Source organism: Canis lupus, chromosome 10 (genome assembly GCF_048164855.1).
Source record: "Canis lupus baileyi chromosome 10, mCanLup2.hap1, whole genome shotgun sequence".
NCBI lineage: Eukaryota > Metazoa > Chordata > Mammalia > Carnivora > Canidae > Canis > Canis lupus.
Window position 1 is genome coordinate 67,546,679 of NC_132847.1, and position 288,358 is coordinate 67,835,036.

At 39.5% G+C, this 288,358-nt stretch overlaps 1 protein-coding gene and 6 long non-coding RNA genes across 14 annotated transcripts; 4 read left to right on the top strand and 3 right to left on the bottom strand.

Moving 5' to 3' along the window:
* Positions 1 to 1,706: 1,706 nt before the first annotated feature.
* LPAR1 (lysophosphatidic acid receptor 1) lies at positions 1,707 to 134,355 on the bottom strand. 4 transcript variants are annotated; one of them, XM_072842321.1, is made up of 4 exons: positions 133,974 to 134,355; positions 79,001 to 79,160; positions 57,528 to 58,275; positions 1,707 to 4,175 (listed from the first exon to the last, which is right to left on the bottom strand). In XM_072842321.1, exons 2-4 carry the CDS (start codon positions 79,043 to 79,045, stop codon positions 3,874 to 3,876), a joined length of 1,095 nt encoding a protein of 364 aa, XP_072698422.1. In that variant the 5' UTR covers positions 79,046 to 79,160; positions 133,974 to 134,355; the 3' UTR covers positions 1,707 to 3,873. The 4 variants fall into 4 exon arrangements, with proteins under 4 accessions (XP_072698422.1, XP_072698423.1, XP_072698421.1 ...); XM_072842322.1 differs by lacking the exon at positions 133,974 to 134,355 and adding an exon at positions 133,181 to 133,323; XM_072842320.1 differs by lacking the exon at positions 133,974 to 134,355 and adding an exon at positions 133,117 to 133,288.
* Positions 29,735 to 33,522, top strand: LOC140641863 (uncharacterized). Of its 2 annotated transcripts, none has more exons than XR_012038476.1 (3): positions 29,735 to 29,894; positions 31,777 to 32,720; positions 33,192 to 33,522. It is a non-coding gene; the product is annotated as an uncharacterized lncRNA (long non-coding RNA). The 2 variants fall into 2 exon arrangements; XR_012038477.1 differs by lacking the exon at positions 33,192 to 33,522 and adding an exon at positions 31,217 to 31,274 and having other exon boundaries at positions 31,777 to 33,185.
* Positions 133,733 to 135,682, top strand: LOC140641865 (uncharacterized). Its single transcript, XR_012038478.1, has 2 exons — positions 133,733 to 134,299; positions 134,982 to 135,682. It is a non-coding gene; the product is annotated as an uncharacterized lncRNA (long non-coding RNA).
* A 2,103-nt stretch (positions 135,683 to 137,785) lies between these two features.
* LOC140641866 (uncharacterized) lies at positions 137,786 to 142,087 on the bottom strand. The gene is made up of 2 exons (XR_012038479.1): positions 139,677 to 142,087; positions 137,786 to 139,178 (listed from the first exon to the last, which is right to left on the bottom strand). It is a non-coding gene; the product is annotated as an uncharacterized lncRNA (long non-coding RNA).
* Positions 142,088 to 155,181: 13,094 nt separating this feature from the next.
* LOC140641000 (uncharacterized) lies at positions 155,182 to 204,810 on the bottom strand. Of its 3 annotated transcripts, XR_012037573.1 has the most exons (7): positions 204,672 to 204,810; positions 183,415 to 183,491; positions 182,486 to 182,756; positions 181,361 to 181,529; positions 165,346 to 165,400; positions 158,371 to 158,496; positions 155,182 to 156,383 (listed from the first exon to the last, which is right to left on the bottom strand). It is a non-coding gene; the product is annotated as an uncharacterized lncRNA (long non-coding RNA). The 3 variants fall into 3 exon arrangements; XR_012037572.1 differs by lacking the exons at positions 183,415 to 183,491; positions 204,672 to 204,810 and adding an exon at positions 186,916 to 187,041; XR_012037574.1 differs by lacking the exons at positions 165,346 to 165,400; positions 183,415 to 183,491; positions 204,672 to 204,810 and adding an exon at positions 186,916 to 187,041.
* On the top strand, positions 187,158 to 192,777 carry LOC140640999 (uncharacterized). 2 transcript variants are annotated; one of them, XR_012037571.1, is made up of 4 exons: positions 187,158 to 187,506; positions 187,731 to 187,784; positions 189,900 to 190,242; positions 191,181 to 192,777. It is a non-coding gene; the product is annotated as an uncharacterized lncRNA (long non-coding RNA). The 2 variants fall into 2 exon arrangements; XR_012037570.1 differs by having other exon boundaries at positions 190,108 to 190,242.
* Positions 204,811 to 241,803: 36,993 nt separating the features above from the next.
* Positions 241,804 to 268,194, top strand: LOC140641002 (uncharacterized). Its single transcript, XR_012037575.1, has 3 exons — positions 241,804 to 241,925; positions 258,326 to 258,463; positions 267,885 to 268,194. It is a non-coding gene; the product is annotated as an uncharacterized lncRNA (long non-coding RNA).
* Positions 268,195 to 288,358: the final 20,164 nt, after the last annotated feature.

The window sequence follows — 288,358 nt, forward strand, 5'->3', positions numbered from 1 at the left end:
GCCAGAAACGATATACTGACGAGGGTGGCTGTATTCCAATATAACTATTTGACACTGAAGTTTGAATTTCACATAATCTCCATGTGTTACAAGATAGTCCTCCCCTGTTCCCCAATCATTTAAGAATGTAAAGCTCATCCTTAGTTCATACAAAAACTGGTAGTCTGGTCAATGGGTCTTAGTTTGCCAATCTCTGCTTTAGATTTTAAGATGGCCTTTAGATGTCACACCATTAAACAGATTCGTAAATAGTCTGTAAGTATTTACAAGAAGAACTAGAGAATTTTATGGGGGAGACTATCAAGGTACAGGTGAATGAATGTTACAGAATGAACACACCATGTTGGAAGATCGCTGACCCATTTTGGCTCTTAGTTATACACATTTCTTCTCTCAGGTGATGCCTACATCCAAGCCCGCCCCAACACACATACAAACCCCCATCCTTTGGAGGGTTTGGGGTCAGGTGAAGCTCACTTGATGTTAAAAGTAAGTAATTTGTTTCAAAAGTCTTGCCATAAAAATGTTCTTACCTTGGTGTAATGGAGGAACCTGATACAGATGTGCTTCTACAGTTTTAATCTAGCAAGAATCACCAGTTGGGTTTTTAAAAGAGGGCTAGAGGAGCTCAGTTAGTTAAGCATGTCCTTTTGGTTCAGATCATGGTCTCGGGGTCCTGGAATCAAGTTCTGCATCAGGCTCTCTGCTCAGCAGGGCGTCTGCTTCTCTCTCTCCCTCTACTCCTGGCTCATGCTCTATCTCAAATAAATAAAATCTTTAAAAGAAAAAGGGCTAGAAACAATATCACAATATTACATTTCAAAAGTTTAGGGACTAGTAGAATAAATTAGGAGGAAGACAGAGTGGAACCTAATAGTTAATTGGAAAAGAAAATGAAAAAACAAGTAAGACTCATTAATTATATATCAGCTGAGGTTCTGAGTCTAGAAAATGATGGCTTTGCTAATTTAAAAAAGGCAATATGTGAGGGGTGGTTAATTCGTGAAGAAGAGTTCTAAGATACCTGATTTCTAACAATCTTAAAACCACCTAAATTTAAAGATTCAGAACTCTTCCAAATACTCATTGGGACATTTGAATAAATGTTTTATCTTCTCCAACATCTTAGCAATATATTTCAAAGAATATAATTGGCATATAATTGGAAAATACCTATGACTTTTGTTAGTAATTAAAATCAACAAGCATGAAGGGGTGCCTGGGTGGCTCAGTCAGTTAAGTGTCCGACTCTTGGTTTCGGCTCAGGTCATGATCTCATGGGTCGTGAGGTCATGCCCCGCATGGGACTCTCCACTCAGCCAGGAGTCTGCTTGAGATTGTCTCCCTTCTGCCCCTCCCCACCTCTCTAAAATAAATAAATACATCTTAAAAAAAAAAAAGAAAAAATCAATAAGCATGAAGATCACTGTGACTTTATAAACTCCTAGTGAGCGTTTTTCATGAAGTCACCATAAGGTTTTCATAAAAATCACTTTTTCCAAAAGAAACTCACACAAAGAATGAGACTTATTACTGACATTGGAAAGCAGCAGTTCTGAGGTGGGGAAGGACATGGTGGCTTCCCCTCAAGAGTTCAGAAGCCCTGGTGGCAGGGAAATAAAGTCGTTCACAGAAGAAAGGCACCATGCAACACAAACTGGAAGACTTTTTGAGCAAGAGAAACACCACTGACCACAACCACGCACTGCCAAACTCTGAAAATGAATTTATTAAGGTCCAATTAGTAAGTTTTTAATTTCAAAAAGTCCAGAATATACTCACATGAAAGTCCAAGTTCACTTCATTCACTTCCCACATAAAATGCTTTGTATTTTGTAAAAAGAATGTGCAAACACCTTTCTAACTGGCTCCCCATGTTCTTTTCACTGTGGGCACCTTACAAGTCTGCCCTCTGCTCAAATGCTGACTGAACGCACTTCTTCCTTCCTAGACAAAACAATTCTACTGGACATCTTTCTCTTAAACATACTCCCAACGTTCCCATACCTGCTTCATGACTGGGACTTTACTGGTTACTTATTATAACAAATTGGTGCAATAACTAGTTCATCTGGACAATCCATTGAACAGATATCACCTACGATGGTGGCAGTCTATTGGAGGTGATTCCGAAGGAATACACAGTATCCAGTCACATACCAACACACTCAACCCATTTGCTACAGGAGGGTCTTGAGCCATTTAAATGAAGATCCTTTATTCACTTGGTATGTTTCATTTCTTTGCATTGTCTTCACCTCTACATTACAGTTGTGGCTACCAAGAGCTGGAAATTGGCTCCTTGGACGAAATTTGGGATTGCTAGACATATTAATTAGGGCGTCCTGGTTATTTGTGACAACTGTTTCCAGTCCATCTGTGATATAAAAAGAAGTCACTCTCAACTCAAGTGACCACTGCATTTCCTATGTAAAACGGCAACTTAAGTAGCTTTCCTCTCAACTGCCACTCGTGTGGTGCAAAGCAGGAAATCCCTTTTTAGAAAAGGTAAGAGCATAAAAAGACATTTCACATTTAAAAAAGAAAATCCTTCATGGGAATATGTCCTAAGTAAATAATCAATTACATGGACAAAGTTTTATGTACACAGAATTTCTGCAACGTTATTTATAACAGCGAAAATTAGAAATGACCTAAGTAGCCAACAATGTGGGAACGGTTAAATAAACGGAGTTGCATCCATTAAGTGGAATATTGTATAGCCATTAAAATTATGTTTTTATAAAATTTTTAATGCCATAGGAAATTGTGACAACTCTGCAGTGGAAGAAAAACACTGGTTATAAAATTGTTTACGTATGATGCCAATTACATAAAAAGGTATATAATATACATAGAGGCATACACAAGGGGAAAAGCTGTTAACGGTGGTTACTTCTGGGTTGTGATATTACCAGTAATTATTTTTTTCTCTTTTATACATTTCTGTATTTTTCAAGTTTTCTACAATGACTATGTATTATTTTATAATACAGAAAAACACAGGCTATTAAAACATTCCTCTGATGTACTGATAATTAGAATGCACTTGGAGATTATAAATATGTGGGAACAATAGTACTGCATTTCATCTCCAGTAACTTTTTTTTAGAGTACATATTCTTTTGGTAATAAATTTACATTCCCGGTTTTAGATGTGTTATAACACTTTGATAAAAAGGTAATATTAGAGCACTGTTTCATAGCCTAAACAAATACTGGCTTTGACATCTAGGTTCTTCTATGTCCTAGAAGATTTAAAATTTTTAATACCCTTTTTATCTTTTTAAGTAAGGCATACTGCATACATACATTACATGCATGCTTTCTAAAAAATAATTCTAATTTACAGTTTCCCTACATAAGGAAAAAAAATGGAGTTAATGATAGTTTAAAAACAGCCTATAGTCTTATCCATCACAAGCATGCTGACAGGCATAAACATGTTTATTAAATGAAATGTATCGTTTAGAAATAAAAAAAAAAGGGAAGCCTGTATGTAGAAGAAGTTGTGGATTCAATTAGTCAGAATTTATTCTGACTTGCACCAAACCACACAAAATCTTTTGAAGTCTAGTTAGTGTAGTCTAAATGGACACTCCAGAGTCTGTTTATGAATTCCATTGCAAGATCTTCACTTTCTACTTTCAAAAGGAAGGGGGATCAGGATGAGGGTGGTCACATAAGCTAATTTGCAACATCTCTCAAGTCTTGTTGGGTCTAGGAACAAATACTGCCATTGGTTAGTGTTTAAGTACACGAGTTTATTTTTCCTCTCTCTCTCACACCCCACACCTTGCCCTGGCATCTGGGTAGGGGGAGGCTGTTCATCCCTCAATCAAGGATGGCTGGCTTCTCATCTTAGTTGCCTTTCTAAACCACAGAGTGGTCATTGCTGTGAACTCCGGCCAAGATGGTGTGGTTGAGGGAGGAAGCTGAGCGGTCAGAGCCTTCCGTGGGGCCGCTGGTGCTGTCACTGCGCTGGCAGCAGAGGATCTGTCTGAAGGTGGCGCTCATCTCCTTGTCGCGGTAGGAGTAGATGATGGGGTTCATGGCAGAGTTGAACTCAGCGAGCAGAAGGAAAAACTTCTCGTAGGCCAGGACATCACACTGAGGACAGCACACATCGAGAAGTAACAGGACCAACCCAGGAGTCCAGCAGATGATAAAGGCACCTACAAAGACAGGGATCAAGAAGATTTTCAAAAAGAAGAACAGAAAAAAATACATAATTATGAAGCAAGCAACCGTAATGTGAAATGACTTCAGTTCAATGTAAAAATGCTGAGATTCAAAGCCACCGGATCATCATCTGAAATGAAATGCTAATTTTCGGAGTGGGGGGGGGGAAGAACAGAAGAAAGTTTTAATGTTAAAATAATTTATAGAATCTCACTGATTCAGACCCTACTAAAATTTGAGTATTTACAAGACAATGATGATCATTACTTTGAGCAAAGCTTAGCAACTGAGATATGAATGACTGCATTGGGTATACACACCTCAACACCTACAAGGGGGGGGGGGGTTTCAGCAGTATAATGTTGTTTTAGGGCAAAAAGTAAGTCTGTGACAAATGCCCCTTAATGTTTAATTAAGGAATATTTTCTGAATTCAGGTTGAATGGACCCAAATCCTTGCTTTGTTATTTAAAAAACTGGGTGATGGGGCACCTGGGTGGCTCAGTGGTTGAGCGTCTGCCTTTGGCTCAGGTCATGATCCTGGGTCCTGGGATCCAGTCCCGCATTAGGCTCCCTAGAGGGAGCCTGCTTCTCCCTCTGCCTATGTCTCTGCCTCTCTATGTCTCTCATGAATAAATAAAATCTTTAAAAAAAAATAAAAATAAAAATAAAAAAATAACTGGGTGAATTTAGGCAATTATTTTCTTCCGTTTTCTGACGTGGAAAAAGAGAACTTATATTTAGCTCATCAGGTTTGGTGTAAGGAGTAAATGAGTGCTAAGAAAATAATTGTTAAGTATGTATTTTAGCAATGACAACAATAATACTGTTTTTATCTGCTCAGCATCATATTTCCAGCGATATGACGGATGTTTACTTTTTATTCAACCATCCCTGAAAAGATGCTGTTCTGTATGCTTTAAAAAATACTAACTCACTGAATCTGCACAACACCATATGAGAGAGAAACCATTATCCCTTCAAATGAAGGGACTGAGAAAACACTATGTTGTATTTCTGCTCCCTGGACTTCATAAAACCTTATTTATTTATTTATTTATTTTTAATAATAAATTTATTTTTTATTGGTGTTCAATTTGCCAACATACAGAATAAGACCCAGTGCTCATCCCATCAAGTGCCCCCCTCAGTGCCCGTCACCCATTGACCCCCACCCCCCACCCTCCTCCCCTTCCACCACCCCTAGTTCCTTTCCCAGAGTTAGGAGTCTTTATGTTCTGTCTCCCTTTCTGATATTTCCTACCAATTTCTTCTCCCTTCCCTTCTATTCCTTTTCACTATTATTTATATTCCCCAAATGAATGAGAACATATAATGTTTGTCCTTCTCCGATTGACTCATTTCAAACCTAAATAATTTAAACCAAATTTTATGCTTTAGCTGTTTCATTACTTTAGATCAACTTTTCCTTTCCTCCGAACCATACTGAATTATTAAGATCTTACTAGAACTGTCCAAAAGCATGGAAATACAGACTATATTCTTAATTTCAGTTGACTTTGTTCCTAAAATCACTCATTTGGCTCCCAGGGAAAATGGAAATTGTGAAACAGCACTAAAATCTACCTTGTTATTCCAGGATCTGCTGTCGGCCAAGAGGACACGGGTCAGCAGAACCGGTGGGCACCATCACCTCCCCTTACAGCTTCACCCCATATATATAACCAGGCTCCACGGGAAACACACGGTGAACACGGATGACCACTGAAGTGCAACTGCATCTTCAGACTGCAATGGCATTGGCCTCAGTAGATTCAGGCTTGGACTGGGGTCGTGGATTTGGACTAGCCTCAAGGAGTGAGTTTTGTAAAATGTAAACACATGAGATTTAGTCTCCAAAAACAGCCCCGTTTTAAATGCGAGCTTTCTTCCTTGAACCTATTCTGCAGGGAAATGAAAATAAAGGAGGAAAGTACCCTCCTCAAGCTCTTTGTTCGAAAACACAAATGTGTATTGGTTTTCAACTGCTGTTCACTTTGAAGACTGTCCAAGGTACTTCATTTTCTATTAAATACAATACCTTAGACTTGCCTTAGATAGAAAGAAAAAAATATTTCAAATATCAGGAGATAATAGCCAAGGACCTATTTGAACTTCAAGTAAAAATGTTAATAAAGCATTCATTCCAAGTCCTTGAATTTCCTTGCTTGAAAATCACTCAGAAAGCTAAACATAAAGGGAAGTCAAAGGAATGCCTCTTGGGTTTCAGAAATAATGCATTATTCATTGAGAAGCCAGGAAGGGAATGATTCTCAGGGTGGAAAATGCTTGGATGGAAAATGCATGGTCCCATTATTCCATTTACTTGGAAACTAAAAACACGCAGGCCCTTCATGAATGGGAGAGCATTCTTGCAAGTTTCCTTTCCCTTTCTTTTATCAAAGCTCTAATTGAACTCAAAATCAGAGCTTGATTAGATACCAGCAACATGCATCTCAACAGATTTATTTTAAATAAAATGATCTTTTTCTCCTCCCGGGCAGCAGAAGGGAACATCCTTATTCTCATAGACTTTAAGTGACTGCATTCAGCTATGGGTCATTTGTTGTTTAAGAATTTCTTCCATTTTTTAAATTAAAAAAGAGCAAGATCTTTTCAATAAAAGCCAGAGTCTCAGAAACTAACCCTTGGGTCTTACTTTTAGACCAAAAAAAAAAAAGGAGGCAAGAAGATTTGTTTGATCAGAGACAGGAAGTGGGAAACACCAGGCTGATACAGGAGCTAATACATGCGGACACTTCATTGAGGAACTTGGAATCATCTCCCTTCTTCACTGAAAGCAACTGTTTTTAGTACTGTGATCAAGCCCAACCCACAGTCCCAATACTCTGGTTCTTCAAGACTCGATTGAGTCATTTGAGGCTACTCACAGTACAGGCCTCAAAAATCAACATCTAAAACCAATCACACAGTTTTCCAGTATTTTCTCTTCCCTTCTCTTTCACGGAGGTGCCAACGACCAAACTGACCAAAAATGAAGATGGACTACGGATATGGAACAAAGGTGCTGAGGCTTCTAAACAACAGTGAGTGGGGGTGCCTAGCTGGCTCGGTCAGTAGAGCGTGCAACTCTTGATCTTGGGATTGTAAATTTGGGCCCCACGTTGGATGCAGAGATTATTTAAAAATAAAATCTTTTAAAAAAATAGACAGTGAGTGTGAATGTTACGAAATCAAGTTTGCTCAAAGTATGGGTTTACCCCCAGGCTTCTAAAACCAAAAACTACATAAACCCAGGCCCCTATAAGTAATAAGTAGCCAACCATAATTCAATTGGGTGATAGGACTTGAGACATGGATTATGGACCCTATCAACTTAATCTGTAGAGACTCAAGTGCATACCTGTAGCAGGTTAGTAAGAGTAAAAAGGATTTCCATCTCCCTGTCAGTAAAGTAGAAAAGTGACAGCACCCTGTCTACTCCACAGGGTGTGGTGAGAATCACATTAAGGCAAGACATGTAAAAGCTCTCTATACACTGTGCATCTACTTGACTCTACTACCTATAGCCATTGTGGGTAGCACGAGAGAAGGCTGATGGAGAGCACACTACCAGAGCAGATTTCCTCTAAGGGCAGAATGTGGAAACACATTTTGGACTGTAGAAAACCTGGCATTTCAAAAAGTTCTAATGACACCACCTCGACTCTAAGAGATTCCAAGGACTTGCTGTTGAGTATAAGGAGGATAAGAAGAAGAAAAAGAGAGGGAATGCAGAGAAGCATGGGAGCCCTAAATCACCTTGGAGGTTCTCATGTGTCAACTCAATGCCTATACCAAGATGGCAAATGAAATGATGTGATGCTCAGTGGGGACACTGCTTTCCAGAACATTTCTGATGGACATAGTCCCATAGACCAAGGCCTAAAACCAAGGTATCATATGCAACAGTAGGAAAGTAAGAGGAAGTATAAGTAGTTTATAGTTATTGTAACATCTGTCATGAAGGCCTGTGTATCTGGCTAAGACATTTGAAATTTCTCCAGGGTGGCACACTAGTTCTCAGGCCCGGCCACATTTTGCAACAACCCATGGGAGATTATAAGAACCATCTCACCTACTTCCCCCATAAGATTTTAATGTCATTGGCCTCACTGCAGAACACAATAATAGAATGGAAGAAGAAAATAAACTGGATTAGAATCAAGACAGAAACACTGGATGTTTCCAAATTCGAGAAGGGAAATGATGAAAGTCTGAATCATGGCAATGGCAACGTGGATGAATAGGAAAGGATCAGTAGAGTATTTAGGAGATGGAGTGCATGAAATGGGTAAGGTACAAAGAGTCCCAATTTCCAGGGGGGTGAAGGAAAAACAATGCTATCTTTCACTGAAGGAGGAACCACAGGAAAAAGGGCTGATCGGGGTTTCTGGGGGAAGATGAGGAGACTAGGGATGATGAGTGCGAGTTTCCCCATCTGTGGTCTTGAGGCACCTGCCAGACTTCAGATGCAGATGTCTTAAGGGCATGGTAGGCTCATGGCAAGTAGAGTCCTGGAAAACTGTCTCCCAGAATGCTGAACAAGAGTGGTTACCTTCTGCACTATTTGTCCATGTTACAAGTAACTCAGGTAGCTGGATACTGAAAAAATATCCCTGGGTTAGAATAAAATAGCTGAAGTTACTCTCCTCTTAGAACAAGCTTCATTCCTTTCTTACGCATCTGTCAAATCAATCTGTGAGGGCTCCGATGCCCACAAAGATGGAAGAAGAGGTGCTGGAATGTAGACGTGAAAGTCAGGGGGGAAGGAGGCTGTTTTGGAACAACAGGTCACAGCTGCAGAACCAGATCACATTACCACACCTTCCCTCAAATCTACACAACCTCACCGGCTGAATAATGCTTACCATCTGGTCCCACAATTAGAGTCTTTTTTTCCTAGAGTGACTTTTCCCTAACGAGCTGAACTTTGCTTACATATGGAACATAAGAATCAACGTAAAAGAGAGAAAACCTTTGACAGAGAAGGCGGCTAGGGAAAGAGCCCAAGTTTTTGACAAAGGAAAACCAGAAAACATTTCCAGTCTGGCTGGCAAATTTTGTGTTTTTACCCCAAAACCAGACAGCCCACAGATCTAAAACAAGTCAAGGTTAACCCAGTTCCATACCAGGGTTGTGTTCAAGTCAACCTCTTCGTCGGCCTCTCTCTTCTTGTTTCTCCAAGGATCTAAGAAACAGTCTAATCTCAGAGGCTTGTGGTAGAGGCTGAAGGGGAAAATAAATGTTCAAATACATGCACTCCTTCCATTGCCACTAAATTGTGCATGGGTATCTTGGGATCCCCAAATTCCGTCCAATTTCTGTAGTTATATTATGATTTCTGCTATTAAGGAACACATAAACAATATGGCTAAGAAATCCTTCTAAACTATGTATCATCTTAAAAGAGGCTGTTAGATAACAGACCACAGATAAAAAAGCTTTTTCTTAGGTCTAGCAGTCGAGGGGTCACTGCAATTGAGATGTAAACGACTTTGTGAAATTAAAGTTTTTTTCTGAAAGAATAAACTCGACCCTTTATAAAATCCATTTCCTAGAACACCGAGAAGATAAAATTAATACACTTCTGCTTCTTCATGGTCAAAGCAAATGCTTCATACATTGAAAGTTGCATGATTTCATTCATCGTGTGAGGTACTCCAATGTTTCCTTCACTCCCGAGAGCAACATTTATCCTTTAAGGAAGGATATGAGCAATATACAGATCTTGGGGTGCCTGGCTGGCTCAGTGCGTGGAGCTTGCAACTCTTGATCTCTGGGTTATGAGTTCGAGCCCCACTCTGGGTGTAGAGGTTACACAAAAATAAAATCTTAAAAATAACAACAGCAACATATAGACCTCAGAGCAGAATGTATTATTCATTACGTTTTCTTTTGAATAAAAGTTTTAGCTAAACTGTCTTTAGCAACACAACAACTGGCTCTCCCACACACAGAGAATGCCAACACTGCTTCGCTTGGAGTATTTTACACTCTTCTTCACGCTAAACTACTGAGTACATACACATACCTACGCCCCCCCATCCTACAACAGACTGTCAATCTCATCCTGCAACTGGACATGGGAAAGCATATGCTGCAGCAGCTTGCATGCCAGTGTCACCTCTTACAGAAGAACATCTGTGCTTGACAACAGTGAGTAGAAACCACTTCTCCACGGCTACAACCCTAGCCAAGTAAGCAATACCTTTCATCTGCCTATTGCAACAGGCTCCTAACCAATTCCTCTTCCTCCATGCCTCTTCCCTAAAGCTTGCACAGAAGAGCCAAAATGATCTTTCATAAGTGTAAGTCAATTCATATTACATCACTTTCCTGCTTAAAATCCTACGAAAGCTTTCTTCTTGAACCCCTTACCGTGATCCGTAATGCCCCATAGGACTGGCCGCTCATCCCTCATTGCCTAGATTCTAATCACACATGCCAAGCTCATTCTGGTCTCAGGGCCTCTGCGTTGACGCCTTCTTTACCTAGGAACACTCCTTCTGTAGATCCTCACGTCTACTTACTTACTATTAAATATTGCTTCCTCAAAAGCTACCCCTGGTTATTCTAATGCTGCACACCTTCCCCACTACACTTTTTCCTATCTTGTCATCTCTGTACTGCTTATCTATAGACCCAAAAATCTCTTATTGATTTAACATGTTTATTTTCTATCTTCCTTCAATGAGAATGTCAGCCTTGTAAAGGAAGTAAATGTCGTCTCCGTCACGTCTGGATCTCTTGCACCTAGAACAGTAGCTGCCTACGGTGGACAATCAATGTGTCTGTCACACAAAAGTCACATGTAACTGCCCAATATACCTATCCAAAACAAGGAAAATTAATTAGCAATAAGGTCACTGAGTAAGGTTTGGAAAATAAACACTGATGCCAACAGGATGCAAGGTCTTTCTCTGATTGGGTTCTACAGTGCATTCAAGAGGGAATGAGGTGGACCCTGGAGGCAAAAGTCTTACCACATATGCATTTGTTACTGTAGCATAAAACTAGTCTACTGCTAACAATCCTGATGGATACCAGATTATCTATGGAATCTTCTGAGTTCTGGAGAAACATGTTGGGTTTATGCATTGGGTTAATGCAATACCCATGTTGCTGCCCTGGATCCTGCAGGAGCTACCTAGAAAAAATCACTAATCAACCTGGCCCAGCTTTGTGTTAATCCCTCAGGATTCAAAGTTCCATGTAGGGGCATAAGAGAGGCCATGATTAAGTCTCATACCCACACCCTAGCTATCAGGGAATAGGGAGAGAGAATATATTCTATCCCTTGGCATATAATTTCTTACTATCCTTCTTATACTTCTAATCACTTATCATCATAATCAGCATTCATGCATAATACTCAATGTGAATATTCACAACACTTTTCCAAGTGTCATACCTGTATTGGTGTGTTGTTTTCATATGTTTGTGTCCTGATAATTTATAACAGGCTGCTTACCTCAAAGAAGATCCATAATTTATGAGAGGATAAGGATAATTCTCATTAACCTAATTTTTCTTCCCAGCGTAGTATATCAGCTGCTTTCCTTTCAGCGATTGATGTCTAAAGAATGGTCTGAAGCTAAGTCCTTGAATTATTACATCTTTTTTTCCCTTTATGGAAAGTTTGAAAAAATGTAGAAAAATATAAATAGGAAATTTTAAAAATTACTTAGGAGTCCTGCAGTCTAGAGATACTTTAGTATGTGATCTTGTACTTTTATTAAAGTGTTGCTTCTTTTAAATTCTAAATGTGTGCCTTCTTTTCTGATTGCATAGGAAATTAACATGGAATGACTGTTTATTAGTGATGGGGAAGCGAATTAGATCTTTTATCTTTAGGAACATTATTTTGTTATCTGATTGGTGTTTATATATAGGGATGTGCCCTAATTTGGTCAATACAATGTCCTCTTGAATCTGTGAGAACATTAACTATAATTTATTTGAAGCTGCTTTTTGTTTCCTGGAATACATCTGTTTCAGTGTAAGATACTGCAATAAATGCAAAATCCACTGCAGGGACACCACACTTCAGGGAATGTGTATTTATGATGCAGAAGACTTTCCTGAATAGGGGACTCCCTTGGGAAGTAAACTGCCATCAAAGCCAGCTTTGTCCTAACCCTAAAATACCCAGTGATGCCATCTAATGGGTAGGCTAAATACGTGTTAAACAATCACATGGGGAGAAGCGTGCTTCTCTGAATGTTCTTATCTATGAACAGTGAATACGAGGTTGCAATAATGTTTAAATAAAACAGAAATAGCATGGCCATCTCGTTAGCTCCAAATTCAAAGAAATCAAGAGACAGCTAGCAAACTAAAAATGCACTGAGTTATATGTCCTTACACATCCAAGGCCATAGCCATAGCCATACCCCACTTCCAGCTATAGCTAATACTCTCTGAGAGTAGTATACGACCCATCAGCACACAAAACAGGAAATGGTTAAATTTACTTTTAATAAAACCAATACATATTAAACTATGTTAAAATGGATCACCATCTCTCCCTTTCCTCCCTAAACATGTTTTCTGATTTCTACCCAGCTCTTTTCTGGAGTGAACAAGCCGAGGATAAGACTGGCTCACCAGAGCATTACCATAAACAGTGCTCCTCCAAACGCCTACCAAAGCATTTTCTTGTGAGTGCTTACTATTCTCAAATGACAGATTTTAAGCTTATACAAATATAATTTATAAATATGCACACATGTATACTATGAATGCATACATAACACATGTGTGTATATACGTGTGTGTGTGTGTGTGTGTGTGTATATATATATATATATATATATATATATATATATATATATTCATACCCACACCCAGAACAGTCATTGCATTTTAGTGTCTTTAAAAAAAGAGAGATTTATTTTCTTTTACACACAGTAAACTTGAGACCCAAACAAAGAAGGATGCCACTTAACATATTCTTTACATTGAAAATAATTCACCATTCTCAGAACAGTGAAATCTGTTTTGCCTTCTGAACCTAATGGTTGCAAATTTTTTTAAAAAGCAAACTTCACCCCTTATTTTAAAAATAATAAATCTTAAATCTCACTGAAAATCAATGTTGTCAACTCCAGACCAACATCAACTAACTCAGAAAGTGATACTAAACATATCGCATGACTGTGGTCCAGCTGTTTCCAAGGTAATTTGAATAATATTTATTCCTTTAAAAAGATAAATAAAATCCACCCCCCAGAATCTTTCCCTAGCAAAAGTTCAACATAAACAAGGAATTTATAATTGGTTTTACAACATAAACAGGGATTTATAATTGGTTTTGCAACGTATTTAATTTTTAGCTATGAGTTAAGATTCTCCCAAAATGACGCAAGTCTGAAAAATGAGTACTAAAATCTGGTTGAAAATATTCACAGAATGTAGTTGATGATAGTATCCTATGGATTTCATTTCTTTACAGTTCATGAACTACTGGCACGGACCAGCAAGATATGTATTACTCAAGAGACAAACTCTGAGGACAAAGAAATGTGATAACAATTTCATTTATAACTCACTTCCTTACAAACAAAATGGGGGAAAATATTTAACCTAAAAGCAAATTCAGAAAATTTTGTGAAATATTCTTGCAACCCAAAATGTTTCAAAGTTATACGTATATATGGACAGCCCGGGTGGCTCAGCAGTTTAGCACCACCTTCGGCCCAGGGCGTGACCCTGGGGTCCCAGGATCGAGTCCCACGTCAGGCTCCCTGTATGGGGCCTGCTTCTCCCTCTGCCTGTGTCTCTGCCTCTCTCTGTCTCTCATGAATAAATAGATAAAATCTTTTAAAAAAATTATACATGTATAAATATATATTGTATATATACTTTTTTTTTAAAAAAGTCAAACAACATGAAAAGAAGAACAGCAGAGACAGTAAATATAATTGTTCTTTTTAATATTGGCTAGCCCTCCTACAGTGGCTGAATGTTCTGGATTGATATTTACGAAGCACAGATTCTTGGCAGAAGAGGAGGGAGACACAGTCTGTTCTGCTAGAATATGATAGCTGTGTGCCTATGATACCTCTCATTATCAAAAACTTTTAAGTCTGAAAAACAAGCTGTAAAAGCAATCACTCAATTGGGAAGCGGGTATTTAGGTTAAAGAGCTCCAGATTTAAAATCATAAGCATATTTTCCTACATGAATTTCAATTATTTTAACTACAAATTCAGAGCAAAACATTGGTTGCTTGAAACTAACAAAACTAAGATTAAATATCACAAAGCAAATTCTAAGACATAAATCCCAAACAAAAGTCTATCAGTTCTAAAGCATTCAAAATAAACTACAACAGGGATCCCTGGGTGGCGCAGCGGTTTGGCGCCTGCCTTTGGCCCAGGGCGCGATCCTGGAGACCCGGGATCGAATCCCACGTCGGGCTCCCGGTGCATGGAGCCTGCTTCTCCTTCTGCCTATGTCTCTGCCTCTCTCTCTCTCTCTCTCTCTCTCTCTCTGTGTGTGTGTGTGACTATTATAAATAAATAAAAATTTAAAAAAAAAGAAAATTTAAAAAATTCAAAATAAACTACAATAATATCACTTCTGGGAATTTGTCGCACAGACTTACACACAATTGCGCATGTGCAAGGAATTATTTGGAGCATTATTTTTCAGTTTAATTCCAGTATAGTTTGATTCCAATATAACATACAGTGTTATATTAGTTTCAGGTGTACATTATAGTGATTAAAAAATTCTATACATGACCCAGTGCTCATCGTGGTAAGTGTCCTCTTAATTCCCATCATCTATTTCATCCATCCACACCCCTACACCCCCTCTGGTAATCATCAGTTTGTTCCCTGTAATTAAGACTATTTCTTGGTTTGTCTTTTTTTTTTTATTCGTTCGTTTTTTAATTTCACCTACAGATAAAATCATATGGTATTTGTCTTTCTCTGACTGACTTCACTTAGCATTATACCCTCCACCTCCATCCATGTTGTTACAAATGGCAAGATTTCATTCTCTTTCATGGCTGAGTAATAGTCTATTGTATATATACACACCACATCTTCTTCATCCATCAATAAACCGATGGTCATTTGGGCTGCTTCCAAAATTTGGCTACTGTAAATAATGTTACAATAAACATAAGGGGGCATTCTCTTTTCAAATTAGTGTTTTCATATTCTTTGGGTTAATACCCAGTAGTGGAATTACTGGATTATGTGGTATTTTTAGTTTTTTGAGGAACCTCCATACTGTTTTCTGCAGTGGCCATATCAGTTTGCATTCCCACCAACAGTGCATGGGGGTTTCTTTTTCCCCAAATCATCACCAACACTTGTTGTTTTTCAGTGTTGTTTATTTTTAAAAATAAGAAATAGTCTAGGTCATCACAAGTAGAAAAGTAAATTATATTGTATTCATAAAGTGGAATCCTTTTCAACTTTTTAAAGTTATTAAGATATTCTATCCTGACTGATACCAAATGATCTCCAAGATATGTTGTCAAGTAAAAAAAAAAAAAAGATAAAGAAAAATACGTATAATATGCCATCAATTGTGCTTTAACAGCAACCAAAAAAGCATGTGCAAGCTCAAACACAGATACCCTATAATAAGACCCAATTAAAGCTACCAATAAATTTAAAAAGCATTTAGAACATGAAATTATAAAAATGATGCTTAAATGTTTTATTTGAACTCAAAATACCAATATGTATTCATTTGCCAATCCTTTAATATAGAGCCAAGACTTTATATGTGAATTTGGGTCTGCTAATTGGAGCTCTGTAACATCTTCCACACAAAGCCACACCAATAAAAGCATCACACATTACTTCCAAATTGGCTCCTTCAAAGTGGAGTCAGAACTTTAAAATTCTTGTAAAGCAGTTTGAGTACAAAAATCTTGCAGATTTTTTATGGTTTCTCCAAACTTCGAGTTGTTCTCATCAGCAAATCTAAAGCAATTTCTTTTTGCAACTTGCTGTCATTAAATATTAACAAAATATCCACCTCAGTTTTCCCAGAAACATCTTGTTGTATTCATTTTTATTCAATACTGTAATACTTAATTAGTTACACTATTATTAGAATTACTTGGCATAAACAGCATCAGGAGCAAAAATGAATTGGAGCTGAATTACTTGGTTTTGAGGCTACAGTCTACTGGCTTTTTTATTCATCTAAGTATATGTGTGCGTACTATATGCCAGGTACCATCCTTGGTACTGGGGATGCCACAGTGAATCCGGAAGAAAGAAATCTCTCCTCTCATTGAGCTTAGGTTCTAGAAAGGATGTGAAAGACAACAAAATTCACAAAATCGCTTACAGAGGGGGATGGCATTTGTAGACTGGGGGAGCAGGTGTGGAAGCAAGGAGTGCAGCTGGAGGCTCATATAGAAATCTAGACAAGAGACAATGATGGCTTTGAACATGGGAAGGTGATCACGGATGTACGCTGATGGTAACACTTATCTATGTTGCTAAGAGAATGGATGCTGGAGAGAGAGAGAGAGAGAGAGAGAGAGAGAGAGAGGAGTCAGGAAGCCTGCAAGCAACTGAAATAAAGGACTGAGTGCCAAGGAGGTCACTGATAATAGGTCAGTGGGTCTTGAGAATGGAAGACCGACTGGAGAAGATTTGAGAGCAAACAGGAGAAATTGGATATGGCAGGCTTAGACAATACTTTTACACAGTTTTGTTGTGAATAGGAGAAAAGGGACTGTTGGCATTAATATGTTTTAGAAAGTTTTTGTTAACTATCATGTTGGTTAAGATGGAGTTACTGGGTCTATACTGTGTGTGTATATACATATGTGCATACCCACCCATACATATACATATATATACTCATATATATAAGCTCATATATGTACAGAGTATTTTTAGAATGCTACATCAAGCATTGATTACTATCAATTATATATAAAGAGTATGTGCTTTAAATACGTGCAGTTTGTTATATGCTAATTAGACTTCAGTAAGGGTAGAAAAATGGCTGGGAAGGAGGAGGAAAAGTGATTGAGATTGAGAAAGAGATTGACCAAGACTAGTACTGACCATCTTTAGTTTCTTTTTCCCATCCACTGGCGGGAAGCCTATGTCTGGCCTGCTCAAGACCATGCAGTTACCTTCGTGGCACAGGCTTCATCCCAGGGTGGCCCCTGGTGATCCAGCACTGCCTGTGGCTCGGTGGGTGAGCTTTCTGATCCAGAAATGAAATGTTAGCAAGCCCTTCTGACTTCAGAATGAAAGCACATCAGTGTTAAATATGATGTTCTTATCTTAAAAAGAGTAGCTAGCAGACTGGGGGAAGATTTAAAACCCTATTAAAGACAGGATGAGTAATAAATAAATGGGCACACCCATGCACTGTTGACAGGAAAGTCACTTGACAATCTTTTTGAAGGGCAATTTGGCAATGCCTAAATTTAAAATGTCCTCTTCTCTCTAACAAGTCCAAACTGTATCAACCAGAAATACTTGAAGCAGCAAATAAAACTGTGAATATTTGTGATGGTATAAAACCAGCAATTTCGACCTCCATCAATAGTATACATAAGTGGAGTAGTAAACAGCCATCACACAGGCATTGCTGCGTGTAGGTATTTATCCACATAGGAAGACAGGCCAACTATACACCCATGAAGTTCTAGAACACTCTGTTCCATTTAGCATAAAGTTCCAAGGGGTACTTATGTGCATTCATACTCTACACACATTACAAAAGGTCTAGAAAGACACACGTCAAATTGTTAACAGCGGTTCCCTCGAAGGCTCAGGGTGGTGGTAGTACAGATTTTAAATTTTAACGGAAATATTTTTGCAATTTTCAGGTTTTTTATAAGGAGCATATTTAATAATTTTTTTAAAAGATCTTATTTATTGATTCATGAGAGACACAGAGAAAGAGGCAGAGACACAGAGGGAGAAGCAGGCTCCCTGCAGGGAGCCCAACGTGGGACTTGATCCCGAGACCCCAGGATCATGACCTGAGCGGAAGGCAGACACTCAACTGCTGAGCCACGCACGCATCCTGCATATTTAATAATTAAGGGAAGAGGCGCCAATATTCAGGCTTATTCCCCTGGCACTCAAGAAGTTAGCTCTTGGGCAGGAACACAGATTGAACTTTCTTTGGGATAAAACTTTTTTCAACCTCCCAGGCTGTGTGACTTGGAGGACCTGAAGGGTAGACAGGTCCATATTTCAGTGGACAAAAGAGATAGGCCTGAGGTCGCACAGGGTTTCTTTCCCTGACTAGTGGTGTGATGTTGGGACAGCTTCTCCAATTTTGCAGAGTCTTAATTTCCTTCTGTGTCAAATGGGGAAAACTACTTTCAGGAGAACTGTGAGATCTGAAGGAGTCTGCCCGCCTCCCCACTCTTCCTCCCTCCTGTAGGGAAAACCCAAGAAATAAATCTACAAGAAATAGAGATATTTGCAGTGAACTATTATTGGTTCTCCAGGCCTGAAGTAGCAAAGTGGGGAGCTGCATCCCCTGTTACGTCTTCGCTGTAGCCAGAGAATGACCACCAGACCAGAAGACTGTCACCCCCGTCCTCCTCCTCCTGTTTGAGAAATTTCTGAAGGCACCACACCAGCATTTTTTTTAAATATTCTATTTATTTATAAAATAAATAAATAGTGTTCTCTCTCCCAAGAGCACAATTTCTTGAGAGAACACAAGCAGGGAGAGCAGCAGCAGACGGAAAGGGAGAAGCAGGCTCCCCATTGAGCAAGGAACCCAACTTGGGGCTCGATCCCAGGACCCTGAGATCATGACCTGAGCTGAAGCCGCCGACTGAGCTACCCAGGTTCCCCCCACCAGCATTTCTTGATAGGCTCTCACATTTTAGGGCCAGTCCTCCTTCTACTTTAGGTTGAAAGTATTTTCTTTTAGTTTCTTACTTTTAGACCCTATCTCATTTGAAAAAGAATCTGAGCTAAGAGACAAATGACTACAAATTAAAGGATTTTTGCTTTTACTGGGCTTCAGACAGAGAACAATGGCCATACAGTAAAAACAAAAAACAAAACAAAACAAAAAATCACCTCAGCCTGCTATGCTGTTCTAGGGTTCTGGAAAAAAGATGAAATCCTGGCTCTGGAAAGCCTGAGAAGACAGTTAAAAAAAGTGCTGTTCTGCTCCGAGCATGCTCAGAGCTCTGGTGCAGGGGCAACTGCCTACAGCCCAGCCAGTGGAGCTTCTGAGCAGCTTGCTCCAAGTTTCTCTGGGGCAGACACTGGGGCCAGGTTACTTGACAGTGTGGGCCCACAGTCAAGACAAGCTGGACTGAGATGACCCCCTTTGTCACCCCCTCCACCCCCCACCCGCCCAGTCAAAGCCTAAGACAGAGGCCAGATTCCTAGCTGGGAAACTGGAGGAGACTGTTTTTTAATGACAGGGTCTGACCCAGCTGAGCGGTTTGAGGAAAACAGATAAGGCAGGGAGAGAACTTCTTTAGGGAGTGGACATAGGCCTCACATTTCTGTTTTCTCTCAGGTTACAGTTTGGGAGGGCATGGTGGGGACTTATTAGGCAGTATAAGCCAGGAGTGTGCTGCTTGGTGTAGGAGGTGCTCCAGCCTCCTCTGTGGGCTTGAACCCCACCCTCCTGAAACAGTTGGGGCGGCTGGCAGCGGGTGAGTGCCGAGGGAATTCTAGCCCAGGCTAGTTTTGGCTAAGGGGGGGAGGGAACAGATAAAAAATAATTTTCCTAAGAGAGCAGCAGCAGCATCCAACCAAATGAGGCTGAGAGGGGGTTCATGTTCACTTTGTTGGGAATGGAAGGGAACCTTTGAACCACCCTGGTGGACCCTCCTCTTGCTCTTCCCACATTTACCCACCTACTTCATAGACATTTCTCAAAGATCCTAATCAGATAGTCACAGAGAGAATAATGCCATCAGAGAAGATACAAGCTGTGTCGATTCATTTGCCTACCTATAGCTCCAAAGAGTTATTAGTCATATGTCTGCTCCAGTTTACCCTGGAGAGAGCAATGGGCTTTTCCAATTTAATTCAGGGACAGGATGCTAATGAGGAGCCTCAAGTCCAATTTGTAATTCGTCTTGTTACCACTTAAGATTTAAAACTCTGCAGATACCTTCTAGGGCTCTCCTTTTTCATAAATATTACCAATCGCTTCCTGTTAATAAACCTTTATTTTTCAGACACCTGCTATATTTTCCGGTCTTTTGTGGTCTTCTGAACTTAACTACATAAAATGTTTGAGGTGCAATTATACCTTTTAAATGTATTTTTACACCGGATCTTTTATAATGCCTGATTGAACTTATAAGGAGCAACCCATGCATGGAACATTATAAAGGTATCTCAGAATGTGAAATTAAGTATTTGATTTTTTTTTAATTCCCCATCGTGTACCATGGTACAATGTGGAAAGTAACTACATTTAGGCAGGGAAGAAAAACAAAGCAAAGTATCTGCAAGAATTGCACAGTAAGAAGGAATACAAGACTAGAAAGTTCCAAATAGATGAAACTATAATAGTAAAACAAGAGTGAGGTTGGCAGATTGAAGGCTTCTAGAGTCTACATGAATATTTAACAAAGACATAATATTTAAACATGGCTTAGAAGTTGGGGGTTGGGTTCAGTAACTTGTATATCAACATGCAACTTTTTAATCAGGAAGAAACATTTTTCCCTACATCCCACCTTCCCATCCTATAACACTCTTAGCATGTTTACAAAGCACCGATGGATCAGAATTGCAAACAGGTCACAGAGGGAGAAAACTCTGCATTAGTGCCATCTGTTTGAGAACGGAAGGTCATTTAGTTCTCTCTTCCATGTTATGGGCACCTGTGTTCTTCAATGGAGAGCATTTCCATCACACTTTGAGAATCAGAAGACATAGGTAGAAGCAAAAAGACAACTAGAGAATTAATTCTAGCAAGACAGAGACATTGAGGATACCTAGAAAGAAAAAGAACTTGGTATTCACTAAAATCAGCTTTTTTTCTTCTTCTTCTTTAAGCAGATACCCACACTACGCTCACCAATGAGGCAATTTCTTTTTTTTTTTTTTAAGATTTTATTTATTTATTCATGAGAGACACAGGGGGGAGGGCAGAGACACAGGCAGAGGGAGAAACAGGTTCCATGCAGGAAGCCCAATGTGGGACTCGATCCTGGGTCTCCAGGATCATGCCCTAGGATGAAGGTGGTGCTAAACCGCTGAGCCACCCAGACTGCCCAGTGATGCAATTTCTATACCACAATTGTTGAATTTGACAACTTTAGAATTTTTTCATAAAGATAATATAGAATCTTCAATCACAAATTTTTTGAAGGGTGATTTAATGGGAAGAAACAAGAGATTCAAGAAATCCTAATCAGACTTGTAGTCTGAGACAAGCCGTATCTCCCTGGCCTCACACATACATTTCAGAAGCTGAAATAACTGATAACTGATAACTCTTAATCACTTCTGTGACATCAACTCCTCAAGAGTCCAGTCAAAGCCATGGCCCCTATCCTCAGCAGGAATAATGTCCTAAAACAACATTTTGCTTATAAGTCTAGGCAATCCATACAAAAATCTCTGGATCAAATTATTTTTCCCAGTGCTAGTTACACTTTCAGGGATTAAAAAAAGTTCAGTTTTGTCTAGTAGCTGTCAATTGCAGAACTATGACATCGAAGAATTAATATAATTTGGCCCCTGTATTCATCTACATGGAAAGTAAAAATTCTTTAAGTTGATATGTGCAAAGAGACATTAACTTAAATCTAACTTCAATACTAGTATTGTAGTAAGGGCTTCCACCTCTCCACCTATTTACTCCTTGCTTCCCTCATCCCACCCCGCCACAGACAGAAAGAGTCCACAAGAGAGGCAGTATAAAGCTATAAAAAGAATATTACATTTAAAATGAAAATAGCTGGATTTAAGAGGTTTTAAGAGTTATGAGGCACTCAAGGATCACCGCACACTTATGAGATAAAGATAATGAAGTCTCCAAGAGAGGTCTTCAGTGTTGCCCTTTCCATAAAATACAAGCCAAAGCCCCTCCTTCGTCTTACTCTTAACTTCTCTGAGTCTCCGTTTCCTTATTTGCAAAAGGAAGATCACTTACAGCCTGAATAGTCTAAGGCTAATTAAACTCAAAGTTTAATTTTCTCCTTTTCTATAGAATTCTTATTTATGCTATAAGCTACAATACTCAAAATATCAGGTCTTCCATGTGGTGTATGTGACCTTAACTCCAAAACAACCTACGAATGTTTTCATCGCATTAGTGCAAAGAAAGAACAATTCCTTGTAGTCTCAACTGTCATAGAAAGTAACAGATTTTGATTTATACCAAAAAACCTGATAACCCTCAGGTGACTCAGACAAACATTAGGCAATTTTTTTTAATGCAACACAAATTATTCCATCACAACAAATGATGATTCTGGAGATGTTTGCAATTAATATTAAGAATGGAGAAGGCTGGGGGGGTACCTGGGCAGCTCAGTTCGTTGGGCATCTGGCTCTTGATTTTGACCTAGGTGATGATCTCAGAGTGTTGAGATCAAGCCCTGTGTCTGGCTTTGCACTGAGTGTGGTGCCTGCTTGAGATTCTCTCTCCCTCTTCTCTTTCTTCCCAACCCCTTCATGCACACTCTCTCTTAAAACGAAAAAAAAAAAAAAAAAAAAAAGGAAAACCAGACACCTGAGTAGCTCAGTGGCTGAGCATTTGCCTTTGGCTCAGGGCATGATCCCAGGGTCCAGGATCAAGTCCCACATCAGATCAGGCTCCCTGCGAGAAGCCTGCTTCTCCCTCTGCCTGTGTCTCTCATGAATAAATAACATCTTAAAAAAAAAAGAGGAAAAAAAGAATGAAAAGGTTTGCTACATTTCATTACAGAGAAAAATCTGAATATGGGATACATACATACATATGCATTCTCTTCTTCACATCATGAAATCACTAGCAACCTTCAATTCACTATGAAATTTTCAGTGGTTTGAAAAGGCTATATTTTTTCATAGTTGAAACTCTAGGAAATGCCCAAATTAAATTATAAAGTAAAAGATGAAAATAGCCATTCTTCGGGTTGAAAGGAAAACAACCTACACTATTTGGAAATTAGTTCAACAAAATTCAAGCCAGAAACAATAATACCAAGCAGCTATTTTGTGCAGGACGATGTGTTAAGTGTCTTTGCAGTTGGAATGCAGAGATGAAATAAGACATAGTTCTGGCTTAAAGAGCTTAAAGAGCTTAGAAACAGAGGTTGGAAAGAAGTCTCAAAAGAGAAGCAGCAGAGGGAGGAACATAGAAGGAGAAGAGAGATGAAACAAGGAAGCAAGAGAAAGTCATGTAGCAGGGCACTTTTCAAACTTACACATGCATATGAAATCACCTGAGAATCTTATTAAAATACAGATTCTAATTATAGGTCTGGGAGTCTGCATTTCTAACACCTCCCAGATATTGTTAATTTTATTTGTCCACATATAATTCCTTGGGTAGCAAGGGTCTAGAAGACCCTGGCACCCAACAGAACTTTCTGTGATAGATAAGTTCTACATCAGAGCTATCCAATATGGCAGCCACGAGGCAGTGTGACTAGTGAGCGCTTGAAATATGACAAATATGACAGAGAAGCTATTTAAAATTTTATTTCAATGAATTTAAATAATCACATGCCTTAACAGACACCCTATTGGACAGTGCAGGTCTAGACTTGGCAGTTAATTTAGAGCAAACTGCATGGTGCAGCCTGCTTTGAGTAGGTAAATCAACCTAATTCAGGATTTCTCAACCTGAGCTAATGATATTTTGGATGGATAATGCTTTCCTGGGCAGGGGGGCAGGGGAGTGTGGAGGTGGTCTTTCCATTGTAAGATGTTTAGCAGCATCTCTGGACTCTACCCACTAGGTGCCAGTAGCATTCCCCAGTCATGAAAATAAAAAATCTTCAGACACTGTCAAATGTCCTCAGGGGGACAAAATCAGCGGTCTAGATAATGCTTTTATACAGAAATTTATAGAAGATGAACAGCAACATCCTTAAAAGTAACCCAGTATTTCTAATAATTTTTCTATTGCTGCCATGACAAATTACTGCAAACTCAGCGGTGCAAAATAACACAAATTTATTATATTATAGGTCTAGAGGTCAGAAGTCTGAGATGGGCTAAAATCAAATGGTTGGCAGGGCTGGCTATCTTTCTGGGGCTCTAGGGGAGAAACGGTTTCCTTGACTCTTCCACCTTTCAGAGGCCGCCTGTGTTCCTTGGCTCATAGACCCTTTCTCCATATCCAAACCAACAAACAATCTAGCATGATTGCTTCCTTTTAAGGTCCTTAACTTAATCACAACTGCAAAATCCCTTTTGCCATGCAAGGGGGACATGTTTACAGATTCTGTGAAGAAGGGTATGGATATCCTTGGTGGGACACTTTTCTTACTACTATAGAACTAAAATGAAAGCTGAGAACAGTAAAAAAATCTCATACCTAAAATAATTTAAGATAAAGTCTTCCTCTAATGTCCTACAAAACTGTGACTGTATTCTGTGCTGAAAACACTTTCCTATCTAGAAATAGCATTTTCTATTTACATAAAGATTTGTCGAAGTATCAAAATTTTCCAATTTTGATGTTACAGTTCTCACATACTGTTTCATGCCTCCCTGACCCTGTTGAGATCATTAGTATAAAATTACATTTTTAATAACCAAATAAGTATCATTCACTTCTAAATCTTTGCATTATGTCTAGAACTTGAGAATTCTATTTGTGTATGTATATAGTTAGGTCTTAGTCCATTTGTGCTACTGTGACAAAATACCACAAGCTAGGTAGGTTATAAACAACAAAAAATTATTTCTCATGGTTTTGGAGGCTGCAAATTTAAGATCAGGGTGCCAGCATGATTAAGTTTTGGTGAGAACCTTTTTCCAGGATGCAGATTGCCAACTTCTCAATTGTATTCTCATATGGTAAGAGAGACTAGAGAGCTCAGTGGGGTCTCTTTTATAAGGGCACTAATCTCACCCATGGATGGAAGCTCCATCCTTATGGCCCAAGCACCTCCCAAAGACCCCACACCTCCTAATACCATCACCTTGAGGTGGGGTGGATTTCAACACATCACTTTGAGAAGGGCACATTCAAATTATAGCAGTTATATTTCCTACCTTTTTAAATACCCCTAAACTTGTCATTTCTCTTAAAAGTAAAAGGAATATTTGGTTATGTGAACCCTTATCCAAAATGTCCATCAGCAACTTTTTTTTGTATGTTTTAGACTTTTGCTTATATGTGCCAAGGGCTGGGGCATCTTCACTTATAGAACAACTAGTGACTAAGGTAATTAGTTATCATTCATAAAAATTGTTAAACAAATCCTTTCTTCAATCTGTTCTTACAAATTGCTCTTCAGAGGAAAAGCCTACATCCGCTCAACTGTTTCTGAATTAGAGGAGTGGTGAGGAATAAACAAAGCCAGATGGCATTTACACTTAAAGTTTCTTTCCCTTCTTGAGTTTGATGTACAAGATTCAAGGAATTGTCTTTAAAAGCCCATTTTCCCAGGCTTGAGAAGTTAAGCGTGGTGAGGTCAACAAGAGGCGATTAGGAGGAAGGTAGAGGAAGAAGTGGTGGCCTAAGGATAGAGCATCTGCTGACTCACTTTCCCACCACAAAGAGTGGCCAAATGAAACTGAGGCTTCGATTTAACTGTTCTTCCACACTCTCAAAAGTATGAGAACTTCCATTCACAGAAGCCTATGATGGCAGCATGATTACAGAAGTGGAGGGGGGTGGGGGGAGGATAGATTGTGTTGTTTCATTTACAGGGAACCACGAGAGGCAGAAATGTAAAGAAATAAAGTACTTTGGCAGAAATGAAGCCACTGACCAAATTCATTTTTTTCTATTACAAGTAGTCTTAAGGGGTTCCTCCCAACCCCACAATGTCCCCTAGTAAGACTTCTGGTCCAGACAAGGTGGCATACACAATTTTCTCCCTGTGGTTTCCAGCTAAGTATAAACACAAACCCTGGGAGGAAAACCCTAAGAGGCAATAGTTAAAAAAAAAAAAAAAAAACTAACAACAACAACAATAAAAAAACACCTCTGAAATGCAGGAAAAGGAAAGTGAACTGGTTAGAGACCCTAAGATTGAATGGTCTTGCAACCTCCCACCTAACAGGAGAAAGCCAACCAAGTCCAGGTTTTCCACAGTCCCAACCTAGCAACAGAAGGCAGCCCAGCAAGGATTGAACAGTCCCAAGGCCACCAAGCTAACCAGTGGCCCTGGCGAGGGGATGAATCAGAAGCTCCATGGACAATATGGCCAAAATGTCCATATACAATGAAAAAAAAATCACACATCATACCAAAAACTAGGAAAATCACTACATGATTGAGAAAAGAATCAATGGATACCAACAGAGATGAATCAGATGTTAGAATTATTGGCATCCTTGTCAAAGGATTTGGCATTTGATGTCAAAGTCATCAAAAAATGCTTCGATATACAGCTACAAATTCTTTAGAACAACTCTAAAAATAGAAACATCACAGCAAAGAACTAGAAGTTATAAGAAAGGACTGAATTGAAATTATAAATATGTGATAACAAGAATAAACTTAGTGGGTTCAATGGTAGAGATGACAGAGAACAGATATCAATGAGCCTGATAATCAATAGACTCTGCTGAATTTGAACAACAGAGAGAAAATAGACTAAACCAAATAAAACCAATGGCAGGAACTGGGACAATAAGACGCAACATTCTTCTATATCATGAGTCCCAGAAGGACAGAACAAAGAGAGTTTAAAAGACTATTAGAGGGATCCCTGGGTGGCGCAGCAGTTTGGCGCCTGCCTTTGGCCCAGGGCGCAATCCTGGATACCTGGGATCGAATCCCACATCGGGCTCCCGGTGCATGGAGCCTGCTTCTCCCTCTGCCTGTGTCTCTGCCTCTCTCTCTCTCTCTCTCTCTCTCTCTCTCTCTGTGACTATCCTAAATAAATAAAAATTAAAAATAAATAAATAAATAAAAGACTATTAGAAGAATCAATGAGGATGCCTGGGTGGCTCAGTGGTTGAGCACCTGCCCCTGGCTCAGGGCGTGATCCACAGTCTCAGGATTGAGTCCCACGTCAGACTCCCTGCCTGGAGCCTGCTTCTCACTCTGCCTTTCTCTCTCTTGTGTCTTTCATGAATAAATAAAATCTTAAAAAAAAAAGAAGAAGAAGAAGAACCAATGGTTTAAACTTTCCAAACTGCATGAAACTAAGAGAGAATAAACCCAAAGAAATACACCAAGACATTTCATCACTAAATTTTGAGAACTGAAAAAACAAAACAAAACAAAAAATTGTTGACAATATCCGGAGATAAGTGACATATTATCAATAAGGCAACACCAATTCACATTACAGTAAATTTCCCATCTAAAACTATGGAGGCCAGGAAAAGCCACACATTTTCCAACTCCTAGAAAAAAAAATCATCTTCAAATTCCGTATCCAGCAGAACTATCCTCTGGAATGAAGAGAAAATAGAGACATCTTCAGATGCAGGAAAAGGAAAAGAATTTGTTGCTAGCAGACCTACCCTTAAAGAATGGCTGAACAACAATTTTCAAACAGAATGGAAATGGCAAAAGAAGGAATCTTGGAACAGAAGAAGGAAGAAAAACAAAAGGAAGAGAAATACGGTCTCATAAAGTAGAAATCCTCCTCCTGAGTTTTATGAAGCATATTAGGTATTTGGAACATCAGCACACCATGTTAAGTCACACATGTATACTGTAATAGCCAGACCAACCATTAAAAAACAACAACAAAAACCCAAAAAACAGACACATTCGAAAACACAAATAAATCAAGATGCAATCCTAAAGGCCCCGAATTTCTACTTGGGATTCTTTCTGCACATCAGATAAGTACATGTATATCAAAGTATAGAGTCATTCAGGGAAAAGTCCTGGGATAGATGGATCTATATCTGAATCTAACTGAGAATGTAGATCACCGGAACTTACTGGGCCTCATTTTCCACACCCCTGAAAGGGAAGTGTCTGGAGAGGTACGTCTATTAAGACACATTGGGCCATTTCCACTGATAAAATTTGATTACTCTATAAATTATGAATTCCCATTCTTCTCATTTACTCTGTGTTATTCCTTATGATTCAGATGTCTCTAAAAGTGCTCTGAAAACCAAAACAAACAAAAGGTATTTGTGTGGAAAATATTCTTAAAACATGAGAGGAAAAAATGGGAAAACCCCATTAGTCTGTTATTGGTTATTTCCCAAAAACAAATAAGCAAGGGGCCACTGATGGGAGACTGAATTATTCAGAATAGAAAAAAAAGTTTAGCCTTTACCCACTGTAGTATAACTGTCTTAAAAGTCCATTTTAGCTTTTCCCTGAAATCAGAAAAGTGGTGTGTGTGTGTGTGTAAGGATAAGCCTTTCCCTTTTTTGATATGAAAATTTTAGAACAATTAAAGAGATGCATGTAAATCAGAAATCTCAAATATTCTTTGAAGAGCAAGTCATTCTTCTATTCTCTGTATGAGTCCTGTTCTGCTTTAATCTCTGAATTATTATAATGTTGATTCCCTCCATTGTAAAGGAAATATATAATCAGCACCAATAACACAAATAATGCAGCTATTTGGCGTGGATGGCCCAGGAGCCTGTGGTGGTCTGGGGTGAACACTTCCCTTCTCTCCTCTCCAGAGTCAGCCTTCTGGAGGTAGTCAGCATCTGCTCTCTGGGGTGATTAAGGGTTTAATCACTGCTTAGGATTCTCTCCCTCTCTCTAAAAAACAAAAAAAAAATCATCTCCATAATTTTAGCCTGTAGTAGAGATGCAAGCTTATCTTCTCTTTTTCTAATACCAACCTTGTACACACTAAAATGGTCACCTCAAAAATATTATCTAATAAAAGCACAAATTCCAATCATTCTGTGGTAAAATTTTTTTTTCATATTTAAATATTTTTCTTGGATTTGACTTTTATAGCCTTTAGAGTTGTTAACCTATTATCAAGTACTTTAAAAAGTTTTCTTCTAAAAAAAAGTTTTCTTCTAGGACAACAGTTTTCAAATTATAATGCTTTTCTATGTATAATGTATAAATATATTCAGCAAATAAAAAACATAACAGATATGATATATCAATTATATAAGTAAGATCAAAGTTTCTGTAGTGGTATTGGAATCACTTTAAGGCCAACTCAAGAATAAAGGGAGTTTCTAAAAATCATGATATGACGAAATCTTTCACTGATGCAAAATAGATTTAGATTTTTATAATTTTTTTAATTCAAGAAAAGTAGTAAAACTTCTATAAATATCTATACAGTGTCTGTTACTACAATACAGGTACCTAGTCACAACAGCTAATATGTGTTTGAAAATATTAAAAATGCACTGAACATATCCCTTTCACAAAGGAGAGAAAAGGAGAATACTAATCTAATAACTCTTATAATCTAAGAGATTATGATATCATTTAAGAATTTGGTGGCAATGATGTCACAGACAACAAATGTTCTTGATAATACACTATCCAGGGAGTAACATCACAGAACTATCCAGGGAGGGGTATAGAGAAACTAAGAGTAACAGACATGGGTGGAGAACCACCCAGAATGATTCACTGGAGACCTGGCAGGCATCAAGGCACTGACGGTTCTAACTCCCTTCACACTGAAAAAAGGTGAGGGGTGAAGGTCCAGGCTTCCAATGGAAAAGGCTCTCAGTTGGAAGAGAGTACAGAGAAAGGAGCATAAAGATAAAGAAAGACTCACACAACCACTAAGGCCAACAAAATAAATAGATTATCCATAAAGGGAGAATAATCCGGTTGACCTTAGACTCTTCTAAATCAGGGTTCTTGTAAGGTAACATCTGTAAGCATTTGCAGGAAATATCTTGATCTCTTCTTTATTCTCTCCTGTCATTCACATGCCAGGACAACAAAGTCCTTCTCAGATAGAGAACATGATTGTCTGCATGATGGGACTGTAGATGACTATTTTATTTCTTTTTCAGTATTTCCGAATTTATCTTACAATGTTATAATAATTCAGAGATTAGAGCAGAACAGGACCTACAGAAAACAGAATGGCTTGCTATTCAAAGAATATCTGAGATTTCCTATTTCTGTGTATCTGTGTAATTGTTTTAAAATTTTCATACGAGAAAAAAAAGAATCATCCTTAAAATACACACACACACACCACTTTTCTGATTTCAGGAAAAGCTAAAACGGATTTTTAAGGAAGTTATATTACAGTAGATAAAGACTAAACTCTTTTCTATTTGAGTAATTCAGCCTCCCATCAATAGTCCCTGATTTCTTTTTAGGGAAATAACAGATCTGTGTTTTTTTTTTTTTTCCCATTTTTTCCTCCCTAAGCGTATTTTAAGAACATTTCCCATTTAAACTAGGAATTAAAGTACTACTTATTTAAAATATCTACCATTTAAATATTTAAGAAATACTTATTAAGCTATTTTTAAATCTTTTTATTATTATTTTAAAATATTTTAAGGCATTAAATAATTTCAGAGCGAAAGCTATTTTTACTATTACACTTTACTATTAAAATCCTTTAATAGATTAATTTAAATTATTAAAGCTTTGAGTTAGAATCCTCCTAGATAAATTAATGCTTTGTTACATAATATCTTTGAAATAAACCCAGAGGGAACTATAAAGCAGAATAATAAATAACCTAAGTGGATAAATACGTTTTAAGCAACTGCATTGAATAGAACATTCTAGTCTGTCACAGAGAGACTCATTGGGTAGTCAGGTTAACCAGACACTCTATCAGTCTAAGGAAAACCTCGAAGGCCTAAGAAAGCCCAGAGTGGGAGATGTAGATGGACGGATGAAAAGCAACAGGGTCCCTGTGGACTATGGAAGGAAGAGAGGAAAGCACAGAAGCAAGGCAGAAATGAAATTGTTAAGTCACGGGTTTTAAATACTTAAAAGACGGTGGAAGGAAAAACTCAACTTCTTTCCAAACACAGCCTGCTCTTGGCCACCCACAAGGCTGGGCTGCTCCCCTGTGCTCCTCTCCTCCTGAAGGTGAGTACAAGTCCCCATCCCAGAACCAGCAGCTTGGAAGCTGGGACATTGCCAAGAAGCTCCCTCCTTCCAAGGCGATTCTTGACTTCCTCACAGATGCAAATGTCTGATCCTAACCCCAGAGAAAGAATATAAAACCCTGAAAAAGGAAAACTCTTGTCTTTTAACGATAGGTTACCAAAAAAAGGGGGGGGGGGAATTAATAGAGGTCGAAGGCTTTTTTTTTTTGCTGCCAGCAGAGTTCTCCTTTGTTTTTATTTCTAAAAGCAAAGATAGAAGAGGCAAAATTAAATGAGCTTCTCCTTTCACAATGAAACTGTTTTCAGATATTTCTCATTCAGAGAGCCCTGAAGTCTTAATAATGGAGCTAATGCTTAGATGCTCAGGTTTTCATCAACTACAGGAACTGGAATCGTCCAAATGTGAACCAACTATTGCCATACAGCCGTAATGTCTCTCATGAGGACAGTGTCTCAACATCACAGTTGTTTTCATTATGCAGCCACCGTCCAGAGGAAAGGGCTGGAGATTCCATCCTAAATGCACCTGGATATTCCATCCTTCTTCACCCTCCCCATGAGAGAGGGCTGCTTTCAATGCACAGGGCTCTAGGATTAGCACCCTCCTGGGGGTTGCCTCGACAAGTGAAACCGGACTGAGCAACTGGTCAAACTTGGCATCATCAGATTTTCAGCCTCCAGGAGTTCTGGCACAGAAACGAGGCAAAGGAGTTAACAAGCACTGGATGAGGCCTTCACAGCAGACAGCTTGCCTTTACCCTTCAACACGGTGTGGGAAGTAGGATCCGTTTTCCTGTTTCCCAGATGAGGAACCTCAAGTTGATGTCAATGAACTTGTCAAGCCACCGCTCACACTGAAGTCTGTGTTCAAGTCCAGGTATACCATTATATTCCCAGACCCAGGAATTCATCTAGCATACAACAGGTGCTACCTGTCTTTTTATCTATCTGTATGGAAGTAATGAGGTAAACTACCTGACTCAAAGGTAGACCATGGTATATGGAAAATACAGAGCAGCCACTACATTAAGCATAAGCTTGTACAAGTAGCCTTTACCACTATTCCACGTCAGTCCTAGAGCCAAATCAGAAAAGTCCATCCTAAGAAAGTCAGCACCAACTTGTCATCACACACACACACACACACCCCCACACACACACTTGATTCTGTAAGTCTTTAAGTCCAAGTTTTTGCAAAAGTAGTGATGAAAGGTTTTTGTTAATATATTTTAAGCAAGTACATCCACTTTTAGCTTTAGCTATTACAAGCCCATGGAATCAGCAGACTGGAACAGCAGATAACAGCATGATCTGCCCAAGGATCAATAGCCCATTTTGGATGGAACACAGCAAGGAAAGGGAAATTATGGGGCCTGAGTCTCCAGAAGAGGCTGCAATGTGATTCTGGAAGGATGAATATGTTAGGGTAAGGGATTTCAGCTTTCCTTCTTAGGCAGTGTGGATCCACATGAATTACTGACTAGAAAGGTCACTGTGACTATCTTGCAGGACAGAGAGGAAAGGTAAGATGCTACAAGTGGAAGGAGTGGCTCTGCGTTCAGCTGGGCGCCTGCTATACTCCTCCCCGGGGAAGGCAGGCTGTTACTAGATTGTCTTAATGAGACGTGTCCAAACTTGACGAGTATTAAGTCCTTTATCTTTGGCAGGAGATAAAGGACTAAAAGAAGTTCCCTGTTGCTTTTTCCTCTTGTTCCTGCCCACAGAAAATGCCATCATCTCACAAGTTGCCTCTTCCCAGGAGAAAGCAAGCGCCACACCCAATAACTTACAAAGCTCTAGCCTTTTCCATCGCCACACCCAAGAACTTACAAAGTTCTAGTTCTAGCCTTTTAGAATTAGCCATTCTAATCACTTTTTCCTTTATTTTCTTATGCAGGTATCTCCCTAACTTTTCAACTGTTTTATCATTACATATAGAGTGTCTTTAACAACTGTGCTTCTACTGAGCTTCAAGAACAATCTTGTTTGTGAGATGGTTTCCTTCTTCTGAGAATAGCACTCCCACTGTGTGCTTTACAAAGGAGAAAATTGAGGTTGAGAGAGCTCGAGAAACCTCTTTGAGCAATTCAGCTAACAAATGGTGGGGCAGAGGCCCTCACTCTGAGTCACAAAGCTAATGCTGCCATAGGAAAAAAACACACAGGATAGAAATATGTCAAAATGGTGGTGGTCCAATTCAGGAGTTTTGTGTTCTTACTCAAACATTTCCATATCAAAACTACAATGAGATACCACCTCACACCAGTGAGAATGGGGAAAATTAACAAGGCAGGAAACAACAAATGTTGGAGAGGATGCGGAGAAAAGGGAACCCTCTTACACTGTTGGTGGGAATGTGAACTGGTGCAGCCACTCTGGAAAACTGTGTGGAGGTTCCTCAAACAGTTAAAAATATACCTGCCCTACGACCCAGCAATTGCACTGTTGGGGATTTACCCCAAAGATACAAATGCAATGAAACGCCGGGACACCTGCACCCCGATGTTTCTAGCAGCAATGGCCACTATAGCCAAACTGTGGAAGGAGCCCCGGTGTCCAACGAAAGATGAATGGATAAAGAAGATGTGGTTTATGTATACAATGGAATATTACTCAGCTATTAGAAATGACAAATACCCACCATTTGCTTCAACGTGGATGGAACTGGAGGGTATTATGCTGAGTGAAGTAAGTCAGTCGGAGAAGGACAAACATTATATGTTCTCATTCATTTGGGGAATATAAATAATAGTGAAAGGGAAAATAAGGGAAGGGGGAAGAAATGTGTGGGAAATATCAGAAAGGGAGACAGAACGTAAAGACTGCTAACTCTGGGAAACGAACTAGGGGTGGTAGAAGGGGAGGAGGGCGGGGGGTGGGAGTGAGTGGGTGACGGGCACTGGGTGTTATTCTGTATGTTAGTAAATTGAACACCAATAAAAAAAAAATAAAATAAAAAAAAATAAAAAAAAAAACATCCACACTAGAAGGGGTTTGTTTTGATAATCAGGGATAAATTAGGGATCCCTGGGTGGCTCAGAGGTTTGGTGCCTGCCTTCGGCACAGGGTGTGATTCTGGAGTCCCAGGATCGAGTCCCGCATTGGGCTCCCTGCATGGAACCTGCTTCTCTGCCTGTATCCCTGCCTCTGTGTGTGTGTGTGTGTGTGTGTGTGTGTGTGTGTGTGTGTCTCATGAATAAATGAATAAAAAATTAAAAAGGAATAAACTAGTGGTTAATAAATAAATATAATACACAGTCCTTAGTCCCTTGTGCTACAAGACATCCTTCATTGTTATCCAGAGATCCTTGCCTTGGCCATGGGTTCTCCCTTTCCTTTCTTTGAAACTGAGTTGGAGCAGTTTCCAAAGGAGGCAGATGTCTCTTGAAGCTCCGCAGGTTTCTCTAGAGAATGTTAATTACCATCCTCGCCCACAATGCACACACATACACACACACACAAAAAAATCCACCGACTTCAACCAATCTATACTTAACTAGAGAAAAAAAAGTGTCATATTATGGAGAAATATAATCTGAAAAAAAGACTTTAAAGGGGCTATGAAATAATATGCATGGTGAACTATGTCATTCAGTCTTCCACATAAGCTAAGATTAAAGATTCTTAATGGCTGCTGGGAAAAAAATCTAGACCATGTAGGGCTATGTGTTCATTCTCAAGAGTGTAATGACTTTACAGTTGGAAGATAAACCAAACTCACTTCAAAACATAATCCAAGGGATGGAAAGCAAAATTTTAAAGATTTCTTAAACTTTTGGGTGCTGGGCAGTTAAGTGTTGAAGAGACTAAGACGTACTGTGCTACATTTCATTCCAAATTGAGTCAACCGGTATTTTAGAAAGTCAAGCACCCCACAGCAAGGCTTTCACTGAATTGCACTTTGGCAGCAGGCCACCAGCCTTCGTGGACAAATATTATAAGAAATGGCCTATGGGCCATGGCACTCCACGTGAACACCATAAATTGTCCGGCACATCACACCATGGCCAACGTGTCCATCTCATATAATGACCCACAGGAGGAATGTCTCTTTGGGCTCATTATTCAGATGCACCATTTCTCCCGATTTTCCCTTACCACCACCAAATCCTGAAGCTTTTGTGTTTACGTCTGCATTAACTGCTAGAAAGTTCATCCTTACCCGACTCCACGTCACTTTCTGACACTGATTCGTCCCTATTTCTCCTTCTTGCTTATTTTAGGTTCAACTCTGTCCTCTGAACTGTATGCATCTTTTTAAGCTGCCTTAAATCCTTTTCCCCCCCACAAAATATAAACAAACACAGGCAGCGACTCTGCACACGTCTCTAAGACTGTTTATATAATACCGCTATTAGAACATTAAAACCACCCAGCATGAATGAAACCAGCATGTCTCCTACAGACCAAAAAGGAGAAAATAAATTTTCATTTCTATTTTAATAGTGTGATCTAAACAAGCCTAAGGTCCAACCCCCACCCCCACCCCCAAACCACCCCACCAGGCCTTTCGGCAGACACTCAGATTGCAACCTGACCCCAATGGAGCTGCTGGTTTAGCAGCAAGGTCACAATTACACTGTGATTATGTGTTTCTGCGCCGCTGCGCAAAGGAAGTGGTCAGGGTGTAAGACTCCCAGCCATCCTCGAGGTGGGCGGACAAAGGCAACTGTCAGGTTAGAGGTGTGACATTGAAGGAACAGAGTGCAAGGAAGAAGTACAAGGGAAGGACTGCACCAGGAGGCAAGAGAACCAGTGAGGAGTAATTTCTCAGCCACCAAGGGGAAAGAAAAATTCAGTTCATTGATGCGCTCTGTAAGGATGTGTCCCTAACACTGATTCCTTCTAAAATGGTACTTTTCAAAAGTCAGTTTTTCTTCCAACTCTAATCCTATAAAAACACATGGCACATCTCTGGTGGATGCCCTCCCGAAGGGGTGCCCCAGTGCCCTCTCCTTATGTGTCAGAAGAGCCTGTGACTTGCTTCTGACAAAAGAATATGGCCACGGTTATAGGAGTCACTCTTTTGATTAGGTTCTATCATATGGCAAAGGTGAAGGGATTTTCCAGACATGATTAAGGTGACTTTAAGTTGATCGAAGGAGATTATCCTGGGTCAACTGCACCTGATCACGTAAGCTCTTTTAAAAAGAATCTAGAGAGACACCTGGGTGGCTCAGTGGTTGAGCGTCTGGCCTCAGCTCAGGTCATGATCCCAGTGTCCTGGGATCGAGGACCACATGGGGCTCCTCGCAGGGAGCCTGTTTCTCCCTCTGCCTATGTCTCTGCCTCTCTTTGTGTGTCTCTCATGAATAACTAAATAAGATCTTAACAAAATAATAAAAAATAATCTAGAGGCCAGAGATTGGAATGGAAGCAGCAGGGACTCCCTCTCTTCCTTGCTGATTTTGAAGAAGCTGCCGAGCACTCTACAGACACAGAGAGATGAGCTCTACTCAGAAGTAGACCCTCCCCTAGTCCAGCCTCCTGTGCAGAACAGAGCCCAGCCAACACGTTCATTTCAGCCTGGTGAGACCCTGAGCAAAGAACCCACAGAGGAGTGCCTGGAATTCTGATCGGCAGGAACTGTGAGTTAAGAAATGGGTGTTTTACCATCCAGTTTGTGGCAAGATGTTGCAAAGCATGGAAAACAGATCCATCATCTCAAGAGAGTCAGTTTGCATGACAATTGCTTATAGTATCAGCCAAACCAAAAAACAAGTGGAATGGAGACTTTAGACTCTTCTTCTCTCAAGAGTTTCTAGGTATATATCACTTATATTTTTTTGTAGCTTTAATGTCTTTTAAACCACTTTATTGAGGCACGACTGCCATGAGACTTAACTGTTCACACCATGTTCAGTCGAGCTCTTTCACATCAAATGCCGCTGATACTTAAACTAAAGCTGCTACCACCATGTCCATGACACTCGTCTGAAGACCACCACAGGGTGTCCCCCAAGAAACCTGCCACCAGCAGGCCAGGAAATGGTTAGCCTGGCCGACCTGCGACTTCCACAGTTTCCTAGGCAGCGACGCAGAGAATCAAGCTATGTTTTTTATCTTACCATGATTCAGCACATTCAAGCCAATGCCTTCAAGCCTGAAGCTAGAAGACCATTTTTCCCTCCCTCATCTGCCATTTGGATGTGAAAACCATCAAACAAGCACGGAACCAGCAAACTTCTTACAGACCTGAGAGAGGGAGCCTGGGTTTTACTTCCACTTTAACACTGAAATCAAAACACAGCCTACCACCAAGCTGTCCAGGGGAGACTTGGTTCCATAATAGCATGTTCTCTCTGCTCTGTGCAAAATTATACGCTGATGATGTATTTCCATGCCACTGTGCCCAACAAGCGGTTAGGCAGCAATGGCTCTAGCATGGGTGAATGGGTTAGGCATGTGAACATTTGGGAAAAAAAAGAAAGATAGGGAGACGGCAAAGTTGGTCTCTTTTTCTGAGGCATTTTTCTGTTGATCAGAAACTGAACTTAAATTTTTATAAAGATTTCGTTTATTCATTTGAGAGAGAGCCCAAGCAGGCGGAGGACAGAGAGAGAAGATGACTCCCCACCGAGCAGGGAGCCCGATGTGGGGCTTGACCCCATGACCTTGAGGTCATGACCTGAGCTGAAGACAGCTGCTTAACTGAATGACCTACCCAGGCACCCTCTATATTATATATTTGTGTGTGTGTGTGGGGGGGGGGGGTGCGAATACACTATTTTTGGTATGCAGTTCAAAGGCCAAGCATTTTCTCTTCTGAAATTATTTCTAGCATCAAAGCATTGGTGATGTTCCCTCAAACTATTGTGATTCCTTTGCACTAATTAAAACCACTATCACCCAGAGATGTACTGGACACAGCAAAAATGGCAAATTTTCATTGCTTACAAAAATCATGAGTAACTATCACCTTTTCTTTTTCTTTCTTTCCCTCTTTTCTTCCTTCTTTTTCCATTTTTAACTTTTGAAATATTATAAAGAAGCAACAGGGGCACCTGCATGGCTTGGTCAGTGAGGTGTCTGCCTTCGACTCAGGTCGTGATCCCAGGGTCCTAGGATCAAGCCCCGTGTTGCATTGGGCTCCCTGCTCAGTGGGAACATGCTACTCCTTCTCATCCCTGCTCATGCTCTGTCTCTCTGACTCAAATAAATACCCTTAAAAAAAAAAAAAAGGCAATATAACAAGTATAGGGCACTAGTTCTGAAACTACAAATCCTGAGTGAGGGTGTGGACTCCAGCAAACAGTGAATTACCTTCAGCAATAATGAATGAATAATCTCTTAAGACTCCGTTTTATCACCTCTACAATGGGAACAATAATATTTGCACTGTCAAACCTATGACATATGTATGTATAATGTCATGAGAATTTTTTTTTAAAGATTTATTTGAGAGAGAGAGAGAGAGAGAGAGAGGGAGGGAGAGAAGCAGACTCTATGCTGAGTGGGGAGCCGGAGAGGGAGCTCAATCCCCCAACCCTGAGATCATGACCTGAGCTGAAACAGAGTTGGACATTCTTTTTTTTTTTTTTTCCTATAACACCTAGGCTTTTTTGTTTGTTTATTTTTTTTAATGGGAGTTCAATTTGCCAACAGGACACTTTTGAGACTCTTAAAAGCTTATACAGGTTTATGAAGATATTTTACAACATAAAAACCAAACGTTACAAGAATGCAAAGTGCTTCTTTTTAATGACTGATGCTTTCTCTCAGAAAGTGGCAAAAAAGACAGTCACTAAATTTAAAAAAATGAGTGGTTACTTCACCCCTAACAAAATCTGAAATATTTGGAAGTAAATTTCATAGTTACTGTTGGAAAAAAATATCTGTACTGGTTAACATTTATTAAGCATTTTACTAACATTTATGAAATGTCAGGCATTGCAGTAAAAGCACCACACATTTTCTCACTTGATTCTCATATGAATTAAGGCCTATTATCATCTTCATTTTATAGAGGAGGAATATGGAGTTTCGGGAAATGGAGCAGTAAGTAAACCTAGGACACAAAAGCAAGCAGTGTAATCCAGAGCCCACAAGTAACCACAAGCAACTGTTTCAAATACATTTTCTGGGTTGACAGGCCAAGAACAGCAGCAGCGAGATGTGGTCTGGGCAGTTCTTTGTTGCTATAGAGCAAAGACTGGCCCTGAGGAGCTGGGAGGTCTGGTGCGGAGGGCATGTCCACCCACACCAAGGGACAGTGCCACAGATGGACCCTGAATGATAAGCCACATCACTGGCCTGCATTTAGGCAGCCTACAGCGGAAAGGACGCTCCCCCGGGTTGCAAACTGAAACAGTCCTCTAAGGTTTAGAGCCCCATGACTGACCTCAGCCAGCGACCAAACCGATCAGGACCTCCAGGGCTGCATCTAGGGCCGTGCAGGGCCAGGAGCGACCACACAGACCCCTGCTGCCTGATGGGACACTAGACAGAGGATGGCCCTGTGCAAAGGGGAAGGAAATGAGGCAGCCAGAACCAAGAAATAAATAAAAACAGGAACTGGAGAACAAGAGGAGGCAACTAGCCAGAAACAAAACCGAAGTAAAAACCAGAAAACAGAAATACGGTATGGCCCTGGTTCCCAAACTGCACCCCCAAGGCACCTTAGGGTTCCACGGTTAATTTAAAAAGAGCACTGCCGGGGATTTTAAGTTTGAGAAAATCAGTGACACTCAACATCTGTCAGAAACCGTGTGAAAACTGCCAGCTTGAAGCAGTTCACAGTTTCAACATTAGATGGCATTAAATTGCTTTCTGTGACATTTTTGCACTATTGTCTGCTAGAATAAAAATCCAATATTGCCTAAAATTCACTGGGAACAGGAAATGAGGATGGCAGTATTAGATCCGAGTCCAGGTTTTGAGAAGTCGCACGGTGCCCAAAAGGCGCACACCGCCCTTAGTGGTTGCTGTTAAGAATTAGATAAAAATGATCTTTTTCTTTCAATTTATTCTTGTTGTTGTTGCTGTTTTACAAAATGGCTGCTAGTTTATTGGGAACTGTGCACTTTAAAAAAAAGATTTATTTATTTGAGGGTCACCTGGGTGGCTCAGTGGTTGAGCATCTGCCCTTGGCTCAGGTCATGATCCCACAGTCGGGATCGAGTCCTGCATCCCCACAGGGAGCCTGCCTCTCCCTCTGCCTATGTGTCTCACGTGAATAAAAAAAATTTAAAAAAAAAAAGATTTATTTATTTGAAAGAGAGAGAGCACATACACACACGCAGGGGGAGGGGGCAGAGGAGAGGGAAAGAATCCTCAAGCAGACCCCCTGCTAAGCATGGAGCCCGACACAGGGCTCAATCTCAGAACCTGGAGACCACAACCCAAGCCGAAATCAAGAGTCAGCCAGTTAACCGATAGTGCCACCCAGGCAATGTACACTTATTAAATTGACTTCACTGCTTAATAAATTAAGCATATTTATTTGGCACTGAAAAAATAGGAATAAGGACACTGAGAAATTATGGGAACCTCTGCATTAGGGACTAAAGTCATTGAGGGATCTCAGAGCTGAGCTGTTTCCAGAGACTTTCAGGATCCCAGTCCAAGGGAAACCTATCCCACTGAGTCCCCAAAGCACAATGGGTCCTGATCCTTCTGCTCTGCTGCTTCTTTTCACAACATAATGAATAAAGATCCACCACAATAAGGATTAATCCAGGGACTTTAGGGTTCAACACAGCAGTATGATAATTCTATACAAACACCAAGTTATATATTTTGTAAGAGTATCTACCACGTACATTCCTGGCATCTTATATAATCATCTTACTTAATCTTTTGAGCCTTTTTCATTTTTGCCCTACCTCCCATTATACAGACAAGGAAATGAAAGCATGGGGCACTGGATCCATGACCCAAGTTGACACTGCTGTGTAGTAGGGTCAGGATGAGAATCCAGGCAGTAGGCACTTTACAGGTAACTTCATTATCCCTATGTTATACTGTTCAGTTATGCCTTCAGGTTTCTAGAGAAATATACATTACACTTTTATGGGGAACAAGGTACTTCAAAGTGGTACAGATACCTAAATGGGACTAAATGCATTCCTATTTTTGTTTATTCTTAGTTTCTCAATCATGGAAAGGCTTCCATTTCTTTTCCAGGCCTGCTAATGTCTGTGCTTGTGAATAAAAATAACATAAATGGTTCCAAGATGGCACCATTAAGAGGGAAAAAAAAGTCGTCCAGATACTGGCACGAATGTAACAAAACAGTCTCACTCCTTTGTGTAAGAATGAAAATTGGTGCACCCTTTATGGAGAACACTAGTAATCAAGATTCATAAAGTCCCAGTGAGGAGAGTAAAGATTCACATTAGAATATATTTATCTCAACGTTATTTATCATAGCAAAGAGAGACAGATAAAACCTCATTGCCCACTGATCCATCATGGGATGTCTGAAGTCCATGGAGAAAACTCAGGTTGTCGTACAGATGGCCCAAACACACGTGAAAAGATGCTCAACATCACTCATCATCAGGGAAACGCAAATCAAAACCACAATGAGATATTATGACCTCACATCTGTCAGAATGGCTAAAATGAAACACACAAGAAATAACAAGTGTTGGTGAGGATGTGAGGAAAAGGAACCCTTGTCCACTTTCGGTGGGTGGGAATGCACACTAGGGCAGCCACTGTGGGAGGCAGTATGGAGGTTCTTCAAAAAAATTAAAAACACAACTCCCATATGATCCAGGAATTCCAATACTGGGTATTTACCCAAAGAAAGCAACAACACTAATTTGAAAAACATATATAGACCCCCATGTTTACTGCAGCATTATTCACAATAGCCAAATTATGGAAGCTACTCGAGTGTCCATGAATGAATGATGAATGGATAAAAGAGATGTGGTTTATGTGTACGCGCACACACACATACACGCACCCTCAAGTATTACTGAGCCATAAAAAAAAAGAATGAATCTTGCCATTTGTGACAACATGGATGGACCTAGAGGGTATGATGCTAAATGAAATAAGGTAGAAAGGCAAATACCATATGATTTTACTCATACGTGGAACTTAAGAAACAAAACAAAGAAAAAAAAGAAGACCAAGAAACAAAACCAAGACACAAAACAAAACAAAACAAAAAACAGACTCTTAACTACAGAGAACCAACTAAACTGGTGGTTGCCAGAGGGGAAGTAGGTGTAGGGGTGGTTGAGATAGATAAAGGGGATTAAGGGTATACTTCTCTTGATGAGTGCTGAATAATAAATAGAACAGTTGAATCACTATATTGTATACCTAAAAATAATAGAACACTGCATGTTAATTATACTTCAAATAGTAAGAAAAAGAAAACTCATGTTTTCAAAGATTACTTAATGGCATTAACAAGCACAGGGTAGTTTTTTCAATTGTGCAACAAAACTGTACCATATAATCACAATTGTAAAGTACTCATTAAAACAAAGAACTGGAAAGAAACTGTATTCATTTTAGTATTTTGGTTTTCCTCTAAATGGTTTCGAATTCTAAATTTTCCTAATTTTGATTTTTTAATTTTCTTAATCTTTCCTTCTTTCCCTCCTGATGAGTGTGTTACTTCGGTAATCAAGAAAAAAGTCATAAATTTTAAAAAGGGATTCAGGATCTAAAGAGGCAAATGCAGTCCAACAAACCTCAGTCCTCCACCATCACCTACACTGGAACACACTCAAAAAGCTCATTTACGTAAAGTTCTCCTGATTATACTACTGATTGGATTTTCTCCTTTTGCTCAATTTTTAGATAGCTTTATCTGTACTCCTTTTTTGGTATTTTTGTCACTTCCTGCCTTTTACAATTATCACCTATATACACATGGAATTTTTCCTATTGACTGTGGACTTTAGGATGGCAGGGCCATATTCGCTTCATAACTGCATTTGTCATCAACTTTACTGCCATCCTACCCTGTAGTTGGGTCATACTGGTAAATGAGTAGGGATTATACATCTTGGTATTTGTTATTCCAACACACAAAAGGCAACACAGGTCATTTGAACTGAATTGGTTTATACCGAATTAGTTCGTAGTGTTCTTTATAGCACTAAGGGGAAATAACTAGATCCAGTGAGAAGTACCCCAGAAAACAGTTCCATCCCAGAGTGTGAACTAAATATCTGTAATAGTCCATCTATATCTGAGGACAGACTGGTCTCTATAGGGACAAAAGCCTTCTGTGCGTCTATGATGTTTGAGCAGAGGCTGAAAGACCACGTGTCCTTCCAGCTTTGGAAGAGGATGTAAATACCATGATCCTGTAGGTCTCATTCCACACCAAGATTTTAGGATTCCATATTCATTGGTTGAATGAATAATTAAGGGATGCCTGGGTAGATGAATGAACTGAAGGGCTGAATCCCTATGTAAGGCTCTCAGCTCCATTTCTATGGGTAGACAGTAGGAAAATGATAATATAGGCCTATAAAAGCAGCTAAGTGGCTCCAAGGAATGACCATGATGGGAAAACAGTTCAAAAGATTAACTGCTGCCACCTGTGGCACTTTCATGACTGCAGAACAATAGGTAGAGCATGCTCTCTCGCAGAAGTGCCAGACAGCATTTCTAAGCACTTCATGTATCTCACTTTATTCTCAAAATAACCTCCCCATTTGAGGAGCGACAAATAATTCTCTCCCCCCAATAGTGAACAGAAGCTGTGAAAGGTAAAAATATATTGCCCAGGGTCAAAGTTTTTATGTCAGCTGAACTGGGATTTGTAACCCATGGACAAATCAATCCTAATCCCATGCTCTTTATGCCATGCTGCCTCCAGAAGAAAATGAAGGAACAGCGGGCACAGAATATTCTTTACGTAGCCCATGAACAACTAAAATGATCAATCTGTCCTTCTCTATAAAGGTCTCCATGTAGACACACACAAAACTGCATCAGGTTAACTGCCCAAAAAAGAATATGGCTGCCCTATTGCTTCTCTTGGGGGGATAAAAAGTTTCTCCTTGGAACAGAAAATTGCACGCCTACCTGAAAAAAACATCTTAGACATGCCATGATTTCTCAAGGGACCTTTATAATAAGTCAGTTGCATTTTCAGCCATAAATTAAAGGTGACAAATTTTCCTTGGGTGATAACAGTTAACTAGTGTGGATATTTCAAATATTTTGAGAGTAAAGTCTATTTAGTGCAAAAATACCAATCTTCTTTAGAGTGAGCTTTTCAAGAGCCAAGAGTCTTGTCTTGGGAATACCATTTTCTCCCTAACTCCAACTTCTATTACATTTCTCTCCTCATTCTATTGCTCGCTTTGCAATAGAGACAAACACATAATGTGGGGGCAATCACCAGTCTTAACCCACTGTGTAAGTGGTACCCATAATGTGTCTGTTTTATGCAGGAAAGGTAAAAAATAGATTTTAGAAATGAGCAAGGACAGGTTTAAGGCCAGGTCTATGTGACTCAACTATGGGTGACTGGATGCCACACAGAGATTCCTGCTTCGATAGGTCTGGGCGGGGACCCAGCCATCAGCCTGTTCAATAAGCAGCCCAAGTGATTTACATGCTGGTGGTCCTTGAGACACTGACACAGTGAGGCCCTTCATGGTACAGAGGACGAAACGATCATAACGGTTAAGTGGCTTGCCCGAAGTAAGTGGCAAATTGGAGGTCAGAATATAGTTAATGCCTTTGCAACCACACTACATCACATTTCTTGCTTAGCATTCCAAACTTTTTTTTTTTTTGGTCACTGCTCTATATAAGCAGCAGCTGCAAAAACATTCATAACTTACATTTATGTGACACTTCCTATAAAAAGAGCTTTCACAATCATTATCACATATGATCTTCACAAAAATGTATTATACATATTTGCCAGATGAAGGAATTGAAATTCAGAGAGATTAAGATTATTGCTTGAGATTTTTATATCATATATATTTGGGGCAAAGTAGTAAGATTTCATGAGTCTTGATCTAGAAAGCCCTCAAATGTTAACCATTATTATCATTGTGGGGTTTTTCTGTTTTACGGGCTTTTTTTTTTTTTTTTTTTAAGAAACAAAACCATAAATGTTGACTCAGGAAAAGTTAAGATTGGTAAAAAAAAAAAAAAAAATTAAAAATAAAATTAACAGCCAAGTGTAATTACTTATTACTAATTAACCCCCTCCAAATATTTTTTTTTTACAAAATTTAGCTATAAAGTAAGGCTGAGGATAAATCAATGTAAGAGCAAAAATGAAAACTTGAAATGGTAGACATTTTGTTACAATCTGATATGTTCAAAAAAACTGATAAATTAAGTTGTTTTATAATCTATACAAAACAATCGGTTGTCCTAAGAATTGAAGTATTAATTAACTAATTAATTAATTAATTAATTTATTTATTTATGATAGAGAGAGAGAGAGAGGCAGAGACATAGGCAGAGGGAGAAGCAGGCTCCATGCACCAGGAGCCCAACGTGGGATTCGATCCCGGGTCTCCAGGATCACACCCTGGGCCAAAGGCAAGTGCTAAACCACTGCACCACCCAGGGATCCCAGAATTGAAGATTTTGAGGGATGCCTGGGTGGTTAGCGGTTTAGCGCCTGCCTTCTGCCCAGGGCATGATCCTGGAGACCAGGGATCGAGTCCATATCAGGCTCTCTGCATGGAGCCTGCTTCTTCCTCTGCCTATGGTCTCTGCCTCTCTCTCTCTCTTTCTCTCTCTCTCTCTCTCTCTCTCTGTGTCTCTCATGAATAAGTAAATAAATTAACTTTTAAAATTTTTTTTAAAATTGCAGATTTTTAAATCCGAAAAAAATGTAGCAAACTAGAAATGCTTTAACTGTGCTATACATTCAATTGTTGAAGGAATTAAAATGGACTAGGTATATACAATCCAGAACATACCTTCTCAACAAAAATGTTACTCAGATTTAAATATCTCTATTTTTAAAGACAGTACAAAAATGTCTTTGAGGTCTACACAAAATGATGGGTCAAAATATCCCATAATCTCAATAAGTTATGGAGTAATAAAGCCACCTCCAATGCTATTATAAAAGCTGTTAAGTCTGAATGCTGAGGGACATGCAATGTATTACACTGTAATAGTTAGATCACTTATTATGTGATGTATTACAGACAGATCAACATATAAACGAATGTACTTTCTAATTCTGTTTTTAATGTTTTCTGTTCCTGCTTCTAAATTTACGTAAGGCATTAGTCTTAAAAGAACCAAATCAGACTGAACTACGATATTAAGAAATTCCATTATAGAATTATAATCAGTCTTATTATCTTAGACTTACCACTCAAATTTAGTTTCCACAGAATTCTCTTGTGTTTTAAGTAAACTGTTGTGATGTATTGGTACTTGCAAATAATGCTAGAGTACAAGCATGGTACTTCGGAAATGATGTGTTGTTGCTGTTTTTTTTTTTTTTTTTTTTTTTATGAAAACATCTTAGCTTGTCCCCCCCCCCAACTAAGACATTACAATTTGCCAAATTAATAAAGCTAGCGCTTCTAATCTCTACAACTTTTGTGTATTTGATCGTTACATGTGTACTCTGTAGAATGTCCAAACACAGACTCCTGTTTTTGTTCCAAAACTCACTAATTCCAGCTCCTCAATTTATAGCGCAGCTTTTCCTTTGGGGCTGGGGTAACACAGAAAGGAGCATTCCAGGGCACCACGTGCTCAGCAAGGTCACAAATCCCTGCAGCATAACACGGTGAATCACTTGCTGGCTGCAGCAAAGGCTTGTCAACTTTTCACTTCATTCAGTTTCCTGGGCAGGTCCTGCAAGGCTGGGCCCCTAAGTGTATCTTCCCTCTCCTAAAAGAAAGGAAAATAACTCGAGCAAATGAATCCATGCCGGGCCCATGAAGAGAAGCTTTTTGAAGTGCAGAAAAACCCATTCAGAATGAACTCATGGAAAACCCTGCTTAAAATGCAGTGTTCTTTGTGTCAACAAAGGTCTGCTTGGGCGGGATAAATAGGAGAAGCCATGAATTTCCAGTCTCCCGATGCCAGATTAAATCCCACTGCTTCAAAAAAGACCCTGTTATTGCTGTGTCACCCTAATAGAACTTCTTATTTGCTTTGGATCATCACAATAACTTCTCTATTGGCGGAGGAGACCTGCCAAGGTTTAAGTAAAGCCATGACCACACTCAGTCTAGACACTATCATCTTCACTAAAATACATGAATAAAATGTAGCTTCTCAGAGGCATAAGGCAGGCTGTAATTTAAACCTCAAAGAAAAAATACCAAAGGTACAAACACTAGAAAAAAAAATCCTTTGTTTATATGGGAAAACAAACTTTGTTAAAATACTTTTTTCAAAGAGCGTGATGAAGAATGTGTAAAAAGAGAATAATTCGGTTTAGAACTGGATGTATGTAGTATACAGTATGTTCATAAACCTACGTAACTTCTGAGGCACAAATATAAGATTCTATAAACCAGACATGTCCCTTTATTTGAGACAACTCAAAATAAAACTCAGGAAAATTAAGTAAGTGAAACCCTTCATGTACTTAAATTGATCTCAGGATAATATGGAAACCCTTAAGACAGAGGAAGAAAATCTACACAGAGAGAGCTGATTGCCATCTAAAATGCTTTACTTCCCATCCACCACTGTGTGCCAGAAAAAATAGATCGTGCCCAGTTGAATTTAACTTTCAGATGAACAATGAGTACTTTTATTAGTACATCCCATAAAAATTATTTTTATTTGCTAAATCTGGCAATTCCCATGCACGTATGTGTGTTTATTGTAAGTGTAGGTGTCAATATTTCCTGGCAAGAATCTTTCAGGTCCTGAAACATACATGTCACTACAGAGCCCTTCTTATTTCCCCTGCAAGATGTTAATTTGCATATGTAGAATTTTTTTCTTTTTTGCATATGTAGAAATTCATCCGTTTCCTTATAGGTCAGTAACAAGTCAAACTCATTTACTTCACAAACAATTTGATGTGAAACTGCTAATTGTGGCCAATTTAAAAAAGTGTATTTTATCAGTGCAAAAATGATGGCAAAAAAAATGATAAGCACAATATTGTCTTAAAATTATGCAAGCCTTCTCTCCCACCTCCAGATTTGCAAGCCTAATGGGAGTTATTGTCATATCTAAGTGACATGTTAATTGCAAAACATGGAGGTGTTTTGAAGGGACTGAATATTTAATTCAGAGTGCCAAGACTTACTGAAATTATCTCTTTGCCAAGGTTCACATGGCAACTCCTACAAATCATCTAAGATGTAATTCCTTATCATCATCGTGAAGCCTTTCCTGATACTGCCCAATCAGAAGACAGCATCTTGCATATTTTATCATACTATATTGCATTTATTTAATCTATCTTGATCCACTAAAATGAGAGTTTCTTGAGAACAGGATCCATACTTTCACTGATCTTTGCATCCCTACTTCTTAACAAAGGGCCTATGAGACATTCAATACATATTTGTTGAAAAAATAAACTATTATTAACAAGCTCACACTGGAACTCAGCCTAAAAAAATGTCCTTGACAGGCAGGATGTGGAACTGCCTTATTATAACCACCTTATAACAAATACTCCTTTGAATGAGGCTCATTATTAAACTACGTTGAATTTCAAGCTCTACAGGTATATTTCTATTGTTACTAGAGAGCCTGTAAAATTCTATCCAGAACATTCATTCAACAAATATCTAGAGTTTGCTAAATGCTAGGCCCTATTCTAGGTGCTGGGAAAGAAGACAAAGACCTGCCGTTGTGGAATTCCTATAATGATATTCCAAGGAGACTGATGAAGTAGTAGGGAGAGATTAGAAGAGGACCTAAATATCCTTTATCCTTTTCTTTCCAGGTGAAGAGTGATGAGGCCTCAACCAAAGTAAGCATAGTTGGTCACACTGTAAAGCTGGGACCAAACAGGGAGCAGCAATAAGGTGTCATGACCCCATCCTCTAGCTATTTTTCCATTTATGACAAACATGGTCCTTCATTGTAGGTCAAAAGCAAACAGAATGGTGCCCTAAAAGGTGGTTGGGATGCCAGCTGTGCCCTAGAACAGCAGGTCCATTTGAAGGACCTGAGAAGCCCTCTGTAAGATTTGAGAGAGAGAGAGAGAGAACACACAAAAGCGTGCAAGCGGGGGGGGGGGAGGGGCAGAGGGGGAAGGAGAGGGGAGGGGGAGAGATTCTTAAGTAGACTTTGCACTGATCTTGGAGCCTGACACGGGGCTCAATCTCACCACCCTGAGATCATGACCTGAGCTGAAACCAAGAGTCAGATGCTTAACCGAGCCATTCAGGCACCCCCTGATGACTCTTTCTAATAGATATCAGCAGAGTCACCTGTTCCATTTCAAAATTCATTTTTTTCTAAGTTCATTTTAATGGTTAATGCCATTTAATCTTCAGAGAGTTACCAGGTCAGAACTGCCATTACTGGGATGCCTGAATGGCTCAGCGGTTGGGCATCTGCCTTTGGCTCGGGGCGTGATCCCAGGGTCCTAGGATGGAGTCCCACATCAGGCTCCATGGAGAGAGCCTGCTTCTCTCTCTGCCTGTGTCTCTCCCTCTCTCTCTCTCTCTCATGAATAAATAAATCTTTAAAAAAAACTGCCATTATTTTTGATGCTAATGGGACTTTCAATACATAGAGCTGAGGCTCAAGAAGGCAGACGCAGGCCACTGTGCAGTACAGATGTATCTTTGGAAGAGCAAGGGCCACCCCGAATAGAAGGTACAGCCCCTTAATGGAGGAACCAAAGCTGCTAAAACACAGTAGGAATTTTACACCACATCATAAAAAGGAATCACTACCTCAACCACTAAATCCACTGTTGTACGTATGCTCGTCTGTGGGCACGTCACGAGAGAAAGGAGGCAAGTGCACCTGCGTACAAGACCTAATAGTAACGGAAATTTGCTACCACGTAGCATTTTACATTAGCCAGACCCTATGCTACCTTTGCTTCAACTGAGTCAGCTCAGCAAGTGCTGCTGATCATTCGAGAAAGATCTTAACAGGATCCTTAATAGGATCCTATTAACTATTAACTATTAACTCTGAAACTGAGGGGCTCCTGGGTGGCTCAGTGGTTGAGCATCTGCCTTGGGCTCAGGGCATGATCCCAGGGGTCCTGGGATCGAGTCCCGCATCGGGCTCCCCTTGAGGAGCCTGCTTCTCCCTCTGCCTGTGTCTCTGCCTCTGTGTCTCTCATAAATAAATAGAATCTTTAAAAAAAATTCTGAAACTGAGGCTCAAAGAGATTAAATCATCCACCCCTAGTTATGAAAGCAGTGAGAGTGGAGTCAGAACTTGAATTCTAAACTCTGGTCTATTGCATTCCAAATCTAAGCTCTCAGGCCCTAAGCAACAGTGATTCCCAGTGGTCACCACACACCATTCAAGGAATCTTTGCGATCTTTTAGGACCTTCAATGATAAGGACAAATGTCTGTGCAGCATTCACATGGGGTCCGACAGGAGCGTCAGGAATACAGTCTGAAGCAGACCTAAAATAAGAAAGAGCTTCATGTTCTGACTGTTCTGTTCACACCTCACAAGAAACTCTGTGAGGTTAATGTGGTATTTTTGTGTGTTTTTTTGTTTGTTTGTTTCTGTTTAAAAGTCTCTTCTGAGTAAAAATATTTGAATGAAGTTGGGCAACAAAAGGGCATAAAGAACTGGTATTTGAAAGTTGTTTTTGCTTTCGACCAGGGCCCCGGATTCGGAGTCTGGGCAGCACTGTGGGGTTCCTGTCGAGTGTCTCTCTTGACCACACCCATGGTGCCAAGCCAACCTCATGGCTGGCCAGACAATCAGGGCTCTCATGAATATTCTCTTAGGTTCCACCTCAAAGAGGTCTTAACAGGGATGCCACAGGGACCTTAGGAGACTTGGGGTGGCTCTGGTTCCTCCACAGAGCAACAGGATGTGCAACTGGTCACCAGTGGCCAGGGAATAAGAGCCTCTTGTATCCACTCCTTTTTTTTCCAACAGTGGGGAAGCCTTCTCTTCCTGTCACTGAGCTCTCTATGGGAAAATAAAGCAAAACAATTTATTTGAGATTATCTTCTATAAATGTGCCACTCCCTTTAGTGGGGAATATATATCTAAAGCTAGTCATTAAAGAAGCTGATAGGGAGAGAGCTCATAAGCCCTTGCTATTATTCCATTTCTATTTCTGTGTTTTCTACTAGAAAATTCTACATGGTTGACCCACGATGGTTATGTCCTTATCATTTTATTTAAACAGAGTAATCAGCAGAACTGTAATCTTGGAAATCATATTAGCCAACTTCCTCCTACAGATGAAAGTACAGAGAAATGAATGCATAGAGAAAGTAACTTGCCTAGAATCACCCAGATGGTTAATGGCTGAGTCAGAATAGATCCCAGAGGCATTTACCTTGATGAATATTAATTGAGAAAACACATACACACACACACACACACACACACACACACCCTATGGGTAAAATTAACTTGATAAAAACATGAAGACAAATGAGAAATTAATACAATTGCTGATAAGAAAGCTGACAGGATGCTAATATGTGTAAAAATTATATACTATGGGGAAAAAAACTACATACTGTGCAAGTAATTCGGTTTCCAATGACTTTTGTCAAAGTTCATGACAGAGGTTACCAGGTGGTTATAGTTGAGGCCAAATTCAAGGTGACCCCTTCTGTGGGTGCCAAGGTACCTTTACAGCCACAATGTTTACACCTATCCAGGCTAACCACATAAATACATGCTGATGTTCAAAAGGAAGAAAATGGTGGAAATTTTGGATGAGAATGAACAGGATGGAGACATATACAGGAAGAACAGACCCTTTCTGGAAGTCAGCAAATGTGACTTGGGCCACCAGATAACTCAGATCTAAATTTCTCAATGAGTGTGGGAGTTTCAGTCTCTTTCTTTGTAAGGAGAATGTTGAATGGTGTAATTTTTTTGGTACTAGTCGTCATGTACAAGGACTCTTTTGGCTCTAAAATTCTAATCCTGGACAGACCCTTGCTTTAAAACAAAACAAAAACAAAAAAAAAAAGAAGTTATCATCTATATAATGGATCAAATCCCATGTTGAAATGTGCTTTTAGAAAGCCAAAAGAAAATGTAAAAAGAATATAAAAAAACCAACAAAAAGCAGAATCTAGAAGTAGATGACCACACATCCTGCACTGACCAGACTTGGTTGCTGCCTGTTGCTCCTGTGTCCCAAGCAACCAGTGCCTGTTTTCACTACCAAAGCATCTTATTTTGAATGATAAATTATAGGGTAACTCCTATAAGGAGTTGGTGTTCTTTATCTGGGGGGAATCCCTCACCACCTTTGATCACCTACAGGCAGAAGCCTAAGTGCCTTGGTATATTAGGAAGGCTTTGACCCTCCAGTCAAAACTCTCCAGCATCGCCACCATATGCTAATCACACCTGCGTATTCCAGTTCCCCAAAGGTGAGGCGCATTGCTCCTGCTATTGCTTAGCTTCTCCACCCCCATCCTACAGAATGGCGAGCTCCTCCACATGTATCAAGACGTCAGCTCAGTATTGCCTTCTCTGGGAGGCCTCCCTGCCCTCCACCTGGGATCACTCTGCCCATATCTCTCCTGGCACATGGACCCAACTGTTTCCATAGCTCTTTATCTCCTCTACAACACCCTGAGCTCTGTAAAGATGGAGTTTACCATCTTTGTCTTTTTATCCCTTAGCATATATAATTAGTGCCATATAAGTATTTGATGTGTTTGTTGAACTAAATTGAGAAGTATATAAAGATTTGCTAATGGGATATTAGCTGAACTATCTTCCATCGGAGTGAAAAACAATGGGGCTTCTACTCATCTGGCCACCATCACTATTATTATCACCAGAAACAGTTTCTTGTATGGTATGTGAAGAGCCAGCGTCCTATGATGGTAGGTCATGGTCTGCAGCCGCCTTACAGCTCAGTTCCACCTCTGCCACTTATAAAATGAGTGATCTTGAACAAGTTCCTTGCCCCACCTTAACCCTGTTCTCTCAGTATAAAACAGGGGAAATACAACTTTCCTTGGTGTAATACGGTGCATGAAGAGTGGTGTCAAGTATTGACCCTGGCACAGGGGACACAGGTAATAAGTAGAAATTTGGCTTCAGTGGTGATCACTTCCAACCAGAGCAGATGGAATTAGAAAAACCATGACTCCTCCTTGTTCCCCAAAGAGATAAGCCCCATCTGGATTTATTTTGCTTTCTGTCCCTTACTTTCTCCCAGGACTAAGATGCAAAAGCCTCCACACAGTAAATATTATTCACTTTGCTTTTCTAATTGTCCCCAACACAAGTGTCAACACGAGGCATACAGCATGAAAGGCGTAGACTTAAAACTCAAGATAGACTGTGGTCAAATAAGGAAGAACTTCTTGACCGCCACTGATTCAACTATGGGACGCACTCAAAAGGAATTCTTGGCAAAATGTCAAGTAAGGAGAGCTCAAGCCCGGGGAAGGATGACAGGGCTTCTTGTTGGAACCTCTAACTCTCAAGTTAACTACACCTTAAGCAAAGCACTCCCTCAATCAGAAGCGCTCGGTGACTGGTACTCCCAACACCGAGCAGTGGAAAGGGGCTAGTGAAATGAAGGAAAAGGAGGAAAAGAATGTTCCCTTGGAGATTTCTTCATCACAGGAAACAAGGCACAGGCAGCTAGGCTGTATCAGTGGCAACAAATGGGATCACAATGTTTCAATTAAATACCAGAGCTGTTGGAACTTTTTAACAAAATACAGTTTATGCTGGTAGTTGTTTTTCTTATGGAGAGGCAGGATTGTACCCGAGGTAACAGAACAAAACAAAAACAACCCCAGAAAACCACCAAAACACATGGGCTCTGGAACCAGAGGGCCTGAAATGTATTTTCTAGCTCCTGTCTTTAACTAGCTGTGTGACCTTGGGCAAGTTACCTAATCTCTCTGTTCCTCAGGTTTCACCTCTGGAAAATGAAGATAAATTGATAATTAGGTACCATTACTAGGTAATGAGTAGATACCTACTCTGTAGGGTATTGGTAATAGTATTTACAAATACTGATTTTTCAGGTAGAGTAGTGCTGGGGACATGATTAGTGCCATATAAGTATTTGACAAATAAAAATATTAAGATCCAGGATTCAACTCAAAAGTAGCTTATAGACAACCTTGTGCTGAGAAATGGCTATGGGTATTGCCATGAGAAATCTCAAAGATGTCTTTACGTTGGCTCTTAGGAGTCTGACTTGTTGACCAGCACATCGTTTGCTGATCATGGGAACTGAACAGGTCTGAAGCACAGAGGTCATTCTGACATGGCAAAATGGAAACTGGAGGTTTTTTAACAAAATTAATTAAACCTTAATCACCCCCACAGTAAATGAAAGTTAAACAAACATATTATTGAGGCATTTCCCAAAAGCTGTTGTATTTGATCGGAAGGCCCATAACGTGATAGGAGTGTAGGTAGGTGTGGCTTCTGCCACAGAGCTCAACACAGTGGCATTAACTTAGTGAATTCACTGTGGCTCTCTCTGCTCCCCAGTTTTGAAGGCTCAATGGCTTGGTTTGGTATCACGCATTCACTCAACAGTTACTCAATCAGCACCTACTTTGTGCCAGATACCAGGACAGGTAATGTGGACCAAACAGACAACAAGTTGCTACAGCCCCTGCCTGCCTCCACAAAGTCTGGCAGAAAAGGCCAATGTTAAAAACCAGATGTGCATCCACAAAACTTGACTGTCAATAAACTAATTTACAGCAAGAAGAGCTTCAAGTAGACTGCATTTGCTTCTCTAAGACCAAGCCACGGCTTTCATGCAATAGTTATGACTACCCAAGATTCCAGCAGAGGAAAACATGGATGGTATCAGGCATCGTCTTGACAAACACTGAGCCATTCAGGATTGTGAATTCCCTATTCTAAGCTTTCCAACCACCCATGCCCTCACCTCACCCATTCTCCCATTCTTGCTGCTTTTCTCAAGAAGACTACAATCCATTTATTTTATTTCTCCTTCCCCTATTCCAATCACACACACACACACACACACACACACACACACACACACATATCTTGCTTCACCAAATTTCTTCACCTATTATTCTGATTGCAGTTTTCCAAGTTCTAAAAGTTCTTCCATCACACACATAGAGAAATAATGTTACTTATTCCAGAGATGGTTACACATATACAATCTTTACAGAGGCTACTAGTTTAAACCTCAGAGAGCAACATTATTTCTGTTATTTTCACATTTGGGGTTGGCATGGTGGGGTGGAAAGGGCTCTGAAGGGCAGATCTACCCTGAAACTGTTGCCCCATAAACCCTCAAAATAATTTCATTTAACCTGTAAAATAATCTAATGAGGCACAAAAGTTAATTTTATAAAAATTATTAAAGCTTATTAGATACCAGAATGTGCTAGGCATTATACAAAGGGCAAAATTAAAACAAGAACTTGTCAGGTTCATAGTCCAAAGTCAGCAGTCATTCTTTACTGGTGTTTCTATGAACTGTAAGCAGCACTTAATAATAGAAAAAGCACAGCCATAAGACAAGTTTTAACCAACATTCAAAACATCACTAAATAAGCGAATATTTCAGTCAATGCAGAAGTAAAATAACTCACGTTATTTAATTTCACACAAACATAACATTCATGGTAAAGTAAGACAGGGCTTCCGTTGTGCAGCAATTTCAAGGTTTTGTTTTTACTCTTACAGGCCTACCACAGGGTCACAAGCAGGGTACTCAGGTATGATCTCTTTGATGCATTCAATCTAGCCAAAATGGATGAGACTGATGTATCAACCAGAATGTTAGCTTATTTAGCCATAATTAGGGCTCTTTTTCCAGTGACTCAGATTAATCTAAGTCCCAGAGTTTCTGAGGAACCACACAATCCAGGTTACATTCATTCAACACTACTCTACAAACTGATGCAAGGAGCATTAGAGGAACTTTCCACTGAATTTCCCTGAGAAAAAGGTGAAATGCTAAAGATTCTTAAAAATATTTTTAAATTGTGATCAAACACTAGCCCGAATGTAGTCTACGGAGAAAATGTAATTAAATACAGTAATTATTTTAACAAATTTTCACTGGGTGAACTTTTATTTTTTTTAAAAGATTATTTATTATTTGGGATACAAAGAGAGAGTGAGAGAGACCATGAGTGCGCGGGGGTGGCAGAGTGGGATGGGGGGAGGGACAGAGAGAGTCCCAAGCAGACTCCACACTAAGCATGGAACCCAACACGGGGCTCGACCTAATGCCCCCCAAAATCACACCCAAGCTGAAACCAAGAGTCAGATGCTTAACCAACTACACTATCCAGGTACCCACCCTGGGTGAACTTTTAAAACAGGAACTCTAAGCTCAAAAAGAAATGTTCTGTGCCTGTCCTCTTCTTGGGTACCTCACCAGGAGTCAGCAGAAGGCCTGGAATGTATTAGATGCTCAGGACTATCTTCTGGGTACATAAATAAATAAATATCTTCCCCTGATTATTACCATGGGTTCACCTCTAAGAAAAATAACAAAGGCAAAAGTTATCTGAGTGTATATAAAATAAAATCTTGCTCTTCACCTTAAAATATGAATTTCCACCACTAAAAACATAAAATTAATGAAAATATAAGTTTCCATAAAGATATTCATAGAATGCTATTAATTCCAATCCATTTTGCACAGCAAATCTATATGAAAGCATGGTACTAAAAACAAAAACAAAAACAAAAACAAAAACAAAAAAACATGGTACTATTACCTCCATGTATGTAGTAACAACTACAGAATGTGAAAGATAACTTATTTAGAAACAGTCTCATAAAAATAACTATATATGAAAACATTCATATTATATCAAAGCACTTACTATCTGAAAAGCTGTAATGAAGATTTATAAGGCAAAAGTAACACAATTTGGGCTGTAAGGAAACCTTTTGAAAGCTGGTATTTTCGATACTTGATAGCTAAATTCATTAATGACCTCTTTCACATCATCATCCTTTATAGTACATCACTGAGACATTTCTCCAAAACCAATCTATGATGGTAGGAAGACTTGCATGCTGACTTCTTCACAGACATTTGCTATGAAGTGCCTCATGCCCTTGTAATTTCTGCATGCTCATCGGTTGTCTACCACTATCATAAATGAATATGGTTTATATGAAGACACTGATAACCCATAAAGTAAGTTAACAGTCAAGACAAAACTTACCAAGCACAATGACCACAGTCTTCAGAAGACTCATCATGGTATCCCGATTCCGCCGGGGTCCAGAACTATGCCGAGACATCCTCATAGTCCTCTGGCGAACATAGCCAAAAATATGAGCATAGAGAACCACCATTACGACAAAGGTCACCAAGTTGAAAATGGCCCAGAAGACTAAGTAAGAGTCACTGTAGAGGGGTGCCATGTTGGAACAATTTTCAATATCACAGATGCAGTTCCAGCCCACACTGGGTATAGCACCCATAACGATGGCCATAGTCCAGATGACCACAATCACCACCACCACCCGCCGGTTGCTCATCCGTGTGTGGAGCTGCATGCGGAAAACTGTAATGTGCCTCTCGATTGCAATAGCCAGTAAGTTGGCCACAGATGCCGTCAAGCTGGTGTCAATGAGGCCCTGGCGGAGGAGCCACGTGCTGACAGTCAGCCTCCGAGTGTTGGGTCCTGTGTTGAACATTAGGTAGAAGTAAGCCAACCCAGCAAAGAAGTCTGCAGCAGCCAGATTAGCCATTAAGTAATAAATAGGAAAATGGAAGCGGCGGTTGACATAGATTGCTACCATGACCAGTAGGTTGGCCAACATGATGAAGATACAGACAGTGATTCCAAGTCCCATCACCAGCTTGCTCACTGTGTTCCATTCTGTGGCAAGATACTTTCCACTCCGGTTATAAAAGAAGGCAATGGACTCATTGTAGAAGCACTGTGGTTCATTCATGGCTGTGAACTAAAAGAGAAAGGAAGAAAGATGAAAAAGAAAGAAAAGAAACCCACAGATCCAAATTTAAAGACGTATAGTATGGTAAATGTGGCAAAAAAAAAAAAAAAAAAAAAAAAAGCAAAGAATCTGAAAATCTGATCCTGCATAATATTCTATTATTATGTTGAAACCCCAAGGCTTTACACTGTATTACTGTCCTCAAGATTAAAGACAGCTGGAGTTAAACAAATGACAAGGTCTGTGCTTGGTGGTTGCATGTCACTGAGGTCTACGAGAAAAGCCACATGACCCAGAAATCTTGCTTAAAATACATGAGACAGATGAAAATTTTGCAGAGAATTGCAATTGGAATATTTACCATAGTGATACCTATTTTGACCTGTTATTTAGGGAATCCGTAAACATAGTTGGTTTATGGATGGGGTATTATTGCTCCATTATTCTGCATTTCTGTTCTCACATAGTATGTTCGATCTGTGACAGTTTGTAGTGCAAATCCCCACAAGGACCATCAGTACCAACATTTCAAAGAGGTCACTATGCATCAAAGCTTCTTTGCCCAAAGCCAGCATTTGCTGTTCGACATTCCTGTGGTCAGCACTGTCTACCCCCATGACTCCTTATCCCCAGAATAGCATTTGTTAACCCATCTATGACGTTTGAGAACTTTTTTCTCTTTGGAGGACATAAGAAATACGTTACCTAATGTAACCTCCGAAGAGCAGTTGACACTTTGGCACCGCTCTACAAAAAAAGTGAAGTGTAGTTCAAGTTTTGCTAGAATGTGAAGTGATAATGTTTTATTATGTGTTTTCTTATTTTTCAGCATCAATTAGGATATACTCATTTATTAATTATACTCACTTGAGTCCAAAAAGGACTGAGCAGGTTTACAACAGAATATAGGTGCTCAATAAAACTGTTTAAAATAAAATGAGGAAATAAAAATATATAGAAGAAATGAGAAAATTTCACATCGGAGAGAATAAAATCACTTTTCCCAAAGCCCTGAGTGTGTCTGAGAGACTCCTAAATCAGGAATTTAAGACTGCTCATATCCTTTTTCTTTTTATCTTGTATGTTTAATCAATGACTTAGCAAATCTGAGTTTTAATCACTATTTTTGATCAAATGTTCTATCGAATATCCATAGGTTGTATGTAAATGTTTATCAAACACTGAACCTTCCCAAACAGTGTGAAATGTTTATTAAATGGTTAGTCTTCTGACTTGTCCAGACATCTAGTCTCTCCTCATTTAGACTCTAAGAGCTTTTAGATTATGTTTCTATCATTACACTTACCATGAGCATCATTATTTATCAGCTGTCTGTTCCTTAAGGAGATCATGGCCCAAGAAAAGAGTGAAGACCTTGTCTTACACATCTGGGTATCTTTTGTACCTTCCAAAAAGTCTCATTCTTTGGAGATCTGAGAACCTGGGTTGTTGCATCCCATTCCACCCCAAATCTTGCCAGTCATCTAATTTTCTTGCCTCTCAGTTTCTTGACCTCATTTCTAATGACCTTCTATTCCATTATAACTCAGCTGCCCACTCCCATGGTCACACCCTGAACTTCGTAACCACTCAGAACTGTCATCCTTGGAAATAAGTGAGACATTTTAATTACTCACCACACTTCCCAATTCTCCAATTTTCTCATTTGATCCCCAGTACATCAGTTCTTTGAAATCACCTATTTCCTTAAGCATCCCACTTTTCCCCCACTGGAGTGCTCTCCCCATCTTCTCCTTTTTCCTTATATAGCTTAGATTTCCTAGTTTTTGGTTCAACCTCTTTCTAATACAGGAACACATTCTCGAAGATTCTGAGGTCAGATCCTTCAGAATTCAATTTTTTTCTGGCCTTAAGAACAGTTACACAGTAGATAATCCTTGGAAAATGTAATATCTCCATCAAAATTTGGAGCCTTGTTCTATAATCATACACATTATTTTCTTTAGCAAAATATATTCATATATACACTAAATTTCATAAATTCATTCTGCACTGGTTTTGCCACTAAGTGAAATATGAAAAAATCTTCAGTTTTCAGACCTTGAATTTTTTAACTTCAGGTAAGGAAGAGGGCACCTTCCTCTTTTCGTCTACTTGTCCCAGTGTACTTCCATTACAGTTTCTTAGAATAAAGAATAACACCAGTTTTGGATGAATGCAGTTTGTTGCCAATTCCATACCGACACCAAGGCTAAATTCATGATGTCTAACCTCAACTTCAGGACTTCTGGAGCACAAGGGGTCTGGTTTTCCCATACTCTCCCTGTTAAGCGTCTACTCAACTGGTCTACTTTATTCCACCTTCGTGACCACCAGCATTATTACTATGGTGGTTTCCTAAGTGTTCTTTCTACCCAGCACCAAGCTCCTCTCTCCAGTGATCTTTCCAAAAGACAAAGTTGACCAAGCTATTCTACTGAAAATGCTTCAATGGCTTACAAGTGCACTTAAGATAAAAATCTATACTCTTCAACCACCTTATCAGGCCTCACCTGCCCTCCAGCCTCACCTCAAACTATTAATGACTTCCAACTCTCCGCTTCAGCCCTACACAACATGTTGTGCTCTCCCTCATCTCTGGTTCTCAGAACAGTGGTTTCCTCTACCAGGATCACTTGAAGGGTTTCTAAAACAGATTTCTGGCCACATCCTGAAAGCTTCTGGTTCAGGAGATGTAAAATGGGGATCCACGTGACACTGATGCTGCTGGTCCAAAGACCACACTTTGAGTCCCACTGGCCTAGAACAACCTTCCCTCAATTTTCACCTGGCTCCCCTGTTCTCATTCTTCATGCAGTTGAAAGGTTATTCTTCATAGTCAGTTTCATAGACATTCTCAAGTCTAAGCAAGGTGTCTTCTACTACAATTATCCCACAACAACACTTAGCACACTGTATAATAATTGCTCAATTAACACTTCCTATGAGAACAGAGAGTCTGACTTTCTTGTTTGTTGTTGTATAGCATCCAATGGTTAGATTAGATGCCCACTATATATTGGCTACATTAATAAATTAATTTCCAGAAATGTTTAGACTTTACAAGTTTCCTTTCTCCAAAGGATATACATACAATATACCAAAAAAATGTATTACCTATAAATGTAAAACTCTCTTCTTTCTTTTAGTCCCTATAGCCATTTACTTTCTCTGAGCAAGTAGATCTTTAAATCAAATACCAACCACATAGTTTTTCACAGCATTCCAACTTCCAAACATCAACTGCTACAAAGTTAAGAGATGGCATGTGCAGCTTCTTCACTTTTACCAACACAGAAAAACTAACCAGTCAAGGGTGAAAACATAAAAGGGTAAATGGTCTTTTGAAGCCACAATATACCAAAAGAAGAAAACTGATGGATATTCCCTGGTGGTATCCCATATATTGCATCAGCAAGTGGCAGGTGTCCAAGCCCTCGGCCATCTCTTATCTCTCAAAAACTTGAATAGTAAACACCACGCCACATTTAATGACCTAACTTACATGATTGTCTGAACTCCAGTTTTGTCATCTGTGAAATGAGAAAATTGAGCTAAATTGTACATAAGGGTAATCTCAATTAAAATTCTAAACTAAGAGAATTCTGGGTAAGGACGTTATACTTCATAAAAATTGCCAGCGCAATACTGAGACAGCACGAAATATGACCCGAATGAAAACAGTAAGGGTAGGATATGCCTGAGAAAAAGTCAGAGGGATGTCAGCTAGATTGAGCGTTAACAGGACTGAACTGAAAGAAGAATAAAATCTCCTCTCTTTTTTATCTGCTAAAAGCAGCAGGCCTGGAATATAAGTGAAGGAGACCCAGGCAGAGCTGCCAACTACCCTTTCCTCACTTCTTCAGGCCCCAAGGGCCTTAGGCAGAAACCCCAATCAAGCTCTGGGAGACTCTAACTCAACTCTGATGGACTATAACACATTCAGACAGTCTTGCCTATAAGGATACAGCAACAGAAAAAAAAAAAAAAAAGATCGAATACAGTAAGACAAACATGCAACCTCAAAAGGAGAGGACCATTCCGAAGAACAAGAAAACACCTCCCCTTGAGCAGATTTATTGGGGGGGTGGGGGATAGAGGGGAATAAGGTAAAAAGAAAAAGATTAAATTATAGGATATTTCTGATTTGTATTTTCAAATGTACATTGTTAGGGTACTAGCAGTGAAAATAGAAAAAGCCATCATAAACAAACAAACAAAAATAGCCAGTAAAAGCTACATGGAGATTGTAATAGTTTCCTAACGCTACTGTAGCAAATTACTACACAGCTTAAACATAAGTTTATTAATTTTTTTTTTGTCCTGGAGGTGAGAAGTCCACAAGGGGTCTCTCACTGAGCTAAAATCAAGGTGTTAGCAGAGCTGTGTTCCTTTCCAAAGGTTCTAGGGTGAGTTTTTCTTGTGTTTTTCAATTTCTAGAGACTGTCCACATTCCTTGGTTCTCGGGCCCCTTCCATCCTTAAAGCTGGCAATAGCCAATCAAGTCTTCTTCATATTGCATCATTCTAATACTGACCCTTCCTGCCTACTGCCTCCATTTCCACATTTAGGGACACTTGTGATTACACCTGAGCCCACCTGGATAACACAGGATAATCTCCTCACGTCAAAATCCTTAACTGACTCACACCTTACCCAGTAGAGCAGCATATTCATAGGTCCTAGAGGTTAAGTAATGAACATCTTTGAAAAACCACTCTTGTGCCCACCAAAGAGATAAAAATACAACTTCTGACTTAAACATAGCAATTTAAGCAATGAAATAAAGTGTAAAAATTCCAGAAAGTTGAAATGGCAAGTCTAAGACATATTGAAGAAATTCACTCAGCACTCAGAAGAGGTCAGAGATGAGAAAGATAAAAGGAAAGGATGCACAGAGATGGAAACATCTAGGAAACCAAGAAAGATTAGGACAAAGCTTCAGCAAGATAGCTTGAAACGTAAGTTACTGCTTAAGAAGAAGGATCTCAGATTACTGGCTTGCATTTATATAAATTACAAAACAGAGTTAATTAAAATTAAAATTTTACCTAAATTTTAGGTATATAGCTTGGTTAGATATTAATTTTACCTAAAATTTAGGCATATAGCTTGGTTAGATTTTGGAATCTCAAGGGTGAAGATAAAAATTCTTTACGTATTAAAAGAAACAAACAAACAAACAAACAAACAAACAAAAAGCAAACAAATGAAATATCTAGGAAAGAGAGACAACAACACAGGATATCACCAAGCCCCTGCTATAGAATTCCAAAGGACAGAACACAAGCAATCAAAATCTCCATTAAAGGGACGCCTGGGTGGCTCAGTGGTTGAGCATCTGCCTTCAGCTCAGGGTGTGATCCCGGGGTCCCAGGATCCAATCCCGCATCAGGCTCCTTGTATGGAGCCTGCTTCTCCCACTGCCTGTGTCTCTGCCTCTGTGTGTGTGTGTGTGTGTGTGTGTGTGCGTGTGCGTCTGTCTCATGAATAAATAAAATCTTTAAAACAAAACAATAGAGCAAAAACAGTGGCAACAAACATCAAAACCCCCAAAATACAGACATCTAAGTAACTGTTCTTCATATGGTTCTAAAACTTAAAGCAAATATCAAAAATTATTGACAGTATACTTATAAAAATAACTCAATGGAATTAAAATCACCTTATCAACAAGATCTTGAAATGAGATGTAGTAAATGTTCATTTTCTCTTATTACTCAAGAATCAAGACATATTACTTCAGTTATAACAATACTTCTCAAAAATTTTTAAAAACCACCTCATCGAATAATTATCATATTCATCATAAGAAATCTGGGGAAAACAAACATGTAATCAGACAAAACTCAACACTTTTTAGAGGTTTGTTATGCTTAAAATCCAAATCACTGTATTTTGAAATTTCTCTGTAATAAAAGAAGTTCCAGAATTCCGCACTGCCCGAGGAACAAAGATGTAAATAAAACAGGATTATTCCAAAAATATTGTCCTGGATGCTAAAAAGAGAGGTCCACACGCATGCCCTTTTCACATCCACCAATTACATCTCAGGATGATGGGGCGGAGGGAGGAGGCCTCTTGGCTGCTCTGCAGAGCAGATGTTCCCAATCTGCGAAGTTTACCTCACCCATCATGTGATCTCAGGAGAAGTCATAACAATTCCGCCAAACCTGAACTCTAAAGAGGCACATACGGTGTTCATCTTCACTATGCACTTCATTTATTTGTGCATTCACAATTTACGGAATGCCAGGTAGGGGAGGGCATCGCACTACACCACATCTCGGAGGGCTCCCAAAATGATACCCCTGGTGCCTGCTGCAGATCCTCTCACAGTCAACCTGCTGTGAGTTTTGATCTCCTGAAAGACAATAATATAATTCACTGGCCAGGTGGAAAAGAGAACACTTGGCAAAAGCTCACAGCCTGGTAATTAAAGCTTTGTGATTTAGTAACTAGATTTAAAAAAAAAAAAAAAGTAAATGTGTATGCAGCTGACATTCTAAAAGAGAGATTTTACTCTCTGCTGGATAAAGGACCAGTAATATGATATAAATCAAGTGTAGTTATCCACTTCTGCTAAAGTCCAACAATGGAGTGAATGCGTCTTCCTGATTCTGGTGCTGGGGACAGCTAATTGGTCTTCAGGTAAGGCCCGTAACTGCTCGGGATGGTGATTTTCTTATTTGCGAGGTAAGGTATGAATGCTAAGGCCCCTGCAAATCAAGCTCCTCAACTTAAATAATCAGACCTTCTACACATTTCTTCCCCCTTCCCCCCCCAAAAAAAAGAAAAGAAAAAAAAGAGCACAGAATTCAATGCCATAAGTCTCTATTGAGAAAAAAATAGTTCTCATCCCATTCAGAGCCTTAAATGAGAAACAAAAAAACTGAAATGATCTGCTGCTAGAACTAGTAAATGGGTCACAATGCTGATAGAAACTACAAATGTTTGAAAGTTAGTATTCTTTTTGTGGGGAGAGGGGAAGGGGCCTCCTTCCAGGGGCAGAGAGGGAGGGAGGAAGGGACAGAGAGTGAGAGAGAAAGAATCTTCAACAGGTTCCATGCTCAGAGCAGAACCTGACACAGAGCTCCATCTCCCGACCCTGAGATCATGACCTGAGCCAAAATCAAGAGACAGATGCTTAACCGACTGAGCCACCAACATGCCCCTAAAAGCTAAACATCTAACCATACGTGGAGAATAGGCAACTACAATATTTTCGAAAGTTCACCTTAAAAGGTACACAAGATGCTACTTCTTATACAGTAACAATGTATGTGAATAGGATGTAGACACATGTAAAGAGAAACTATGAAAAGCAAATTGCACACCCGTGAAAATACTTTGTAGCTGCTACAGCCCCTGGCAAGGAGCAGAGATAAACTGGGCAACGTTATACTTATCAAATTTCCAAAGAGAAAATTTTGAGTTGGTCCTAAGAGGAAGGAATGAAAAAGAAAAAAAGTCACTAAAAGGATGAAGAGGTTATGAGAAAATGTAATCCTCAATGCATTCTTGAGTTAAAAGGGAACCCCAAGCCAATGCAATGGGCTGCCCTGGAGGCACACTGTTAGATTATGGAGACAGGGCATTAAATATTACTGGAAAGAAGAGGAGCTCTGAGCCTTGATGGGGGCTGTGGGCTAGAACTGAGAACAATCACTAAGCTAAAAGTCTTGAAGATCTCCTTATTAGTAAAAGAGGAGACCAAGAGAAAAAAAAAAAAAATCTATCCAGTTGCCCTGGGGAAAACAAGGAAGTCTGTCTCAGCTGAGGCTCCAGGCTAGGAAACAGATAAAAGTCTCCCTTCAGAGTCATGACCCCAAGCCTATAAATCATATACAGTTGCAACCTGAAGTTCAACTACCTGTCAAGTGTGTGAAGCCACAGAAGGGGAATGACCACAAACCATGGTCCTGAGCATGTGATATCTGCATCCATTTCCTGCTCCACGTTGCCTAGCACTAAGGAGCAGCAGACCTCTCCAGAGAGCTGGACCTCTGTGCAGCCCCAACCAAACACAAACTCACCGCCTGAAAGAATAAGGGCACACCGAATACCGCAGGTGAGAACCAGCAGAACAGTCGGCAGCAGGAGCAGCCCCAGGGATATCAAAGATTACCAGAATGTGAGATTTAACATGCATACTTGACGTGAAGCCTCAAGGTAACTCTCTTTCCTTGATGCAAGCTTTCACTCCAATGTCTCCGCTCTCCTCTTAAATGCTACTGATCTTCAGCACTGTACCTTCCATTTGTTTCCAAACCTCCCTAAAATTACTTGATATTACTGTTTTGTTTTTCAGAAACTTGAGAGGGAGAGAGAATATGTGTACCTGCAGGCAGGAGAGACAGAGGGAGAGAAAGAATCTCGAGCAGACTCGGTGCTGAGCATGGCATCAGATGCAGGGCTCGATCTCATGACCCCAAGATCATGACCTGAGCAGAAACCAAGGGGTGGACGCTTAACCAAATGAGCCAGGTAGGCACCCCCTACTCCTTTGGTTTTATATTTTCAAAGTTTATTTGGTTATCTTTGTTTGAAGGCAACATAATTATATTACAAGAACAAACAAGGAAATTAAGAACAAAAGAAATTGATAGCCAATTTTTTTTAGGAATATAAACAAGAGCTCCTGAATATATTACATATCCATAATATATTATACATTTATATATTTACATATTATAATTATATTGGAACACTTATGTAATCTACAAATATAATTTTATATAGTAAGACTAGGGTTTAATTCAGAATGCAAAGATGATCTAACACTTAAATATCTATTAATATAATTCACCACACAAACAAATTCAAGGAAAGAAAAAAGGCCAATGATCATCTCAACAGACATGAAAACTTTTTGGCAAATTGTAGTGTCCTTTCACGTTGATTTGGCAATCTAGATTTTGAAGAGAGCTTCTTTAACTTAATAAAAGATTGAACTAGCAAGTGTCATTGTTGATGGAAGTATTCCCTTTTAAAACAGAAATGAAACAAATTGCCAATTTTTTGGCATGCACTGGTGGTGATGGCCAAACAGTAAGAAAAACAAAAACACAAAAACAAAAAACAAAAAGAATTGGAAAAGAAAAAACGTATTGTTTTTCACAAATGAGATAATCAGTTACATAGAAAATACAAAGATGACTGTATGAATAGAGTTTAGCAAGTCTGCTCGATGAAATATCAAGTCACATGAATCAACTGTGTTCCTACAGAAATGCCAAAAAAAAAAAAATTTAGGTCATTATTTTAAGAACAATTCATTTACAAGAACAATATCTCTAATGTTCCTAAGTCTAAATAGTCAAAGCTTACAAGAAAACCCAGACAGAGAAAATATTTTAGGGGTAGAGAAAGATATTAAGATGCCAATATTCCCGATATTAATATATTAATTCATTGCAATAAAATAAAAAAGCCCAAAGGGTTCATCATAGCGTTTTGACAGGTTCCCTGAACATTGATATGGAGGTATAAATGAGTCAGAATAACTTGAAGAACAAAGAACCAGATGCCCTATAGAATGCCACATTTTATTTTAAAATCATAGTAGTTAAGACATTGTGATATTGTCACAGAAATACTTGAGTGGCCCAAAGGAATAGAGAGCCAGAAACATGATGCGAGACATGCTTTACCCAGCAACGGGGAAAATGGCTTAACTGTTCGTCTATATGAAAAAATAAATTATCTATGCCACATACACAGAAATCAACTTTAGGTAATATAAAGACATGTGAAAAATAAATCTCTAAAACTTTTAGAAGAAAATATAGCATATATTTATAACCCATAGATTTTTTTTTTTCCAAACAAGGCCAAAACAATGACTAATTAGAAATTTGAGACTTTTGTGCTGCAGAGAACTTAGTGAAAAGAAAAGCTGAAGACTAGGAGAAGTTTTGGCAATGCACACATAAAAAGGCTTACAGCGAAACGCAAAAAACTTACTACAAGTCAAAAAAGGAAAAGCCAAACAATCCAACAGGCAAAGATAAGGATGGGTAATTCACAGAAGAGGAAACCTGAATGGCCAATAATCACATGAAAAGATAATTATCCTTAGAAGGAATCGGAGAGAGTTAAATATCAACTGCAGTCAGATACAACTTATCTCTACCAGGTTGGCAAAAATTAACACATCTGAAAACATCAAGAGTTTGTGAGGATGGTCATTTGGTGTTTGGTGGGAGGAGAATTGAGTACAGCTGCTTTGAAGAACAGTTTGGCCCAAACCACTAAAGTCAGACACGTCCATACATGGGATGGAGAGATTCTAACCCTAGAAAAACTCACACGTGTGCCCAAGGAGGCACGAGCAAGACTTTTCATTGCTACTCTTCTACGACACTGAAATGTCAGAAGCAACATCATGATGATATTCACCAAGTAGAGAAAGGGAAAACTGCAACATAAACAGGAAGGCACAGCAGTTAGAAGGAACAAGGGAGAGCCTTCTGTGGGCTGATGGCTAAAGCAGTTTGTGCAGTGTGACACAGTACACCAATCTCCGGAATGTTAAAAACTTGCAGAAATACTAAATATTGTTTCTATATTCCCACGTATGTGTACATATCCACCAACACATGCAGGGACATGACAAATATCAACTTACAACCTGAGCCAAGAGGGAGGTGTCCAACACTGGCTAAGACTACAAGGGATGTCGGCTTTACCTGTAATTATTTGTTTCACTGATTAAAGGCCCAATGATTTTGAAATGATTACATCAAAATGGTCAAATTTTACAAAGCTGGGTAATAGATATTTCACTGTTTTATAACACTCTCTACACTTTTCTGTATGCTTGACATATTAACACACACACACACACACAGAGCTAATTGAGTCCAAGTCCCGGCCAATGGGTTGTGTTATCAATAAAAGAGGGAGTGGAAGGAGGGAGGGGGAAGGGTAGCAACAAACACTATTGCTAGACTTCACCAGGCCCAAGAAATGAATAAAGAATAAAATCTTTTTTTATGATAGTCACACAGAGAAAGAGAGAGAGGCAGAGACACAGGCAGAGGGAGAAGCAGGCCCCATGCACCGGGAGCCCAACGTGGGATTCGATCCCGGGTCTCCAGGATCGCGCCCTGGGCCAAAGGCAGGTGCCAAACCGCTGCGCCACCCAGGGATCCCAACAGGGATCTGGGGGACGCCTGCCTGGGTGGCTCAGTAGTTGGACATCTGCCTTGGGCTCAGGGCATGATCCTGGAGTCCTGGGATCAAGTCCCACATTGGGCTCCCTGCAGGGAGCCTGCTTCTCCCTCTGCCTGTGTCTCTGTCTCTCTCTCTCTCTGTGTCTCTCATGAATAAATAAAAAAATAAAATCTTAAAAAAAACAACCCTGGGTATGGATGGACTGATACTTCATTTGCAATTTCCTATTTTCTGGGAGACAGGGAGGGTATGGAAGGTGCCATCATAGATAAGTAGCAGCCACTGAGCTTATGAGGCCTTAGAAGTGGTGAGATCTGAGTTCAAATGCCAATTATTTAACACTCCCCTCTCAAGGCCTTGGTTTCCTCATCTATAAAATGGAGACAAAAATGTCACCCACTTTTAAGGATGGAGTGCTTATTACTCAGTCTCTGTAACATCTGTTCTCTTGAAACTTTTAAATTCAATAACCCAGAGAGCTTGACCTTCATAAACCAACGAGCACCTTCCAAACACAAGTTTCTTGAACTCACAGATGAAAATAGGAAGTCATTCATCCATGAAAAAAATGAAAAATTCTTTTCCATTAGCCCCTTTTTTTGTAGTCTAACAGCAGAATGTTTCCATTCTTATCTTATTCCAATTAAATTTGTTTTTCTTCTTACAGTGATATGGGTGTGGATTGGTATCTCTTTCTTCTGATGCTTTATCTGTCCCTACACAAATTCCCTACTGCTTTAATTCAGTATAACTTTATAATAAATTGTGATGTCTGGAAGAACAGCTTTTCCTACCTTGTTCTTCTTTAAGATGAAATCATTTATTTTTGACCTTTCATTTTTTTATATAAGTGTTAGAACTAACTTGTGAGGTTCCCCCCCCAAAAAAATTAGGATTTTTATTGTGATCACATTCAATCTAGAAAATGTGTTTGCAGGGAACTGACATCAAATCAATGGATCTTACAACACATTGACACGATGTCTATGTAAGTCTTCTCTAATATCTACTAAAGTTTGATAAATAATCTCAAAAAACTCTTACACCTATTTTATTATTATTCTTAGATGCTTGATACCTTTCATATACTTACACATTGCTCTTCTGGATAATTCTTTCATCTAACAGTCGTTTCTTTTTTATTACTGAGATATAATTGATAATATTAGTTTCAGGTGTTCAGTTTTTAAAACTAGAATTATTTACCTATTTAAGTCTGCTATTTTCCACTACCTACACTTACATACTTCCATTCTTACAAAAAGTTTGCTCTTCTGTGTCTAGTTTTGAGAAAGCAATAAAATGTGCAACCAAAAAGCAGTATTTAATACTTTATTTTTAATAATTTTAAGGAAAATATGCAAAAAATTTCTAAGAATAGATATTCCTGATACATCATCTGAAAAGCTCCAACTATCATCCTCTGTTTAGCTCCAACTATCATCCTCACAGATTCCCCATACCACCTTGTTTCTTCCACCTTTTTGTGTTCTGCTGTCACAGAATTGAATCCCCATCTGCAAGTGCAGTGCTGCCCTAGTTTTCCAAGCTAATCCCAAATGAGACAATGGGTTGATGAGCAGCTGAGTCTCCTCCACCTTCATGTGTCCCACAGAGGTAATAGGATCTTTGCTTGACCATGACTGCCGAATCCTGAGTTCCCACGGGTCACGCACATATAATCAAGAATGTCAGAGATAAGTCCAGAACACAAGCCACAGGGCTGGGATTCTTCTGGGTCCTCCCCTGCACTGTTTTTGCCAGATTTCTTTGGTCACCAGATCAAATACAATTAGGGTCATGCTAAATAGAGTTCCGGAGTGTGCAAAGCCCTTAAAGTTGGAGCTCAAAGCTGAATCCAGATGAATGGATCTTCTTCCAGGCCTCCACTAAGGCTCCCAAACCTCCCCATGCTGACTGGTAGGCATTCCAACTAAGTGCAAATATTCTGACATCAGGCAGCTATCTAGTTCAACCAAATCTCTATCCCTCTTCCTGCAAGACTGGAGGGTTCTTGCTCCCAAAGGGGGTCTGAATCTTTGAAAGTTACTTTATTGCGAACCCAGTCTTTCAAGATCTCATCTTCTTGATGACCCTTTCATTAACATCTTATCTAACGCTAAGAAACAGGCAACAGTCCACTATCACTTCTCTCCCAGCCTGTGCCTGCCTAGGAATGCCATTTACGAAATGGGCTAAGTTTAACTGAGGGGCAGTTCTTAAGGGATGCCATGCAATTATGAAATAGCAGCATCATCACACGCAGCAGATGAAGGGCAGATTTTTTTTTTTTTGAAGGGCAGATTTTTAAATGACGGTCTTCTTATATATAGCAAGGTGTAGTTCTCAAAAGACAGAATTCTCCTGGACTCTGTGATTATGCTCTCTTCCCACTGGGAAACACACTGGGCACCACCCCACCATAGTGTTTATTCCAGAAAAGCTGCAATGAAGGTTCAAAGAAAAATAGCTGGAGAAGCTAGGCATAGAAAAAGGAAAACAGGCAAATGGCATGAAAATGTGAGGAAAAGGGAGAAAATCACATCCCCTCTGAAGGATAAATAAGTAGCTACATTAATTACTAAAGACTAAGCTAATTAGAAGGAAAATATTGGAAAGAAAAAGAAGCAAATGTGAAAGGTCTGATGTCTTTGTACAATTTTGTTTTATGAACAGAAAATCCAAAAGGTGTCCTCATGTAAGTGAGTGTGTAAAGAAGATGTACAAATCTACGATGGAATATTACTCAGCCATAAAAAAGGAATGAAATCTTGTTATTTGCAACAACGTGGACAGATGTAGAGGGTATGATGCTGAGGTCAGTCAGTCCAAGAAAGACAAATACTATATGATCTTGCTCATGTGTGGCATTCAAGAAACAAAACAAATGAGCAGAAGAAAAAGGAGAAAGAGACAAACCAAGAAATAGACTCTTAACCCTAGAGAACACACTGATGGTCACCAGAGAGGAGGCATGAAATAGGTGATGGGGACCAAGGAGGGCACTTGTCATGATGAGCACTGAGTCAAGTACCGAACTGCTGAATCACTGTTATCGTACACCTGAAACTAATATAACACCACATGCTAACTATAATGGAATTAAAATTAAAAACGTAATGAGTATGTTGTTAAACATTTCCCAACCACCACTGCCTGGACCCGTTCTAAATAAAATCACATGGCCTCGGGGCGCCTGGCTGGCTTAGTCAGTACAGCACGGGACTCTTGATCTCCAGGTTGTGAGTCTGAGCCCACACTGGATGTGGAGATCACTTAAAAAAAAAAAAAAAAAAATCTTTAAAAAAAAATCACATGACCTCTTGTCATGTGAGCTAATTAACTCCCTTATCCCTCCTCCCTCATCTTTATCTTTCTTAAGTTAGTTTGGGGGGAAAAAATGTGCCCTCATATTCTGAAATAAAATATCCTCTCAAGATTTATCTGAGCGTATAAACAAAGGGAGAACAGATGAATTTAAATTGCAATATGAGAACAAATTTTACCTCTAATAGAAACATGGTTCAAGATAGAGTAAGTCAGAAATCTCAGTGTTTATCTATGCATGCATTTATTCCTGGCAATACACTAGAGTTTTCCATAGACTGTTTATCTAACTTGGCTTTCCTCTGATGGATCTTCTGGCATCCTCCATAAGCACATCATATACACAGACCATATGCAGAGGTAACCACCTTCTCCCTGTAAAGAATGCTCAGAATAATGATGGCGGGAAATGTAATAAATGTCACATATCTAACCGATAGAGTCCTTAACAGATATTTTGCCATTTAAGCAGATAAAGGACTTCACAGATATGTTGACCTTTAAACTTGGGAGTGCAGTGTATATTATGTGAATTCTAGAGATTGAAAGAAATAAAACTGAAAGAGATGACTATATTGAAACATGCCCTAGGTATGGGACTTGAAGCAAAATTCACTTACCATCTAAGCCCAGGAATTCTCTTTTCTCGATTCCATGTTAGATGAAGCCAGACCACATTGTGTCTTCACTGCGTGGCACTGGAAACGTACTTCATATTCCAACTATTCACACTTTGGTCTAAAAGCACTCTCCAGCTATCTGTGATCCCTCACTTTAGAGACTGACAATTTAATAATTACAATCATTCTTTTACTTTGGAGCCTTCCGTGTAGGTCTCATTTTTTTTTTAATTCTTCAGTGATGAAATATTCTAGCTAATATGTCAATCTACCTCCCCCTTAAAGGGAGGAAATGGAACTGGCTTTTAATCCTTAAAAACTCATCAAATAGTCTTATAGAGAAGAGTAAACTGATCTGATCAATGTGTCTAAAGGAAAACATAACTGCAAAACGACTTTTTGGAAAATTGGGAAATCAAATATGGATGAGTATAAAATGATATTAAGGGATTGTTTTTAATTTTGTCAAGTGTGATCATAGTATTGTGGTTATTGAAGCAAGTTATTTTTAGAGATGCATATTGATGTACAAGGGTCGAGGTGAGGGGCCATGATGCCAAGCATTTGCTTTATAATGTTTCATCTCCCAAAATGGGAGGAAATGAAACAAGTAAGACGAAATACGAATACCTGTTGAATCTGGGTGATGGCTATACTGGGATTCATTACATTATTTCTTTTTATTTTTATTAATGTTTGAAAACTCATAAAAAGTTCTTTAAAAAACAAGTCTTTCAATCTCAAAATACACAACCCATTTAATACAGAATTCAACTCCTTTCATCCAACAGTATCCAGTCTCTAATATCAGAAATAAAACAACTAAAACACACATTTTGGAAATACGGTAGATTTAGTTAGAGGAATCTAATGGTAATGATGTTCAAAAATGCCTGTCTTCCAGCAGACAAATAGAGATCTACTTGTATTACGTCAGAGCAGTGGATAAGAACCAGAGGAGCAATCTGTTAAGACACTGAGTACTTACCTACCCCAATTCATATCTTTAATGAAAGCTACAGGAAATCACTTGGCGAGATCAAAATCTTTGTTTCCTGGGCTTAAAACCAAGATAGCCGCTTCACAAAAGACAGAATGAAACCTTGTCAAATACTGAGAGAACAGAGTCCTCTCTTGCTGGAATCCCAGGTGTGAGGCTCTGAATACCTTTGAAAGTCTCAACACCAGTCCTGCGTTTGAGAGAGGCCAAACCATTCATGCATGTAGTGAACTACTGACCCTTCCATTCAAAAGGAAAATGAAACTTGTAATCTACCGTCATTGGATGCAACATAATTCAAGAAATGCTAAACAGAGTTCTGGAAACAGAAAATTGGCCATGAAGAGTGGCGAGACTTTGATTTTTCTATCCCACCCTCCACCCCACCACTCTGTGCCCGTATCTGCGGGATACGAACACACAAATTTAACCTAATGGTGAACATGTTCCTGTCTGCAGACACATCCCTGAAGCTTCCCTTGGGCAAGGAACTTTCTATCCATGCCTGGATGAACAGGGCGGTAAATGAGCTGCATATGGTCGTCCTGCTGCTGCTTGTACAGTTTCACCTTGGTCTTCATCTAGCTTTGTGAGAACAAGGTGCTTTCTCAACATGAGAAAACAAAATCCACCCCACTGTCTGGTCAGGAGTAAAGCGGGGAATACAAACGTGTCCCACTTCAAAGCACAAGGCCTATCTTTCACTAACTAAGCAGCAACCCCAGCCAGGGTGACAATGGAAGCTTTCGTCCCTATTATTGTTTGAAACAATCGTAGGCTATTTGTTCATATTAATTAGCTTCTATCTAGTATTAGGCAGCCTTGATTAGAAAAGTGCTCTTTGTCACCAAATGAATAGAGGAAAGCAAAACCAAAAAGCTTTTTTTTTTTTAAGTTGTTGTTTTTGCCTTAGAAAAGGATGGTCAGGCTTCTCACACTCGAATGTGGGTTTATCTCTATGCAGGTCCCTGAATTCACTCTAAAAGAATGTGAGTGGACGTGCCAGAGCCAGGCTGAGGCTGATGGAGTGAACTGCTTAGTTCGCCTTGCCTGCGAGATGGTGGATTTAAACTATTTTTACCTTCTCTGAACCCGGAGAAACCTTGATAATAGGAGAGTAGACATCAATACAGTGTCGGAGGCAAGGCAAGGGCAAGTCAGCCTTGGGCTAAAATCTGACACCACAAATTACATGTGAAGAACTGACCTACAGATAATCAGGAGGCCCGTCACCGAGCAGAGATAGGGACCTAAGTGACCCAGGGGTCTGCACCTCTGCAGGAGAATCAGCTCCCTCTCCCTGGGGCCCAATGCCCTAGTTTACAGCTGACTCCTTCCTTCCAGGTGGGCTTGGGTTCCTCCCACAATCGGAGGCCACTGTTCCTCAGCGTATGTGAATAATGGGACTTGCCACCCTTGTTGAGATGGATTAATGAACTAGTTCAACAAAACGGCCCAAAGTCAGGTTTGGAACCCAGCCCCCAGACTCCAAAGCTACGCGGGCTTCACGATTAATGTTAAATTCCAGAACGTAGTTGGAAAGGCACTGCGAGAACCTTCTCCAACCTTGTAACCTAACCCATCTAACCTCCTCTACAACCTGAAGCATGCTGATAAATATCTAACAATGGGCCCTTTCGGAGTAAGGGACTGTGTTTGCCCAATTCCATGGTTAAATACTCCACCCTGGCTGACTGCAGGCTACAAACATGATGTCCACTGGCTCACACAATTCCTGGAAATTTAACAATCAGATCTTGTGGCCTGGCAGGGCTGGCTCTAGCGCGTCTCTGCTTACGACCCCAGCCCCCAGTGGACTACAGCTCTCCTGAATGAACATCCGAATGTTATGGTCTCGCTCTCCCCTTGGGACATTCAACATTCACACATGCTGTTTCTCTTCCCTTGCCAAAGGAAGGATACATCAGCTCCCAGCCTGGTGGTCTTCCTTCTAGCAGCCTTCTCGGATCCTCCAAGTCTTTTCCTGGGTGCCCCACTTGACTCCTAAGGTCCCCATATTACTGTCCTAACAGGTGTGACACAGCTCTCAAATTTTGTTTCCTCATCTGTATGTTTCCCACTACATTTCTAAACCCTGCAGGCCAAAAGCCTTGTTGATCTTATTTATCCTCAGGATGCTTGCTGAACAATGTACTGAGCAGTACATGCCAGATTTTGTTCTAAGGTTTATACATATTATCTCATTTCATCCTTAAAATGATCCCATGGAGTTGGCTCTATCATTTTTATGTTCATCTGGCAGATGAGGAAACTGAGGCCCTGATGGGGTGGGTACCTTTCTCCCCAGGGCAGAGTAACTACAGAGCCCTTGTACATCCCGTCCAGTGTTTGACTTCTCTTCTTTCCATTGGCGATTCTCAATGAGAAAATTTTACTTACGTTTCAATTCTCCCTAATGGGAAAAATTAAATTATTAAGGAATAAGATGTCATCAGGTAGGGTTAAACTTTAGAGGGACTTTTTTTTTTTAATCTCCCAAGATCCAATTTTTGGCCTCTTGGGGAAATCATCATTCCCACTGACAATGTATTTTCTAGACCTTTCACTATGTGCTTACATTAATGTACCATATGTTCATCCCTAAAAACTTATGGTCTTGTTTTACAGTTTGAATGACATCCTCCTGAATTAGTCTGCATTTTACTTTTTCCTCTACCAGGTATCTTAGGGAGAGCTGTGTTGAGAAATGTATTTCTTTTTTTTTTTTTTTAACCTGCTACATGGTACTTAAATGATATCAACATGCCTGAATTTACTGTCATTCCACTATTGCATATCCTGGCCTCCAACTAATGCTTCAGTGAATATCTTTATGCATGTCTCTTGGGGCTCATGTACAAGTGTTTTTCTAATGTAGTTACCGAGCTAGGAAGAGGGTATATGCAAAGGGATATAATTTCAATAGATATTATCAAATTACCCTCCAGAGTGACTGTACCAATTTACCTTCCCACAGAGGATTTACAAGAGAACATACTTGCCCCAAGTGTTTATATTAAATACAATCTCTTTCTACCTTGGGCAGTGTTAAACATTTTAACTAAATGAGTCATTGAGAAATATTCCTCTTGCTTGCCAGCTGATAGTAGCTTATTTAAGAGGAAAGAAGCACACAGATAAAATGCTCCTACTGGAGATGCTGACAAATGTCAGCATTGTCAGGTGCTGAAATCCTTGCCCAGAAAACCTCTGCTAAGGCCTACCTCACTTCGCCAAAGGCTCAGAATGGCAGTCACATGGGGACAGCTGCAGAGGACTCTGACGTGGTGACCTCAGTAATGGGCACTAAATCTCATTACCCACTTAAGAAGTCTCTGCAGCACCAAAAACCCTGTTGAGGGGAATAGAAACCAAAGAGCAAAAATCAATGAAATACTGAAAAAGCAAGATCCATTTACCAGAAAGAGAAATACACATGATGGCGGTAACACTAAACTTTCTGGAAAATATCAAATGCTTTAAAATGTTGGATAATAGGAGGACTTGATCTATATGATCAAATTCCAAGGTCTTTTTTAGAAGAGACAAAAAAGCATTTAGATATACATGAAGTAAAAACGCTCTGTTCTCCCTCCCGCTCTTTCTCCCCCTGCCTCACATACCCCTAACTTGAAATACATACAGCATCTAGTAGCCTGAAAATTGATACAGGACCAAAAAATGTGTGCAAAAACATTCTGCATCATCAATATTTAAATTTCAAACAATATGGCTCTTTTTCAAAGGTATACTTTTTTCTTGAACCTTGACTTAAAAATTATCATGAATGAGATGGGGGAGGTCACACTCTAAAAGGAGGGAGAGAAAATGAGGGAAGAGCAGATAGAAAGCTGTAATTTTTGTGCACCTACTATGTGCTCTGCATATTTCCTATCATCTACTCCATACAACCATCCCACGAAGTGTGGTGACATGAGGAGACACTGAAGCTGAGTGAGGTTAGCATGACTAAGGGCCATCCAACAATCAGGATGTGATTTCAGGCCTAATGACTGCAAAGGCTATTACCACACCATCTGCTAAAACTGAAAGAATCCAGTTAATACTCTAATAGATCAGACTGTAAAATAATCTGAAGGCAACATTCTTGCCACGTAACTAACTGCTCTTCACTGGACAGAAAAAGCAACTTATGACTATTGTTCACAAGTTTCTGGAGTTGCATCTTCTGTTCAAAGCTCCTAAAACAGGTCCAGGCAAAATAGTAATTATAGGAAGCAGACAATGAGACTACATTCAGAAAACGTGTAAGATTAGATCTGTTCTGAGATATTTCATTAAAACCCTAAAAAAGCCAAGAGAGGGAAAGCACAGGATTTACTTTTGTCTTGACTGGTAGTAACAGCCAGACATTCTAAGCACTGAAAACCAAGACCCCTATGCACAGAGGCTGCTCCACTATCATTACTTTCTCATTGTTCCAGCTGCTTCTTGAACTAAATAAATAGCACCTGCCTCACAAAAGCACTGTTATCCAAACGCCCACCAAATGATAACTACAAGTTTACATATGCACCTTCTGAAACTCAATGTAAATATCTGACAAAACTAAGATTACCCCAAACTTATACCAGGTTGAATCACTTACCTGGGGTTGTGAATTTACAGGGGTGGAAGTGGGGGCAGCAACCATGGCAGCTCTGTAGTTGTGGGCAGTGACCAGGCCCCAGCACAACAGCGCCAGACACAGGAGTCAAGTTACGTTAGCTATTGATCAGATCACGGTCATGCTAGGAGGAACTGTGTACCTGGAAAAGGATGAGAAAATACACATTTAGCCTGAAAGGACTAGTGTATGAGAGTGAAGTACCACTGGCCAAAGAAAGCAAAAATCGCTGTACAACATATCAACTAGAAGTTTAAAGAAAAGAAGAACCCAGAAGGGAGCATCTCGCATTTCTGAGCCAGGATTCCCGTACCACTCACCCAAATCATGTTAGGTTGATGTATTTTCAGAAGTCTGAATCCAGTTATTCTTGCTAAGTTAGGTGTTTTGAGGAGGCATTTTCAAACTGTAAGGTTGGGGACAGTGGGCCCAGGGGAGACCCCATTCTATCATTCAACAATAAATGAATTAAATGACCCACAATCGATAACTGCCAGTTTAAATCCAAAGGGCAAAGAGAATAATACCAAAACATCAAGTGTCTTAAAGATCAGCCAGTTCAAGCGTATCCAGTTGCAGATGGATAACTAAGGTGTGGAGAAGAGAAGAAACTATAGTCACACATTTTGTTAATGACAGAACCAGAAGGAGAGCCACAGTCAATTCCCAGTCTAGTATGGAACACAAGAAAGTGAGAATGTTCCATGTTTACATTTCTTCAGGAAACTTAGTCACCACAAAGATTAAAGAAAGGCAAGGCAACCCATAGTTAGAGGAGTCAGTTACAAGAATGAATCAAGTACTCCAACGGGTGTGGGGCAGAAGGAGGGTAGTTTCATTAGCCAGTCTTGCCTATGAGTGGGGAAGAGTGCGCTTCTACAGTCTTTTTCACATCCTCGGAGAGAGGATGCTGGATAGGCACAAAATATAAACGCATCTTCTGTTACTAACATGTTCATTAAGAAAATTCGAAAAGATGAATTCTCTGCAGTAAAGTGTGGCCCAACTTCTGTCCAAAGACTGATGTGATTGTTTCCACACATTTGATCCACAGGGAAATTTTTTCATTTTAAGAATTTATGAAAATTCTTCCCTTTTAAGAAAGTTCTCATTTTTAGGTTGTTTTCAGACCACCTAATAATATCCTTTCATTTATTCAAAAGATATTTATTGAACATCTACAGTGAACCCAGGAGCATAATGGATAAAACTGGGCCAGCCCCTGACCTCAGGAAGCTTTTGTCTGGAAATATAATTTCAAGTTTCACCAGCAATGCAAGATGATATCTGAACACTTTTTAACTACTGGAAAAAAAATACTTTTCATTATAGTAGCAATAAAGATTTAAGTCTTGAGCTGGACATTTTATCCAAGCCTTCTGAGCCCCGAATCCTCTGGCACTACTCTGCACTGGCTGGATGATGCCAGGCAAATCACAAAACCTCACAACTGTTTCCTAAGAAATAATCTAGGTTTAGCAGCCACTTCTATGAACTTAAAGTTTTGATTTTTATCCTGTTTTTGCATATTCTCCTTCATACTATAGTTTCAATCACTTTAAGTTTTGTTTAGAATGATGGCTTCTTCTTACCTTCTTCCTTCCTACCTTCTTCCCTCTGTTAGAGTGATTCTAGTTATTAACAGCTAAGGAGTAAAGCTGTCAAACTATTTTGGCATAACATTCAACACTAAATTCCTTAGGTGCCCTGATGTTCTCATTAATCCTCACTTTGGGGAGGGGAGGGAAGATTGGTTGTTTATCAATACCACAAATTTAAGTGAACAGCCTGGGAGAAAGGTATATTCATATGGGAGTGCCTTTTTGCCTGAATGCCAAGCCTACACTGAGAAAATTATAAGATCCTCTTGCTGTACTGCTTTATACTGAATGTATTCCTAGCATCATTTTGTGCCCGCCCCTTTTTTATTTTTCCTTTTTCCTTCTCATGTATTTATAATTCACACTGTCTTACTCTATCATATGTAGGGTGGACAGATGAATATGTAAATAGCATGATAACCAAAAAACAAAACAAGCAGGCAAGTGAGATTCTATTCTTAGACTCACACTATGTGCTAGGATCCAATAACTAAGCTAAGTCATTAGGCAATATAACCTTAAAAGATTTTCAATATTCAGAGGACACAGAATTGCCTGAAAGGTGAATAGAGAGCAGCTAGCCTGTGAAGTAGATGTGACAAATATTCCAGATGGTATCACTGCTAACAAGCAAAGGGGGACGCTAGGAGACTGGGATTTAATAAAAGCCTACGAGATGCTGAGCAACTCATTTTGCATACAGTTTGAGGTGGATACTGTTAATTCATTTCATGGACAAAAGCCCTGAGGCTTTAAAAATTTGTGGAGCGTACACAACCAAAGACACACAGCCCAAAAATTAGGGCGCTGACACCTGAACCAGGCCCCACTCCAAGGCTGTGCTCTTTCCACAGACTAGCCCCCTATGTGAACACAAACTAAGGATAGAAAATGCTTAGGGTTTGAGAAAAAATTTCAGATCGTCCCGAAAAGAAAGCAGGATGGCAGTCAGAGGTCCTGCAGGATAACTAATTTCCTCAAACTCTGAAACAAGAGAATCCTGTGCTGCTGCTCTCATCTGTAGAAAACTGTTATGTGTTCCCAGTTTTGATTTATGTCACACATCCTTGAGACACATAAGTGATAGCCCAGATTGTTAGTTTCCTATCTTCAAGAAGCAAGCAAGAAAATAAGGCAGGAAATAAACTGCCTTCTCCTAAAGCATTTCAGACTTACCTAATTAGGAGGCCTTTGTTGAATCTATTCTTACATTACAGGAGCCCTTTATGAAACGGCATATGGTTTCTTAACTCTAAAAATACAAGGGCTAAGCAATACTACCACAAAGGGTATAAATCAGCTCTCTTGTGGGAGTGAAGTCCTAAAATTACATTTATAAAACCAATTACATACATAAGTACATATGTACTTCCCAGCGTCTTTAACAAACTGCACAGATCATGGGGGAAGTAAACAAGATGACATCCTAAATATTGCCATTCAGTCCCTAACCAAGTAAGCCAGCTCACTGTGACATACCAGTCCCCTGCTTTCCCAGAGCCTCGTAATGTCAACCACAGGACTGCACCACATTTCTAAAGAAATGCATCCCTCTTCAAACTCTTCCAAGTATCTGGATGCCTGTCCCATAGTTCTTCCAACCCGCCATCAATCCAGCTCTCCGTTTCCTTCGCTTGAGCTGGAAGACTGTGCTCCAGCTACAGGAGCCACGGGTCAGCTGACCCCGCTGACCCCAGCCACCCTTGGGTCATTACTGTTGCCCCTCCTCTCTCTCTGTACTTCTCTTCATTCTCCATTGTAGGCATCTCTTCTGATCTGTACATTCTTCCCCAAACCACAAACCACCTCTCATGCCCCGCACTTGCAAAAGATCAGCCATCACTTATTTATTTACTGGCCCATTCATCTATTCCTCCATAGTCATTGGGTATGAATTAATTCATTATTCCCCCTACAATTCAAAACAGATGTACAAAATACAATCCACAAGTAAGAAAGCCACATAGACTCATTCCTCTGTGCCAGATTACTAGAGAAATAACCAATTGAATATAAGAATAAGAAATACCCTGAATCAGCCCTAGAGCCACAGATGGAATCCAGCTATTTCTAGTATACTTTTCTGAAAATTCAAACAAGAATCGATAAGGGAAAGATTGATAGAAGGACTAAGGTACAACATCCCCTTCATGTGAAACTGCACTACATGGGCAGAAAATAAGCAAATGAGACCCTAATAGATTCCTGATAATACTCCTAGTTCAAAGGCATGAGGGGTGGACAATGAAGCCAAGAAGCACTGGAGTATAGTTAAAATACACTCACTCCTTAAAAGGGCTTCCTGGCTTCAACTAAGTAAGTCATTTCTGTCTGTATTTACTTCTGATTTACATGTGGCCGTGATGACTGCCCCAGAAAACATGTGGGGGAAAACTCTACCAGCTGGCTTCTGACATGGGCAACCTTGCCAAGTGACAATGACCTTACTAATTACTGAGGACCACACCAAATACCTAAAAGAAAGTCTCTGGTTTTGAGGCAAACTCCCCTTCATTTACTTCTCCAGCTGATGCTGGCTCCTTCCCTAGGTCGCAAACAAAGATGAATTTCTAATTGGCAAATTAGTCTACTATTAATATAACCATTTTCCTCTATCTGGACTTGAATCAAACAGTGACTCATTTTCAGTCTCTTGAAAGAACACAGGGCAATACTCGATACTGAATATGCATAGACTTCCCTCTCCACGGATAACAGAGAAAAATCCAAATCCACCAGGCAAATGAGAAATATTATAGCTCAAGAGAAGATTCTAGGATCAAAGCAAATATTTACATAAGAAATAGGTGTATTACATTAAAAAAAAAACTTAAAAAATTATGAGGTCAGAATGAGTCTGCATTAACCAAAAAAAAAAAAACAGAATCTGAATTATGAACTTGAATGTAGTCGATAAAGCAGAAAACATAATAAAAAATAAAGCAAAAGATAGTTATCATAGGGGATCCCTGGGTGGCGCAGCGGTTTAGCGCCTGCCTTTGGCCCAGGGTGCGATCCTGGAGACCCGGGATCGAATCCCACATCGGGCTCCCGGTGCATGGAGCCTGCTTCTCCCTCCGCCTATGTCTCTGCCTCTCTCTCTCTGTGACTATCATAAATAAATAAAAATTTTTAAAAAAATTAAAAAAAAGATTGTTATCATAAAACAGTAGGAAAACTACAGCTTGGTGGGGGAGGGGCTTACATAGGTAAAGATTTCAAAGCTGCATCCCCAAAATATAACAGATGAATGAACAGTACTAAAGGGGGAAAGAAGTCATCAATGCTAAAATGAGGAAAGAATAAATGTATCCTCAAAGCTTTAGAAAAGTATCACATATAGAGCCTTTTCAATGAAGTGGGAAAAAATTCAGACCTGAAATCTGTGTATCCTTCTGCAGAGCTCTACAGTCTGGCAGAAACCAAGTAGAAAAAAAAAAAAACAAAAAAAAACCTCTGAACCTCAAACCTGGAGGAACAAGAAGATGTGATATAGGAAAATCAGAGCTATGGCTTATTTCTTGTTTCTTAGTATTTATTCCCCCTACCAGTGCTGAACAGCATCTGAAGCCAGCCTGTATCATCTAAGGACTAAGAGGCTTCTCTTGAATCTAAGCAGATGAAAGCACTTAACCAATAATGACACCAGAAAGATAACACTGCATCCCTTGAAACAGAAACAAAATACTTTGCAATGCTAATTCAAATGTCAAGTGAAAAAACTTGCCCCAAATGTAGAGGAAAGAAAAAAAGGAAAACAGAACAGTAAGGAGAAAGGTAAGGCCTAGTCCAGGAGATCCAATGGTTCAAGAAAAGCAATTCCAGAAAGAAAGAATAAAGGAAATAGGGGATAGGGGGTCCATTTCCTAAAATGGAAAAGTCATAAATTTGTTGGCTATTAGAGTCCACTGGGTGCCTACCTGCCCACATCAAGCACATCATCATGAAAATTTTTTAAATGGTAGGCATGGACAAAAAATTCCGTAACCAATCAGAAATTGGGGGCAGTTGGGGGGGGTGTGTGCGCATAAATAAAGAATTCATGATCAGAAAGTCTTTGGACTTCTCAACAAAAACCAGGAAGCCAGAAGATAATGAGGCAATAAAGCAAGTGATTTATAACCTATAATTCTATTGGAGGATGTTCTTCAGCAAAACAGGGAGGAAAGTAAGAAAAAAGGCATATAATACAGGAATAGTTCAAAACAGGAGAAAAACACAAGGAATTTCTGGCATAATTAGAAAAGAGATCCCTAGATGATGGGTAATGGGACTCAAAAAGTAGCCTTGATAGAATAATTCTGCATCTGGATCCATACATGGAGAGCAGACTTTTAGAACTGACAAGAGTTTGGGTTTGAGTGAGTACACAGAAAACAAACATTAAAAAAATGATTAAAATTTCCTTTTTAAAGAATCTGCAGAAGAGCAAAAGGAGTCATGGAATTTTCGATAACTCCACTATTAACCACATTAACAAGGTCATGATGGCATGAACACTGAATAACAAATGGCCTAATCGAAATCATGACCTAACCATATAAGGATGAAGAGATACAGGATGGGAGTGTGTGTGTGGCGCATCTTTCCCCTTGGACATCTAGAAATATTTCAAACTGATATATCAAAAAGTATGAGTAAAGATCTCAAAGAGGCAATGAAAATACTGAACAAAGCAACTAAAACAACTGAAAATCTTGGCCATGGTGAGGGTAAAACGGTAGGGAGAGAAGAGCTCCTTTTCTTAAGAGAGCCACATACAGCTACTTGACACTATTTTTTTTTTTAACTTACTTACTTACTTATTTATTTATGAGAGAGTAAGTGAGGGGCTGAAGGAGAGGGAGAAGCAGACTCCCCACTCAGCAGGGAGCCTAACTTGGGACCCCAGGATCATGACCCGTGTCGAAGGCAAGATACTTACCCAACTGAGCCACCCAAGTGCCCCTACTTGACACTTTAAATTACAAACATGTATAACTTAAAAAAATAAAAGCAAAAAAGAAAAAGAAAGAAAAAATAGTATCACCACTGATATAAAAATTTTAAACTACAGCAGGCAGGAGTGCCACTACAGAAAACCAAGTTGATGCCATGGAAGATGAGCTTGAGCAAATCCACACATACTTATACTAATGGAATTTACTAGACTGACTAGACATTATGGGTACAGAGCACAGAAAGTAGAGAGTCAGTATAAGAATAATTGGTATGTTTGAGGACTAATGGCACAATAGTTAACAAAAGTTAACTTTTCTTAAAAGACATTAAAGAAGACTGAAAGAGCTCACCACAACACAAACAACAACAAAAAACAGATAAGATGCACTAAATCAAAATTAAGAACTTCCATGCAAAGGACACACAATCAAAAGTGAAAATACAGTCCATGGAATGGGAGAAAATATGTGCAAATCCTAAATCTAAAAAGGACTCTATAAAGGAATATATAAAGAACTCCTACAACTGAACCATGAAATCAAACAATCCAATTTAAAAATGAACAAACATCTCTCCATATACAAATGGCCAAAAGCACATGACACAATAATGCAAGTCAAAACCACAATGAGATACTATCTCACGTCCATTAGAATAATTGCCATCAATGGGACACCCGGGTGGCTCAGCAGTTGAGTGTCTGCCTTTGGCTCAGGGCGTGATCCCAGGTCTGGGGATCGAGTCCCACGTTGGGCTCCCTGCATTGAGCCTGCTTCTCCCTCTGCCTGTGTCTCTGCCTCTCTCTCTCTCTGTCTCTCGTGAATAAATAAACAAAATCTTTAAAAATAATAAAAAAGAATAATTGCCATCAAAAAGGCAGAAAAATGAGTATTGGCAGGGATGCGAAGAAACCGGAACCTTTATTTTACTGCTGGTGGTACTTTATGTACTACTGGTAAAATGGCTCAGTTGCTATAGAAAACAGGATGGGGGTTCCTCAAAAAGTTAAGAATGGAATCATCATAGGACTCAGCAATTCCACTGCTGGATGTATAACCAAAAGAATTGAAAGTGGGGCCTAAGAAGACATATTTGTACACCCATGTTCACAGCAGCATTATTCATAATCACCAAAAAGTGGAAGCAACTCAAGTGCCCATCAACAAGTGAATGGATGAACAACGTGGTATATATAACTACAGTGGAATATTATTCAGCCTTAAAAAAGGAAGAAAATTCTGACACATATTACAACATGGATAGACCTTGGGGGCATTATGCTAAGTAAAATAAGTAACAAAAATATAAATACTTAGTGACTCCACTCATATGAGGCACCTAGAGTAGTCAAATTCACAGGAACAGAGACTAGAAGGGTGGTTGCCAGGGTCTGGGGGGAGGAGGACAGGGGGAGCTGTTGTTTCATGGGTACGTTTCAGTTTTATAAGATGAAGAGTTCCAGAGATCTGCTTACCAGCCATGCGAAGATATTTACTACTGCTTAAACCTGAAGATGGTTAAGACAGTAAATTTTATGTTACATATATGTTACCACAATTAAAAGGGGGGAGAGACCTCGCCCCATTCCAGGGAAAATATGAAGTACTTGACCTGCAACCGAAACACAGGTCTGTTAAGTTGCTAACCCGCAAGAGTTAAAACAATCCCCATTAAATAAAAATCAAGTCAGGGGAAAAATAAGTCAAATCACAAGGGGAAAAAATCGGGCTGGACATAGTCGCCATCCTGACCACAACAGATGAGAAGATAGGAGAAACTTTCATGATTTCATCAGAAATATGCAATGATTCAAAAAGTATACATTCATCCCAGCTGTCCTTTACGAGCAATAGCAAGAACAAAGAGCTTTTATTAGATATTATCAGGGTATATCTCACCCTCAAAAATCTACTCGATGGCATAATGCAACTGATTCTACGTTAAATAAAAATGAGGTGCTCAGGAGAGTGTCGGCATGAGTAGCCTGTCAATGCAAACAATACCTATGATCATCACAGGACCAAAAATGCAGTTATTCTAACTACTAAGAGAAAAACAACATAGCTGAAGTGCATATAGCTGTCATGAACTAAGATAAAAACTCCAGAAAATCAGGGCACCTGAGTGGTTCAGTTGGTTAAGCATTCAACACTTGGCGACTCAGGTCATGATCTCGGAGGTCATGAGATCGAGCCCTGAGTCGGGCTCTGCGAGAGTCTACTTACCTCCTTCCCTTTGCGCCCCCTCCCCAACTCTCTCTAAAATAAATAAATCTTTAAAAAAAAAAACCCTCCAGAAAATCACAAGAAAAACATTCACCTTTTGAGACTCAATCAATACTGTTCTATTTCTAAAGTCAATAAGAAGAGAATTTCAGGCTCAAAGAGCCTGAAAAGGAAAAGTAAGGGGGGGAAAACGGGTGACTACAGACACATGCTACATTTTTTATCTTAATTTCCTATGCTTACCACTGCTTCCCATAAAACCGGTGAGGCAAATGGTCCAGCTGGGATGAAGAAAGCTGTGATCACTCTCAGGGTCCATTTGCTCCACATGCAGAGTTGGAACAAAGAAATCAGAAAAGCACTTAAGAAACCAAATCATTTCCTCATGTTTTGTTATAAAATACCAGCTCTACCTGCGGCAGCAGAAACTTTCCTCTCTTCTTCAAAGCATCAGGCCCAAGATCTTGCTTCAATATATTCACTGAAGACAATATATTTCGTGTTCTTAAATCTTTTCTTTTCCTACATATAGGATCAGTTTTTCCATTTGCTTCTCCAGCTTTTCAATCAGATCTTTCATTCTACATTTGGCCTAAAAGTCTATCATTCTTTCCATATGGCACTCAGCTGACGCATTCCAAGGAAAGGAATACACGCTGCCTGCCCAGGGAGAAACAAAAGCACCACCATAGCCCTATTTAACACGTCCCTTATCTGTTCAGAGTCCAGTATTCTACAGGACTGAAGAAACTGGCCCCAAAATTATTTAAATAAACTCACTGTTCTGATTTAAAAGAGTGCGTTGACAAGCATACAGTTTTCACTTTTGAACGGTGCTCTTGACCAGGAGATACACTATCCTGAAATGTGGCAAAATTACCAGGAATTGTTAGAACACAATTGGCAGAAAAATCTCAGAACAGTTGTCATTACTAAAGGCAAAAGATATGTTGGCCATACTCTGTAGTCTCAAACTCAAGCTAGTTTGTGTTATACTGCTAAGAAAACGGGGGAGAGGGGTTGTGGTTTAGTAATAGTGGCTCAGGAATGGGCTAGAATTACAGATTTCAGAGTTAAAGAATGATGAACAAGGGAGTGTACTCAATCGTGATGGGAGAGAGCAGGGGTGAAGGGATGGGAATGAAGGAAGAAAAGTCAAGTCAACTAAAAGGATTGAGAAAATCCTCCTGAAAGGTAGGACGAAGTTCTCTTTGGATAAAAGACAGATTTACTACTACCCTGTTTCTTTCCATGGCCCACATCCACATTGTCCAAGCTCTTGGGTGTTCTTGGTGTCTAACGCCATGACCCTAAGCTCTCTGCATAGGGACCCAGAGCAGTGCAAAGACTAATGGGACTTAGGATTTGCACCTAAGTGAAGAGGTACCCTGAAGCATAACATGGGTAAGTTTTACTGAGGGATGTTTAGGGAGGGAACCTCTGAGCCATGCTGGAGTATTTGCAGTCCCTCAGTTCCAAGACGAGGAGAATTACTACAACCTCTGTAACCAAGCGACGGGCTAAGCTAGACTCTGCCAATCACAGTCAATGGAGGAGATGGAAGATGGTTCCTTCTAAGAGCAAGTGCATGTTTCCAAAGCCAGAATTCCCAAAAGGCCTACAACTGAAGGAATATGAACATGCATATTCATCCTAGTGGAGGTGAGGGAAGGGACAAGGAGAAGGAGAGAGAGTAAATGGGAGTGGGAGCAAAGTATCCAAATAGATGGCCAGAATACAGAAGTCTATAACTGTGATAAGAAAATGATTCAGCCCAGTGTCCCATTAACAGAGGCATCTAGGAATTTAGGTAAAGAACTAATACTAAGGGCAACGATTTTGCTACAAGGATGCTTAATGCATTATCACACATGACTGGCAAATTTTAGAAACATTCTTAACATGTGATAATACAATACTTGCCAATTGAGTTATTAAAACTATGTTTACATACAATTGAATTTTATATAATAAAAACTTACACACTTTTTATACAATAAAATTGTATTGAAATCGTGTATCTCTATGTCCCCCCCACACACACTTTGGAGAAACATACAAAGACAATCCATACATATTTATTAAGCCCTGAGGTGGAACATAGTATCACTCAGAAAATCTTATTTTGCCAGAAAGACAGCACTCAAAGAATTATGGGGCCATGTTAAAAGAACAGGGAAATTAGCTGAAAGGCACCCCCTTGGCCAAGAATAAAAAGTTTTGAGTTTCAAAATAAATGACAGTAACAGCTTTATAATCCTTTAAATAAAACAGGAATCCAGGAGTTCGTTTTGAAATAAATAAATTAATAAAAGTTTGGCAAGAAATGGGATAGTTATATAAACCCAAATATTTTCCCACAAAATCCATATTCATTATAAAGGGAAAACAGTAACTTTACAGTGGAGAAGTCTGGAAGACACCACCTTAACTCAAGTCATCCAAGTAAACATCACAGGAAATTTGAACAAATTGATGTTGTGTGCCACCTGACAGGATGCAATGATAAGAACACAGCATCACTTCAGTGATATTCCTGTCAAGGTTCAAAACCTGAATTTAATCAAAAGGGACATGGGTTCAACTCAAATTGAAGGTCATTCTGCAAGACAACTTTCCTATAATCTTTAATTTTTTAAAGTTTCATTTATGTAAGTAATCTCTGTACCCAACATGGGCTCAAACTCATGACCTTGAGATCAAGAGTCACGTGCTCTTCCAACGGAGCCCCCCAGGTGCCCATCCTATATATAACCTTTAAAAGATCAGGTCATACGAGGGGAAAAATACTGAGAAACTGTTCCATGTGAAAGGAGACAAGAGACATGACAAATTAATACAATGCAAGATTCTGGACTGGATCCTTTATAAGGAGATTATTGCAACAACTTGGGGAAAGTTCAGTAGGATCTGCGAATCAGACACAATAATGATGCTCATCTCCTAATTCTGATGGTGGTTTTGTGGCCATGTGAAGAACGTCCTTGTATATAGGAAAGATACTCTAAACTATTTAAGGGTGTCAACATCATGTCAACAAGTCACTCCTAATTGGCTTGGTGAGATTAAAAAGTCCCTTCACACTTTTGTACTCTACTTACAACTTTTAAGTTCGAAAGGGGAGGGAGAGTAGGAGATGAGGAGGGAGGACGCAGGGGCGGCAGGAGCCCCACCATCTAAAGGAAAACACGTTTAGTTGGAAGGGAGTATTCGTGTGTCACCATTTAACATACGAATACACATGCCCGAGAATAAATTGAATTTTACAAAATTTAATCTGGTTAGGAGTTACTGTTACAAATTACATGACTACCCCAGACACACATGTGCCTGATTTTAGAGAAGACAGGAAAAGATGTCTCAGACAAATGGCTGAGTGTAAGAGGCATGTTGCCAAGAGTCAAATAGGTCTTTTGAAAAAGAAGAAGTCTGGACCACAGCACACAGTGCAGGCAGCCTCATACCACCAAGTTGTGCTTTATTTTCAAAGCTCAAGAAGCATTATAGTGCCAGAAACATATATTTGCATGCGACACAAAACAAAGAAAAAGGCAGATGTCCCAGCAATGTGGCCTTAAGACGTCTTCTGTTTCCAGGAGATGGGGGAAATGGGACAAGGTACCACGTTCTTTGAAGATGGTGGATTATGAAATTTCTTCTGCCTACCAGTGAGAATAATTTCTTCCAGATGTTGTTTGGCCCACAATGTGCTATTCAAAAATATGAGCGTTTTATTTTTGCAGTTCAAGAGCCAAATAAGAAACCTGGTTTCCTTCACTAATCTCTAATTAAACTGGAGATAAGTTACCTTCCAAAAAAAAAAAAAAAATCTTGTACCTCCTAAGTCTAGACGCAGGCATCTTAGCCAATGTTTTGAGGAGGGAAAAAAATAATAATAATACCTGTTGAATACAATTCTGGTAACCTTCCTTGCCATGGGAAAAATGGGGCGCTTAATTTAATTTCTTTCCCTGCTCTCAACATCCACCACTTTTCCTCGGTGAAGTCCCTCCTGGCAATAAAACCTCTTTAAAACAGACTTCTTTAGAACTGTAAGTAGGGAGAGAAATCTAAAGAACACAGTATTGTGCTACAGCATGAATTATTCCCAGCTGGGCGGAGGATATGTAAATACCATCGTTTCCTGAGAATTCACATACATGCTTTTGCCAACTTGAAAGGTCAGTAAGGAAAGGCTGGCCTCCTCGTTCATTAATATAACAATTTCATGAGTAACATTTCAAACATTATCATCCCTGTTGAAGAAATTAGGAATGTGGAGCAAAGGGAATTAAATGACTCTCCTCGTTCACAGTGATTTAGTAACTATGAAAACAAACAAACAAAAGAAGGGCCCCTCCCTAACTTACTTGAATGGTATTCTAAGTCTTGTTTTTCTTTTATGAAAGGATTTTAAATGTGACAGTGGATATCTTTTTAAATGATTGTTGAAGCTGTTTATCAGGAAAGCAGCAGAAAATGGAAAGGCGGAGAAGCCTTTTTGCAAACTGCAAAGAGATAATAAAACCACAAAGTAGCCACAAAACCCCTAAGCTTGAGACAGGACCTAAAAACCAGCTGGAGACCTAAAAGCAGCTGTGAGACAACACTTTAAAGACTTCTGACCATCTAATCATCAGTCTGAAAAATGCTGTCCTACTTGTCCAGAAAAATCACAGGGGGAAATCCAAGTATGTAAAGAATGGAGAGTGTCCTACAGGAAAAACAGCTCACTAGTGTGAAAAGATATGTGACTAAGCCAAAGAGGAGAGAAAGCATTATAAAATTAAAAAGGGAATTCTGGTATAGAAGGGAACCCGAAAAAGAAAAAAGAAAAAAAAAAAAAGTCTTGCTAAACCGATGTTACCTGAAAAATCTGGAAGGAGGAAAAACCACCGAACAGACTCAGTGGCAGCAGTTTCTACCTGACCAATAATTTCCTGGGGCTTTAAAGGAAGGAGTGTGCTGTAGGGCTGGGGTTAGTGTGGTTGTCATTTTAAGCCAAGTCATGCAGATAAAATAAGCAGGCAACAGATCTATAAATCCTTTGTGTTCCAAGATTTCTTCATTTTACACTACTACGGTTCTGGGTTCCAAGAAACTGAAGGTGGTGTGCTCAGTCCACTGCAGAGAAGTGGATCCAGAGGGAAGAGGAAACAGTCACCTCCCTGAAGAGCCATCCCAGCTTGAGTGGTGGCTGTGGAGGTGACCAGGATGACAAGCAAGGACTCTTCTCCTGCTGGGGCCTGATGGTTTCATTTTGGAGCCTGATCTCAGATCCATGTTACATGAACTCCTCTCAGCTGGAGTTCATAGCACCACACTGATTTCTTTTGGCCCTAATCCTGCATTGCAGCTGTTTGTACTTATTTGAGGTATGGTGTATTTTGAAACAAAATGAACCAGATTTCCCCTACTGCCTATGTCAGTGCCTGGTAATGGAAAACATTAACTCTTTCACAACCAGGATACTGACAGTTGTAGTACGTCCATTATATACAGGAAGACACAAAGGAGACGGGGATCCAGAGCTGGGAGAGGTTCTCCAAATGAGCTTATTTCAAAGTAAAGGGCAGATATTTCACCTTCTACATAGTTTCTAGACTCTGTCCATCTCCAAACAAGTTTCAGCCAGCTTACAGAAGGTTTTACAAGAACAAGATATCATGAGTTTGATATGCCAACAAACTGGACAATCTAAAAGAAATGAATAAATTCCTAGAAGCATACAACCTACCAAGACTGAATCATAAAGAAATAGAAAATCTGAGCGACAGCCATTAGAAATGACAAATACCCACCATTTGCTTCAACGTGGATGGAACTGGAGGGTATTATGCTGAGTGAAGGAAGTCAATTGGAGAAGGACAAACATTGTATGTTCTCATTCATTTGGGGAATAGAAATAATAGTGAAAGGGAATAGAAGGGAAGGGAGAAGAAATGGGTAGGAAATATCAGAAAGGGAGACAGAACATAAAGACTCCTAACTCTGGGAAATGAACTAGGGGTGGTGGAAGGGGAGGAAGGCGGGGGGGTGGGGGTGACTGGGTGGTGGGCACTGAGGGGGGCACTTGACGGGATGAGCACTGGGTGTTATTCTGTATGTTGGAAAATTGAACACCAATAAAAAATAAATTTATTATAAAAAAAAAAGAAAATCTGAGCAATCAAACACAAGTAAGGAGACAGAAACAAGTAATCAAAAACCTCCCAATAAAGAAAAGGCCAGGACTAGATAGTTTTGCTGGTGGATGTATCAAACATTTAGAGAATTAATGCCAATCCTTATCAAATGCTTCCCCAAAAAACTGATGAGAAAGGAATACTCCCAAAACCATTTGTAACCTGATACAAAATCCAGATAAAGATACTACAAGAAAACATAAGCCAATATCCCTGATAAACACATGTGCTAAGGGCCCAGGGTGGATGGGTTGGTTAAGCATCTACCTTCAGCTCAGGTCATAATCTTGAGGCCCTGGAATTGAGACCCACGTCAGGCTCCCTGCTCCGTGGGGAGTCTGCTTCTCTCTCTCCCTCTGCCCTTCCCCCCTGCTTGTGCTATCTCTGTCAAATAAATAAATAAAATATTTAAAAAAAAAACAAGCACAAAAATTCTCAAAATTTTAGCAAACCAAATTCAATAGGACATGAAAAGGATAATAAACCATGATCAGGTGGGATTTAACACTGGGATGCAAGGATGGTTCAACACATACAAATCAGTAAGCAAGATACAACCACATTAATAAAGGATAAAAATCTTATTATTCTCTCCACAGATGTGGGAAAAGCATTTCACAACATTTGACATCTGTCATAATAAACACTTTCAACAAATTGGGAATAGAAGGAACATACCTCAAAATAATAAAGGCCACACATGACAAACTCAAAACTAACATGCTCAATACTGAGAGGTTGAAAGCTTTCCCACTAAGATCAGGAATGAGGTAAGGATGCCCACTCTCACCACTCCTACATACAGTATTTGAAGTTCTAACTAAAGCAATTAGGCAAAATAAATAAATAAAAGGCATTTAAACCAGAAAGGAAGAAAAGTTGTCTGTTTGCAGATGATATGATCTTATTGATAGAAAATCTCAAAGACTCCACCAAAAAAACTGTTAGAATAAATTTAATGAAGTTATAAGATATAAAATCAAAATACAAAAATCATTTGTTTCTATATACTACCAACTATCTGAAAAAGAAATAAAACAATCCCATTTATAATGGCATCAAAAACAATAAAATACTTAAGAATAATTACTTGATGAAGGCAGTAAAGACAGATATGCTGAAAACTAGAAGACTGATGAAAAAAAACTGAAAGTCACAAATGGAAGATACCTTGTGTTCATGCATAAGAATATTGTTAAAATGTCCATACTACCAATTCAGTGCATTCCCTATCAATATTCCAATGGCATTTTTCATAGCAACAGAAAAAAAATCCTAAAATTCATATGGCACCACAAAAGACCCCAAAGAGCCATTGTTCCTGAGAAAGAACAATAAACCTAGAAGCACCACAATTCCTGATTTCAAACTTTATTACAAGCTATAGTAATCAAAACTATATGGTATAAACTTTATTACAAGCTATAGTAATCAAAACTATATGGTATTGACATAAAAACAAACACTTGAACAACTAAAACGGAATTGAGGCTTGAGAATTAATATCAACATATATGACCAATATTTGACAAAGGAGCTAAGAATACTCAGTGCGGGAAAGGACAGTCTTTTCACTAATGGTGCTGAGAAAACTGGATCTCCATGTGCAAAAAAGAATGAAACTGTATCCCATCTTCCACTACTCACAAAAATTAACTCAAAATGAATTAAAGACTTAAATACAAGACCAAAACTATAACACCACTGGAAGAAAACATGACAATGTCCTTGACAACAATTTTTTGACTATGACACTAAAAGTGCAAACAACAAAAGCAAAAAAAAAAAAAAGGTGGGACTGTATCATGCTAAAAGTCTCTGCACAGCAAAATAATCAAGAAAATGAAAAGGCACCTACAGGAGAAAAACCATCTATCTGACAAGGGAATTATATCTGAAAATATATAAGGAACTCATACAACTCAACAGCAAAAAAAAAAAAAAAAAAAGTGATTTTTAAAAATGGGCAAAGGTCTTGAAGACATTTTTCCAAAGACATACATATGGCCAATGGATACGTGAAAAGATGCTCAACATCACTAATCATCAGGAAAATGCAAATCAAAACCACAATGAGATGTCACCTCACACCTGTTGGAATGGCTATTATCAAAAAGACAAGAGATAACAAGTGTGTTGGTGAGGTGATGAAAAGGGGACCCTTGTATACTCTTGGTGGGAATGTAAATTAGTGCAGCTACTGTAGAAAACAACATAGAAAAAAAAAAAGAAAACAACATGGAGGTTCCTCAAACAAAAACAGAAATACCCTATGATCTAGCAATCCCACATCTGGGCTTATATCTGAAGGAAATAAAGTCATTATCTCAAAGAAATATCTGCACTATTTTTATTGCAACATTAACAATAGAAAAGACATGGAAACAACCTAACTGTCCGTGGGCAGATGAACGGCTAAAGGAAATACACACACACACACACAGGAATATTACTCAGCCATAAAAAGGGGAAATCCTGCCTTTTGTAACATTGATAGACCCTGAGGGCATGCTAAGTGAAGTAAGTCAGACAAAGAAAGACAAATATTGTATGTCCTCACTTGTATGTGAAATCTAAAAGCGCGAATTCATAGAAATAGTGAGTAGAACAGTGTTGCCAGGGGCTAGGGAGTGGGGGAAATGGGGGAGATGTTGGTCAAAGGGTACAAAGTTCCAGCAATAAAATGAGTAAGTTCTGGGGATCTGTATAGCATGCTGACTATAACTAACATTCTGTATTCCACACTTCAAAGTTAAGAGATTAGATCTTAAATGTCATGATCATCAAAAAAAGAAAAAAAAGGTAATTATATGAGATAATGGTTATGTTAATAAACCTTATTGTGATCATTTTGCAATATATACTGCAACTCTGCATGTTGCACATCTTAAACTTAGACAATGGTATAGATCAGTAATATCTCAATAAAGCTGCAGTAAAAAGACTCATGGATTAAAGTGGACAAGGGAAATAGGGATTTCTAAGTTGAGTGAAAAATTTTACCAAGCTCTCTGGTAACTAAAGCAACAGAGAAAGTGAAGCGTTGCATATTAACTATCAGGAGAGAGAGAAACTATGTTCTTCTACTAAATGTAAGAGTCAACATGTAGTACAAACAGAAAGAAATGTTAATATGGCCATTTCTTCTCTACCAACCCTCAATGAAAGTAGAGGACAAAACGCCATAGTTCTTAAGAGATTTGCAAATGACGTATCTAATACAGGGTTAGTGCCCAAAACATAAAAAAACTTACACAATTCAACACCAAAACCCCCAAATAATCCAATTTAAAAATGGGCAGAAGACACAAACAGACATTTCTCCAAAGAAGATATACAGATGGCCAACAGACGCATGAAATGATGCTCAACATCTCTCCTCGGGGAAATGAGATATCACCTCACACCTATCAGAATGGCTAAAATCAAAAACATAAGAAACAGTGTTGACAAGGATGTGGAGATAAAGGAACACTCTTGCACTGTTAGTAGGAATGCAAACTGGTACAGCCACTGTGGAAGACAGTTTGGAGGTTTCTCACAAAGTTAAAAATAGAACTACCCGGCAATCCAGCATCACACTACTGGGTGTTTACCCAAAAAATACAAAAACACTAATTCAAAGAGATACACGCACCCCTATGTTTATAGCAGCATTAATCCTAATAGCCAAATTATGGAAGCAACCCAAATGCCCATTAATAAAGAAGATGTGGGGGGGGGGAGATGTATGTGTGTAGGTATACACATTAAAGAGTACACTTGTCATGAGCATCACCAAGTATATACAGAACTGTCCAGTCAATCAGTATATTGTATACCTGAAACTAATATAACACCATATGTTAACCATACTGGAATTAAAATTAACAACTTAATAAAAACAAAATTGTTTAAAAAAAAATCCATGGCTCCCAGAGGGCTGAGAATCTTAAACCCAGAACATACACAAAAATGAATACCACTCCTCACCCCTAACCAGAGCTTTTGATTTAGTAGAATCCAGTCACCTGTATTTTTAAAGTCTTCTTAAGTAAACCTCTGATTCTAAGCCACTGTCTTAAATCAGAGTTCTATAAAGACACCTATGTAGGGATAAATGCATTATATTCCACATGTATACTATTGAGTGACCTAACAGCACACAAGGTGAGAGCAGAGGTTCCCAAAGCAAGTTTTGCCAACAGAATATAAAAACATTGATTCCTAAAAAAAAAAAAAAAACATTGATTCCTGGGCCCTACCTGAGGCCCACAGGCCCACTGAGTCAGATTCTGTATGGATGTGAACCAAGAATCTGTATTTTTTTTAAAGATTTTATTTATTTATTCATGAGACACACATGGAGAGAGGCAGAGACATAGGCAGAGGGAGAAGCAGGCTCCCTGCAAGGGGTCTGATACAGGACTCGATCCCAGGACCCCAGGATCACGACCTGAGCCAAAGGCAGATGCTCAACCACTGAACCACCCAGATGCCCCAAGAATCTGTATTTTAATGAGTGCCCCAAGTGAACCGAGGTTGAAAGCCAGATGTGTTAACTAGTGCATTGAACTAGTGGTTCTCAAACTACAGCCTACAATACCCAGATGTCATTGGAGGGTTTGTTCAAACACCAGAAGGCTGACTGCCGCCTATGGAGATTCTGATTCAGTAGGTCTGCAATGGGCTGACATTTTACCCTTAGTAACAAGTTCTCAAGTGATACTGGAGGGGCTGCACCAGGGACTACACTTTGAGAACCGCTCACTAGACTGTTCTTTTAATCCATCAGTTACCTCAAATGGCCTTCGATACAACTAGAAAGTAGGTAACTCAGGACTGCAGCCCCTGGTAAGTGTCTAAGTGTTAATTGTGCAAGACTATTGAATAAAGACCAGTCTCATGTGCTTTTTTGATAATGGCACATAAAAAGCAATTTTAGCCTTTTCTTTAAAAAACAGAAATATATTACATTATAATCCAAATTGAAGGCAATCTTACCTATTCAATTATAAGGATTTCCAGAATTTTTCTTAGGAAGGATGGTTAGAATTAGTCAATAAGGACCAATTGAAACTCACGGATGAGTGATGAAAAGATTTGAGGGCAGGTGCTGCCATTTATAAGTCCTGGACACGAACAAAAACCTACTTAGTAAGACTGCCAAGAGCGTTATTTTTGAATAGGACTCAATCGCAGTGTGCGTCCACAAGAATAAGAGAGCTGAGAAATGTACCCGCCACACCATTATATGAATTGACCTATGGAATGAAGAGATTTAATGCTGTCCATCTGAATGGTGAAACGTGTCTGCCAAAAGCAACAGCTTTCATACAGATAAAGTCAAGAGCAAGCTCTCCTTTAAGAAAAGGATCAGCCAACAGGTCTGAGGCTTCTTAAATTCATTTCCTGGTCATGAGGATAAGATCATATCACTGTAAAGGAAATAGCTGGTTCATATAAAGGTTTAGGCTATTAATCATAAATTTAAAAGAAGGCAGAGGGATAGGCTTTAGACCACTTGGAAATGGAATTTGATTCATCTATCGATAATTCCTATTTACTACAGATTCTCAGGGAGGCTGTATCCACCCTCTTAAATACTAAAGTCCGAAATCTTTGAGATCAGTCAGTTCAACTGAAGAACCATTTCATTAGGATCAAAAGCTTTGGTTTAAATCAATAAATCACGCAAATGGTCATAACCTGACTTCTGAATAAAGATGACATCAGCCCCAATTCCTTGATACGTCTCCACCCAATTTCCTGTTAAAACACACATAAAGACAAGCAAAAACCTCAACATGGCTTGAAACCAAGAATAACAGCCTGCCATTAATAACTTTAAAAAAAACCTGCCAGTGATATGTATTAAGTACAGTAGATTGTCTATGAAGTACAGTGAAGGTGGAGCAGAGTTAAAAGCAATGTCTCATGAATGCTTTGCTGAAAAAGAACAACTAAAACGGAGCAGGTTCAGACTTCCTCCACTCTACCTCCTTTTCCAGAATAAAAGTGGGTGCCAAAGAGAACAGCAGGGAATAGCCCTGTACTGCACAGCTCTGCCTCCTGAAACAACCAGGTAGCAATCCACTATTCAGCCCCTTTTTCCCATCACTCTCGGAAATTCTGTGCAAGGAACTTTTTTTCATGAGTCAGTAAGCATGATAAAGAAAACACTGGCGGGCTCGGCCTCCTGAACATGAAGGAACACAAGACAAGTCTATTCTAAAGAGATCTGGGTACAGAAAGAATTCTAACACTTGTCTATCACTACACCTGAGTCTCTTAGTATTGATTTGTGACTCGCGATACAATAGGCCCCACTTTGAGTGGGGAGACTTCTTTGAAGCACAGGGCCAGGGTTTAATCCCATGTCAGCAGTCAGTGGTGCTGGGGGGAATCATCCTTGCCAATGGCGCCATTTGCTCACCACACAAGAACACGTGCTAAAGTGGGAGAGGTAAGGCTGGAATCCCAACAAGCACTGTACCACTCACTGTGGAGCTGGGCCTGCCCAAAAGAAAAAGCCTGCTGAAACCAGTGGAGCCATACAGCTAGTAACAGGGGATGGTTTTAAGTCCAAAGTCAGGACCTGAGCTGTCCAAGATGATAGTCATAGTCATATGTGGATAGTGCAAAAACAGAACATCTCCATCACTGCAAAAATTTCTATTGGACAGTGCTGGGACGCTGTCCACCAAAACTGTGAAGTAGAGAAAAGTAACTTTGTCACTTTTTAATTAAAAGTGAAGTAGGATGGGATGCCTGGGTGGCTCAGCGGTTGAGCGTCTGCCTTTGGCTCAGGTCGTGATCCTGGTCCTGGGATTGAGTCCCATATCGGGCTCCCTGCATGGAGCCTGCTTCTCCCTCTGCCTGTGTCTCTGCTTCTCTATATGTCTCTCATGAATAAATAAATAAAATCTTTTAAAAAAAAAGTGAAATAGGATTATTCCCTTCTACAAAAATGTAGTTTCCAGAGAGTTCTCTCATTTTGCAGTCAGAATGAAATCTAGCTAGAACAAAGCACACGTTAAAGACAGTTAGTGATAAGCTCATAATTAACTATTTCTGTTGTGTTTCCTAATTTTTCCTGCATTAAAGTCAAATAGGTGGAAACACTGAGCTGCCCTAAGTAAATCCCTTAAAAGGAATGGGATTCAAATTACATATTCATTCATATTCCTCTATTATTCTGTCCTTGTAAAATTCCCTTGAGAAATCAATTTTCGAACTTACTTCTAAGCCACCTCACTCTGCACACGAAACAGTAAACCATTGTAATACTAGAGTGTGTATTGTAGCTATTTTTAGGCAAAATAAATAAGCTTAATTTATCAGGCAGTATTCATTGTGTGTCAAAGTTAATCAAACAAAACCAGAACATATTTCAGAAAGAACTTATCTTCTAAAATGGAGAAAAGTGTCACACAATGTCAACTAACAATGAGAGAAGAGTGAGGATAAATGCAAATCAATATCCATCAGCTTTTGAGAGCCAACTAAATGGGCATTCTCTTAACCCTAATTAAAGTTAAATAAACCAGAGGATCTAAAGACATAAATACAGATAGGATTTTTCCTGCCAAGGCTAACTGAACAAACTACACAACTCAAACAGGCAGGAAAGAGGAATATGAGGGCCAGGCTCTAGAAAGGTGCATCCACCCAAAGTCTAAAGTATGAGGAATGGCTGAGTTCTCTTTAAAATATTGGAGTGTTGGTTACACTGATTTGCACACCTAGATCAGAAACTCCGGAAATCCGAGGAGGTCACTGGGAGCCCATTTGTAAGTAGAATCCCTAGGTCTCATGGAATCAATAGAAAAGTATTTAAACCACAGAGATTCATTCTTTTTTTTTTCTTTTGTTTTTCATGTCTATAATTTTTTTGTGTATTTTTTATTGGAGTTCGATTTGCCAACATATAGTATAACACCCAGTGCTCATCCCATCAAGTGCCCCCCTCAGCGCCTGTCACCAGTCACCCCATCCCCCCGCCCACCTCCCCGTCCACTACCCCTTGTTTGTTTCCCAGAGTTAGGAATCTCTCATGTTCTGTCATCCTCTGATATTTCCCACTCATTTTCTCTCCTTTCCCCTTTAATCCCTTTCACTATTTTTTATATTCCCCGTATGAGTGAAACCATATGATGTTTGTCCTTCTCCGATTGACTTACTTCACTCGGCATAATACCCTCCAGTTCCATCCACATTGAAGCAAATAGTGGGTATTCGTTGATTCTAATGGCTGAGTAATATTCCATTGTGTACATAGACCACATCATCTTTATCCATTCATCTTTCGATGGACACCGAGGCTCCTTCCACAGTTTGGCTATTGTGGACATTGCTGCTAGAGACATCAGGGCGCAGGTGTCCCGGTGTTTCATTGCATCTGTATCTTTGGGGTAAATCCCCATTAGTGCAATTGCTAGGTCGTAGGGTAGTTCTATTTTTAACTCTTTGAGGAACCTCCACAAAATTTTCCAAAGTGGCTGTACCAGTTCACATTCCCACCAACAGTGCAAGAGGGTTCCCCTTTCTCCACATTCTCTCCAACATTTGTTGTTTCCTGTCTTGTTAATTTTCACCAAACTCTCCCTCTTCACAGATGACATGATACTGTACGTAGAAAACCCAAAAGACTCCACCCCAAGATTGCTAGAACTCCTACAGCAATTCAGCAGTGTAGCAGGATACAAAATCAATGCCCATAAATCAGTGGCACTTCTAGACACTAACAATGAGACTGAAGAAAGAGAAATTAAGGAGTCAATCCCATTTACAATTGCACCCAAAAAGCATAAGATACCTAGGAATAAACCTAACCAAAGAGATAAAGAGATAAACCTATACCATAAAAACTACAGAAAGAAATTGAGGAAGACACAAAGAGTGGAAAAATATTCCATGCTCCTGGATTGGAATAATTAGTATTGTGAAAATGTCAATGCTACCCAGGGCAATTTACACATTCAATGCAATCCCTATCAAAATACCATGGACTTTCTTCAGAGAGTTGGAACAAATCATCTTAAGATTTGTGTGGAATCAGGAAAGACCCCGAATAGCCAGGGGAATATTGAAAAAGAAAACCAGAGCCAGGGCATCACAATGCCGGATTTCAAGTTGTACTACAAAGCTGTGATCATCAAGACAGTGTACTACTGGCACAAAAACAGACACACAGATCAATGGAACAGAACAGAGAATCCAGAAATGGGTCTCTATGGTCAACTAATATTTGACAAAGCAGGAAAGACTATCCACTGGAAAAGGACAATCTCTTCAATAAATGGTGCTGGGAAAATTGGACAGCCACATGCAGAAGAATGAAACTGGACCATTCTCTTACACCATACACAAAGGTAAATCCAAAATGGATGAAAGACCTAAATGTGAGACAAGATTCCATCAAAATCCTAGAGGAAAAAAAAAAAAATCCTAGAGGAGAACACAGGCAACACCCTTTTTGAACTTGGCCACAGCAACTTCTTGCAAGATACATCTATGAAAGCAAGGGAAACAAAAGCAAAAATGAACTATTGGGACTTCATCAAGATAAAAAGCTTCTACACAGCAAAATAAACAGTCAACAAAACTAAAAGACAACCTACAGAATGGGAGAAGATATTTGCAAATGACCTATCAGATAAAGGGCTAGTTTCCAAGATCTATAAAGAACTTATTAAATTCAGCAGTAAAGAAACAAACAATCCAATCATGAAATGGGCAAAAGACTTGAACAGAAATTTCACCAAAGAAGACACAGACATGGCCAACAAGCACATGAGAAAATGCTCCGCATCACTTGCCCTCAGGGAGATTCATTCTCAAACAGAGAAGGATAGACTATGGCTGTCCCAATCTCTAGAGCTTAGTGGGCAAGCCAGATTACTCCAAGGTAGAAGAGAGTTCACAGGTACACGTTCACATCTCAAGTACTTCAGAGAAAGGCTGGCCTAAGTGCAAAAAGGAGGATGGCACACAAATCATTCTAGAACTCATCCTCTGGGGAAACCTAATATAAAATTTGCTTAGAGGATGCCTGAATGGCTCAGTTGTTGAGCACCTGCCTCAACAGAGCGTGATCCTGGGGTCCTGGGATTGAGTTCCACATCGGGCTCCCTGCACAGAGCCTGCTTCTCCCTCTGCCTGTGTCTCTGCCTCTCGATCTGTGTCTCTCAGGAATAAATAAAATCTTTTTTTAAAAAATAAGCAAAATAAAATTTGCTTAGTGGTAAGTGCCTTTGAATGTGCAGGCACTTCTGAGAATGCCTCAAAGAGTTTTCCCACCGGGAAGAAAAAGTTCCTTCTGTTTCGGGGGGATGGAGTAAGGTGAACTATTATTTGGGATTCAGAGACTCAAAACTGGTGACAGCAATCATGGAATGAGCAGAGTTGCCCAGGTGTCCATGCAGCGTGGTAGGATCAGGAGCTTCCTTCCTTCCCAAGAGTACCAACCAGCTGAAGGCATCCATCTGTGAGATGGAGTATGAAAACTAAACCAGTCTTTATGGGAGTGAAGGCAAGATGCTGGAGCCACATATCTTCACTATCCCCTAACACCTCTAACTGTACTTCAGGTTCTCCTGGCTCACGGAAATAAGAATGTAACGGAAACCAGCATTAGGCTAAGCAATAATTCAAAAGTACCAATCTATTTACATGTACCTTTGAACACTGTGCCAACTGTTGGTTTTATACAGCGTTCTTATATCATTAGCAGCGTCAAAGTCCCATTAATGACTCCAGTAAAGTTTGTCCCAACAAGTCAGACCTAGGAGGAAACGGCCAACTCATCGTTCCATGAAGACATCATCAAGGCTCTGTCATACACCCAGTAGACGTAGCTCTTCGTGCCCATAAACATTTGTAAAGCCTATGCCTTGAAAACCTCCACCTTCCCATGATAGAAAGAGTCACCAACTTTGGCCAACGCTGATTTTGCAAGACATTTCCCCCCATCCGTCCTAGTCCTCAACTGGCCATATCTAGTTTTGAACTAAAGTTTGTTTCATTCTTTTCTCTCTTCTGTACCTTCAGCTTTGTTCTCTTCACCATCCCCAGCCCTCAGAGTAAAAACATCCTATAATTCCTATTTTTAAAAGAAAACAGAGCAATACTCCCTTAATCCTAATGACTACTTCTTCCTTTCCCCCCACCCTGTCCCCTCCACCACCCTAAGGCCAAGAATATTGAAGTAACTGTGTGTTCATCGCTTTTGCATCCTTATATGATGCACCATGGCTTCTGTTCTCAAAATTATGAGAAAAGACCACTTTCCTCTAAGTAAGGACACTCTTCTGTCCTTATCTTACTTGACCCTTCAGTGGCGTTTTACATTGTTAATCACTGTCCTTCTAAATTAGCCCTACTCGCGACATCATGCTCCCTTGATTCTTAACCAACTTTCTGACAGCTCTTTCTCACGCATCTTGGCAAGACCCTCTTCCTCTACTCATCTGGAAATATTGGTGTACCCTACCCCTGAGTTCTTTGTTCAGTCCTTTTCTGTTCTCCTTTTGCTCACTCTTCCTAGGCCAGCTTATTCATACTGAATGGATCCCACAGACATCTGCAGATGATGCTTCTTCAATATGCATCCCACTCCAGAATATTCTCCCACACTCCAACTGACCCATCAATAATTTAAAGACCTCCAATTTTAAAAATCCCAAATCCAACTTATTATTTTCCTACCTTAAGCATGCCACTAAATCCTGTTAGCAATATTTTCCAATAGATTCTAATCCATTCTCTCTCCTCTAGCGTCAGTCACTACTTAGTTCAGGTCATCTCCCCAGGACAATTGTAAGAATCTCTATCACTAATCTTATTGCACTTCTCTATCCCTCTCCAACTTAACCTGCCATAGTGATCTATCTGCGAAAAAAAAAAAAAAACTGTTGAAATCTTTTCACTTGTTAAGAATTGGGAGGGAGGAGACAAAAGTTTCATCTACATACTGCACAAGACCTCCCATAATCTGGCCTCTTCCTCATGCATGACCAAGTCTTCCATTACTAATCAACCAAATTACTTGGTTCCTAAAACATTAAACCATATTATTTTAAGCCTTTTCTTGTCTATTTTTATGGCTTAAAATACCTTCTTTCACAACCTTTCCACAAAGTAAACTCCTCTTTATCTTTCGTTACCAAGTCTCAGGAGTCTCCTTCTTAGTCACAAGCACACACACCACCACCACCACCAAGTTCGTGTGCCCTCATATATGCCATCATCTCTGCACCTTGCACACAAGAGATAACATTCATCACAGTAAACTCTATTTATGACACAGCTGCTGGACTTTGTGCTGCCTGAGGACAAAGTCAGCACCATAATTATCTTTTTATACTAATGCCCAGTGTTCCTGACAGATAGTCCCCAATAAAGCCTTGTTGAGTAACAAGGGGAAAAATGAATGAGGACATGGCCACGAGAAATGAAGAATAAAGAACTGATCTACCCCAAAGTGCAAAGTATTTAAACACAACTATATTTCCTAACCAGGAATCTCCCTTATTCATTCATTCATGCAACAAATGTTTATTGAGCACCCACAACACACAAAAGGCCGTACCACACAAGAAACAAAGTGCTGGTAACAGAATCTTCTCAGCTTTTTCAAATGACTGCAAACCCTTGACAATACAAGAGTCTTCCTGGTCAATCCCACACATTCCCAGTGGTCACTAGGAAGATAAAGAAAAAATATATATACAAATTGGTAGAAAGATGACCCTATGATGGTTGAGCATGATACTTAACCTTCTTCAACACATCCCTTAGCTCATTCCTTCTTCCTTAACACACTCACCTGCTTTTTTCATCATGAATTTGGAGTTACCACTGTCTGTATAAACATCTACACTACCAATTCCACATTATGCCAATTCTATTTCCAATTCTATTTCCGACTGGGTGGCTAGAGTCGGTTAAGCATCTGCCTTAGGCTCAGGTCATGGTCTCGGGGTTCTGGGATCACAAGTTTCAATATGGAACAAGGACTCCATGCTCTGTAAAGAGTCTGCTTCTCCCTCTCCCTCTGCCCCTGCCCCTTGCCCATGTGCTTGCTTGCTTTTTCAAACAAATAAAGTTTTTAAAAAATGTTTGATATGTTCCTAAGTGAAAAAAAAAAAAGGCAGTATATTATGCTCCATTTTTATTTCCTAAGAAGTGTGGATTTACAGACGTGTACATACTTGAAAAAAACTGGTTTTTAAAATGGTTAGTATATGCTTATTTTTAAGTGGAAAAAATTCTGTCAATTTTTGATTTATGCTTTTTAATCTTTTCCAGTGATTCTGAATTGGATATGTATCACTTTTAAAATAAGAAAAGTTACTAAATCTTTTAAAAATAATGCTGAACATATCTGAGTATATGAAGACACATACCAAAATGTTAACAGCTAATAACAGCTAATATTTCTAGTTTGTAAGCATTTGAAGGATTTTTATCTATAGTTTCTAACCCATGATCAAACAAATTGTATGAATACAGAATGAAAGAGTTAGTATTTTAAAACATTAACAGTGGCTTTACTATATATCCTAAGTTACTACATGATCTATAATTTTTATATTTTACAAGTTTTCATTTGTTATTTATTGTTAATATTGTTCACATTTTCATTTGTTTCAAAAATCAGAAAAGATTAACATATTCATATGGATACATAGGTCAGTTGGTCTTAGAATTATGGGTAGAACTTTGTGCAAGAAAATCTCATTCTAAAGTCATCAAAATTCAGAACAAATACAGGACATACCCACATATCTACATACAATGTTTTCAGAGACTCATGATGTTATGGGAAAGCGTTGCCTTTAAATGTTAAAATTTTAAAGCACACAACAAAAATAAATGCAGATCTCATAAGCAATCTGCAGGAGGATAGCAGGCAGAAATAAGAGAATGCTAGCAGTGGCCGTCCCTGGTGGTGCAGTTTCCTTCTTGCATTAATATCAGGGGAGGGAGAGAACAAGAGGGCTAGTCAGGGTTTCTCAATGTTGACACACATCTGGCCCCAATTTTGAGTCTTGGGAATCAGAGCAGTGGAAACAAGAGAACCAGGAAAATAAGACAGGAACTAAAACCACCTATCTTAAAACACATTAAAATTTAGAATTATTGGCACTTAGAGGGGGAAAGTCAACATTTACTAGGGCCTTTCAACAGAAAGAGAAAAGACCAATGAAACCAAGAAAAGAGGCAAAGCTAATAATGCGTGGCGGCTGCCATTTCCCTTTAATGACATCAAAATCCACATCAGATATATGATTCGTGTGTTGGTATCTAGTATCCTCGAACTAGAAACCAGATTTTAATCTCTAATTTATTCAAGAATAAAAATTCAGGCCACAGGCAACATACTTTCATGAGACTCTAAATACGCATTATTATTAGCTAATGACAGGAAAACCTTGCATTGTCTAGTTGAGTTCACACAAAATTTCATGACTCCCCTCTCTTTCTACAAGCAGATCCCTAGCCAAAGAACAAGAATACAAAGTCTCAGAACAAAACCTTTAACTTATTCTAGTCTTCCTCTGATCTCTAAAGGAGTGATTCTGCAGTGCTTTCCAAATTCACAGCAGACCTGATGTATAAACATCAAATCATCAAAGACAGTTCAAGAGAGCACTTTGCTTCCAGAAACATTACAAGCGAAAACTAAGAGCTTCTACACCTGCAAATAATAAACTTCAAAGGCAACCCCAAACTAGCCTGGCATTTATCATCAGTGCACATAAGTGTGTGTGTGTATACTCAGTTGACCAACTATAGTTTACCTAGCCTTTAGCTTGGATTCTTGTATAGGGTCCTAAAACTTAACGGTGCTGTTCATAAAATTAATAGCATCTCCCAAATGGAAGGAAATTTCTAGTCTAGTTCTACCTCTTAACCAATGCTTTAATCTTGTCTACATTAGCCAGTAGCTGCTTGAAAACTTCCAATGATGGGAAGCTCGCCGCCTCCCAAGGCCAGCCATGAAGTCCTCAAGCAGATTACTCACTAGAAATTCTCAGATGTAGTTCAAGTCATACTGACTGAGAAGCCCATCCATGGGGCCCAACTGCTCTTCTGTAATTCAATAGAATCGCATCCTTCAAACACTTGAAGGTATTGTAGGCAGATGAAGGTAGCAGTCAGGCCATCCATTTCTTTCTTCATTTCTCACATCCTTCAGAGAACTTTCCACCCTCCACTCAGAACACAGCTACTATTCTCGAAGGGTGGCACCTAAAACAACCGACAGTAGAGTATCCTTGCCAGATGGTTCTGCCCAAGCCAAAATACTGTGGAACCAACCTCTCATTTGCATGCATGTTAATTTTCACATATAAGGTGTGTAGAGAACATCCTGCAATGAAAGAGTTTACGATTCGGTGTAACAGCCATTTCAAACAGGACCAGCTTCAGAACATACTACGACAATGAAACAGAATTACAAAAATTCAAGTTCTGAAATCCACGGTTTCTCAAAGAGATGCTTAAAAATGCCAAGCCCTGGATCCTTCCCAAATTGCATCAATCAGAACCTGGGACCTTGCATTTTAAATATGCTCTCCGAGGACTGTGATGCAAAGTAACAGGTGAGCACCAGTGCCTCACCTCTTGATGGCTAAATTGTTGTTCCTTTACCACACACAAATCTCCCTTGCCCTCTCCCTCCATCTCCTGGCAGTCCACCAAGGCAGAAATGCGATGACCAGTACCATCGAACTTGGGTTTCAACTGATGGCTCAACTGGGATTAGAACCAATAATAGTAATCACATCTTTTGGCTCCTGTCCAAGCTTGTCCCTAAAAAGGAGAACAGTATCTGGGATGTAGCAGGAGGAGGAGAGGGATCGAGTATTAGAGGGAGCTAAAGTTGGGGAAATAGCCTAAAGCAATTATTCACGCTGGCTCCTTGGAGGTAAGTGGTAAAAAGCTGAGAAACTGTTCATCGTGGAGGAATCTGCCAAAAAGAGGAGAGAAGGAAGGAAATCCCAGGCGACAGAGGAGAATTCCTACAGCTGAACAGGACCCACCTGCTGGATTCAGCCCGTCGCTTTGTGAAGGTTCTGCTGTTTCACTCATAGAACTTCATCAAGTTCTCTTGTATTCAAACTAAGTTTTATGGGTTTTAGAACACATTCTTCCCCAGGTAAGCAAACTCAGGATCAGAGTCTATATTTGCTACAACAAGAACAAAAACCCAAGAGTCACTCTTTTATATGCAGGGATGAGCATCAGAGTGATTTCCTCAAATATCAAGAAGAAATCCTAACACTGAACACAAACTGGGCCCATACAATTCCCTGTTGCTTTGGATCCTAGTTTTTAAAACGACACTTCGTTCTCTTGCCAAATACAGATGCAAACTGCAGACAAAACATCCTACCACAAAACTAAATCTGAGAATGCCCAGGACCAACAAATCCACAAGAAAGGGGGCTAAATTCCAAACCCAAAATGGTAAATGTAGTAACGATGACCCTTACCCTGTGGTCAAAGATGAATCCAATTAATGTTACCTTAAAAAGAATTTCAGTAACTCCTCTCTTCCTGTTGTAATTGCCCATGATAGGCCTCCAAAGCCAGCAGTTTGGTGGAGACACTTTCCGACCAGCGTACTCCTTCACCCTGTGTGAACTCTACGAACCAAGCATTAATGGATCCCATAATCTGTCAAACATTTACAATTACAAGGGGATCAATAAAAGATGGAATTGTCATACAGTTACCGTCTAGATTGCTCTGATTCCAAAGTGACAAAGAAAAAAAAAAAAAACAGACGGTGACTCAAAAAACGACATCTGTTAAATCACGAGGGCTGGAAGGGACCTTAAAGGTTACTCTAGTAAATCCCTCTAACCTCTAGTCCCTCCTCCAGACAACCCAGTCATCAAGTAAATCATTATCAGGGCAAGTGCAACGTATTCAAAAGTCTGACCTCTCTGCTTAGCCCCCTCATTAACCAGAATCGCTCTGTGCCACTTCAAAATCCCCCTTTCCAACTGGAACTGGAATCCATACGGCTGTTGTCACCCACATACAACATATCTGCCCCTGGATATCAGGTCGCCCGGCTCCCCATGCCTCCATCTTCTTGGCCTTGGCCAATCAAAATGCCACACAGTCCACTCCTGAGCTTTCCACACCCACCTGTTCCCACCCAGGCTCCTTTTTCACCTTAACACACCAATTCTGAGCAAACTCCAAACTGCCTGTTCTGCTCCCATTCACACAGCCTCCGGGGGTCCCATGGAGAAAACTCAAGGACAAGATGAAGAGGCCACTCTCATCCTTGTATCCTCATCTCAGCAGAGCCCACAATGGCAGCCCTTAATGCCATCACTGCTCTCTTCCATTGCTCGGGGCATTTTTTCTAAGCGTATAATCCTTTCAAGGAAGCTCCATAACTTTCACATCCATCAAGGAAACATCAGTAGGCATGGGGCAAGAACCTCTAGGTGCCGTGCTACCCCTCCTGCTCACCCCTACTGTCCATCATTTGAATAATCTGGGCCATTTTTTTTCACCTGTCTTCTCTGGCTCACCTACCACACACAGCCTAGACCACTCCTTTCAAGCCTGGATGCTCACTAGAGTCCCCAGGTAGCTGTCCTGTTATGGGCTGAACTATGTCCCCCAAAGATTCATACATTGAAGTCCCAACCCCTGGGCCTTCAAAATCTGCCTTCTTTGGGCATACAGTCCTTTAAAGAGCTAATTAAGTCAAAATGAGGTCCTCAGGGTGGGCCCTCATGCGATATGACCAGTGTCCTTACAAGAAAAAGAAATTTGGACACAGACCTGCACACACAGAGGAAAGATGTGAAGATACAGGGAGAGGACCAGCTACAGGCCAAGGAGAGGGGCCTCAGAAGAAACCAACCCTCCAACACCTTGATCTTGGACTTCTAGCCTCCACAATTATGAGAAAATTTTCCATTGTTCAAGCCGCCCAGGCTGTGGTATTTTGTTATGGCAGCCTTGGCAAACTCATACACCTCCCCCTGCCCACCTTATTCTCTCCAACTTCTCCATCTTGGTGAATGTTTGGTGATTCCATTATTACTCCTCATCCTCCTAAATATCTTTCACCTCTGCCTCCTTCCCTCTAAATCCACAGCTACTGCCTTATTTCAGGGCCTCATTATCCCCCCTTTGGATATTCCAGTCACTTCCACTTACCATTTCTCTTTGCTGTGTGGAGAATCATCTTCCTGATGAGAATGTTACCATGACAATTCTGTTTTTCAAGCCTTCCCACAGTTCTCTATTCCCTCCAGTCTGACCTCCTGGACAACAGCATACAGAGTGCCTTCCAGTTACTTCCTGCTTTCGCCATAACCTGTCTTGTTCCTTGAGCTCTCTCACTTTGGATCCACCTGGAACTTCCCTAACACATAATGCTGATCCATGCAACTAAGTGTCTGTACACATTCATTTGGCTCAAGGAGAAGAATAGCCTCTCTATGCCTAGCGAACACCTATGCCATCCTTCCAGTCTTAGCCTCAGAATCACTCAGTGAAAACTTTTATGAACCTCTTCCCCACCCAGGTTAATTACTCCCTGTTCTGTGCTGCCTCTGATATCAGACTTACTTCACATTACACTGTGACCATACTTCGGCAGGTGTCACTGTCACAAATACCCACAGGACTGACCAGGCATCATAAATCAATGAAGTATCTAGTGGAAACACATCTTAAATTCGCATGATACAGAAAAATCATGCTTGTGCTAGAACCAACCATACTGCCATGGCTGTCTTATCGTTTAAAACCCTGCACTTAAATAAAATGCATATGGAGCCAAGTTCATCTAGCCAGAGGCACACAATGGCAGGGCCTTCATTGCTCTTCCCTCTACTTCTTGAGGTGAAAAAGCTAGAGAACACGCCTGTGGGTATTCTCATAGCCTGACTAGCTGTAGTTCACAGACTGACTCATGTTTGCACTACCCTCAATGGGACTGACACTGAAGGCACATGGATACACACTTCACTGGTTACAAGGAAAGGACTCAGTGTTGAGTTGAGCTCACTTGGCTCAATTTTTACCAAAAAGACTTTGTGAGAAGTAACATTCACAGGCAGTATCTCAGAAGGTACCACGCCCTTCATTCCACAAGCAATGTGGAAGGTCTATCCTTGGACAGAGCCATGCCAGCAAAGAGCTACTTGTCTGAACGATCTTTTTTTGATGCCCATAGAATTGCTTTCCTGAGATAAGCTTTGGCATTTTGCCCTTGACCCATACTGAGTAACATTATTTTTTTTTAACCCCACGGTTCTATTCATTATAAAAATTGTGCTTGGAGACACTGTTAATTATACTAACATATCTAATGTTTCAAGAACCACAGATGAAATCTTTTCTCCTCCCAGTGCCATGAAGAGCTCTTTAGTCCTTGTCCCCACAGCCATCTGGCTCATAGAGTGAATTGTGTCCCCTCTTGGTGTCAATTACTGGGAAGAACAGCGGAATGTGTGGTCCTTTCCATAATACACGCACGGGATCCTCAGGTGGATGTCCTGTCTTGGTCTTTGGTTAAATTCACACTCTCTTTTTCTCTCCACATTTCCTTCTTGTGCTTATTACATTTCTTTTTCTTCAGGAGGAAAATGCACAAGTAACCAATGCACTATTTTCAGTGAGTCCCCACCTCTACAGTTTGTCAGTTTCTTAAAGACAAGACCTCCCTCTTAGACTCATTTTGTATCTCCAGAGTCAAATAAGCAATCATTTATTGTCAAATGTAGTTACATCATATGTGATTACTTCTAATTATGGATGAAATGGTAAACCACTCTCTTCTTAAGGAAGGTCATTTCTTTTACCCAGAAGAATAAAGGTGACACCTCCCACCCCCCATCCTTAATACCAATAGCATCTAGAAGGCATTATGGAGACCAGTTTCGGGAAATCACAGTTAGTATGTATGGTTATAAATATTACAGAATTTTTCATTATTTGCTATCCATTTTTAGAATATTTGTTCCATCTGCTAGTAGTTAACCAATTCTTTTGTAGAAGCCTACTAACCAGGAATATTCCACAATCAGTTTATAGAATGAATGGAGTTAAAACCAAAATATTTTATGGCATACTAAAATCTGTGCGTTCAAAGAGTCCAGGACAAAGGAAAACCTCAGGAAGATGTTCTCTGTTAGAATACAAAACTGTGAGGCAGTGAAAAAATACTACCACAAAGGAGAGAAACATATCCACTAGTGAGGTCAGATCAGTTCCACTCAGCATCATCCAGGACCGATTAGTAAAGCTCATTGCTCTAATTATTTTCCAAGTTCTAGAAATGCACATCTATACAAAGTTCAATCTTCCAAATTTTTTTGAAATTCAGCTGGTTAGTAGTGTGAGGTGTTATCATTGTTTTGGAAATCGATTTAATAATTTCTCATCACTAGTCATAAAAATCATCCCTACTTTTTGAGGCAGCAAATTCTGTAAGTAGGAACCTAAAGAAATCATCTGAGGGGTGGGATCCCTGGGTGGCGCAGCGGTTTAGCGCCTGCCTTTGGCCCAGGGCGCGATCCTGGAGACCCGGGATCGAGTCCCACGTCGGGCTCCCGGTGCATGGAGCCTGCTTCTCCCTCTGCCTATGTCTCTGCCTCTCTCTCTCTCTCTGTGACTATCATAAATAAATAAAAATTTTAAAAAGTTAAAAAAAAAAAAAAGAAAGAAATCATCTGAGGGGTGGCCGGGTGTCACAGTCAGTCAAGCCTCCGACTCTTGGTTTATGCTCAGGTCTGATCTCAAGGTCTTAAGATCAACCCCCCTGTGGGGCTCTGCACTCAGCAAGGAGCCTACTTCTTTCCCTCTTCCTGTGCCCCTCTCCCCTGTGCATGCGCTTGATCTCTCTCTGAAAATAGAAATAAATCTCCAAAAAAAATCTGAAATGCAGAAAGAGCCGTGCACAAAGGTGTTCACTGAAGTGAGAGGTAGAGCTACTGCTGGAATTAAGGTCACTTCTAATTATGATATACTATTATGACAAAGGACAGGATATTCATTATACCCAATAAGATTTTGACCCTATAAAATATGTGAAGACATTAGAAGGTAATATCTCATAAAAAGTTGACAATTGGATCTCCAGGTGGTAACTGTAGCTAGTTTTTTCCTGTATACTTTTGATTTCTACAATAAACACATATTACTTGTGTAATTTTAAAAGTTTTTTTTTTAGAAAACCATTTTTAATATACTTGGAAGTCATATAATATTACTCTCTGATCCTGCTCTTTATTAGTCTCAGAAAATTAAGAAGCTATTGGGAGCAGTGTTCTTTTAAAATAGCAAAGAAATGAGAAAACTAAATGTCCAAAAATAGGACAATGGTCAAATGAACAGCAGCTTAACAACTTAATCCAAATGGACTACTATGGCTATTAAAAATATAATGACGCAGACTATATTGCCACATCTAACAGTAAATAGAAAACCATCAGTAGAGGCACACTAGTAGACACATAGATCAAAATAACAAAACAGAGAGCCCAGAAATCAACCTATGCTCAAATGTCAATGAATTTATGACAAAGGAGACAAGAATGTACATTGGGGAAAAGATGGTCTCATCGACAAATGGTATTGGGAAAACTGGACAGCTACATGCAAAAGAAGGCAATTGGATCACTTTTTTTTTTTTTACAGCATATATAAAATAAACTCAAAATAAAGACCTAAATTGAAACCTGAAACCATGAAATTCCTAGAAGGAAACATGGGCAGTAAGCTCTTCAACATCAGTCATAGAAACATTTTTCTAGAGAGGTCTCTTGAGGCAAGGGAAACAAAAGCAAAGTTAAACTATTGGGACTTCATCAAAATACAAAAGCTTCTGCACAGCAAAGCAAATAATCAACAAAACAAAAACAGTCTATTGAATGAGGAAGATATTCACAAATGACATATCTGATAAAGGGTTAGTTTCCAAACTATATAAAGAACTTATACAACTCAACACCAAAAAAAAAACAAGTAATTCAACTTAAAAATAGGCAGAAGATATGATTAGATATTTTCCCAAAGAATAAAGATGGCCAACAGACACATGAAAGATGCGTAATGTCACTCTTCATCCAGGGAAATGCAAATCAAAAGTATAATGAAATAATCACCTCACATCTGTCTAAATAGCTAAAATTAAGAACACAAGAAATAACTGTTGGAAGACTCTGGAGAAAAAGGAACCCCCCATGCACTGTTGCTGGGGATGCAAATTTGTACAGCCACTGTGGAAAACAATTTGACGTTCCTCAAAAAATTAAAAATAGAACTACCATATGATCTAGCAATTATACTGGATATTTACCCAAAGGAAACAAAAATACAAATTCAAAAAGATATATGCATCCCTATGTTTATTGCATTTTTTTTACAACAGTCACAATATGGAAGCAACCCATGTGTCCATACATAGATGAATAAAGATGTGGTGTATATATACACACCTACACACACATAGAATATCACTCAGTTACAAAAAAATTTTTAAAAAGAATGAAATCTTGGTGTTTTCAACATGCATCGATCTAGAGGGTATAATGCTAAGTGAAATAAGTCAGTTAGAGACAAATACCACATGATTCCACTCATATATGGAATTTTAAATACAAAAAGAAAAAGACAAAACCAGACTCTTAAATATAGAGAACTGGTGGTTGCCTGAGTTGGGGGGCTGGGGGGGGGGGGTTGCAATGGGTGAAACAGGTGAGGGGGATTAAGAGTCCACTTATTGTGATAAGCACTGAGTCATGCAGAAAAAGGTTGAATCATTATATCGTACACCTGAAACTAATATAACACTGTATGTTTACTTGAATTTTAAAAATTAATTTTTTTAAAAAAGAAAATGGTCAGTAGAAACAAAAACACGTTTGTTAACTCTAGGTAGAAGTAGACCATAAAATAGACCACAGTGGAAATAGGCCATAAAATTAACATGATTAAATGAAAAATATACTACATTAGGGAACTGCAAACATGAGTGGGTTTGTTTATTTAAATATTGCCATAATGCAATGGTTTCATAATGTCTGGTTTCAGAAAATTTTTAAGCATTTTAAAGAATATTCAAATCAGTGTTTTTACATTAAAAACATTTTTTAAAGGAGTTGAAAAGTTGTAAATACTTTAAGATATGTTCATTGAAAGATTTTTATTAGCTGAGTTATTCCACCATTAAAATGGGACGGTTGAGCGTCGCCTTCGGCTCAGGTCGTGATCCTGGGGATCTGGGATCGAGTCCCACATCAGGCTCCAAACAGGGAGCCTGCTTCTTGCTCTGCCTGTGTCTCTGCCTCTCTCTCTGGGTCTCTCAGAATAAATAAATAAAATCTTAAAAGAAGAAAAAACATAAATACTAAAAAAAAAAAAAAAGACCATAAATCTAAAAAATAAAAAAAAAAAATTTTTAAATGGGATGAAAAAGGAAAGGACCTTGGTAAGTAAATGATTAGGTCGGTGCATTCTCCCTCAATCAGAATCAGCCCCAAATAGTCCACTAACCTCTGTCATCACAGCAATGGACACGCTTAAAACTTTTTTCCCCAAAATTAATGGAATGTTAAGTATGTCTTACAGTAACTGTTACAGGAATAATATATTTAGACACGAAACCTGAGCTAATTCTTGCTCCTAGAGAAGGTATTCAATGATGTCCCTAATCCCTGAATCAGATAAGAATTTGTGGTTTGTGGTACTCCACTTTGAGGTGGCCAAATGCTTGAAGAGTTGCCAAGACTGCATTTCCCAAGGTCATGGTGACAAAGCCCTGCTTGAGGGTTGGCATTCCCTCAAACAAGCAGAGATGTTCAAGTGATGCTCCTAACTCTGAAGATAAAATTCCTCCAGGGAGCTTTAGCTCTTTGTCTACACAACCTCTCTCCTAGAGCTATCCAGAATGCCTCTCCTTAGAACATTAGGCAGTACATGAGAACACCCTGTGCCTCTTCCTGGCTTTGTCTGCCTTGAACTTAATCTAATCCCATGACTCCCACCCTTCTGATTCACTTATGTCTAGTACTAGCCTGAAGCAATACCTGTGTCTCTGACCTGTCTGAACTTAGGCCCAACCTGGATCCCAAACACCAACTGTACGACCTGCCTCTGCCTTGTCCCAGATCAGGAGCCCTGAGGTCCTAGCCAGGTTTCCATATGGTATCGGCTTAAGGAGAAGATAATTCAACAGCAAATAAAGGAATATGAGCTGATGAGTCAGCATCAAAACACACAAAGTAAAATACCCACAGCTACCTGAATGTCCTGAATAAATATTTATTATGAGAAATCAGAGAAAGCTCCAACAGAAAAAGCATGCATCTTTTTTTCCCTTAAGTATATCTTACTCAAAAATAAGAACAAGTGAAATAAAGCACTCCTAAGTGAAATAGCGACTTAAAATTATTTTGAAATCACCAAAATAAAAAAAGTCCTTTAATCAACTGATTTAATACTCGTGTAAGAAAAATGGAGTTGTCAAGTCCTTTCCATCTGTTCCACATAAGACCCATTCTTTATCAAATATTCCTTAAACTTGGAACAGTCATTAAAACTGAATTAGTCCTCCATGTGATTCCTTAGTCCTTTAAATCTCTTTGAAATAACATCGCTCACTGTTCAATGGGTTTTTATAAAATGTGGATTATATATAACTTAGATACTGTACATTTCCCCCAAAGCAAATACTCAGAAAATACAAAGGTAATGATTTTTTCATCTTCATGGACTCTCACAGGTTAAAAAAAAAAAAAACAAATTTAATTTCAAGGCTGGGCAAACTGCAAGCCAGGATGGTAAAGCTGTAAGGATCTGCTCAGGAAAGTCCCTGTTACCAAGAGAAGCATTAGCTGTGTCAACCACAGAGCCTTACAATACACACGAGGACGTAAATACCTGGAGTCTCCTGCATTTGGCTGGAGCCTGTCAGACAAAATTGTCTCAATGGCATGGGGTCATCATTTCTTTGAACATTCAACAGCCAGAGCAAAGTTGAAAATAAAAACTGTAGAGTCAATGAATACAGTAATGATTAGTGCAAACTGATTCCAAGTCCTTGATTTTTATTTTTTTTTTTTTACTCCAGTACAGCAGACAAAGCTACATCAGTTTCAGTACAACAGAGTGATTCAATTTCTCTCTAGGTGACACTTTGCTTGCCAGGGTCACTACCACCTGGCACCATACAGTGTTATCACAGTATCATTGACTGTATTCCCTCAGCTGTGCCTTTTATTCCCGTGACATCTTCATTTCATAACTGGAAGCCTTTACTCAGTTTACCCATCCCTCCACCTCCTTCTCTCTGGCAACCATCAGATCCTTCTCTGTGTTTATAGGTCCAATTCCGCTTTTGTCTGTTCCTTTGTTATTTAGACTCTGCTTCTGAGTGAAATCAGATGGTATGTGTCTTTCTCAGTCTGACCAAGCCCTCTATTTTAAAACAAGGACCTGAAGGCCTGGAAAGTGTGGGTAGGCTGACAGGTCCCCACGGGCAGCAGTGGTAAAACTGGCACTTGACTCCTGATCTCCCATCTGTCTCATTTAGTTACAAACTTATTTTATGAATTTACAATTTAAAATATTTTTTTAAAAATTCTTCACACAGCTTTAAAAAAAAAAAAGGCGAGGGGAGAACCCTAACATCTTAGTATGGCAAAATAAGTTTTAAAAAAAAAAAAAAAAAACACTGAGAAGCTATGAAACACTCACCCACTCACCTGGTCTTCACTTACCAAGACTTAATTTCAGTTTTTCCTTTCTTCCGAATTATGCATAGTTAATAACTTAGTAAAACACTATATGAGTATTTTTTTTAATCCAACCGAAACTATATCTAGCTATCCATGCAGAATTTTGTACAGTTCCTAACACAGAGCAAGCCTTTAGTAAGTACTAGTTATTTTTAGCAATGCACAAAAATTGCTATAATGAACTGCTTCAACATATACCTACATCTATTTCCCAAAAATATCCTTTCTATTCCTACTTGAATTTCGTCAAGTGGGAGAAAAAAAAAGTCACAAATAGGAAGGCCCACTAAGTACCACAAAAAAAAATTGCCAACTCATCAGACCAAAAGGCTCACCTTCCACCCGCCATTCATTTCTAGTTCTCTATTTTGCGTGTTACTCAATTCTTCCGTGACTCTATAGTCCCATGTGTGCACAACCCACCTCAGCCCTGCAGAGTTAACCCCGTCTCATTCTGCAGATCTAGTCAAATGTCACTTTCCCAGGGAAATCCTGATTCACTCCTAAGTCAGATAAGGCTCCCCATTTAACCTCTTTTGAAACTCCCTGGGTTTTTTTTTTTTTCCCCTTCTAGTACTCATCATATTTTACAAGTATATGTTTGAGTGATCATTCGGTCAATATCCCACTTTCCACTAGATTCCATGTTTCATGCCTCCGGTGATAACAACTGCTTTATGCACTAGTCTATTCCCAGCTACCAGGATGTGGTATTGCACATAATAAAGACACGTTGAATAGTGAATGGCCCTAACTCCACACACAACAGCAAGAGACTAAATTACTGTTTTCAAAATTTCTGAGTTATGATGAGCACTTTTTAATGAAAATGAACAGATAATAGAAAATATAGGAACAATATAGGAACAAATGTATTTTCCTATAGGAAAATATAGGAATATAGGAACAAAATATAGGAACAAAATACAAAAAGTATTATAGTTTACTATTTATAATTAAGCTACATGAAACTTGTTTTCTTCACATATACAACCATTGCTAACTTTGGGGCATGGTCAAAGAAAAAAAAGGTTGAAAGTCACTAAGGCAGACGTCCGAATACACCTCCTCCCAACTTTCCATTAAAATGCTCAAGAAGGCATACAAAATGGCAAAAATCAGCAACAGTACTAGAGAGGAAAAAGCCAAAATCAAGCCGTCATTTCCACCACACTCTTTGAAAGATGGATAAGCAGTACATTCTTGGACCACATAAATCTGAAAGATGCACACTGCACCTTTTGAACCTCAACAAGACACATGCTCTGATGAATGTAGGAAAAATCCTGAGTCTAACTCAGGAATGCAGAAGATGCCATTGTCCGGATAAATATGTCCCGACTACACGGGAGACCTCTTCCAAGCCCGCTAAAGCAAGGGGCCTCTATGGCCCCCAGAGCTAATTAGGGTCAAAACAGACACATACAAAATATACTGGCAGATTTTATTGCAAATAGAAGACAAAAATCTGACGTCTATGCTTTGACAATTTAGGAGGTAAAACATATAAATCTATGTATTAAATGTATAACGGAAATTGAGGGGGGGGAAGAGGGCAAGAATAATTAAGGCATAGTAAATTCCTGGATGTGCAGAGGAGTAGGATCAAAAGTAACTTAGTTCTTTGATTCTGAGAACCAAAGAAATCCAGGATTTTGCCTCTGGAAAACAGAGGCCATCACTTGTAAAACTGAAAACTAGACTTGGTCATTTCAAAATACTAGTATACTGAAACAAATCACACACAGAAAGCAAAAAGAAAGGCAGGAAGCATAATATTAGATTGGAAGCATACAAAACCTGCCACTTTTGTAGGTCAAGAGCAGTCAACTACCAACGATTTCACACGACTGAACCTAACAATGAAAATAGTAAAAGCTAACACATTCGGAGCAACAAGCATTTTTATAGTGTGTGTGTGTGCGTGTGTGTATTGTTCTTTTACAAATAGAAATCTGTAGGCGTGGAATGCCTGGGTGGCTCAGTGGTTGAGCCTCTGCCTTAGGCTCATGGCAGTGATCCCGGGGCCCTGGGATCAAGTCCCACATCAGGCTCCCCATGGGGAGCCTGCTTCTCCCTCTGCCTATGTCTCTGCCTCTCTCTGTGTGCTTCTCATGAATAAATAAAACCTTTTAAAAAAAAAAAAAGGAAATCTGTAGGCTTAAAGACATTATGTAATTTATATAAGCCCACGTGGCTAAATATTGGCGAAAAAAGGCAAGCTAGTACGTTTTATTCAAGGCTATGGCACCTTTGATAACAAAGAGAAAACTTAAGGGTAAGAATGAAGTTCAAACGTGTTGGTTATAACAATAAATGTAAAAGCCATACGTTTCCTGTGAGAGGTATGTTAAAACAAAATCCAATTAAATGTCATTTACAGTCAAAAACATATTAAACAAAATGACACCAAAAGTTTAAAAATCAGAAGGATGAGGGCAGTCCGGGTGGCTCAGCAGTTTAGCGCCGCCTTCAGCCCAGGGTATGATCCTGGGGTCCCGGGATCGAGTCCCACGTCGGGCTCCCTGCACGGAGCCTGCTTCTCCCTCTGCCTGTGTCTCTGCCTCTCTCTCTCTCTCCTCTCTGTGTATTCTCATGAATAAATAAATAAAATCTTTTAAAAAAATAATTAAAAAAATAAAAATTGATTTTAAAAAAGTAAAAATTCAGAAGGATGAGCGAAGTCTTTTCAGACAAGACAAAAAAAGATCGGCAACACTAATCTCAGGAAAACAGTAGGATGTGGTTCCAAATGCACAGAGGATTATTTTACATTAATAAATACATAATAGAGGCCCAATAGGAATCTTTAATATTTTGCTAACACAGAGAAAGTGCTATAACCAAACTGACAAAAGCCCATTTGTAGACAGAGACTAAAAGACCATTATCAGGCTATGACAGCTCCAGTACAGAATCAGGGCACAGAAAATGTGAATCAGATTATAGTGGCTGACTTAATAAACATATCATCTGTACGTGTCACGGGGAGAAAATCCTGCCCCTCTCAAGCAGCACAACACACAACCCTCAATTGACCAGAAAGAGAAACTGTACAAATCTCACTTAGTTACCATGATAGATAAAACGAAGTTTATGCAAAAGTTTAAGTGTGTACCCACCAGTAGCATTCCCAACAAAGTCAGGTATTCACAAGAATGTTTACTTTGCCTGGATTGACATTTTCACAACCTTTTTATTAGCACAAAACAGAATTTAAGCTAGTTCCGTTTAAAACGTTGCTACTTTCAGGGCAGCCCGGGTGGCTCAGCGGTTTAGCGCCTGCCTTCGGCCCAAGGCATGATCCTGGGGACCTGGGTTCGAGTCCCACGTCGGGCTCCCCACATGGAGCCTGCTTCTCCCTCTGCCTGAGTCTCTGCCTCTCTCTGTGTGTGTCTCTCATGAATAAATAAATAAAATCTTTTAAAAAATAAAAAATAATAAAATGTTGCTACTTTCAGACTGAATATTCCTCCTCCCTTAATGACTGGCAAAATTAGCAACAAAATACTGTTTGATAATTCAGAATTATTGAAAATGAAGTACTATATATCAAAAAGGCCAAACAAAGCTGATCGATCTCCATCCTTACACAATTCCATCGTTCAAAAAAAATGACCTAATTTCAACCAAAGAAGACTCTGACTTTTGCTTATTTTCCTAATTTTTTTTTCTAATCACATCAGCCCTTCCTTTTCTTTATCAATGTTTTTTTCTCCTTCTCTCCTCACCTTTCAGTTTCACTGATTCAGCTCATCCTTCCAGCCTCAGTAAAAAAACCACTTTCTCAGAGAAACATTCCCCACCTGCCCCGCCCCAAAGCTACCCTCCCTCTTATTCTCTTCCGGGACACTCTGCTTTTCTCAATAATTCCAATCACATGTTGAGCTACCTGTTCAAGGCTCCCTCCTTCCCTCAGTTGTAAATCCCGAGCACTCAATGCTACGTACTACAACATGCTCAGTATATTAATTTTTTTTCATTCAAAAAAAAGTCTGTTCAAAGAACTTTTTTATTCAGAAAATCGGAGTTCTACTATGTGCAAGGTACTGTACTAAGCACTGGGAATGTTAACAGCAGTAACTAGAACGAAAATTTTTAGACCACTTTCCCTCATTTCAGAAGTCAAAAGAAAATACAGCATAGGAAAAAAAAAATCAGGCAAGCTGGATAAATGGGAAAAGTCATATGATTTTAAATGTCGAAGTTAGGGAAGGCTGCATGAAGGTGGTGGTGACATTTGAGTTGAGACCTGAAAATGGAAAGAGAGTCAGCATACAGGTACCAAGGGAACAGAGAACTCCAGGCAGCAGGGACAGTCCAGGCAAAGGCCTGGAAATCACAGTCCACTGTGTAGATAAGCTCATCCATGGAGACTGTTGGCAGAAGGCTGGAGCTCTGGAAACACCAGCACCTAAAGATGGCAGAGAAGCACACATCCTTTAAAAAAGAGAGAGAGAGAGAGAGAGAGAGAGAGAGAGACAGAGAGAGAGAGAAAAGCAGCAAGCAGAGACCAGAAATAATGAAACATGATCCATATGAAACATTGTGACTATCCTGTTGTCACTGGAAATTAAGAACCAAAGATTTTAAGGGCACCTGTACTTCTGAAGGACACAGAATGCTACCGAATATTCGGTGAGACCATTTAGTTTTTAAAACTGCGAGAAATTATCCCAAAATGGAATGAGGAAGTTATTCTTGAATGGCAGCACTATGGCTAAGTCTCCTGTACTTTCCAACTTCTAAAATGAGCGTGTACTGTTTTTACCACCAGATGGGAAAGAGTGTAATTTTAAAGAATCACAATGGCCTTGAGAGAAAATGACTAGGGATAGGTTTATCTTTGTTCTAGCTCATATGCAAGAAGCCATGCCAACATAATTATACAAAATGGAAATACACTGTTAATCAGAAAAGGGGTTTTGTTTTGTTTTAACCAAGTAAACAGCAAAGTGACACCGTATCCTACTTTTACCTTAATCAGGCAGTGGCAACTTCCATGTCCTGGACCAGATTTTATAAATCCCCATGACAAACCTGTTGGAGTTTCTGCATCTGGTCTTTAGGCAAGTGGGCCTTCCAGAGTTTTGCTGAGTGTCTCAGCTTGTCTTTTACTGTAGCAACAATAGCAATGGGACTTTCACTGCCGTGGGCCCTGCAGTGAATTAAAACTGTATTTTGCAATTCTTCTCAGCCCCCAAACCACCACCAGTCTTCTAATTAGTTTCAGAACTGTCTTTTCCTTCGCCGGGATGGACGGTTTCAGGAGCTTTTATGCACCCCAAGGAACACTGACCTGGAACTCCATCCTCTTTGTGGCATCCCAGGGCCAGCTCATCAAGAGAAGCCATCATGGGTGCTCAGTGAATGTCTGACAGCCTCGAAGACTATTTCAATCATCTGCCAGGAAGAGAAGTAGCCCACAGAATCAAAATACGCTTTGTCCCTGTTAAAACACCAAGTATGCTGGAGGTGGGGGGTCCCTTTTACAATATATATGTACATCAAATCATCATATTATACATTTCAAATATCTTACCATTTTATATGTCAAGTATACCTCAATGAGGCTTGGGGGGGTATATTTTTTTAAAAAGCACCAAGTATATGCCATGCCATGAACTCTGAAAGTTCTCTTCAGCCAATCCCATAAATTTCACTAGTATTTACTCTGACATACAGCACTTACTCCCCAATACTGCCAAGCTCTGACCTCTCGGCTAAGCTTCAAACTCAAATTCCAGCTACTAGCTGAAAACCTCTGCCTAAAGCCAACATGCCTCATTGGAAGAATTCTTATACTGTCATGTCCCATCTGTTAATGGCATCAACGTGCCCTTTTCTTTTCTCCTTTTGGTCCTCAGTGGCTTTGCACCCTTCTGTTGGCCCTGCAAGGTTGACCCAAAGCCTACCACCACTCTGCCACAAACCCTAACCTGTCGCTCACACGCAGCACCTGGGCCTTCTAGTCTTCCGTGTAGAATTAGCTTCTCAGCCAACTCATGCGCTGAGGCCAGAATCCAGCTGCAAATCCTTCCTCTACTCCGAGGCAGAGTGACTCTCTCCAGCCTCAGATGTTGAGTTGGGCACCTTGTCTAAACCTCCATTCAAAACATCTATCACTATCGGCCTGACCTTAGGCATTTGTTTCCACGGCTCTCTGTGTTTATGAGCTACTGAGAGCAGGGCCCATACTTTCCTGGTGGGTTGCTGTTGTTGTTGTTATTAATATTATTATTTATTGTAGTGTCCTGAGCCAAGCATAAGGACTTATCGCAGAAGTGCTCCAAGATTTCAGCCGTGTGAAACCAAACCGACTGGGTCTCAGGGAAAGCGAGGAGGGAACAGATTCTACTGAACTTGGAAGGCAGTTACCCTTGCCCTAGCCTTTGAACCGTTGGGTCTCTATGTCTACTCCAAGGACAGCAAGCAGTTCTGTATGGAGCTACAATAAATACTGAATACAGAATGAATGCCTCCTTTTCTTGACAGGACAATAACCCCTCTTCCAACACACCATGGCCCAAGATGGCAAAGCAGCCCCTTCACAAAAGGCAATTCTGTTTCAGCTGCGAGGCTCCCTTAGCAAGGGCCCTCCACCCTCGCCATCTGATTACCAGCTTCGAAGGGGGTCCTCGCTCCATACTCACCCCCATGACACCTGCCTAAGTCACCCCACCTGGCTCCTCTGTTCCAGTGCTCCCTGGGCCTACCACAGACGCCTGGTTTCCCACCTAACAAAAGGTTTGCAGATGCCAAATGCCTGCCCTGCAAGGCCTCTCCTCCCCTCACCCGAGGCCCAGATGAAGCAGAGTCATTGTGAGGATCGCATTCTCTGCCATGAGATTTGTTGTCTTGGTTGGTGACGCAGTTTGTTCCCTGCTCCTAAAGCCAGACGGTCATCTCTCTCTGATAGAAACTTCCTGAAGTCACACACTAGTGCACGGATTCAAGAGCCACAAGGGCTGCTGGGGCTTCAAAGTACTGAGCCACGGTGGCAGCCTTAGTTACAGACTCTCCAGGACAAGCAGGGGCAGGGGCGAGCATGTGCACACACAGACACACACACAAACAGGTATCTGGGTGTGTACATATAAACATATCTGCACACACATATAAATATATACACACGTTTGTAGGTCTGTACAAGCAAAAGCACAAGTATGGAAGGCTACGTAAGTGCTGACGAGGTTGCTGAGGGAGGTCACTACGTTTACTTTAGACACATCTATATTGTTTGAGTCATTACAAAATCCACGTCTTTTTGAGAAATGAATGCAGCTCCCTTGTTCTGGTTAGAACACTTTCTACCGTGTTCATTCCCTCAGTGATTGAAATAAGTAGAATGCGTTAACAGCAAAGTACTGTCATAGCGTGACCTCAAAAATAACTCTGACTCCCCCAGAAACACTAGATTTGGCTCATTCTAGGGAGTCAAACTGAACATAGAAACTCAAACACAGGCTGGGTCAAAATGAAGAGTATCCAAATGAGGGTCCCTGGGTGGCTCACTCAGTGAAGCTTCTGCCTTCGGCTCCGGTTGGGGCCTCAGGGTCCTGGGCTCAAGCCCCCTGCCCGGCTCCCTGCTCCGTGGGGAGTCTGCTCCTCCCTCGGCCCCCCCCCCTACTCATGTGCACACTCTTTCTCTCACTCTAATAAAATCTTGAAACAATAATAAAAAGGATATCCAAGATGAGATGGAAGCAAGCCAAGATTCCAGATAAGACACAGCTGCATCTGTCTCTAGACTTGACACAAACAGGTAAATCTTGGCTAAACATTTCCAAGTTTATAAAATGACAATGAGAATACCAGGCTCTGTCTCCTTCTTCTCCTGTTTATGAGGGAAAAGCTAACTTACCTGAAGCCACTGGGACTCAAGAGGAAGAAGAATTCAACATACTCCATATTTGAAGCATTTCAAAAGAACTCCCATTAAAAATGATAGAATGAGAGCTCCCCGAAAAGGAACCTTACACATCTTGTTTCCTACCGTTTCCCAGTATACAGTAGGTGGGCAACAAATATCTACTGACAATGGAACAGATCAATGAACAAATGAGAGATGAAATTAAGGGACAACTAAATGAAAACTAGCATTAGCAGGCAGACAATGTCAGTTCTTCATCCCATTTTACAGATGCAAAAAGAGAGAAACTTTGATTCACCCAATAATAGCAAACCTGGAAATACAAAGCCTTTTGATGCCCTCTATCCTGATCCCCTTTTTTTTTCTATTTTAGGTTCCTAGCATCCTTCCAAATCCCAACCCTTTGGCAGTCTTCCCTGACCGCCACCACCATGCCCCTCAGGGTCAGGTGAGCCGGTCCTCCCACACCTTATCTTGCTCATCACACTTCCTACACTGAAGCACTTGTTACACTGAGTCTGTTAACATGTCTGTACCTCCTGGAGGGTAGGAGGCCCACCCAGACTCCCAGCCCCGAGCACCTAGCACAATGCTTATTAAATGGCAGGCAGTCAATCAAGGGCTGCTAGAGTCCAGAGAACTTGCCTCCTCTGCCCTGAATCATTTCTCCTTCCAAAGAGCCAGACACATCCTTCTGTTGGGGCAGAATTTTAGAGTGAAAGCAGCTCTGAGATTGGTCAAGGAGAACCAAAAGCATAGAGTAAGAAAACTGAGGATGGCAGATGTACATGAACCCATACCTAGCCTATTGTTTTCATATTTAAGAAAACAGATAAAGGGAAACTTGCTACAAAGAAAGGGTTCACAGTAGGTAGCACTCTCTGCAAAGTGAGTCCTGAAGCCTTCAGAAGCATAGGCAGCCGTGATGACCATAAGGAACAAAATTCCCTTTAACAAAAGTTTCAACCCGGGAAATCCCACCCCAAAGAGACCTAGGACCAGGTGCTATGGGTCAAACTTTCTTTTTCTCTTTCAGATAAAGAGGCTGGTTTCAAAATTCTTTTCCCTTATCTCCATATTAAATACAACAAACACAGCCTGGTCCACCTCCTTCAGGCTTGTACATGTTTCTTGTAGCGCTGGGCTAAAGTTAAGAGCTGCCCTGTCACTCTAGCGCTTTCTAAAAGCAGTACTACAGACATTTTTTAAAAGACTTATAACCTAAATCCATGCACACAGTACAACAATCCTCTTTCATCTCTGAAAGAAATTTGAATTTTACATGAACTTCGAGGTTAAAGTTTCTATGGCACTGATGAGGGGACGGGAGCTAAGGTCAAAGCATTAGAACAATCTTCTTTGCCTCATCCCCATAAGTCAGCATGAACCATGCTACTTTGAAATCATACTAAACTGCAGGGGAAAAAAATGTCAGGGCACTTAAATAAAATCACCATCACCACCACCCTCTCTTACATCCCTCCCTAAAAACCAAAGAAACAAACAAACAAAAAGTATCCTTCTAAGAAACAGAGTATACTAACCCTGGACTCTTTCAAATTAACTAATTAAACGTGCCAAACCCAAGTTCCCTTGCAAAAAAAAAAAAAAAAAAAAAGATTAAACAAAGTGGTGGGAGGATCCTTCATTCAAATTGTATCCAGAAGATAGTAAAAAGCAGCTGACCTAACTAATCTCCTTTTATTAAGGCTCCCGAGTAGCCCAGCATCTCCAGGGTGAAGGTAATTAGAAGACTTGGCCAGACCAGCTCCACCTTTGACACACAGCTTAAAAGCCACCTATTCCCACCTGTGACATGGAGCTATTGTGGTACGAGAAGAAATTCAGGGGGCTGAATGCCTCTCTCTCAGATGGACCCCATAGGGATCCTTCCTATCTGAGAGGTTACGAACTAGACACCTTAGCTCTCGAGATTTAGGGAGGAAAAAAAAGCAGATGATCAGAAAGGAGGTTCTCGAAGGATTTGTCTACACCATTAAGCTACTTCTATTAGAATTACATTTAAAGGCTTTTCAGGATTGGGTCAGCCCTCCCTGCAGTACCCCACCCAACGTACTGCCCTCTCCCCACCTCCTCCCTGTTTCATTTCCGCCTACCCTTTACAAGGACATTAGCCCCATTTCAAAACTAATAATAATTCTTCCTCTTCTGTACTACAAATATTCAACCACTGTGGTTAAATACTCTGTATAAGATAAACAGGGTCAAGAATGTTGGTTGCTATTAGAGTCATGTTTAAATTAGCATTAACTAGCAGGCCCTTCCCTAAACAAAACAAAATGCTTTCTTGGTCAGCTCCGTGCCTGGAGTGACTTTAACTCACATGCTCAGAAGGCCTCCCAAGCATCATTAATTTTTGCTAAAAGACCACTATCCGCTCGGGGGGATTATGCAGGAAGAAATGACATATCGTTTATGCTATAATTTTTATATAATCTGGATAAGCTGGAGGCAGTGCCCTAAAATTCACTAGCCATGAGTTAGAACGAAATGTAAAGGAATCAAAGCTCAGGCTTTACAAACATTTCACCCCTCCCGATGCCCCAGTAGACGTCACCATTGTCTTCCAGCATTTTGGAGGCTAATAGCCCTTCCCAACCCCACAGTAGCACAGCTTCTTAAAATAACACCCAAGCCCCCCTCCTAATTTACCACCTGGTACCTTTCCAGCCTTCATTACCCCAGACTCCAACTACATCATTCTCCACCATTCATCTTTTAAGAGATGCATCATTTTCACCCTTTAAGACCCTCCTGTGAAGCCTTCCCCAGAACGAGAAGTTCATTTTCCATTCCCTAGCATGCCAAGGGTTCTTAGATTCTACAGCTGCCACCTAGTTATGCAATCCAGCTACTATGCATTGACGCTAGCTGCATGTTTTCCCTCCGCACTGCAGCTCTTTCTAGAGCCTCATTTTTATCATCTTTGTGTCTGCCTCTCTAGGAGAAATTCAGTAATTGCTTATTCAATTAAAATTTTCTTTTCTCTCAACTTTGTAAGACATCCATAATAGTTCTCCATGAGATTTTTTAAGTAATAACACAATAGGGATTTGGGGAAGGGGTAACATGATACGTAAAAACCAGAAACCAAATAGTATGATGCTGAGTTAACAAGGCCAGAGCAAACTTTGAGACTTTAAACCAAGAGCTTATGTCTCACTTTTATTATATCACACTTCATTTTTTAAAATAAATCACATTCCTCAAGTATGTATGCCTACAGGCAACAAAAAACACTAAAGGAAGACATGCCACACATTAAGCACGAGCATTAAAATCTTGACCTCGGGATGACTGAGTGGCTCAGTGGTTAAGCATATGCCTTTGGCTCAGGGCATGATCCCGGAGTTCTGGGATCGAGTCCCACATCGGGCTCCCTGCATGGAGCCTGCTTCTCCCTCTGCCTGTGTCTCTGCCTGTGTGTGTGTGTGTGTGTGTCTCATGATAAATAAAATCTTAAAAAAATACTTTATAAAATCTTGACCTCAAACTACATTTTAAGTCTTGTTATTTGCTGAACACTTGGAGCTTCCCAGTGAAAATGATACAGTGTACTCTGCCCAGATTGCAACTTTCCTTACTAAGCATTTGAAATAAGATTCTTGGCCCTAAAAAATCACTAACTTCAGACTGAATGTCATTATGCATCAAAAAGACCGAGCGAGTGAGAGATCCAGCGAGTGAGATTTTTACTTTGAATCTTCCAGTCCGTCAAACAGGACAGATTCAGTATAGCCTTGACAGATCTATGGTATAATTAAAAAGAAAAAGAAATTTCTGTTTGGTAAATATTAGCTTCAAACAAAAATAGACGTTTCCAAACATCAGTTGTTGAAAGGGCTGCCCTTCCCACCTCGGTATTTTTCCTCCTCATTCACAGGGATACTGAGCTCCTCTGAGCGCCCACAGCACTGGGCAGCTGGGGAGCCCAAGAGACACCCATGCATCAGGTCCCACCACAGGGATCCCCCTCACTCCACATGGATTTTAAGGCTCAGCAGGCTCACTCACTGTGATGGAATAGTGGAAGATGAAAGGGTGGGGGTTGTATTGATGCCCCTGTGGAGGAGGAAAGAAAAAAGAGGAAAATCAACCCCCAGATGGAGGCCTTCCCCCCTCCAAGCGTCTCCCGCTGCAAGTTCTCTTCTACCTCTGACCCTCTTGCCCTCTCACCTCCCTTCTGGGATAACCCGCTCACAGGTGACTCTCCCTACTGCTCCAGCACGGGACAACCCCACGCCAGGTTCTAACGACTCGGGGGAGCTGGGAAGAACAGAACAGCCAAGATCATCAAATCCGTCCATTTTCCAGATGAGTGCCCCGAGACGAAGGACAAGCTGCTGAGCTGATGGGCTAAGGTGGCACCGCTAGGGGACGCGGCGCGCGTGGGCTGGGATGATGCCAACCCCTCTTCCCGCCTGCGCCTCCCCCCTTCTCTTGTTTCTTTGCTTCTTTAGCCTCAAAGTAAACGGCGGGTAAAATCCAGCCTTAACACACTTAAAATGCTAATCATCACTCTCAAGTTTGCACTGGAGGCAAATTTGCTCACTCCTACCGGATTCGGAGAACCAAGGGCAGAAACAAGTGGATGCGAGTGTGTGTGTGTGTGTGTGTGTGTGTGTGTAGGCGCGAAAGCAGTTCACTCGGGTCCAGACAGCCCTAACTCCAGTTACACCCCTTTCCCTCCTCGGGGCTTAGGCTTCCGTATGACCAGGGGATCGCTCCCTAGGGGAACCGAGCAGCTTTCCCAGCGCTGTCCCCCTTTAACCAGAATCGCAGGCTTTGCATCACGGACCACTCGCCTCCCAGTTGTGCTCACGCTGGACAAACCACACTTATGCAAATAGGTGAAAGACACGGACTGTTAGAGCCTGAAGGAATAGAGGATTCTACCCCATAACTGCAGTTACCTGCTTCCCATATTCGGGTTTGCACACAACGCGCCCATCCCAGCGGGAAACGGTGCAACTTTAACAAGCGAGCGCTCGCTGAAGACCCACGTTTATGAAAACTCCACAGATTTCAACAAACGAGAAAAGAAAGAGAAGCAGGGACACAGAGCAAGAATCTCAGGCCCCAAAGTGAAGGCAGCAACAAGTCCTGGATGCCGTCATCCCTTACGCATCAAAGGCCCAAATGGCAGCAAAGAAAAAAAAAAGAATAAAATTTAAATCCATTCACAACAAACTAGTCCGACACAAACCAAACGAGCCTGTCGGTTTCAAAACCACCAAGTCCAAGCCAGGTCCCTCCCTTGCCTTCAGTGTCCCAGTTACTTGCTAAGCGTGTTTGCTGGGCGGCTGCACCGACACCAAGTTTAAAGTCCGCAGCCCGGGAGCGCGAGGAGTCGTCGGGGAGACGCGGGGTGCACCCCGGCGCTCCCGTGCCCCGGACCCGGCTTCGGGGTCACCTCGAGCCCCCCACCCCTGCAAGCCCTTCTCGCGCTCCCACCCAGACCCAGGTAACCCGAGGCCACCTACGTGTCACTTGGGCGGGTCCGGGCCGCGGACGCGGCACAAAGCGCGGGCCCCGGGGCGCACCGACCTGGCCGGGGAGGGGGACGGAAGGGCCGGCGGCCCGGGCGGCTGCGGCAACTTCCCTCCCGGGGCGCGGGCGACTGGCTGGTGGCGGAGGCCGGGAGAGCCTCGCCTCCTGCAGGCCGGCTCGCGGCGCGCACGCCCACCCACAGCCGACACCGGCGAGCGCGCGCGCGCGCACACTTGCACCCGCTCGCACACTCGCACGCGCAGCCACAAAGCCTGTCTGCCCCGGGACGGCGCGAGCCGAGCGCGCCGAGCGGCTGCGCAGGCGACGCGGCGGCCCCTGGCTCCGCGCCCAGGGGGCGCCGTCCCCCGCCCCCCGCGCCCCGCGCCCGCCCCGCCCCGCGCCCGCCCCTTTACCTGCGCCCGCCGCTGCCCCCCGCCCCCCGGGCTGGCCTCCCGCCGCGCGGTCGCTCCCCGCGGCCGGCGCCCGGCCCTCCGCCCGCCCCCTCGACGGCCGCCCCCTGCGCCCCCTGCGCCCCCACCCCGCCCCCGGGAAGCCGGAGCCGCGCTCCGCCGCCGACGCGGGAGACGCAGCCCAGGCAGCGCCGGCCGCCGCTCGGGCCGCCAGTCCGCGCTTTGGCGCGCTGGCCGGGGCGGCGGGGTGGCCCGGAGCCGGCGCGGCCGCCAGCCTCCGTCCTCCCCGCTCCTTCTCGGCCCGCACCGCTGCTCCCTCCCCCTGGCTCGTTCCGTCGCGGGGAGCGACGCCCCCCGGAGCCCCCCGCAGCCCGCGCGAGCCCCCCGCGGCGGGAGACCCGCGGGCTCGGATGCTCAGCCCCCCCCCCCCCCGCGCTCACCTAGCGCCCGCCGGCTCGCCGCGCTGGGTGGGCTCCCCCAGACGGTGCCTTTTCCTCCTGTCGCTCTGCTCTTCCCACTCGGAGAGCTCGGGGAAGCATCGCGGGCCCGCACCCCCTGCAGGAGGGCCTCTCCCGCAGTCAGCGGCCAAGCTCGGCGCGGACCCCGGCTTCCCCCCGCACGGCCCGAGCTGGAGGTGCTCGCGCGTCCGCGTCTGCAGCCCGAAGCCGGCGTGCCGCGCGCCCCCAGCTCCCCAGGCGCAGGGCTGCAGCCGCTCTTCCGCTTTCCCAGGGCAACTCTGCAAGTGCCAACTCTCGGCGTCCGGAGGGTAATCAAGGGCGGGGAATGCACACCTGGAGGTGTGGGCGGGCGCGGCGCCGCGGGACCCCGGGAAGGTGGCCGCCGCCGAGGTTCGCGCGGGCCCTGCACGGCCGCCGGTCGGTCGGGGGCTTTCCGGCCGCGCCACCTCTCCCCCACCTCCCGCTTCCCACCCCCGGCTTCCCAGGATTTCCGGACTCGGGGCACTTCTCTGCCGCTCGCTGCGCTGCCAAAGCCGCCACGCATCCCAGGCAGCTGCCGGGCAGGAGGGGAAGCTGGGCGAGCCCTTGCCGGGGGCACCCGGGAGGCCCGGGGAGCGGTGCGGCAGGGGGACCCGCGACCCGGGCGGGGGGGACCGCCCCGGGGTTGGGGGGGGGGCACGCGGCGATCCTGGGCTGCTCGGAAGGGAGAGGTCCCTTTAAACCGCAGTGGGCGGGGAGGGGAAGACTTCTTGTAAGGGATGGAAACTTTTCCAGCTACCGGTTAGGGACGCGTTGGTAAGAGAACGCGCGACCCTCTCCGCCCGGCGCTGCTTAGAACTTTGCGTTGGCCTCTGGTTTCTACGGGATGCTCAGGGCTGAGACCGGTCTGCTAGCCAATTACTGTCTGAAGCGGTTTCTTTTTGTAAATAATCTTTCAAATCCCTCTCGTTGGTTTTTTTTTTTTTTTTTTTTTTTTTTTTTTTTTTTAAGTAATCTCTACATCCGATGTGAAGCTGGAACCTACCTACAGCCCCGGAGATGGAGACCCAGGCTCTAGGGACAGAGCCAGCCAAGCGCCTCCCTTTTCAAGAAATCAACTTGAAGCGATTCCACTTTCCCTCCTTTCCTACCAAATTATGATTTATTTTTACAATAATCTACTTAGAATGTGAAAAAAAATAGAAATGTTGATGCAGGCACAGCGCCTATTATATTCACGTACGCTACGGAGATGCATGTGCATATGCTTATCTCAAATACTGAGAGGTGTTCACCTTAAACTCTAAAAAAAAGTTGGACAAATAGGAAAATATCCACCGTAAAGTCTAATACAAAGTACATACTGATGAGAAGAGTACATGCTGAAAGGGTTTTGTTTTCAACCACAGCTCTACCCAACTCGAAAATCACTTAGCTAATTTTCCTGTCTCTTTGTTACACACTCTTTATTTCCTGCTAGGTTTCCTAATGCCAGAAATTGAATATCTAGCGAAAAGAACATTTTATATTTTTATTTAAAATAAAGTATTATCTTAATTTTATTAGTAAACATTATTAGATTATTTAATTTAAAAGTCATTTCTGTGTTTAGCCCTTACTCATAAGTCAGAAGCAAAGTGTCAATGAGTTTCTTGCCTACTACTCCCCTTGAATATTTTCGAATATATTGATTTTATCTCTTCCCATCTTAAGGAATATGGCTGCTTGTGCTTTGATTATACCTTAACTGCCTTAATATATAACCACCTACTCTGTGGTCCTCACATCAAATGGGGAGTTCTGTTCACCCAAGACATATGTATGCATATGTAGTTCTAAGTTATTTGCTGTACAACACTTTATTTCCTCCTTAGCTGGTCTACTGTGGCCTAAAATGAAATGTAGAACAAAATTCAAGGTCAGCCTGGACAGACCTGTCTTTCTGACAAGTGTGGACCTGTCTGCATGAGACTGCTCTGCAGCCAGCTTTAGGACAATAATTTGCAAGTCAAGTGTAGGTTGGATGCCCAGCGTAAAAGGAGAGAGAAAATGAAATCTAAAACAGAATTCAGTTCACCAAAACTAGTACTTTGCTCCAAATGAGCCAGTTTCCTCCTCTGTAAAATGGGATAGTAATACCAGGATAGTCTATTTTATTGGGTTCTGAATTGTCTTTATCAAAGTAAGTAATATCCTTAAACAGGCTTCTTAAAACACTGAAGTGGATAATGTTTCAATAGAGATGCAAGATACCGTGATATGCTTTCTTCAATTGTTTTTACCTGCCTGTGGCCTTCTTGCCATTCAGGCTCTTTTGTTTCCTGGATAGTCATCCAAATGCTTTCTGCCCTAACCCTTCTCTCTTATCCGCTGCCAAGCAGTGTTTCTCTAGATTTGTTTCTTCTAATGACTTCAGCAGAGCCGAAGACTCAAAAGACAGCTAGTGCTGTCAAATATGAGAAAAAAAATATTTTCAGCAAAATGAAGAGAATTCTAAGGAGGAATATTTCAAATATAGTTTATATTATTATCTGAAAGGATACTATAGACTTTGTTAGATTGCGGATGTTATCCAGAGAGTGGTCCAAGAGCTATAATTTATGAAGCATTTAGGATAGAAAAATTGGCTGTCACTACATTAGGTTCTATCATTTGTTCAGAAGGGTTTGCTGGTCATGCCAGTTCTCTGCCTCCCCATGTTCCCTTCTGTCTGGCACAAAGCCTTTGAAATTTTCTACAAGAGAGTAATCAAAACTATCAACAGAAAGATTTGTTGGAAACTTTCCCTCTAGTCTGTTAATGTAGAGACTGATTCAGAAAATATATTTTGGTGAAACAATACCCTCAGAGAAAACAGCATGCCTGGGAAAGTTTTTCAGGTGCCTCCGGGGCACAGGTTTCTTCCTTCTTAAAATGGGGCATTTGTGCCTCTCTGGTGGTTTTCCCTTGGCTAGAAAGAAATCATTCTCCTTAGGAAACCTTTCTATTTTAAAAGGCCAGCAGCAGAGGTGGGTGAGGCAGCCCAATTTAGTTAAAACAAAAAAATAGAAAACAAAACAAAACAAAATGCTCTTGAGGGTAGAAGTGCATAAGGAGACTCCAGGAATGGGGAGGAGACATTGGGATTGTGTGCCCAGCAGCCTAGTGTGAGGGCTACCTTGCAATGAAATGAAAACCCTCAATGTGGTGCCTCTGTGCTCACCTGCTTCTCACCACACATTTCTGCACAAATAATCTAGGTAGTGTGAAGCAATCAAGGCCTAGCAATTGCTTTCCCGTGGTCTTCCTCACCCAAGTAAAAAAGGCTTTGCTAGAAAACAAAAGGAGAAGAAAAAAGCAAATGAAGAAGAAAAAAAAACATGTGTTACATGTATAATTTTAGAGCTAGCAATAGACCTTTATACAAAGAAGTCATAGAAAGGGTCATAAAACAAAAATAAAAAGAGGTAAATTGCTAAAAAAAATACATAGTGGAGGAAAAAATAAGACTATGAATGAGACTATAATTATAGTTTCAGTAGAATTTTTTTAATTCTAAGAGAATAGTATAGTAATACATCCTTTCTGAACATTAAAAACTTAGTGAAAATAAATATTTCTTACCAAATATAAATTATAAAAACTATTGATTCAAAAAATTTAAAACATGAATATATTTATAACCATTAAATAAACTGAATTCCCATTTCTAAATCTACCTATAAGAAAGCTCAAAGATTTAGTGAGAAAGGTTTATGAAATCTTCATAGACACTCTCTATTTCAAATGGTTCAAAGATAAGAAGGAAAGCATCTCGATGATTTTATGAGCTAATAAAATCTTAATACTAAAATCAGAAAAAAATGTAGAAAGGAAAATTATTAGCCAATCTCAAAAGGCATTAAAAAATGTTATTCTTAAATACAATGTTATTCAACCCAGTTCAGCATGGGTTTTAAAAATATATACTTCATAAGCACATCAGTTTGACACCATAATATAAGGACGATTTAATATTAGAAAATACAAAGGAATTTGCCATTCATTTATTTTTTTTTAAATCCTAGCAAACTAGGAAAGGAAGAAATGTCCTAAATACAATAAAGAGTTGCTACCAATAACCTATTTCTAGAAACATTATTCTTAATCTTAATTCATTAAACATTAAGGACAGCTTTACCATCTTTACCATTTCTACTCAGCATTGTACTGAAGCCCCTTGCCAATAACACACACACACACACACACAAATGAGAAGCTATAAGGGTCAAAAAAAACAAGAAAATATGATTTATTGATGATGTAGTTATCTGCTAAGAAATTCAAGCAAATCTAATGAATTAATAGAACAAATAAGAGAGCTTAGCAGCATTGTTGAATAAAAGGTCAATATACAAAGAAGCCATAGCCCATTAGATATTATAAATTCTTAAAGGTCTCATTCATAGTAGCAACCAATCTTAGAACTTGAATAAAAACTCATAGTATCTGTGGTGAAAATTATAAAGCCTTATTGAAATACAGAGAAAAGCCTAAATAAATGGAGAGATACATCATGTTCATGGATGAGAAGATTCCATGACCCCAAAACAATTTACTCCAAATTATAATATAGGATCTTTCATAGACCCTGACAAAGTGATTCCAAAATTCATGAGGAATTAGAAGAGGCCAAGAATGACCAAGACAATTCTGGAGAAGCATAGGGAGGGAAAATTTTCCCTTTTGATATCAAAAGCTTCATATTGTAAGAATGTGGTATTGGTACAGTGATTGGTCTATAATCTAATGAACAAAAAAAGCAGGTTCCAAAACAGAACCGCATAGACCTGCAAGGTCTATTATGTCATTCAATAATCTAGTGAAAGAAAATAGTAGGTTCAGAAACAGAACCATACATACAAATGACAGATAAGTCAATGCAAATTAATCAAAGATGATCTGTTTAATTAATGGTGCTGAGATAATTAGCACTCTCTTTTCTATATTTTTAAAAATGAGATCCCTACCTCACACTGTAAACAAAAGTACGTTCTTAATGATCTTACTAGCAAGGCAAAACCTCCAGATTTTCAGAATATCTTCATCATTTCAGGGTAGAGAAGAAGTCCTTACACAAAGCACAAAAACTACAAACCATAAACAGATGTCTTTTCTTTCAAAAAAATTTGATTCCAATATGCTGGATCCTGTGAGTTCTGGTAGTCGATATGACGTCTGCTTCAAGCCCTGCAAAGGGTATTCCAAGGGATATGAACAGCCCTGGGCCGCCCTGGGCAGAAGTAGGGCAGAGGGTTTTCCTAAGTCAGGCGTATTTTGTCATCTCTGTTGTTTTGACTTCATAGCCCTTACACCTTGTAGAGAGCAAGGTAAAAGCAGCAGTACTAGTGGTACAGGAGGCTCTGAAACATTTTTGGGTGTAGACCACTTTGACAACCTAATCAGAGCCATGAAACTGCTCTACAAATAAATGTGGAGCATACATATTGTAGCAGAGGCCTCTGACTACAGTAATATCCCTTCTTGCCTTCTTGGGCACCAGCTAGACTAGATTTCCCAGCCTCTCTTATAGGTAGCTGAGGCCACATAGCTCAGTTCTCCCCAGTAGAATCTGAGCATAAGTGACTTCTGGCAAGTCTGGGACTATCTATAAAATTCCCTCACAAGTGCTTCCTTATGGTCTTTGTCCCTTTTGGTTGACTGGGATGTTGTGATGCCCACACCAACCTTGGAGCCATGGGTTGAAGATGACGAAGTCCTGACACCTTAGTGTCCGTATGGAGGAGAGCCTATCTACTGATATGAACACCCTCTCTGGACTTTTACCTGAAAAAGAAATTTCTTGTTCTTCGAACCAATAAATGTGAGCAATCTATCAGTTAACTTGGCTTAACTAATTTATATACTCACACACATTTTGGCTGTATTCTCAGCTGATCAGTGACCTCTGTGGATTGACCTGAGAAAAGAAGAAATTCTGATGTACTGCCTTCTGGAGTGGGCATTCTCCAATAGTGGGCAAGTTAGAGATGTTACACCTGTGCCCAAACTCTGCTTGATGAAGCACTGATTACATTGTACCGAATGCCTCTGCCAACATATACTCTGCCAGAAGCAGAGACACGGTAAATTCCAAAGGTCTAAAAAAAAAGGACATGCTTGGAAGATGAATGAGTGACATCAAGAACAAACTCCTGATATACCCCAAAATATGGATTAATCTCAAAAACATGCTGAACAAAAGAAGACACACATAAGACAGAATCATATTGTATGCTTTCATTTCTGTGAAGTTCTAGAACAAGCCAAATTCCTCTATAATGTTAGAAACAGAACAATGATTGCCTTGGGAATAGAGATTGAGTGAATTCCTGGGGTGAAGGAAATGTCCTATATCTTGCTTTGGGTGGTGGTAACATGGGTGTATATAATTGCCCAGACTCATTGAACCGAACATTTAAGATCATTGTAATTTATTGTTTGTAGATTATGCCTAAATGCTATATTTTTACATGTATGTGAAATGATTTGAATCTATCCACACAATAATATTCCTAAAACAAACATGGAATAATGCTCAGCCATCACATCCTCTGGGAGCTACTGTTGTGATTAGACACATATAGGCACTACGACACCTGAGAGCAGAAAGCAATTATGCTCCCGTGTAAAACCAAGACACATAACAAACATGTCCTAAGAAAAATTAACTTTATAATAAGTCAGTAGATTACTCCTATGTATAAAGCCTGTGATATTATCTTAATTCTGTGTAACCATGGAATATATTTCTATAATTAATAGTGTATAGTTTCTTCTGCCCTTAGTGGGATATGCTAATTATATGACAGGACCACATTTTAAGATTTTTATTCAATGTTTTCTTCTCTGTGCTCATTGCCCAGGAAGGTGTGCAGAACAGAGAACAAAAGAGCCAAAAATCTTTGCAGAGAGTCTAAGCTCTTAGGATAAAAAGATTTATAGGCATAGAGTGATATGTATAGGCCTGAAAGAAAAACAGTTCTCTTGGAGAAGGAGAGTGACAGAGAAAGGTTTGTGTATCCCAAGAATAGAAGGCACCTCTGCCCTTCTTCCTAGCAAATTTTCCAAGCAACACCCTTGAAAAGAAAAGACTTCAAGATGTGTTCAGGTAGATAAGATCTAGAACAGCTTAGTAACAGATGCTTATGTCTCACAGGTGACACAGCAACAGGGGACTTTGGACAAAGGAAGTCTTAGAGGCAAGCTCTAAAACCAAATGGGCCTTAGGTAGATGAGTCCCTGCAACACACTGACATTATACAAAACTCTGGAAGGATAACTGAGCTGGATACATGTGTATAGTTCATTCCCTAAGAATGGAAGAAAACTCCAAAAGAACTGAGCTCATGCTTACCTGGCAACCCTGAAGAATGGGAGATCAAGAGTAAGAATTTAATCTGAAATATAGGAAAATACTTCTTGAATATCTAAGTTCATTGATTGAGATTCACATCCACTATATCAGGTTGTTGGCGGTGCCAGAACAAAATAGTATATAGTGTTTGTGGCTTAAACAACAATAACGTGTTGTTACACTGATCTGGAGGTTAGAAGTTCAAGATCAAGGTGTTGGTATGGTTGTTTCTTTGAGGTCTCCCTCCTAAGCTTGCTGATGATAGTTTTTTCCATATGTCTTCACTTGGTCTCCCCGTAGTCTGTGCGTGTCTGTGTCCTAATCCCTTTATGAGGACACTGGCCTTTTTGGGCCAGAACCCACCCATATGAACCTCATTTTACCTGAGTTATCTTTTTAAAGGCCCTATCTCCAAATATAGTCACATTCTGCAGGGTTGGTACTTCAACATATAAATTTTGGGGAGACACAATTCTGCCCACAACACCAACTAAGGCTGGAGCCCTTATTCATAACTGCTAAGAATCCTTGGCCACCTCATGTGGGCACCATGGAAAGATTACAAACCTTAGAATAGGAACCAATTTAATATAAGATGTGGCCACAACCTTGGGAGGATTACTATGCAGACAAGAGGTAACCTCGCAGGAGTCACTGCTAGTTTGCACCATGCAGATGGACTATAAGGAGTTTGAAACAGTAACACAGAACACTTTAAAACTCCTGAGACAGTGCAGTATGATCAGAAGAAAAGGCCATTGAGCCTTGATAGAATTTGCTGATGAAGCTGACTTATCTCTAATTCCCAAGAAAAGATCTAGAACAATATCTATGAAAAGTTATCTTTAAAACCCATTTCTTGGGGTAACTGGGTGACGGGGCACAGGGGAGGGCACTTGATGGGATGAGCACTGGGTGTTACACTATAGTTGGCAAATTGAATTCAAATTAAAAAAATGTAAGAAAAATAAAAATAAAAGAAAGAAAGCCATGAGCAAGGGGGAAATAGAAGCACGAAACAAGACAAGAGTAATAGGCAGTTGCCAGATCATTATGCTACTCTTGTAGGCTGGTAAGAATTTCAGTCTTTATTCTAAATAAATGAGAACCATTCAAATATTTTTTTAAAAAAATAAATAAATAATAAGGCCCATTTCTGAGACTTTAAGTTTCTGAAAGGTTAACAACAATAACTATAACTGGACTTTGTCCCAGAACAAGATCAGGACTGACTTGTAGAAACTTAGACCTGACCCATTAGGGATAGGTTTTGGCAAGTGTAAATCACACTCAGCATCATAATCTATTCCAAGATGAAGTTGAATGAACATGATCCTCCTCCTTCCATAATTCTTCTGACTGATAAAGGAGAGGGAAGAAGTAGAATTTCCACACTTCTCCACAAGCAGGAATGCTGAGCCAGCCTTTGTCAACAGCACAGTGGACACATGAATGAAGGGGCCACCATGGCAGAGAGAGAGGCTATAGACTCCCACATACCAAAGCTGACTTTTCTGGTGCTGCTCCTAAATGTCCAAAATGCCAGCTACGGAGACCTCCTCCAAGCCCAAGTATGGACATAAGCATGGACCAACTCAGAGCTCCTAGTACAGACCATTTCTTGAGGACACCAACTGGCAACTTAGTGGCAAGTTGACTAGGTTGAGCCTCTTCCAAGCTAGAAGGGCTGTGGAATATTCCAAGGAATAAACATCTATATGGCCATTGCCATTCCTGCCCTTGGGGCCTCAGCTAGCATCGCTATCCAGAACTTATGGAATGCCTGAACCACAGGCTCGGAGTCCCACACAACATTCAACCAAGGCATTTAGTTTACAGTGAAGAAGGTGCATCAAGGGTCTTGCCAGAAGCTTCCTGTGAAGGGATGAAGAAGCTGCTGAAGAACACAGCTGAAGTACGAACTTGGAGACAGGACTCTGCAAGGATGGAGAACTCTCTCAGGATGCAGTCTCTGCATTGGAGCAGAGAACTTAATGTGATGCTTTATCACCAGCAGGAGAAACACACAGGTTCCTGAAATTAGAGGGCACACAAAGTGACCCCACTTACCATCACTGTCAATGACCCACTGTGGGACTTTGTGCTTCCCTCTATACAATTCTGGGATCTCCAGCGTGGAAGAGGTTCTGTACTCTCACCAGGCTAAGGATCTGAGTCCCACCATGAGTTACGTTACCAAGACTGGTGGACATATTAGCTGAGGATGAGGGGATTTAGAAGGTACAAGGGGGAGGAGCCAGAGGAGTGGAGGAGCAGCTGGGTACCAGTTGTGGCCCTAAGGCAAACTGTAGTGATAACAGTTCTAGCCAGCCCCCCTCATCTCCCTCTTCAGGAAAAGAGGCCCACCCAATACCTGGAGGTGCTGCTACCTCAAGTCTGCAGAAGAGAACCCACGCAGAGCAGGTGCTCTACAGCACGAGTGAAGACGTGCCATCCAGATTTGCTTCAAGACAGAACTCACTGACCAGTTGCAAAGATAATCTGAGGCTTGTAGCACTTCCAGCATCCTCTGTGGCTTTTGAGATGAGGCCACATTCTTCCTACGACATCCCCTTCAGCCAACCAAGAAGCAAAGTGTTAATCAAGAGTATGCTCGTCTCACAGTGGGCCATGGCCAATGACTGAGCAAGGAGGTGATACAAGTCCCAATGTGGATCTTCTCTAATGGACCGGCTTTGGTCCCAAGACCCATGTAAGGCCTGCAAAAACTTTGTTGGTTCTGTATCATGGTCTGATGGCTCCCCTTGCCCTATCCTGCTTCTCCACCTTTTCTTTTCATAGATGTTCCTCCCCAGCAAACTCTTTGCACTCCCAGCTCAGCCCCAGCAACTACTTCCCAGAGAACTCAGCCTGTAACAAGTATATTTCAGAGTTACTGTCTTTTTAAAATTAAGTTACTACTGATCTTTAAAAAATTGTCATGTAATAGTCACTTTGTTGAGATTTTAAAATTGCTTAGACTGGAATTGTGAGGGTATTTACCCCTTTGTTTATCCTAGTACTATAAATTAATATTTTATTTTTGTTAATGATTTGCTTTGCGGGGCACCTGGGTGGCTCAGTGGTTGAGCATCTGCCCTTGGCTATCAGGTTGTGATCCTGGGGTCCTGGGATCGAGTCCCATATCAGGCTCCCTAAGGAGAGCCTGCTTCTCCCTCTGCTTATATCTCTGCCTCTCTCTCTGTGTCTCTCATGAATAAATAAAAACTTTTTTTAGAAAATGATTTGCTTTGCTAAAGCTTTCTTTTTTTTTTTTTCTTTACTTTTCATTTAAAAAAAAGATCCAGGATCTATTTATCAATGCTTTCATTTTCTGCTAAGTATCTCATTAAGTATTTTGTTTACAGTGAAATCCTTCCTACTGACTTCCTTCGGTTAATTTTATAATTCTCTTTAGTTTCTAGTGCTGAATGCTTAATGTATTTATTTTATTCTTTTCTTTTAATAATAATTTTTAAATGCTCCCAAATTGGTACAATACTCAGTCACTTGAACTAATTTTTACATTTCTCATCAAGGCTTTAAGGGTGGTATATGCTGTAGTCTTTGCATATCTTTGAATGTTTTCTGTTCCCTCCCCAAAAAGAAAAAAAACTACATTATAACCTCGAAACCCCTTCATATCTACAAAAATAGATTTTTATGCAATAGGTTTACAAATAGGTTTTCAAACTTTTATAAAATAAGTTCAGGAAAGTTTTCTTCTACTACATACATAGTTAATTGTGTTTTTGCTGCTGCTGCTTCTTTTTTTTTTTTTTTTTTTTTTTTTTTTGTCTCCTTCTCCCTATCCATACACTGGCTCTTTGTTCTCTATTCTCCATTCACTTGCTCTCTTATCATTTTTATCTCTTTGCCTTTTCTCCCTGCATCCTAGGAGAGCTTATAATGTGTGAAATTCATGTTATTGATTCCATTATCCACAGCATTTTTTCTCTTTAATCACTCCAATATAAATTTTATTTACATTGAATTTTAAATTTTCTTGCATATCTCTCTTGTCTTCCATCTTCTTTTTCATCTTACCTAATCATCTTTGGGAAAACAAACAAACAAAAAACTCTCACTGTTAACATTTTATATCAACCTGCCCTTCTCATAACCCACCAGTTTCCATTTCAGAGAGAGAGAGAAAGAGAGAATGCCCATGCAGGGGCAGAGGGAGAGGGAGAAACAGACTCTCTGCTGAGCAGGGAGCCCAATGCGGGGCTCAATCCCAGGACTCTGGGATTATGACCAGAGTTGAAGGCAAATGCTTCACCGACTGAGCCACCCAGGTGCCCCCCATTCCCATTTCTTAAAAACTCATCTTTTTACACTCTGTCACATGTATGCCTAACTCAGTATCTAACACTTAGTAAATACTTGTTGGATTAAGTTTAAGTAAATGAATGAACCTTGAACTGTAGGTCAAGTTCCAAAGCAAAGGGGGAAATAATACACTAACAAAATTGGCAGTTCACTCAAGTAAAAAATGAAATGTCATTAATTTCTACTTCCAGTTTTATTCAAAATGAGTTTTTAAGGTACAGTAAGAGAATTATCCAATATTTAATTTCAACCTATTTGGAAGCGATAACTGATCATCTAGATTGTATCTAGCTTATGTAACTGGGCACCTCTTTTTTAAAAATTGCCTTGAAGAAAACTTTATTTCTGAGATGTTGAAATCTGCCCACCCTCTTGTACTCTACAAATATATTTGCGGCTCCTTCTTTTTGTGTTCTCTCTCCAAAAAAAGTCTGAATTTGAAACATTAACAGTGGAACAGTTTAAAAAAAAAAAACTCTTCTGGTAATATTAACCAGCCACAAATGGCCAGGGTAAACTTCCTTCATGAAAGCTTCTTGCCTAGGAGTGGGACTGGGTCATTATGTCTGCACAATAACCGCCCCTGCAAACAACATATGAATGCCAGATGGTTGGAACTGTTCCATTAAGAAACTGATGTTTTCATTGTTTGGAATTTGATTTTGTAGCTTTCTCCATATAGTGATTTGATTGCAGCATTTAGAAGCCTTGAGAGCTTTCCCATAAATTATTCCACCCCTTGAATATGAAACTAGGGGAGGCTTATTAGCCTGTTTTTCCATTAGTATGTCATTCCCACTTTCTTACTCAGATGTGGATAATTTAGGCAGGATTCATAAAACGAAAATGTGGGTTTTGTGCTTTGGTTGTTCTCTTCAAGGAACGTGCTACTGAATAATGCTTCCCTCACTTTGTTCCTTGAATATTTATAAGTGAATATTCATTAAAAAATTAAATAATAATAGCAAACAAAGCTCTTACTGTGTACTTCCATGGCTCTCACATTACTTTTGCAGTTTTAACTATCCTATACATTTTATACATATTAACTCATATAAGTACCACATCAGCTCTGTGAAGTCAATATTATTATTATTTCCATATTATAGATGAAGAAATTAGGGAAAAGCGAAGTCAAGTAACTTACCTAAGGTCAAAAAGGCAGTGGTAGAAGTAAGATGTCAACCTAGGGGAAAAAGTCTGAGTCTGTGCTCTGAACCACTTCACCCCACATCACATCATTTAAGTCGTAACTAATCTAGCTTGTTCCAAGAGAACAGTGACAAAACTAGATTCCTTGCTCCATATTTAGTCTTCACTAATGTAAACAGGCTCTTGTTATGATTGTGGCATATGTCTTATCTATTGCAAACCTTAGAGAATATGCCAGGGTGTATAACAACCTATCAACAGGACCAGTCAAACTATATTTGGAGAGATCTATTATTCTGTTTATGAAATAAAGGAGGTTTTCTTTCCTGAAATCCCTTACATATTACTCTTGCTGTGAATGCTCCAGTCTTGATATTCCCCATTACCTTAAGGTAGGTCATGATTTTTTTAAGCCATTCATTTGCATTAGAAATAAAGCGCAGCATGAAGTTACAGAAAATGCAAATGGACTATAAAACCAAAACTACAAGGAGTTACAATTGCAAAATGGCAATTACTGTGATACAAGTCATGATCAGTAGGTCCTGGTGAGAAAGCATATGCCTCCCCTCAAGGTGAAAGGACATGGACATGACAACGACAAACGTTTGGAGTATGGCACTGTAAGAGGAAACCAAGGTACACTACAGGGAAACCAAGTAGTTCAAAGGGCTTTAGGAAAATATCCTTGCTCACAGGCAAGTATTTAAAAATCATCCTAAGACTAGTTCTGATTCATCAATGCCATAGGAAAATGGATGCAGTAGTAGACATCTGTCCTCATTTTGTTGCCTTTACATCCATGCTCCCTTCTGCTAACAACACCTTGATATACATTTCTACTGTTTTGTGTTGACTTAACCTTTTCCTCTGATGTGGTCCCGGCCATTGAAAGAATTCAATTCCATAGTCACATTGATCAATTCAGAGATGAGCCAATGATCCTCTCAGAGCCAATGATGTACAATCTTGGGTACTTTTGCTTGAGCTGATGAGAAAGGAATATATTCTCCTTTCCTGCTACAATTGGAGCTGTGAGACTGAATACCTAAAATGTCAGAGGCCACCACGAATGAGAACTTGCCAAAAGGGTAAGCCAACACTCAGAAAAGTAGCATACAGGGACAGAGAGGGAGTGAGATAATATCCTGCAGACATCATTTGAACCCCTGGATCATTTGAACTTTGTACCTACAGTCTGTCCCTCGATGTTTTAACTTACATAAGCCAAAAAAGTCTAATCTGTATTTAAGCTTTTTGAGCTGCCCAAGGAGTTCTGACAGAAGGAAAGCACTAAGGGTCCCGGGCCCCTTTGGAGAGTTTGCTTTGTGTTCCTTTGTGCGGGGAAACAATGGAGCCCTTGAAGAAGGCTCTGGAGAAAAACAAAAAGGTTGGGATTTAAGGATATCCCTGAGCAGAGCTAATCTTTCAGGGCATTAAAAGAGAGGGTCTAGATTGCCCTTCCTAGAAAGGCAAAGAAAATGTTCTGTACTTTCACACAGAATCCTTGGGGATAAAGTTGAAAAGAAAACAATTTCAAAAGGTAGTAACTAAAAAGTTTCATTTATGTTATTGTGACAGATTTCAGAGACTTACCTTTTAGCCAGTAACGCACAAAGATGCTTTGTGCCTTAGGGAAAGGCACTGACCTGAGTTTCTCTACTTTCCACAAAATGTGTTCCCTATATAGGGATTAGCCTGGTGTGGCAGGCGACCAGTGGTCACCAGAAACCCTCAACTTTTCTTATTCCCAGGAGTGGCATTTTAGCTGGGTACAGGGATGTTCAGCTAGAGTCTCTGCTTCCAAGCCAACTTTGCGGTCAGTTACAATCATGTGATTGGTTCACACTAACGGAGGTGGAAGAGTGTGCGTGGGAGAGATGTGTGCAATTTCTACATCATTTGCTTTAAAGGACCTTGCTTGCTCTCCATCTTCTAGCTTGATTCGATTTCAAACAATCAGCAAGGACAACACCCTAGGGACCAGAGAACCAACAGGATGAAAGAAACAGTGTCTTTGAATCACTAACTGAAGAGAGGAGAGCTGCCCCACCGACCGGGGCCACTCAGCACTAGACTGTCACGTGACAGGGAAACAGTTCTGTTATTGAAGCTCCTATATTTTGGATTCTCTTTTTTTATATAGCAGCTTAACCTCTACTCGAATATTTCTATTTTCTGAATCTTACTGTTTTCTCTTCCACTCTTTCATAACAGATCATTTCCAATCCATAATGTTTCCTCAATCACACTCCATCTGGCCAGGATCTTTGATCTTCAAGCTTCACCAACTAATGCAGCCATCACCTTAGTGCTTTGTCCTCTTACAACAAAGCTGAAACTTTTATCAAACAATATTGAGAAAATATCTCTGCTTAAATATGAAGAAGGAAGCCCATCAAGTATGAGAACTTCATTTTGGTTCATTTCTTGGACTTGACTGCTTAGATGTTATCAGGGGTAAGTCAGTGTCATTTGGGTTCATCAGGAGGATGGCACTCACTCTGCTAACAATTCTCCCAAATATTTCGGAACAGGACACCATATCTCTCCCTATAATCTTTAATATTTATTTATTTATTTATTTATTTATTTATTTATGAGAGAGTATTGTGTGTCTGTGTACAAGCTGGCAGAGCAGCAAGCAGAGGGAGAGGGAGAAGCAGGCTCCCAGCTAAGCAAGGAGCTGGATGTAATGACTTGAGTGGAAGGTAGATGCTTAACCAACTGAGCCACCCAGCACCCCTTTCCCATGCATTTTAAGTGCATCAAGAAGAGGGGGGAAAATGAAAGTTGAGAAATTTTTTCCCATAAAATATCTGACACTTTTCTATTTTCTCACCTTTGGAAGTGTGTGTGGTTTGATGATTAAGAACCCAATCATTTTCCCCCAAAAGTCAGAGGCTACGATTGTCATAATCACACCTCAGTCCAGGTGCAGTCTGCAGCTGTGAGAGATCTCGTGAAGACGGAGCTGGATCTCTGGGAGCAGCAGGTTGGTAGATACTCTAAAGCACACCTTTAATGTGACTGAGTTGTTGTCACAATGTCTGCTCCTGCTGTGTCTTCTTGCTTTTCCTACAATCAACTAAATTCATCACCCTTGATGATAAGTCTTTTATTTAAGTAAAATGTTTTCTGCTTCTTTGTAACTTTAAGTTGATGATGTTCCCTGAACATCATCATTTCTTCTGTTCTTCCTGCCACTGCCTGATTCTCACCCTATTTCACTTGAATTATTGAGAGTGAGAATCCGATTGGCCCAGCTAATCCCTATTTGGACAAATTTTTTGTTTCAGGCCTCCTTATAGGACTGGCTACCTTTGGGTTAGATAACCTCTGTCCTTCCTGACAACTAAAATGTAGTGAGATAAAGGGGAGGCTCCTAACCTGTAAAATACACCTGGCTTTCCCCCTTCATTTGTGGGGCATAATATAGACAGAACAGTTTTTCTTAGATAGGGCTATGGAAGTGGCAAGCACTGTGATTAACCATTATACTACAGTAATGAATATAAAGTCCACTAAACTTGAGCCCTTCATACAGAGTGGCCAATTCTGGAGTGTATTTCCAGATTTCATGTGGTGAGGACAGCTCAAATAAATAAAATGGATAATTCTGTGTAGCAGGCTTCTAAAGTAGAGTGGAGTCAAAAATTTTGCTACAAAAAAAAAATTTTTGCTACATGAAAAGACAACTTACTGGGTGGGAGAAGATATTTGCAAATGACATATCTAATAAAGGGTTAGTATCTAAAATATATAAACAACCAATACAATTCAACACACACACACAAAATATAATCCAATTAAAAATGGGCAGCAGACACGAACAGACCTTTCTCCAAAGAAAACATACAGGTGGGCAGGAGACATGTGAAAAGGTGCTCAACATCACTCATCATCAGGGACACACAAATCAAACCCAGAATGAGATGTCACCTCACACCCGTCAGAATAGCTAAAATCAAAACCTCAAGAAACACTAACTGTTGGTGAAGATGTAGAGAAAAAGGGACCCTCCTGCACTGTTGGTGGGAATGCAAACTGGTGCGGCCACCGTAGAAGAAAGTATAGAAGTTCCCCCCAAACTTACAATTAGAACTACCCTATGATACAGTAATTGCACTAAGATATTCACTCCAAGATTACAAAAACACTAATTTGAAGGGATATATACACCCCTATGTTTATTGCAGCATTATTTACAAAACCAAATTTGGAAGCAGCCTAAGCATCCCCTGATAGATGCATGGATAGAGATATGGTAGATATAGATATAGGGACGCCTGGGTGGCTCAGCGGTTGGGCATCTGCCTTTGGCTCAGGGCGAGATGCCAGAGTTCTAGGATCGAGTCCCACATCGGGCTTCCTGCATGAAGCCTGCTTCTCCCCCTGCCTATGTCTCTTCCTTTCTCTCTCTCTCTCTCTCTCTCTCCCTCTCTCTCTCTCTCTTACTCCCTCTCATGAATAAATAAAATCTTTTAAAAAAAAGATAGATATAGATATAGATAAAGATACATAGGTATATATAATGGACTATTACTCAGCCATAACAAAGAATGAAATCTTGTCATTTACAATAACATGAATGGAACTAGAAAGTATAATGCTAAGCAAGTCAGTCAGAGAAAGAGAAATATCATACGATTTCACTCATGTGTGGAATTTAAGAAATAAAGCAAATAAAGGAAAAGAAAGAGAGACAAATCAAAAAACAGACTCTGGACTATAGAGAACAAACTGATGGGCACCAGAGGGGAGGTCAGTGGGGGGATGGGTGAAATAGGTGAAGGGGATTAAGAAGACACTATCTTGATGAGCACTGGGCAATACATGGAAGTGGTGAATTGCTATATCATATACCTGAAACTAATACAATGCTGTATGTTAACTATACCAGAATTAATTTTTTTAAAGATTTATTTATTTATTTATTTATTTATTTATTTATTTATTTATGATAGAGAGAGAGAGAGAGAGAGACAGAGAGGCAGAGAAACAGGCAGAGGGAGAAGCAGGCTCCATTCCGGGAGCCTGACGGGGGACTTGAGCCCGGGACTCCAGGATCCCGCCCTGAGCCAAAGGCAGGCGCCAAACTGCTGAGCCACCCAGGGATCCCCTGGAATTAATTTTTTAAACTCTGCTAAATAAAGTTTCCACCACAAAACTACATGGGGGTAGGGGTAGGGGGATAGCTCTGTATATCCGTAAAACCTCACTCATGCTTAGTCACCATGGTAACTCCTTCCTGCTACCCAGCAGCAACTACATTTCTTAAAAAGATTTTTATTTATTCATGAGAGACACACACATACACACACAGAGAGAGAGAGAGAGAGGCAGAGACACAGGCAGAGAGAGAAGCAGGCTCCATGCAGGAAGCCCGATGTGGGACTCGATTCCGGGACTCCAGGATCACGCCCTGGGCCGAAGGGAGCCACCCAGGCATCCCAGCAACTATATTTTTAACCAGATGTCAATGTCCCTGGGATCCCATGAACAAAGATTAGGTGAATAGGCAAACTGAGGATCAGTCAGTCACCAGAGAGCAAACCACAGAATGTTGAAAGCATACCTGGAGTACCCTGTGTACCTCGTTTTACCTGAACTTCGCTTGGGGCAAGTAATAAAGTAAACTGGGTGGGGTTTGGGCACCCAAGAATTCACTAAAAGGGCAGTTCTGAGGGCATTCTTCAGGTCTGCTTCTATCTTGAAAAGATGAAACTTTTCTAGCCCAGGCCAGCCAATTCCCTTCATCCAGGATCCCTACATTTACCTGCCCTACCCAAGGAGGGAAGTGGAGGGCAAAGAACTACCTAAGGACAGTAAACACGATCCAACAAGATCATTAACAAAACCCATGTGGCTATTGCTCATCAGTCTAACCCTCTTCATAATAAATGGAGAGTGAAAAATAACTAAATAAAAGAAAAGAAACTGCCACCCAAAAGAAGAGTGGCAAAAAGATTTTTCTTTTGAAAAATCAGAGAAAATGGCCTCGGGTAACAATAGTAATGGTGAAAACTAAACAGAACTTAAAAAAAAAAAGTTCTAATTGATATCTTCAATGAGATGTAAAGGAGAATGCACAGATGAAATGAAAACAGACTACTGTTCAATTGCATTAGAAAGTAGCAAGTATGGGGGGTGCTGGGTGGCTCAGTCAGTTGGGTGTCTACCTTCAGCTCAGGTCATGATCCCGGAGTCCTGAGATTGAGCTTCATGTCGGCCTCCCTGCTCAGTGGGGAGTCTGCTTGAGGTTCTCTCTTTCCTTCTCACCCTGTCCCCCCCCCCCACTGGGGCGTTCTCATTCTCTCTCTCTCTCTCTCTCAAATAACTAAATAAATCTTTTTTTAAAATGGTAATTCAGGTTGGCAGCTGAAAATAAAGAAATTCCATGTGCACACTTTCTAAAGAGAGACACTAACAAGTGGGGACAGACTTACTGATATAATAAAAGATGTCACAATGGCCCCTAGCCATTAACAGCACCCTTTTCCCCAACCCCAGGACATAATAGGTGAAAGTAGAAGGGTGAGGATTTTCAGAGAGTTGACATAAATGACTATATGTGATTCTCACTGATGATATGTACTATCTGGTGAAACCGCTATTAAGCAGTGAACATAATAGAAGCAGCAGGGACAGATAACCTGTTGCACCTGATTCAGTCCAGTATATTAAATGGAACCTGAGAAATGTCAAGTAAGTAGGAGGCTATCAGTGAAGAATACCATTCATTGTCAAGTCCAAAGGCTCTCTCTGACAACTTGGAGAAGCTTAAGTTGGGGGAATGGATTAAAAGATACAATAGTAAGGGCGCCTGGGTGGCTCCATCAGTTAAGTATCTGCCTTTGGCTCAGGCCATGATCCTGGGGTCCTGAGATCAAGTCCCAAGTTGGACTCTCTGCTTTGCAGGGAGCCTGCTTCTCCCTTTCCATCTGCCCCTCTTCCTCTCTCTCTCATTCTCTCTCTTTCAAATAACTAAATTAAACCTTTTTTTTAAAAAAAAGATAAATTAGTAAGAAAAAAAACACAGGGGCAGAGGTAGATCTTTAGACTCAACAGAACTTAAGAGACATATTGACCCTTTGCAATGTACAAACCATAATTAGATTCTGATTCAAACAAATAAATTCTGCTTTAAAAAATTATACATTTGGGAAATTTGTACTAGGACTAGATATTGAGATATTAAGGAACTATTTTAAATTTTTAGGTGTGATAAAAGTATTGTGGTGTTATAAAGGGTTATTTCTTTTAGAAAAATACATTGAAGTACTTAAATATAAAATAAAATGTCTGAGAAGTGCTTCTAAATTATCAGAAAGCATGTATAGGTATAGTTATTGATGAAAAAAATTTAGAAGTCTTTTTTTAAGGTTGAGTGTTTGAATAAAATAATAATCATCTGCTGTTTAAAATAAGCAGACCAAAACAAAAAGAAAATAGAAGTTTGGAAATAAGCAAAATGAGAGGACACTATGCAAATGATAGTTAAAAACTCAAGTAATATTCAAGGAAAAAATTAAGTGAGATTAAGATAGACAATTCATATGAATAGATGGTATAATTTATAACAAGATGTAGCAATGAGACTTTGTGTTCAAACAATTTTGCATTAACTAAAGCAAAAATTTTTAGCAGCACAGGGAGATTTTAATACAGTAAAAGAAAGAACAAATCAATTGGGCTTATAAATATAGATGAAAATATTCCTTTTTTTTAGATGAAAATATTCTAAAAGCAACTATTATGAGACAGATGGCAATAGTGTAAGTTTTAAAATAACTACCTAAAGTTACTTTTAGGAGTTTAAAAATGATTTATAATTTCATTCATAACTCATCCCCAAATGAGGTCAAAGCAGAAAAAAAAAAAAAATGCATCTTAATAAATGTGGAAGAGTCCCAAGCGAGGCCTTGGGGGATGCAATAGGGAACAAAACATAGCTCTCCCTCAAGGAGCTGATGTTCCAGTGGGAGGAGACAGAAAAATTAGCCAATAAATAAACTACACATCAGGTAGCGAGCTCTAAAGAAGATGAGAGAAAAGTCAATGCAGAGTTGTTACAGGAGCACCTAGCTGAGATAGAAGAGTCAGGAAAGATCTTTTGTAAAGGTGGCATTTGAACAGAGACTCAAGGAAAGCAGACAAGGGGGTGGGCAAGGGGCAGAAGTGCACCTTCTTCCAAGTAGAAGGGAAGACCAGTGCAATGGTCCTGAGATGGCACTTTGCTCCCCTTATTCAAGAAGGGGGTTACATACCAATTTAAAAGGCCCACAAATAAAAACAAGCAGCACTTAAAAAATGATAAACTGGGTATATATTGGTGAAATATGACAAATATTTTAATGTGGTTTTCCTTTTTTGAACATCCATCTAATCTGGATGACGGTCAGGGGTAATTAGCACTGTCAACAGCAGGAATGCAAGAGAAACAAAACTAAATGTTCAGCTTCTGACTGTCAAATGGCTTTGTTCAGAGAGAAAAGGATTTTCCACATTCTTTGAGTGCTCACTTAATTGCTGACTTGATCAGAGTTCTGCTACAAGTATAACAAAGGAAGAACTCAGGAAGCAAAGGCCCTGCCACAGAGGAAGGAGCGAAAGTCCATCCTTTCCTTTTGCAGTGGAGTTTGGAGAAAAAGAATAGGTACGATGAAATTAGGTGACAGGGATCTCACTCTCGTCCTTCTAGTGTAGAGGTCAGGAAAGATATTGTGGACACTGAGGATCCTGGAGCTAGTGGACTGCTTCCCCGGATGTAGGGAGGCCCCCTCGATACTTAGCTCAATGTTCAATAGGGTTAGAGCTATCGTGCAGCACTGGTACAGGGAAGTGTCTAGAAAGATGGCTTCTCACATCTTCATGTGGATGACCCAAGGACACTGAGTGGATTCAACAGTGAATGTCTGCTCTTGAGACAAAGAATCTACAGTGGCAAAGACGTGGCACTTTGCTTCATTTCAGGGTAGGGTATCCACAGGTTATTTCAAGGTCTTTGTAGTCAACTGAGTCCCCTCCAGAATGTAGGCAATAGTTTATCAGCCTCTTTCAGACTTATGTTTTCATTCTCTTTGTGGTTTTATACATATTTTTGTGAGGCCTTATGTGAATCTGCTTCAGGGAATAGCAGCTTATTACTGGCACACCAAAAAAGAGACTGGGATGGCTTTAGCCACCCCCACCCTACCACCAATAATCTCCAGCCCCTTTTATTCTTCAGATGAATGGTTGCCTTTCTCAAACTTACACGAAGTGCTACATAAACCCAACTTTGGGCTTCCATCCAACACCATAATGGCCTCCAACTCGCTTATATGAAATTTTGTAATCATCAGTAGCAAACCAAACCATTTTGAACTCTCAACTCTTAAACTGGGCACTTGAACTTTGAGGTTTTGAAGTGGTCTTTTCTGAAGCAAGGGATAGCAGGCTGCCATCTATCTGTGGTTTCAAATCCTATCTCTTCTAGATCGGACTTCCTTGCAGTTACTTTAAAATTCCATCTTCCTCTCTCACAAAAGGTAGGCACCAAAGCAGAACTTCTGGGAATAAAGGGCCACAAATTCAATCAGTCATTTATTCCTGACAGTAGTTTCTTATGATTTCCTTATTGGGCAATAAATATCTCAAAGAGAAATGTTGGGACGTATGACTGACCAAGCAATCAAGGAACTTAGTTACAAGTTTTGGCTAATTTAGTTGATGCAACTTGGTCCTCTTCTATTTATTCTCCTTTTCCTGCCTTGCGTTTCATCTCAAGAGGCAAATCTGGATGTTATAAGCTAAAAAGAATCTCTGTAACTACTCACCGCACCTTTGGAACCCCCTTCCCTCATATCTCATTAGTTTCATTTTTGTTTGACTCATTATTCGCTTCCCTGCCACGTTCCCCCATTCCTTCTGAAATGTCCCTTCTTCCTCCTGCTTCTGTGGCTTTTTCATGTCCACATAGCCCATCTTCCAGCAACATCTGCAGTCCCAGATACCTGAGAGGATCTGCCTTTCACCATTTTTGCTATTATTCCACATTATGGCTATTAAGTTGTGTCTTGTTAAAATGCAGATTCCTGGGCCTCTGCCAAGTCAGAAACTGTCAGCAAGTGTTGGGATTCTTTATTTTACAAGCTTTCTAGGTGATGATGATGAATGCTAAACCTTAGGAAGTTAAAAAAAAAAAACAGATAAAGCCTTAGGTCCTCTCAATTCTTCATTTTTTGGCTCCTTCCTTCCTTTCTCCCTTCCTTTTTTCTTTCTCTGGAACTGAATATAATACAGTCCACTCACTTTCTGGTTTTTAGTCTTCCTCCTTCCCTTTTATTCTTTCTTCATCCCTTCTTTCTCATTCTCTCTCTCTCTCTCTTTCTCTCCCCCCCCCCCCATACTGCCCAGCTTTGCTCTGGCATTTAAGTGTATCATGGCACTATGCTGAGCAATACAAGTATCTGTTATTCTTTACCAAAAACAGGGAAGGGGATGGGAGGGGAGGAGACAAGAGGGGAGGGGAGGGAGAGAGAGGAAAACCATGCTGGGCAAGAGCTGCTGGGCTGAAATCTCCCTTGAGCTTTGGACACGTAGACTACAAACTACAGAATGGTAAAAAGCCAGGAAACCCAAAAGTAAGCACAGCTGGGATCCATAAAGTCCCCTCCCTCTTTGATTTGGGGAGAGACATTTAAACAGCTGACCTATTGCTCCAGCGTTTCTTTTCCATCCTATGGAATGTGTGATAAATAGATATTTAAAAGCCAACATTGTCCTGCCCTCCTTTATCCTTTACCACAATTTCACTAATTGCTTTTCAAGAAAGTTTCCATCCTATGGGCCTATATAAAAAGGCTTCTTTCTTCCATATGCTTTTAGAGTTCTGTGTTAGTAGAACAGGAAAAAAAAATCTCTTCAAGACCTGTTGCCTGCAGAAGTGAGTAATGCAGGCAGTCTGTGGTGGTTGTTTTATTAAAAACAAAAAGCTAAGAGAATACTGCTTAGAAATGTACTGGTTTTTATTGCAGTCAAGGTTCCTGAAGAGTTGCCTATTAATTAAATTATGGCTAAGAAACATGTATTTAAACTATACCTATTCCTTGTATGTAATTCATTTTTTTAAATTTTTTTCCTTGTATGCAATTTAAAGGAAATTTACAGGAATTTTTTGAATCAAATAATGACTTCTTTTTTGCTGTGCAAATATTCATCTTATTTTGCTAAGGTCGATCACAAATCCATTTTCCTTAAAGTGGAGGCATTTCTGCCTCCCTGAGTGTTTTGCTTTAAATGTCAGGCGTAGCAGGAATGCTATACCCATGTTTACCTCACATAAGAAATGCTAATTATATGTAAAAGTTAGCTGGTTAGTAGAATTGTCTCAGATGACTAGGCTTTGTGTCCGGGAATGAGAAAAGCTCTTTCACTTGAAAAAAAGATCCATTTTATCGTCATGGGTTGGTTTTTAAAATAACAAATTCTGTTTTATTTGCAAAAGTCCACAAAGAGACCTATTTGATTTGCTGAATTTAAATAACTTACAGATACCTTTCCTCGAGATAGGAAGGGGGGATGTAACAGCAGCGCCCACTGAGTATTATCTTCCAAATACCGCCTCTGAGTCTGGACTCCACATCAAGATCTGGTGGGGACAGTCCTCGAATTGTCAGCTCTCTGAAATAATCACAGCCTGCTGTCAGTCACAGATTTTGCCATTGAATTAATACACACTTCTCCCTTACACAGCAATCTCCCTTTAATTCTTCTTGTTCTCACTTATTTTTATAATAACTTGATGCATTGGTGCCTATACCTCGCTCGGCTGTACAGATTCCCAGCAGGAACCATCAGTCAAGGGATCCAGGCTGGTGGGGATAAAGACAAGGATCACTTCATAAGAAAATGAAGTGATGGAAAGAGAGGACCAAGCCCCAGCCCCCGAATAGCTTCAATATGCCCATCCCCAGTCCGATAAACATCTCTTTCACATTAAATATTGGCTGGAAGTACTTTTACATAAAGGAAAAAGAAGACCTTTTTTTTTTTATAGCTTTGAAAGGTGAGCACAAGATCAAAGGAGCCAGGATCGGAGTTTCTTGACTGGAATTCCACCAACACAGATGGAAAACCCATTAAAAAAAAAAAAAAAAAGTCAGATCTATTCACAAATAAAAATTAGCCACTAGGTTTTAAGAGCTGTGGCCTGTTTTCTGTGGATCATTGGGAACGAATGAAATGGCTTTCCCCTTCTTGTTTATCCTAAATAATAGGGTCTTTTCCCTTCTCTGATTATACCAGCTTCATGTCCCTGTGGCAGGGGTCTGCTCTTTCATTGCCGTTAAACTTCTTCCTCCACAGCACACAAGAGTTGGTAAAAGCCTGCATTTTATCATGCTGGGGTTGGGGGTAGCGGGTAGGGGGTGGAGAGCTAAGCAACTATCTTATATCCTGTAGCATTTTCTTTTGCCCCCAAAAGACAGCTGCCAGTTGCTTAATAGCTGGGTGCATTTGTATGTCGAATCACAATATCCAACCATTGACAATGATTCTGTTTTTCATTCACTTAAACTTTTCACCTCCTTCCTAAGCTTATCATGGAACATATTCTTCATGTTCTGCTTTTAGGTTTCCTTTTTTTTTTGGCTTTTGCACATGGTTCAGTTCTGAGAGGATAGAGAGGTAGGCTTAGTGCCTTTATTGTGAAATATAGACTGTGACATGACATCAATCCTTCCAGTTACCGTCTGAGAACAGGCCACTCCGCGGGCCTGTTTCCCGTCTGCCCACCGAGACCACAGCCCCCAACAGAGGGTTCGATGTCTCATGTCCACACATCAACAAATCTACATATCTGCTCCCAGGGTGTGTTCCTAGGAGCAGGGTGGGTATTACACATTGGAAAGAGCTACCAGTTAAGTTTGGAAAACCACAAGTCACATGGCTCTTAGCCTGTACGATATACAGACACGGTCATCCTTGTAGATTTTGCCATAGAAAACAAATGGGGAAAGAGAAGGAGCTTGGACTTGTGCCCTATTAAATCTCTCCAGAGTGACTAAGACAACTGGGGAGGCTCAGAGTGCTTAGGTAGGAGCGGACAAGGACCTCACAGGGTTTTTGGAACTTCTGCTCCCTGCAAACCCCAATCAGTGAGTTCAAAGTTCAGTCATGCGTCTTGTTAATGTCCAGATAATTGTGCCAGGAAGTGACAGAGGAAATATTATCTCAAAGTTGAAAAATAGCTTTCATCTTCTGTCCACAATAACCCAAAAGCTTTTCCTTACTAAATGCTTGCACTGTTCTGCTCAGACCTGCTGAGTGCCTGCCATCACTACTCTACAGTACCTCACAGTTCCTTTCTAACCCAACCACAGGATTCAAGTATGTACCTTCGGGGACAGTTGATTGGCCATCTGCCTTGCTGTCTCCACAACAGTGCTGCTTTTTATGCTTTTCTAGGAAACAGAAAGGAGTAGCTGCCTTCCTAGAAACAGCATAGTGACCTGGCATCACCACATGCATCCAGGTTGCCTAGTAGAGGTCATTCAAATTTGAGTGGTGACCAAGTGTAACGGGAAAAATCAGACCAGGGAAAAGGAAACCTGATTTTGGCCAACTCTCATTATCAAAGTTGACACCTAATCTCTAAGTCTCTGTGCGCCCCACTGTCAAAGGGATAGCAGAAAATAGTCACGGGGGAGCCACAGTATTCCATGCACTTCACTGAACTTTTTAATTTGTATTCACACAAAACCCTTCCAAAGGAAGACTTTCTCTCCCTGTATTTTACATGAGGAAATCGGAGCTCAGGAAAGTTAATTAAGGGGCACCTGGGTGGTTCAGTGATTGAGCGTCTGCCTCCAGCTCAGGTCGTGATCCTGGGGTCCTGGGATCAAGTCCCTTGAGTCCCCCATCGGGGTCCCTGCAGGGAGCCTGCTTCTCCCTTCGCCTGTGTCTCTGTCTTTCTCTGTGTGTCTCTCAGGAATAAATAAATAAAATCTTTTAGAAAGAAAAGAAAAGAAAGAAAAGAAAGAAAGAAAAGAAGAAAAGAAAAGAAAAAAAGAAAGAAAAGAAAAGAAAAGAAAAGAAAAGAAAAGAAAAGAAAAGAAAAGAAAAAGAGTGAGTTAATCAATTTGCCCAGGATCACAAAGCAAAAAAGTGGCAGAGTCCAGATTTGAATCTACGACTAACTAGCTTCTGAGCTATCGCCGTCCCTGAAAATACACATATGAAAGCATTACGCTTGGCGCATCATTAGTGCTCTGTTCCCTTTCAAAGTCCCTTCTAGCTTTAAAATACAGATCCTATTATAAATTCCAAGCTTTAGGCCTATTCATTTATGCAACTCACATAGCTCACTGCACACAGGGTCCAACACTATCTGCTTTGTTCCCCCTTTTTAATTCCATCAGGCTACTTCCTTATGATATCTTCATTTCTTTCAGGCTAAACTTCTTGCTACCCTCTTATTCCAATGTCCCCACATTCCCATCTTTGATGTCTATCAGGTTATGCTCCACTCTCCAGTACCATTTGTCAACTTCTGACCCTTTTCTGTGTGCTAAGAGCTCTTGAAATCTCAGCCTTCATTAAAGGCTTTTTCAGAAAAAGTTAAAATAAGCATAGTAATTCCCTGACCCCTCGCTGACTTAGTGACAATTGAATTGCATTAAACAAATTGTTTTCAAGTGAAAATATACAGTATATTCAATATGTATATTTTATACAAGGTACAAAGAGTATACTATATATTTTATATATATAATATATACTATATATAATATATATCAGGTATAAAATAATATATAATATATGTCATATTACATTATGTAGATATAGCCTGTGGATAACTGTGAAAACACACACATACACACACACTTCATGAGAATAACAAATAGCTTTCAATAACAGTGCAGTCCAAGTCATATTTAGAAAAGCAGTATTTTCCTAAAGGAAATAAAATCTGCAAAGATTAAACTCTGCCCACAATGAAGTCAACCTTTTATAGGAATAGCAGAGGACTTTAGTTCCTGGCAACCACATGTTCTCTCTCCTTTCCAACTCAAAATAAGGTATTTGTGGTGGTCTTCCAAAAACAAAGGAATGTCTCCCCCACCTCACTCCACCCCCACCCACAAAAAAATAAAAAATTGCTGAATTCTGAGCTGACAATGTTTTAGTTAGGAATCAAGCTCCAGAAGTATGAGATACCCTTCCCTCAGCAGTCTTTCGGCAAGATAGAATTTTAGCCAAGCACTTGGCATGGGAAGGGGAGATGAAGGACCAGACGCCTTCCCTCTCCTTAGGTAGGAAATCCTGGAGGTCATGATCTTTTCTCCCTGTTTAAATTTATTCTCACACCAAGACATGTAGTTCCCCACAATTTTTGAACTTCTATATTTTTCCAAACCCATAGAATGTGTGAGAAAGGTAACTTTCTCAAATTTGACCTGAGTTATGCTGCTGTGCTATTTTGGGGTTTGTGCTTGAACAAATTGACTTTGAAATGTACCACTTATTAGAATGTGGGTTAAAAGAATTGGCAGGTGCAAGAGAAGGCAGGAAAGGAATACTTCAGGTAGGATGGACAAGAAAGCCTACAAGTCTGTACTTCTGACAAATTGGAAGTTTCCAAAAGATGTCTCCTTTTGGTTACTTTTAATTACTCCTAAGGATTCTGTATCTGTGGCCCAAAGGTAGTAACATGGGTAGACTCCTAAGATTATTATTTCCCACCCTGAGCCAAAGAAAGGAAAGGAAAGGAAAACAAAGGAAATCTGGGACCTGTCATTCTTTCTCCTCATCAGCTTTTTCTCTTACTCACTTCCTCTTCTAGCTCCCAGGGACCGCAGGGACTAGTCATTGACTAAAAGAAACCACCTCAGTACTATGAGCAGAATCTCAATACTAGGGTCTCATTAAATTTTTAGAGTGACTTATAAAAGCCAAACACTGTTTTTAGTGTTAGGCCTCCTGTTTCCTGGTGGGGGAAAATGCTACATTACACATGAGAATGAACCTAGTCCTAAACAGATCCTCAACATGCTTCCACAAAGCTCCTTGGCTGCAGGGGATCAGATCCCATCTTTCTCATCCCCAACTCTGTTCTCTCAGAGGCAGATGGTAGGGAAATCTGGCTCCAAAGCAGAAAATCAGGACACATCGAAATCCTACTGGTAGAAGACTTTGGTGGGGCAGCTGATTCTCTGGATATTTCCCAGCTTTGGATGAGTTGGGGATCAAGGGAAATGGTTTCCGGGAATGTGACCAATAGCATCCTACTGGAAGGGAACTACGGCACTCTCTATCCCACATGTGTCCTTGTACTAACACCCTGATAGAGGGTGGGACGTTGTGATCATTAATGCCTTTGTCCAGCGACAAAGGAAGAAGCAAGAACTTCAGGGAATGCCAGACTATCAGTCACAGGAAAACTCTATTTAGGGATGGCTGGTAGACAGCAGTTACTGAGAAAGGTGTCCATCCAGAAATAAATGGTGCGGCTGTGGAACCCATCTCAGAGGGAAATCTTTCCTTGAAGAGAACACTTAGTTACCTATCAGTTTAAGCATTTATGAAGAGATATAGATAAGTTAAAAAAGAAAAGAGCTAATTTAATGAGAGAGTGGTTCTGGAAACTGACCCAGGCAAAGGGCAGATGCTACAGAAATGGAAGATACAAACTTGGTTGTAGGGGTAGGATAGCTTTGAAAAGCAAGCTGATTGCATATTATTCATGGCCTGGAGGAAAGTAGAGGCAAACTTGATGTTTGTAGGTAAGAATTTTGTGAGATAAGATGAAAAATGCCTATTCCAAGGGACTTCTTTTCAGAGGGTGATGGCATGGGGGCCTGAATCCTGCTCTTAGGGGGATATTCTGCTGGCCTCCGGCCAATGCTGAGGTCACTTTGTCAGACCATAAGTTATTTAGAGAAGGAACCAGTTAAAAAAAAAAGCCTTAGGGGTCAAAGATCCCAACCCCACCTTCCTAGAGCATATGGAGGCAGAGAACCTGAATGCCTTGGCCCACATCTCTCTCATTAGGCTAAATTTGTTGAGGTAGGAGGGTAGGAGTTGACTCCAAGGTAGGCCAAGTACCTCGATGGATTTTACAATTGGTATATGCCCTTCACCTGTTCATGGTTGAAACGGAGGAAAGAGACTGAGCTCACTGAGGCCACCATATGTGACCAACAGGAAGTCCTTGGGGTGTGGTGGGAAATTGTGGGAAATCTTCACTGAACTATATGGTTTCCGTAAGAGTTCTAAAAAACACCTTAAACCTAGATTCATAAGAATCTAGATACAATAGGGAATACGCTCGTGTTGAAGGCGGGGGCGGGGGGGAAGGGAAGAAGCATAAATTTTATATTAAAAATTATTTTAATACATGGGGAGATCATTTGAATCATCAAAAAATTTTAGACTGTTTCCAAGTTGGCATTTACAGTGCACGAATCCAAGCTTATCAATAATTGCTCCCATTATGCCAAATTTACATTCTCCATCTTGCTTTGTCCACCATACTTAGTCCCTTACTGAACTGATGTTTACTTGCTCATCTACCAAATCTTTGCTTATATAAATTTGCTGCCATCTCCAATGGAAATAGTCCACAGGTTTCACAAAGGCAAGATAACTATGTTAAATGGGATGATACAAGATGGCTATTTCTAACATTGACTAGTCATGTGACCTCAAGTAGTTGCTGTGAGAATTTACTGACGTGGCAAGTATGTGACACTAAGTCGCCTAGAAGATCAGATCAATGAATGGAGTTCCCTTCCACCATGTCTGGGAGGGAGGCCCTCTTGAGACTCTTCTGTTTCCCACTTAGCATCATAGTGGGCCACCATGGGACAGATGTATTATCTGACCTCAAGTCCCTTTACCCACTTCTCCATTCTCAGACCTAGAAATATGCCATTATTCCTCCCCTGAAACCTATAGTTCTTCTCACAGTTTCTTGAAACTTTTGCTCCTGGAGCATCTGCCTTTGGCTCACGGCATGATCCCAGGACCCTGGGATCGAGTTCTACATCTGGCTCCCTGCATGGAGCCTGCTTCTCCCTCTGGCTGTGCCTGTGCCTCTGTGTGTGTGTGTGTGTGTGTGTGTGTGTGTGTGTGTGTCTCATGAATAAATAAAATCCTTAAAAAAAACAACCACCTTTGCACTGAACACTTTCCTCAAGTTCCTTCCTCCCCCCAACTCTATGCCTCTCACCTTCTTCTGCTGGCCACATTTTCTAACTCAGTATTTTTTCTCATCCTCTTTTTTTAAAATTTATTTATTTATTTATTATAGTTACAGAGAGAGAGAGAGAGGCAGAGACACAGGCAGAGGGAGAAGCAGGCTCCATGCACCAGGAGCCGGATGTGGGATTTGATCCCAGGTCTCCAGGATCACGCCCTGGGCCAGAGGCAGGCGCCAAACCGCTGCGCCACCCAGGGATCCCCTTCCCATCCTCTTTTTAAGGGTTTACAGCTTCTGCCCAGAATCAGTCTGCCCTGTATAACATTTACCTGTTACACCTTCAGCAGCTTTCTCTGCAGTCTAGCTTCAAGGGATTGTCCAGCTCTTGAGAGATTAAAAATATAAATAAATAAAAATAATGAAAAAAGGTGACATAGGCATTTAGGAAAAGCTAATAAATAATTCTATGTGGTTGGGGAAAGCCTACATGTTGGGAATTAAATGCAGAATTCATGGAGAACCAGGACACCTGGGTGGCTCAGTGGTTGAGCATCTGCCCTTGGCTCAGGGTGTGATCCTGGGATTGAGTCCCACATCAGGTTCCCCGCGGGGAGCCTGCTTCTCCCTCTGCCTATGTCTCTGCCTCTCTGTGTCTCTCATGAATGAATGAATGAATGAATGAATGAATAAACAAACAAACTTTAAGGAATAAAAAGGAGTTCATGGGGAACCAGGAAATTATCTTCATTCTCTACCTCAGGTTCTTATCCAATTTGAGCAATATAAAACAGCACTTTTTGGGTTGTTGGTAGATGTTAGTCACAGTGTGTTTTATATAGGTCATCTCCTTCCATTTTTAAACATTTTATCTCTAAGATGTCTACCCCAATGTGGGACTTGAACGCACAACCCCAAGATCAAGAGTTGCATGCATGCTCTACTGACTGAGCCAGCCAGGTGCCCCCTATCTCATTTCATTTTTAACAATTTCTGTAAGTGGACACATTTATTATCATCATCCTCATTGTATGGATGTTGAAATTGAAGCCTAGAAAGATATTCAAGGTCACATTCTGGCTCTCGGGCTCACTGCTCGACATGAAGGGGTTCAAGTCTACAATGGTTTTCAGTCTAAGAGAAAGTAACCATTTCAGCCTAACCCATTTTAGGATTAAGACCTTGGACCCTGATTCTCTTCCTGATGGATTTGATAAGCCTGGAAGAAAGGATCTGACAAAGATAAAAATGTTAATGTCCTGCTCTAGGAACTCCAGAATTTTCTATAATTCCATATTTATAGCAATAATAATAGCTGTTATTGAACCATCACTGTATGATGGTGCTACATTATGAACCTTCCTTACTTTATTTAATTCTTAAAATGATCCTTCTAAGTATTTATTATTATCCCTATTTCATAACCAAGAAAACTGAGGCTTAAAATAGTTAAGTGACTAAGTAAGGAGGTAGGATTTAGTTCAGGTCTCCTAGATTCCAAAGCCCTTGTTCTTTCCAAGATACTGTCTTCCACTTGTTTTCTTTACTTTTAGAAAAAGCATGTACGGTGATCTTCTCGCCTGTAGTCTCTGACCTATGACCATCTTTAATTCTGCATGAAAAGATTAAAGTGATAAAGAGATTAAAATGATTCAAGTAATCAATTTCTGGTTATCTCAAGTTGCCAAACAAAGCGAACTTATCCCATGAGCCAAGACCTTTCACCAAGAAAAGGAATAAAACAAACACATTATTTTATCTTTCGTTATGTGGTTTGTGACTCCCAGTGAAAGGAACTCGGCTGTAAAATTAAGAAACAAAAACCAAATGGTCACAATGAAGTTCTGGAATCTATTCTCTTTAACAGGTAAGGGAAATGGAAAAAAACAAAAAATTGTGCTAAATAACTAAACGAATATTGGAATGATTGTATTCCATGGAAAGAACACGAGGCTGCGGGTAACAGTCCCTATTGTGCATTAGCCATGCATTTTTTTAATTAGTCACTTTATTTCTTTGAGATACAGTTTCCTCATCTGTAAAATGGGGCCAATATCTGCCTTGCTTAACCCAATAGATTGATGGAAGTATTAAAATAAAAGAAGGTACATCAAAGTGCTATATAATTTATAAAATCTAATTACATTGCTCTGTCATCCTCATTGCCTTTGGAGTCAAATGAGTTAGGGTTTAAATCCTAATTCAGTCCCTGACTATACCTAGGATGTCAGATCAGGTCACCTAACTTCTCTGTCCTTCCACTTATCATTTATAAAATGGATGTAGTGAATATTTGCTAGTTGCCTACCCCAGAATCCAATCCCCACCTCTGTCACCCTAACATTATCCATAGTTTTCATTCTTGAATATACCCCTGCCCCATGGATTTCAAATACTCTAGAGGTCACCAGACTCCACCTTCAGTTTCAAGGGTGAGTCTTGATTGGACTAAGGAAATCAAGAACTAAGGCCACCTCACCATAGCAATTGATTTGCAATTATCATAATCTGATAACAAAAGAGACTGGTTCAGAAACAAGCAAATTTATTACCCCACTATGACTAATGAGAGGCATTGGAGGTTTGCAGGTGAACTGAGCTTTGGGAAAGAAGCTTCCTAGCTCTTATGAGATAGTACCTAAAAAAAAAAAAAAAAAAAAGTTATATTTCTACTTTCGGTAGAAAAAGTGCCTTTGTACTGTAAACAACTAGCAAACTGGACAAAATATATAACAATTATTTCTAGACAACATACAATTGGCAGCACAGGATTGTGACACCTGATAGAAGAAAAATAAATGAGTTGAAAACTATGATCATCCCAGCTTCCTATATGGAGGCATTTACCAGACAGTTGACAGAAGGAGGAGGAATCTAAGCAGAGTACAGTGGTCTTAATAAGCTGAGAACCCAAAGACTAGAGTTCAGCGAGGCAAAACTGGCTAGAATTTTTATGGAGCACTAGAAAGGAATGGGTACATAGATAAATCACTCCATAAATCTGCATGTGGATTGTCTTGAATGTCTGACCAAATAATAAGCTGTGCCTTTAAGGCATAAGACTATTCTAGAGTAATTACTAGGGAAAGATACTTATGTGAAGCTGTAAGCTGAACAACTACCAGAACCTTCACAGAGGTAAGCAACACTTCAATCTGACCAAAGTGGAGAAACCTCACTGAACACTCAAGGCATTCATTAGAATCTGCAAAAGGTTGTACCTTAAGAACAGGGCTTAGCCTGGAAGCAAAGGCTACCTTACATATGCTCTAATGGAGCTTTTTTTTTTTTAAGATTTTATTTATTTATTCATGAGAGACACAGAGAGAGAGGCAGAGACACAGGCAGAGGGAGAAGCAGGCTCCATGCAGGGAGTCTGATGCAGGACTCAATCCCAGGACCCCGGGATAACGACCTGAGCCAAAGGCAGACGCTCAACCACTGAGCCACCCCAATGCCCCTCTAACAGAGCTTTAAAAGTACCTTGAAAGGACCAAAAATATCTAGAAGTAAATTAATTACCTTCCAGAATAAAATCCAACACAGATTAAAGGAAGGCAACAAAATCTAGACACTCAACAAGGCAATCATCACAATGCCCAGAATCCAATAAAAATGATTGTACATGTGCAATGTTATTAGGAATTAGGTAGATACAAATAAAAACTTTAATGAGATACTACTTCATACCTACTAGAATGGTCATAATACAAAAATATGGAAAATAACCAGGGCAAGGATATAGAGAAATTCTCAAGTTGCCAATGGAAATGTAAAATGGTACAGACATCATGAAAAAAGTGTTTGGTGGTTTTTCAATGAATTAAACATGGAATTACTATATGACCTAGTAATTCTACTCTGAGGAACTGCATATACAAAAGAAAACAGATGTTCAAACAAAACTTGTACATGAATGCTCATAGCAACACTATTCACAGTAGCCAAAAGGTGGAAATAACCCAAATGTCCATCAACTGATACATGGATAAACAAAATGTGGTATGTCCATTCAATGGACTATCACTCAGCCATAAAAAAGGAATGATGTACTGATACATGCATGCTATGACATGAAAAGTTGCAAACATTGTACTAAGACAGACACAAAAGATCACATATTGTATGATTCCATTTATATGAAATATTCAGAATAAGCAAATCCATAGAGACAGAAAGTGGATTATTGGTGGCCAGGCGGTGGGGAAAGGAGGAAATCAGGAATGACTGTTTAATGGATATATGTTCCCTTTTGGGGTGAAAAAATTGTTCTGACGCTATATAGAGGTAACAGTTGTACAATACTGTGAAAACATTACTACTGGATTATACACTTTAAAATAGGTAAAATGGTGGGATCCCTGGGTGGCGCAGCGGTTTGGCACCTGCCTTTGGCTCAGGGCGCGATCCTAGAGACCTGGGATCGAATCCCACGTCGGGCTCCCAGTGCATGGAGCCTGCTTCTCTCTCTGCCTGTGTCTCTGCCTCTCTCTCTCTCTCTCTCTGTGTGACTATCGTAAATAAATAAATTTTAAAAAAATGTTTTTTAAAAAAATAAATAAAAAATAAATAAATAAAATAAAATAGTTAAAATGGTAAATTTCATGTTATGTATACTTTACCACAATTTTTAAAAATTATTATATGTGTCAAGAAATAGGAAAATTCTTGTGAGTTCCCCGCCCCCCCCTGTTTGGAACTTTTATTATAAAACAGGGAGAAGAATCAGACAATAGAATCAAATCCATGGATGAAAGATGACGGGATAAGCAGAAAAGGACTTCATTATTATTATTTTTTTTTTTTAAGTAGCATGGAACCCAATGCAGGGCTTGAACTCACAACCCCAAGATCAAGTCCTGAGCTGAAACCAAGAATCAAATGCTTAACAACTGAGACACCCAGGTGCCCCCCAGAAAGGAACTTTAAAACAGTGATTATAACTACATTAAATTATTGCATTAGCTATCTATTGCTGCGTAACAAATTAACCCAAAATTTAAGAGTGTAAATAGCAAGCATTTATTATCTCATATTTTCCAAGAATCAGAAATTCGGGAGTACATTAGTTGGTGCTTCTGACTGAGAACTTAATGATTCCTTATGCAAGTGATATGATAAATTTGGCAGTAGAGATAAAAGACAACAAAATACAAAGGGCAGTAAAACTCAGCATGGTAAATACAGAAGTAAAATGGCAACTGTAGCAGTAAATATTAAAAGGCCTTTTCTGTTTTTAAAAATTTCTTTAAAAGATAACTGGGAGAATTCCTCTTGTTGTGACAGAGTAAGTCCCTTCCCCTCTGCAGAGAACAACTATAAAACTTAAATAGGAATATAGTGCTGAGACCTTTATCCCAGACAAAAACCTGGATGACTCAAAGAAAGCACAAAACTTGTGTGTCACCTCCTATAGGAGACACAAAAGTCACCAGGTAAGGCTTCCCTGGCTATGTCACATGTTAGAATAATCTCAGGAGGAAAGCAATAGGGTTCATATAAAGAACTTAGATGAGACCCATCTTAGCACACACTGGGGGAAAAAATGAAGGTCGAATGAACTAGTGTTGGTATAGGACTTTATTTTTAGACTTGTTTGCAAATCAAAAACTATTAGATCACCAAGAAAAAAAGTGAAATATCTGTCCCTATGGAGTTGAACATGGAGCAAAATTCTAAAATTCTCTATCCAGCAGCTCTTCTATGCCATCAAACTGATCTCCTTCCCGCCAGTTGGGATGCTCCCAGCAACTGATAACCAAGAGCCACTTGAGAGCTGTGGGAAGTCTCCCCAGACAACTTTCTTAGACAATGTCACTAAGCTTCTTGTTTCCATGAGCACCAATTATTTGTTTTAAAAAGATTTCCTGTGACCTCACATGTTTTTAAACTGGAAGGGCTTTTCATGTCTTATTTAGAAAGTCAGCACAGCCCATGTCTAACAGAATAACTGGGTGCGAAGCTCACCCCAGTCGTGCTGGGGACCAGGAAATTGCAGAAGCATGTGCTCACCATGAAGGTGGAACAAGGCAGGTGCATGGAGGTAAGTGTGGAAATCTTAAGGGAGAATAATTTTCCAATAAACCAAGGGAAACCAACTAAGATTTAAAAATTCAGTGATGCTAGATTGTGACAAAACCAAGTAAGGGTTAAACGTCTTCTACTCTTGGGGGGGTCAGTGTGGTTAAAACCTCCTGCCTTCTTTGGGATTTAGATGTATTTACTAACCCTCTCCTGCACTGATTCCCAGCCCTTGCTGTACAATGGAATCACCTGGGAAGTTTCAAAAACTACTCAGTCCTGGGACCCATTCCCAGAAATTCTGACTTAATTGCTCTAGAGTGAGCCTGGGCATCAGCTTATTGTAAAGTTCCCTGCGGATTCTCAAAATGCATCAAAGTTTGAGAACAGGGTCTCTACTGCTTTGTTACATACAGTGTGGTCCGAGGAGCTTGCTAGAAATGCAAATCTCAGGCAACATCTGGATCACAAAATCAGAATCTCCACTTTAATAAAACCCCCACATGCCTCGAACACAAACTCAGTGTAAGACATCGCTCGACTTCTCTGATCCCCCTTCCATTCTTCAGGGCAGTAGTTGTCAACCTGGGCTTTACGTTAGAATCATCTGGAAAAGCCTTTTAAGAAACATCGATGCATGGGTCCTCCGTCCAGAGATTCTGATAGAGCATGGCCCAGGAATGGTCTTTTGGAGTTTTGGGTTTTTAATTTTCATTTAAAAACAAATAAAAAAACCTTCACACAGGATTTTAATATAAATTCAGGACTAAAAACATCAATATAGGGATTTTTTTCTTCTTTTAATTCAATAGCCTTTGCTGTAGTGACAATTTCTGTTAAAAAATTAAGTTCCCTGGAAGATGTAACACTATAGACTATTTTTCTATTATTTTTATTTTTTAAGATTTTATTTATTCATTCATGAGAGACACAGAGAGAGACAGAGACATAGGCAGAGGGAGAACCAGGGTCCCTGCAGGGAGCCTGATGCAGGACTTGATCTCAGGATCCTGGGGTCATGACCTGAGCCAACAGTATATGCTCAACCACTGAGCCACCCAGGCATCCTTAGACTATTTTTCAACATCGGTTATGAAATGTTAACGTGCAAAGACAACTACCCTGTTCCTTATTAAATAAAAATGCAGATTCCCAGCATCTCAACTTCAGGAATGGGGCCCAGAATATGCAATTTTTACAAACCCTGGTTGGAATTCTGACATGTGTACTCTTTATATCATAGTCTGAAAGAAGCTGCTTTAGCGTAGCAGAAGAATCAGAGAGTAGACTTTGATGGGGATAAGGAGAGAAAGAGGAGCATGTAAGCGCCCAGAGTACAGGGTGAGGGAGCAGAAAGAAGTAATGCAAGCAAAGCAAAAGATAGGGCCCCAAAGGTCACTAAGAGAAAGATGGAACCATATGGCACAATTCCCAGGAATGAGCTGGAAGATCAAGGCTGACTGTACAGGCTACTTCCTGTCTGAGCAACTCTGTGTTGCCCAAGGAACACCAGCATGCCTAACCAGAGTGAGCACCTGCTTGGAGGCCTCAAAGGATATATCAAATATATCAAATGATATTTTGAGTCCCTATGCAATATCACTAATGATCTGAAAACTGCAAATCAAAACCAAAATCAGACACCAACTCATACCTGTTGTCTGTCATCAAATTTTTATTTTTTATTTTATTTTATTTTATTTTTTTGCCATCAAATTTTTAAAAAAATTTTAAAGTAATCTCTACATCCAATGTGGGGCTCAAACTCATGATCCTGAGATCAAGAATCACATGCCCTACCAACAGAGCCAACCAGGTACCCCTGGACATCTATTATCGAAAAGACAAGAGACAAATGTCGGTGAGGATGTAAAGAAAGGAGAACCCTTGTGTACTACTGTTAGTGGAAAAGTAAATTAGTACAGCCTTTATAAAAAATACTATGGAGCTTCCTTAAATAATTAAAAATGGAACTATCATATGATCCAGCAATCTTACTCCTGAGTATATATCCTAAGGAAATGAAATAAGGATCTTAAAAAAGATACCCACATTCATTGCAGCATTATTTACCATGACCAAGATATAGAAACAACCTAAGTGTCTATCAATGAATACACGGATAAAGAAAATAGAATATTATACGGCCATAAAAAGGGATATCTCATCAATGACCGCAAATGCAGTCATTTGCAACCGCATGGATGAACCTTGAGGTCATTATGCTAAATGCAATAAGCCAGACAGAGAAAGACAGATACTCTACAATTTCACTTATATGTAGAATTTTAAAAAGTCAACTCCCAGAAACAGAGACTAGATGAGATTGCCAGGGACTAGGTAGGAATGGGAGAAATGGGGAGATGCTGGTCAAAGATAATAAACTAGTTCTAAGACGAATAAGTTCTGGGGATCTAATGTATAGCATCATGACTATAGTTAATAATACTGTATTATAGACTAGAAAGTTGCTAGGAGAGTAAATATTAAGTGTTTTCACCACCCCCACCCCCACACAAAGGTAACTTTGTAAGGTGATGGATGTATTAATTAGCTTGATTGTGGCAATCATTTCACAATGTATATGTATATCAAATTATCATATTGTATACCTTAAATACATATAATTTTTATTCGTCCACTATATCTCAGTAAAGCTGGTGGGAAAAATCACTACAGCAGGGGGAAAGGGCTTACAATTTTAAAGAACCCCCTGATAAATTCTGCTTATCTGATCTACTTAATGAAGGACATTTATTTAATATTGACAGTTCCTAGGGTTATTACTGGATTAAATGGGAAGCTTCATTTAAAACATTACGACAGTCCCTGGCACACAGAAATTTTAAAAAGATTTTAGATATTATGTTTACTATAACGATGGAATTTGTCTAATGTATATCTCAGAAGACCTATCCATACCTTTCCACGTCGGGGGTCATAATCAGTCCCAGGAGGCTTAATGAGACTTATGCCTATTATACAAGAACTTGCAGACAGGAATACAGTCAGGCAAAACCACAATCTGTCAATGATTGACCAAATGATAACTCCTTAGAGACGGTGAAAGTGAGTAAAACAACAGTGATTTCATCTTCCCTAACAAATCCATTCATAAACCAATTGGTCTCATTCAATGAGAGCTTACAACGAAAACACATGGGTTTAAATCTCATTAGATTCCTAAATTGTTAGTCCACTCCAATGATGGGAAACGTCTAGAAAGGGACAATGCAACTACTAAAATCTGGGTCTGTCTCCCTAGACCAGATTGCAACCACTCTTTTTACCTTCCCCTTCCTAACTGTCCCAACAAAAGTCCACCGTGCCACACTATCAGAACAACCAAAGACAAGTTGTTTGTAAGGTGACACTCAACCATGAGAAAAATGAGACCTCTGTCCCCTGAAACAACCTCAGATTACAGAATGTAAAGCTCTTTTTCTTAAAAAAGTCAGACTCCAAACAAGAAGTTGGGAAGATAGCAGCTATTCACTCAGGACCTCGAGAGACCTCTCATTTCAGCTGAGCCTGATTTACCTGTTTATGGAGTAACCTTCCTCATGATGATTTGGGATGTCAGGCAGAGCCGAAAGACAGCCAGCTCACTCACTGGAGGATTCCATTAACAGTCTGAGCCCTTGTCCTACCACCTTGAACTCACACCTACCTGCTGTCCTTGCCCCTTGGCACGGCGTGAGCGTCTGCACACCTTGGACTGCCCCAGTGCTTCTTCTATGAAGGGCACATAGCCACAGTGTGATGATGTGATGTGTGTATACATTGTCAAATGGTCACTAGAATCAAGCTAACTAACACATCCGCCACCTCACACAGTTACCTGTTTGTGTGTACATGTCTGGTTGAGAACATTTAAGATTTATTTTCTTAGCAACTTTCAAGGATATAATACAGTATCATTACCTATAGTCACCACCCTCTACATTAGATCCTCAGAACTTGTTCCTCTTGTCACTGGCAGGTTTTACCCCAGCCCCTGGCACCCACCATTCTAGTCTCTGTTTCTGCGACTTGACTTTTATTTTTATTTATTTTATTTTTAAAGATTGTATTTATTTATTCATGAAAGACACACACACAGAGAGGCAGAGACACAGACAGAGGGAGAAGGAGGCTCCCTGCGGGGACCCGGATGTGGGACTCAATCCCAGGACCCCAGAATCACCTCTGAGCTGAAGGCAGATGCCCAACCACTGAGCCACCCATGCGTCCCAAGTTGACTTTTTTTAGATTCCACATATAAATGAGTTCACACAGTCCCTCCCTTCATTCTTAGTCATGGCACCCTATCTTATATTTGCTGCATCCCAGATTTGAGGTTGGAAGCCCTCGTTGTCCTTACACTCATTGTCCTTGTGGGTGTTCTCAAATACAGGAGGCTGACATTTGGTGGGGATCTGCACCCAGAGGAGGACCACAAAATGACATCAGCAGAGCCAAGTAAACCAGCCTATGATTGGAGCACTTAAGGAAATGAAATCCCAGCAGGATTCTGATTTTCCTCCTTAATTAGCTTCCTCCATTCCCTGAGGCATTTGCTCCCTTAGCAAGATCCTACCCGGTAAACTTTCCTTTGTCTTGGCTCCCGGGTGTGTTAAGTAAATACCTGGGAGCCATGGCCTGGAGCTTGAGAGGCTTTTTGCAGTCCACAGCAGGCTCCCTGCCCAGACAGCCTCTGCTAATGCTAATTGGACTGCTTGTGTCACACTTTCTGTCCCCAGGAGTGATGCTGCTCTGTCTGCCTGAGTTCTTGCCAAAGGAGCCCTAGAGTTCCTGCCCTAAGAACTCCCATACATGTGCATTTACTCCCAGCCAGTCTCCAGAGGGGTCAGCAGGTGTTCATTTTAGCCTCGTGAAAGGACATGTTTTCCCATGACCTCTAGGTGTTCTGAAATGGAAAGGTCAAAGGACAAACAGAATATACCCATAACTGTAATAATATTAATCCCATTTTTAAAAGTCAGATTAAGGCAACTCAAATTGTTGATCCAATGGAACCAATGTTAATTCTAGAAGTAAACATTATAAATCTCATCACCAGGTTAAAGTTAAAATCACACATAATAAGATAATAACACTGAAATCTAGTGATCCTTACAATCTTTCTGTTTCTATCACAATAGCTTCTCCCTCTCCTGAACCTCGATGGCTCCATTGCTCTGTCAGGCTCTCGCTGTGTTAATTTTTTAAAGAAGAAAATGGGGCAAGTTCAGAGATAGGAGAAGAGAAATGAGGAGAGAAGAGGTATCTTTCTACTTTTTCTATATTAGGGAATCTGAATCTATTTCTTTGGCTGAATTATGCTTCCAGGTAAAACACTGCTGGATGATATAATGCAGAATGCTGCAGTTGAAATGTCTATCTTTGTTTTCTTCATGTTGGATGAAGCTAGGAATTCATTCATTCATTCATTCATCAATACGTACTGAGGTTAGGATGCACATATATATGATTTATTGTCCAAACGAGGATAATCTAGAGAATGAAAGGGATGCTTTATTATTTCTACCCAGACAGAAGGACATACCAGGACTATTCTGAAACAAAATGGGAGGTATAATCACCCTAATAATTGAACACTTCCCACATACATGGTGTAAAAGCAGAAAAGGTCCATGGAGTGGGTAAAGGTGCTATTTATTCTTCATTCCTACATTCAAAAATCAGTGCTAACTCCCACCTTTTCTCAAATTACCAAAAGGTTCTGGTAAAACGTATTGGTTCTTTCACGTAAAATAAAAGTAGTACTCAGGTTTTTCAACCACGGATTTTTCAAACTTGAAACAATTCTCTCGACTCAAATAAGACCCAATTTTTTCTGAGAACAGGTTGAATTTTGATAGGTCATTCTATATTTAATTACACTGATACACAATGAGCAGTTCACTGAGACTTAATCTTACCCAAAAAAACCTACTGTTCTCCCTCAAAAAAGAGGACATTTCTATCTCACCATTTGAGGGAAAATAGTCAAGGAAGACAAAGTACAAACACACACACACGTGTATACAAATACAAATACATACATTCAGTTTTGGAAAGATTTGAGCACAACTGATATTAGTTCATAATTCATGTTTTCACAGAACAGTATTTATAGTTTAAAAATGAATTTTGCCCACCTGACCACAGTTGATTCTCACAACAGCTGGCTTAGATAGTATCACTATCCCCAACTTCCAGTTGAGGAAATTAACTACTACAGATTGACACAGACTGGCACTTAAAGCTTCTGACCCTGGTTCCATCATTCTTCTTACAATGAAACAATAACTCATTACAGATGTTTAAGTGACAACGTTGTCAAAAATCTCTTCTACTTCCATCAAACTTAAAACTTTTCAAAGCTTTTTCACATTGACTCAATATACTCAAAGGGACTACCATGAGCCATGTCCTGATGAGATGCTGGAGGCACAAAGGTGTATAAAACTGTCCCTGAGTATAAGGAACTGGAAATCTGATATATATGACAGACAAGGAAACTAGCCCAGTTCCGTTGATAAGTTAAATGAAGGAACTGCAAAATATGCAAAATATTGCAAAATATGCCAAGAGCCACACAGCAAAGAGTACCAAGGCCAGGCTGTGGGGACCACATAAGGCATCCCCAGGAGGTACTGCTTGCAAGAGAAATGGGCGTTTGTCCTGTTCCCTGAGGCTCAGAATCTCAAGCCAGGGAACATTAGGTTATGTTAAAACACAGTAAGTTGTTTGTAAATAGTTGTAGCAAAGGATGTATTTCATCCTTTGATGAAGGATGCTGGATAATTGGCAAGGCACAGGATGGGAGCCTGGAATGTTTAGATAAGAAAGTTGAAATTCATGTTATAGGCCAATGAAAGAAGGAAGTGAGATGGGAGACAGTGAGACACCCAAGAAAGCAAATGCACAAGGCTTATTTGGGACCTAAATTTAAGAGAGTGAAGAGGAAAGCAATGCCAGGATATAAATGTGTTTAAGACAGAAGTCAGTAGGATTTGGGGTCAGGATGTGGAAGATGAGGGGTGAGGAGAAAGCAAATGTACCTCTAAATTCTTTAAGGAACTGGGTGGTTAAGTTTCATGAACCAAGACAGGGCACTAAGAGGGATGAGCAGATTTCTGAGGGATGCTAAGAGTTTTGGTTTTGTATATATTGAGTGTATGTACTGAGTATAAGGCCCATGAAGCTGTCAAGTGGCAAGACCTAGGGGAAACTAAAGCTCAGGAGAAAATTCTAGACAGTAGTTTCAGCTTTGAAAGCCATAGGTGAGGCAGGTACAGAAGGCCATTCACTGAAGACATAAGCAGAAGAATCTTTCCACTGGGGAGAGGGAAGGAGAGTTTAAACACTGGGAGGTTATTATAGTGTTTTGTTTTATTAGAAGTGATTTAGTTGGAAATAGATATTTTAATTAAAATGTCGCAAAAAACCTTCCCCCTCCCTTTGCTTTATTAAGAGATCTACACATACCTCCATAATATTTCCCCCTAAAAATCTTCTCCTCAAAAAAACTTTGAACCACATATATGGAAAAACAAGATTGGAGGAAATCTTTCTTCCATGATGTCAAGTTGATGAATGTGTGATGACCTTTCCAAGGGAGAGATGCACTAGGGGAAAAGGGGGCATATTTCTAGAAGCCCCAGAGGACTGACCTTCAAAGTTTCCTGACAGTTCCAAGACACTCTCTGAGATCACAACATTTCATTCAGCTTCTCCATGTACTTGTATCTAAACAAATGGTTGCAACTTCCACCACCCATGTTCTCATCCCTTTCAAATATCAGATGTAGATTTCCCCATGGCCAGCAAGAAAGCCAAAGAATGACTGAAACCCCTAGTTAGCTCTGGGAAACAGGCCACACAGTAAGGAAGAGGGAGGTTATTTCCCTAAGCGTCCTGTAGTGAAGTCACTTTTGGCTCCATTCTGATTGTACAAATGGCCTGCGAGATTGGATCCCATCATCTCAAGAAATGGCTTACTAGTGTGAATATGGTTCTGACCTTGGGCCAAATGACGTCCACTGCCACCCTCACCTCCAAAGTCATAGTTGAAGTTTTAATCTGCCCCCCCCCCACCTCCGCCAAAGAATGTAACTGGATTTGGAGACAAGGTCTTTAAAGAGGTAATTAAGTTAAAATAAGGTCTTTAGGCTGGACAGTCATCCAATATGACTGATGTCTTTATAAGAAGGGATTTGGACACAGATATGCACCAAAGAAAGATTATGGAAGATCACAACAGGAAGGTGGCCACCTGCAAGATAAGAAAAGAGGCCTCAACAGAAACCAAATCTGCCCACACCCTGACTGACCTTGGACTTCTAACCTCCAGAACCTTGAGGGGGGCAAAAAATTTCTGTTTAAGGCACCTAGTCTGTGGTACTTTGTTATGCATGCCTAGAAACCAATACAGGCAATTATAAATGTGGTATAAAATGTGTGCCAAGGATTTCCCAGATGAAGTTAAGTGGGGAAAAAAAATCAGGCTTATTTTACAATTAAGGGTATTGATGCACAACTGTCTTGTATAAAAATGTGTTAATTGATTTATAAGTTCTAGAGAAGTCTAACCATTCAGGAGAGAAGCTAGCCTGTGGGTATTTGAGTTTTGAATCGTCATTGCTACAGAATTCACTGACAGGGTTTCATGGAACTACATCCTGTCTGTGGCTCAGATGGGATTTGGCCTGTGTCTATTGTACCTTAAGATGTAGTAAACTGCTTTAGGTAGGCAGACTGTGTTAACTTGATTCTGCAAAACTCTTAATATTTGAAACAAAATCCTGAATATGACATTTCAAAAGCAGAAAGAAAAAATTGTGGATAATGTCTCTGCTTGTGTGACAAGTCACTTTTTTCCCCTTCAATTTGTTCCCAAGTCCGATAGACACAACATTTGAAATTGGCCTCATGTTGGTTTTCCCACCCATACTGACTGTGACTGCCTTCATCCAAACTTGTATAATTTCTGGCCCATTCTATTTATCCACCTAACTAAAATTTTCGGAGGGGGTACAACATTGTGTAAAGGTTAAGGGGCATAGTCTCTTGAGTTAAGAGTCCCAGCTCTGCCCTTGACAAACTGTAATCTCACTCAAATCTAAGCTTCAAATTTTCATGATTGAAACAGAGGTAATAACAGTACTCTCCTCATAGGGCCGTTGGAGAATTTAGTGAAATAACAAGTAAAAAAGCATTTAGACTAGTACATATAGGATACTCAGAAAATATTAGGTATACTAATATGAATCTTTTAAAATCCATCACCTTACAGCATTTTGTCTTGCTCTCTTCTGCATAATTCCACCAGCCAAGATTTTCTCATGCTTGGCTTTCTTGTAACTGATATTTTGAAAACAACAGACATGTTGAGTTTTCTGTTTCAAATATCACTAGTTTCTCCCACCCGAGTCTCCTCAATGAAGGCGCCTAAGTCTTCCAATGGGAAAACTTGTCCTCACTGACATTTTTCAAGTGTCCATTGTAACCCATTCTCCCTGTGACACCAAGCTCCTGAGTTCTTTTTTCCACAGCACAGAACTCATCTTTCTGATCCTTCAGTGGCTTATTCCGGTTTGTGAGCTGAAGCCCAGATGCTTCCACATGGCCCACAGTGCCTTCATCAAGCTGCCTGGGCCTCCATATTCTCCCCTCCAGCCCACAGAGCCTAATGAACAACAGGTGTTTAGTAAATGTTTGGTTAATGAGAGGAGTGCCTGAGCAACATGAGGGCTCCAAGGCTTGTTACTTCTCCACCAGCATTAGCCTGTTGTAGAAGCTTCCTGGGGCTGACACCACAGACTACCACCAATTTTGAGGCTTAAAACATCAGAGTTATTGTCTCACAGATCTGAAGGCCAGAATTCTGAGATCAAAGTTCTACCAGAGCCGTGCTCCCCTGAAAAGCTCTAGGGGAGACTCCTTTGTTGCCTCCTCCACCTTCTGATGGCCCTTGGCGCCGTCTGGCCTGTGGCTGCATCCCTCCAGTCTCATCAGGTGTCTTCACATGGCCTTCCTCTCTGTGTCTCTTCTGTGTTTTTGTGTCTCAATTTCCCTCCCTTTTATCATATAAGGACACCAGTCAGTGGACTTAGGACTCACCCTAAAACCAGGACGAGCTCATCTTCACATGCTTAACTTCACAATCAACACAAAGTCCCTACTTCTTAATAAAGTAGGTGGGGTAAAGACTTGGACATCTCTTTTTGGGAAACACAACTACAAACAAATCACAAACAGTCAACTAACAACAACAGTCAAGAGTAAGAGAGGTCAAGAAGGGAAGAGAGATTAGAAAATGGAGAGTTTTGACCGTACCTGGAAAGGAAATAGGATTTTCATCTGCAGTTCAGAGACCAGAGTGGCCTGAGTGCTGAGCATGCCATCTGGCTAGAGTCCTCGAGCAAGCCCAGGGCAGCATGGGGATAGTGTTTCCTGCCCAGCTCTCTAGTTTCAGATCCACTTGTTAAAGGTTTATGTTTTTGTCCTATGAAAGATTATTTATTAATAAGGCAAATTAGAGAAAAGGAAAAAAAATCACATGAATCCCATCACACTTGTGTCTCTTTTTCCCCATTTTTAGGTTTTAGCTTGGGTTTTGTTAGTTTTTTTAATGAGTAAGCTTACACTAGACATACAATTTTTGTACCCTGCTTCTGTCTTATAACAAACTTCTTAAAATCAAAATTATTTCCATTATATTAATATACTCTATAAGTATTTTCTTAATGTATTTTAAATTTAGTTCCATATTTTTCAAAATGACACCTACACAAAACTTAAAGTTTATAAAGCTTGTTATAAAGATAAAAATAAATCACAAACAAAAATAGCAATCCTCTGTATCATAGATCCCTCCCATGTCCTGCAGCCCAAAGGCAACCACTTTAAACAATTCTCAGCTGATTCTTTAAATGTTTACTTCCATATATCTCAATAGCAAGCTTACGGTAATATTTCTTGATTTCTCAAGAAAGTTTTAGATGTTATTATCTGGTTGGAACCTTTGTACTGCTCTGCATCTCTTTCCCACTTCCACCATCACTACTATCACTACCACACACACACACACACACACAAATCACACATATCTTATCTCCTGTACTCTCAACATGTTTATATATTAACCGTAGTTAGATCAATAGGCAGTGTTCACATTACCTGCAGTTGAGCCAGGAAGTGTGCTATAATTACTTGTTCCATTCTTAAACAACTTTTGCCTTCGATAGTATTAATAATTGAATTTTTTTGCTTTATTTTCTATATATTTATCACTAATACATTTTCAAATTCTTCTCCATTATCTAAATGTCCTTTTAAGACTCTATTAATTTCTTCTTTTGGAGCCTTATCTCCTGGAGCTAATTGGCATGTTTTCACTAGTCTGATTGCTCCCTATGCCAGCTACACAACTGCCACCTGGGGATCTCCCTTGGCCCTCACCTTGAGGATTCCCTTCACCTCCGTCTCCCATGGGATTTCCTGTTTCCCAAGTGCCATGTCTTCCTTTTTTTGTTATTTACTCTCTCGTTGTGGTGGAGCATCTCCTTCAGTAAGTTCCTGAGAAATGATGTTGTGATGGTCAATTCCTAGAGACCCTTCAGTCTATTTCATATTTAACTGATATTCTCTGGGGAATAGAATCGAAGTTGAAAATCATTTTCATTCAGAGTTTGTAAGAAAAGTCTCCATGAATCTCCAGCTTCCTCTGTTGCTGTTAAGAAAATCAAAATAATTTACTGCCAACATCTTCACCCAACCCCCACCCCTCAACCCCCAAGCTTATAGGATTTTCTCTTTGCTGCCAGGATCCTATAGTTTCATGATTCTGAGGGTACCAGCCAAGGGCAAGAAACTCGCCACACTCCCAAATGACTTTGGGTTTTTTTTAGACTTTCTAATAAAAGAATTGGTCATGTAAGCCATGATGAAAGGAATCCAGGGATCCAAAGGCACTTGAGGACTAGCAAGTGTACCATTAGCTAACAGCACCACTTGATGTGAAGGGGCAGGGCAAAGAAAGAAATCGTCTGTATCAGATTCTGCTTGTGTGCTGCAACCCTGCACAAAGAGTTGCACAACAGGAACTGTAACAGCAACAGGAGTAGTTACTACTACGTCTGTGCATGATCTGGTCATTCTCTGATTCATCTGGTTGTGATAGGAGCAAAACCACATTTGTGTCCTCATTCACATGGTCTCCCAGTGAGTGCTTGGTGCTTGGCCGCCGTGTCCTGGTCTCTGGCTGATCAGATACTCTTTCCTACGTTTACACAGAAAAAACAGCCTTCCTTGTGCTGAGTACAAGGTTATGTGTTAGATGTGGATACAAGAAGAAGATTAACTGGTAGAACTTAGCTGTTGTAACTTACTCGGTAGAAGGAAATAAGTGCAGCTCTCCAGCTGGGAGGAAGTATAGCTTTTGGCCCACTCCTCAAGGGCCCTGTTCCTTTGGGCAAGAAGAACACAAACAATTGGGTTTGTATCTGGAAGGCCTTTACAGACAGCCTTTCCAAGCAAAACATACATGAACAGGTCATGAAGGAAAAACATCATCCAAAGGACCCAGGATGGGCCAATGTGGGTCCCGACAGGGCCACTAACCTCTATAAAAGCATCTTTGTATGAATAGAGAAAGGCAACCCTTCTGTGGAGATATCAGAAAAAGATCCCCACTTCGGGCGGGTCCAGCCCTGTGGAAGCACAGCTCAATGAGCAGAGCCATGCTAGATGCCAACCATCACTTACTCCTGGGTCAGACACCTTTGTCTGTCAGATGGACAAGCTTTACAACCATTTAAAGTGGCCCCGGGTCCTCATATACTGATTAAATACAACAAATTTTTCAGGGTATGGACCATGACCAGTTGGACATCATAACACCAGATAAAGGGGTCTAATGTCACCCTCCCAGAGCTGATTCAGATTTTTGCGAGCTAAAAACACAGGAGGATGAAGAGTAACCAAGTTAGCAGACCAAAGAAAGGTGAATCCTAGACCAGAAACAAGAAAAGTCAAGACATCATCAGAATTACACTACAAATAGATCCTCGCCACAAACAGAATTCCCAAAATGCCATCAGAATTCCTATTCCAAAGGCGATCGGTCAGACATAACTTCTCCCATTTCCCTCATATGTCCTTTACTTTGAAGCAAGCTTCGTTTACGATCATGTTCTTCAAGAGAGACCACCAGTAGCCTGGAAGGGACCCTGCTAGCCCTCTGGAGCAGTATCTACAGAGCAGACTCAAAGAGCATAGAAAGCCCACCCAGCATGTAGCTCCCTGTGATCCCTTGAGCTGAGGTGGGACGGAGGGGAAGTTGTTTTGTAGGACTAGCAAACAGAGGGATGGGTTTGTAATCTCCAAATGGGGCTATAGAAGCCAGAAAGTCTTTGGTGGAAGAGTTCCAAGGCAAAGTAATCTCTGACATCTCTTCTCACCTGGGTTTTCAGAAGCATTGGAATGACACGGTCCATTATGCTTCCCAGGAAGCTCGTGGCTGCAGGGACTTTGGCAAACCACCAGTCCACACCTCTTCCTGCTCCCACCCCATCCTCCCAGGCCCTGAAGAAAGGTTTCATAACCTCATAAGGAGCTCACTTGCCCATTCCTGAAAATTTAGCTCAGCTAGGAAGAAGGTTCCTAGCTGAGTACAGGTTCTGAGCATTGTGGTATCGCATTTAACCTCTTGCTGCAGCTCCATGTGGGCAATGGAGAGATTTCCAAGAACATGAACATCTTCCTCTTCCTCAGTATTTCAGCACTAGAGTCCCTAGGAGATCCAGAGGTAAAAACTGTTTTCATAATACTAAGATATCATGTCTTGGCCACCGCATTCACATTTGGGCTGATGGGACGAAAGCAATGATAGGTAAAACCGTTGGCACAAATCAAGGCAGAAACAGTAAAATGTACAAGTAGGCTAGCTGTCACTGTACTCTTTCCTGCCACACATTCACCAGGGGAAAGCCAGCTTTCCTGTTAAATATCTTTGATGAAGCAGCTAAAAGCATAACTTTAACTCTTCTTTTTCATATTCTTTCTGATGGATTTGGCAGCCGTTAAGAAGCTTAACGCATAGCATGTTTGTCTCAAAGAAAAGCACTTGTGCAATTTTGAATTTCAAGCTGAACTAGCCACTTTTTTTTTTTTCATGAAGCATTCGGTTTTACTTGAAAGAAATCGGAATGACAAATATTCAGATTTTGGGTGTTTGACAGATACTTTTCTGAACGTTAAAAAGCGAATCTATCACTTTAATTAACAATGGACAGTATTTGTGGCCAATTACAAAATTTGAGCTTTCAAGCAAAAATTACAATCTTGGAAAATTTGTACCTGTATCATGAAATTGACATCCTCCCAGTACTTAGAGATGTAGAAACATCTTTACATTGCTTAAATTATTTTTCTAAGACTGGTCCTGATATAAATAGTTGGGGTGTTTTGATGTTGTATAATAAAATATGTAAAATAAAATAAAATAAAATAAAATAAAATAAAATAAAATAAAATAAAATAAAATATGCCAACATTTTAAAGATCTGTATAACTCAGTGACCCGATACTGTAACATCACGAATGGGCCAAAGATCCATTCAAACTACCAAGTAGACCAATGGACTTTTCATGAAACCCAATGAAAGTTCATTGATACAGTTTCAGATTTCACAGTACAATTATTCTTTAAGAAACTACCACTTGTTGGGACACCTGGGTGGCTCATTTGGACATTTGTCTCTTGATTTCAGCTCAGGTCATGATCTCAGAGTCTTGAGATCCAGCCCAGCCACAGGCTCCATGCTCAGGGCAGAGTTGGCCTGAGAGTCTCTCCCTTTGCCCCTCCCCCCACTGAAGCACATGCACGGTTGCGTGCACGTGCACTCAAATAAATAAATAAATAAATAAATAAATAAATAAATAAATAAAATCTTTTAATCTTTTTTTCTTTCTTTTTTTTAAGAAACTACCACTTGTCAAGGGGTAATTTCTGGAGTAAAGGCTGTGTGTAGGCTGCAGAGCATGAGTGGATAGACTGCCTTGAGGATTGCAGACAATCCATTGCAATAGAAAGGACAGTGGAGTAAATGGAGACAAATAGAGGGAAGCGGGGAAATTTGGAAGAAGCATGAAGATCTGGGAGCTCTGTCCTGACTGTAATGTACTCTGTGAAACGAGAGGCAAGAGCTCCAAAGAAGGGAGAAGGAACTGAGTGGAGGATGGAGGAGGATTGCTAGGCAGCCCCTAGGGCCCACTTGAGGTTTGTGGTTGTAAATTTAAAGCGAGACCAGCCAGCACATTTATGTAGAGCACAATAATAGGGTTTTCTGTTGAAATACATTTTCTTTATTGATTTCTAAGAAAGACAGAGAACCTACCACTTGTCGTTTGGTGCAATATCAAAGGAGAATAAAATCTTCTGAAATGGCTGCTAAAACACTCCTCCCTTTTCTAACTACTAATCCGCATGAGGCTAACTTTTCCTCATATACTTCAACCAAAAGAACATATCAACAGATTGACTGCAGCAGCACATGTGAGAATCCAGCTGTCTTCTATTAAGGCAGCCACTAAAAGATCTGCAAAAATGTAAAATAATTACCCTCTTCTGACTAAATGTTTTGTCTTAGAAAATACAGTTCTTTTTAATTAAAATATTACTTAGAGTAACACGTACTAAATATAATTATTTTAAATATGGTAATACATAATTTAAGTGTCTATTGCAAAATACATTGTTCTCATAAAAGTGTACCATTTATGTGAATATGTGATAGGTTTATTATAGTTACTTTTAAATGACTGAATAATTTTTAATTTTTTTAAATTCTACTTTCTAAAATGTGGTAAATTCACCCATAGAAACAAACCCTAGTTTCAGAGTCTGAAGAGGTCCTGAGACCAAAACAGTTGAAAATTCCTGCTCTTGAGATGATCCAAGTCAGCATGGTTGAAGCTAGCTCACTGGGCAGGTCATTGGGAAGAGGGCAGAGAAGAAGCAGAGGAAAAGTGATTTGCTTAAACAGAGCCAATCCAGAAGCTGCGTGCACTATTCCTGCTCACAGCCTATTGGCCAACACTTGGTTCCATGGCCACACCCAACTGTCCAGAGGCCTGGAGACCTGGCCTCCATCCCGGTTACCAGAAGGGAGGCCTTAGAGGTCTCTGTCATACTCCCAAAACTGGACCATGGGGGCATTCAAAGAGACTTCTCTGAGTTGGTGTAAAGGTAGTTTTGTTACAGCAGCAAGCACCGCCGAGGCTGAGGCTAATGCTGGGGATGTCCGGACAATCCAGGAGACCAAGGGCTGGTAGTAGATCAATATTTTGATCCAATAGGCTCAGCTGAAGCTGGCTTGAGGAGTGGCATTTATAATGTCTGCTGGGGCATATGCCCACTCAGCTTTCCCCTTATATAACAGCTGAACTTCAGGGATGGCCAACCATACAAGGACAAACAGGTACAAACATTGATCTTGTACAGGCAAAGCACTCAGGCTCCCATGACCCACCAGGCCTAGTTACTTTATCAGTAGCATCAAGGGAATATGAATGGAGAGTGGACCTCAACACAGGTTTTGATGTGTCTACCACCAAAAAGACTAGCTGCTTCAAAGAACTCTGGTCCTGATACAGGACAGTTGCCATCTCTAAGAGAAAACTCTTCCTCTCTTATTTACTCTAGGATGACCTCCTTAAGCAGCCTATTGGACCAGCCACCAGAGAGCCTCTGTGGAAGGTGGGTGCAGGTGGTTTCCCCTGAGCCTAGTACACTGTAGGTGGGAACAGTCGTTGTAGGACTGAGTGCCCAGCCTGTATGGTTAACACAGGACAGCTGACTGCCAAGGTCAGCAGATCCCCAGCTCAATTCACACAAATCATTTCTTTTTATCTTCATCCGTTGGTCTTTAAAATAAAGAATAAGCCATGTGCTCATTCACAGAGTTGTACGGAAATCAAGCAAGAATTAAGTTGCAAAACACTATGTACCACAAAGAAAAAAGACAAGTTTGAGCAGTTAACATGGTTATTACCTCTGCTTGACACAGTCAAGAGATCTTTATTAAGTCACTTAGGATTTTTTGGGTTCATATGTCCCCTTCCTGGGCAATCAAATTATTGTGGAATCAACCCCCAGAACTTTTTCATCTTGCAAACCTGAAAATCCACCTATTAAATAACCACTCGCCATTCCTCTCAAAATTGGTTTTGAAGTAATCTTTCCTCTCAAGCTTCCAGAGCGACGATCAGCAAAGGTGATGTGCCACACGGGGCAGGGGTGGGGGCCCAGGGGGCAGGACTTTTCTTCACCTTCCCATTATCCACTCACGAAGCATGGATTATATTGAGTGTACCATATGACAGGTTCTCTACAATGCTTGGAGTCTTAAAAAATACATTATTCTGAAAGATGTCACAGTTTATTTTACAAGGCTGTCAGTTATTGAGTGTGATTCCGTGGTCATAAACATGCAGTTAAGGTCTATACAAGGTGTGGAGATAGCACAAAAGAAGCCATCCATCCAACTGAAAGAGGGGTGCAAAGGAAGCATGTGGGGATGCTATTAAAGGCTTCATGGAGAAGGTCCTCAAGTTGGGATTTGAAGAATGGGGAGGCAAGAATTTATTAGAATTATTAGAGAATAGTGAAAAGGTTCTGATATATAATCAGTTCAGTCTAATGTGAAGTATTTTTAGTCTGAGGTTTTCTCAGCAATCGCCTAATTCCCCAAAGACTTTTTAAGTGATAAGGATTCCAGGCAGGAACTTTAGTAGAGCTAGGGAGGGTGGTTATGACAGTGACAGGCCAATGAAGCAGATGATTTGTGCAGAGACTTGGAAATCCGGTCTGTGTAGGTGACACCTGTCTCTAATAGACAACAAATATTCAGGGAAAAAAAATTACTCCATTTGTGATGGAATATTACACAGCCACATAAAAGGATGAGGTCATGCCATTTGCAACAACACGGATGGGCATGTGCTAAGTGAAATAAGTCAGACTCAGGAAGATTACATTATATGATTTCATTATATTATATGATTATATTATTTCATTCATATGTGGAATCAAAAAAGCTCAGATGAACAAACAAAAAGCGGAACCAAACCTATAAACAGAGAAGAAACTGATGGTTGCCAGAGAAAAGCGGGAGGAAGGGATGGGCAAAATGGGTGAAGGGGAGTGGAAGATCCAGGCTTCCAGTTATGGATCGAATGAGAATCCATATCCATGAGATTACAAGGCACAGCATAAGGAATAGTCAATGATATTGTAACAGCCTCCTATGGTGACAGATGGTAGCTACACCGTGGTGAGCACAGCAGAACATATATTCTTGTCGAATCACTACGTTAGACACCTGAACCTAATGTAAATCTTTTCTGGTATATTTTTAGTTTCCTTGTTTGATTTCAAAGCTTGAGATCTGTTTATATTGCCAAAAAGCCTACCAATTGTGCGGGGAGGTTTTTTTTCTTTTAAAGTCTATTCTTTTGCTGTTCAAAACCATTTTTAAAAATCAATGTCTTTAGAAACCATTCCTAAAGTCATATTTACTGAGAGCAATCTCAAACATATCTGTTGGACATATTCCAAGTTAAATATTGATAAGAGTTTAACAACTGATTTACTTCCTTTTGGCCTAAGTATCCTAAAATGGTCATAGGATTGTTCTACATTGTTCCAAACATTATATTTATAATAGAGTTATACAAATATTTATTTGAATATCAGTGCTTTATGGCTTCAGTATAGTTATTTCTACTACAAATCCTATAGGTGTTTTTAATAAACAATCAAAATATCTACAGACCTATAAATTTTAAGATCCCTTCCATTCTGCAATTGTAGTAATTGCTTCCACCTCACTTCAAAAGAAAGACCTGACAAGCTAAAGATAAGAGGACGTCATGGCTGGGACCCATCATGGAGAATTAAGTCATCCCAGGGCTTTGGAAAAGCACTCCATCGTTGGCCTCAGAAGCCTAATAGCCTGGGGATGTCTTAACATCCAAGGAAGAATTCACCTGAGTTCCATTCTAATTTTCCTGGCTCCCAGGGGCTACGATTCAGAGGCCGCATGCCACAGAAGAATCCCAAACCCAAGTGAAATAACCCTGAAATGCCATGGTCTTGGCATAGACCTGAAGCCAGGGTAAACACATGGCCAGGTAAAAACATACAGGAATTGCAGGCAAGTTTGAACTATGCTTCCATTCATCTTGATTTTATTTTGCTATGTCTATGGCATCATTTTAGTAACAAATTAAAATTCAACAAAAGATTGAATAAGGGAAAATTCTGAAAACTACCTGGGAGACCATAGTGGTATTTGCTTTTTTTCATGTATAGATACTTGGGAGGGGTAGGGCGGGGGAGATGGATGTTTCCCAGATGTTGTGGGCCAGGGGCAAACATCCAGGTGCTTTCAATTACTTGAGAAGCAGGAGAGTCTGTTTTAACAGAGCATCTCCACGTATAATTTAAATTCCATGATTTAGGAAGTCTAATAAGACAAAGGAGAAATGCCCTGTACTAATTTGTTTCATCAGTAAGCTCTCCAATTATAGAGCTTTTAACTAACATGCCAGGAAATCTTGCAGTCCTCAGGATGCAAACTGTATAAAAGCCTCGTTGGGTTTCTTTTTATTTCATTTCCTCCTTTTGGATCAATTTTTCCATACTTGATTAGTTTTAACCAAAGTAACTATTTTAACATATCTCCCTCCTGAAATATAAAGTAACACAAATTTTTTTGCAGTGACCATTTTTCCTTTTTCACCCCGTGATTTCAAAAATATTCTTTCCTTTGAATCAATTCAGATACTAGAGCATCTGTTTTAAATATAATGCTTTTTTGGTAGATTTTTTTTTCCTCCCACATTTTTGTTAGGTGATACATCAGCTTTATTGATTCATCTTGAAATGATGTCTGGCTTCTTTTAAATATGAAAACATATATGAGAAATTGGCTATATTCTTCATAATTAAATACTATATTTACGGATATGCATTTGTGGTAAAAGATTTAAGACATGCGTGAAAACTCCAAGGTACTGGCTAGCTCCCGAGAGGGAGGGAGAGGAGAAGATGGGCTTCCACTGTATCGGTAACCTTTTATTTCTTTCACAGAAGAAATTATCTGAAGCAACAATGGCATATTATGAACCTCTATCAACTCCATTAATGGGGAATAGAGGTCATTGGCAGCTGCCCCAAGAACAGCCACAGGAACCTTAGGAATAAAGCTACTGCTGAATTCGTATGAACTGTAAAAGCATAAAACATGAGGAGTATCATCAGATAGAAGGTATCGAGGTTCTATGGGGAGAAACCTGGCTTTGAGTCCCAACTCTGTCACAGTGATGATCAACTTATCAATGAAGTCTGAAATTCACTTCTAAATTGACCTATAGATTTATCAAACTTTTAAAAAATTTCCAACAAAAAAAAATTCAACATTCCTCCTTGAAACACTACATTTTTAAATAATCCAAGCAGTGCGGTGCTAGTGTGGAATGGGGTAATATAATAAAGGATCGGAGTACATAGAAGAATTAAAATAGAATATGGAAAAGGAAACCCTGAGATGGTGCTACTGGGAAAAACCATCCCTTTAAAATTTTTTCATTTTTTGTGGAAAAATAAAAAAGAGGAAATCAATGGGACAACCTACGCAAGAGGGGACAGAAAAGGAAAATTAATCATTGCTTTCACAGATGTTGTCACATTTGCTACTCTTACCTCTTACTCTTAGCTACACAGCTAGCCAGTGGCAGAAGTAGGCTCCAACCCTAGATTTGGTTTCATTCTCAAATCCACACTTTTCATTATTCTACAAAAGTTATTTCCTTTCTAGAACCTAATTCTGATCAACACAGAGGAGTCTGTTGGCGGGGAGGGGGGCGGGTGACTCTTCTATACCACTTTCAGAGAGAACCTACTGATAAAATCTCTAAACCACTTCCATCTTTGAATTCTGGAAAATATAAACGTGAGAAAAACAGAATTCTAACACCAAAAAAGGTAGATTCCTAAACTCTACACTGAGGAATTTTATTATCGACCCTTATCAAGAGGTCAACTTGTGACCATCGAAAAACAAATCAGTGATCACTACAACCATTAAAGTTACATAAAATGAATCATGGTAAACCGATCTTGTTTCTCTTCTAACAGATTTAGGATAGGCTGATCAGGAAAAAGGCAGTAGAAGACACTTATCTGGGCTTTAGCAGGGCACTTGACCAAATCTCTCATGCAGTCACTCAATACACGATTACTAAACCCTATACCTGGCGGATGCCCTCTCTGACATTTAAACAGCCCAGGCCACCCATGCTTCATGCAGCACACTTGCCAAAATCTGTCCATGTATTTCCAACAGCGCCCATCCGTGAGTTTCCTCCATCCATTCCTTTGATGAACTGACCCCTGCTCATCCTTTGAGGTTCAGGAGTCACTGCCTTCAGGAAGCCTTACCAATGCCCCTTCCCCTGAAACGGTGCCTTACGTGCAGCAGACCTGGATACAACCAAAGCTTCTTGTGCATAAATTTATCCAAGCACCTACCCCACTGATTTGCAACTATTTTGTTTACTTGCTCGTCTCACTCTCTGGATTGTAATTATCCTACTGGCAGGAGTTCTGTTCTGTTGCCGGCAGAGAGTAAGCATCTGATAAATAATGCTTGGAAGAAGAAACGTATTGAGCAATATTGGAAGTGGTACCAGACTTGACATATTAAATATGCATAAGCCTTCTTCCCTTTCAGTGGTCAATTTCCACATTTATTCAAGAGATTTTGTTTTATGCTTGTCTTGATGTGACTATCAGACGGAGCTGGCTTTTGGGTGCTCCTTTCCGGTTCCCCTTCTAGGCCACCTTACCCACCTAAGTTATGGACAAACTTCTTTCTTCTTCAGATTGCCCAACAATTAACCGTTGAATAAGAACAGACACATACATGCATTCCCACAAAACAAATAGTGAAGTCTAATCTATAGGAAGCAGTTTCCTAATTGTTTCCATAATTAGGTAAGAACATACTGTACATGCTTTACTTCTTTATTGATCCTTATATATTTTTTAAGATTTATTTATTTATTTATTTATTTATTTATTTATTTATTTATTTATTTATGATAGACACAGAGAGAGAGAGAGCGAGGCAGAGACACAGGCAGAGGGAGAAGCAGGCTCCATGCCGGGAGCCTGATGCGGGACTCAATCCCGGAACTCCAGGATCGCTCCCTGGGCCAAAGGCAGGTGCCAAACCACTGAGCCACCCAGGGATCCCCTATCGATCCTTATATTAATCAACACCAACCATTTTGTTTTAGAGTTGAGAAAACAGAGGCAAAGGAAGGAGAAGAGAATTGGTATGTGCAGTTATTTAGGGGCAGGATCTGGAGCCCAGTGCTCTGGTCCTAGGCCAGGTTACATTCCACAGTGTGGTGCCTCTGAGCCACAATTTCTTCCCTGAGGCAGCATCCCAGCAGGGTTCCAGAAGGATCCCTATCACCTTCAGGTTATATCAGACTGTTTAAAATTTCAAAGCATTTTCAAGTATTAAGAGGGGGGGTGGATAGGGCTTGGGTCTCCACCTACAAACATTATGCCTTTCATGCCCCTCAACACAACTTGTTTGCTAAAATGCACAGAGGTTAAGGTAGCCCAGAGGGTTGAGATAGCTTTTTATTTATTTGCTTTCTTTCACTAGAAGGAAGTTATCTTTTTGAGTCATTCATTGATGATCAGTAGCAACTGCTCTAGCTAAACACTCAAAACCTGGCTCCCTGGTCAGCAGACACAACTCCCATCCAGTGAATAGCATTTCAAATCTCAGAAGAACCATGACCGTTCCAGGATACTCGGTACCCAGGCCCTGTGAAGACTCGGATTTTAAAACCATTGACCCATGACTGTATGCCAATCTGCCTGAAAACCCTTGTGACAACTGACTCAAAAGGACCAAGATATATAACATCAATTCAGACCAGTATATATATAAGGGCACACAGGAATTAGGGAAATTATATAAAAAGCAGATTTTTTTTTTCTATTCTCCTTGTCTCTTGCTGATTGTTCAATGTTGCAAAGAGAGTTTGAGTCTCATCCTATTAGAGTTCAGTGTCCCAAGCTTCTATTTTGAAATTGGCATCTGTGAAATGAAATAAGTACTTGCCATGGGACAGCATGAGACAGTAAAAGATCACCAACATCATTGTTTGGTCAGTAACATCCACTTAACAAGGAGCAATGGCTGTATCTGGGACAGTTAAGAGTTCAAAATAACTAAACCCTGCCTGATTTTTAAAAGTTCTGTAAAATATTTCTGGATTACAATGACATCTGGCCAGAAGTTTCCCATTTAGCTTGTCTGCTTCTTACTAGGAAGACTGGAAAGACACTGGGGAAAAGGTAGAAACTGATCATGAACCAAAATGAAATCAAGTAAGTACCTTCCCATTTACTTTTTATCTGCCTAGAAATGCACAGGATTTTTGTCCTCAATCTTTATTATTAAAAGTGTTTCCAGAATGTGTTTGATGGTACTTCTTTCAGTGAATTTTGCTCAGGAACAATTTTTTCTTTCTTTTTTTTTTTAAGATTTTATTTATTTATTAATGAGAGACACAGAGAGGAGAGAGAGAGAGAGAGAGAGAGAGAGAGAGAGAGATAGGCAAAGGGAGAAGCAGGCTCCATGCAGTGAGCTTGACGTGGGACCTGATCCCGGTTCTCCAAGATCACTCCCCAGGGCTGAAGGCGGCGCTAAACTGCTGAGCCACCGGGGCTGCCCCATCAGGAACAATTTTCTATCTAGCAGTTGAATTGTTTCCACCATTCCATTTGTTTAGGGTCTCTTCTGCAGGATCACAGGCTTTACCTGTACGAAATCTTTGGTTCTATCTTCCATGGCTTTCATTTTTACTTTCATCATCATCCTTTTCTTGTACATCCTGCAGGAACATGTCCACTGTGTATTGAATTCTGTTGATGAGATTTTTCCATAGCCCCAATTCTTCCCCTTTCTCTTTATTTGTAGGATTTAAAATGTTTTTCGATTCTTTGTAGCCATTCTTTATCTTACCTGATAACTTTATATCTGCCCACCACTCACAAAAATGCCAGAGGATGTACAGTGATTACATCCAAATGATTAAAGCCAAATTGCCTATCCTGAGTGGCAGTAAGAAATTCACACTTCCAAATACATAAACAATTAGAAAATGTACCATCCATGTGCAGTTTTTAGAAAAATTCAGATTAATACCTACCTCCATGTGATTTTTGTACAAACAGCTAACACAAGGGAGAAAAAGACGTAAAATAATGGGAGGGCACACACTGTTTCATACTCAACTCTCTGATAATCAGAGAACAGGATAAAAAATTTCAGGATATCACTTGTAATATTCCACAGCACTGCAAAGTTGAAAGCAAAGAAAGCATAGTCCACAGAGCAAAAGATAGAAAATGAAGAAAACAAGACAAATGGGAAGGTATAGAAAATGCCAGAAATTAGAAAAAGTAAGTTAATTATAACCAGTGTACATCGAATCACTTTCCCTAGGAAATAAAAATCCTCTCAGATGTGTCAGAAAACAAAATCCAACTATATTCCATTTCTACAATATGAATTCAAAGCAAAAATAATACAAAAATGGCTATAATAAAAAAATATAAAGCTAATATCTGGCAAAAATAAAGCAATGGTCACAATATTAATATCAGATAATTTGAATTAAAGACAAAAAGCATGAGTTGGGTCCAGGAAGGCAATTCATATTAAAAAGAGATTTATTTAAAATAAGAAAATAATATTCATGGCTGTTTTTATACATTTTAATAAAACATAAAAAGAAATTAACAGTAACAATAGCACAACAGTATTGAAAAATGTTAACATTATTTTGTTCAGTCTACTAAAAACTTTTAACTGCTGCTATTGATTATGACCAAGATACGGCACTTGTGGTACTCTAGATATGTGATTTTTTTAGTCTACATGAATAAAAGTTCCTGAAGAATCCTCAAATCAGCTGAAGGAGTGGCCTTGAATAAGCTAAATCTTATGGTTCTGTGAGAAACAGTGACCAGATGTTTTAAAAAGCCTAAAGAGTTATGTGATCAAATATTCATGCTGATCTAAAGCATATGCTGCATCCTGTAGGAGAATATCCCAATCATGCAGGATTTTGTCTCCCAACTCCCTTCACTAGGTCATTCACTGCTTCTAGGATGTGGTACATACTACTACTAGTGAATTTCTTGGGCACATATCTTTGACACTTCTTTTACCATTCCCAGCCAGATGAAATGTTGCATGGAATACCATGACAATGGACAGGCCAGTCTATAAATCCACAGAGCAGTGCTATCAGGGTGAGGCACATCTCTGTCAGGAATTTGTATGTATTTTAAAAATAAATTGCTATACCCTCCATGATGGGGATGGCAGGTCACGCTGGAAATGGTGACATATTAGGGTTTCAGCACTGGAAAATACAAATACCTTCAAACTCTTTGGCTACTCTGTGAGGTCCATTACCTACCCTATTCTTTCATTCTTTCTAAGTCCAGACCCGCTCGCTGAACAGTCAGCATCTATTTCCCACCATTTGGCATGCATATATCTCACTATACACCATGGAATGTGTTCATTTTCTCCAGCAGGAATATCACATTTGGAATAGCAGCTGCAGAGATACCACTGATGGTAAGTTTAGTAATCCAGTTTAGTAAAGCCACTGCATTCAGCATCTCACCATTTCCTCATTCCCTCATACTCTCAAAGTGAGAGGTTATCTTCCTTAAGTAAGAAAGCAATCTTGCCCAAGAATTCCCATGCTACTGGGCCTAGTTTTTGTGCCAAATACAAGTCCTGACAATAAACAGAATTCTCCTGAGTAGCTCAAATTAAGAGACTTTAATGAAAATACCACTTACAAATATATGGGCAGTATTAATGAATGTCAAGGTACCCTAAGCATGAACAGGGAGCCAACACCACCCCTAGGCTTGGGAGACAAGGTGATAAAACAGTGTTACTGGAGCCCAGGGAGAAGAGAAGCACCAGTAGAGAGCTGTACTCATGGACAGTCACAGCAACTGCCAAAGATGTAGCACTGAAGCAGTAAGAGTCAGGAAATAAATATTCTGATACCCTTCATACCACCTTCTGATCTCCATCAGCTAAATCCTATTGAAAGTCAGTCCACAAAACTTGGTGATACACAGGGAAGAGATCAGGCTCCTAGGGTAAACAACAATGCAGAGAGGGTAGATAATGGGTATGGGGGTAGGGAAACAATAATCAGCACAAAAATGTGTAAACAAAAAAAGTTTATGTGACTGTGCATTCAGATAACAAGGACTAAACTAATGATCTACCTAGAATGTGTAGCATTTATTGCATGAAGATACATCTACAAATTATTTTTATAATGATTTATAGTGAACATTTATATATATAAATATGTATAGTATATATTTTTATATATACTGTTTGGTTAGCCCAACACATAGCTTTTTAGGAATCCCACCCTCCTTTTTTATTTTTTTATTTTTTATTTTTTTTTTAATTTTTATTTATTTATGATAGTCACAGAGAGAGAGAGAGAGAGAGAGAGAGGCAGAGACACAGGCAGAGGGAGAAGCAGGCTCCATGCACCAGGAGCCTGATGTGGGATTCGATCCCGGGTCTCCAGGATCGCGCCCTGGGCCAAAGACAGGCGCCAAACCGCTGCGCCACCCAGGGATCCCCCCACCCTCCTTTTTTAACCAGTCCATCTATGTGGTCTCAAGTGCTGAGTAAGCCAGTAAAGATAGGGTCAAGAATAATGTAGATGTGTAGTGAAAACATGGGAAAAAATGGAGAAAGAAGATGTATAAAGCAGTTCCTTCTGTCTATTCCTGAAACACAGCATTATATTGCCTTGAATCCCATAAGATTCCCTAGAATCCTTCAAACAATTTCATCTACAGTTGACCCATGAGCAATATGAGTTTGAACAGCACGGATCCAATCATATGTGAATTTTTTTCAATAAACATTGTACAGTACTATAAATGTATTTTGTCTTTCTTATGATTTTCTCAATAGCATTTTTTTCTCCAGCTGTAAGACTACGGTACATAATACATACAATATCCAAATATGTGTTGATTCCCTCTTCATGTTATCAGTAGGTTTCTGGTCAACAATAGGCTATGAGTAGTTAGGTTTTGAAGGAGTCAAAAGTTATAACCAGATTTTTTACCTCATGGGAGGGTCCCCACACCTAATTCCACAGTATTCAAGGGTCAACTGCATTTTGCTTAAGTTTAATTAGAGTTTGGTTTTTGCTACTTAGACTCCTAACTAATAGATGATCAATCTAGTGCATAATTTGGTTTAACACAACTTTATACACTAATCTTTCATGTCAATTTAAACTTGTGTCAATGTTTCCTTCTCAATCTCAGATGATTCTTTTTGAAAAGTATGAGAAATTAATGAAAAGAAAAAGAAACATGTATTGATTGGATGGAGAAGAGTTAAAGAAAAGAAACTGGAGGATGTGTGTTATATAGTTTTTCTACTACAAAAGCAGAAAACCCATTAAATCTATATAATCAATTCTAGGAACAGATCACTGCAATTGCACATGAAATTTTGTGTGGAAGGTAGATAATCTTTGAATTATCTAAATTCCTAAATGGCAGCATGTTTGACTCCCAACCAGTTTGACTTCACTTTATCAAGGTACTCACATTTTAGAAATTACTAGGGACCTTTTCCCTCCTCAAACCCCATGAACACCAGTGGCTTACAAAAGTCTATATAATCCCCACTGGGGGAACATAAATAAAATGGATATTCTTAAGGAAAAAAAAGTTGTTGAGAAAATGACTTTTCAATGGAGTTTAAATCCACAAGTTTCCTCTGCTGAAATTCCCCATCTCAAATTTCTATACCAAGATCTTAGCCTAAAATCTTCTCTAGGAAAATAAATACCCTCAAGAAAATAACATAATTCTAAAAAAAAAAAAAAAAAAAAAAAAGAAAATAACATAATTCTAATGTTCTCTCCTAAATCTAAGCTTGCTTCAGGAAAAGAAAATTTAATGTCAGAATTAGTCATAGAAAATTCAGTTTGGGCATATGTTGAAAAACATTATTAGACTCCAATCCTGACCCAAGAAAGGTTAAAATGGTTTTGCTTGGTTGGTTGTGTTTAGTTAGTAGGAGAATGTTTGTTCTCCCTCTGTATTGCTATCATAAAACACATTGATCATTGTCTGCAGCCATTTGGTTTTACTGTTTATATTTGAGAGATGTTGCAATATTGAGCAGGGAAGTCTCTGTCATAGGAGGGAAATGATTTGGACCATAAATAGTTGTTTACAAATAAATCCAGCTTATTCATCTGTTTTCTGTTTATGTTGCTAATTATCAGAGTTAAATGAGTGTTTTTGTTTAGACATCTCCTGATTTTTGAGTCTCCTTCAGGCAGATTTTGAATACCAGGGGATTTATTTTTCACCAACCATCACAAGCAAATATTTAGCCTAATTTCCAAACTTATTATTGCATTGTGATTCCTGCTGCCTTATCTTTCCCTAATCTCATGGAATGAACATAAAAATAAGGACATTTTAAATCCAATGGAACAAACACCGGATATTTTCATGTGCTAAGACTGTGGTAGTCATTCAGAGTGCAAAGAAATGAATACAGTTCCTGGTCATCTGGAGATGAAAGGAAAGCAGAAGATCCACAAGTGTTGGCTTCTATTCTACATAAAATCAAGACAGCTGTCAAGAGTAGAGATCAATAGGAAAGAAAAGCAGAAAGAAAGGACATAAAGAGAAGAGCAAAACTTGGGATTTGCCATTAAAACAAGGACAAGTATTAACTGAGTACTATGTTCCAGCCAGTGGATAAATTGCTTATATTGTATAAGCAATTAAATAATTGCTTTAATTGTATATTGAAAACACAATATACATTGTGTTTTTAATCCTTAAAACAATCTTTTGACACAGGTACCACCGTCTTCATTTTAGAGATTAAGTAATGGAGAATCAGAGAGGTTAAATCACTTACCCAAGGTCATACAACCTAGTGAATTGTAGAATCAAGATACAACCTGCTATCTATAAAAGGAATTGACTAGAAATAACCAAAGAACTGCTGAATGGCAGTAAGTGCCATGTTCAGTTTAACATCTAAGAATTTACAGTAATATGAACTTACAGAACTAGGCTATTTTTTCCACCAAGGCTTGGCAACTCAAGAAAAAGAATGCAGAAAGCTAATTGTTGAAGTCATTGAGGATTGGCTGAGTATTGACATAGTTGCTGTGAGTAAAGCATAGTTGTGGCAAAGGAACTGAATGTGCTGAGGAGTCCTGTGGAAATGAATGTTAGGTCAAAAGAGAGGGGCACCTGGCTGGCTCAGTGATAGAGCAGATGACTCTTGATCTCAAGGTCATCCTACACTGGGTATAGAGATTACTTTTTTTTCTTTAATAGCATAGAACAGGTCACCTATGCCATCATCATCCATAGGTAATGTGAAAAGATGGGAGGAACTGGGGTGAAGAAGATTAGCCAGGTGCCAGTGTTTTAGATGGATGGCAGGGAAATGACTGGGTAAGTTGGTGTGTGACAGCAAGCAGTAGGGTGGAGGGTAATAAACTTAAATGGAAAAAGCCTCAGGTGGAGAGGGTTTTTACAAGATAGTGGAGAAGCAGAGATGGCAATAGTAAGCTGGGAAGACACTAGCCCTGCCCTCTGGTCCTAAGGTACATAGGCTGTATGGAAGTCAACAGCCACAGCCACTGATAAGAGTGTCAGGTCTTCTTTGGAAAGACCCAGATTTCACTAAAGGTAAGGAAGCAGAGGGAGTACTCAGGCAAGAGGGTGAAAATAGGGGAGTGGGTGTTGCTGGTTATGTAGCAGCCATTCAAGAGAGAACAGCAAAAGGGTCTGGGAGGTAATATGGTGGCTAGGTCAAGAATAAGGAAGTAGCAAGCACAATAGGGATTTCACTTACACTTTGACTGATTAAAAAGAATGAGAAGCATGGAGGATCTGGTCTCAACAGTCTTTCTGGGAAAGGCAGTCATCAGACCCAGAAGCCAGAAGACTTAACTCATTTGGCCAAGTTGATGGTGGATCCAGAGCCTGTAGATAAAACTAGCTAGTAAATGAGCTTGCATTTATTGAATGAAGATTATATATCAAGTATTGTGTGTATTTATGTCACTTAATCCTTACAAAAGTCTTGCGAGTTAAGTGTAATTATTCTAAATTTACAAATGGAAAACAGGCTTAAAGACACTAACATGGCAAAGCCAGGACCCAACGTTCAACAGACATTGCTATCAGTGGCTCATGAACTATAATAGGCTGGAAACATACTTTGAATGTTTTGTTTGGCCCTCACATTCTCAAAGGAAATACATAGAGCTCAATAGCTAAAGGCGTTATATCTAGACCACCTTACTTATTTTTAATGTTATTGGATTACTCCTGTGGGCATTTAAATTTGTCAGCCTTATTTAAACTAAATGGGCCTGACTCCATATTTTACGTACTCTGCAGTATTGAATAAGAAAAGGCAGGTTTCATTTCCAGCCATGACAGAGTAACCATCCTAAACAACTCTAAAATTAGACAAACTGTATAAGGCAACTGCTTTCAGGTACTGAACCACAAGCAAAGCAGGATCATGATCCTTAAGAGAAGAAAAATGTAGCAGATGAACATCATGTATTTCCTAGATTGCTGCCTGGGGACAATTTCCAGCTGATTGAGTAGAGGGGTGAAATCCAAGCAGAGTACAACAGTGTCACTCAGCTAGTGGACTGGGAGCCAGAGTTTGGAACTACTGAGGCAATTGGAATGTGTGCATTATTGTTCAAGAGAAGAAGTAACTGCACAGAGGAGGGGTCCTGAAGTTGGCATGGGAAGTCCAGTGGGTTACTAGACCAAGCTAGGCTATATATTCACAGGATGAGATGCTACAAGGCCCAGCAAAGAGTAGATACTGCAGGACTGAGGGCTAACTAGAGGCAAGAAAGTTCATACAGAGCTACAAGATATGGGACTTCTAGTCCAGGCAGTATGGAGAGGCCTTGTTGAGAACTCCATAAATGTATGTCTTAGGAAGAAGGACCATAACCTTATGTAAAAGCTGCATTCTCAGAGTAGGGAGAGCAAGGGTCAAAAATACTCTAAAACATAATGACTAAAAATATCATAAGCCTACAGATCTAAGAAACCCAGAAAACCCCAAATAGCATAAACTAAGAGAAAATCAAAATCAAAATCAAATCTAACACAGTTGAACTACTAGAGAGAAAACTTTTAAAGGAGCTATAGAAAAAAAATTGACATTGAATAGACACACAGATCAATAGAATAGAGAGTCTAGAAATAAATTTATAGTTATGACCAATTGATTTTCAATGAGTGCCAAGACAGTTCAATGTGAAAGAGTAGGCTTTTCAATAAATATTGCTAAGAGAATTATCTATTCTCATACAAAAGAATGAATTTAGACCACTACTTCACACTGTATCAAAAATTAACTCAAAACAGATCAAAGACCTACATTAAAGACCTAAAACTACAAAACTCTTAGAAGAAAGCACAGCACAAGTCTTTAAGGCTTGGATTAAGCAATGATTTCTCAGGTATAACACTAAAGTCAAACAACAAAAGAAAAAACATAAACTACACTTCATAAAAATTTAAAACATATGTGCTTCTGGGGAACCTGGGTGGCTCAGTCAGTTAAGTATCTGCCTTTGGCTCAGGTCATGATCCTAGGGTTCGGGGATGGAGCCCCATATCTCTGCTCAGCAGAGCCTACTTCTCCCTCTTGCTCTGTCTGCCTGCCACTCCCACTGCTTGTGCAAGCTCTCTATGTCAGATAAATAAATAAATAAAATCTCAAAACAAAACAAAACAAAAAAATATATGTGCTTCAGAAGACACTAGCAAGAAAGTGAAAAAATCCACAGAATGGAAGAAAACATTTGCAAATCGTATACCTGATAGGGGACTTGTATCCAGGATATACAAAGCACTCTGACGACTCAGCAAATAATCCAATTAAAAAATGGATAAAGGATTTGAACAGATATTTCTCCAAAGATAACAAACAAATAGGCCAATAAGCACATGGTAATATGTTCAATGTCATTAGCCATCAGGAAATACAAATAAAAACCATAATGAGATATCACCTTGCATTCAATAAGATAGCTATAATAAAAAGAAAACACAATAACAACTGAAGATAAGAAAATTAGAACCCTTATACATTGTTGGTGGGATTTTAAAATGGCATAGCCACCTCAGAAAATACTTTGGCAGTTCTTCAAAAAATTAATCATATGACCCAGCAATTTCACTCCGAGGCATATGACAAGAAAATTGAAAATATATGTTCACACAAAAACTTTTGCTTACAATGTTTGTAGCAGAATTATTCATAAAAGCCAAAAAGTGTAAATCAACAAAAGTCCATCAACTGATGGATTTTTAAAATGTGGTTTATATGCACAATGGAATATTATTCAGCCATAAAAAGAGAAGTGCTAATATATGCCTCAACATGGATGAACCTTGAAGACAGTATACTCAGTGAAGCAGACAGCTTCTTTTAGGGAAATGAAAATGTTTCAGAATTAATGGTGATGTTTGTACAACTCTCTGAATATATTTAAATCTACTGAATTACACACATTTTAATGGGGGTAACTTTAATGGTATTTGAATTATATCTCAGTTTTAAAATTGAAGAACTCTATAGAAAGATGGAACTCTATAAAAAGATGTTTTATTTGGGACAGAAAAACTCCCTAAATTAATCCATAAATTCCAAACAGATTCAACCAAAATCTTAATAGAACTTTTTCTCACCTGACAAAATGATTATAAATTTCTTGAGAAAATAAACACAAAAGAATTCATCTTTAAAACTCTGCAAAATATTACAAAATATAAGCTAGTGGACATTGAATTAGCTCTCCTAAATATTATTTTTGTGTGTTAAAATACTACAGTGTCTAAAAGTATATGCAGTAAGATATTTTTCCATTTTAACTTTTAAAATAATGCAAATGTATTACTTTTATAATACTAAAACAAGTCAAGCAAAAAAAGGCAAAATAAAAAATAAATAATCCATGTATCTCCTTCTCCAATGTTGATTTATTCCACTTTAGGCTAAAAATCCCTTTTTGATACATCTTCATATGCATAATGTCAAGTTGCTTTTTCAGCCTTGTCGATTTTCTCTGCATGTAGATTAATTTATGAATAGCTTCCCTAAAGTTTGGCACCTAATCTGAATACATTGAATGTGGACTGATTGGCCCACAATAAAGGTTTATTGTCTTGGGCATTCTGGTTACTTCATTTACATGGATGCATCCTAAAATCCTATTAGCCCTTTGGGGCAGTTAGTGCACAAAGTTAACTCATACTGTGCCAAAGTTAACTCAAAGACTAGTGCCTAAAGACCCGAGATGTGTTCATAATCAGTGCTGCCAAGTCAAAATTATCTTTATCATCTTGTCCCTTGTGCAGTGATATTTGGAATAAAGTACATGACCTTACCTTCATTCCATCAAATTTCATCTTGATCTATTGTACCAATTCTTTGTATCTGATGCAATCATTCAAGGCGTTCATTAACTCTCCCAGCTCTGTGGTATCTGAACATTTGTAAGGAACAATCCTTTGATCATCATCCGAGTCACTGATGAAAAGAATTATCAGGACATCTTAGGGGACACACTGCAGTTAATATGAAAATCTTCTTATGCATGAATTAATTCCCATCGTGTTTCTAGCATCTCACCCACAGATGCTCAGACCTTAGTGTACCCATGAGTCACCTGGGTAGCTTACAAATTCTCTGGACCCCCGGTAGGGATTCTGATTCAACAGGTCTAACACCCACAGAACTACATTTAGATTTATCTAAGACTACATTTCTCTTTATTGATGATAAGCATATTGGAGAGGTCATGTCATATGCGTTGGTGAAGGCAAGATGCCGTGTCTACTGAATCTACTTCACCCACCACCCTGGCTTTATGTTTAATCAAAAGAATGGAATTAATGTGCAAGAAAGCCTATGTTGCCTTCTAATGAACAATGCTGCCTATATGTGCTCACAAAGCTTTTTCTAATAATCAGTCCTAGAGTTAACTTTCATAAATTTTCTTTCAATTACCAAACACCAGGGGAGGGGCTGATATATGCCAAATATTCTAATTTATACTCTTACCTGTGGTAAGAACTTTTCATTGTACTCCTGTTCACACTGGGTCTTATAATTCTTCATTTACTTAGTGTGACAAGATAGAATAAATATAGTTGTGCTATTTTAATTTACATTTTTATTATCTTCAATAAAAGGTTTTTTTCATATTTCTCTTGGCCATTGCAAATTCCCCACTGACTCCCATTTATCAATTGCCGTGTTTATTTTTTCTAATAGACATGTAAATTACCACTGTTATTTTTACTGTTATTTGGGTCACAAATAAAGACCCGAGATGCTTGTATTCTTTTTTTCTCATTTTCTTTGTTTCTCTATTTCCACCTTTTGTTGTCTTTTAACCTTTTATAATTTTTTACCTTTATAGCAAATATGTTTTATTCCTTATGCAAACAATCTTTGTATTGTGGTTTCTGCCATTGTTTGAAACCATGCTTTAAAAATCTTCCTCCAAGATTATGTAAATATTCAATTATATTATCTTTAGAATCTAATTTTTTAATATTTTTGTATATTTAAATTTTAGATATCTTTTTATCAGTTACATAGTCCCCTTATTCTTTAAAAATATCATCCTTCAAAAATCTGGATCAAGGATATTAATAGCAGTATTGTTTAAATACTAAAAATTGAGGAACTGCCTAAACGTATAATAAAAAGAGATGAGTTGGTTATGCAGAACATCCATAAGATAGAACCTTGTGGCAAGTGAGATTTTGGTCTCAAAGGATATTTTCTGATGTGAAAGTATTCATAATTTAATGTTAAGCAAAACAAAGTACTAAAATAGACATACATACACATTCATGAAGTCTGAAGCTAAAACTGTGCACTGTGCTGAATTCTAGTAACTTTGAGCTGAATAGGAAAATATGGTAAAGTATAAACTATCTGGTTTTAGATGACCTACATAATACTTGGATGTTTTTTAGAAATTTTTGTTTTCAAATACAACTGTGCTGTCTTTGTGAATCATTGATATCCAAACCAAGTCAGTAATATACTTTCTATAAATGAGTATAAGTTTCACTAGTTCTATACAGTCATATGCAAATATAAATATATTATCACATTTTACTGATATGGCATCAGCATGCTTCTCCACTTAAATTCATTCCCGCATTTCAATGATTTTTTAAAAAGATTTTATTTTATTTTATTAGAGAGAAAGAATACAAGCAGGGGGAGGGGCAAAGGGAGAGAGAAAGAGAATCTCAGCAGGCTCCCTGCTGAGCACAGAGCCCAATTGGGGGCTTGATCCCAGGACCCTGAAAGCACAACCTGAGCCAAACCAAGAGTGAGACGTTTAACCAACTGAGCCACCCAGGCACCCCCAAATGATGTTTTAATAGTCAATTAAAAACACGATTCTGGCATAAGAGTTTCAACAACACGTATCGAGGGTCCCACCCGCAGTTTTGATGATCTGCTGGGAGGACTCTAAGACTCAACATAAAGCCATACTCATGGCTATGATTTATTACAGCAAAAATATCAAAGCAAAATCAAAGCAAAGACCAGAGGAAATCATGAAAGCTTCCAAGAGTGCTCTCCCAGTGGAGTCACAGGGGAAGCACTTAATTCCCCAGCAATACATTGTGACAACATATGTAAAATGTCTACCGATGAAGTTTATTAAAAACTCAGCCTCCAGAGTTTTTACTGGGGGCTGGTCAAACAGGCACCCTTTGCCTAGCATGTTCCAAAATTCCAAATTCCCAAAATGAAAGCAGGTATTCAGCAGAAACCACATTGTGCGAACTGTCTAGACACAGTGAGCAACACTTAGCAGTTCTGCAAATGGTGGAAACCTTCTGAAAATCCAAGTTTCCAGATGCCAATCAAGGGCCACCTTGCAAATGGATATTTCCAAACAGTTGTTAGCCTACTGTGTCAACTCTTTTCCACACACATGTTACAAGTTATCAAGCCACCAGGTGTGGCAATCACACACACACACACACACACACACACACACACGTTAGTCTCATTCATACCCAAATAAAGTTAAACAAAGAAAAGTGAATGAAGTTTACCTTAAAATTCACTTTTATTGAGTCCACAAATAAATTATTTCAGAAGTGACCAATTCAGAAGAGATCAGAAATTAAAATTAAAATATTACAATGGTTATTTTCCTCAAGTTGTAAGGTTAAAGCACATTTGTTGTAGAAACTGTGGAAAACTCAGAAAAAGATTAAAGAAATAAGATTCGCTGAAGCCCCCAATCATAGATTTTACCATTGCTAACTTTTCTACTCATGTACATCTATTAACATGGTTGATACCATACTTGCTATTAAACTTTACTTTAGTTATCTCCATTTTTCTATGCCATTAAACATTCCCAGTAAACATTTCTCATAATGAAAAGTATTTTATCCCTGGTTATAATATAATTTTTAAAGCCTTCTCCTTTCAGTTGGATAGATAGGTTGTTTCCTGTCATTAATATTTTTTAAGCCCTCATAAAACCTTTCAATGGCTTCCTATTGCTCTTGGAATAAAGGTCAAAATCTTTAATATGGTCAACAAGGCCCCACGTGATCCCGGGCTTCCTTCCTTCTGCAGCTCCCATTCATTCTTTCCCATTCTTTCTCTGCCCTCAAGCACCATGGCCTTCCTGGAATTCCTCAAATGTGCCACTGTTTCCTACTTCATGGTTTACACACGTGTAGGTAGCCCCTATCTTATATACTGCAATCAGCACAGTTTTAACTAGTCATGTCATTAAAAGTATGCACATTTTTAAAATATATATTTCCCATAACAGGCAGTGATTCCATGAGGGCAGAGCATAGGTCTGTCTTGTTCACTGATGTACTGCTTCTCAGTGCTAAATGTTATCCCTGGAATACAGACATAAAGAAAAAATCATTGCGGAATTTAAGAAGAGATGCATTAATAATAGGATTCTACCTTTAAGTCAACTTTTTAAACACTCAGGATATTTGAGAACTTTGTTAATTGGATTCCCACAAGAATTCCCACAAGAAATGAGTTATGATTAAGTATTTTCTTTTTCTAAGATTCCATTTCCTCATGATACTTCTTCATGATCCATTATGGTAAATAGTTAAAACCATTTAATTCTGTACATGTTTTCTTTACAGACCCTTTACTTATCTATTTTATTCTAGTAATTTTTTTTTAGATTTTATTTATTTATTTGAGAGAGTGAGCATAAGAAGGGGGGAGGGGTAGAGGGAGAAGCAGACTCCCCGCTGAGAAGCCCCACACAGGGCTCGATCTCATGACCCTGGGATCACAACTGAGCCAAAGGCAGACACTTAACCATCTGAGTCACTCAGGCGTCCCTAATTCTACTAATTTTTAGATTTACTTTTTGGCATTTTCTCCAAATCACAATGACTATTGCTTATACTTGGAGTAGCACTATTTTATCACGTATTCTTTTATTCATATTCATCCCTAGTAGTTGCCTTCCAATTTTGAATTAATACTGTCTCATATAGTATTTTTAAAATTATTATGCTGAGTGAAGTAAGTCAGTCGGAGAAGGACAAACATTATATGTTCTCATTCATTTGGGGAATATAAATAATAGTGAAAGGGAAAATAAGGGAAGGGAGAAGAAATGGGTGGAAAATATCAGAAAGGGAGACAGAACGTAAAGACTGCTAACTCTGGGAAACGAACTAGGGGTGGTAGAAGGGGAGGAGGGCGGGGGGTGGGAGTGAATGGGTGACGGGCACTGGGTGTTATTCTGTATGTTAGTAAATTGAACACCAATAAAAAAAATTTTTTCCTTATGAATGGGTGTTTTGCTTAATCTATTTTTTAAAAAATCAATCTCCTCTTTGGAATTTATGGAGGCTTTATTATTGATAAAGGTGTTTACCCTACAGATTTTGTTTTTCAATTGGGATATTGGGCAAAAACTGAGTGGCAGCAGGGATGGATTTTCCCTTTGGTAGAGGAATTAAGAAGTCTGGATTCTTGTAGGGCACCACGTAAAAGACATGCCCCCATTTGGGGGGCATGAACCAAGTCCAACAACTTGGTGATAGGATGGGTGTGTAACAAGACAGATGTTTCTGGAAATGGAAAATGGGTTTGCTTTATGAATCCTGAAAATTATCATATCTAATATCCAGTATTTTCTTTTCTATGTTGCATCCAATATTATCCAGTTACCTAGCATTGTGAGTAGAGTTTTGTTTCAATGTTACAGCCTGATCTCAGCTAGCTCTGCCTACTAATCGATGGGCTTCTATCCCCATTTGGGTTACAGCTCTATAGGGTGAGAGCAGTGGCCTTAGAAATTCAGTTTGGAAAGAATAAGAAGTTATTATCCAAAGATTAGAGATGCAGGCCAGAGGGAGGTCACTGGCCCAAGGACATAGTGAAATCGAGGACTGATCTGGGAAACATTCGGGTATTCTATAGGGAGTCCCAGAGACCTTGGCAAGGGGGGAGGAGGGCGGGGTGTAAAACGGGAAAGCCTAACTTTCCTGTGGTCAAACATAATGAGAGCTCAGATCCTTTCATTCAGAATTAGAGGGAAGTGCTAATTCTGACAACCATAGAGGTCAGCAACCCCTAGGTTACAAATCAATAAATTCACTTCATAGGCGGTCAGTGAGACAGAAACTACTTTTCCAGATGCTTTTGTGTCCTCCTGCTACACGGCACTATGATTACTGTTCTAAAGTTCTATTTCAAAATAAATAATATTAATTTAAAAGAAAAACACTGAACGTAGATGAAGGTACAATAAATGTGGCATCTTCATATTTGGTACATGAATAAAGAGCCACAAACTATTTGTGTAATTAAACCCAGAAATTCTACTTAATGAAAACATCTTTAAAAAATAAATCAAAAATATAAGAGGAAGCACAAAAAGGTGTTAAAAAACAAAATAAACTGAAGGTTTACAAAAATGCCTTAAAGCTTTGGGATGAAAAGCAAAAAATATTGATTCATTGGCAGAGATAACACTGACTAATGACGACAAGGAGACACATTTATTATTTATACCACTGAGTATAAAAGTTTTGGAACCACATATAAAATTAGAGAAGTAAAATAAGCAGCAGCATGAGTGTGAAATGGCGAATAACATGTTAAGCAGTTGAAAGATTTTCAATATTGAAAATATTGAGTTGTAAAAGGACAGCAGTGTATTCACGGCAAAATAGGCTCCCTGGCTTTGATTCCTGGTCGAATGGAGCACTGGCCAACCCTGGCACAGGCAGCGGAGCACCCTAACCACCTTTGCTAACTAGCTTGCTTTCTTTACCCTTCACTATCTGTTCTTACACATGTGGAGGGTAGGGCACACATGTTCTTCAGCAAACCATAACAGCCTGTAGGAGTAACCTCCACTCATTCTCGTTCATAAATGCCAAAGCATGGAAGAAATACTATGTACAAAAAGGCATCCAGAGGTGCCTGGGTGGCTCAGTCAGTTAAGTGTCTGCTCAGGTCATGATCCCAGGGTCCTGGGATGGAGCCCTGCACTGAGGCTCCCTGCTCAGTGGGGAGCCTGCTTCTCCTTCTCCCTCTGTCCCTCCCCCTCTCAAATAAATAAAATCTTAAAAAAAAAAAAAACATCCATCACAGTGCTATTTATACCAGTAAAATACGGACACAACCTAAAATGACTAGGAAGTGGAAAATCATTGAATGTCCCATCATAAATAAGCTCACTGAAATACTTCAGAAACCTCAGAAAATAATTTTCTAATCAAATTTTAAGTTAACACTAAAAGATGTACCCTGGGAAACTTACGATTGAATAATAAAGGTAAAAATAATATAAAATATACAAATATAATAAGCCTACATTGTATTTATAAAACATACTGAGAGGAAACATAAGAAAATGCTAGTAGCAGTTATTAAGGTGACAAGTCAAATTTTTCTACTTTTTTTTTGAACAATGAAATTAACTTTATAAGAAAAAATGTATGTGAAAATATATGTGATATCTGTTTGCTTCCATAGTTTTGGGACCATAACCAAAACACCTCAAGGTAATTTAGGGCTCTGGTAGCCAGTCAGCCAGAGATTCCCATTTTTCAGCCCTGGTTCCAGTGGATCCTCCCAAAGGCATCCAGAGGTGCCTGCCCTGCATACCAGAACCCCCAGCCCTTCATACCATCTTGATTCAGCCATATTGAGTTTTTAAGAAGGGGTGCCAGAAAGAAGATGTTCCTGCATAACACCCTTCAGGTTCGTCCATGTTGTCACCGATGGCAGGATTTCCTTGGGTTTTTTTTCCTTGTTTTCTACAGCTGAATTATATTCCACTATGTGCATATACAACATTTTCTTTTTTAAGATTTTATTTATTTATTTGTGGGAGAGAGTGCATGTGAGAAGCAGGGGCGGAGGGAGGAGGAGAAGCAGACTCCCCTGCTGAGCAGGAAGTCCCATGTGAGGCTCGATCTCAGAACCCTGAGATCATGACCTGAGCCAAAGGCAGACGCTTAAACAATTGAGCCACCCAGATGCCCCAACATTTCTTTTATCTACCTATCTCCTAAAGGACATGTAAGTTGTTTCCATATCTCAACCACTGTGCATAACACTATAATGAATATGGGGGTGCAAATATCTGTTCAAGATAGTGATTTTGTTTCCTTCAGATATATATACAGGAGAGGGATGACTGGATCACATGGTGGATCATATGGTAGAATGGAAGTTCTATTTTTAACTTTTCTGTGGAACCTCTATACTGTTTTCCATAATGACTATAACCAATTTCCATTCCCACCAACAGCATATAAGGATTTCCTTTTCTCTACGTCTTAGTCAACATTTGTTATCGTTTGGCCTTTTCATAAGAACCATCCTAACCAATGTGAGGTGATATCTCCTGGCACCACCTACATTTTTCTTTATAGGTGAAGAAAACCCTTTGAGAGAACTAAGGAGCCTGCCTGTCCCTCTGAGGTCAAGCTTAAAATTGAATTATGCTACGTGATCAGATCACTCCCTCTGTCAATAGCAGGAAATCATAGTAGAAAAGTAGAGAGACTATGTCACAATCTGGAGTTTCACCAATTCATGACAACCACAGACCATTATGGAAACTTTTGTAGGAAAAAAAGAGAAAAGGGGGTTTATTCTGTCCTCACCAGACTCTAGTCCATTCCCTTCCATTGTCCAGGGCCTACTATCCATGAGTTTAAAACTCTACCCTCTGTTCCTCCCTCTTTCCAGTCTTCTCAGTCAAGTATTCTGTAGCAAATGCACAGGAGTTAAAAATCTGTGTCTCTGGGGATCCCTGGGTGGCGCAGCGGTTTGGCGCCTGCCTTTGGCCCAGGGCGCGATCCTGGAGACCCGGGATCGAATCCCACGTAGGGCTCCCGGTGCATGGAGCCTGCTTCTCCCTCTGCCTGTGTCTCTGCCTCTCTCTCTCTCTCTCTCTCTCTCTGTGACTATCATGAATAAATAAATAAAATCTTAAAAAAAAAATCTGTGTCTCCTAGTTAGTAATTAAAATGATATGAACAGAATTGCCATACATTTATTCAGCACACACTTTCCATTCAATTCAGGCCCAGAGACATCTGAGGATTTATAGAGATAATTTCACATTACATGTAGCTAACCATATGAATACCTTCACACAGATATTACTTAGGTATGTGTGCATCTTTTACTCAAAGGAGAAACCAGCTGAGTGCCAGTCAGGAGGACATCAGGCTCCTCTACACTGTCCTGGAACCAGAGATCCACTGGCTGGGACTAGAGCTTGCTTTCTAGAAGCCAAATCTTCCCACCCCTAGTGTCTATCTAGGCAAAACACTCTTTAACCACCTACAGAACTCTCCCTGAGAGTAGCTGTGCTAAATACCATTTTCTCCATATAGTTATATTTCCAGTAATGTTTTAGTACCCCTTATAACTAGGAACCCAGGTGGCTATCTTGCTGGCTTATACCTGTTTCCCAATATAGGAAATTAGCGCCATAATGAAAAATCAGAGTAGCTGATGTTGGCAGGCAGGGATCAGGGCTTATCCAAGAAGAGGAACTAGGGAAACTTTCTAGGATGAAGGAAATAGGAGTCTGGGCTACACAAGTATATACATTTGTTAAAACTCAGGAAATTAATACCTAAGACTTGTGCATTTCATGGCATGTCGGTTTTACATTAAAAAGGTAAGTTAATATTCAACTCCTGTCAATGACATATATAATACAATATACAGATATCAATATACTAGAGTTTGCAATTTACCTTGAGTTACATCATCAAAAATAAGATGGGCTAGGAGTTCCTGGGTGGCTCAGATGGTGAAGCATCTGCTGTTGGCTCAGGTCATGTTCTCAGGATCCTGGGATCAAGCCCTCTTTGGGCTCCCTGCTCAGTGGGAGTCTGCTTCCTCTCCCTCTGCCCTTCCCCCCACTGTACCCTCTTGCTCTCTCTCTCTCTCAAATAAATAAGTAAAATTCTTTTAAAAAATAAGATGGATTGGGATCCCTGGGTGGCGCAGCGGTTTGGCGCCTGCCTTTGGCCCAGGGCGCGATCCTGGAGACCCAGGATCGAATCCCATGTCAGGCTCCCTGCATGGAACCTGCTTCTCCCTCTGCCTGTGTCTCTGCCCGTCTCTCTCTCTCCCTGTGACTATCATAAATAAATAAAAATTAAAAAAAAATAAGATGGATTAATAGATGTTTAAGAGGGATGGTTAGACAGATACGTGACAAAGCAAGTAGATGTGTTCTAGGGGTGTTCACTGTAAAATTTGTTCAACTTTGCTGTATGTTTAAAATTTTTCATAATAAAATGCTGGAGAGAAAAAGAAATCAACTCACATTCTCCCGCCCAGGTCTAAATAAATTATGAACTAAATATATTACTTTGCTCTATCTGTCTTCCTTGATCACCAGACTGTATTTAATAGGAAGAAAGATTATTTTCAAAAGAAAACTCAGATACTGTTTCCAAAAGAAACTGGGACAGATGCTGAATAACCAAAAAACAAGACAAAGAAAACTAAACAAAACAGAGATGACAGTGTATTTATATTACTCTGTCACCCTCACCAGACACTGACACTGTAGTATTTACTTGAACACCACTGTGTTTCACATCCATCTCTTTCTCTTGTTGCATCACTCCAACTCTGTGGCCATCTTAAAATCTCCACCAAAATTTCCTAGGTCCTGTTTTTGCTCCCCTTCTCAGCCCAGATTCCAAAATTTCATAAAGAAGCATCATCTCCCTATACCACTTCCAATGCTGGCTAAGGATTTAAGACTTCCCTGAGTCACCTTCCAGATCCCGTACTAGTGTATCTAAACCGAGATCAGCTTGTATGTTTGGGTCTGTTTTGTGATTAGAAATTTGTCTCTGGATATTGGAGAAGATGGGACCTTGGTCCAACTTGCTTGTCTGACACAATATATCAGAACTTAAGGAAGCTCAAGGAACTAACCTGATCTGTCTACGTTCTACTCTCTCTAGGACAGGAATGCTCTGGGATGATTGCTTCTTAGGAGAGCTACTACTTAGACACAGCAGAGCAATGAAAGTCTGCAGAGCAGACTAAGCCATTTTAAGCAACTGGATTTGAAATAACTAACAATTTCAACAAAAATTTGTGAGTAGGGAATGGAGACTTGGCTTCAGAGCTGTACATTTGGGCCGTGTTTATGTGAGTCAGGAGAAAACCTGGCTCTGAAGCTGACACACTAGCACGGTTGTGGCTGGTGCCTCTCAGAGTAATCTGGAGTACATCCAGTAAGGATTGGCCTTCCGTGTGGGAGGCCAGAGGCCAGCTGGAATTATTTTCCATGGGTACCGCACCCCTGGATTTTCAGGGTGTCCTCATACCACTGGCTCCATTGTGAAAGAGCACACCCAACGTCAGACAGCAACCTAGGGGGTTCCCATCACCACCTGATTTTCCAAGTTCTGACTTCATTTTCTCCAAGGCATTTTCTCCTCATTTTTCTGGTTACGAGGGACTGCAGCTGCTTTATTTGGCTATGCTCGTCCTTAAAAATGGAATATTAACTGGTTTAAGAGTTTATAGCTGCCTATTCATATTCAGGAAAGTTTTCTCATTCTGGCTTCATAAGTTATTAATTGTCTGAGTTTGGAAAAATCACTCCCACTTCTCTAAATTGTAGTTTGTTTGTCTAAAAAAAAATAAAAGTCTGTCCTATGTACTTTAGATTATTATGAGGATCAAGTGTCATAACTTTTTACCATTCCACAATAGGACTCCTATGTGTGTCTGATAAAACTACATAGGTTCTTTATATATTAAATATGTTAATCATATATAAAATTTGTAAGTCTGGCATTTACCTATAATTCTCTTTTGGTTGCTTTTCAAATATAAAAAAAAAAATCAAGCACAATGATTATGAAAAGAATGCATAGTGCTATAGTTCTTAAATAAAGAGATATCCAAAAAATTAAAACTTACAACTTCATTCACCAGTGTACAAGTTGGAATATAAATGTACATTTTGACTATGCATATGTTTGCAAATATTTGTGAAGACATACATATTTTATAAGAAAATTACGATCAGAGATACATGCTGTTTTGTAAATTCCGTTTTTATTTCACAATATATTGCAAATATGGATATATGAGATAGTCTGTAAAATACAAAATATCTTGCAAACATTCTCCATCACTGTCATTATACTAATTTGTACCACTGACTCAGCAAAACTAATGTTTTCCTAGGAAAATGATTAATTTTAAGATTATATTTCTGGAGCGCCTGGGTGGCTCAGTCAGGTAAGCCACCAACTCTTGTTTTTGGCTCAGGTCACAGTCCCAGGATCCTGGGATCCAGCCCCACATCGATTACACATTCAGCAGGGAGTCTGCTTGAAATTCTCTCTCTCCCTCCCTCTCTCCCTGCTCCTGCCCCAACTTTTTCTCTCCCTCTCCCTCTGTTTCTCTCAAACAAATCTTTAAAACAAAAAAGTTATATTTCCATTTTTTAAATATTTTGTTTATTCATTCATGAGAGACACTGAGAGAAAGAGACAGAGACACAGACAGAGGGAGATGTAGGCTCCTCACAGGGAGCCTGATGTGGGACTCAATCCTCGGATCTGGGATCATGCCCTGAGCCGAAGGCAGACACTCAATTGCTGAGCCACCCAGCCATCCCTATATTTCCATTCTTAAAAAAATGTTGCTAAAAAAAAAAAAAAAAAACAGCTAAAGGTACAAAATTCTGAGAGCTAAACAGTCTGTTTCTGAAAAGGACTTGCAGGTGTGAATGTGGTAAAGGACTATGACCGAAGAATGGAAATCTATGTATTGGAGTCATATATATCATATTTGAATTCTAGTTCTGCCCCTTTAAGTCTTGCTTTTTCTGCCTATTAACAAAATAATATATAGTTCTTACCTTAGAATAATTTTTTCTTTAATACTTAGAATACATAGCAAAAATAATAAATATTATGTCATTAATATTATTACTATAATTAGTAATACTTACTCATAGATATTTAAGTTCTAAAAATAGGCCTTCAAAAATACTGAGGATGGAGTGCCTGGGTAGTTCAGTGGATTAAGTGTCCAATTCTCAATTTTGGCCCTGGTCATGATCTCAGGCTCATGAAATTGAGCCCCTCATCAGACTCCACACTCAGCAAGGAGTCTGCTTGAGATTCTCTCTCTCCCTCTCCCCCTGCTCCTGCTGCCACTGGTTCTCTCTCTCTCAAATAAATAAATAAATAAATACTTGAAGGAAATACTGGGGATCTTACAGCTTTCATGGTTTAATTTAGGGATATAACCTATCAGTCGACTGTTACAAAACTGTCTTTCCCCATTACCTAGGTAGAAAATTAAACCATTAATACTTTTCTTAGTACCAGCAGAATAAGTGGAAATACATGATCAAAAGTTTCACAAAAGAAAGAGTTTAATAATCATTGCTTCCAATAATTATAAATGTTCAACCTTCCTATTAAGGAAATGGTTACAACAATAATAAATATTTTCACCAATTATGTTATTAAAAGAAAACAAACACAGGAGCCTATTGATGGCAGCCATCCACTAAAATAAGCATTCTCATTTGGTGGTGGGAAAAGTACTACAGCTTCTAGAAAGTAACTATATAGAATGTAGTATAGTTTGTAGTTTATTATGGTATATAATTTAAAAACTAATAGTAATTTACCAATAATCTCAGTTCTAGAATTCCCTTCTAACAAAAAAATTGATTATAGTAGGATATTTATCACAGATTTGGCTGTTACACCTTTATCTATGGTAGTGAAAAATAATAATACAAATAACACAAATAGCTAAGATGATTAGTACACCCATTCAGTGTAATATATGGCCACTGAAATATATTTAAAGTAGTTTTCTAATAACATTGTTAAATGCTTATAATAGTGTGAAAAATTCAAATTTAAGAACACTTCATAGGCTGCATTGTTATTTTTTGTTTTTCATGCTTAAGCAGACATCTATTCAGGTCTTGTTTTTGTCTACCACCAGAATAAGGAGATTCTCTTCTCTCTTCCATTTATTTGAATCCTGACTGGATCTCCACCTCAGACCCACTGATGTACTCCACCTTCTATTATCTGTGTGGCTCCAGGCCTCTGGCCATAAGAGGACATTGGTTACAGCCTCAGGTTTTATTCTGCTCAGGTGTATACTACCCTGAAAGCCTTCCTAGCACCCTCCACATTCTTTTCATTTCTTCCCTGACCTATAACCTCTCAGTTGAAGTAAATACACATCTTGGAAAATAAATAACACATCCCTGTACTCCTCTCTTTTAGTTTGTGCAACTGTCAGTTTGCTGCCATGAGTGAAAAAGAAAAAGAGCACAGTTGATGAGGACTAGAAATTTGAGAAGGAGAGAGAAGCATACTTGGCACCCTTACCAAAAAATTCACACACACACATATATATATATGGTGGTGAAGGAGGCTGCCTTTCTGCCCAGCAAAACTTCCATCTCTCAGAGCTAAAGCCAGAGAGTGGAGGTGAGTTAAAAATCTCCTTCTGCTTTATTTTCCCACCTGCCACAGGCTATGGCATTAGCAGGGGAGCGTATAGGTCATGATCTTTTAGTTTCAACCCAGCCTATGTGTCACTGCAGCAGATGGAATTTCCCTCTGTTCTCTAAAATGTGGTCTTCTAGTATCCATAGTTTCTAGGTGCTTCATTCATTTAGTTTTATTTGGTTTTAGGATCTTTATTTAGTTTTATAAAAAGTTGCCATTACCAAGAGTGTTTAAAACATCTTAATCACAGATTACTGTTTTAAATTATTTGCTGAGAATTTCTGGTTGTAAATAGATTTTTATATTTCTTTGGAAATTAAATGTATATAACTTTGTAAATAACTCATTTACATAATTTATTTTAATAAAAACCTATTTGTGGTTCTTCTACCATCATATTCATTTCAAAATCTGCCTTCCTTTCCCTAGATAATGGTCCTAAGGAAAATGCTTGAGATGATTTGAGAAACAAACAATATAAAAAGAGGAAAAATAACTTTGTTTTATTTACGGACTTTTCTTTTTGTTTTTAAAGATGTATTTATTTATTTATTTATTTGAGAGAGAGAGAGAGAGAGAAAGAGAAGGGGGAGGAGCAGAGGGAGAGGGAGAGAGAAAGAAAAGCAGACTCCCCATTGAGCACAGAGTCCAATGTGGGGCTCGACCTCAGGACCCTGAGACCACACCCCAGCTGAAGTCAAGAGTCAGATGCTCAACCAACACAGCCACGTAGGTGCTCCTATCTAAGGACTTTTAAAAACTGATGGCATCAGATGAATTTGATTAAACTGCTTCAGGGACAAAATGTCCATTGAAAATATCAGAGACATCATCTTCTAGATGGAGACAAATGTAAATGGCAGCCAACTCTGCAATAATGAAATTTCAGGTCTATTTACTTACAGAAAGTCTAGGATTTAGCACTGCATGCAAATCTTCAAGCCACAAAAACACTGCAGAAAGATGAAACAATAAAAGTGGCATGCCAAAAGGTTTCAATTAAATGTAAAGCCATGAATGCAATTTAATTGGGATCTCCTTTCAGGGCCAGAAATGGGGCCTCCTGCTCTGTCAGGGTTGTGTCTTGCTGTGGCTTATGTGTGAACAGCTACATGCTGAGGGTCTTGCAGTCACTCTTTACATCAAAGCTGTAAGTCAGGCTTCTCCAGTGACTTTAAAGCAAGTTAAATAAACACCCATCAGGGAAGAGAGGAAAAGCTGTGGTTGAGAAAAACAGAGAGAATTCAAAACAGCAAGAAGCAACAGATATGATAGAGAGCCACTTTGTCCACCCCCATTTGGCAGGGCCAAGGATATGACCTCCTCGAGTTTCTCAGAACTGTGGTGAACACAGCAATATGCTGTGCGGGTCCGCCTTCAAGAATGGACTCACTGCTCAGCTGAGAGGGCTGGAGCCAGCAGTGGACAGAAATTTCAGGGTCAGCCTCCTCTATCTAGAACTGCTTTCCCCAGGGTCATACCCTCCTTGGGGCAGCCTATATCCAATGACCTAGCAAGCTGTGGGCATAAAGGTTCAGTCATTAATGTATGCAGTTAGATTAATTCCAGGTGGCCCTCATGTATCAAAACCACAATAAAATAAATATAAAAAGAGGATGAAGTAGAGAATAAAATAATACCAGGTGGTAGGATTAGAATACAAAGCACATTCTATAAAGTCCTATACACTCACTAGTGGTGGGCTGCAAATTTGAGTTTCATAAGAAATGTATCCTCTGGGGCACCTGGGTAGCTCAGTTGGTTAAGTGTCTAATTTAATTTTGGCTCAGGTCATGAGATCAAGCCCCATGTGGGGCTCTGTGCTGGGCATGGAGCCTGCTTGAGATTCTCTCTCCCTGTCCCTCTGCCCCCTCTCCTGCCCATACTCTCTCTCCAGGAGGGAGGGAGGGAGGGAGGGAGGAGAGAGAGAGAGAGAGAGAGAGAGAGAGAGAGAGAGAGAGAGAGAGAAATGTGCTCTCTGGTTCCAGGGAAAATAGCAGAATAGGAGAACCCTAAGCTTACCTCCTCCCATGATACAACTAGATAACACATCACGTAAATAACCCAGGAAATGACCCACAGACTGGAAGAACAAGCTCCACAACTAAATGTAGAGAAGAGGCCACATCAGATTGAGTAGGAAGGGCAGAGACACGGTGAGGAGCTAGGCAGACACATGAGACTGCCTGCAGGAGAGAGGAAGCCTCTGGTGTGGAGAAGGGAGAGAAAAAGACTATCACACTGGGGAGCCTGCACAGGGAAGACAAATCCTCACAATATTTGGCAAAAACTAGAGGGGCCAAATTTCATGAGTTCTCACAACCAGGGGGACTTGAAACCTGGTCCAGGTTTAACAGTCAGTGGGCTCAGCTCTGGGGGAAAGAGGGTGATAGAAAGCCAAGTCCCCAGCCTTAAGGAGACAGCACAACAAACAGCCTGTAGAAATGCAGCATAGAAGCATCAGTTTGAAAAATGCCTGGAGCATGGGAGAGAGAATTATTTACTGTCCCAGAAGGACAGAGATCACTAGGAGATTTCAAAAACAAAGGAGCTGGCAGGCACCATTCCCACCTCTGCCTACCCCTCCCCCCAGAACAAACACACAGACAACTGTGAGAACCAGCATGGCACCAGCAGGCTTTGTGGGTCCCCTTCCCTAGAAGACCTGAGCAAACCTTGCCAACACCAAGTCTCTCAACAGCTTGCTTTGCCAGGCCTTACTAGTGGCCACCAGCCACCTCCCAAAGAGGATGTACACACCTTGTTAAAACTGCACACCTTCCCCCACATGCTTTGTGGATGGGCCCAGCCAGCCTTGATTTCAGTGGTGGCTACAAGTCCCCTGTGGAAGAGAACCAGCTCACAAAACTTGCAGGCACTACACACCCCATCCACACATGCTTTGGAGATTGATCCCCACTGGCTATGTCTTGGCAGCAGAGGCATATCCCCTCTGGCAGAGGACCACTACCACCTGGTTAAGAGCTCATGCTCCATCCACTACTTTCAAGGTCAGGAGACTTAGCTGACTTTCCTAACACAGAAACAAACACAGAGAGTTAGACAAAATAATAAAACAGAAGAACATGTCCCAAATGACAAGACAGGACAAAATTATAGCAAGAGACCTAGCACAACAGAGATAAGTAATACACCTGTTAGAAAATTTAAAGTAATGATCATAAAGACACACAATGGACTTGAGAAAAGAGTAGAGGACATTAGTCAGACCCTTCACAGAGATAAAAAAAAAAAAAAAAGAATCATTCAGAGATGAAAAGCACAATAATTGAAATTAAAAATATACCAAATGGAATAAATAGCAGGCTGGAGGAAGCGGAAAAGTGGAAGAACAAATCAGCAACCTAAAGGATAGAGTAATGTAAAGTAATCAAACTGAGTTGGTAAAGAAAAAAGAAATTACACAAAATGAAGATAGACTTAGGGAACTCAGTAACTCCATAAACTGTAATAACATTCACATATAGGGATCTCAGAAGAAGAGAAAAGGGGCATAAAATTTCTTTGAAGAAATAATAGCTGAAAATTTCCCTAATCTGAGGAAGGAAACAAAAATCTAGGAGGCATAGAAATACACCGACAAAATTAACTCAAGGATGCCCACAAAAAGAAAAGTAATAATTAAAATGGCAAAAATTAGTGATAAAGAGATCATTTTAAAAGTAGCAAGAGAAAAGAAAATAATTACATACAAGGGGAAACCCATAACGCTATTTGTGGATTTTTCAGAAGAAACACTATAGGCAAGAAGAGAGTTATATGATATATTCAAAGCGCTGAAAGGAAAAAAAAAAATCTGCAGCCAAGAGTACTCTATCCAGCAAGGCTATCTATCATTCAGAATAGAAGGAGAGATAACAAGTTTCCGACGCAAATTAAAGTTAAGGGAATTCATGACCACAAAACCAGCCCTACAAGAAATGTTAAAGGGAACTCTCTGGGTGGAAAAGAAAGACCAAAACAAAAGAAAAAGTAGGAAGCACAAAAGCAGTAAAAATAAGTGTATCTATAAAAATCAGTCAAAAGACTCATAAAATAAAAGATGTAAAGTATGACACCATACACCTAAAATGTGGAGAGGAGTAAGAAAAGATTCAAATTTAAGTGACCATCAACTTAATATTAACTGTTGTAGGGGCAGCCCGGGTGGCTCAGCAGTTTAGCGCTGCCTTCAACCCAGAGCCTGATCCTGGAGATCCAGGATCGAGTCCCACATGAGGCTCCCTGCATGGAGCCTGCTTCTCCCTCTGCCTGTGTCTCTGCCTGTCTCTCTCTCTGATAGATAAATAAATAAAATCTTAAAAAAATATATTAACTGTTGTACACCTAAAATGTTATTTATAAACCAAGTAGTAATCATATTCAAAAACCAGTAATAGATATGCAAAAAATAAAGAGAAAGGAATCCAATTGTATCACTAAAGAAAGTCAACTTATGGTGAGAAAAGGGATAAAAAGAAGAAAGGAACAGAAAAGATCTACAAAAACAACACAAAACAAATAACAAAATTGTAATAAATACATGCCTATCAATAATTATGTTGAATTTAAATGGACTAAATACTCCAGTCAAAAAACACGGGGTGATAGAATGGACAAGAAAGAAAGAAAAAAGAAAGAGAGACAGAAAGAACAGAAAGACAGACAAGACCCATCTATATGCTGCCCATCAGAGATTCATTTCAGACTTAAAGATACATGCAGATTGAAAGTGAGGGGATGAAATATTTACCATGCAAATAGATGCGAAAAGAAAGCCAGGATAGCAATACTTATATTGGACAAAACAGACTTTAAAACAAAGATTGGAACAAGAGACAAAGAAGGACATTATATAATCATTAAGAGGACATTCCAACAAAAAGACATAACAATTGTAAATATTTATGCACCCAATATGGAAGTACTCAAATACATAAAACAGTTAATAACAAACATAAAGGAACTAATCTATAGTAATATAATAATACTAGGGGATTTTAACACCCCATTTACATCAATGGACAAATCATCTAAACAGAAAATCAACATAAGAAACAGTGGCTTTGAATGACACACTGGAACAGATGGATTTAACAGATATATTCCAAACATTCCATCCTAAAACAGCAGTATGCAAATTCTTTTCAAGTGCACATGAACATTCTCCAAAATAGATCATGTATTAACCCACAAAACATATCTCAACAAATTCAAAAAGATCGAAGTTATGCCACGCATCTTTTCTGAACACAAAGCAATGACACTAGAAATCAATCACAAGAAAAAATTTGGAAAGACCACAAATACCTGGAGGTTAAATATGCTACTAAACAATGAATGGGCCAACTAAGAAATCAAGGAGAAAATAAGGACATGGAGACAAATGAAAATGAAAACACAATAATCCAAAATCTTTGGGATGCAACAAAGCAGTTATAAAATATATAACAATACAGGCCTACTTCAAGAAGCAAGAAAAATATCAAATAAATAACCTAACCTATACCTAATGGAGCTAGAAAAAGAACAAAATGTAAAAGTAACAGAAGAAAGGAATAAAGATTAGAGAAGAAATAAATGATATAAAATAAAAACTACTAAAAAAATAGAACAAATCAATGAAACCATGAGCTAGTTCTTTGAAAAGTTCAACAAAATTGATAAACTTCTAGGCAGACTCATCAAAGAGAGAGAGAGAGAAAGAGAGAGAGAGAGACAGATGAGACACAAATTTAGAAATGAAAGAGGAGAAACTATAACCAGTACCTCAAAAATACAAAGGGTCTTAAAAGAAAATTATGAAAAATTATATGCCAAGAAATTGGACAAGCTAGGAGGAATGGATGAATTCCTAGAAACATATAACCTACCAAAACTGAAGCAAAAATAAACAGAAAATTTGAACAGACTGATTAGCAGCAAGTAAACTGAATCAGTTATCAAAAAACTCCCAAGAAATAAAAGTTCAGGACCAGATGGCTTCACAGGTGAATTCTACCAAACATTTAAAAAACAGTTAAAGTTAATATCTATTCTCAAATTTTTCCATAAAATAGAAGAGGAAGGAAAAACTTCCAAATTCATTCTATGAGGCCAAAATTACCCTGATTCCAAAACCAGATAATCATGCCACAAAAAAAGAGAAACACAGGCCTATATCTTTGATGAACATAGATTTTTTTAAAAATCTTCAACAAAACACTAGCAAACCAAATCCAACAATACATTACAAAAAATCATTCACCATGATCAAGTGGGACTTATTCCAGGGATGCAAGAGGGTTCAATATTCACAAATCAATCAATGTGATATATCACATCAATTGAGAGAAAGGATAAAAACCATATGATCATTTCAATAGATCCAGGAAAAACATTAGACAAAGTACAAATTCCATTCATGATAAAAATCCTCACCAAAGTAAATTTAGAGAGAATATGCCTCAACATAATAAAGGCCTTATATGAAAAACCCACAGCAAACATCATACACCATGGGAAAAACTGAGAGCTTTTCTCCTAAAGTCAAGAACAAGACAAGGATTTCTATTCTCACCACTTTTATGCACAGTATAGTCTCAGCATAGTATTGGAAGTCCTAGCCACAACAATAAGACAAGAAAAAGGAAGGAAAGGCATCCAAATGAGTGAGAAAGAAGTAAAACTTTCACTATTCGTAGATGACATGATACTATATACAGAAAACCCAAAAGACCACCAAAAAACTCCTAGAACTGATAAAGGAATTCAGTAAGGATGAAGGATATAAAATCAATATATAGAAATCTGTTGCATTTCTATACACTACTAATGAGGCAGCAGAAAGAGAAAATTTTTTTAAATCTCATTTACAATTACACCAAAAATAATAAAATACCTAAGAATAGATTTAACCAAGGATGTGAAAGACCTGTCCTGTGAAAATGATAAAACATCAATAAAAGAAATTGAAGATGACACAAACACAGAAAGACATTCTGTGCTTATGGATCAGAAGAACAAATACTGTTAAAATGTCCATACTACCCAAAGCAATCTACATATTTAATGGAGTCTGTATCAAAATACCACCAGTATTTTCCACAGAATGACAACAAACGATCCTAAAATTTGAATGGAATAAAAAAAGATCCCCAGGAGCCAAAGAAATGTTGAAAAAGAAAAGCAACAATAGAGGTATCACAATTCCAGATTTCAAGTTCTATTACAAAGCTACAGTAATCAAAACAGTATGGTACTGGCACAAAAACAGACACATAGATCAACAGAACAGAATAGAAGGCCCAGAAATAAACCCACGATTATATGGTCAATTAATCCTTGAGAAAGGAGGCAAGAACATGCCATGGGAAAAAGACAGCTTCTTCAACAAATGCTGTTGGGAAAACTGGACAGCAACATGCAAAAGAATGAAATTGGACCACTTTCTTACATCATACACAAAAATAAATTCAAAATGATTAAGGGCCTAAATGTCAGACCTGAAACCATAAAAATCCTAGAAGAGAGCACAGGCAGTAATTTCCCTGACATGGGCCATAACAACATCTTTTTAGATATGTCTCCTGAGGCAAGGGAAACAAAAGCAAAAATAAACTATTGGGACTATATCAAAATAGAAAGCTTCTGCACAGGAAAAGAAATAATCAACAAAACTAAAAGACAACCTACAGAATGGGAGAATATATTTGCAAATGACATATCCAATAAAAGATTAGTATCCAAAATATATAAAGAGCTTAAACAATTCAATACCAAAAAATCAAATAATCCAATTAAACAATGAGCAGAAGACATGAACAAACATTTCTCTAAAGAAGACAGATGGCCAACAGACACATGAAAGGATGTTTAATATCACTAATCATCAGAGAAATGCAAATCAAAACCACAGTGAAACATTACCTCGCATGTGTCAGAATGGCAAAAATCAAAAACACAAGACGCAAGTGTTGGCAAAGATGTGGAGAAAAAGGAACTTTGGGCACTATCAGTGGGAATGCAAACAGGTGCAATCACTATGGAAGACAGTATGGAGGTTCCTCAAAAAACTAAAAATAGAATTACAATATGTCATAGTAATCATACTACTGTTTATTTACCCAAAGAATATGAAAATACTGAGTTGAAGGGTATATACACCCCAGTGTTTATTTTATAGTCAAATTATGGAAGCAGCCCAGGTATATACCAATAGATGAATGGGTAAGAAAATGTGGTGTATATTCATATATACACACATATATACATATATATAATAGAATGTTATTCAGCCATAAAAAAGAATGAAATCATGCCATTTGCAGCAAAATGGATGGATCTAGAGAGTAGAATACTAAATGAAATAAGTCAGAAAAATACCATATTTCACTCATTTGTGGAATTTAAGAAATAAAACAAATGATCAAAAGGGGGAAAAAGAGAGACAAACCAAAACCAATATAAAACAAATTTTAAAAACCCTAGACTCTTAACTATAGAGACAAACTGATGGTCACCAGAGGGGAGGTGGGTAGGGGGATGGGTGAAATAGGTGAAGGGATTAAGGAGGGCACTTATGACAAACACTAAGTCACGTAGAGAATTGTTGAATCCCTATATTGTATATCTGAAGCTAATGTAACACCATGCGTTAACTATCCTGAAATTAAAACAATATTTTTTTAAAATGTGCCCTGTGAATTAGTAATGAATGAATGAGTCAATGAAAGGTTAAATTTAAAAAATGTAAATGACTACAAAAATTACTAAGGAATGTAAAAGTATTTGAAAAGATGAAAAGACAAATCGTGATTTAGGTTATAAAGATAATCATGTAAATATTCTTCCCAAAACAACCATAACTTTAATGCAAGCCTAATGAAATTCCAAAGGGTGTAGGAAATTGACAAAAAGGGGCACCTGGTGGTTCCGTTGGTTAAAGCATCTGCCTTTGACTCAGGACATGATCCTGGGGTCCTGGGATCGAGCCCCAGATCAGGCTCCCTCTCTCCACCCCCTGCTCATGCTCCTCTCTCACTATCTCTCTCTCTCTTTTAAATAAATAAATAAAATCTTTAAAAAAAAGAAATTGACAAAAATATTCTGCAGTTCACCTGAATGAAAAAAACAGGAATTTTTTAAATCCAGAATAAAAGGGGGAATTGCACTACTAGATTAAAACATATAATGAAATAATATTAACAGCAATGTGAGAGATGGGCAGGAAAAAACCTCAGATGATATTAATCCCCTAAATGATAAGAGACAGAAACAGACCCAAGTGTAACATTAGAATTTAGTACAAAAATCATGTATTGCTTCTCATGATTCTGAAATTTTGGTGGATCTCCAATCAGACAGCTTATTTCCCCCTCACATTGTGTGGACTATAGCCACTTAGCTGGGGCTGAAAGTTCCAAGGTGGCTTTCACTATGTGTCTGGTGCTTCAGCTGGGGTAGCAGGACTTGGATTGAGACTGATGGACTTTCTTCCCTCTTCCCTACCCTTTCCCTTCCTTGACCTTCTTTCCTCTCTTTTGTCTCTGTCTCAGTCACACACCTCTCTCCCTTCCCTACCATCGATCTCTCTCTCTTCCCCTGGACTCTTATCTGTCAGTAATCTAGTGTGAGTTCTTTTACACTGTGGCTGATATGTTATGAGAGCAAGAACCCAAGCTGCCTGGTCTTTTAAGACCTACAGCTAGCATAGCACAGATAGCTGCTTCCATTGGCCAAAGCAAGGGACACCAGCCCAGCCTCAACAAAAGGTAACTAACTCTTGACTGGAGGACTTTATGTGCATACATTGTCCCATTGCTCATGTCTACATTAGCAGACAACCTACCAGAATAAATTTGTTACTATTATGAAATACGTCTGCACACGTGCATGCACACTTGGGCCCATTTGGTTTTGCAGACTAAGTCTATCAAATATTCTCTTCCAAAAGATAGAAAAATAAGGAATGCTCCCCCAGCTCACTTTATATTGCTTATATAATCTTGATTTCAAAAGCATACTGAAGCACTACTGCAGGAAAGGAAAATTCACTGGTCTTATTTAAAAATACAAATCAAAAAGTATTCTAATAAATCTTTAAAAAAAAACAAAAAGTATCTAGATAAAATATTATCAAATCAAATCCAGCAATGTATAAAATAAATAATACATGGCATCCAAATGCAGATGGGTTCACATCTGAAGATCTAATATAGTCCAATCACTCTAATGAAATAAAATAGTGGATGAGAGAATTGATTTTTTATCATTCAAAAATAATTCATGACTTTAAAGAACTCTTAGCAAATAAAAATAAAAGTGAACTTCCTTAACCTGATAAACAGAATCTACTGAAAGCCAACAACAATCACCCTGAATGATGAGAAGCCATAGCATTCCTTTTGAACATGATAAGGATACCCACAATCAATACTTCCATTCAACATTGTACCAGACGCCCTAGCCAGAGGGGTAAGGAAAGAAGAAAAGATAAGTGGCATATAGGTTGGAGAGGAGAAACAAAACAATTATTTCCTGATGATATTTTTTAACACTTAGAAACTCCAAGAAACCCGTCAAATGAACTACCAAACATACAATTTAGCTAAGTTGTTGTATCAAAGGTGAATATATAAAATCAATGCATTCTCCTACATTAATAATCCAACAAAGCTGGTATGGGTTATTCAAAAAATGACAATAACATTAGCTATTACAAATTTAAAACAAAATATCCCTTAATCCCAAAGAAACTCTTACAAATTAATGTTAATTTTTTAAAATGAAATTACTGGACTATCAGAAATTATAGATGAATGTCTATGTAAATGGAAAGAGATTTTCCAAGTGTGAAGGCCATGGAAAGACTCATAAAGCAAATAATTGATAAACTAAACTCCATAAAGTATGTTAAAGGATATAAAAAATAACACATAAATGATGAACTGGAAAAATAGCCACTAATAAGGCAAAAAAAGTGGCTACCCTTAATATACAAAGCATACATCTTAAAATCCATTGGAAAAACACTATTGCTGCCAATAAACATAGTAGCAAAGAAAATTCATGCAAGAAAGTATCACTTATAATCATGTGAAAAAAAGGTGAGCTTTACCATAACAAAATTACTTGCTTAGTAATATAACAGTGATGTGTTACTTTTTAGCCAGCAAATGGAAAATAACACCAAGAAAATGTAATTTGTGTGCTATGAGACAGGTCCTCTCCTACACTGCTGTTTGGAGTTGAAAGAGTACAAACAGCCCCCAGGCTGTGTTTATGTTATGAGCCTAATACAACACTCTGTGCCTGACCCGCTATCTGGGTCTGTATCTATTTATATATCCCAGAGAAATAATTATATATTTATATTTATATTATATGTATGCATATATTTTACACATAATCATATTTAATATATTTATATTATGTAGTATGTGAATGCATATATGTATGTACAAAATTGCCCATGATATTACTCAAACTATAGAAAAACTGGCTATGCAACAAATGCCAAATGGTTAAATAAACTACGGCTCACCAGTAACTCATCTCAAATTCTGATATGCTTGGGAACCCTTCTTCAAGGAGACTTTTGTGCAGAAGCCCAATATATAAATTAGTTAAGTGTGGAGCTGCTGTTTGACAAGCACAAGGGGAGCCTTGGCCCAAACGAACTCAGTGGCTTCCCTCCCAATTCTTACTTCTTCCCAAGCCCTGTGGTGGCCCTCAAGACACCTTAATGAATCCCCAAGACTACATGGAAAACTGAGGGAAAAAAAAATACCACTATACTATACCACTATATAGTATAAGACTACTAAAGTCACACTTTGACAAATTTGTAATAAGAGCAAAGGCTCAGGATACAATATCACATAAAAATTAATAAACACAAAACTGCATTCGGTATGATCACAACTAGATAAAGAGATATGACATGTATCTACAAATAGATATTTACATATATGTAAATATCCAGTGATTTTTCTACTTTCTTTTTTTATAGTTATCTATAATTTTCAACTTTCTTACCAAAACCATAAATTCCTTTCGTAATTAAGGGGAAATGGAAAATTATTAACAAACATGTGTAGTTTGCAGTCAGGCCCACTAGTTCATGCTAGAATTATTATATGCATCTGTAGGGGAAAAAAATCTTGGAATTTTTAAGAAAGTTTTATTAGAAACAGCTAAAGAGCTCTCCAATAATCTACCTCTGGGACATTTATCTTCAGTGTTATTCAGAGCACATCTGAAATCAATTACAGCCCCCCAACTGGCTTCAGGAGCCTCTGTGCGCCTCGAGCCATCTCCACAGCAAATTGCCTCAGCCGTGGTCAAAGTCAGAATTTCTCAGTTGCCTTGGTTGACCTAGAAATGTTTTATGTAATTTGCCATTATCTGGAAGGAAAACAGTTGTTAGAAAATAAGTCTTTTTTTGGCTTTGTCTTGTTAAAGGGGTGCCAAGAAATATTCTTCATCGTTCAGACACACCAGAAGAAAAATAAGAAATATTCAGTAAAATAAATGGAATCTCCAAAGTAAATTCAAATAAAAATCACTGTTAATCTACCTCTAGAGAGACAACGTGTAGGGTGATTTGTTTTTTAACCTTTGACTATCAGAAGTAGGGCATCTATAAGGACTGAACATGGAAATAAGAGGCAGAATTTTAATTTTTCTTTGCTTCCTCCGTTCACTACATATTTGCCAAAAAAAAAAAAAATCTTTAACAAGAGGATAATGTAGTAGGGGCTGGGAATAGAAATTCGTGCATAGTGGAGGAGAGAGTGGAGGCAGAAATGTAAAGAAATGATTGCAGTTTATTGAAGAGTGCTATAATAGAGGTGTGTGTGTAGGCAATTTGGGAAGTGCAAAAGACCACTCACTTTTCTAGGAGTGGAGGAACAAGGAAAAAACTGTGAAGGGGGAGATGGAAGGAAGGATGGAGACAGAACTCTCCAATGTTTCTAATAACTCATGCAGCTTTACATTGATCACTAATCTGAAATGGTCCCTTAGAGCCTCTGGGCAATTCAACTGTACTTCAGTAGCTCATTACTCGCCTACTCTCCGCCACTGGTTTGTACCCTCTCCTGTCTCCTCAAACCTCCAACACTTCCTCCCCTCCCTCTATCTCAGATGCTGAGACTGCTTGCTTTCGATGTGCTCCCAACCCACATCCACTGACCTATCAGTACATGTACCCTCATTCTCCACCATCCCTCCTGTGGCTGTGGATAAACTCGTGGCCTCTGAGCTAAGGCCAACCCTCCACTTGTGTGGTAGATCTCATCCCTCTTGCCAACACAAGAACACTACTTCAACAATTGTTTCCTCTCTCCCCTGCATCTTCAATTTCCCTCTCTCTCTGAGTCATTCACATCAGCGCACAAAAATGCTAGATCTTAAAATAAAACCCTCACTTGACCCCATGTTCCCTCCCAACTACCACAACACGTCTCTGCCGTCCTCTACTGCAAAAATTCAGTTGAAAGGTTGACCTACAGACAGTGTCTCAAATCCCACTCTTCCCATTCTCTCTTGCATGCATTCCTGTCAGGCTTTCTTCCCAACCACTCCACTGAAACAGCTTTCATAAACATCCCCAAGCCTGTCTCCCTCACTCACACGCCATCCTTCCCCTCCCTTGCCCCATCACCATTTGACATATCATATATTTACTGGCTTGTTTGTTGCTTCTCTCCCCCAACTAGTCTGTAGTCTCCAGAAACTCTACCCCCAAGGCCCCAGAACATCGCCTGGCACAAGTATTCAATAAATTTGTGTTATGTGGATAAGTGAGATAAACAAATTACCATGCCTAAGATTATGCAATGATCCAGTTGGGGAGCAGAGATCTCAACCCAGCTGTACCTCACCTTCACATTGTGTACCCCAAAGCTTCATGGTACAACCTGGGACCCTGGTGAGGTGATTGAAACAGATGGCAGTATTGTTAGTGGCATAGGGTCTATGTCAGGAGGAAGATTTGCCATGGAGAGTTGTGAAATCATTTAATAGTTTGCAAAATAAGCATAACGTTAGAGAAATTGCCTACTTACTCAGAGGTGAGTAATCTGGCAATCTCATAGATCTACGACCCAATCCAGAATGAGAAATGGAACAACCACAGTCTCTAAATGACCTAAGCAGATGTCACAAAGCCCAAGCTTACACATGAGGAGCTTAGTGGGTTCTCTCGGGGCCGCAAGTTTAGGGTTAGGTATTCCAACCACAGAAGCGTAAAAGCAACCAACTCTGAGGTACTAGAGGGAGCACATCCCCATACACACACACACACACAATTTCCAGAAGCCTCTGCAAGAACTTAAATGACCTGGTGTGGTTTCACTCGGCCTTACCACAGCCCTTCACACCTCACAGCCCCTTTACACCTCAGCAGTGATTCTCCTGCAAGACAGTCAAATGCAGGGAAGCTTAAGACAATAATTGTTTAAAACAATGATCTGAGGTTATGACTGAGTTGTATTTAGTATCTTCTATTTTTTAAAAATTTATTTTATTTATATTCAATTAATGTATCTTCTATTTTAAAAAGGCAGATAGAGAACCCATATATTTTAGAGATATCCATAGAATCTGGCTGCAGGATTTTTTGTTTTTGTTTTTGTTTTTTGTTTTTGTTTTTGTTTTGTTTTTTGTTTTTTTTTTTTTGGCTGCAAGATTTTAAAGCCTGAAGTTGAAGAGGCAACATCTCAGTGGGGGGTGGGGATGGGGTCAAGAATCTATTTAATACAAGAGCCCAACCCCCAATCATTCTAAATAAACAGGACATTAGTGTACTGCTTCAAAGGCTAAAAAGAGAATCAAAGTGGATTTAAGTGGATAAGTGGATTTGATTTTTATTTTTAATTTGCGTTTAAGTCATGCCAAAGGCATTTGAGAGGTGATAAATATATCACAACTTGCATCATGGAAGTAACATCTGATATCAACAATCCAACACAAGTTGGTACTCACTGGTCCAGGGAATGGGAGGCTGCTGACATTAGTAGGTCTAGATCTTCTATAGAAATATGATAGTCTTGTGGATAATTAAGTATACTTTTTCCACGCAAGAGATTGAGTTTTCTAAGATTAGCAGTATAGTGTTTTCAAAACTGAAAACATATTAGCAGCACCAAAGAAATCTCCAATAATCAGGCTGTTAACTCTGCAGACCAAAAAGAGAGAGAAATAAGAGCTTAATATCAAAATTTTCTAATTTTTTCCACCCTTATTAGCACTTCTGGTCTCAGATTTCCCTGCCAGCATTACCAATAGCGTATGGAAGCTTGTTTTTGTCACATATGTGAAGATTTATTTAACTTGAAAGCCCTCCCCCATTCATGTGGATTGAAACCATAACCAAACACCTTGTCACATGTTTCCTATTGTGAATAGGCATACATGGCTTTCCAAAGAATAATTATATCCCAGTGTGCAGATTTTGCCCAGACTTTCAAAAGGTAGATTATAGACCTTGAAAAACTAAAAAACTTATTTGTGATTTTTAATCAGGAAAAGACTGTTCAAAATAAGACATGGAAAACAACTCATTCTCTGGAAAATAGGAAAATAAAGCTTTGGAAAACCAATTTCCCCTTTTCTTTGAGCCAGATTATAAAATCTATGGTAAAAAGATATTACATGAGGGGAAAAAATCTTTTTTTCTGGATTCAGTAGTCCAAATATCATACGAGATACTTTAAAGATAGAATTTTTGCTTTTGGGGGGAGTGGAATGGCTTCTTAAATGTCATTAGGATCATCACTCTGCCTTGTGGCCAAATCTTTCTAAAGTCCCTATAATCTGATACACAAACATAAAATTCAAGGCAATAGAACAAAGGAATTAAGACTATTGGCTCTCAAATCAGACCTGAGTATGAATTCTCGATTGCACTTAATATCCTTGAGCTATTAACTTCTATGACCCTCACTTTTCTCATCTGAAAAATGGGGTAAAAGTATAGCCTGTTTCATACTTTCAGAGTTACTAAAAGAATTAATGAAATAACAAATGGAAACTACCTACCATTGAGTAAATGCTCAACCACTGTTATTAGTGATTTCAGTTATGTGATTGTGAATCATGGTAAGTAGCATAGACGGCTGTGAGTCTTTAAACCTACTTGCCTGCCTGACACATAGTCACATAATGTTTCCTTCTTAAATATTTTATAACAGACTGCTGAAAGGATGAGTTTTAACCTGGATCCATGCTCTTAAAAGTTAAGAAATGTAGTGACTTTTCTCTATTCCATTTGATCTGCCCCCATTGTTCCTTCAACTTTCTTCCCTACTTCCAGAAACAACTAGAGAAGGAAAGAATGAGAAGACTTGATGACAAACAGGAGAGGATCTGGACACTGGACAGTATGAGGTTTACTCTTGAGAGAGTTGAAATGGGGTAACATAAGATGAAATATGAAGGACGGTGAGCCCACGTGAGAAAACAAATCCTGACACATAGATGTCAATCTGTGGTATGACTGAAAAGCAGTCTAGCAGCTAGTTTTTGCCCCCACACTCCATGACTGTGCCTTGAGCCTTTTCCATCTCCTTAAGACTAACTCCCTTCATGTGAAAACTGTATTTAAAAAGTACCAGGGGGGATCCCTGGGTGGCTCAGCGTTTGAGCGTCTGCCTTTGGCCCAGAGCCTGATCCTGGAGCCCCGGGATTGAGTCCCACGTCGGGCTCCCTGCATGGAGCCTGCTTCTCCCTCTGCCTGTGTCTCTGCCCACCCCCCACTCTCTGTCTCTCATGAATAAATAAATAAATCTTTAAAAAAAAAAAAAAAAAGTACCCGTGAACAAAAAGCTAAATTAACCCAGTAAATTACAAACCAAGAAATGATGACAACAAAGAAGGTGTCAGCAACATTACTGGAAGAGTGACAAGGAGTGTTCAGGTAAATTCAGTGGGTCCCAGACTTACTTTGTAGTCTTCCTTCCAAATCCTATCCAAAAAATGAAAGTTCGGTCCCTTCTGTTTTCATACAGGGCTTGATGAGCATGTTTTGTCAATTACTCTCAATGACTGACCATGACATTAGAAAATGTTATTTCTTCAAACTAAAAAGAACCTGCGCTGCCCCTTCTCCGTTCTGCTTCCCCTTCCCCCCACGTAACTATGCCCCTTCACCTCTGGTGGGGTTTTTTTTCTTCTTCTTCTTTCTTCTTCTTCTTTTACTTCAGGATTTATAAAATCCTTTGAAACATGTTGTTTCCAGATGTAGGTCCCAAGTGCCCTGTCATTTACTTCCTGTCCAAGCACAGAGCAGATGGAATTACACAAGTTTGGCCGTCTGATTCCACCCTCCAATGCCTTCATTAAACTCCAGGATTTTAAAAGAGTCTGCCCAGTTCCTGGCAGGGACCTTTCCATACTTCCACCCCCAAAGCTGTAAATTACTACCTCATTAAACTCAATTGTAAATGATGAGGTGTCTGGAATGTACTTTCCCTACAGCCTCCGTGGACTAATTACTGCATCCCAGGTCTCCCTCCTTAACTTAGCACATTATTCAAGCGGTAGAATGTTTGAGTAGCTCATCGAGGGAGATTTTATTTCTCTGAAGGTATTATAACTCTATCTTTCGGTTCCCCAAGTAGAAGATTTGTGATCTTTCAGTTCCCATGGAGCCGTCTCTCTTTTAACAAGAGAAAGCTGTAATCAACAGGCCTTTTTCAAGAATTCATTTTTCTTTCTACCACACAGGCAGTTGCAACTACAGAACTTTTGTTTTTTCCTGAGTATCAGTGAGAAACAACATTTTTAAAAGGCTGCTGTTACTGCCATTAATTTCCACAGGTAGAGGTCACCTGAAATATGTTTAAACATTTGTTGTTGTTGTTGTTGTTGTTATTTTGCTTTTGTTGTTTTTTTTAATTTTTTTTTTTTGGGGGGGGGGTGAGACAAAGAGATACAAAGGAAACTCAGGTAACCATTGCCTAGCCACCTAAGTCTGATTCTTTGATGCCCTTTGTTTTACAAAACCTTGAAGAGTCTGGAAAGGTCATGGGTAAAGAGTAGGAGGGGGAGAAAGAGGAGGAGGAGCTGTCACATTGAATAAATAATCTATCCCATGTTCCCAGCCTGGTTGCCATCACGTTAGCAGAAAAGGTAAAACTAATATTCCCTGAGGGGCAAAAGCTCAGGAGGTCAGTCCTCTTTCTTACGGAGATTTTGCCTCTTTAGTTGATTCATTGGTGTAGAGTCAAGATTTTTCACTATGCCTGTCTTGGGTTTCTCTTGACACTTGTTTCACTATAGTCAACCAGTTGTGCTTCACTTTGTCACTGGAATGTAGGTAAAGATAATGACTTGTCATATGGAGAAAGGAAATGAGGGCCATTGAACAAAATGCTTTAGCTGAGGTCAAACAAGTATTAGCAATATAGTCATTGCTGAAGTAGAATTTCCATGAAGGAAAATGCAAAAATTGATAATGGAATGGAGCATCATTCATTTCTAACTCAGCTTAAAAATATGTTCTTGGGTATTATAGATGATCCTAAAGGAGATTTGTTCAGATTTGGACATGACACATAAGGGGTGGACCAGGTAACGTAGGTGTTCATTTGTGTGTAGAGAAAGTTCAAATGAACTTTGCTCTTTACTCTCTAACTGGGATGGAATAAAAGGATATAACTTAGTCTTGGTTCCTAGCCTAGGACCTTGGAGTAGACAGCAGGAAAGAGGTAAAGGAGCTATTTCCTCGAGGAAGGAAAAGAAGCATAGTGTTACACAGGTGACAAAGAGTAACAGAGTCAGGAAGGGTACAGGCTCCTCCCTTCTGCCCACACGCAGCATAACTTTGGTTTGGTGAGGACTGAAGGAACTGCAGTGTTTGCCAGACACCGCCAGGGCCTGAGGATTTGGGAAACCATCTTTTGGCAATGTCATCAATGTTGTCATGGCGGACACCAGCAGCAGTGATGATGCTGAGTTACCATTCTCAGAAAATTTCATAAACCTCAGATATTCAAAAGGGTACAGGGTGTGGAACAACAGGAGCTAAAGGAAGACATCACAGAAATAACCAAGACTTGAAAAATAAAACTTGAAAAGGATGGACATCCTTTGTGTTACACAAGTGCCAGTAGAATTTATGACTATAGTCGCCTTATCCAGACCTATAGTCTGGTGAGTTCTGGGAACATCAATTTACACAAAGGAACACTATTTAAATTAGGACCACAAAATGGGCACAGAAAAAAATTAGCTATTGAAGTAGACCAAATGGAAGCAAAGCAGGCTTGAGAAATACTTCATGTTAACTATGTTTTGAGCGATTCACTCTGATTAATTTTTTTATTGCTTTTATTGGATCGTTTAAAAGGCGATTCCAATTTTAAGATTATTTTTCCCCCACAGAGGAGAAGAAACAAAAAAGGATATATGCCAAAAACCCTACTGTAGGGCTGCAGTTTTATGCAATTCAATTCCAGGCAAAACTAATCTATGACGAGAGATACCCCCAATGTAATTACTTCTGGATTGGGGCTATTGCCTGGGAAGGAACATAAGGAAACTTTCCAGGGATATGAAAATGTTCTAGGTCTTGTGTAGTGGTCATAAGGGATAAACACATTTGTAGAAATTCATTGAGCTATAAAATCAAAATTTGTACATTTTACTATATTAATTACACTTCACTAAAAACAGTGTTAAAAAAAAAGGTTTATTGCATATGTATTGCACATTCTTGACTTCATACGCTTCCACAAAGAAAAAACTGACATCCAAAATATCTATGTTGGTGTCTTGCTTAGAGTCATATTTTTTTTTTTTTGAGAAAGAGAGAGAGAGAACGAAAAAGAATGCACAAAGAGGGGGGCAGGGCAGAGGGAGAGAGAGAATCCTAAGCAGACTCCATGCCCAGTGCAGAGCCCAACAGGGGCCTCCATCTCACAACCCGGAGATCATGATCTACGTGGAAATCAAGAGTCAGATGCTTAACTGACTGAGCCACTAGAGTCATATTAAATATCTAAGTTAACCTAAAAACAATTGATAATATATTGGGTCAACCTATCAGAAACACATTATATCTTCATTTATTCCTTCTTATTTGAATACTCTCTAAATATAGTTTTAAGCTTTTTCCTTAATTTAAAAATTACTTTTGTAGAAATTTTAATTCTGTATTTTTCCGTCATACGTACCAGTGAGTTGTTTCTCATGTATAGGAAAATAATACTATAGGTATTTTAACTGACTTCCTTATCTCCATTACTCTTTTCTTTCTAGAATTTGTTGTTTTTGTTTGCTTTCATTGAGCATATAACTAAGAAATAAGAACAGTATTGCCTTGTTCTTGGCTTGAACTACCGAAAAGGTATTTTTAAAAAGTGATGAAAAATATATATGTCAATTGTATATCAGTAAAACTGAAAGGAAAAAAAATGATAAAAGCTAGTATTCCTGTCCTCTTTGTAGTCTTCATAAAATGCCCTTAGCATTTACTACTAGGAGGATGCTGATGTTAAACTGAGAGAAAGATTTACTCTCATATTAAGATATTATCGTCTAGGGACACCTTGGTGGCTCAGTGGTTGAGCGCCTGCCTTCGGCTCAGGGCATGACCCAAGGGTCCCAGAATCAAGTCCCGCATCGGGCTCCCTGCATGGAGCCTGCTTCTCCCTCTGCCTGTGTCTCTGCCTCTCTCTCTTTCATGAATAAATAAATAAAATCTTTATTAAAAAAAGATATCATCTATCCTTAGTTTTCCTTCAATTTTTGTCATAGTAAAGTACAGAATTTTACATCTCCAGGTACAGAAAATAGGGATAGAAAATTCATCTCAACAGTTAATTAAAACATTCAAATGGTTTCCCTCCTTCGATCTAATAATGCCATGATCACATTGTGTTAATAGAGTTTCTAATATTAAATCATTCCAGATTCCTAGAAATCATATTTCTATGATTTTCAATCATAGAAATCAATTTCTATGATTTACATGTGGTTTGTGAAGAATTTATGGTATATTTTTCCCACTGGAGTTGTAAATATATAGCTTTATTTTTTATAAGCATTTTAGGTCTACTTCTTTTGCCCCCTATAAGTGTAAATGGCAAACTTTTTTCCCTGTGGTAAGCATTTCAGGAAGTTTGGCCTCAGTGATAATTTTAATTTTAATTTTGTAAAAAAAAAAAAAATTTAATTTTGTATGTTTCGGTATGTGTGCTGCCGAAGCGAGCACAATTTTGTATGTTTTGGCACCAGTTCTTAGCCAGCTTTATACAATGAATTGGGGAACTTTCCTTCCTTTTGTGGACTCTAGAATGTTTCATGTAGTGTGGCAATTACCAGTTATTGGAAGGTTTGAAAAAAGTCACATGTAAAAATGACTCAGATCTTCATCCAGCTTGGAGAAAACTCATTTTGAAGGTTATTGGTGTATTCAATTTTTCTGTATCCTGACTCAATTTGAGCAATATATATTTTCCTAAAAAACTGCCAATTTTCATATGCGTTAATTTTAAATATCATATTCTAACTCTTCATAACTTATTTAAAGTTAGATCCCATTTTAGTTAATACACCATATGTTTTGTACATGGTGACTTAACTTTGCTGGTGGTTTCTCTGTTTTATCTGTCTTGATGAATATGTCTGCTTTTACCTTTAATCCTTTTCTCTTGCTTGCCTCAGATTAATTTGATTGTTTTCCAACTCTTTGATGATGATAGGTTATTTTCATTCTTTCTGGTTTAATAGAAATGCACTGAAATAACACATTCTGGAGATACTTTTAGCTTCCGTTGTGTAAGATCTTATGTTCAGTGTCCTCATTACCATCTTTAATAACCTCAGCTTCAATTTTTTTCCCCACTTACTCAAGAAAAGAAACATACTAGTTAGAAATCAGGTCTGGCCTGTGAGAGGCCCTGATAGTGGCTGAAATCAGGTAAATGTCCATGTAGGAGCTTAGGGCTGAGGGCAGTGCAGTCTTTTTCTATATTGCTAGGATATATACCACCAGTTTCCACAGTATGCAGTTTCCACATCATGATTTCAGATCACTGAATTAATTCTTAACATCATAGCCACATTCTAGCCCAGAGAAGGAGCAGAAGAGGGTAGGAAAGGATTTACAAAACATATGTTGCACATATCATCAGAATTTAGTCACATGGCCACATCTAGAATCAAGGGATCCTGAGATATATGGTCTTTCCCTGGTTATCCAGGTGCTCAATTAAAAATTCTATTACTATGTAAAATGGGAGAACAGATAAACAGGGGGAAAGAATTGTACCCGCCGGACAGTTTTTTTTTCCCCTGCCAGAGTGTTTTAAAAATGTTTCCAGTGAGCTGATTTAATTTCTAATTTCTAATTTTGTTTCAGTGGAGCAAACAATGGGATATGAATTATTCCTAGTTTTTAAATTTATTGACAATTGTTTTCACTGAAGTATACCTGACACACAATGTTACCTTAGTCTCAGGTGTACAGCGCAGTGATTGGCCAAGGCTGTATGTTAACACTATGCTTGCCTGAAGTGGAGCTCCCATCAGTCACCATACAACACTATTATGATTCCATTGACTATATTCCCTGTATTTTACCTTTTATTCCTACAACTTATTCTTTCCATAACTGGAACTCTGTACCTCCCACACCCCTTACCCATTTTGTGCATCCACCCACCCCTTCCTCCCACAAACCAATACTTCTGCTAGTTTCCTTTTACTTGCTTCCGAGTTTTCTCCAGCTTCTCTGAATAGATGCTTAGAAAAGGCAAAGTTAGAGGGAGATGACAGTTTTATATATCCCATTTCATAATTCTGTAAAATGTAACTTATTTTAGAAATGGCTGGTTTGCTATTTTTCACTAATATTAATAAATATCTTGGACAAATATGCCTCTCTAATAAAGAATTAGGGGCTACATGTACTCAAATAATAATTTGGGCTTTTTTTCAAGTTGTAGTTTCACTACAAATTCTTGTTCCTAAAAAACATTTTTATTTTATTTATTTTTTCTAAAAAAACATTATAAACTAACATAATTTGGGGTATTTTTAATTAAAATTTTAGACACTACTGTACCTTGTTGCCCAAATTTTTATACAGCCTTTTTATATTTTCCAGTGTTAATAAACATTATTCCATTACTGTGGCATGTTTCCACTATTTTAGATTTTTAAAAAACTATACCAGTATTTTATTAATTTTACAAATTATCATTTCAAATATTGCCTAAGACATTGTTTAATATTTTCTAACAAATCCAAAATTTTTCATTTTATAAAATAGAGCCTCTTGTAATTAAGGCAAAACTGGGAAGTTAATAATGAGATGTAGGTCTGCAGCTGATGAAGAAATATGCTAAAAACTCTGTAGAGTTAAAAATTATAAAGGCTGAATTGTTAGTCAGAAGATGTTTTCCCAATGTCAGGTTAATAATTTTGTGTGTCTGGCACTGTGGTTCAACTGTAAAAACAATAGAACTCCAACAAGATGGGATTGTTATGGGGGAGGGGAAGAAGAAAGCCAAGAAGGGCGAGGAGGATATGATTTTAACATCTGAAACTCAACTTTATAATGAGAAACAGAGGAGACATGATGTCATACTGTAGAAGGTAACTCCACTGTATTTTTTTTTTTCAAGCTGGCCTGACCTGAGGTTTTCAACAAAGTCCAGATGGAAAGAAGGGAGAAATACATATATTCCAAGTTTGAAACAAAGACTTAAAACATGGGGTTTCTCACTCATGAATTTAACATGCTTGCTTTTAATACGGACCAAATAAAGCCACCTCATTATTCCCTCTTCCTGGCCTCCTTACCCCAAATCTGTTAACCTCACGCTGAATTTGCAGGATGTTGTCTGGCCTGGGTAGTCTTCTAACCACTAAGTGAGGGAGGAGGTTCCTTCTTTCCCACTGATGGAAAAGTCATCTATTGTCTTTCATCAACTCTAAAGATTCAGGTTTGGTTTACTGTGTTTAGTTTTTGTCCTTGTTTTGTTTGGTTTTCATATTTTACCACTTCTGCAATCAGGATGGATCTAACAATCTATGATGCTTTGTGGTTTGACTGGCAAAGGATTTTTGTTGTTGTTGTTATTTGCTTGCCTGCTTGCTTTTCTATTTTCCTTAGTGAAATATAAAATAATGCGCACCCATCGTTAATGCTGTCTTAAAATTTATAAAATATAGTAACTCTAATGCAGTGACTGATGAGGCACAAGGGCTTTATTTGCTTTGTTTTGCTTGGCTTTCCTTTTATTCTGAGGTGATATATTTTTTAATTTATTTATTTCTGTATGTGTGTATATATGTATTTGAGAGAGAACAAGGGAGAGGGGAAGAGGGTAAAGGAGAGAGAACTCCAAGCAGACTCCCTATGGAGCATGGAGCCCTACACAGGGCTTAATCCCTTGACTCCTAGATCATGACCCAAGCGGAAACCAAGAGTTCAATGCTCAACTGACTGAACCACCCAGGCAACTCCTAGGGTGACATCTTAATTGAAGACACCCAGAAAGAAGCTCCCCATGAGCTGGTCTGTGTTCAGTGAAAGTTCACTTCTGTGGCTGCTCTTGATTATGCAAATATAAAGCCAGCAGTTCTTTTTCACCTGGAGAAAATCTGTCCATCTTCCCTGAAAGCTCAAGGTAGGAAGTGCATCAACTTGCTTAAGAAGCCCAGAGTCTACAAAGAAGAAAGGATAGAGACTGCAGCCCCTGTCCCCCTTAAACTCCAAAGTCAGGGAAATGAGGAATGAACCAGGGTGCCAATGAGCAAGAGATGCTGGAAGAAAGTGCAAGTACATGAAAGGAGAAATTGTTGAGAGAAAACGAAAAAGGTTTTTTTCTTGAGTAGGTGGTGCAGCCTCCAGACAAGCCTAGGTTTTAGGGAGAAAAGCAGTGGGTGGCTAGGACAATAAGCCCTGCAGACTTGGCCATTCTAGCATACTGCTGAACTTCTTGAAGAATAGTGACCAAGCCCAGGACACAGCACCCCTGCCAGGAACCACTGCTGCACTGGCAAGGATCCAGACCTTTAAGAGCATTTCCTCAACTGCAGACAGGCATCTATCTGGCTGAGCAGGACTAGCCTTATAACAGCAACAACACACCGCAGGAGCCAAAGCAATGGTCCAACAAACCATTCAACTGGCTAGTCCCCCTTCTCCGTCTGGCATTTGGAAGACTGACACCCTCTGGACTGGGTATGGCCCTGCATTCATGGAAAATTCATTGAAAATGAAGACACCTGCCAATCTTTGTATCCCAGCTGCTAGAGCAGACCATTCGCCTAACACGTACTTAGTACCTTTTTCAGATCAGACACCACAGAAGAAACTTCTAAAATGTTCCCCACAATGAATGACAAGTTGTGATTATTCTAAGGAAACAAAGTCACAAGGGTTTAAAAAAAAATGTTGTCCAAAGACACAAAGCTAGTAAGCACTGGATTAAAAATTCAAAGGAAGGCCAACCTGACTTGGAAAGTCATATTCTTTTCAAAATATCATACTGGCCATCTCTGGAGAGATGAGAATTCTCACAAGGTCAAGTTCCTCAGAGATCATCCACAATGCTTAACTGGTTGTTTTACTCTGGATTAGATAATATAACCCGGGTTTAGAATATGAGGAGGCAATAGCTAGGCCTAGAACCAGCCATCCCTTCCAGTGATGCAGAAGTCTCCAGTCAAACTTCCTTGGGTTCACTGTGAACTGATGAATATGAACAATTGACAAATGTAGAAGTTCCTAAAAGTGTCTAAAGGTTTTCTGAAAAACAAAGGAGACTGACTCTGCTTCCTCAGAAAGAAATACACAAGATGCTATAGAGAAGCTCTGAAAATCTGTCTTTCATAGTCTTGTTTCATATGTCAATAAGGAAAGGTAGAGGGGTCTGTCACGAATCTAAACTCCATTTACTTGGTTGCCTGAGGGGTCGGAGAGTGGGAGAACGGGCCACCCAGGTACAGGGGAGTGGGAAATATAGGCTTCCAGGTATGGGATGAATAAGTCAGGAAAATAAAAAGCACAGCACAGGGAATATAATCAATGACATTGCAGTTGCCTTATATGGTGACAGATGGTAGCTATGCTCATGGTGAGCATAGAATGAGATAAATCACTTTCTTGCACACCTGAAAATGATGCAACATTGTACATCAACTACACTAAAAAAATTTTTTTAATAAATAAAAATAAAATCCACCAACTAGAGGATTGATGGGGCACCTCTAGAACTTTCTGGACATTGAACTTCTTAAGGCCAAAGAGACCACTAGCATTTTCGCATTATTTTTATATCCTTTCTCTGGTTATAAAATATGACATGACTTTGTGTAAATTGTGGGATAAAAACCATTTCCATGAATAAAAGGTATAACAATAGTTGATCCATAATCTTCCCATGAAGTGATAAGAAAAGTTACCAGTTCAAATTATTGTTTCCAGTCATAGCTATTAAAAAAATCATAATTAGCACCACACATGGAAAGAGTTGTATATCCTTCTGCTTAATATTACATCATGAATTTTCCCTTAGCCATTACAAATTTCCAGAATGTGCCAAGCTTGTAATTTTGGGCATGGGCCATCAAGGATTCTAGTCAAAGAACACAGTGCCTGCCTGCTAATAGGTTCATAGAAAAAGGCAACCATAGTCAGCAAAGGTGAGGGCATGCCTGCAAGGCAATGGGAAACCTGAAGTATTTTAAGTGGCATGAGTAGAAAACAAAACAACAAAAAAAATCAGAAAACATCTGCTCCAAGCATTAGGGAGCATGGGTTAAACTAGGTAGGGATTTAAAACTCCATAGAGGGATCCCTGGGTGGCGCAGCGGTTTGGCGCCTGCCTTTGGCCCAGGGTGCGATCCTGGAGACCCGGGATCGAATCCCACGTCAGGCTCCCGGTGCATGGAGCCTGCTTCTCCCTCTGCCTGTGTCTCTGCCTCTCTCTCTCTCTCTCTCTCTGTGTGACTATCATAAATAAATAAAAAATTTAAAAAAATAAAAAAATAAAAAAATAAAACTCCATAGAGATTTACTGAGATAATGACACCCAGAGGGGGGGACCTTTTATACATACATAATTTATCACTCAACCTGGAACACTGTTGACAATTGCACTGCAACAACAATGGTAAACAGGACATTCCTAGGGAAACTGACACAAATAGTTGCCTTATTTATAGTTCGTTTAGAGCCAGTCAAGAAGATAGGAAGGTGAAGAGTCCTTAAGGGCTCCTAGACTGCTTGCATTCTCACATTGGCAATAATTCCTTCACAATACTGTGCACTAACAATGGCATTAAGAATTCTTATTCTGATTCTGTTTCACTGTTTTCACTATTACATACTGTGCTACTCACAGATGGAAGCAATGCTTTAATATCGTACACACACACACACACACACACACACACACATGGTCCAGTGGGATTCATGAGGGAGAAACTAGAAAGTTGCCTATGGGGTGATAGTGCACAAGTGCCCATTGATTATGTAATACTTTTTCATTATTTCGTTATTACATAAATAACATTCGGGGATCCCTGGGTGGCTCAGCGGTTTGGCGCCTGCCTTCGGCCCAGGGCGTAATCCTGGGGTGCCAGGATTGAGTCCCGCATCGGGCTCCCAGCATGGAGCCTTCTTCTCCCTATGCCTGTGTCTCTGTCTCTATCTCTCTCTCTCTCTCTCTCTGGCTCTCATGAATAAATAAAAATAAAATCTTTAAAAAAAATAACATTCATTATACAGTATTGGTCTCTGCACTATTGTGTCAATCCCCACATTCATCCCAGAGCATCGTCATGATTCCAGGATTTCCCTATGTCTTTGGTCCATTCTCTGTCACAGGAACGCTAAGTGGAGAATGAGACTTTGGTGGGATAAATGAATGAGAAGTAGGGAAAGATAGGGTGGATTTGTGTGGGAAAACTACCTGGATCCCAAAGGTTGTGGGATTGGCAACTCCCACTATGACTCCTTAGGGACACAGATAGCATGGAACCATTGGCCAGCATGAGAAGCTAGTGTGTTGGAGGCAAAGAGATGGATTTTCCGGGGTCTGAGTTGGTTGGTGTACACTTCTGAACTGTCCTTTGCTCAATAGAGGATACCCAGAGGATTCTCCCTATTACTTCAACATTCTAAGCAATTTTAATAAAGACTTTTTCTGCTTTAATCAGCCAAAGACATTTCTATTGCATGCAAACTAATCCCTCTGACTGATAAAGCTATTTAGACAGAGTGTGCTCTTCATTCCAACAACTAAGTCTCTACTAGCTGTATTAAATCCTTATGCCCTGAACACATAAAGTGGCTATCTTCCGTATAGTTTCTATTGTCTTTCATATGCAGAGAAACGTATCTAGAAAGTAACTTCAAATTTGAAATAATTTTATACTTAAGAAGGTGCAGAGAGGCACAGGAATGGTGGTGGTCAGAGGGGACATGCCTTAAATCTGTAATGTTCTGATTTTTAATGAAAAGAATATATTACTATGTGTGCAACAAAAAATTCATTTAAAATGCAACTATAGGGGCAGCCTGGGTGGCTCAGCAGTTTAGCGCTGCCTTCAGCCCAGGGTGTGGTCCTGGAGACCTGGGATCAAGTCCCATGTCAGGCTCCCTGCATAGAATGGAGCCTGCTTCTCCCTCTGCCTGTGTCTATGCCTCTCTGTCTCTCATGAATATATAACTTGACAATAAATAAATGAATGAATGAATGAATGAATGAATGAATAAATAAATAAATAAATAAATAAATAAATAAAATGCAACTAGAATATCTAGCATAGATCTAGCACAGGTATGCATTCAATAAATACTTTCTGGGAGAATGGGCAAATATCAAATAATTGCAGAATGTTATTTTAGAGACAAAGCAGATGACACTGTAAACTCTGTGGCTGGTATACAGCACCACTGTGCTTGGTCTGGAATGTTAGGTGTCCATGTTTGGGTAATAAATAAAATGGAAGTTTGGTAGTAGGATGGACCTAAAATGTATGGAGACACGGTCATGCTACTTTTGGTTGGCTGTGGAGATTTAGAGCCATTAGTTACAAGCAAAGGGATAAATTATGGCTGAATTAAGTGATAAGAAGTTTATTAAAATTGCTGGGAAGTCTTTTCCTAGCAGAATGAGGGCAGGCTGAGCAACTGGACCCCAGAGCCAAGGTCACAACAGAGGACCAGTCTGGCAGACTGCTATCACCACCAAGAAAAGTTAAGCAACCTGCCCAAGATCCTACAGCTAAGAAATGGTAGAGCTGGACAGCCTGATTCCAGACTCTTCACTACCCAATTTAGATATGTGGAATCTCTAAAATCTACTGCACTAAGAGGAATGGATGGTTTCTTTAGGGTACTGTGAACAACTGCTTCAAATTCTCTTGCTGGCATTTTTGGTGACCTTGTATCTAATCTGAATGCTCTCTGAGTTAGTGGGCCTCTAGGGTGTCTTGTCGCTCACAGGGCACAACGAAGACATGGACAAGAACAATCCTCACCACTTCTTGTCTAATGTGTGTAACAATGCACTAATGAAAGAGAATGCAAGAGCATGTGGCAACATTCATCGGCAGTGAAAATTGAGAGAAATCTAGGGCACTAGATAAGAAAATGGTTTATTTGTTATCAAAATACAGAAGAAAAAAATTAATGGTTTGATAATCTAATTAGTAACAAATGTTAATGCTTTAAATCAATCACACTTTAAAATTGTCCTACTCTAAGTAGTATTTGTGTCAACAATGTGTGTGTGTGTATGTGTCTCTCTCTTTCATTCAGCATCATTTCAAAGTAAAATATAGATGGTCCTTAGTTACAATGGCATGTTTCCTGTTCCTCAATAACTCAACTCTTTGGAAGGAGTTAATATCTAGCATAAATTCTATTTTGTCTTGCTGGAGTAAAATTCCAACAGTAAACCACCTTTTTCTGTGACAAAGCTTTCTGGCTGAGCGTTAACAAACTTTTTTTTTTAATTTATTTATGCATGAGAGACAGAGAGAGAGAGGCAGAGACACAGGCAGAGGGAAAAGCAGGCTCCACACAGGGAGCCCAACATGGGACTCGATCCTGGGTCCCCAGGATCCCACCCCAGGCCGAAGGCGGTGCTAAACCACTGAGCCACCAGGGCTGCCCAACAAACTTCTTTATAAAAGACAGAGACCAGGAACATGAAGAAGACCCAAGCTAAACATTGTGCACACAGTTATTGAGTATGAGAGAATCCAAAATATGTTTGACAGAAAAAATGTGCTCCAAAAAAAAAAAAAAAAAAGTGCTCCATTTGTTACATACACCATAGCAATACACGAACCTGAAACCTTAACTTCACAAAAAATTTTCACTGAGATTTGTAACAGTCACATCAACTTTCACCACACTCATCTGTTATTTAGGGATGCCAGATTAAATATTTATAAAAGTAGAAGAAATTTCCAGCCTTATTTTCTTTTTAGGATAGAGTGCACCTGATGGTGTGTGGAGTACATACATTTTAAGAAATAATCTATAGCCTTTCACATTCTCGAATAATTCTGGGAAAAGACTATTTTATACAGAGAAGTGTCTGGAAATTTCCCTTAGTCTTGAAATGCTTTCTAAACAACTATTATACTATTGAGAATTTAGACATAATAAGATTTCACAGCAACTATAGCAGCACCCAAAATGTTGGTAGTGGAGTATAATTAGCACAGTATACTGCAATATTCAACTGATTGTGGGAGAGAACATCTCTGTTATTAGAACAGGACTATTTGGTGATAATGAGGCAGCATGACATGGAGCAAAAAACAGAATCTGGAGATAGTCAGATCTGGGCTGAAAAACATGTAGTCAAGAATGCCTGTATGAGGCAGCCCCAGTGGCTCAGCGGTTTAGCGCTGCCTTCAGCCCAGGGTGTGATCCTAGAGACCCGGGATCGAGTCCCGCGTCGGGCTCCCTGCATGGAGCCTGCTTCTCCCTCTGCCTGTGTCTCTGCCTCTCTCTCTCTCTCTCTCTCTCTGAATAAATAAATAAAATCTTAAAAAAAAAAAAAAAAGAATGCCTGTATGTCCATCTGTAAGCCCCCAACCACCCTTCCTCTACAGAGATAGAAACACTCCTGTCTTCAGGGACACTATTTCAGAATGGGTGAAAAGTCTGCAAATGGCCACGAGCTGCTTCAAAAAAAGTGCAGTGTAAACATCAAATTATTAATTCTTCTACGGGTCACAGTTCATTCATTCTTGGCCCAGGGATAAATATGGTAGTGTTTACCCAGGATGCTGAGTGGACCATTAGCCTAATAACATACAGAAGCATTCTGTGTTTGCAACCTGGCTTGGACATTCTGAGTATTATTACTTTTTGAAGTTATATATTATTTTAGTCTTAGCGATTTGGCTACTTCTGTTAAAATAAAAACTCATTTCATGTATTCATTTATTATTGCTGCCCCTCCAAATTCCAGAGAGGATTTTAAGAGACTTAAGAAGAAATGAAAGGAAAGACTAACAGACATTGTATGAAAATGGTAGACTAAGTAATTATGGGAGAAAACTATGTTGAGGAAAAACTTTCTTTTTTTAAGTAGGCTCCACACTTAGGATGGAGTGCAACATGGGGCTCGAACTCACAATCCTAAGATCCTGCGATGGAGACCTGAGCTGAATTCAAGAGTCGGACACTTACCCAACTGAGCCACCCAGGCACCTCAAGGAAAGATATTTCAATAGAACACAAGACTTACATATTTCCACCAGGTAGAAGGAAATAGAAGACTTTGGCATAAAATGGCATCTACTTAGCAACTTCTGTAGCAGTCGTTCCTGAAAACATTCTGACACTGTGGTAAAGATTCCAAAAACTATGAGAGCAGCAATAAGATTAATAGACGCTATAGTGGAAATGTGTGGAAGGAAAGGAATGGTCACTGACTAAAATGTCAATGGAGCAGGATTGAGAAAAAATAATCCAGAGCTTCTTAAGCCTCATCAAGTGAAAGAAAGTGCTCTGCTTAGTTGAAAAATGACAGTACAGACACTTCATCCTTCTGCTCTCTTTCTCTAGCTCCAAACAAGGAGAGCTATATCGCAAAGGCAAAAATAGGGAGAGAGCCTTGATAAGAAGGTACAATGCTGGCTGTGATGTTTCACATGCCCTTTGGTTCACAGAGTGGAAATGGGAGAAAACTATGCCCTGTCCCAGCAATATGTACTCTATAAATGTATGAAACATGGTGCCATTTTGGCTGTAAGACGCCTAATAAGATGGTGCCCAAAGTTCAAGGAGAATCCACTTACCCTGACTGATGAGATAAACATCAGGTTTGAGTAGGTCTTTCCATTTATTAAAAAGAAGGGGCACGTGGGTGGTTCAGTCAGTTAAGTGTCTGCCTTTGGCTCAGGTCATGACCTCAGGGTCCTGGGATGGAGCCCTGCATCAGGCTCCCTGCTCAATGGGGAGTTTGCTTCTCCCTCTCCCTCTGCCCCTCCACTCCCTGCTCATACTCTCGCTCTCTCAAATAAATAAAATATTTTTTTAAAAAAAGATGTTTAATGTCAATTTCTTAATTTAAAATATTTTCATTTTAAAAATAAATAAAGTATTTTAATTTGGATATTTAAAATGGTTTTAATTTAGGGATGCCTGGGTGGCTCAGTGGTTGAGCACCTGCCTTTAGCTAAGGGTGTGATCCCAGGGTCCTGGGATTGAGTCCCACAGTCCCCTGTGGGGAGCCTGCTTCTCCCTCTGCCTATGTCTCTGCCTCTCTCTGTGCCTCTCATGAATAAATAAATAAAATCTTTAAAAAACATTAAAAGGTCTTAATTTTAATTTTTTTATTTAAATTTTTGTCAAAATTTATAACTTCAGATTTCTTCCAAAACAGAAAAAAAAAAAAAAAAGCAAATGGGCCCTGTGGAAAAAATAATGTATCACAAGGAAAACATATTATCAATCTGATGATCTAAAAGAGACTTTCCTATCTTTGAAAATGGTATTTGGTGGGAACCAAAGGATAATTTCATACAACTTGGCATCTTCAATAGGGATGCAGGATAATGAGCAAATGTGAAAGAGGGAGAACAGGAACTGGTAAAACAGTGCAACAAATTGAGAAACCAGGATAGTAATTAGAGATAAACAGGGGTTGGAGTGAGAGAGAGAAGAACAAAAAGGAAACTGGTACGGAAATAGAAGAATTAAGATCTGCAAAGAGAAGAAATGATGTGGCAAAGAAACCAAACATGAAAAATAACTTGAAGAGTTATTTCAAAAACATAGTTGCAAAGGACAATGAGCTGAGTATCATGTGGGAAGTTATACATATTAAGGATTTATAGGACAGTCTAACCAAGGAATCAATGATGGTCACACCTCTAAGCCAGAACAATTTTAAGTCACATATCTTCTCTGAGCTTAAAAACACAAAGACTGGAATATCATATCAATAGTAATGAACACATTCTATGAGAAATTACCAAAAAGCGACCTATGCTGAAATTTCTGAATTACAAGGAAAAAGAAAATATCCTGTAAGATCGAGCCCCATGATGGCTCCATGCAGGGCATGGAACCTGCTTAAGATTCTCTCTCTCCCTCTCTTTTTGCTCCTTCCTCTGTATACACACACACACACACACACACACACACATCTTTCAAGCTTTTGTGGACACAAAGAAAATTTAAAAGACAACAGCAACAACCAAAAAAAAAAAACCCAAAAATTATACTATACTATACTAATATAATATAATATAATACTATATTATACTACTGGCCTCAAGATTTTCTCCAATTAAAAAAAAATCAAAACAAAAGAGAAGTCTATAGGATTTTCTGGAGGTAAAGTCTTAAAGTAAGAATATCATTTCCATGTAAGTTGTTACTCCTCTGTGAAAGAAAAAATCATCATTCCAGATTTAAAAAAAAAAACAGAAAATATAGAATCCAAGTGCCTTTATTTTGTAGCATAAACTTTTCCTTTCTGATTATAAAATGTATATAACAAACGCATTATAAAAAATATTTGAATTAGCAATAGGTATGACAGCAATCACCCTAAGTCTACCACCCAGAGATGACCTTCTAGTTTCAGACTGCAATATGTCCCAAATTGTTGCCCATCTCATTAAAATTTTCCCATAGCATCATTTATAATGTTGGGATTAAAAGTTAAGGTTCATTCCAATATGGAAAATAATAAATTATGAGTGTGCCACCATTTATCTAATCTATTCCCTGTGCCCCAAATGTCCATTTGGTCAAAAGTCCAGTGCCTTCTCCCAAGATTTTGCATATTTCTAGGGAAATGAAATTCCAATGTTACCCCTGGCTTTCAGCTCTAGCTCTCCACTGAGTTCATTTAGAACATGATTGCTTTGGCATATGCTATATTTGAGCCTGTCACTTCTCTGCTACAAACTTTATAATAAATACTTTTCCATTCCCCTTGTAATAAAGTGTAAATTACACAGCCTGACTTACAAATCCTGCCTATGACTCCAGCCTCATTTCCAGACACTGCCCCTTCCTACTACCTATTCTCCTCCTTTCCCTCTGTTCCAACCACATGAACAATTTTAGCTTCCCAAATAAGTCAAATTCTCTCTTACCTCCAGACCTCTGGCAAGTTGTTCAAAAAATATTTACTAATCTGTTTTCTAGGCACTCTGCTAGAGACCTAAAGGCCCTGGTCCAAAACAGACAAATCAGAATATGCAGCAAGAACAGATTTTCATATGCATAAGAATGTAACACATAACATATATAATATGTTACAAAGTGTCACACAACAGTGGAAACATGATTATCTAACAAATATTGTGGGAGAACCTTGGCTTCCATCGAGGAAAAAAAATCAAGAATAATAAAGATGAAAGCCCCACCTAATACTACATATAATAATTAACAAGCGAGATTTAAGAAGGTAATGTAGATGGGAAACCCTTAAAAAATGGAAGCTATTACAATCGGTTATTTAATTGATCTTGAGGTGTGGAAGGAATCTCTAAGCATACAGTAACAGAGGTATCTTCAAAGGAAAAATTTAACAGATTGTATAACATAAAAATTAAGAACTTTGGCAATTAGGGAAAACAAAGAGCAAATAACAAACTGAGCAATGGAGTTTTAGTTGTAATGAATGCTTTATATTTTAGGGCACTCCCAGCTCACTCAGAGAGAAGGTCCCAGTCCACATAACCTAGCAGTTCCATGGCCTCATTTCCCCCCTGCCAACCCCCTTGACTCACAGCCACATGAACTCCTTCCTGTCCTTCAACTCACCCCGCATGCTTCTACCTCAATGCCTTAGTCCTTGTTACACTTTCCTCTGGGCTTCCTTTTTCTCCACTTACCTATAAGCCTTTACTTCTTTCCTATTGCTGCTGTAACAAATTACCATAAGTTTAGTGGCTTAAAACGAATCTAAATTTATTATCTTCCACTTCTGGAGGTCAGAAATCTTAAAATCCAGTTGCCAGCAGGGCTGCATTCCCTTTTGGACACTCTAGGGAGAATCTGTTTGTATGTCATTTTCAACTTCTAGGAGCTGCCTGCATTCTTCGGTACATGGCCCCTTCCTCCATCTTCTAGCCAAGAGCACAGCATCTTCAAATCTCCCTTACTTTACTTCCCCCATGTTGTATCTCCTTCTCTGGTTGACCCTCTTACCACCCTCTTATAAAGAGCCTCAGGCCTTGTAACAATCCCTTACATTGGGCCTAACCTTCCCATCTTAATATCATTAACTTAATCACATCTGCAAGGTCCCTTCACTTGTAAGGTAACATATGTACAGGTTTCAAAGATTCAGACATAGAAATCTTTGGAGGGGGGCATTATTCTGTCTACAAAATTTCCTTCTGATCTTTCCTCAAATGTTACTTTATCAGAAAGACTATGCTGCACCTAAATAAAACAGAACGAGCCTCTCTTCCACCTCTAAACCTATGCTTCTCACTGTATTTTATTCTTCTGTGTAGTACTTTTACCAACTAACTTATGCAATCTCCATCAGGCCACGGATTTTTGTATTACCTACCCATGTATTCTCATAGTTAGAAGAGTGGGAAGCACATGGTAGGTGCTCCATACATGTTTGCTGAATGAATAAATGAACCAGAAAAAATAAAATGGCTTGTTTCTAGGGCAAACAAGAAAAATACCAGAGGGACACCTGGTTGGTTCAGTCCATTGGGCATCTGCCTTTCGCTCAGGTCATGATCCCAGAGTCTTGGGACTTGAGCTCCCTGCTCGGTGCGGAGCCTACTTCTCCCCACTCACACTCTCTCCCATTATCTCTGTCACTATCTCTGTCTGTCTCTCAAATAAATAAAATCTTTTTTAAAGGAAAGAAAGAAAAATACCAGAAATGATAAATTTTCTCTTGTATCAAGAAAGAAAAAAAAAAAAGAAAAGAGAAAAATAACAAAAAGAAAGGAAGAAAGGATGGACTGCCTCTTCTTGAATAGCTGTTGAATCATGAAAGTTCCCTATTATGGGTCCATAAAACTTTCCCTAAATCATGCATTAGATTTTCTTTAAATTTGGGCCAGCACAGGATAATTCACTGTAATGATGGCAAGATGTGAAAAGTCTATACGTTTCTCAAGGAAAGTCTCAATTCTTAAATGCTCTTCTTGCCTCCATGGTAACCTAAGGAAGGTAACTCTAAGCAAAATCAAAAAGGGAGAAGGAATGTTAGGCCCACATGGCCAGTTCACAACAAAAGTCTGTTCCGCTGTGATTTGTAGTCTGTTATTCAGCAGGAAAGAATCTTGGAAAAACAAGCATCTCGTTCTTGGAATGTCAGAGAGAATCAAAATAATTCAAAATCCAATCAGTGGCTTTGAGAAAAACACATATTCTTTCCTCCTGCTAGATCTGGACAATAATTCCTCACACAGGAGATTTTATAGAGCTTGAGACTCTACTGCAATAATGAACAAGTCTAGGGAAACTTTGAACCACACTGGCTTGCTAAGAGTTGGGGTTGGTGCAGGGCTCTACTGGGAGACCAAGGGAGGGAATGGAAGAGGGAGCAAAGTGTGAGATGCAAGAGTGGATTCTGGCGAAGGAATTGCCTGCTCTGGGATTTGCATAGCAGAATAATGACACTTGAAACCTTTGCTTTTATTTTTCCTTAAAATGTATGAAGCCACATGATTGCTACAGTCACTCTTGCTGTATAAAAAGTATCCCATGGTTTAATGGTATAAACTTCAATCATTTGATTTTGCTCACAATTTTGAGAGTCAGGAATTTGGGAAAGTCTTAGTGCTAAGTCTCTCTTTGGGGTCTCTCATGTCATTGCATTCAGATGTCAACTGAGGCTGCAGTCACCCAAAGATTTGCTTGGCTACACATCCAAGTTGGCTCAGTCACATGGTTGGCAAGTGCTAACCTCTGGTGAGGTCTTTATTGTATCCAGTATATAATTATTGAACATATATCACCTGCTAAGCACTGTGCTAAGTAATTAGAATTATTACTCACTGAAGTAGGAAAAAGGAAGGAGGGAAGAATTTATTTCAGTTTGTCACATTTCACCTTAAAAATAATGTTCTTCTTGGCATGCAGATAAACTGTGGTTCACTTGGGCTTTTGTCCTCCAAAATTCCAAGCATTTAAAGGGAGACCTTAAAGGATTAGGTTCATAAATCAATGTTTGGGAATAGCAGAAAGAAGAGTGTGGGGCTTCCACTTGCTCTCCACCCAATATCAGAATCATGTTCCCCTGGATAGAGTGAAGAACACAGGAAGTGGAAGCAGTCTGCATGGGACTTATCTCCAAAGTGGGGCCCAGGAGTAGCAGAGAGAGCCATGTGGCTCCCCCTGTATGGCAATGAAGCAGGGGTCTCCTGGTTGGGAGAGGCTTTGCAGAAGACACAGGCCTTTCAGTACCGGCCTCAGTGACCCAATGACCAAGGAGGAGAGAGGCCTCCCACGCATACCTTAGTTCAGTGTAAGCCCTCTTGAACTTCAACACAACCCCAGGAGAATTGGCACAGAACCCACAAAAGCTAAAAATAGATTTTCTATCTGCCAGACATGATAGGACTAGAAATAGAAATCTATTTAAGTCATCAAAAGTAAAGCACAGCTCTTCTTCCTCCTCCTCCTCCTCCCTTTCACTATGCTCTCTGCCTCTGTGGCCACACTGCTTCCTCCACTTCAGTCTGTGTGTCTGTCTAACCTCACTTTGCCTCTCTCTTGTAAGGAGAGAATAATCTCTCCAGGTCAAAATCCTGAACTTATTCATGTAAAGATCCTTTCTCCCTATGTAACATCTACAAGTTCCAGAGAGGAGAACCTGGTACCTTGAGGGCTATCATTCTGCCCATCTCACCCACTAAAGTATTTGGCAGTAATGAAGCATCCGGTTGACAAATTTTTCTTAAATATTGAGACTGTTTTTCCTGTGCTTCCAACTTTTTAATGACTTTGTTTTAAAACAAACAAGAAAATGCAGTTCAGTTGTGGTCTGAGACTCTACCAGCTGCATTATATCTACTTGTACATAGTTACTACACACACCTACATATTTACCTACACAAACTATTAAACTATTTACCTACACAAACCTAAGAAGTTTAGGTCATGTACCCAAAGACACAGAGCCTCTTCTGATCTACTTACTAACTTGGGAGGCAAGAGAATTTTTCTACTGCTTTTGTGGAAGACTGTAAAGGAATGCCCCCCACCCCGCCCTGCCAAAAAACAAAACAAAACAAACAAACAAAAAAACTTTCTTCCATCTCTCTCTTTTTTTTCTTTTTTTTTTTCTTTTGGAGAGAGAGAGATTGTGGGCACATGAGCAGTAGGGGAGGGGTGGAGGGAAAGAGAGAGAGAGAGAACCTCAAGCAGGCTCCACACTGAGCACAGAGCCCTACCCGGGGCTCAAACCCACAACCTGAGCCGAAACCAAGAGTTGGCCACTCAACCAACTGCACCACTCAGGCTCCCTTCTTCTCTCTTTTTAAAGTACTGATGTGTACATTATAATAAAATGCTTAGCGATTCAGTGTACACTTCACTGAATTTGATACATGTATGCAACTGTGTTAACTACTACCCCAATCAAGATATAGAAAATCTCCATTAACCCAGAAAGTTCCTTTGTGCTCCTTCCCTGCTCTTTTTCGGGATATGACAAATTAAATTTACATGAATGTTCATGTCAAAGTTTTTATGTACATGGCTTTTCATTTCTCTTGGGTAAATACTTAGAATTGCTAGGTCATAGGGTACATGTACATTTTTAATCCATGCTCTCTTTTTTGCCAATACATTATTCATGGGGGGTTTTTATTCTCTACATTTTCTTCAGTAATAAGTTGATAACAATCTTTAACCTGTTTGACTATCCATTCCTTTCTTCCTTGGTATGCCAAGCCACTGTTCCTTTAACCAGTCTTTAGTCAGTTTAACTGTTCCTTTCTTCCTTTTTTCTTTCACTTTCAAAAATCTGATTTTATTTTTTCTGAATCAAAAAGAAGTGTACTCACATTAAATGTAGAATGTTTACTGTCCATTGATCTCTCAAAACGCTTTCCAGTATTGTTAACAGTGCTTAGAACTGTGTAAAAAGTCAACATCCAATACCATGTTTTAAAGAAAAAAGTTTAAATGAGGGACTTACTTCTAAGAAACCCTTCTCAAAGGTCAAGGCATTGGCAATTCCAATTTAAAAAGAATTTTAATCATTATTGGAAATTTAAGTGACAATGGTTTAGCTAAAAATCAGATCTCTTTTAAAACAGAAAAAATTTTAATTTCTGAGGGACTTGGTATATCTCACTTTGAACAATGCTCCACTTGTTTTATGCTGGTACATTTACTTCTTACTTCATGGAATGTATTGCTGATTCTTAGTGGTTATCTTTGCAATTTATTTGCTGCTTAAGGGGGAATTTGCTTCCCTCCAAAATTTGCCATACGATGCAGATTAAGCCTATACGATGCTGCAGCTCCCTGTGTCTCTATCCTGAACTGATTCTGCCTTTTTTCATAGGCAACTCTGTCTTTCTAACCCAATGATCATCCTTTGGGGAAATGGAAAAAAAGAATATAAATGCTCCGTTGGTTCCTCAATATGTGCTTGAAAGATGTCATGAGGCTTCCTTTGTAACCCCAATCATCATTTTCCTAGGTAAGTATGCCACTCATATTGCCATATAATCACTTCCTACACAATACTATGTAGGATACAATTACTATGCCAACTGAAGCTGTTTGCACTTAATTCCATCAAAAAGTGTCTCATGATATGAAAATACTATGAAGAATTACTCACAAAGGAAAACAGATGTGGAAAAAAAACTAAACATGTCCTTGAACTGAGCCTAACTCATCTCTCAGATTTATATGCTGAGTATGACTCTCTCCACATACCACTGAAGTCATCAAGATTATTAGAATGTCACCAATGGCATAAGTGATTAAAAGACAATCAGCATAAAAAGATCTTGAACTATGCTGGAGGTACATCTTCCATGTTTTTAATAAATAAGCTGAATTGCTTTATTGGATTATCCATTTCCTTCTTCAGTATTAATTTTACAAGAAAAAAAATGAAGATCCTTAAAAGAAATCTTGAAGGTGTGCCTGGATGGTACAGTCAGTTAAGCACCCAACTCTTAGGTTTCATCTCAGGTTGTGATCTCAGTGTTGTGAGATTGAGCCCCATATCAAGCTCTGCACTCAGGGAAGAGTATGCTTAAGTTATTCTCTCTCTCTTCCTCTGCTTCTCCCCACCCCATCATGTTCATTCAACACTCTCTCTTTCAAGTAATAAATCAAGAAAGAAAGAAAGAAAGAAAGAAAGAAAGAAAGAAAGAAAGAAAGAAAGAAAGGAAGGAAGGAAGGAAGGAAGGAAGGAAGGAAGGAAGGAAGGAAGGAAGGAAGGAAGGAGCGAAGCCTTGAAGATTTCATTTGTAGCAGCCTTTGTTTTTGTCTTTAAGGGAAAAAATTCATTTTTATACTACATTGTTTCACAAAGTGGTTTATGATAATGTCTAAACTATTTAGATTGCTTTGGGGACACATTTTAAGCCTTCATTTAAAAAAAAAAAAACAGCTGAACCTTGCATTACAGTAACTCAGTGATCCCTGGATCCTGTGTGTTGTGGGCTTACAAATGGTTTCTTTTGCATTACCATTGTGAAATTTTTTCCAATGAACTCTGTGCAACATAATGAATATCCACATTTGGGATATAAGAAGTCACTCTGGCCTCTAAACTCCATTATGTGAACACCCATTATTTCTTAAACATGGATTTTAACGTTCACAATGAAAACATGCATGATTGTGTGGCATGACAGACCACCAGCCTAAGGTAAGACCATCCTCTGGATCTAGATAGAACAAAATCAATGTTCTATGTCTGTGACCTTGTAAGACTAGCTGATAGAGCTTCATTCCTGCTTCCTCCCACCTCCTCTTCCTCAGCTCTTGGAGTTTCCAGAAAAATTCCTGGATGGCTCCAGAGGTCTCTGCTGTGACCAAGTTACTTCTTCACAGCTTGTCTCATTCAGACATGGCTGCTGCCTCTCTCATCCCTGCCATTCCTGCTGCTCTGCAGTCCTAAGCAGCAGTAAGAGCAAAACGGAATGAGGCATTCCCATCCCAAAATGGGTTGTACTATTGCCAAAACCCTGAGACCCCAGAAGCATCTGGGTAAAACTGTATGTTCATGAAGAGCTTTCTCTTACTTCTACTTCCTAGGATGTGGCATATCAGAAATCCATAAAGAATAAAGGAGAACTTTCCACATTTTTTCAAGGCTAAGAAATAACTTATCACATAATAACTTAAATATTGAAGCAGAAATGGAAAAACAAATTATATGAGCTAAAGACATGGATAAACTATAAACATTATAGTGGTTGATCTGCTAATTCCTTCTACTGCTCTTTCTATTCCACTAGATGAAAAGATTAATAACAACTGGAAACTTTCAAGGATGATGTTCAAATGCCTGGTAGTTTGAGAGATTTTCTTACTGTAAATTTTTGGAAAAATTCGCCTCTGGCATGCAATTATATGGGAATACTTTCTGTGAAAAACAAAATAAGAATGCCTTTTATTGGTATTGGTACTGGTTTTTAAAAATTACAAATAACAGGAACATACATTATTCCATTTGATCCTCAAAGCAACTCCACAAAGTAGACAGGAAATTCATACTATGGTCACCATTTTAAGATAAGGAAACTAAGGACCAAAAATCATAAAGCTCCTGATCAAGATCTTATAAATAGTAAATGGCAATATTTGGCCTTGATCTCAAGTTCGGTGTATTTCCCATTTAGCCATAATGCGCCTTCATCTAACTCTTTTTTTTCTGGAAAAATCAAGGCACTCCTGTTTTTTAAATTAAAAACTTGTTGAATTTAAAGGAAAAAAACTTTCTCCTTTTTAAAATTACATGAACAACAGATCATTACAGAAAAAAAAAACTTTGAAAGGCAAAAGGGGTAGAAATCTTTGAGTTATCATCTAGAGACAAAAATAACACATAGAATTAATAACTTGGTCTATTTCCTTTCAGAATATTTCCTATGCAAGTTTGTCATGTAAATAACTATGTATTTGCTTACAAAAAATGGTGCCATCTTTACAGACTGCTTTCATGCATTGCCTTTTACATTGAATATATATGGAACAACTTTTTATATCAATATTTATCTGTAATTATCATTTTGATGACTACATACTATCTCATATTATATGTTAACATATTTAATCAAACCCTTAAGATGCCAGAGTATTCTCTATTATAAGTAAGTAATGTGACTGTTTCCTTAAGAAACATCAGACAAATCTAAATTGAAGAACATTCTAGAAAATAATTGTCTTCAATCTCCAAAAAAAATCAAGGTCAGGAAACATAAATAAAAAAATGAACTGCTCCAGATAAAGAGATGAAAGAGAACAAGAGGTAAATGGCTATAAAAGACATAATTAGATGTCAACAAATTGGACAACCTAGAAGAAATGGATAAGTACCTAATAACCTACCAAAACTGAAGCAGTAAGAAAATTTGAACAGACCAGTTACCAATGAAACTGAATCAGTAATTTAAAAACTCCAACTAAAACACTCCAGGACTAGATGGCTTCACAGATAAATTCTATCAAACATTTAAAAACCATTAATACCTATTCTTCTCAAACTTTTCCATAAAATAAAGGAGGAAGGAAAACTTCCAAATCCATTCTATGAAGCCAGTGTTACTCAGATACCAAAACCAGATAATTGTACGAGAGAGAGACAGAGAGAGAGAGAAGTACAGGCCAATACCTCTGACGAACATAGATGAAAAAAAACTTCAATAAAATATTAGCAAACCAAATTCAACAATACATTTAAAAAATCATTTACCAGCACTCAAAAGCATAAGATACCTAGGAATAATCCTCACCAAAGAGGTAAAGGATCTATACCCTAAAAACTATAGAACACTTCTGAAAGAAATTGAGGAAGACACAAAGAGATGGAAAAATATTCCATGCTCATGGATTGGCAGAATTAATATTGTGAAAATGTCAATGTTACCCAGGGCAATATACACGTTTAATGCAATCCCTATCAAAATACCATGGACTTTCTTCAGAGAGTCGGAACGAATTATTTTAAGATTTGTGTGGAATCAGAAAAGACCCCGAATAGCCAGGGGAATTTTAAAAAAGAAAACCATATCTGGGGGCATCACAATGCCAGATTTCAGGTTGTACTACAAAGCTGTGGTCATCAAGACAGTGTGGTACTGGCACAAAAACAGACACATAGATCAATGGAACAGAATAGAGAACCCAGAAGTGGACCCTGAACTTTATGGCCAACTAATATTCGATAAAGGAGGAAAGACTATCCATTGGAAGAAAGACAGTCTCTTCAATAAATGGTGCTGGGAAAATTGGACATCCACATGCAGAAGAATGAAACTAGACCACTCTCTTGCACCAGACACAAAGATAAACTCAAAATGGATGAAACATCTAAATGTGAGACAAGATTCCATCAAAACCCTAGAGGAGAACACAGGCAACACCCTTTTTGAACTCAGCCACAGTAACTTCTTGCAAGATATATCCACGAAGGCAAAAGAAACAAAAGCAAAAATGAACTATTGGGACTTCATCAAGATAAGAAGCTTTTGCACAGCAAAGGATACAGTCAACAAAACTCAAAGACAACCTACAGAATGGGAGAAGATATTTGCAAATGACGTTTATCAGATAAAGGGCTAGTTTCCAAGATCTATAAAGAACTTCTTAAACTCAACACCAAGGAAACAAACAATCCAATCATGAAATGGGCAAAAGACATGAACAGAAATCTCACAGAGGAAGACACAGACATGGCCAACACGCACATGAGAAAATGCTCTGCATCACTTGCCATCAGGGAAATACAAATCAAAACCACAATGAGATACCACCTCACACCAGTGAGAATGGGGAAAATTAACAAGGCAGGAAACAACAAATGTTGGAGAGGATGCGGAAAAAAGGGAACCCTCTTACACTGCTGGTGGGAATGTGAACTGGTGCAGCCACTCTGGAAAACTGTGTGGAGGTTCCTCAAAGAGTTAAAAATAGACCTGCCCTACGACCCAGCAATTGCATTGTTGGGGATTTACCCCCAAAGATACAGATGCAATGAAACGCAGGGACACCTGCACCCCGATGTTTCTAGCAGCAATGTCCACAATAGCCAAGCTGTGGAAGGAGCTTCAGTGTCCATCGAAAGATGAATGGATAAAGAAGATGTGGTTTATGTATACAATGGAATATTCCTCAGCCATTAGAAATGACAAATACCCACCATTTGCTTCAACGTGGATGGAACTGGAGGGTATTATGCTGAGTGAAGTAAGTCAATCGGAGAAGGACAAACAGTGTATGGTCTCATTCATTTGGGGAATATAAATAATAGTGAAAGGGAATAGAAGGGAAGGGAGAAGAAATGTGTGGGAAATATCAGAAAGGGAGACAGAACATAAAGACTCCTAACTCTGGGAAACGAACTAGGGGTGGTGGAAGGGGAGGAGGGCGGGGGGTGGGGGTGAGTGGGTGACGGGCACTGAGGGGGACACTTGACGGGATGAGCACTGGGTGTTATTCTGTATGTTGGTAAATTGAACACCAATAAAAAATTATTTTATTAAAAAAATCATTTACCATAATCAAGTGGGACTTATTCCAGGGATGCCAGGGTGGTTCAATATTCACACATCAATCAATGTGATACATCATGCCACTAAACAAAAGAATAAAAATCATATGATCATTTCAATAGATCCAGAAAAAGCACTCAACAAAGTACAAATTCCATTCATGGTAAAAATTCTCACCAAAGTTTATTTAGAGAGAATATAGCTCAACATAATAAAGCCCTTATATGAAAAATGCACCGCAAACATCATACTCAATAGGAAAAACTAAGAACTTTTCTCCTAATGTCAAGAACAAGACAAGGATTTCTATTCTCACCATTTTTACTCATCATAGTATTAGAAATCTTAGCCACAGCTAAGAAAAGGAATAAAAGGTATCCAAATTGGTAAGGAAGAAGTAAAATTTTCACTATTTGCAGGTGAAAGTTTACTATTTCCATATACGGAGAATCTGAAAGACTCCACTAGGGTGCTGGGTGGCTCAGTGGTTGAGGATCTGCCTCTGGATCAGATCATAATCCCAGGGTCCTGGGATGGAGACCCACATCAGGCTCCCCACAAGGAGCTTGCTTCTTCCTCTGCTTATGTCTCTGCCTCTCTCTGTGTGTCTTTCATGAATAAATAAAATCTTTAAAAAAAAAAAAACTCCACCAAAAAACTACTAGAACTCATAAAGGAATTCAGTAAAGTTATAGGACACAAAATCAATGTGTAGAAATCCATTGCATTTCTATACCCTAATGAAGCATCAGAAATAAATTTTTTTAAAAATCTCATTTACAATTGCACCAAAAATAATAAAATGCCTAGGAATAAATTTAACCAAGGATATGAAAGACCTGTCCTATGAAAACTATAAAACATCAATAAAAGAAATTGAAGACGACACAAATGACTGCAAAGACATTCCATGCTCATGGATCAGAAGAATAAATATTGTTAAAACATCCATACTGCCTAAAGCAACCTACAGATTTAATGCAATTTGCATCAGCAAATTTTCCATCAGCATTTTCCACAGAATGAGAACAATCCTAAAATTTGAATGGAATCAAAAAAGACCCCCAGGAGCCAAAGAAATCTCAAAAAAGAAAAGCAACAATAGAGGTATCACAATTCCAGATCTAAAGTTCTATTACAAAGCTACAGTAATCAAAACAGTATGGTACTGGCACAAAAACAGACACATAGATCAATAGAACAGAATAGAAGGCCCAGAAATAAACCCATGATCAATTAATATTGAGAAAGGAGGCAAGAACATGCCATGGGAAAAAGACCAATTCTTCAACAAATGCTGTTGGGAAAAATGGATAGTAACATGCAAAAGAATGAAACTGGACCACTTTCTTACACCATACACAAAAATAAATTTAAAAAATGGATTAGGACCTAAATGCTTGACCTAAAACCATAAAAATCCTAGAAGAGAGCACCGGCAATAATTTCCCTGACATTGGCCATAACAACATCTTTTTAGATATGTCTCCTGAGGCAAGGGAAACAAAAGCAAAAATAAACTATTGGGACTATATCAAAATAGAAAGTTTCTGCACGGTAAAGGAAATAACAAAACTACAAGACAACCCACAGAATGGGAGAATAGATTTCCAAATGACATATCCAATAAGATTAGTATCCAAAATATATGAAGAACTTAAACAATTCAATACCAAAAAATCAAATAATCCAATTAAACAATGGGCAGAAGACATGAACAGACATTTCTCCAAAGACGACATACAGATGGCCAACAGACACATAAAGGTGACACATGAAAAGATGTTCAATATCACTAATCATCAGGGAAATGCAAATCAAAACCACAATGAAACATCACCTGAATGGCTAAAATTGAAAGCACAAGAAACAAGTGTTGGCGAGGACGTGGAGAAAAAGGAACCTTCTTCTACTATTGGTAGGTATGCAACTGGTGTGGCCACTGTGGAAGGCAGTATGGAGGTTTCTCAAAAAATTGAAAATATAGTTACCATATGATCCAGTAATCACACTACTGGGTATTTACCCAACGAATATGAAAACACCAAGTTGAAGAGTATACGCACCCCTATATTTACTGCAGCATTATTTATAATAGCCAAATTCATGGAAGCGGCCCAAGTATCTGTCAATAGATGAATGGATAAAGAAGATGTGAGATATATATAGATAGAGATAGATATATAATGGAATATTATTCAGTCAAAGAAGAATGAAATATTGCCCTTTGCAATAACATGGATGGATGTAGATAGTATAATGCTCAGTGAAATAAGTCAGAGAAAAACAGATACCATATAACTGATTTCACTCATAGGTGGAATTTAAGAAACAAAACTAATGAACAACAACAAAAAGAAAAATCAAAATAATGAGACTCTTAACTATAGAGAATAAACAGATGGTCGCCAGAGAGGAGGTGGGTGGGGTGAATATGTGAAATAGGTAAAGGGGATTGAGAGTACACTTACGTTGATGAGCCCTGAGTAACATATGGAATTGCTGAATCACTATGCTGTACACTTTTTTTAATAAAATAATTTTTTATTGGCGTTCAATTTACCAACATACAGAATAACACCCAGTGCTCATCCCGTCAAGTGTCCCCCTCAGTGCCCGTCACCCACTCACCCCCACCCCCCGCCCTCCTCCCCTTCCACCACCCCTAGTTCGTTTCCCAGAGTTAGGAGTCTTTATGTTCTGTCTCCCTTTCTGATATTTCCCACACATTTCTTCTCCCTTCCCTTCTATTCCCTTTCACTATTATTTATATTCCCCAAATGAATGAGACCATACACTGTTTGTCCTTCTCCGATTGACTTACTTCACTCAGCATAATACCCTCCAGTTCCATCCACGTTGAAGCAAATGGTGGGTATTTGTCGTTTCTAATGGCTGAGGAATATTCCATTGTATACATAGACCACATCTTCTTTATCCATTCATCTTTCGATGGACACCGAGGCTCCTTCCACAGTTTGGCTATTGTGGACATTCACTATGCTGTACACTTGAAACTAAAATAACACCATATTCTAACTGTACCAGAATTAAAATTTTTTAAAAGACATAATTAGAACAATTAAAATTTGAATATAAACTGTGGATTAGATAATAGTATTATATCAATGTTTCTGATGTTGTTATTTGCTGTATAAAAGAATGTTCCTACTCTTGGGAAATATACATTGAAGTATTTAAAGGTAAGAAAGCATGGTTACTTCAATTTAGTCTCAAGTGGCTCAAAAAGTTTACCCACCCACATACCCACATGCTCCACAGAGGGAATGGGAAAGCAGATAGGACAGTAATGTAAAATATTGGTGATCTCAGTAAAGAGATAAGGCAGTTGTTTGTCAACTTACCTTTAAGTTTGAAATTCTATCAAAATAAAAAGTTATCCCCAAGCAACCATGAAGACATCTATACAAAGTGAAATACACAAAAACTTGATATAAATAAATAAAGATAGAATCCCAGAAAATGTTCAAGTAACCCACAGGAAGGGGAAAGAAGAGAAATAGAAGAATGAGAGATGGAGGAAACAATCAGAAGCAAACAAAACTCAGACTTACGCCCTAATATATCAATTATGACCTCCTGATGTATGTTAAGTAGGCTTATTGTGATTATTTCACAATATGTACAAATATTGAAACCTTATGTTGTACACCTGAAACCAAAGTAAATTATTTCTCATTTAAAAAATCACCTTCAATGTACATTTTCTGGGGATCCCTGGGTGGCTCAGCGGTTTGGCGCCTGCCTTTGGCCCAGGGCATGATCCTGGAGTCCCAGGATCGAGTTCTGCGTCGGGCTCCCGGTGCATGGAGCCTGCTTCTCCCTCCTCCTGTGTCTCTGCCCCCCCATCATAAATAAATAAATAAATAAATAAATAAATAAATAAATAAATAAATAAATCTTTTAAAATGTACATTACCTAAAAATACCAATTAAAAGGCTGAAATTGGCATGGTAGATTTCTTTTAAATGATCTATCAACATGCGGTCTATAAGAAACTCACTTCAAGTATAACTGCATAGATATGTTGAAAGTAAAAGCATGAAAAAAAAATGGATCACATAAACATGAATCCAAAAGTTACCCCTCCCCAAAGAAAGTCAACTGATATTTAAAGCACAAAGAATGACAACAATGGTGGAGCTGAAATATATGACAGTAACATCACAAGGAAAATGAGAGGGTCACATCTCCTGAAGAACTTCAGAGGCTCCCCATTTCACCAAGAGTTAAAGCTGAAGTCTTAACAAAGTCCTACAAGCCCCCATGCCATCTATCCCCGTTAATTCTCTCACTTCCTCTCCTACTGTTCTCCCCTCTTGCTCACTATGCTCCAATCACACTAACCTATGGGCTGTTTTTAGGACATTCTGGACAAAGTCCCACCTTCGGACCTGAGACTGGTGGCTATCTCTGCTCAGAAGACTCTCCCACCAAGATGACCAGTGGCTAACACACTTCTAAATGTGGACCATCTGGATGAATCTACGTACAGATGTACCCACACAACTCATCCCTAGTCCCATGCCCTACTCTAATTTTTTTCATAGTGCTTATCATCTTTTAACATACTATATAATTTCCTTGTTTCCTGAGTTTATTATTCATTTTCTGTTTCTCCCTGCTAGGATGTAATAGAGTATGAATTTTGTGTGTTTTTTTGATAAATGTATTCCAAGGCCATATACCAGTGGCTGGTATATAATAGTTGCTTTAATATATGTTTATTTGTTGAATGAATGAATATTTGCTGGAGGAGGGAGAAAGGGAAATATGTTAGTGATACAGTATAAATATTACTCTGAGAACACAGAGCACCAAAAGAGAGGACATGGCTACTAAAGTGGGCAGTTCAAACTCATTTTAGCGTTTTGTATAAAGGAGTGTCCTGATGAAAATGGTATTTTACAAATATCAGTTTAGCAGAAGTTAAACGAGTTTAACCTCAGATACAAGTCTATTTTTTACAAAGAGGATACCGCGTAAGTGAGAAGTCACACGGTTCAACTGCATTCAACTACATTCAAACTGCATTGAGAGTCACCTGACGTAAGAATAACATGTTTGCACATAGCACCTGGATGTGTGTGTCCTTCATTCTCTATTCCTTTTATTCATTAAAAAAAACTCATTGCACATAAAATGCTAAAAGCTAAGGGATTTGCAGAACATCCATTAGAGATAAGAAACCTCTAGTTGCTGTTTGTTCATTTTCAACTAGCAGACATCACTAGGCATAGGTGTCACCCAGAGTAGTAATGTAAATAGGTCATTTAAACAAGGAATTCAGGTAGAAAATGGAAATCATCGAAGTACCATTAGTGCCCACGCTGGCTTGCTTCAGCTAGAAACAAAGAGGAAATATGCACCCACCATGTAAGCTTATGGTCACAGGGCACTTAAAATTGTCCTATCCTTCTACAAGCCTGCTAGCACCTGGGTAGCACCTACCCAAATGAAAATGTAGTCAGTCTTCAAGAACCAGCTCAAATGCTCTCTCCTTCATGAAGATTAGGTGATTCCCAAAAATGAATGATATACTGGCTTCTGTTGGACCCTAGCACCACACTGATATCAACTTGTGGCACTTACCTTATCTCTTAGATATATAGGTATGGGTATTTGATATTATTGCCACCATGAGGGCAGGAATCCTGGGTTTTTCATCTTTTATATGTCCTTTGGCACTTCACACATATATCCAACAAATCCCTCATTGAACCAAATCAAAGGCTTCTAAAATGATCTCCCATTCCAGTAGGCCAGCAAAGATCTTTGTATATAGTAGGTATTTGCTGAATTAATTTGGATGGAATCACAAGGAGATTTGTACTTCTGGAAACTCTTTTTCTACTAGTTCTGAGCTCAAGTAGACTACTAGTAACAAGGCCAGCAGCTTTCACTTGGTCTTATTCTTTCAATTAACCAAAATTTCTCTCTTTAGCCAAATTTTATTGATTTCTAATATAAAATGGCATATGGTCTGAATGGTTGCCTAAATCATTCAAATGTAGACTCCATGAAGACAGCAGAGTTTTTTGATTCTTGGTTTACTGCTGTTACAATGATTAAAACAGTCCCTCGGGGCACCTGGGTGGCACGGTTAGTTAGGCATCAGACTCATGGTTTTGGCGCAGGTCATGACCTTAGGGTCATGAGATTGAGCCTCGTGCTGGGCTCTGCACTCAACATGGAGTCTGTTTGAGACTCTCTTTCTCTCTCCCTCTGCCCCTCCCCACCATGCTCTCTCTCCCTCTCCTCCACCCTCAAATAAATAAATAAGTCTTAAAAAGAAACAATCCCTGACACATAGTAGATATTCAATAATAATTATTGAATGCAGTTGTTCAGGGAACCACGAAAACCCCAGCTTTCTACCAACGGACTATGAAAAGCAGACTTACGACAAACACAGTGGCAGATCATTTCCTAGGAGCCTCCAACTAGTCCTCCATCCCTGTAGGCACATATCTCTCTGCACATTAAGAGGGAGAGTTTCCTTTCCCCTTGAGTCTCAGCTGGCCTTGTGACTTGCTTGGAGCAAGAGAATGCATAGAAGGGATGTTCTGGGACTTACACGCCCAGATTTTAAAACACTTGTAGCCTCTGCTTTCTCCTTCTTGGGATCCACAGAATAATAAGAACCCATGGAAAAAGAGAAGTCTAGCCAGTAGGCTCTGAGCCACCCGAGGCATCCTAGCAGAAGTTCCTAACATGGAAGTGATCTTAGATGTTCCAACCTCACCCAAGTTCCCAGCTGAATGCAACTACACGAGCAACTCCAGCCAACATGTGGAGTGAAGACAGACAACCTACCAAGAATCGGGAGTAAATAACTGAACTTTGTTGCCATAGTCACAAAGTTTAGAGATGGTTTGTTATACATACTACATAACTGGGGCAATCCTAATGTATTTGTCGATGTGTCTGTCCTATTTATATGCATAAAAGATACTGTGAAATGATTGTCACTGAATATGTGTTTCTGGGTGGTAACATATTTGGTGGGGCTTTTATTTTATTGTCTTTAGTTTTTTGCTTAGTACTTCATATTGCTAGAATTGCATTAATATATTTCATAAAACCAATAACTATCCTATAATCATTTAAAACATTTATAGATATAAAAAGAATGTTTATAAAATATACAGAGAATATAAACAATTTTTTAAATACCTGTATACCCACCACGGAGTTTAAGAAATAGAACACTATATTTAAAGCTTTCTTGTGTGCTCCTCCCATGAACCCACCTTCCCTCAACTTCTGCTTCATCAACTTTGCCTTGCTTGCCTATGAAAATTTCCCCAAATAGGATTATGTATCCAACTATAAAATTATATGGTCTCACGTTTGTGAATAGAAGGAATTCTATTTTATTGCTGTATTGTATTCCATTTCGTTAACACAGTATCCAGCTCCGTCCAGGCTGCTGAAACACAACACCACACAGTGGGTGGCTTGCAAACAGCAGCAGTTTATTTCTCACAGTTCTGGAGGTTGGGTAGTGCAAGATCAAGGTGCCAGAAGACCTGGGGTCTGATAAGGATGTCCTCCAATGGCAGCAGGGGGGACAAAGCTCCTCTGGGTCTCTTTTCTTTTTTAAGATTTTATTTATTTATTCATGAGACACAGAGAGAGAGAGAGGCAGAGACACAGGAGAGGAAGAAGCAGGCTCCATGCAGGGAGCCCAATGCAGGATTCGATCCCGGGACTCCAAGATCACACCCCAGGCCGAAGACAGGCGCTAAACCACTGAACCACCCTGGGATCCCCCCGGGTCTCTTTTATAAAAATATTCATTTTATTCACGGGAGCTCCACCTTCATGACCTAATCACTACTCCTGCTACCATAATATCAAGGATCAGGACTCTAACACACGAATTTGGAGTGCAGGTCGGGGGGGGGGGGGGCGGGGGGACACAGACATTCAATCTTAGAACACACCACAGTTTATTTATCCATTCTGCTGTTGTTGAACACTTCTATCTGTTTCTAGATTCCACCCATCACAAAAAGAGCTGCTATGAATATTCTTATACATGTGCCCCTGGTGCAAGAACTATCGGGTACATGCCCAGGAGTGGGAAATACTCTGAGAGGCAATATAGTTAGAGACGTTAAGATGAGACTCTAAAATCTAAGAACGCTGGATTCCAACCCCTACTCTATCACTCCATCAGCCCCAGGCCCTTGCACTGGTTACTTAACCACTCGAACGGTATTTCTAACCTTCAGTGCACTTAGTAACCACCCGGGGAGCTCTAAAAAATTACAGAAGCCCAGGTCCCACCTTCAGAGGTCCTGATTTAATTGGTCCAGGTGGATGGTAGCCTAAGCACTGACCGTTTTTAGAGCCCACCCCCACCCCCAGCCACACAAATGGGCAGCCCCAGCCGAGAACCACTTCTCGAAGGCCTGGTTTCCCCATCTGTGAAACCCTGCTGAGAAGGCTAAAAACAGTGCCTCACGAAAGGGTTGCCAGAAGGAGGAGACACAGTGCGCGTGACAGGGCCTGGTAGTCAACAGCTTTAACTCTTATGGTTAAATCCATCGCTCTATTTCATTTTCAAGTTTGAGTACAAGTGATATTGAAGTATCATAAGAAATAGGATTTGAGGGGCACCTGAGTGGCTCAGTGGGTTAAGCATCCGACCCTTGATTTTGGCTCAAGTCATGATCTCAGGGTTGTGAGATCGAGTCCTGGGTCGGGTTTTGTGCTGGGTGGGGAACCTGCTTAAGACTCATATTCTCTCTCTCTCTCTCTCTCTCTCTCCCTGCTCCTCCCCCTGCTCTAAAGAAAGAAGAAGGAAGGAGAAGGAAGGAGAAGGAAGGAGAAGGAAGGAGAAGGAAGGAGAAGGAAGGAGAAGGAAGGAGAAGGAAGGAGAAGGAGAAGAAAAATAGGATTTGATGACAAGCTTGATACAGAGAAATAAAAGACAGGAACTCTGGTAGGTATGCTCCGACAGAGTAAGAAACAGAAAAGGGAGCAGATCAGTCTTTTGACTCCAACTATCTAAACATGATCTTGCAGTTACTCTTTGTTATAATTCTCTAAATTTATGTGAGGGATTCAAAACCCAGCTAAAGGCTTGGCTTTATTGTTTGCCGGCCTTACTGTGGGTGGAATCTTAGAAATGCTAGTGTCTTACAGAGATAATGTTCTCTTTGTTGGAAAATTTTGTTTTCTAACCAAGGAAATAATTAATTAAGCTTAAATTCTCCCATCCCCCTCGATGCTCTTCTAAACAGCTGGTACTTATTTGGGACAGAATATTAATTTTATTTGGAATCCATGGTGACAGTATTTGTTTCTTGCCATGAACATATTACAAGGTAGATTCATGATTTTCTAAACCGATCAGTAATCATTCATTGCACTAGGAAGCTTCCTCCATGTAGACAAAATAAAAAATTCACCTCAATCTCAAACATCAATATATATATATTCAGTTAATTCAGTTAATGAATTAGTTAGGCTTCCAAGTGAAAAAAAAAGCATTAAATCTCTGAAATTCATAGTTAACATGAAATTTTAAGTAAACTGATTTGTCACTTTTAAAAAACCACTTCACTTGAGGTTATTAAGCTTATTCCCTTAAACTGTCGGTTAGCAAATAAACACTGAAGTAGAATGTCCACCAAAAGGGGGAAAAATGTGACAAGATGCCTTAAAAAGGGAGGAACTTATGGGGATGGCGAGTTAAGGGAATCTGTGGACTGGCTGGGCTGGGCCCCCAGCTAGATTTCATCTCGTCCACCTGTCAGATGCCAAGAAAAATAAGTGCATTTTGCAGAGGCTGATATCTCTAGCTCTCCCCCTTTGACCTCCTTCCTTCCTGACCCTTTGACCTTCCCTGTAGGAGCTGCTCTGAGCAACTGTGCCCAGCACCTGGGAGGCTAAGCACTCTGCAGAGGCCAACAAGTCAACATTCCACTGGGAACACTGGGGCTGGATAATTCAACAGATTCAGCTGTTAGCCTCACCACACCCTCAGTCGAGGCTTCCACCCAAGCCTCCTCCTTCTTCACTTATGAAAATCATAAGCCAAGGCCCCCCAGGCTCTTTCCTCACCCCTTCCAGCCCACTGCCCCCCTGCTTCCCACCCCCATGCCTCGCTGTCTGCAAGCCTCCCCACAGTGCCTTGTGAAACCTCAACTCTATAAGGAACAAACTCCCTTTGATCTACAGACATTTCCTTGAGCGCTCCCCCAATGTTACCAATAAGTGGTTTTATTAGCTTCTCCCTCAAACCTGTCATTCCATTAGGCACAGTCACCCCCTTCGTCACGAAGACACTAACCATTAGAGTGAATATGACTTTCTGCCATCTGCCTCCTGTATCCAGTCTCTGGCTGTGTCTTGACAACTGTAACTCCAGTGACTTCATGAAGCAGGGAACTAGATGGGCCCATGCTCAATTATTAGCCCTCCTATTATTTAAAAGATCTTTTTGTTATGAAAATTTTTAAACAAACATGGTGAATGGCACAAAAATCCCACATCCCCACCACCCAACTTCCTCAGATCATAACATTTTACAACACTGTATTTTAATCCATTTCCATTCAACGCTTTTTCTTCTAATAGATGACACTCAAAAACATTGAATGACTTTCCCCAGATCGACAGCCCACAGCCAGCACACTAAGACACAGTATATGCAAAGCATCATTCGCTCAATAGCACTTGCCTAATTTATGAGCCTCCTTGAGTCCCTTGGGTCCTTTCTCTCCCTATCGCCCTTGCCAATCTGCTTCCTTTGAATATATATATTTCTGTCTGCCTTGTCTCTCAGTATTTTCCTTGTAATATCTCAATATTTTCTGTGTATGGTATCTCCCTATTTCCTATTTTTTTCTCCCCATGCCATTCATTCTTTAATTTGAGAACTATGTCATAAGCACCTACTATGTACCAGGCACTATGCTAAGCCCTTTGGATATGCATCTGCCCACCCTTTTTTCTAGGGAGCTTTCTCTTTGCTGAGAAAGAGATTTTCAGACCATCTGTCAACATGAATTTCTCCTCCTTTTTCCTTTCGTTGTCTCTACCTTCATCAGCTCTTCCCACACTTTTCTCACCTCACTGATTACAAAAGAAAACAGAACCATTATTTTACTTATTGCATTCTTACACTAGAATGATGCGTTCTCTGTATCCTGATTTTTAATGATTAAAAAGATAATATCCTATTGAATAATATTCAGATATTTGACAGCAGCACCAGGTCTTCAAAGAAACTTTAATTTCCCACCAAGCAACCTATATCCCAACCATACCTGGATATCCTCCATGCTACAGATTCATTCCCAGGCCTTTCCTTATGCTAGTCCTCATTATATGGGATGCTCTCAACCTGGATTTGTCAAGGTTCTCGTGAGACTTGGCTGCACTGTCTGCTTTTTTTGGCCATGTCTCCGTCTCCAGCATTTAGCACAATGCCTGGTGCACAGGAAGGGCTCAAGGAATGCTCGTTGTATTTTTTAACAATTAGGATTAAAATTAAGTTACTCATTACTTGGGACAGCATATTTTCTTTTAGCTGCTGGGCCACCTCAGAAACAAATTTTTCAGCTTGAACTGACCAGCCAAGATGGAGAAAGAGAAGGTAAGAACAGACAAGGAAGAGAAACATGTCACTCTGAGGAGGACTGAGAAACTCAGAGGTTGTTCTTTCTCATGGGGTTAAAGAACTGTCAGAGGTGGGGCAGGAACAACTGCAAATAGTTTGCCTCCCTCTTAATCCTTCAGGGGAGGGAAACCTGTTCTAAGTAGAAGATGTAACAGCTGCACTACTACCAGCACATTCCACAAAAGTCACAAGAAAATTGATGAGAATTCAAATACTCCGATAGCAGCAAGAAAAAGCCTCCGAAGGAAAACACCAGGGAAAGGGACTTGGAGACTTTTCTCCCTTGGAGAGGTGAATGGCTAAACCACATGCATCTGGTAGACCGCCAGGAATCAGAGGTCACAGAGCGGCCTCGGATGCCCCAGTGAAGGCTGACGCCAAGGGGCACAGCACTGGTGCGAAATCAGACAGCCAGAACTTTAAGAATTATAATAATCTCCACTCTCTAGACCCCACCCTGGTCCACGCTGGTTTAGAGCACCGGGGGTGAGGTCATTCACCTGTACCAAGAGATAAAGCCCTTTGCGGATCATTCCCTTAGGAGCTTGGCAATTAAGATCATTTAGAAAATGAGTAAGAGCTGTTTGAGAAGACAGGCATTCCTGGTCAAGCAGGGCTGCAGACTCCTGGAGCAGCTGGATCTTTGCCGGGGGTTGCGGGGGGCAGTGCTGAGTAAAGCACATCCTTAGAAAAGAACGATATTTTGCAGCACCTACCTGCAGTGAAAGCGCCCAGGGTGTTTGTTAAGAGTTCAGATCTGGGGGGTTGGGGGCAACTCTTTTGAATATCTAGGGAGTCTAGAACAAAGCAAAACAAATCTCTCCTGTCTCCGCCTCACTCAGATCTAAACTGTTTTATGACACTTCTGTGAGATCTTTCATTTCCACACAGAGAAAGAGATACCGTTTGTGAGGGTCAAATGTGTGTCAGCAAGTTTCCCTGGTGGTTAAAACCCACTAAAGTGTGAGAAGAGCCCCAGAGGTCTGAAGACCATTAACATGGCACATGTAAAGGGCACCAGCCTTTCATGTGAGCCAAAAAGCCACCTGCCCTGTGGTTTCTCTGCTCTGGGACCATCCTCCCCTGACCTCAGGCCTGAGGAACTATGGTCAGGAAACCCCTCCTGTGTTTCAGAGCCTCTATGTCCTTGCTTTTTTTTTTTTTTTTTTTGAATGTTTATTTATTTATGAGAGACAGAGAGAGGCAGAGACACAGGCAGAGGGAGAAGTAGGCTCCCTGCAAGATCCTGATGCAGGACTCGATCCCAGGACCCTGGCATCACGACCTGAGCTGAAGGCAGACGCTCAACCACTGAGCCACCCAGGTGTCCCTATGTCTTTGCTCTTGCATAGAATTGTTACATTGAGCTTTGTACTCCTAACAGCTGCTTATATCTGTCACATTATCCTATTTAGTTTTCTTTTTTTTTTTAATTTATTTTTTATTGGTGTTCAATTTACTAACATACAGAATAACCCCCAGTGCCCATCACCCATTCGCTCCCACCCCCCGCCCTCCTCCCCCTCTACCACCCCTAGTTCGTTTCCTAGAGTTAGCAGTCTTTACGTTCTGTCTCCCTTTCTGATATTTCCCACATATTTCTTTAGTTTTCTCTTTCAGCAGATTCATGTACTTTTTTGGTATTACTATTTCATTATTCTAATGTACTCTTCTTGCTAAACTCGGATTTCTTACTAAATTGTAAAAATAATTCATCATCCTTGTTGTTTAAGTGATATAGCAAATCATTATAGCATCTAGGTAGTGAATTTATTGCTTTTCACTGAACAGTTCTTTAAACTTTCTGTATGTTTAAAATTTTGCATAATATAACACTGGGGAGGAGGAATTCTGAAAGTACAGAAAGTGAGAGAATGAAAAGTAAACTCCTCCCCTCTCCTTATGCTCTCTTCAATCTAATTCCCAGAAAATAGTCACTGTCAGCAATTTTTTAAATGATATGTTTCAGAGGTACAGCTTTATAATCTGACATCTGTACATGCTACAAAGTGATTACCACTGCAAGTCTAGTTACTATCCATCCCCATACAGTTGAACCCCTTCGACGTTTTCTTATATATTCTTCCAGAAGTTGTCTCTAGATAAAGAAGCACATTTTTTTCTGCTTGATAGCATATATATGACATAAGTGCCTAACAGCAAGTCCGAACTTGCTTTTGTCAATAACTGGCATATCAGGAACTTCTTTTCAAATAAATATAAAGAGACCAGTCCATTTTCTCTAGTTTCTATATAAAATTTCACTTTATGAATATACATAATTTGAGCAATACCATGGTGAGAGATATACAGGCCATGCAGACAGTTCACAGTTTGGTTATTTGCTTTGTAGATACATATACATAAAAATACAAATGTCACAAGGAACAACCTCATGCTATCCTTTTACATTCAAGTATTTGTACAAGATAATATCCTAGAAGTGAAAATGATGGGCCATATTTGCATTGAAATGTTTTAAAATATTGCAAAATTGAATCCTAAAAAGTCACACCAATTTATACTCCTACAAAGAATTTGTTTCCCTACGTCTTCAAATGTTTAATATTTTCAAATTTTTTCCTCTTTACTAATCCGATAAGTGAAAAAAAAAGAACTCAGATTTTAATTTCATTGATTTAACTAAACAAAATGAGCATCTTTTCTCATATTTGCCATTTGTATTTTTCCATAAGCTGCTGACTCATGCTCTTCACCTAAATTATATTAGGGTTTTCAACTTCTTTGTTGATTTATTTAAAAGCTCTTTGTATATTAAGAAAGTTAACCTATTTGCCATATATGCTGTAAAAAAGACATTGCCAGTTGGTCCTTTGCCATCTTATTTGCAGTATTTTTTGCATTGCAGAAGTTGGGAATGAGGTTTTACCCCCCCAAAAAAAGTTTTCCACAATCACACAAATAAGTGATCATTACAATGAATTGGAACAATGCATAAAGTATCAGGTGGCCGACTTATATGTGGAATTTAAAAACAAACAGCAGCAACAACAACAACAAAACTATATCCATAGTTACAAAGAACAGATTGATGGTTGCCAGAGGTGGAAGCTGTATAGCTGGGGAATTGGATGAAGGTGGTCAAAAGATAAAAATTTCCAGTTATAGAATAAATTCTGGGGATATAACATATAGCATGGCAACTACAGCTAACAATATTGTATTATATATTCGAACGTTTCTAAGAAAGTATATGTATATATAGAGATGGATGGATGGATGGATACATAGATACAGAAAACAACCTAAACCATTTATATGGTATAACTACTTCTATAGGTCATTCCTATAAATGGAATATCATGCATCCAATTAAGAAGTGTATTGTCACATGAAAAAGCAGTTTACAAAAGCATACACACTCACACACACATATAATGCTATTTACAACCTACATCCCACCATGTGATACATCCAACAACTCTGAAATATGCCGCTATCACCATCCTATAGGTGATAAAGCAGAGTCATATAACCAAGTGATTTCTCTGAATTGACATAATTAATAAATGTGAGATCCAGAACTTATACTTAGAACTTCTAACTCTACATCACCTGGTTTGTTTGTTTTTCACTTTATCATGCTACCTCAGTGGGGAGAGCAAGAATGCCGCATAGTATTTATACGGAGTGATGTTTCTATAGGTATGTAGGAGTCTTTTGAATTATCATGGTAGTAGCATATATCCCAAATCACACATTTATTTTCAAAATTCAAATTTTCTTTCCTTTTTTAAGATTTTATTTATTTATTCATGAGAGACACAGAGAGAGAGAGGCAGAGACACAGGCAGAGGGAGAAGCAGGCTCCATGCAGGGAGCCTGACATGGGACTCGATCCTGGGTCTCCAGGATCCTGCCCTGGACCGAAGGCAGTGCTAAACCGCTGAGCCACCCGGGCTGCCCCAAATTTTCAACATAATTCTAATGTACACAAATTACTGAATATTTATTAGGCTCATTTAAAACTTATCTTAAATAAGTTTTCCCCCAAAAGAGTGCTCCATAGGGAATGTGTCTAATGACACACACCATAATGATCCCCCACTCCCTCATATTTCTCGTGAAGCAATATCTTTTATTAAAACCGTCAATGACTAATATAACAGGCAGTCTTCCCTTGTTTTCTACTTTAAATTAGAATTGCATTTCCTCCTCTGTCAATTCAATTTTGTTTTCCATAGAAAGTCAAGAAGGAACATTTGGTGCTAAATGTCCCATTAGCATTCTCTGACCTTCTGCACAGTTGGGCTGCAACTGTGAACCCGCTGTGGCCACTGAGACACACAAAAGAAGTGGAAAAAGCCACTTAATGTCTAGAGTGATCCAAAATGCCAAGGAGCAACTAAATCATACCCGGTAAAGGAAAGAAAAGAACTAAGTAGGCCCTTCTGGGCTACTAGAAATAAAAGAGGCAGGAACCCTCAGGATCTGGGGCCCAAAATCATCTTCATCCAAAAAGAAACCCCCCAAAAAACAAAAATATAACGACAAAGACACCTTTGCGGAAGCTGGTAACATAAACACATATTTTTAAATCTCCTGTCCATAAAATGGACTATATTTTTTTTAAAAAAGGAAGCATAATTATTAAATGTAACCCATGTAAAATCCAAAGAAAAGTTCCAACCTCATAATGCAAATGTCAACAAATATTGAATCCACTTATAAATGTTCTTGAATAACTGTGCAGTGTGGTATGATAATGCAGAAGAAACTTGGGGGGAAATGCTAAGATCCTCTAATTTAGAGGGACAGAGGCTTGAAGGCAGTAGACGCAGAAAAGAAAATAAACACCCACTTAGAGCCACACCCCCTCCAAGCAAATTTTTCCCCTCTGCATAAAAACAGTATTCTGAGGCCATGAATTCTCCTATTCTGGGCTAGGAGAGTTTTCTCTAACCAACAGATGTTGGGAACAAAGAAAGTGGCAGATACCAGAATTTAGCTGACCTACCTCATTTTCTAACTCCTTTCTTCTTTGCTTGCCTCTCCAACAGAGTCTGTAAAAGATAAAGACTCAATCTACCTTGCTCCAGTGAGCTAGCAGTGGCAATGAGACACACTCCTAACCAAAGAACTGCAGGCAGAAGTTTCTTGGTGTTGCCTCTTCCTCTCCTTCCTTCTCCCTCCTGGAACCCATGCACAGCCTGGAGGTGCAGCAGACTCAATAAAAATAAAAATGAGGGATCCCTGGGTGGCGCAGGGGTTTGGCGCCTGCCTTTGGCCCAGGGCGCGATCCTGGAGACCCGGGATCGAATCCCACATCGGGCTTCCGGTGCATGGAGCCTGCTTCTCCCTCTGCCTGTGTCTCTGCCTCTCTCTCTTTCTCTCTCTGTGACTATCATAAATAAATAAACATTTAAAAAAAAAAAATAAAAATGGAAGGGCAGAAAGGTAGAAAGAACCCACATGTGATGGCATCATTGAGTCACCCAACAAGTCCTAGACTGACCACCTCTGTCTTCTTGTTTCCTGCTTAAGCTACCATAGAGTGTTTTAGACTATTTGAAATAGAACATAATTCTAAAACAACAAAATATCTCCTGGAGCCAAGCCACTATTCAACTGGATGTCAACACCGTAAGAGCAGTACCGAAAATAGAGGCAGGAAGATCCAGTAGGGGACTCCTGCAATAAAGAGTTAAACACGATGGGATACAAGATAAGGCAGTAACAGTGAGGGCGGAATAAAAGGGATAGACTTAAGAGATACTTGGGAAAACAGGGCTCAACTTTCCTCTTTTCCCCCTGAGCCCCATGGAAATGGGAAAAGGAATATAAAAATGGGAGAAAACTTGCATCAGTGCTAAAAATTGAGACAGATGTTTTGTACAGCTTCTGAATGGTTCTAATAAAACCAGATGGAAAGACAACACCTAGAGACAACATTTATGATCTGCTAATGAGAAAAAAAGTGAATAGACAACATCCTGGCAAAACCCTACTAACACTAGCAAGTGTTCAGGAACGAGGGCTGGGAGGAAGGTAGCGGTGGATAAAAGGGAAGCACCACCTAGAATTATATGTGTAGCCATGGGTGGGTACCACTCCAAGCTATTCAAGGAGATCCCCAGCAGCATGTTGTTATTCCAGCAAGCAGGAAGCTGGCACTGTGGCAAAACTTCTCTGAAGCAGTGCCATTTCTCTCCAGCAAAGCAAGGCTTCTTTTTGAGCAAGGAGCAGAGCAAGGATGGAGGACAGACAAAGCCATGCCACATGGAAAGCCCCACACAAATCGTTTGCAGCCATCACAAAGGAAGAAGATAAACACTAAACTCTTGCCCAGGTGTTAGTCCAAAAGATAAACACTAAATCCTGCTCCTTCTCCACATAACTTAATCTGCTGGTAATATAAATATATGCCAGTCAGTCTTCAAGCTTAAAATCTAAAACAAATAATTACTATTATAGCTATTTCTATTATTTTAATAGTAATCAGATATACAGGGAGAAGATCCAAAGATAATTCAACCACCCTGTTGAAACAGGTAAACACCAAAGGTAAATAGACCTCTCTTTATTCAAGAAGACACAAACAGCAGAAAAAAGGAGCCTATAAAACATATGAGCTTATGAATATGAACAAATTCTGCAGAGGAAGCATATGCATTTGAAAAAGACTTGAACAGGAAAAAAAATTTGCTTTCCAGAAATTTGAGAAAATATAGACTCATGATTACAGACTTAAAGGCAGAGGCTAAGAAATAGGAAGAATTCTTAAAATACACCTGAATTTTGTAACAGCATTGATGGAGGGGGGAAGACAATATAATAGGAGGCAAAATGTCATTAGAAGAGGTAAGGACCAGAATATACAATGTCAAAAATCAAATTAGGGACAAAGGGGACAAACACTGGAGGTTTTCTCAGACGACAGAGAAAAAGATCAACATGCTGAAATTTCAAGAAATGAAAAATACAGATCATTGGTCTTAAATATATATTCAACATGGGTGGGAAACAGAACAAAAGTGGTATTAAGAGATATAAAAGAAACAAGCTCTTTTTTACAGATTCGGGCAAACCTATGAAAGAGATACATCAACTTAATCATATTCTGCAGGCATTTTTGAACTTCATGGATGAGAAAAAAATCTTACAAATACTCAAAGGAGACAAAGTGGATTCATTACTACTGGTTAAAAGTCCCTTGAGCATAGGCGAAAGAAACTCAAATTAGCTTAAGAACAAGAAATTAGCGGAAGCAAAACAAAACACACACAACAACAACAAAAATGCTGTTTGGGTTATGTATTCTGGGAAGTTCTGGGAAGTGTAGGATGAATTTGGTTTCAGAACTCAGTTCCAAATGGCATCTTCAAGGCTCTCACTCTCTTTCCATTTTGCAGTTCTGCATGCATCTATCTGTCTACCTTCATACCCATATTCATCCTCTCAATTTCTCTCTCTACCTCTTTCTATATCTATCAGTGTCTGTATCGATCTACCTATGAGTCTAGATATATCTGTATAAGAAGTTAGGAGCAATCATTGTTTCTGCTTGATTTGGTAAGTAAGCAATGAGTCTGGGACTATGGGGGTTACTGGTAACTACCTTTCTTATCATCTTATCTAGATATACTTATTATATCTAATATAGAGATATTATATATTGACAGATAAATATGTAATTATATCTGTAGATAGGTAAATAGGCAGGTAGATGGATGGATAATAGCTAGGTAGGTAAGTGATAAACAAATAGATAGAGCAAGCTACCAGTAACCCCAGTAACTCCAGACTCATATTGCTTACTTACCAAACCTAGCAGAAACAGTTATTTCTCCCAACAACTATATTGGAGTTCCAATTGGTCCTGATTGAGTCAGGATCCCATCTAGAAGCAATTACCATCTCCAGTGATCATAGCACTCTGCTGATTAGCCTGTATATGAGGTGTGGTGTGGGACCTGAATCACATCATTATTAATAGACTCAGAACCATGTGGATTTTCCCAAAGGAAACATTAACTACCACAGTCTACTAGATACAGTAAGAGAAAACTCAGTCTGGCCCCAGATACTGCTCCGCAACAATAAGTGCTATACAGCACGTTTTTCTGAGTTTTGGGCGGGTGGGGACACAATAAAAAGAAATCAGGTATTATATGAGGGCCCCAAACTGATGCCTCCTGAAAATAACTCAAAAAAAAAGCATTGTAAATAACCGAGAGATGAGAAAAATTAAGACAGCTAATGAACAATAAACATAGGCTTAAAACCAGCAAAACATAACCAAAGCCTCACCTTGCCCACTATTTTAGACTTCTGGCTGAGACAAAGTAGGCCCACAGCAAGATGAAAGAACAGGCATAGAACACATAAGAGAGGGAGAAGTCTGAGAAGGAGAGTATGGCAAACAGTAAGCTGTGGGAATAGAAGATGTAAGGGATGCACACACGGGGTGTGGGGGTGGAGCTAAGGTGTAGTCCTGGAAGCAAGTGTCTGAGACACATTAGAGTTTAAAATGTCAAAGAACTGTGAAGATAGGGTCCTGGGCCACTGTCCACACGGACACGGTAGTTTCTCAGACAATGCAAGGACTGAGCCAAGGCCCACCTCCATGGACAGGGGGGCAGCAGTCACGGATGACATCAGCCATCTGGAGTTGGAAGGTGGCTTAGCTGGATGGTATGAACTTCACTAGAGGGAAAGTTTCCAATGGACCTGGAAGAAGAATGGGGGGAGGACCCTTCAGAAAAGAGAGTGAAGATAAGCAGAGTTTGATTAGCAAGGGATGAAGTTCCAGAAGGCACACGGGAAAGGGGTGGGAAGGGGAAAGGAGTCGTGTGAACATGGATCAAGCAAGAGAACCCTACAATGTTATCAGAATTCGAGCACATAAAGGAATGAGTAAGGGACAAGAAGGGTCTGTATTTTGAGAGGTGGCCGAGGCTGGTAGGAATGTGAGGCCTGGCAGGATGAGACCTCTCCTGTCAATGATGACTCTGGGCAGGCGGACAATAAGCTGCCTCCGAGGTCAGCAGGTTCGTCACCCGTTCCTGCCTCCGGTTGGTACCTGCAGTACAAGATGGTCCGCCCAGGACAGAGCGTGCCTCTTAAATCCAACGCTAGCAATACAGAGCTCTCTTGTTCTCATGTCCTAAGCCAGAGGTCATTATTCAGTTTTGGAATCAGGAGCCAGACCTGCTCTCAATCCTGGTGCTTTTCCTCATTCCTGCCAATCACATTTTTCATTTTTCAAGAGGAAGCCTTTTGAGAGGCTGTGTTGACCTCCTGTATTCACCCATGGGGACCAGACAAACAACCGCAAGGATCTGGCTCATGCTTCACTGAACAGCCTTGGTGCTCAGAATGCTGGGAGCTTGCTGTGCCAGAGGTCTCTTGTTCTCGTATGAATTAATTTTCACTCATGGGGTTCATTTGAAGTTGATAGATCCCACACAGTCTACCTTTGTTCGGCTGCAAGGGTTCTCATACTGCATTTTACTTTAAAAAGACTAAAACAGCACAAGATAAAATTGTCCATTGAAACAACACAATTTCAAAGTAAGCTACTTTCCATACTGTCATCTGTAAAGCGAATTGTGAGAACCCAAAGGGTTGTAAACACCATACACTGAGGTCATTCAAAGTAGCAACATTTAGGGTGTCTACAATCAAAAAGATAACAAGCGTTAGCAAAGATTAGAGGAATTAGAACCCTCGTTCATTGCTGCTGGGAATATAAAATAATACAGCCACTTTGGAAAAAGTTTTGGGTTCCTTCTCAACATGAAGCTAAACTTAAAAAAAAAATTAAAAAAAAAATGAAGCTAAACGTAGAGTTTACATATGACAAAGCAATTCTACTCCTTGCTATCTACCCAGAAGAAACTTGTACATGAATGTTCACAGCAGCATTTATAACAGCCAAAAAGGAACAATCCAAGTGTTCACCAACAAATGGGTAGATAAAATGAAATGCAATATATCTATAAAATGGAATGGAAATTGGCAATAAAAAGTAATGAAGTATTGACACATGCTATGACATGAGGGAACCTTGCAAACATTATGCTAGGTGAAAGAAACCAGACATGAAAGACCATTTCTTGTGATTCCATTTATATTAAATATCCAGAATAGGCAAATCTATAGGCAAATTTCCAGAATAGGTAAGTCATATAAACTGTAAACTTTACATGAGTGAATTTTATGGTGTATGAATTCTATCTTGGTAAAGATTTTTTTAAGTGGCAAAAATGAATTCTACGAATTTTATATCCTAGGCCTAGCATATGACAGGCACCAATAAATGTTTGCTGGATGAAGAAGTGAAGGAATCAGTGGGCTTAAATTCACAGGGGCTGCAAACTGTGTGCCTTAGTAAAACTTCACGGAAGCATCATTTTCACTATATTAATTTGAAATCCGCAACAACTGAGGCAGAGACAAGATTGATGTTCACACAAGCAGTATCGGTACTTTTGGAGTGTGTCAAACCATTCAAACAAAGTAGCCCTGAGAATGTTTCTTTTAGTGTCCATCTCATCTCAGCCGCCAGTAAATAGTATTTTCCATAGAGATATCTAGCCCAATATGAAAACATAGTTAGAATCACTTATCACTACCTCCAGAATTCTCCAGAACTACTTCACATTCACTCATTCAGATCTATGCACCTGTCATTTTTCCTAGCTCACTAACTCTGGGTGGTCACAGAGTTGGGATCCAAGTTGAACTGTATGGAGGCTTCTAAATCTAGCCTCATGCCAGCTTCTTGCTCTTATTGCCAGTCTTAGCCATGCTTCTCAGTCTCAAACGGGGCATTGTCCCTCAGAATTCTGGCCCTATACACAACAGCTAGGAGAAGGAGATACTATGACCCAAGCTAGCCTCCACTACAGGGCAATGTGAATCAGGCATTATTCCAGAAATCCTCAACCTATCACTCTGTACGAAGATAGTAGGTGATATGACACCTTTAAATCCCTGACTATGGGGATCAGAGAAACAGAAGAGGACTTGGCATCTCTGAGAAACTGTGTAGACTTAAACCTATCATAGAAATTCCAGCCCTAGAATAAAAAGAAAAGTCTATCAGTCCTTCTCCAATTTAATATTGAGAATAGATACCCAGACACCCCATAAAAGTCAACTTATAAGTAACTGTAATCAGAGGCCCAATTCTTAGAAAAGACTCTCCTGTACTAATACTGCTAGCTGCTGGTCTGCATAATATTGAAGCTGAAGTGCTGAAAGAGCCATATTCATGAGCTACTGCTGCTGGAGAAATGTTGAGTAGAGCTACACAGAAGTATCCCTGCACTATAGAATCAGACAAGTAATTACTTTTGGCATCCAACAAAGACGCGAATTCCTACCAAAAGAAATAGCCTAAAAATTTCCCCCTTTAACTCTAGAGTAATATTTCTCAAACCAGGCTGTGCACTTTAGAGTCACTTTGGAAAATATACTGATGTTCAAGTCTCATCCCTACAGAGTACAATTAGTTTTAAAAGATCCCCCCAAGTGAGTCCAGTGGGCATCCAGGGTTCAGAAACACTGTTAGAGATTGTCGGACAGCGAAAACCCAGCAGAGAGAATTAAAAACAGGACGGAGCTCCAGAAGTTCAGACCTTTAGACCCAGGAAACAGACTAATACCTACCCACAAAGTTAACATCAAACATATGGTGAGCATTTTACTGCACAAATCGTAGAGGATCAAAACTCTGTTCAGAAAGGGAACTCTGAACACTCGTAGATGCAAAACTTAAGAACTGTGTGCAAATCCTGATGTGACACCTGAAACAGGCAAGGAACATCCTAAAACAGATATGAAGAAACACAATTTCTGATGCCAGGCTGGATCAGAACCAAATCATTCAGCTTCTACGGGATATCTCCACATACTAAGCAAAGAAAACTTGAACTGATATAGGAATCCCATTTAATACGTTTCCATGTAGTTATACGTGGATGTTCCCAATTTAGGGCACATAATTCTTACTTCAGCATGTGGATTCTTGACAAATTATGCCATCATCCTCAAAAGGTCCCGTAAAAATTATGACCAATTGTAAAGCGCTTGGACACTGCTTGACTCTTAGAACCAAGAGTTGGCGCTCAAGTGGACAAACCAGGTAAGAAGCCTATTTTACTAACACCTTATCCTTCCTATGTCCCTCCCCTAAATTACACACAGAGAAGGTATCTTGGGAGGTCCTTTGAGTCTTGCACCCTCCACAAACGCTCAAGATTTTGAACCTTGAAAATCATTAAGTCTGGTTTCTCTGCTTTTTAAAAATATTTTGGAACTTCATCTTTAGCAGAAGCCAGGATAAATTACGGGTTTGATCCGAAAACTGGAAAAGCACATCCTAAGTCAAAGGACAGCATAACCTCTTTGTCAGGAACTCCTCCAAGGTGGATTGAGGCACTCTGGTGAAATGAGACTTTTGTTTTAACATTGTCCAGTCAAGTTGATTTGGAAAGTTGGGAAGATTCTAAATACGATCATTTTATTCTTAAATGCTTTGAGGTTCAGGGAGGAAGCAAGATCCAACCTGGCACTCTGCAAGACAAACAACAAAACAAAACAAAATAAAACATCTCTGGGTTCTGAAGGAGAGTGAGACCAATACGAAAAGACAATTACTCTCTTGTACTAAAATCTGCTAAACAGGAACCATACTAGGGGTTACTTCTCACACTCTCCTGCCTGATCAGCTTTCAGAGGAGAGAGAGAAAGCAGAAAAGTTGCCAGAATATTGTCCAGAACTTGCTGGAAGCTCTGACCCATCTGACAACAGCTTACATCTTCCTGACTCTGCATAATAAAGATAATGGACTTTCTCCTTTATTTTTTTCTGAGCTTAGAGATCATCTACACTTTAGAGCTTGGAGACATGTTCACCCTACTTTCTTGTGTGGTTTATTTATGCTCAGTGTTTTATTTCTTATTATTATTACTAATGTTCACCTTACTTTTGGTAGTCATGAATCTAATTTTTCAAGTTGCCAACTATTAGTAAATGCTATATTTTAAATATTTTTATTACAAAATACTCATAAACACTGAATCCATACAAAGTGTTTTTTTTAAGATTTTATTTATTTATTCATGAAAGACACAGAGTGAGAGAGACAGAGGGAGAAGCAGACTTCATGCAGGGAGCCTGATGTGGGACTTGATCCCGTGACTCCAGGATCGCACCCTGGGCCAAAGGCA

What these genes read in the sequence shown, in the direction of transcription:
- LPAR1 (XM_072842321.1), bottom strand. Translation starts at nt 79,045, where the DNA reads ATGGTTGCTGCCCCCACTTCCACCCCTGTAAATTCACAACCCCAG. An exon ending in CTGTAAATTCACAACCCCAG is followed by an intron (nt 58,276 to 79,000) that starts GTAAGTGATTCA and finishes TTTCTCTTTTAG; the next exon opens with TTCACAGCCATGAATGAACC. An exon ending in GACTGTGGTCATTGTGCTTG is followed by an intron (nt 4,176 to 57,527) that starts GTAAGTTTTGTC and finishes CTGTCTTTGTAG; the next exon opens with GTGCCTTTATCATCTGCTGG.